General features: G+C 40.7%; 3 protein-coding genes across 13 annotated transcripts; 2 read left to right on the plus strand and 1 right to left on the minus strand.

The window, feature by feature from the left end:
* The first annotated feature begins 1,362 nt into the window (after positions 1–1,362).
* On the plus strand, positions 1,363–143,421 carry TRPM1 (transient receptor potential cation channel subfamily M member 1). The gene is made up of 27 exons (XM_077829323.1): positions 1,363–1,419; positions 72,934–73,013; positions 74,473–74,668; positions 75,898–76,111; positions 79,769–79,893; positions 80,999–81,170; positions 84,521–84,695; positions 86,962–87,085; positions 94,458–94,530; positions 100,277–100,377; positions 104,551–104,724; positions 108,614–108,748; positions 110,957–111,007; positions 113,772–113,912; positions 114,832–114,861; positions 118,397–118,692; positions 119,583–119,811; positions 121,525–121,647; positions 122,067–122,198; positions 123,246–123,374; positions 124,242–124,493; positions 126,401–126,575; positions 129,886–129,906; positions 131,837–131,981; positions 136,093–136,295; positions 137,478–137,610; positions 142,131–143,421. Exons 1-27 carry the CDS (start codon positions 1,363–1,365, stop codon positions 143,419–143,421), a joined length of 4,977 nt encoding a protein of 1,658 aa, XP_077685449.1.
* Positions 143,422–152,862: 9,441 nt separating this feature from the next.
* On the plus strand, positions 152,863–218,455 carry MTMR10 (myotubularin related protein 10). Of its 2 annotated transcripts, none has more exons than XM_077827621.1 (16): positions 152,863–152,990; positions 155,183–155,243; positions 181,482–181,618; positions 183,264–183,336; positions 185,361–185,503; positions 199,596–199,686; positions 203,403–203,562; positions 204,581–204,668; positions 204,810–204,898; positions 207,779–207,909; positions 208,322–208,391; positions 208,962–209,032; positions 209,861–210,030; positions 212,199–212,369; positions 214,117–214,299; positions 214,863–218,455. In XM_077827621.1, exons 1-16 carry the CDS (start codon positions 152,934–152,936, stop codon positions 215,460–215,462), a joined length of 2,295 nt encoding a protein of 764 aa, XP_077683747.1. In that variant the 5' UTR covers positions 152,863–152,933; the 3' UTR covers positions 215,463–218,455. The 2 variants fall into 2 exon arrangements, with proteins under 2 accessions (XP_077683747.1, XP_077683748.1); XM_077827622.1 differs by lacking the exon at positions 152,863–152,990 and adding an exon at positions 153,280–153,787.
* A 1,792-nt stretch (positions 218,456–220,247) lies between these two features.
* Positions 220,248–263,749, minus strand: FAN1 (FANCD2 and FANCI associated nuclease 1). 10 transcript variants are annotated; one of them, XM_077827662.1, is made up of 15 exons: positions 263,707–263,747; positions 261,787–261,966; positions 259,822–261,294; positions 250,662–250,802; positions 246,217–246,412; positions 237,821–238,054; positions 237,059–237,190; positions 235,759–235,867; positions 234,625–234,744; positions 229,323–229,487; positions 228,030–228,198; positions 226,520–226,623; positions 224,676–224,870; positions 222,775–222,903; positions 220,248–220,458 (listed from the first exon to the last, which is right to left on the minus strand). In XM_077827662.1, the coding sequence occupies exons 3-15, from the start codon at positions 261,170–261,172 to the stop codon at positions 220,321–220,323; spliced, it is 3,183 nt and encodes a 1,060-aa protein (XP_077683788.1). In that variant the 5' UTR covers positions 261,173–261,294; positions 261,787–261,966; positions 263,707–263,747; the 3' UTR covers positions 220,248–220,320. The 10 variants fall into 10 exon arrangements, with proteins under 10 accessions (XP_077683788.1, XP_077683787.1, XP_077683786.1 ...); XM_077827661.1 differs by lacking the exon at positions 263,707–263,747 and adding an exon at positions 263,265–263,527; XM_077827660.1 differs by lacking the exon at positions 263,707–263,747 and adding an exon at positions 262,693–263,527.
* Positions 263,750–268,694: the final 4,945 nt, after the last annotated feature.

Consider the following 268,694-nt stretch of genomic DNA (forward strand, 5'->3'; position numbering starts at 1 on the left):
AAGAGATGACTAAGAGGGGATATGGTAGAGTTCTATAAATGTATGAATGGTGTGGAGAAAACAAGTAAGGAGGTGCTATTTACCTCATCACATAACACACAAACCAGGAATCACTCAGTGAAATTAATAGGCAGCAGGATTAAAACAAACATAAGAAAGTACTACTTCACATAATGCACAGTCATCCTGTGGAAGTTGTTGCTACACCAGTGGTGGTTGTGAAGGCCAAAAGCATAACTGAGTTCAAAAAAGAATTAGATAAATTCATGGAGGATAGGTCTATCAATGACTATTAGCCAAGGTGTCATGACCCTAAACCTCTGACTGCCAGAACCTGGGTGGGAAAGATGGCTAGATCACTCCAATGGCCCTGGTCCATACACTCACTCCAAAGCTCTCGTATGACCACTGTCAGAGACTGGCTATTGGGCTTGATGGACCATTAGTCTGATCCAGAACGGCAGTTCTTAAAGTCCCTTAAGGGAACGAGAGAACATATTTTGGTCATTGTTTGATTTTTTCCCCCCAACCCGCATTTTGTCATCCATTCCCCTCCACTGCTGTGCCCACCCCAGCCCCACAAAACAGCCTTCTTTGATTTAGGTCTATGCAGTCGGACAGAATAATATCAAAGAGGTAAACTGAGTTACATGTACTAATCCCACATTCTCCACAACCTGCTTCTTGACTAACATTACACTTGCTTGTGACCTTGAGGGTTTTGAAAGCTTGTCTGTCTCATGGCTTTCCACCCCTAGATCTGCTGTAGGCAATTTTCCCATCAACAGCCATCCTGAACATTCCACCAGGCTTCTAACCCATAGACTGCTGAGGACCATCTGCTCTTTTCATGTGCCTTTCTGCTGATACCAAAATCATTTCCATCTGACCGCTCCATGCTTTGCATGAATAAAAAACCTTTCGGGCTGCTGCTTCTAAAGTAGATTTACCTTCAATCACCATTTATTAAATCTCCATCCATTAAAAACCATAGCTTGCAGGAGCTGTGTGCATTAAGCCTGATTATAGAGTCTGTAGAGAAGGAGGGAGGGGGACAGCAGTTTGTACCAGTGCATTGCCTTGTTTTTCTGCTTCTCTAGCCTGGCTTGTAACACTTGTAACAGGGTGCAGATCAGAGCAGGACTCTCATGTTCTTGTGCTTTGATTTTGGTTGTACACAGCTGTGTCTTTTCTGAGTTTTAGCTATAATTTGCTGATCATTGGTTTCAGTGAAGACAGCTCAGACTATATGAATACATTTAGAGTTTCCCTTGGTGGCAGGGTGGTAGGTCACACATGGAGGGTAAGGAGCAGGGAACTAAAAAAGGAAGAGGAGGGAAGCTCACAGGTTCCTTAAGGAGGATGAGTGGCTCCTTCAAACGCACTTCACTAAAGGGCTCGGCATCTGGATCTCAAAAGGTAAGTCTGCAGTTATCTGAGGGATGGAGTAGGAGGCAAATGGCTGGAGAAATGTTCTGCTCCCTGCTCAGATTTATTTCAGAGCCTTCACCGCATAAAGGAGATCAGTTCTCTCCGTCCCACTGTATTGTTGTCACTTACGAAGGCAGCAATCATGTTAATTGCATTGATTGCGCCAATGACTATTTTTCTTCCTGTGGAAGTTATTTTTCTCTCCCCCTCCCAAGCTCCCTCCACCCCACCCCCAATCTCTCTCACGCACACACTGTGTTTTAGGCAGCTAAGATGAGGGAAGTTTTTCATGTAAAAGGGTTTGACTCTGATGCTATCAAAAGTGTGAAATAATGTCTTAATGAATATTGATTATTTTGTGTTGATGCTAAATCAATATGCAATTGATGGGGAGACTGATATATTAAAGTGATTTTTATATGATTCACGGGGTCAAAAGCATGCAGATACTATAAGAAATACAATCAATACTTAGATTATTTACGGTGTACAGTGTAGTATGTGAACTGAAGAAAAAACAAGAGCTGGATGAAATGTCCTGGTGATATCTCTAAGTTCAGCTTCTCAGTGTGATTAACTTGCAACTACAGAATGAGCTGTTAGAGTCAGTGGTGAGGGATGATGTGTTTATTTTTTTATGCTTGTAGTATTTTTTAATTCACTTTTTGACTGGATTGGCGAGCTAGTTTGGAGCAAATTTGAAGCAACTCAAACCATGATTTCCCAGGGTTTCTGAACTCAGCTGGAACTTTTCTCAATGGTTGAATCAGTTTAAGTCTTGAAAAATGTCTTTCTCCTTTCCTGTAACCCAGCAGCTTTTCCTTTTAAACCAACTGCTGCTGCCCGCTGAATTTTAAATGCATAGAATTTGGTAAAGGAGTGAAAGTAAGTAAAGTAGTGGGCAGAAGTGGGAGAAAGTGGGTTTGGAGACTTCTTGGAGGAAGGAGATCATCAATACAAATAGTGACAAGGTGGGTGAGGTAATATCATTGTAGGGAGCCAGGGTGGCTTCCCTCCAAACCAGAGGGTAAAGAGCCACTCTCTCGGCCTGAGTGGGTGGGGCCAGACCAAGTTTATGCCAATCCCCGGAAGGGGAGGGGTGGGACAGGAAGTACAAAGAGCGGGGCCTTTTTCCCAGTGAGAGGAGCACCAGGGAGGGAGACAGACACAGGCTGCTCCCTCCAGACCCTGCTCCCGACCCAGAGGAGGCCCTGGGCCAGGAGAAACCTGACCGGGAGGAAGGCCTGTGGCGACCAGGACTGCCAGCCGCTGAGTACCCGGAGGACCTGGAGGGGCCAGGCTGTAACCTGGGCCAGCATGAGCCCGACACAGAGGGAAGGCTGGAGCTGCCAGCAGCTGAATACCCGGACGAGCTGGAGGCACCAGAGAGGCCCGCTTGAGAGACCGGGTAGGAAGTAGCCCAGGGGCAGAACTGCACCGTGTGATGGGTGTATTTGGTCAGTGGGGCGCAGAGGGCTCCCTGCTGACCCAGCGGTGGGACCTTCGCCTCCCGCCACTGTCAGGGCCCTGGGCTGGAACGCAGTGGAGTTGGGCGGGCCTGCGTTCCCCTACCCCGGCCAACCCGCCTTGGGTAGCAGAATCGCGTGCCGCAGACTCAGGCTGGGGCTCCCCGGGGCCCGAAAGGTGTGACGAAGGCCTGCCCGTGAGACCATAGCTCTCCATCGCCCCCTAGGGGCTCGGTGGACTGATTGAAACCTGTCACAATCATTTATTGGATCAAGCTCTGTGTAAGCGTGAAAGTTTGTCTCTTTCACCAAAAGAAGTTGGTCCAATAAAAGATATTGCCTCATCCACCTTGTCACTCTAGTCACATCAACATGGCTACAACTGCACTGCAAGCAATACAGATGGAGGCAGCTAAGTAGGTATGAAAAGTATCCTTGTTCAGAGCCGTCTTTCTGTGTATTGGGTAGTGTATCTTGTAGTCAGTTGTGGATGCTAGACAGGATACTTGGCCTAGGGGAGCCCCACAACAGCAGACTGACTTCTCCTTGCACTTGAAATCAAGGGCCTTGGTTTATGGAATTTTGAGAACCATTAAGGACCATTTAATATTATCTGTATTGTGGTAGGACTTAGGGGCCCCAGCCCCATTTTGTTAGGCACTATAGAAACATGCAACAGGGAAAGAGCTCTTAATGTAAGATGAGATAACAAGTTGGTACAAGAACAAGATGATCCTGATCAGTGTGATCATGATCACACTGCAGTGGCCACAGCATGCCAGCTACCTAATCGTTGTCAAGATTTTTTTGGAGGCATCAGAGCAGAGGGGAGTCTTTGCAGCAGCATTTTGAGTGGCTGTAAGTAGAATAGATCTGAGAGATCTTGTACAGAGAAAAAAACAGGAAATTTTAGACATGATCTGTGTGGATCGAGAAAGAGAGGGCTGAGGTGAAAAACGGTTACAGTCCTGATTACCAGTGAGGATAGGATTGGGCCCTTCAGGGCAGTTGGTACTCAAGTGTGATGCCTCCCAAACACGTCACACTGAGAGAAAACTGAGAGGAATGAAGCCTTCACATCTGGTGATATGTACAAAACTGTAATAGAAGCAGAATAACATGTTATTGTATCTATTGAAACCTAGCAGAACTATCATGGACATTTACCATCCCAAGCATAAAAATCTACATGCCAGGCCTTGCCATTATAATTGCCTATTATTTGTGTATAATAGTGCATGAGTTGGGATCAGAGCCTCATTATGCTATGCACTGTGGATACACAGAGTTAATGGTGAGGAGAATTTTTGGTAGACTGATAAAGTTGAGGGTATTTGCTGACTAATATGGTATCATAGTGGGAAAGGAAAAAAGTGAATAAAAAAAGTAAATTTTTCCCCTTTGCAATTTCATTTTCTATGCTGATGCTCTTTAACCTTGTAAAATTGGTAAGGGAAATCCACAATAAACATCCACTGTTTAGCAAATGTGTTTTACCACAGGTGCATTCAACATTTTTTTTAAAAGTCCTTGAGCTCATCTCACGATTACAAAACATATAATTTAATTTCCCATTACTAAAAGCTCAAACTGAAATACCTAGATGAAAATAGCTTCTGCTGACCATGTTTATCATAGGCGTTAGGTTAAGCCAATCAAGGATAGAGGGGAAAATACATTGTGATTTTTTCGTAACAAAGTTGAACTTGCAATTGCAATGCTACAGTTATAATACTCTAAGAAGCACTGTGAATTTTAGGATTTCAGATTTTTCATTGAATTTCTTTGTACTCTCTTTTAATATTTATTGTAGGCAAGTTATGACTTATCTTTCAAGAGAGAGAATCACTTATCAGTGTTTGCTAAAATTTTCCTTGATCTATATGAAAGCATGACTTATGCAGATGGTGTTGAACCTGCCAAGAGAGGCTCAAATGGGTTTAGCTGATTAATTGAGGCAGATGAAACATTATTCCAATAGCATACAAGGGAGGTGGAAGTGGCTTAGAGACAAGAGATCTGAGATATGGGATGAAATGTCCTGAGGTAGGAACTCTAGGTGAGGCTACAGCTGGGGAAAAACTGAAACCAGGAAGGGGTTAAATTTAACTCTGGTGTGGATTTAAAACTAATCTCAGATTTTGGTCCTAGGTAGGAGTTTTTTTTAATTGGGATTTAGTTGTTTCAGCCTGAGGTTGGAAATCACAGCTATGAAATGACATAACTTTTGTGAAGTGGTTGAAGGATATATAGATTTATAAGGAATATTTCACCTGCCACTGTGAGCTCTTAGGGGCAGGGACTGTCTTTTTTTTTCAGTGTTTGTACAGTGGCTAGCACAATGGGGTCCTGGTCCATGCCTGGGATCTTCAGTGTTACCGCAATACACGTAAATAAAAATAGTAATAGGAAAATGCCCAGCAGCTCTGCTCAACAAGTTAGGACAGAAAGTGAAGAGGACTTCTGTGGAATAATATCCATACAATAACTCTTTACTTTTACCACTGTGGCAGAACTTGTCCCAACTTCTTATATTCAAAGGGCCAGATTTTGATACCCTTATTCATGAAAAGCACTGTCTTACTCCACAAGTGGTTCCCCTGAAGATACTACTCAATGTGAATAAGGGCACCATAATCTACCCCAAAAGTAAATATCCTGGGTGTGGCTTAAGAATGGCAGTGCCTCAGCAAAGGAATACTTGTTTTGTTGTGTTGGATGAATTTACTGTACTTAAGTGTTAAAATTTCCAAAATTATCCTATGAGGAAACATCTTGTCTGGATATACAGCAGTTTGCATGTAACTCCCATTAACGCAATTATGCTAGTAAATTCCAGTGCCATGTGTTGACACTATACAGTGCACTTATCTATACATCCCATTCCCACTGACTTGTTCTAAAAATATTTCAAATGTACTGAACATGATCCAGTTCCCCTGGCTCTTGGGATATAATTATATTACTGAAACTCTGCTTCTTTCCTTCTCTCCGCATATTCTTTTCTATTCACCTCTAATTTTGAAACCTCATTATCTCCATGTCTGTGAACATGGTCAATACTTCTAAATAGGGATGTATCCAACACAAGCTTTTGGAAATTGGATTTCCACTGAGTAGGGTTGCTAGCAATGCTTTAGTGGCTCATACCTCACATCTCTGCCCTGTTACTAGGTATCAAATTGTGAAGGCCATCAGATCATTTACAAAAAATGTGTACAATAAAACCGTGGTTGAGATATAGTCTTAAGATATCTGTCTAAATCCCCTAGACTGCTTTGAAAATCAAAACTCAAACTTCTATTGGAGGTAACACATCTAATTTTTATTTTAACAGCATAAGCCAAAACAGTGATTTATATAGGTAATTCCCAGAGAGTAAAAAGATACAAAGATTTCTTGAAGCTGCAGACCAACATGAATATTTGAACTATCATAGGCATATCTCATGAACATGAACTATCATAGGCATAATCTTTGTCAGGAGATGTTACAGGTGATTTGGTGGTGTTTTTAAAAATATTTATTGAGGCTGAGAGAAAAAGGATGAGGTAGAAGCTGGCCGATGGAAATGGAACAGCGATAATCTGGCAGAAGAGACCTCGGCTGAAAGGAGAGGATCATTTAAAGAGTGGTAGTGATCAGACAAGCCCTTTATAATATAGAACCTTGTAAATTCCATGTATAGCTGCTCTCCAAAATGTTCCATCTTCCCTGTCATATCGGCCCAGTTAGCAGAAAAATACACTACATTTATTTGCACTACCCTCCACAGGCACACAGCTAAAACAGCTACAAAAGAGAGAAACTTCTTAGGCCAAGTTCTGCCCTGGTGTAAGCCAGCATAACACCACTAAAGCCATGAGTTACTTCTGCTTATGCTAGGGCTGAATTTGGCCTATCCTGCTTGTTTCATCCACAAACTTGCAAGCTACAAACTCAATCAGATCTTCTGCTGGTGTAAATTGTCATAGCTCCGTTAACTTCGGTTGAGTTGTGACCATTTTTACTAGCTGAGAATCTGCCCCATGAGTCTCACACTTTTGTTATTGATAATTACGAAAGAAGCTGAAAGATATTCAGATAACAGTTCAAGCTTAAAGTGCTGGTAGTGAGAACATTCTCATTTTGAATCATAACGTAAACAAATTCAACATGTATGTTGTTAATGAAAAGTAAATATAGATCTGAGGGATCGTTTTGTAGTTACTTTTCTGTAACTACTGTCTAAGAACCCAAAATAAACTTTTGAGGTATATCCTCAGCACTGCATGTAACATGGTATTGAAATGTGTCTTGCCATAGCAATGCAATTTCGCGAAGCAACATCAAGTTGCATTAGTCAGAAGAGGTATCACGTGGTACTTCTGGAAAGGAGGAAAAATAAGCATGTTAAAGTGTGGGTGTGGCTTACTGAGCACAGGAAACATTGATGGTAAGGGTGTTCCGTTCTTTTTAAACCCTAGTACTCTGACTAGATTCTCAGGCAAATTAAAGACAAAGGTCAGTCTGCAAATGTTTGCATATGAGGGTCAGAAAAAATATTTTTAAAAATACATGATCAAATGTGATTACCCATGGGCAATTTACCATGAGATGAAGATCTCTCATGGTCACCATGAAAAGGGCAGCATTTACCATGATCCCATCACACTTGAGGGTGACCACAATGCTGTATATAATGGAGACATCTTTTCATCTTCACTTAATTTGGAAAACTGGATGTGAAGCAACAGAAGCAATTCACTTTAGCCTTAATCCTGCAAGGTCCTGGGCACTCTGCCTGATCCAGTAAAGCACATAACCACGTGCTAAACTTCAAGCATGTTGTTAGTTCCTCTGGAGCCCTCAGCAAACAAACAATATAGCTGGATTCTAGGCATAAGATAAGATCACTAGCTGCAGATGCCAAAATTGAAGCCAAATGGACAAAATAATTAAAAAATTAGGATTAATTTCTCTGATCTACTCCATTTTCATTCCTCTGCCTCCTCTCATTCTGCCTTTATTTTCATACACTTTGCATAATCTCTCTCCAGTTTAGTAATTCTCCAAAATTGTTGGAAGTTTTCTGAATTGTGATTAAATTCACACCACGATTATTTTGCTGCAAGATAACATTGGTACCTTTATACTTTTCTTAACTGTTGTGTTTAGTTGCTTGATGTTACCCTCAGAAGGTAAAAACTCAGAGTATGAATTATTTTCTAAGGCATAATTTAGAACTTCAGTGGGAATTCATTTTATTCTAGGCATGTTGACCTGGGGATCCAGAGAGTTTTAATTCTTCCCTTTTGGAATATTTTGTTACATACAAGAGACAATATGGATCAGATTCCAGAAGATCTCAGCACCCAATGGCTATGAAAGTCACAAAGGGAGCTGCTTGGTCCTGAGTGCATATGAAAAGCTGGCCACTTGTTTAGGTGGCTAAATGGGAACTGAGCTCTTAGGAAAATTTGGCCTCAATTGCAGTTGTTGAGAACTTGAAGATCAGGTCCCACACTCTTTGGAAAAATCTAGCCCCACACTTTTCTATATGCAAAGAATAAAATGTGTACAAAGGTGGGATTTTTCAAAAGCACCTAAGTTACTTAGGAGCACAAGTGCCACTGGATTTTGGACCTTGTGCTTATGTTAATTAGACGATTTCAAAATTCTACCATTAGTTAAGATAGGTTCATTTAGATTAAGAAAAACCACACATAGAAAGGTTTCAGAGTAACAGCCGTGTTAGTCTGTATTCGCAAAAAGAAAAGGAGTACTTGTGGCACCTTAGAGACTAACCAATTTATTTGAGCATAAGCTTTCGTGAGCTACAGCTCACTTCATCGGATGCATACTGTGGAAAATACAGAAGATGTTTTTATACACACATGAATACACATGAATATACAAGTCAAAATAAAATAGGAGGGGATCAGTACTTCCTCTCGCTGGGAACAAATTACAGGTTTAAACCAGGGAAACGAGAGTTTAGATAAGGAAATGTCTTTGGGTCCCCTTGCAAATAAATCACTGGTTTGGCCTAGCTCTCTGGCTGATGAATCTTGCCCATATGCTCAGGGTTTAGCTGATCGCCATATTTGGGGTCGGGAAGGAATTTTCCTCCAGGGCAGATTGGAAGAGGCCCTGGAGGTTTTTCGCCTTCCTCTATAGCCTGGGGCACGGGTCACTTGCTGGAGGATTCTCTGCTCCTTGAAGTGTTTAAACCATGATTTGAGGACTTCAATAGCACAGACATAGGTGAGAGGTTTATTGCAGGAGGGGGTGGGTGAAATTCTGTGGCCTGCGTTGTGCAGGGGTCAGACTAGATGATCATAATGGTCCCTTCTGATCTAAATATCTATGAATCTGTGGTACATTTATTAACGTTTTAAAATTGCCTACTGAAAGATCAGTTAAAGGAGCTTAATTGCACTTGGTAATTTTCAATTACGTAAGTTTTCAGTGCTTGCTTTTAGTTCTATTAAAAATGGCACAGAAAGAGATTGGGAAAAAATAATATATCCAGTGAATTCAGCCTCTGTTTTTGCTGATGAACTATCTGTGAGTGGATTGTGATTTCCTCAAATGTAATCATTATTTGATTATTTTAAAAGATTAACTCTGTAGGTTTATTGGGAGCAGTTCTCAGTGACTGCCTGGTATTAGAGTTGTGTTACTTAGTTATGATGGATCAGATAAGTCATCAGATAAGTCACTGTATAAGCATTTTGTCACAGATACTCACACTTGTACACTTAAAATTCAGTTTCTATAAATACTCCTGGTTCTGACTTTGAAATTCTCTTCTCACAAATATTTGGGTCAATTACCTCAATAACTTGAAGGCTCATCCACTGCCTTGTGCTGCACAGGTTTTCAGTGGTGAGAATGGGAAGATGACCTGGGGATAATCTTCCTTTCTCCCCCGCACACAAGTACAGCAAGGTAGGATCTATATATTGCGTAGTGTTCAGGAAATATTAGGGGGCTCGTTGAGCTTCCACACCAGCTGGCCTTCCATGGTCCCAAAAGGGTGTGGTCGGAACCCCAGACTACAACTAGTTTGTGAGATCCTGTCTGGAGAATAAACTACCCAGGGTAACAGGCTGCTCCTTTTCAAAGGAACAGTAAACTCTGCCTACCATCATGTGGCCCCAGCTCTAAGCCACCAGGAAGTAAAAAGTATGGCTCGCACCCCTTTGCTCCCATTCTCCTGCATCTCTGGGAAGATTTGCCTATGTAGGAAGTTGATCAATTAATCTCACCAGCAAAGTCACATACTGTAGCTGGATTTTAAAAGGGACTAATTGATGTTTTGGCCAAGAACATCATTTGAAGTTCTAATACTTTGCAGAGAGGATTATACCGAATCATTTAATTGGGTGCTTGTTTGTCTAGGCATTGGATCAATTTAACAGTTAAATTTAGTATTTAATGTCCTTCAATTTTGTATGTTCAAAGAAATTAGACAAGTGTTTTAGAAGTCCGGTAAATATCAGTTCATGCTGCAAGGTACCAGCTGATCACAGTAGGAACTGAAAAAGAATGTTTTAAGGTAGCATTGCGCAGTTGGCCAGGTGAATTATGCTGCAAGACTGCTTTCCTCTGAAGCACAGGCTGCTGCCAGAGACAGAATGCCAAATTTGATGGACTATTAATCCAGTCTGGAGTGTCAAATCTAATGTCCCTAATATGACACTCCTTGGTGCATTGTGTGTACAATAAATGCCCTCTGAAATGGAAATAATTTAAGATACCACTTCAAGTGTTACCCTGTGTGCTTAAAGACTGTTTGAGAGAGAGATTGGAATAGTGTTTTTTCTGGGCTATCACCAGGTTCCCCTGGGCCTACCAGATTGCTTCAGTCCCATGATCTAAAAGTCAGCAGATTGTGGAAATTCTATAGTACATTGTGTGGACATACTGCAAGTAATATATACCCAGCATGAAGATGACAGGTTACCAGAAAGGGACAAACAGTTTATGGCTGAAGATATGATGTGTCAGAATGGGATCTGAGTCAATATTTTGTAAATTTTATAGCTGTAACCCCTTCACTTTTCTCTAACCTCAACCTTCCCCATAGATTATTGTTCACATATAACATGTGGTACCAGGACTTTCTATGAATGAGACATTTTGGGTGTTGCTGAAAGCTGTAAAAATTAACATTCTTCAGTATGTCAGAGCCCCAGGTTTGGCAAATGTAGAGTTGCCATGGGCTTGGAATAAGGAACATTTGGGCGAATCGATACATCTGGGAATAATACTATAGGAGGTCAGCAATTTACAGTGAATGCAGGCTGTTTAGAGGTACAAATAGCAGTACAATAAGCTGCAAGTTTTCCTGTACATTTAGCCATCTGTGTGGAACTTAATTCATACATTTATCTAGCAGCTTGCATCCCAAGGGGTCCTATTTCTCTTTTAAAAATTAAACTGATACACAAATGATACATACAGAGGGATTACTTCATACAACACTGAAATGCAGTAATCTTAATACTTCACAGCATTCATAGGCAGGAGTTTAGGACAGGAAGTAGAGAATATTTTTTCCAGTTGCAATTTCAGGGCCAGTTTAGGTGGGCAGAATTTTGGTAAGTAGAATTACAGAGTTGACACTCCTCCTTATTTTACCAATGTCATTGAAAGGTGAACTGTTTTTTGAAACAGGTAAACTTGTGGTTTTGGTAACAGAAACATTGTAGCCATGCTGTAAGGGTGTGCAGTGGTGCAAGCAAGCAATGATCATAATACTGCTTGTTCAGAAAACCATCCTCTTTAATGACCAAAAGTGATTGGGATCTTCACCATTTAGGAATATTAATCCTTAAACTGAACCTAAAAACTGTTCAGCCAACCAGCATGGTGGCTCATGATGATGAAAGCACTAGTGGCTTTGCAGACAATGAGATTACTAAAGCGCCTATGTACAAGCAGTTACCACTCAGACATTTAAGAGGAAAAATTACTTCCTTAGAACTCATGACAGAGCAATTGCTTTCATTAGAAATATATCTGAATTGATAGTTAAAGCCCATATGCCATTCTCAGTGGTGGAAAATATTTCGTTTCTAAACCATCCTTTGGTGTGCTTACATTCCTACCTCCTGTCAAGTTGACAGCTAGGTCTCCCAGGATTTTGCAGTGAAGATACCATGGGTTTGAGTTATCCTTGAGAGTAAGTCTTCCTGTGTGTTTGTGCAGCTCTTAAAACAGTGACTTCCCAAACCTGGCTCAGGGGCCACTGGATGTTACTTTAATATAATTATTAAATAATATCCTCTTCAAATAATACAAACGTTGGCTGTACCCTTGAGTAGAATATATACATAAAAAGCTTTCAACTTTAAGTGACAGAATCTGTTTGTAAAGTGTGAAATAATGTTGCTTGTTTTCAACTATTTGGCCAAATTCTGGCCTGCTGCATGCATGCGCTCAGAGCCAGTGTAGCATAAATGTGCATTTATAGTCTTGCTAGCTGTGGCCCCAGCACAGCTCCACAGAAATTCCTTCTCTGATTTGGAACAACCTTGCCATTGATGCATGGTTCACAAACCATGCTTCCAACTCTGATGTCTCTGGCCTACAAATCCCTCCTCATGGCTCCTATCATTTAGGGTGTGCAAACCAACTTGACTCTCGTGATTCTGGGTGGAGACAAAATCGGGGCAGAACGCTTTGAGTGCACTCTCCCTTTGATGCATGTGGTTTTATAGAAGGGTCGTCCCAGAATTTGACATGTGGAGTAGCTAGATGACAAACAATGGCCATGAATACAGCAAAAAAATATTTTGCAATATAAATGTTAACAAATTTTCATCTGTTGTTGTCTTAGAAAATGCTTATGGGACTGGAGGAGACTTACAGCACAAGTCTGTGACACGTTTTCAGAAGAGACCCTCCCATATCTCTCCAAGTTTTTAAAAAATAGTTCAAATGTTTGCTTGATAGCAGTATTTTGCTCACAAATGGTTAATGTCTCATATCCTAATACAAGCTTAGCTGATGATCTTGCAATTAAGTATTGACTGGGGGACTTACTGCTCTCCATTGTTCAAACTATGACTAAATAGCAATTAACCATCATTGTAATTAGGAATAGATTACTTCAAATGCTTTCTAATTTCAAGTTCCACACCGGCATGATTTGCCTCAGGCAATGAGGATTCCTGTCATTTAGGCAGGTTTAGTGACTCGGTGAAAATTTCAGATGCTTGGGGTGTGATAGAATGGTGAGAGTAAACTGACACAGAGCTATCCACTTAAAAGAAGCCATGTGGGCTAATAGGGCACTAAATTGGAAGACAGGAGTCGATGGTTTTATACCCAACTCTGCCATTGACCTGCTATGTGACCTTAGGCAAGTTACCTTCCCTCTCTGTGCTTCCGTTTCCCCTCATGCCCTTCGCCCGCCTTGTCTATTTAGATTGGAAGTTCTTTGAAGCAAGGATTGTCTCTTACTGTTTTTGTGCAGCACCAACAAAATGGGGCCCCAGTCTTGGTTGGGGCCTACAGGTGCTACTGTAATACTAATGATCCAGAAAAGTCAGTACAGCAGCTTGATAATGGTTCTGTACAGTCACACGCTTATTTATGTAATGTCCTGGCTCAGTAGTCTAATCTCACCCCCCAGTCTAGAACAAGCATATTTACATTGTGTCACAGATCCTGGCAAGTGCCCCCTTGTGTCAGTCACTAGGACTTCTGTGAGGGGAGTCCCAGCCTCTGTGTCCCTGGACCTCCCAGGGAGTTTTGGCCCCTGGAGACAGCCTGAATGGAGTCCAGCCACTGTCCCAAACTCCGGGTCTCTTGGCACACACTCAGGGTGCAGATCTGCTGTCTAGCACCTCATTCTGAGAGCAGGAACCCACTTTCCAGCTCCCTAGCCCTGGGCACAACGATGACCCTTCAGACTCCCTGGTACTTAAACATACCCAAAAGATTAACTCTCTCAGGGTCATGCAGCAGTTGTGAAGCAGTTAACACACAGAGAGACACTTTGCTCAGAGTTTCTAACAAATTTATCCTTTTTACTTTATACTTAATCATACAAAGCACAGGAGAGTACAGAGCATACAAAACAAACACCACACACATGTCACAGACCTCAGGGTGTCCAGAAAGACAAGCAAGGTGTCCCATGCCTTATGCAGACTGTTACCTGCAGAGTGATGGTCTCTCTCTCTCATGGAGTCTTTACGCAGCTTCTGTGACCTTGCTCTCCCGTCCCACACTTTATCTTCCAGTCTTCCCCACATCACAGCCCGCCTTCCTGTGTGTTCCCTCATTTAAACTCCTGGTCACTTTTATTCTGTTTTGGGCAACTTTCCACTGCTCCTGCCTTCCCTGCTCCCTTCAGAGGAGTCGGCTAAATGGGTATTCTAAGGATACAGCTCACCCATTTTTCCCAGGTGTCTGCAACTGAATCAAGTCATTGAATCCTAAGCACACCCATGTATCTGCCTGCTGGTGTGTAGCTGTGACAGGACCTGTCAGCAATGGTGGAGCGACATACCTATAGGAATTCATGAGAGCAGTTTTTCATAATACAACTTCAAAATATCAACCAGACTTTGAGCTGTACAGACATGGCCCCAATCACCGCTGGGGGAATGAGCTGGCTACTTATCCTACCAAAACTCATCTGATCAAAGGTGACACCTCTCCATTTCTCCAGAAGATTGTTTTAATATTCTTCTGATCAGACGTCATTCTTCCAGGTCTCTATGTACCCAGACTGAGATTCAGGAATGATCTTACACACACACACTAGCTGGGTTTCCCAAATGGTGGTATGCTCTAGGATTGGGGGGGCTGTAGTGAGATGCAAGAATGGGGAAGACTTTGTTGTCCCTTTATAGAAGAAATGGAAGCTAAGCTGATCACCTTGCTCTCCAGAGGATTTGAGTGGAACAAGGCCTACATACCAGTCTGCTAGCAAACAAGCAGTAGAAGAAACCAGACATTCAGCTATTTCCTAACCATGCCAAAGAAGAAGGGGAATAGTAGTTTATTGGGCCTCCTCTAGCAACAACTTAAGTAAAGGGGGAACCTAGAGACCTAGAACCTAGAGAAGGTTTGTTGTTGCAATTTGGGGACTAATCGGTGCTCTTAGTTACATCAATTGCAACCATATTAAAGTCAGCTATATTGCATGGTCCAGGGCGCATTTAATCCTGCCTCGAGGTGTTTGCCAATTTGTCAGGAAAATAGAATAACTAATTTCCTTAATTGTCTAAGACATTATTGGTGAGAAGTCAATTACCCAAGAATATATGAATTCTTCCACAGCTAAAGCCACTTGCTAAAGTATATTGAATAGACAACTGAGTGCAAATGAAAATGGCTAATGTAAATACATTCATATTATTCTAGAATGAAGATTCAGTTCAGCTGCCTAGAGCTCTGCAGCAGTCTTCACAGCTGGGTTTCATAAGATTATAGAGGCTATGCAAAACACTGAATGGAAGGACTCTACAAAAATAGATCCATATCTATTGTGAAAATGGATAAATGGCTAACTCTCCTAGGCCATGTCTACATTACCCGTCAGATCGGCGGGTAGTGATCTTTCTATCAGAGATCAATTTATCACATCTAGTGTAGACGCGATAAATTGATCCCCGATCGCTCTGCTGTCAACTCCGGAACTCCACTAGGGCGAGAGGCGGAAGCGGAGTCGACGGGGGAGCGGCGGCCACTGACGCTGACTTCAGCTACACTGTTCTCATAGCTGACGTTGCGATTAGATCAATTTCCTCCCCCCCCACCCATGGTGTAGACCAGGCCTTATATGACAGTAAAAATGGCTGCTACTTCTGGTGTGTTGTCCTTTATGGCTTCTGAGCTAGTTGTGGAAAAATAACTGCCCAGTAAATAAATTAATATTAACTTGAGCATCAATTAACCAGAAGATTGCAACAGAGACAGGCTCAGGCCCAAGTTATAGTTCATGTTGTAGATAACATTTCTTCCCTTGTCTGTGAGACTATAACTGGCAGATGGTCCTAAAAATTTATACAGGTATATTGTTGTCACCGCCACATATATCACAAAGCTAGGTCATTCCTATTTCAGAGTGATACAATTGTTGTTGACCATAAAGTACTTCTATATTTTACAACAGCTATACCATTAACAAAATCTGTAGGGTGCCTGATGTAGCTGTCAGTCAGGCTTTCCCCTGACATCCCAAGTAGGAATACTTGGGTTTTTTTGCACTGTGCTTGGAAATTTTACAGTTTCGGATTAACAGAACATTAATGAGGTTCTGCATTGTAACTGTTGTATTAAAATAGCTCAAAGATTGGCAACCAGAGCTAGGGAGAAGTGGGGAATGACAGCAAGGTGACAAGAAAAAAGAAGTGAGGTAATGGGCTGGAAGAAGGAGTGGTAAAGGGAGAATAATAGGGAAGGAGAAAGAAATGGGAAAGGAGAAGGGAGGCCCAGGACAGGGAGTGCGGGTAGATGCTTGCTCTCAAAACTAAGCCCCAGCCAGAACAAACATTACAATTGGAAAGGTCATGCTTGCTGGATTTCAGATATTTTGTTTTTAGCTTTTCACTTTAAAACAGTTCTGATCTAAGCTGTGGGTGTGTGCTACTGCAGCCAGTACCCTGACTGAATCTTCTCTGAGAAAAATAGTCAGCTCTTCATTTTCTTTTTTGTCCTATTCCATGAGAATGACATTGCAGTAGGGGAATGTGATTGTGTGCCATCACGCAGCTGTGGAGTATGTGGGCTACTTTCTGAACCGGCCAGACAGTCTCAGAGGCATAAGAAGGCAGACTGTTCAGGGGCCTCTGGAAATAATGCATTCAGCTTCACTCCTTACTGCTGGTTCAAAACGCATCTTGGATCTGGCCCCACCACAGACACAAGGAGCATCAGCAGGAATTAATCAGGTGTCCCACCTAGCACTACATCAGTGCTGGACTTTAGAGGTGTGGAGGGAGGAAAGCTTTCTGTATCCCAGCACTGCCAATGCTCACCACACAATATCTGATGGAACGTATGTCTGTGCTTGTGTGTAAGCATGTGGCATGAGGGGAGCTGATATTCTCAGACATGAGGCATTTAGGATAAGCAATGCTGGGGCCACAGAATTCTCTTAGCTTTACCCTGCAAAGTCATCATGAATGCCATAATGCAGAACTCCACAGACTTTGGCTGGAATGATATTATTTGTAATCTGTTGATACCGTTGTTCACTACTGACAAACAAAATTGCATCTAATTCTTAGAAAAGTACACAGGGCCATATTCTGCTCTCAGTTACACCCAGAGCAAAAACCCCTGGAGTCAATGGGAGTGGTACATGTACCTCCAAGGGCAGGATTTTACCTACATTAAATAAATGAAAGAGCAGTTCACAATGTTACATTTTAATGTAAAGCTATAAAATCAGTCATTCCTTTTCTCCAATAAATTAAACTGACACAGCAGAGAGTTGCCCTGTTTTCATGATCTCTCAGGATCATTCATTATCTCTATGAAAGTGGCTCAGAATAGAATACAGAAAACTGGAGGAGTGATTTACATGCTCTCCTGAGAGGCAAGCAGGGAAGATGAGCCCAGTTTTAGCCTACAAGGCAATGAGCTAGAAGACTGCAAACATTTAACACGCACAAGGAGAGAAGCAAGACACCAGAAAATAGGCATTAGTTTGAATTATCTATTTTGTATAACAAGCTAGGGATCAGACCCCAATAAACGTGCTTTGCATGAGTGAACAGTAGCACAGACACACAATAGGAAAATACATATAGAAAAATTAAAATATTGTCTACAAAGGCAAATCTGTTTAGAGCTTTCTCATAGATACTGAAGTAAGTATTAACTCTCAGTTTGATAGGACTCGTTTTGTTTCTACTGCCTGATAGGCCCTTCCCTCCAATTACAATATATTGCATATTGTTATGCTCCATCCCAATGCTAAACAGTTTGATTTTGCTTCAGAAGCTCAGTCACAAAATCAGACAAGAATTTGATGCGGAAGGCAAGAGGAAGCTGGTGATAGATATTCAAAGAGAGAAATGTAGCGGTCAGAGCAGTCAGAGATTCGTTTAGTGATCTCAGAAGAAGTTGCTGAGGAATTATGATGTTTAATAAGGAGCTGGGTGTCCATATCTAACCTGGAACACAGCTAAGGCAACCCCCTAAGATGCTAGCAGTGGAGAGTGGGGGCCTGGGAAAGCCAGTGTGCTACAAAAAATGGCCAGAATAGAGAACCAAACATTATATAACCCTGGATATTGTGGAAAAAGAGAGAGGAGACAAATATGATACTGATGATACACATACAGGTGACAGTTAACTGCTCAATAGTGGTGGAAAGGGTTAGGGATGGCAGTGGAGATGTCAGAATGGCAGCTGTAGATCCAGGACTGGACAGAAGAGGTTTTGGCGGGGGAGGTAGATTTTGGAGTCTTCAGAGAAGGTCTCTGGAACCATGGGAGCAGAAGAGGTTGCCCAAATAGTGTGTGTGCAGAAGGAGAAGGCAATAGGTCAGAGGAAAAAGATGGAGGGGTATTTGCAGATTCTGGAAGAGAGAAGGAGGAGGAGCCACCAAGGAGATACTGAAGGAACTGTTGGGGTGGAACAAAGAAGGGCAAGAGACTGCAGAGTCATGAACTCCAGGAATAAAGAACCATTTCTCACATTTTACATTGTGCAGTTACTTAAAAAGTCACACAATTACTAATTTAAGATCTAAATCCCAATTAACAAAAATCACAGACACCCAGATGAACAATTACCATACAAAATTGGAGAATCATTGCTGCAATAGAGGATAAAGATAGAGGATAAAGAAAGTAGCAGATTTTCTGTAACTATGACAACTGTTTTTTCTAGTGTAGTTTGTATTCCTCATAGCACTATATGTATCTCATCCAGAAGTCAAGAAACTGATTCGAAGCTTATTTTTAATGGTAATCTGATCATCTTTATTGAGAAAGATGTCCTCTTCTGACAGAAATTTAACATTCACTGAATACTGTATGATAGCTTTGTGATTTTGAAACATATTCCATCAACCACTGAGTCAACACCAGTTTCCGTAGGGTCTGCAGATCTGACCAGATAAAATTCTAAAGGTTAAAAGAGCAACATCTGCAGCCCAATTAAGAGTATCAAATTCTCCAAAGCAGTAAAGAGTTCTAGTAAAAACTGGGTCCACCTGCAAGAGGTTTTACACTTCACTAGAAAGTACTACCTGAAAGTGATCATTCCTCCTTGTTAAACTTCTATTGCCAGCCTAAATATCCTACATTGTCTTCTTGTCATAAAATAGCACGTTATTAGATGTTTCTTTTTTTACTTAATGCGTTCCCTCCTGCTGTTGATTGTAAATGACTGCACTCCCCACAGAAGAATACACGAAAGAATGTCACTAACAAGAGTATCCTTTTTTTCTTTTGAAATAAATAGCAGTTCCAAGATTTGTGCAATAAAAGAGCAATTGTAATTTCTGGCTGAACTATCAGTATCCCTAGAAAATATAAAGGTCTCAGATTCTAAGGATGCTGACAGACATTACAATTTACCCATATAACCATTATCCTGCTGCTTTTCTGTGTTTCTTAATGCCTCTATGTTGTAAAATAATATCAGCTTGTGTGATGTTCACTTGGAAATGGCATGAAAAGGCAGCCTGGCTGTATAAAGATTAATCTCTGATAATAGCATAGTAAAAGATGTAACAGCTGGTATGGATTAATATTCCTTTAATATCTGCTTTCATGTGATTAATAGCTGTATGGATAAAACCTTTACCAGAGAAAGCACACAGAGGTTACCGTGCTCTCATAAATGCACCATTTGTAATGTTTTACAGAGTGGACATTTAAAAGTCAAATGACTTTTTACCAAATGATATCTTAGTTTTTATCTCCTTTTTTGTTTTCAGTGTATTCATCATTCCAGGTCATGTGTTACAAATGTTCACCCTCAGAAGGGCAGAAATAAGTTAAAACCCAAAAATATAGATACCAATAACTTAAAAGGCAGCGCAGGGCGTTGATTGCAGATCTGCATGCATGGGCCCTTTCTCCTGTGCTCGGATCAGGTTGTGAGCTTGTCGAATATCTGAGACTATTCCTAATATAATTCAGCAGAGAATCATTGGCTTATTTATTAGAGCTATGCACAAAGAGTCACAGGTGATTTGGAAAATGGTGGATTTTGTCTTTGTTGATCATGTGACAAGGTAAATATTTTTTACCAGCCTAACATTTTTCCTTTATGTCTCAGCAGAGGGTGGAGTTGAAGGTCAAAGGGTAAATTCCAAAGCATTTTCAAAGGTTTAATCAGCATGTGATTAGCTGTGCCTGGACTCATAGTGGGGAGAAGTGGAGGGGGGGGGGCGCTGTTTTGTAATCTCTTAATAATCTTAATCTCTTAATAATTTAGCTTTGACAACTAACAAGATGGGTTTTTACTGAAGTTCCCCCATAATGTTTGGTTATTAAATTGTGAATTTGGTGCTCATAAAAGCGAAATAACCATGGATAGAGTCAGGCATAACATAATTAATAACTGGACAAACTTTCCACATTTATATGTACTAGTGTACCTCTGTTCTGCTCTGAAGTGAGATGGGTGATCCTCCAAAGACTTGGAAGCTGGCTTTAGATGATCAGCTTTATAAAAATAAGTGTAACCCTTCTGCCTGTCAGAGTTGGCAGCAACAGGGCCGGGTTCAGTATCTAGGGGTTCCATTCCAATAACAATGCAAAACCAGCTCAAGCCCCCACCCAGTGACCTGGGACAAATGTATACCACCCCCCTGGGCGCCTCTAAGAGGCAATACTTCCCGTCTCGCAAGCACAGAGTCTGAGTGTAGCAAAAGCCTTTTAATAACAGAGAGAAAATAATGCTGCATTATGTTGGGGAAACACCACATACATGATTTGTAACACAAACCATGAACCAAAAGACCCACCCCAAGCAGATTGGGCCGTGTCCTTCCCTTTTGGTTCTTGAATCCAGCAAACCAAAAGTTACCCAAAGTCCCAGAAGCCTGCAACCCTAAAGTTCAAAAGTTCATCTGCAGAGTTTACCTCCCAGCCTGGGTGGAAAAGGGGGAAGTTTTGGGGCACCTTATGTGCTCCGCTGCTCATGTCGATGTCCGACTACCCTGCCTCTCCGTGGGGGTCCGCTGCAGCCTTCACCGCGAGCTGCTCCGCTCAGCCAGCCATCCCAAGAGCTGCTCCGTCAGTCATGCTGCGAGCCACTCCTCTCCAGCAGACATCCAGCTAGTCACTCACCAATATATCTTTACCCCACCACCACCTTAACAGCACTCAGTGATTTCAGCTCTTAGTAATTTTAGTTCTTTTAGTGATTTCAGCTCCATAGTGGGGGAGCCTCAGTGCTGGTGTACCATTGGACCAAAGTGAAATCAGCTCAACAGCCTGTAACCAGATTCCTAATGGAATCAAAATTAGCTCTGATATTATACAGAGAAGGGTGAAAATGGTATTTGGGGCTCATACCACCAGGTACAAACACCTGTCCCCATCCTCTCTCAATTCACTTGGTTTTGGAACCCATATCCCTTGCCTAGTGAGTGCTACTTAGTTGAGGGCAAGTCCCTCCATCATAAAATGCCAAGTAGAGTTCTACTGTCCTTGATTCACATAACCAGGATAACAACACTTTATTAGTCCTGCCCCAATAACAAAGAGACTGGGGATCCCACAGCAGCCAAAGTGACCAGTTGGGCAAGCAGTCCCATCATGCTAAGCGGGGTGGGTGTGCCCATGCAAATGAGATCATCCCCTGAAGTCTTTTTCCACAACTCCTCACCAGATGTCAGGGTAGAGCTCATCCTGACTCTGCTTACATCAGCTTTTATTGTATTAGTGAGTTTTCTTTATCATGGTTCTGGCAAGCCCAGAAAAACTATTACAAGAACAGTCTTTCTCATGTGTTCCAGTGTTTTCTTTCCAGGAAGAAAAGCTCCTTTCTAGTGCAGACATATACAACAAAAAGGAAACCAAACTTCTTTGAACCTTACAGTTGAACTTTGTCTCAGTTTATGTTTAAGATTTGGTTCTTGTCTTACTTGAACTATTTTGCTCAGCCTTCCTTACATCATCCTAGCTTTTCTAATCCTGGGCATCTTTTCAGATAAAACCCACCAGGTTTTGGTGTTCACTTGTGATTTAAAACAGGATTTGAGTTCAGGACTCCAAAGGCAGAAGGCCAGTGCACTTGGCCAATATGCATGCCCCTGTAGTGAAAACATTGGCAGCATTGCAGAATCGTTAGTAAAGATCATACCCATCACAAGGCTGGCAGGATATAGCCTGTTTGTAGCCTATAGTTTTGTAGTGTCCTTCATCCCAAAGAATCCCAAAGTGCTTTACAAACTCTATGAATCAATTAATCACTGAAATACAGCCATCTCTGGGAAAGAAGGTGGCTTCCAGGATCCTGCACTTCACTCTATTTGAACTCTTTGTCTCACTCACCAACAGAAGTTGGTCCAATAAAAGATATTACCTCTCCCCACCTTGTCTCTCTATTTGAATGTTGGCACTTTCATAGGGATGTATCAGCTACAATTCATATGGCATTTTGTAAGTCATTCTGGTAATGCTGGAAAAGTTTTAGCAAGGAGGGAGGTCTTTCAGCATGACCTAAAGGTGGTCATAGGCTGGATTTGAAGATCAGAACCCTTACTTAAATTGGGAGGGGAAGAGGGCTGGGAGCCAGCATAGGGACAGAAGCACAGGGATTCTATGCTTGTTTTCCAAGAGTTTTGGATTAGTTTTTCAATTATCCTTAACTTATTCTAATACACAAGGTTTTTCTCTCTTGCACAAGTGACTAGTCCATTTGATTAGTCATTATGAGCTTTCCCACGGTTGAGACCTAGACAGATGTTAGTCAAATAATGGTCCAAACAGAAGCTCGCTCTCCCATACAGAATCCCATGGCCTCATCCAGAGTTAAACAGCAACTGGCAAAACATTTCAGATACATTTTTTTTAAAGTCCTAATAGAGATGGGTGAATATCAGAAGTCTCAGAGACTCTATCAATCAATAGCAATCTTTGAATATTCTTCCATTTAGTTCAAATGTTTCACATCTATCCTTACCAAGAAACCAGCTGTTCAGTTAAATCTTATTTATCATTTGACTTTTTCCAAAGTCAGATCTTCACTTGAGTTCTTATTTCTTTAGGAAAGGGTCAATTAACAAATTCATCGAACAAACAGTAACTTTTGTTTAAGTACCAGCTGAAAAAATCCCGGTCAGGTAGAGCAATGGGAAAAAAATCACATTAACTCAGTGGAAAATGCCATGATTCTGAAATCATTTGCTTTTTGGCATCCTACTTATATAAACCATTATAATAATTATTTACCAACACTAAATTTAAGATGATTAAAGCAATGATGATGTACTGCTATCCTTGTACTGTTATCCTTGCGATTGTCTCTGTTCCCAAAACTCTACAAACACTTTTAAAGTGGTGTGAAGGTGTGCACTGTTTCCTAAAACCTCTAGCTGGCAGGCAGCCAAAATGGGGTTGGAGAAGATTCCAGGCACAAAAGCAAATATCTTATAATACTGCTTTCTTTATTAGAAAAAAAAAATCTTGTTCAGTGTTAGGTGTAAATGACAAGGCTTTGGCCACACCCCAAGCTGACTTGTCATGTCCTCTTGGAACTTTAGAGTGCTTAAGGCCCATTCCTGGCCGGCCAATGCTCAAGGAGGCAGTTTTCTGCCTATATGCTGCACTGGTGTCACACAAGTGGTGTGTAAGCAGGAAGGAAGAGACTCCCAGCACCCCAACTCCTCAAACACACTCATTGTGGGAAAAGCAGAATTTAAGCCCCAATTTAGGAAAAAGGGTGTACGTAGTTTTAAGCCGGTGAGTTGCCCCATTGAGTTCAGTGTGACTGCTCAAGCATGCTTGAAGTTCAGGTACTTTACTGAATTAGAACCTTAGCCTCGAGAGCCTGCTCCTGCAAACACTTGTGTTGAGAGGAGTGTTTCTGCTGGGAGTAGTCCCACTGAAGTTGTGTACGTAAATATTTGCCAAACTCAGGACTTTAGTTAGCAACATTATCATTAATTAAAGTAACTAAAACTAACGCCTCATTCTTTACTAATGCAGCATGCTGGTCATGCCAGGCAAATGAACCATGACCAGAAGACAATAGAGACAGCTGAAAAAAAACTTATTTTTCCTGTGTATCATTCACATATTGAACAACAATACTGCTGCTGTTCCCATCATGCCCTTCATTTATCTCATCTCACCACAAAGTGCAATTAGAATATTGAGCCACTAGATAGCAGTATGGTAAATATAAACGCACTGCATTCCATGCACTATAAAGTTTAAATCACAGTAAAACTTCTTTTTCCTTGTTACCATATCTCTGGTAATGTGATCAGTACCACACAACGCTGAGATGCGGAGGAGGAAGAATCCTATCTTCTAGGTACTATTAGCTTTAATTGTTTATTTTTAAATAGTAAATATAAGAATAATTGCTTTTGTACAGAGAACAAAATGTGAACACTTAATACATAGAAAGCTAACTTTAATGCCCTTTCATGCAGTTATTAAACAAGCCATGTCTTTAAATCACAGCAGGAATTACTGTAGAGTCATTTAGAATTGTTATAGACCTGGCTCTCTAAAGCAAAACTTATTAGCCTTTTTTATGTGATATTGAGAAATGTTCATGTGTTGATCAAAAGATTATAAACATTAGAGAAGTAAAATATAATGATGCCATTTAACAAGCCCTCTATCAATGCAGGATTGTTCCCTGCAGGACCGTCTGCAGTGCTTTGTCCTACTCATGTAGTTTATATTAGCAAACTTACTTTTAACTGAGCATTGGTAGAGAAGTGTCCATTATAATAGTTCACCAGTAAAAGAACTAATGAAGAGATTAGTGTTCTGATTGTGTCTAGGAATTTTTTTGCTCTAAAGCCACGTAAAAGCCACATAAAATCCACAGAGCTGCAGAATATGATGTAATTATGATGTAATTCAGACTCTGAAAATATATAGGGGAGTAACCAATGGAGCTGGTTGGAACACTTTCTCCAAAATTTCACTTAGTCGAAGTATGCTGTTTCAGTGAAGCAGACATGTTTCATAGACATATCAGTTTTGACAAAGTTTTCATCAGAGGGGGAGAAAAGGGTGAGAGCTTCACAGTCCTTAGGCTGGTGTTTTGGGCAGTGGCTTGGCATATGGGAAACCCGGGTTCAAACCCCGGCTCTGTCTGAGTGATCTAGGATGAAAAACTCTGCTCTGAATCTGGCAGAGCAGCATTCTAAACCCACATCCCAGGCCAGTACCCTAACCTCTCACACATGTACATTTTGAGCTGAAACAGAAATTGAATTGTTCAAAAGGTTTTGGGTTAATTACAATGTAGAATAGAACCAAATTTTGAAACCTCAAAAGTTGCCACAAAAGGGAATTGTCGCCCTCTGATCAATTCTAGAAACAAACCATTTTGTTTCTTTCTGCTTGAGATAAATGGTAGTGCTGAGGGAATTGACCTTGTTACAACAAAAGGAAAATGACAATGTCCTGTAGTTTTCCACAGAAACAGGAATAAAATGGAGAGTGATGGTGTAAGATGGGCCCACACTATCCTGCCAGTATGCCTCAATCCTGAACTGGAGGGACTACATCTCGGAGTTCTTAACCTCCCCTGACATTGTCAACAGAGAGTCAATTTAAATTTGAAAGTTAACTACAGACACAGGAGCCTCTTAGAGGAACTGTGCAATTGTACTTGAACGTCTCAATTTTGGTTCTACAAATCTGTTTTCAGTTTTTCTTAGTCTAAACCACAGTCAGCATTACTCCTAAGGCTTTGTAATATTTCAGACCTGAACAAACATTTCTGAATGCACATGAAGTATGTATCACTCCATTTTTAAAGTTCAGCTCTGTTCTCACTTCCTGCCAATATCATGGCAGCCAGCCTGCTGGTTGAGTGGTTTTGTAATTCTCTCCAAGGATCAGCCATGGATTAGTGAGTTGCAGCTGGTATGTTCCACATGCCAAGAGGTTTTGGCACATTTTATTTAATTTTAATGCCCTTTTCTGAATAAATCCTTTATTCCCTCCCCCCCTTTTTTTTCCCCTGGGAGGGGGTTGTGTACTATATTTTATCTTTCACTAATTGTGTGTTATGAGACTGTGTGTGTGTGTGGCCAGCAGTCAAGTGACTCTCGTATCAAAAGGAAAATTCAAGAACTAAAATGGTTCTGATTTAACAACAGGTTTAAACCTCTTCAGAACAGAGGTGTAAAATAGTTCATTAAAGTTTTTTTTAAAGATATCCATCATAAATGTAACTGTTCCTTACATGGAGGTCATATACACCACTGGTCTCTTTTAATATATTTTGTATTTCAAGAAACCAAGAGCGTACATATTTAGCACTCCTCTATTCTCCTCTGGAAGGAAGATAAAAAATGTGTACTAGAAAGAATACATTTTGTCTCTGTTTTTTTTTATAAAATGTAAGTACTTTTAGACCAATTCAAGTCATATTGTTCTATGTCCATCCACCATTAAATACATTTTTCTGATTAGAAAGCTCAATGTCACTCTCATGCTTTATGCAGGTGTCACTGTTACCACCTCTCTGAGGTGGATCGATCTGGTCCTATCACTCTTGGCTGCAGCGACCCCCACTTCCCATTTCTCAACTGTGTAATTGCACAAGCCCTTTTCCTCTGGAGATCTGTGACCAGTGAACTGATTAAAGTGACTCAAAAACAGCTTCTTCAAAGCAATATTTGTTCTTTCCCCCTGTGGTACAAAGCACACAGAGCTGAGGTATAAAACAAAAAGGGCCTGTGTGCATATTTCCCCTTACTTACACTTTAATCTTTCCTTGCAAGCTTTTGTAAGCTCCATTCGGCCCAGATACCTCCAACTCTGGGATCGGCAAAGCAGACAGTGCTGTTGCAGCATGTGTGCACATGCACCTTGCTCTCTCTGACAGAGAGACATCTCCAGCTGCTGTTGTCATCCCACTTATACCTCCTCCCTCTTCCCACTGCTCCCCTAGGCTAGCCTCTTTACAGTATACCTGTTGATACTAGGTTTGACCTGGGAAGAGGATAGCACCTTATTTTTGCCGTTGTTACGTTTCCTGTTAGTTTTGCTCCCCTTACAATTTAACAGGACGTAGTCAGGCAGGATAATCTCACACAGGTAAACTGAGGTGCACATGATGTGTATAAAAGTAATACATATACTTCCTTTAATTTTCACACCAGCTAATTATAATACTGAGCATATACATAATATTCTATCAGTAGTAGGCATCCTTCAGTCTCGAGAGACCAGGGGTATCTGCCCCTGAGAGGTAAAGAATTTACTCAGTTGGTTTTATGTCAGTCATGGCTGTGGCTGAAGAGACCCACTCAAGAGAGACAATCTCTGCCGCATCTGTCAAATTTAAAGGTAATGTTTTGACCCTTTGGGCTCTGCCTTCTGTGAGCTCTTTTCTCCTTTGCTAAGCTGGACAGCTTCCTCTCATAAGTCTGGAGACCTTAGTTAAGCTCTTGTTTCCAAAGGCTGAGGTCTTGAGTGTGATCTTCCCAGTTGTCCACATCCATGTCCATTCTTTGAAGTCTGACTTCCACAGATCCTTCAAATGCAATTTTGGGCATCCTTCAGGTCTTTGTCCAGATGCCAGTTTGCTGTAGAGGATGTCCTTTGAGCCCATCATTCATTCAGCACACATGCCTAGACCAGCGGAGGAGTGGTTTACATGCTGGGTATACTGGCCTGCTTGAGCACCTCAGTATTGTTGACTCTGTCCCTCTAGGAGATGCCAAAGATTCGCTGAAGGCAACGCATATGAAAGCTATTGAGCCTCTTTTCCTGATGAGAGTATAAGGTCCATGTCTCGCTCCCATATAAAAGTGTGCTGATAACACATGCACGCTACACACAGATCTTTGTGTGTTCTGTCAGTGTGTTCTGCCATACCCTCTTGCTCAGTCTAGACATTGTTGTGGCGGCTTTTCCAATGTGGATGTTGAGTTCCGTTTCAAGTGAAAGGTTGACTGCAATATTGGACTCCAGGTACATGAACTCATTCTCCATTCAAGTTCATAGTTGTTGATTGTGATGGAGGGTGCTTCCTCAACTCCTTGGCACATTATGTTAGTCTTTTTTAGGCTTATGGTAAGCCTGAAGTCTTGGCAGGCTTTGGAAAAACTGTCCATAAGGTTTTGGAGATGAGTTTCTGTGTGGGTTGTCATTGCTGTGTCATCAGCAAAAAGGAGGTGTTGGATAAGGGCCTCCCGAGTCTTAGTTTTATATCTGAGTCTTGCAAGATTGAATAGCTTTCCATCAGATCTTGTGTGCAAGTAGATTCCCTCAGTTGAGGAAACAAAAGTTTGTTTCAGTAGCAGGGAGAAGAAAAATCCCAAACAGAGCTGGGGCAAGTACTCAGCCTTGGTTAACTCTGCTACGAATCTGGAAAGCCTCAGAGACTGAGCCGTTGTATTGGACCGTGCTGTACATGTTTTCGTGGAAGGATCGAATCATGCTTAAGAACTTGGGGGGACATCCAGTCTTTTCTAGAAGCACAAATAATACGCTTCTACTGACAATGTCAAAAGCCTGTGTGAGATCGACAAAGGCTATGTAGAGGGGCTTTTTTTGTTCTCCGCATTTCTCTTGTAGTTGCCTCAGCGAGAAGATAATGTCAATAGTAGGCTTTTCAGCTCTGAAGCCACACTGTGATTCAGGGTAGATTCTGTCTGCAAGGGTCTGAAATCTGTTCTACTAGAATTCTTTGAAGGGGTCAACAAGCATGCAGACAAAGGAGATCCAGTGGATATAGTGGATTTAGATGTTCAGAAAGCCTTTGACAAGGTCCCTCACCAAAGGCTCTTAAGCAAAATAAGAAGTCATGGGATAAGAGGGAAGGTTCTCTCATGGATTGGTAACTGGTCAAAAGATAGGAAACAAAGGGTAGGAATAAATGGTCAGTTTCCAGAATGGAGAGAGGTAAATAGTGGTGTCCCCCAGGGATCTGTACTGGGCCCAGTCCTATTTAACATATTCATAAGTGATCTGGAAAAAGGGGTAAACAGTGAGGTGGCAAAATTTGCAGATGATACAAAACTACTCAAGATAGTTAAGTCCCAGGCAGACTGCGAAGAGCTACAAAAGGTTCTCACAAAGCTGGGTGACTGGGCAACAAAATGGCAGATGAAATTTAATGTTGATAAATGCAAAGTAATGCACATTGGAAAACATAACCCTAACTGTACATATACAATGATGGGGTCTAAATTAGCTGTTACCACTCAAGAAAGAGACCTTGGAGTCATTGTGGATAGTTCTCTGAAATCATCCACTCAATGTGCAGTGGCAGTCAAAAAAGTGAACAAAATGTTGGGAATCATCAAGAAAGGGATAGATAATAAGACAGAAAATATCATATTGCCTCTATATAAATCCATGGTACGCCCACACCTTGAATACTGCATGCAGATATGGTTGCCCCATCTCAAAAAAGATATATTGGAATTGGAAAAGGTTCAGAAAAGGGCAACAAAAATTATCAGGAGTATGGAACGGCTTCCGTATGAGGAGAGATTAATAAGACTAGGGCTTTTCAGCTTGGAAAAGAGGCGATGAAGGGGGGATATGACAGAAGTCTATAAAATCAGGAGTGGTATAGAGAAAGTAAATAAGGAAGTGTTATTTACTCCTTCTCATAATACAAGAACAAGGGACCACCAAATTAAATTAATAGGTAGCAGGTTCAAAACAAACACAAGAAAGTATTTTTTCATGCAACACACGGTCAACCTCTGGAACTCCTTGCCAGGGGATGTTGTGAAGGCCAATACTATAACGGGGTTCAAAAGGGAGCTAGATAGATTCATGGAAGGTAGGTCCATCAATGGCTATTAGCCAGGATGGGCAGGAATGGTGTCCCTAACCTCTGCTTGCGAGAAGCTGGGATTGGGTGACAAGGCATGGGTCACCTGATGATAACCTGTCTGTTCATTCCCTTTGGGGCACCTGCCATTGGCCACTGTCTGAGGACAGCATACTGGGCTTGATGGACCTTTGGTCTGACCCAGTATGGCTGTTCTTATGTTCTGTTCAGGACAACTCGCACAAAGGCTTTTCCCATAATGCTAAGAAGGGAAATGCCACAATAGTTGTTACTTGCTCCTGTCACCCTTGGTTTTGCTTACAGGATTGTTAACCTGACTGGCTTCAGTGGTGTTGCTTGTAAGTATGTAACTGGTCCTGTCAGGATAGGTTCCAGTCCTCTTCATCTTCACTGTGAGAAATAGGTGTGACGTTCTGTACCTCGAGGGAACACCCTGCACCCCCATGTTCATCCTTATAATATGATTGTGTGGTATCCAATGCAAAGTTTGTCATGTCAGGTGTCTTCGGAAGACTCATGATGTACTGAGCATTGTTGTCATAGTGATGTTATAGTAATCATTGTTATAATAATGTTGTAGGTTGGAATTTCATATATATAGTTATGGGGTGAAAATGTGTCCTCATGGCTTAAAGCAAGCCCAGGCAAAAACTCCCCAAGAGCAAAGGGGCAGTTCACACCTCATCAGGGCATGGATGAGACCAACCCAGCCCAGCCTCACAGGAACAAAGGACACCGGCCTAGGCAACAACAAAGGATCTGTTGGGCTCTCGAGTGAGTCACTCCCCTTCCTTGTCAGTTTGGGACGGAATGAGGTAATCCTCACCTGACTCTGAAGGGGTGGTCAAAGCCAGGAGGGAACAAAGAACATGATGAAAGGGAGAGACATTTGCCATGCTCTTTCTCTCTCTTCTACCTCCATTACCATCAAGCAACTGAAGCACTGATCAAAGGGGAGAGCCTGGCTGAAGGGCAACCACCCAGCCTGTGGTGAGAAGCATCTAAGTTTGTAAGGGCATTGAAAGTGTTAAGATCAGCTTAGAATGATCTTTTATTTCATTTGACCAAATCTGATTTGTAATGTTTTGACTTATAATCACTCAAAATCTATCTTTGTAGTTAATAAATCTGTTTGTTTGTTCTACCTGAAGCAGTCCATTTGGTTTGAAATTCGTCAGGCGCTCCCCTTGGGATACAAGGCCTGGTACATATCAATTTCTTTGTTACACTGACAAACTCATATAAGCTTGCAGTGTCCAGTGGGCATAACTGGACACTGCAAGATGGAGGTTCCTAAGGTTGTATCTGAGACCGGAGATATTGGCTAGTGTCATTTGGTTGCACAATCCAAGGAGCAGCTTACATGCCAGAGGCTGTGCATGAACAGCCCAGAAGTGAGGGTTCTCACAGCAAAGCAGGGTAAGGCTGGCTCCCAGAGTCAAGGATTGGAGTCACCTTGCAGATCACCGATCCGGATAACACCAGGGGAATGTCACAATAGGTCCTTCATCTCTAAATATTTACATTCTGCCCTGACAGCAGTTCCACTTCTGGAGTCCTAAAAAAAAAAAGTGCCCAAACACAGGGCAGTGGGAAGCCCCGGGAGGGAGCAGAGAGAACTGCAGGGAGTGTGGAGAGTGGAGGAGCTGAGAGAGGCCCAGGGGAACAGAAGGTGACTCCCCTCAGCACCTATCCCATCCTCTCTTTTCCCCTTACCTGTGCCCAACTCCTGGTCCCTGCAGCAGGCTCTGATGTCCAGGCAGCTCCTCTGCTCAGCTCCCAACACTGTCTGGCTCTGGCTCAGCCCTGGGATCCCAGTGGCTCCTGCCCAGTCTTGGCTGCAGTGTCCCCAGCTCCCTCAATGCTGACCCGCCACCTGCCTGGAACCAGCGTATTTAGAGCAAGCTTTGATTTCTCAGTACATCTTACCCGCAGTGTCTCACTCTCACTTCAGTCTTCTCTGTTAATTTTTCCCCCCCAGTACTGCCACCTTATATCCAGACCGTCACAACTACAGATAATGATGCAAGCTTCTTCTTAAATGAGGATTATCCAGTTTATTCTGCAGAGAATACAGTTCATCTTTTAAAGCTACGTCCATGCCCCTAGGCAAGGGGCAGAGGGGACTCAGTGGAGGGAGGTGCATAATCAATCCAGTAATTTACTCTGCTGGCTTGCAGAGCGTAGCACAAAGAATCCATGTTTGTCTCCTTCCCATTTATTTTTAGGCATTACAACCACAATAATCTTATTAAGGGAAACATCAGAAACGGAAGGGAATAATTTACATCTCTAAGTAAACAAATAATTTTAAATTTCCTTGGCCAAAGGCTCCATTCAACCAGTGCTGGGGATATAAGAGTGCCTGACTCAGCTGCTAGGCTCCTTCGCCACTTCTGATGTCGGTTATTGACACTAATGGACCCTGACGTCATTTTTAATATAGCATCCTTATAATTGAAAATGGGACATCTTCTTTTTCACTTATCAAGATAACCGATGTCTTGATTTAAGCCTTGTCAAACCAACCGCTGCCACAGCAGTGAGCACGTTAGCAATGCTTGTAGTAATAATCATCACCAGCATTGTTCACTGTTACTCTGGAAGAAGAAAATAAGTGGCCATAGTGTATTCAGTGTTTATTTTTCCACTTAAAAATTGCTCAAGCAAAAAGTAGACTAGAAGAGTAGTCAAAAGCTCCTTTTTTGTGCAATTACTAAAACCTGTCAGTTATGGAAAGTATACCTGGTTTTGCATAAGGGAAGATATGCTCTATATTAAATGTTAAGTGACTTTGTGTGATAAATTTAGGAACATGATGCTTAAGTGCTTTGAATTGGGACCTCAGTATTCTTCATATATAATGTAAACAATATCAATTTTACTTCTAAAAAGTTCAGTTTTCCAAGAGTGATTTTTACTATTTCCAGTGCTATCTGGCTCTTTGTTGTTGGTCAGTCTCATCATCTTTGTCTCTGGATGCCATCTGATAGATAACAATGAGCTGTCTCTCTCTGTGCCATCCTTGTCATTTGGACTTGCTTGAGTAAGGGCTTGTAGGCTCCTTTGTAGTTCATTAGTCAGAGTTTTTGACACATGTTGCTGCCAGTTTGATGGTTGCCTCTTGGGGGGCTGTCAAATGGTTCTTGAGGAACATGGAAATCTGGCAACCCATTTCTTTACATATATATTTAGATTATGCTAGACCTTGAGAACCTATTTTTCCTTTCAAACAACATAGACTGATAAAAATTACCAAATCCATGAGATTATTTCACCAGCGATAGGTATTTATCTTTTATTATTTATTATTATTTTATTTATTATATGCACTTGATAATAAATAGACATATACATTGGACCAATAAGATCTTAACTTGAAATCCTAATCTGTTTCTGGCATCATTTTCTTTTCCAACTATGTCACAAATGGAGGGTTATAACTGAAGTCTCAGCCAGTGGATTTATGATTCTGATATCCTATAGATGCTCCTGGTGCTAAAAAGTAATCCATGATAAATAAATAAAATATATCAGGTTTTTCTGTTTAAATTCTAATGAGTCGTACGTTGTATTTCACAAGAGTATTTTAGATTGATTGGCTTCCTGATGTGCATACTCTCTGTTGTATTTACTTTTATTTCTGTCTGTATTTATATTTATTCCCTGTCACCAGAGTATAAATTGCATTTTATATGGTTTAGATTACAAGTGACATGTTCTTAGTGTGGGGAGCAAAACTCCTACGTCTGCTTCCTCCCCATTATACCACATCCTTACAGAACAACAGCAAGAAACCCTTGCTGGTAGGCTAGGTGCTAGTTAGTGATGTCAGCTGTTAATGAGAAGCCTGGATAAAGAGATGTTTCTTACAGCACTTCCCGAATGTGATCAAGTTCACATCTCTGATGATAGAGAATTGTAGAGGTGAGCTCGTCCTCCTAAGCTTGTTGTGCCCGGGTCCCTCAGATCTCATACTTGGGGCAGTAAATTGAGCCTTCTGCAAGAATACAGCTAAGATTATGGGTCAGAAAGGGCTAGGTGAACTCTGATGTATCTAGGTCCTATGCCATTCAGGGCTTTGTGAATGATATTAAACCACTTTCATTTTTACCTAGAAGGTGGCTGGCAGCTGTTGTAAAGCTTGAGGAGAGTGTAATACGCTCACACCCACCAGCCCACCTTTTCAGAAGCTGAGCTGCTGTTCAGCCTTCACTAAAGTTTCCTGGCAGCCTCCACTATTAACCTCAGGTAGAGCACATTTCAGTGGTCTAGTCTAGAGGTAACAAAGCCATGGATACTATTTCCTGGTTTAGAGTCCAACTGGTTAATGTCCAAAGAATTGAGCATCAGCTAACTCATTGATTTTTCCCAGGCAAAGCCAGTGGCAGGTTGGTGAGGATATTAGTGTAAAGAGATGGCTGTTTTGAGGAAGAGGTGGACCATTATATGTTTAAAGGCTGTTGGCAACTTGAGCTACTGACAATCCCATCAATAATAGACTCAAGTATTCCCTACTGGCTTTTTCCAGCCATGAATAGTCTGGATCCAGTAATCAAGCAATTGAAGTGATCTCCTGCCGTGCATCTAGAACTTATGATAAGGATAATAGATAAAACTCAGCCAGAGGCTATGGCACATTAATTCTCGCCTGCATATTTAATTTGTCATCATCTACCGCATAGGGACTCAATCATGTAGCAGCAGATGGCTTTACTTACGGCTTGTGCTACTCAGTGATATCATGAAAGCCAATACAAATGTCAGTCTGTATTTCTAAAATTTTGAAGCGGGATCTGAGTGCTGATATCAGTGCTCCAAAGGGGAGAAATGCAGTCTAATATTTCTTTTTTCAGAATCCAGTAGTCCAGCAGCTTGCTCATTTCTATTTAAAAAATAAATCACTGCAGCATGGACTGCTTTTCTTAATTTAAAAATTAAAAGCCTTTGTATAGAATTTTGCCATCGACTAGTAGCAGGAATCTAGATAAACTCCACAATATTTTCTGTTAACTTACTTTTACAAAGCAGTATTTACCATCCTTTTTGAATGGATTTTCTTTTTTTTAAAGAAACATGAACAAAATGAGTTTGAATTATTAGTCTTTTTTTTTTTAAACTTTCTGATCTAACCCACAATTTTATACCTGAGTACCTGATTATTTTTCTTTTATGAAAGGTTGTCTGTTCCTGTTTCAAAAAGCCACGTCATGTAAACCTGATATTTGGAGCCAGACGTGTATTTATCACCAGAGATCTTGGAGAACACATTTTCCCCTTTGTAAACGACTATCATTTTAATTGCATAGGGGACACTGAACATGTTGGACATGTGACAACAAAGTTCCAAATGGCAGCACAGCCATCCCCACCAGTAACACCAGGAAATAATCATGTGCAGACTAAGATATGGGTAATTTTTAAAATTTTGGTCTTCCTGTTTGTACATGGGAAAAAAATGGTGCTTCCAGTGGCACAGGTATTCAGTTTTGTAGCAGGAAGTCTTAAATGAAGTATGGGAAACTACAGTGCAAATCCTCATCCTTCTATTCACTCAATGGCAGTGTTGTGCCATTGGTGTATGCAAAGCATGCATTGCATGCCCCAGGACCAGCTGTGCCCGTGAGATGATTCCATTTGGCCTCTGAACAAAATAGCATCCTCTGTACAGTGTGACCTTGCATGTTCCGTACATGCAAGGTCATGCTGCATGCAGGCTGTCATTTTGTAGAACAAAATGGTGTCCTATGCACAGTGTGACCTCAAACACACTGTACATGCAAAGTCACACTACCTGGAAGATCCATTGTGCATGCAAGTATACAGTTGCATGTCTGACTAAAAATGTCATGGCACACCACTGCTTAAAGGTCAAGTCCTGCTTTTCTGTTCCTGTTTGACATTTTGGAAGAGCTGTCTTATAAAGGTCCCACCTTTCTAGTAAATTGTGATGTGGAGGTAAATTTGGCATAACTTCAAATTACCTGGTCAAGTCCCTTGTTTTTAACACTGGTATGCAATTGTCTAGTCAGGTTTTGAAATTCACAAGGAAGTGTGACTCTGAGTTTAAGCCATAGCTGTAGGTCTCATGGGCCTTGCTGGGTTGGCTTAGTAAGATTTCAATATACAATCAGTATGTCAACCAAGAGGCAGATCATTTAATTGCAATCTGTTACTCCTTTCAATACTGTGGTTTTGTTCTGTCCTTTTCCCCTTAAAAAATGTACAATCCGCTGTGATTCTTTCACAGCATTGAGTTAATTCTCCTCTCTTTGATTAACTTGTACTTTTCTTGACATCCACACTGGGGAAAAACTACAGCTTTGATAGCCTTTTTAAAAAACAAACAAAAAAATGAAGTTGAAGGAAAAAATCTCCTAGAAACACATTCAAAGGCATCAGAAATAAGATGATCTGCATAGAAATGTTACAAATCTCGCTTTTCCTTGTCAGAGTAGATAAGACTTATATAGTCTATGTAATTTAGCCATGCAGTAGAGCATGTTGAATTCAAGTATCCTTTTATCTGCCCCTTATAGTCACTCCGCATTCCATAGCTGTTGTCTCAGTTCAACATTCCAGCTCTTGAAGACTTTGATTTTTTTCTGAAGGGCTCACTCCCCCTGCAGCCTGTGACATGGAAATCAAATGTGTTCTTTTTTGTTATTCTTCAAAAATAATGCAGAGTCCTGAATACTTTCCTTATTTTTCCTTGTTAAAACAAACATGATGTTGTGTTCACACATAGGGAGGAGGTGGTGCTTTGCTAAAATCAAATGTTGGTAATCAATAGCACTAAGGTTTTAAATATAATATGTACCATATTTCCCACATCCATCTTGTTTTAAGGTACCTGCTTTCCCCTCACACTTTTCACAGCTAATTGCCAGAAAAAAAGGTTTAGACTCTCTTGTTAGTGCTGTGTGCCAGAGTTGTAATACTGTAGTAATCAGAGGTTCATAGAACTGTATGTTCAGCAAAATCAAACATTGTCAAGAACGTGTCCTGAGCATGTCCAGCTTAGCTTGGGTTTTTCAACTAAAAGGCAAATCAGGCTTATCTAATCTTTCCTGGGAAATTCAAAAGCAAAAACCCCACTTGCCAGTAAAATAAATACATTGTTCCTTTCTACCATTCTCTTAACAGGCATTTTTTGTCTTCCAGAAAGATTTGAATATTCTTCAGATGCTGCTGCAGTAAATATGAATACAATGCTACATTTGAATAATACACCTGCATTAGCAACCAGGGAAGCATATACAGTGTAAGTGGGAGAAGGTATATTCATCTGTATGAGAAAAGATGCTAAAATAGCCATGTTGCCAGCACCTGCAGGGCTGAAAGCAATATGCAAGGGCAGAGTGTGTACAATTCAGGTGAGAAGTGATTGGGGAGGAAAAGTAAACCCATAGTGCGGTGTATGACATTGTATTGTATTCTTTAAAATAATTAACAGCATCAGTTATATGGGAACAGGTGCCAGTTCAGGAAATGGGAGGATGTCATTACCCATGTCCTCACATGGCACACCGCTCTCAAAATGTGCACAGCCACATTTAGGGATTGTTCAGTCTACAGAAGAGAAGAATGAGGGGGGATTTGATAGCTGCTTTCAACTACCTGAAAGGGGTTCCAAAGAGGATGGATCTAGACTATTCTCAGTGGTAGCGGATGACAGGACAAGGAGTAATGGTCTCAAGTTGCAGTGGGGGAGATTTAGGTTGGCTATTAGGAAAAGCTTTTTCACTAGGAGGGTGGTGAAACACTTGAATGCGTTACCTAGGGAGGTGGTGGAACCTCCTTCCTTAGAAGTTTTTAAGGTCAGGTTTGACAAAGCCCTGGCTGGGATGGTTTAGTCTGGGATCGGTCCTGCTTTGAGCAGGGGGTTGAACTAGATGACCTCCTGAGGTCCCTTCCAACCCTGATATTCTATGATTCTATGATTCTGGGGAAGAAAGGGGCATTTCCCCCCATATGCAAGCAGTTTCTTTCAGTGCTAGAAGCAGCAGCAAAGTTGGGTAGGGGGATGTTGTCAAGCGATGGTAAGGAAAATGAATGTGGGGGGGATGATAATAGCACTGCGAGCTACTGTCCTAGTCCTATCATCAAAAGGGGTCTTCATTCTAGTCTGTTAGAAAATATGGAGAATAGTAAAAAGTTGATGTACAGTAATTTAATTTGGATATTGAGCAAATGAGCGAGGAAAAAAGAACCTGTGCTGCACCAGGGAAGAACGTGAGTGGTGGAGCATACTGAGAAGGCAGAGGAAGCAAAAGATGCTGCAAATGCAACAGAGAAACATTAAGGGATTTTAAAGTAGATGAAAGAACAACTAACAAGCAAGAAGTCACTGGGGCCACCACGACATCTGAGGCTCATTAGAACTACAGTACTAAGAACTGACAAGCACCAGGGCCAGACAAATTGCAACCAAGAGCTGTAAAAGAAAGCCAAGAGTAAACAGAAAAGCCTTTGACTGAGGTTTTCACCAGTTCCTGAAAAAGAGATGAGGTATCAGAAGAGAGAAGGCAGGTAGTCCAAATAATTTATTTAGGGGAGGATCCAAAGTGTAATCAGTATTATAGATCTGTGAATATAATTGTGGGTTAGGGACTGATTTGAGCATTCTGTGTGTAGTGTAAAAAGAAAAGGAGTACTTGTGGCACGAGAAGTAATCATTCGAAAACAACAGACTGGGATGCCTGATATACCGACTGGAACGTGCAGTATGTATTGCAGAGCAGGCCTTCTGAAGAAAGGAGATAATTCATTAGAACTCAATAAACCCCATGAAAGCAGCATAGAGTTGGTTGTTGCAGGGGGATAATTGGAAGGATTGCTTTGTGTGTGTGTGTGTGTGCACGTGCTTTAATTTGTGTGTCTGTGTGTATACACATGATCTAAAGTGTCTTCAGAGCTTTACAAACAAAAATACAAGGTCTCTGCCCCAAGGAGCTTACAGTCTCATCAGTAGCCAACAGGCAGATGAGCAATGGAGTATGAGAGGCTGGGATCAACAGCTTGCAATGGTGTTCAGCAGGTATCTTGGTGTTCCAGGTTTTTGTGTTTTCCATTCTCTTACAGTGACGTCAGGAAGCTAATAGGCCTTGGCGCTGAGGAATTTGAAGGAAGAGAGGGCAGAGGATCAACCATGTCAGGGAGGTTGTAAGGGCCTACATGGAAAAAGGCACAGAGATGATGGTTACATTTTATTGTGTGCATGTAATGTATGCTATGGAGCCATCAGTAGCAACTCCATGGTTAAGGTAGAGTCTAGACTTACATTCTAAGCCTTATTTTCAATTCCTTCTACTTTTTTAATTGAAGTACCTGATTTAATAATGGGACGGATACTCTGCTGTGCTCAGATTCTGCTTATGGTTTTCTGATCTCAGCCCCAGCTTTGGCCAGTACACACTGGGTCAGACCGGAGACTGCAGTAACTGGCAATGGTCCCGAAGGGAACACCTTCAGCTGAGTATCACCAGCGTGCCATTACACTCTGCACACCTCTGCTCTGGCCTTTCTCTGCTTAGGGTTGCCAACTTCCTAATCGCAGAAAACTGAACATACTTGTCCTGCCCTCTGCCCCATCCCTTCTCCGAGGCCCCACCCCCACTCACTCCATCTCCCCTCCCTGTGTTGCTTGCTCTCCTTACCCTCACTCGCTCATTTTCACTGGGCTGGGCAGGGGGGTTGGGGTGCGGGGTGCAGGTTCTGGGAGGGAGTTTGGGTGCAAGAGAGGGCTCAGGGCTCCGGCAGGGGGTTGGAATGTGAGAGGGGATGCAGGATCCAGGAGGGAGTTTGGATGCGAGAGGGGGTTCAGGGCTGGAGCGGGGGGGTTGGGGTATGGGAGGGGTTTTGGGGTGTGGGCTCCAGGAGGGAGTTTGGGTGTGGGAAGGGGTTCCAAACTGGAGCAAGGGGTTGAGGTGTGAGAGGGGGTGTAGGCTCCAGGAGGGAGTTGGGGTGCAGGAGGGGGCTCAGGGCTGGGGTTGGGGTGTGGGAGGGGCTTGGAGGAGCAGATTCTGGGCAGCACTTACTTCAGAGGACTCCCCAGAAGTGGCAACATGTCCCTCGGCTCCTAGGCGTAGGGGCAGCCAGGTGGGTCTGCATGGTGCGTGCTGCCTCCACCCACAGGCACCGCCCCCACAGCTCTGATTGGCTATGGTTCCTGGCCAATGCGGAGCCATCACACAGGGCAGGGGCAGCACACAGAGCCCCCTGGCCCCACCTCTACCTATGACCCGAGGGACGTGTCTCCGTTTTTGGGAGCCACGCAGAGCCAGGTAGGGAGCCTGCCAGCCCTGCCAACCAAACTTTTAATGGTCTGGTCAGCGGTGCTGATGGAGCCGTCACGGTCCCTTTTTGACTGGACGTTCTAGTCGAAAACCAGACACCTGGCAACCCTATTTCTGCTCCCAATATGTCCCTGATACATCCTTTGCACAAATGTCTGCAGGAAGGGAGGCAATAGGAGTCAGCTATACTGGTTCTGCGCATGCTGAGGACTCCTTCCCAGCAAGGGAGTTCGGGCCAGGTTCCTTTCCCTTTGAATCACAGAACTGTCACACAGGATGATGGTGCATGCCGGAGAATACTTCAGTATATTCATTTTTCTTCTTGTGGGCCATGTTTTCAAAGAACCCTTTAATCAAGCCTCTAAATCTGTACCTGCAGTGATTTCTGGCCAGGTTTTGTGCACTCAGTATTCGTTGCATTCCTAAAAATCATCATTTGCATATGCAGTTGCCAGATTTGTATGTGCAAATGTAGTTGATCTGAGGAAATCCCAGTATTTGTTTGTACAAAACTTGGCCATGAAAAATTATAAGAACAATTTTGACAGGCTGCCTTTGAAAAGATAGCTCTTTATTTGCATGACTTTTTGACCTCTACTGTTTTGGTGCAAATCTGTCTGTACATTTGGGTTAGGAAGTTCTGTTTCCAGATTGCCTGATCAGTGATTACCTCCTTGTGACTTGAGATTCCATGTTGTCAAGGTTCCTCCCCCACTCTGAACTCTAGGGTACAGATGTGGGGACCTGCATGAAAAACCTCCTAAGCTTATCTTTACCAGCTTAGGTCAAAACTTCCCCAAGGTACACAGTATTCCACCCGTGGTCCTTGGAATGGCCGCTACCACCACCAAACTAATACTGGTTACTGGGGAAGAGCTGTTTGGACGCGTCTTTCCCCCCAAAATACTTCCCAAAACCCTGCACCCCACTTCCTGGACAAGGTTTGGTAAAAAGCCTCACCAATTTGCCTAGGTGACTACAGACCCAGACCCTTGGATCTTAAGAACAATGAACAATCCTCCCAACACTTGCACCCCCCCTTTCCTGGGAAATGTTGGATAAAAAGCCTCACCAATTTGCATAGGTGACCACAGACCCAAACCCTTGGATCTGAGAACAATGAAAAAGCATTCAGTTTTTTACAAGAAGACTTTTAATAGAAAATAGAAGTAAATAGAAATAAAGAAATCCCCCCTGTAAAATCAGGATGGTAGATATCTTACAGGGTAATTAGATTAAAAAAACATAGAGAACCCCTCTAGGCAAAACCTTAAGTTACAAAAAAGATACACAGACAGAAATAGTTATTCTATTCAGCACAATTCTTTTCTCAGCCATTTAAAGAAATCATAATCTAACACATACCTAGCTAGATTACTTACTAAAAGTTCTAAGACTCCATTCCTGTTCTGTCCCTGGCAAAAGCAGCATACAGACAGACACAGACCCTTTGTTTCTCTCCCTCCTCCCAGCTTTTGAAAGTATCTTGTCTCCTCATTGGTCATTTTGGTCAGGTGCCAGCGAGGTTACCTTTAGCTTCTTAACCCTTTACAGGTGAGAGGAGCTTTCCCCTGGCCAGGAGGGATTTCAAAGGGGTTTACCCTTCCCTTTATATTTATGACACGCCCCCCAAATCTCAGCTAGGGTGAAACACTGGCTGGGATTTCTTCCTGGAGCTCTAGGAAAAACAGAGTTAATAAGACACATGCATCTCTAAATATACTACCAAGTACATAAAGACTAACAATATTTTCCACATCTCAAGGACGATTTTAACCAGTTGATTCTGGGAAACTTTCACGGGAGAGTGCATCAGCCACTTTGTTAGAAGCTCCTGAGATGTGTTGGATGTCGAAATCAAAATCTTGGAGAGCTAAACTCCACCGAAGAAGTTTTTTGTTAGTTTCTTTGACGGTGTGAAGCCACTTTAGTGCAGCATGGTCGGTTTGCAGGTGGAAACGCCGTCCCCAAACATATGGGCGTAGCTTTTCCAGAGCGTAGACAATGGCATAACATTCTTTTTCAGTGACTGACCAGTTGCTTTCCCTCTCAGACAGTTTTTTGCTGAGAAACACTACAGGGTGGAATTCTTGATCAGATCCTTTCTGCATTAAAAATGCTCCCACACCACGCTCGGATGCATCTGTGGTTACTAGGAACGGTTTGTCAAAGTCTGGGGCCCTTAGTACAGGGTCAGACATGAGTGTCGCTTTAAGCTTGTTAAAGGCCTTCTGACACTTTCCGGTCCACTGAACAGCATTTGGCTGTTTCTTTTTGGTTAGGTCTGTCAGTGGGGCAGCGATTTGGCTGTAGTGCGGTACAAATCGTCTGTAATAACCGGCCAAGCCTAAGAAGGATTGAACCTGTTTCTTTGACTTTGGGACAGGCCACTTTTGGATAGCATCCACTTTGGCCTGTAGGGGGCTGATAGTTCCTTGACCCACCTGGTGTCCAAGGTAAGTCACTCTGTTTAGGCCTATTTGACACTTCTTAGCCTTAACAGTTAGTCCTGCCTCCCTTATGCGCTCAAGGACTTTTTGTAGATGTTCCAGGTGGTCTGCCCAGGAATCCGAAAATATGGCCACATCGTCAAGGTAGGCGACTGCATATTCTCCTAATCCCGCTAGGAGACCATCTACAAGTCTTTGGAAAGTGGCGGGTGCATTTCGCAGCCCGAAAGGGAGTACATTAAATTCATACAGCCCGAGATGTGTGATGAAGGCTGACCTTTCCTTGGCAGATTCATCTAGCGGTACCTGCCAGTACCCCTTTGTTAAGTCCAAGGTAGAGATGAACTGGGCCCGTCCCAGTTTCTCTAACAGTTCATCTGTGCGTGGCATTGGATAGTTGTCTGGGCGAGTTACAGCATTTAGCTTACGGTAGTCCACGCAAAAACGTATTTCCCCATCTGGTTTGGGAACTAGAACCACTGGAGATGCCCATGCACTTTCAGAGGGGCGGATTACACCCATCTGTAACATATCCTGGATCTCCCGTTCTATAGCAGTTTTAGCTTGAGGAGACACCCGGTAAGGTTGGACCCTAATTGGGTGAGCATTACCTGTGTCAATGGAGTGGTATGCCCGTTCAGTCAGTCCTGGGGTGGCTGAGAACGTTGGCGCGTAGCTAGTGCACAGCTCCTGGATCTGCTGTCGCTGCATACGCCCAAGGGTCATGGAGAGGTTCACCTCTTCCACACCACCAGCACATTTCCCTTCGTAGTAGACACCTTCAGGCCACTCAGCATCATCTTCTCCCTGGGCTGTAAACTGACAAACCTTTAATTCTCTGGAATAAAAGGGCTTTAGAGAATTAATATGGTACACCTTAGGCTTTCGGTTGGAGGTGGGGAATGCTATGAGATAATTAACAGCTCCCAGGCGCTCCTGGACCGTGAATGGCCCTTCCCACGATGCTTCCATTTTATGGGCCTGGAGCGCCCTTAAGACCATGACCTGGTCTCCTACTTTGAAGGAACGCTCTCTGGCATGTTTATCATACCAGGCTTTTTGCTCTTTTTGAGCATCCTGTAAGTTTTCTTTAGCAAGGGCTAAAGAGGTTCGGAGGGTGTTTTGTAGGTTGGTTACAAAGTCCAGAATGTTAGTTCCTGGAGAAGGTGTAAATCCCTCCCATTGCTGCTTCACCAACTGCAATGGCCCCTTAACCTCACGGCCATATACAAGTTCAAATGGGGAAAACCCTAAACTGGGATGTGGTACAGCTCTGTAGGCAAAGAGCAACTGCTGCAACACTAGGTCCCAATCATTGGAGTGCTCATTTACGAATTTACGTATCATGGCCCCCAAAGTTCCATTAAACTTCTCCACCATGCCATTTGTTTGATGGTGGTAAGGAGTGGCAACCAAGTGATTTACCCCATGAGCTTCCCAAAGGTTTTTCATAGTTCCTGCCAGGAAATTAGTCCCTGCATCTGTGAGGATGTCGGAGGGCCAACCTACCCTGGCAAAAATGTCTGCTAGTGCCTGGCATACACTTTTAGCCCTGGTGTTGCTTAGAGCTACTGCTTCCGGCCATCGGGTGGCAAAATCCATGAAAGTCAGCATGTACTGCTTTCCTCTGGCTGTCTTTTTCGGAAAAGGACCCAGAATATCCACAGCTACTCGCTGAAATGGAACTTCAATGATGGGGAGTGGTTGTAGAGGGGCTTTGACCTGGTCTTGGGGTTTTCCCACTCTTTGGCACACCTCACAAGACTGGACATAGGTAGAAACATCCTTGCCCATTCCCTCCCAGTGGAATGACCCCCCCAAACGGTCTTTGGTCCTGTTCACCCCAGCATGGCCACTAGGGTGATCATGGGCTAAGCTCAAGAGCTTGGCCCGGTATTTAGTTGGAACTACCAACTGTCTCTGAGGATGCCAGTCTTCCTGGTGTCCACCAGAAAGAGTTTCCTTGTATAAAAGTCCTCTTTCTACAACAAACCTGGATCGATTAGAAGAGCTGAGAGGCGGTGGGTTGCTCCGTGCCGCCGTCCAAGCTCTCTGGAGGCTTTCATCTGCTTCCTGTTCGGTCTGGAACTGTTCCCTTGATGCTGGGGACATCAGTTCCTCATTGGATTGTGGACCTAGGCTTGGTCCCTCTGGAAGCGATATAGGGGATGGAGCTGTTTCTGTTGACTGTGAACCGCTCTCCGCTGGTGCACTAGGTTGGGATTCAGGCTCCGGCTGAGCCTCTTGTGTAGGGTTATCGGCTGCTGCCAGTTCAGGTTCGGTGGGGCCCTCTGGTGTTGAGGTTGCAAGTACTGGATTCAGTGCTGGCACGGGGTCTGGTGTTGGTTGTTCGGCTGGTTCCGGTTCTGGGACTGGTTCCGTCTGGGTCTCTGGGACTGGATCCACTACTGCTGTTGCAGACATTGGCCTGGGGTCCGGGTCCATCACCTCTGACTGGGTCCTGATAGTTTCCGGAACAGAGCTAGGCCTCACGGCTTGTTTAGCCTGGCTGCGGGTGACCATTCCCACCCTCTTGGCCTGCTTCACATGATTGGCCAAGTCTTCCCCCAACAGCATGGGGATGGGATAATCATCATAGACTGCAAAAGTCCACATTCCTGACCAGCCCTTGTACTGGACAGGCAACTTGGCTGTAGGCAAATTGAAAGAGTTGGACTTGAAGGGTTGAATCGTCACTTGGATCTCTGGGTTGATTAAATTGGGGTCCACTAAGGAAGCATGGATAGCTGACACTTGTGCTCCGGTGTCCCTCCACGCGGTGACCTTCTTCCCGCCCACACTCACAGTTTCCCTCCGCTCCAAGGGTATCTGGGAGGTATCTGGGCCTGTGGACCTCTGGTGTGATTCCGGTGCAATGAACTGTAATCTGTTGGGGTTCTTGGGGCAGTTGGCCTTTACATGCCCCAGCTCGTTACATTTAAAACATCGTCCAGCTGATGGGTCACTGGGGCGAGGAGGGTTGCTGGAGAACGGGGTGGCAGGACGATAAGGGGTCTGGAGGGTTCTTTGGGAGGTAGGTGGGGCCTTGGGTGGCCCCCGGTAATAGGGTGTGGTCTGGGGTGGTCCCTTTTGGTCTCTGCTCCAACTGCGACCAGTTTTCTTCTTCTCTGCCACCTCCACCCATCTGGCTCCAATCTCTCCTGCCTCGATTACAGTTTTGGGTTTCCCATCTAGGATGTATCTTTCTATTTCCTCAGGAACACCCTCTAAGAATTGTTCCATTTGCATTAGGAAGGGCAAATTTACTGGAGATTCAACACTTGCTCCTGATATCCAGGCATCCCAATGTTTCACAATGTGGTAGGCATGTCGGGTAAATGACATGTCTGGTTTCCACCTTAGGGCTCTGAACCTCCGACGAGACTGCTCGGGTGTTATCCCCATTCTGACTCTCGCCTTGGATTTAAACAGTTCATACTTGTTCATGTGTTCTTTAGGCATTTCAGCTGCCACCTCAGCTAAGGGTCCACTGAGCTGCGGCCTCAGCTCTACCATGTATTGGTCAGTAGAGATGTTGTACCCAAGGCAGGCCCTTTCGAAGTTTTCTAGGAAGGCCTCAGTATCATCGCCTGCCTTGTAGGTGGGGAACTTTCTGGGATGGGAAGTGGTACTTGGAGAAGGATTACTAGGGTTTGTTGGGATATTCTGCTGAGCCTTTATCTTCTCCATCTCCTCCACATACTTCCTCTCTTTTTCCTTCTCCTCCAGTTCTTTGTCCCTCGCTTCCATAGCTCTCCTGTGAGCAGCCGCTTGGTGTTGTTCTGCTTCTCTCGCTGCCTCCCTTTCTTGTTCCTTCTTCAGCCGCATGAGTTCTATCTGTCTTTCATGTTCCCTTTGTCTTTCCTCAGCCTGAAATTTGGCTAATTCCAGCTGTAGTCGAGCTGAGGATTTGGTCATTCTAACCTCTCTGTTTTTAACTAACTTTACACCCGAGGTTTAGAAATAAACAAAAAAAAACTTGGCTGTAAAATTTTGCTGTGCTGGAATAGAATACCTATTCTCTGATAGTGATTGTCAGCCTACAGAAAAAGACAATTCCCTTGTCTCTGCTCTGGGCCCAACTTAAAGCAAAAAACCTCCAGCTACTTGGAAACCTGCTTACCCAGCCCAAAGAAAAAAAAAATTCCCTTTCAAACCTGTGCTCCTTGTAAAACAAAAAAATCAAAATCCTAAAAAAAACACCCTGCCACTTTTTCTCCAGGCAAATGGGTAGAGCACACCCCCCCTATTTACTTTTTGGAAGAAAAGAAAAAAAAACTCTGGGTTGGAAGACTGTGAATTTCCCTGCAGGAGTTAAGTACCCTGCCTCCAGGCAAAGAAAACCTGCAATTCACAAAGATAATCCCCTTTTGTCTCTGCTTGGCCACAAAGCAGGGAAAACCCAAACTGCTTTCAGTTTCAAAGCTGCTTCAAAGCCACAGGAAAAAAAAATTCCTTTTTAAAATCTGTATTTCTAGTTCAAAAAATCTCAACTGGATCTCAAAATGATTTCAGGTTAATCCCACCACTATGCCACCATGTCAAGGTTCCTCCCCCACTCTGAACTCTAGGGTACAGATGTGGGGACCTGCATGAAAAACCTCCTAAGCTTATCTTTACCAGCTTAGGTCAAAACTTCCCCAAGGTACACAGTATTCCACCCGTGGTCCTTGGAATGGCCGCTACCACCACCAAACTAATACTGGTTACTGGGGAAGAGCTGTTTGGACGCGTCTTTCCCCCCAAAATACTTCCCAAAACCCTGCACCCCACTTCCTGGACAAGGTTTGGTAAAAAGCCTCACCAATTTGCCTAGGTGACTACAGACCCAGACCCTTGGATCTTAAGAACAATGAACAATCCTCCCAACACTTGCACCCCCCCTTTCCTGGGAAATGTTGGATAAAAAGCCTCACCAATTTGCATAGGTGACCACAGACCCAAACCCTTGGATCTGAGAACAATGAAAAAGCATTCAGTTTTTTACAAGAAGACTTTTAATAGAAAATAGAAGTAAATAGAAATAAAGAAATCCCCCCTGTAAAATCAGGATGGTAGATATCTTACAGGGTAATTAGATTAAAAAAACATAGAGAACCCCTCTAGGCAAAACCTTAAGTTACAAAAAAGATACACAGACAGAAATAGTTATTCTATTCAGCACAATTCTTTTCTCAGCCATTTAAAGAAATCATAATCTAACACATACCTAGCTAGATTACTTACTAAAAGTTCTAAGACTCCATTCCTGTTCTGTCCCTGGCAAAAGCAGCATACAGACAGACACAGACCCTTTGTTTCTCTCCCTCCTCCCAGCTTTTGAAAGTATCTTGTCTCCTCATTGGTCATTTTGGTCAGGTGCCAGCGAGGTTACCTTTAGCTTCTTAACCCTTTACAGGTGAGAGGAGCTTTCCCCTGGCCAGGAGGGATTTCAAAGGGGTTTACCCTTCCCTTTATATTTATGACACATGTACACTTCAGTACTGAGATAGTCATGTGAATACAGACTGTGCCCAGAAAATTGCTACCGAGCCACATCAATGGGTGAGGGAAATTGATGGGGCCAGCAGTAAAAGGGAAACACTCCCAACAGCAAGGGAGGGAGATGCTCACCAAAGAACAACAGATAACTCCTCCTCTGGGAGTCTCTGGCACCCATTGGCTATCTGGGGGAGAGGAGTGCTAGTGGCCAGCAATCCCCAGCTCCCAGGATTTAGCCCAGCACAGAGGCCTCGTTGAGCTGCTTTCAGCTCCATTCCAGCAGTTAACTTAAGGCTCAGAATCCAGAGGGAAGTTAGCTTAATCAGGCAATCATGGGATGAGATGAGACTAGTTTGGTCGGAAATGCTCACAAGGCAGGTCTGGGGGGGAGTTGCAGACCTAGCATGTGTTGACAAGGCTAAGAAGAAAGTGAATGGAGAGGTCACCCAGATATTCCTGGACACGGGGATACAGCAGAGGGACATCCGTTACAATCAGCTGGAAGTTTTTGGAGATGATGACATATGTTCCTCAGATGGAGGCGCTGCCACATGGCTGCAGGATGTCATGGAATGGATTGGGCAGGAATTGTGATACCAGACACTGTGGTTGGGAGGAGGTAGCAACCAAGCTAGTCACTGGCGCCCACTGTGGCCAGTTTCCAGTGCAGTTAAGAGAATAAAAATTAACAGTTCACAGAGGTGAAAGACCTGGGGTTTGGTGATGGGCCTTGGGCTCACGGGCCGAGGTCAGGCCTTGTGGCCTTCACGGGCTGAGGTCCCCATTCTGCTGCACTCTGTCCCCCTTGTAATGGGAAGGATGCTAGGGCTCCAAGAGAGCTGCATTCTGGGGCATGGGTGTAGGCTGAGGAGACCTTACCCCATGTTATGGGTTATATGGCAAGGAGCCCTGTAACCCCCTCACTGGAATCATTAAATGCCTGGTATAGGAGAGTATGGGTGAGTAGTGCCCCTACTTTGTGTTAAAGTTTAATAAAAGTTGAGGCCTGCTGCTTAATTTCATGCATGTGTCTGTTCTAATTTTGCCACTGTGTCCACATCAATAACTACACTGAATGCAAAACATACTGCAGTTCCAAGCCCACAATCTCTTTTATGGTTAATAGATGGGAGTGTGGTTATTTCTAATTAATATATTGGCATTGCTAATGTTTCCCTATGATCTGCAATTAGCTGTTGTTAGATTTGACTGGCAAACAATCCTGATAGCTCAGCCTGTATTACTCAAATAAATGAATTTGCCATTACATTGTTTTTAAAGTTCTAATCCCAAATGATCCAGATAAAGTTCAAATTAATTTATTTTCTTTCAAATTAATATTAAACTTTAAAACTTTCTCTAAAACTCTGTAAGTGCTGTTTGAGGTTTTGGCTTAATTTGCTTATATTAGATATTTCTTTACGGTATTCCTCCTAAAAGACTTGGTCATCTAATAAGTGCATCAACATCACCACTCTCAGAATATACTAGAAAGGCTGTTCTTTGAAATCTTTTTAAATAGAAACATCTAAATTAATCATTTACAAAGAGGTCTCCGCTGAAAATAATTAAATTTATTGCAAGCTATCCATTTGCCAATATGCACTGCAAACAGAAGTCTCTCATCCTTACAAAATAAGAATTATATTAGTACACTAATCTGTTTCATGCTGAATATCTGTTGTCTCTGAATACTTATGTGGCCCCTAAGTACTTAAACATAGAAATGAGAATATCTCTTTCTAGCTATTTAGCAGCCTTAGGAGAAACATCTTGATTGGTTTCTAGGGGTTTTTTGTGTATATTTATGTGTGAGAATGAACAGGTATGCTTTGTGTCTACCTAAAAAACTTATTGAAGGGAAGCTGAGGCCTGGTTTACACAAAAGTCATACTGATTTGATATAGACTTTGGTGTAATGAATGTGCAACCCTCTTATGTGAACACTCTTAAATTGGTTTGGGTCGTATATATCAATTTAGCTTAATCCAGTAAGGAATCGGCTTAAGTTAAATCTGTAAAAGGCACTCTTCATTTGATTTTAAGAGTGCCTATGTAAGTTGCACCAATTTAACTAAATCTGTTTCTACAGCTTCTGTGTGTAGACAAGACCTAGGTCAAAGAAATAAATTTTGCATTTGGTTCTACAAATGGTGAAATCCATGGTCATTCTTATCTCATCAAGGGGTGAACTCCATAACCTAGATTCATGTCCTGTGAAAGTTCTGTATCCTATACTGACAAGTCTTCTCCCATTGGTCAATAGTTTTACTGGTCCTGTGGTCAGAAAGAGAGGCTAAGGCCAATTCTATGGATGGCTGTGAAAATCAGGACAGAGGCCTTGAGCTAGAGTCTGTATTCAATGGGGCGACAGAGCACTGAATGGAGCAGTGATGAGATATGTCCACCAGCTAAGCAAATGGGCTGGTACATTTTGTAGCATTTGGTGTTTATTCAAGGTGTTATATCTAGGAAGAAAACCACAAAATTTGCAGTAGTCAAGCCTAGAAATGACACATGCTTGGATCAAGTGTGTTCTGGCTAGTGGTGGAAGGAATTGGGCATTGTTTGCCACCGTGGCTGTTTGGGCAGCCAGTAGAACTGAGGAGTCCAAAAGGGACCCCAAGACAGAGGACCAACTTAAACTAATGTCAGATGCTCTAAATTGTGTGGGATGTTGCAGAAGAGGCAAATTCTCCTCAGTGCTTCCTCTTACTGTCAGAATCACCTCAGTCTCACCTGGGTTCTACATTAGCCAGCTGCTCCTCATCCAGGCGTTAATTTTGGTTTGACATGGAGAGAACTAGGGGTGGGTGGTCTTTACAGTTGACACAAAGGAGATATAGAGCTTCTGGCTCTTTAGCCCACATTGTTTCGCCAGCCCTCCCAATGCCTTTACAAAGTTGTCTCATAATATGAGGGGAAAGGGTTGAGCCTTGGTGGGGGATGATGGCTTTGAAGTATAGGAAGGATTGAGTCATTTAAGTTTTTCTCTTCATATCATGGTTCCTTGGAGGCAGGACAGGAGTAATTGATGATCAAATGCACCAAATACAGCAGAGACATCCAAAAAAGATAAGTACAGATGAATGTGAGGTGTCATCCATAATATTACTTTACAGTGAGTGCTACAAGAAAATAACTGCATTTGGTGTGCTGCCATAGACACACAGAGCTGTGCAAATAACCAATTTTTCGGTTCAGTGGACACTTTACAAGCAGAGAACAGTGGTTTTCTCTTTTTGTGAGTGAATAAAGGTTGCTTTTTACTGTCTTTCCAGGGCAATCCTCCCTTTCATATGCTTGTTCTTTATTATATGAAATGCCACTTCTGAGGGATAAAATATTCTATAGTTTTTGCCATTTGAAGACATTGTGTGGCTCCTTGTCACCATTTCTCCTAGCCTCAGAACTCTGCATTGTGAGTCAGCCTGTGAAAATCTGTCAGAAATCTGCAAATTGCTGTTTTTGCAACCAGGAGGTTTTATTTTATTTTTTTATCCTAGCTATTTCAACTCTGGTATTAAAAGATCATCTCTGACAAACATAGAGATGCTTTACAAGATAATGTCCATTCCCTGTGTGGAAAGTAGCTCGGTTTCTATATTATTCTCAGCAATAGCTAAGCGCCAGTCTCAATTTTCAGATTTGTAACAGGTAAGGGAATTACCACTGTGCTGTGCCTTGCCAGACTGTAAATCTAGTTGTGAGTGTTCCAATGTCACGCAGCTATCAAATCAGAAATGTGAAAGTAATTGTACAGTTTCTACTTTGGAACGCTACTGTGGCTTAGGATGTGTCTTCAAATAAACCTTTCAGTCAGCAGGACTTGATGCTCTATAAATGTATTGAATTTAGAGCTTTGTACTGTATTTCCTAAAGACCGAGAGGGGTCACATACAAGACCTTGCAGTTGTTCTCAAATGCTATTTAAAAAATAAAATAAGGTAAAACTCAGCAGGTACTAGGAATCTTCACCAAAAAAGAAGTGTTCAGAATCACAACCCCCTCATCCTATACGTGAGCTGGGAGAGGTGAGATGGTCAGCGTATTGCTGTCTGCTATCTGCCTGTTTCAGTTCTGTTGCAGTAACTGCTTTGTGTCAACTGCCTGTGTGGAGCCCCCTGTGTTTTGTTGCGTGTTATGCCATAATAGACATATTATGATAGTATTTCAATACAAACCTGTTAGGGATGTTTTCTCACTGTGCTGATGTCATAATATTAGATAAACAGAAAGGGCCCCAAAGGCTTGTGCCTATCCAGTGGCTCAGTTAGCAGAACATTCCATGTCCTCTTGTGCAATGGGACTCCAGAGAGGGAAGGTTTTTATTGTATACATTTATACTTTATTTTTATATATTTAAATTTAAAACAACCTCTGTGCAAACTGACGCATTCCTCTTTGCCGTGCTCTGGGTTGGGGTCCCAAAGTGTGGGCTTCTCTTCTGTGCCTGCCTGTTCCTCTTCAGGGTGCTCTGGGTTGAGATCTTGGAGCACAGGCTCCTGCTCTATATCTGTTGGCAAGCCAGCCTGCTCCTCTTCACAGAGCTCTACATTGTGGCCTTAGAGGAGATCTTTTCTCACATGACCACTTAATAGGCTGCCATCATCTTATTCATCAGAATCCTGGTTAGTGAAACAGAGCCCGGGTTCTTGTTCTGTGCCTATCTACGGGCAGTACACTCCTGGGTGCTGTCTGCTGTGCACATAGATCACTGGCTTCACTTCAATGCAAGCTGGCAAGCATACTCAAAGACCTTTCCACCTTCAAACTCGTCATGACTGAAATATAGACAACTTTTTTGTGTGTGTTGTGCTTTCATTATAAAGGTTTTTTTAATTGTAAAACCTGTTAAGGATATTTTTTCACTGTGTAAATTAAATAAACTTATATTTAAAAAAAAAAAAACTCTGGAAAAACAAATTCCCTTATGTGACACTACAAGTGCTCCTCTCCTGGGTCGTCAGCAACATTTGAACTCTAGACCTTCAGGTCCCCAGCCCAGACCTCTTGTATTCAATATAAAGGAATAACTGTTAGACTATATGTGGACCAGGAAAGTGTGAAAAACATTTTGCAAGAGGGTTACACAACTGTTTGCTGGACAGCAGCAGAATTTTGGCGATCTTGTGTCTGTTTCTGGATCTGGGAAGGAAGTATGGTGTAGTAGTTAGATCAGTTGTTATGTACTGGATAGAGAAACCCCTGAATTTAACACTTTCATTCTGAGAGGAAGTATGATTGAGTGGATAAGACATAGGTCTGCAATATTTGAGATATTGGTGGGTTCTATTCACAAGTCTGCCAGAGGAAACTTTATAATAATACCAGAAAGAGACAGGCAGGAGAACCCTTATGCATATGTATAAATTACTGTTATTTAATGATATTCAGATAGCTGTAGAGATTAGAGGATTTTTTTCAATATGAAATGTTAGTTGGAGTCATAACCACCATTCCTTCTATAAAATGTTAAGCTAAGCTGAACATAGGAAATTTAAAATATCTTCAGTGTATAGTGTTTTGCCATATGCCAAAACTGAGTTTGGTATGTTGTTTATAAACACTACTACACTGATTTGTGAGGGGAAAACATATTTGTATTAAAGTTAAAAACTTAAGTACAGTGGGAAGAAAATTCCTAGCTTGCAACTATGCAGACAAAGCTTTCTGAAACCAAATACGATTTAGAGATTTTTCCATTAATAATGATCAAATCTTTCTAACAAGAGTATTTACTGCTTGCTTGCATTTCTGTATTAATTGGGGGGAAATAATGAGTTTAACAAAGCTGAAAACAGCAGTACCTCATACTGTTTTATCAATTTGTGCTGGTTCTAATTATTTCTTCTAACAACTCACAAGTGTGTTATCCCATCAGCAGACCTGCATTTGTGGTAGCAAGTTTCTATTCAAGTTTTTTCCACCAGTTAGAGGCTGGTGTTGAGAGCTCTTTGGTTCTCATCCTGACTCCGCTGTTTGGCCCTGGGATGAGGTTAACCTCACATAGTTAATTTGTCCATTTGTAAAATGGGTATAAGAATTATTTACTTTACAGAGGCACTATGAAACTTAATTCATATTTGGAAAATACATCAAGACACTCCTATAAAAGTCCCAACAGAAGTATGAAGTATTTTTGTTACTTAGGTTTACGTGTAGAAGATACATTTTAAGGGAGATGAAGTACTCATTAAGGCCCTGATCCTGCAAACACTTATGCACATGTTTAGTTTTACTCTCATTCATTGTCCCATTGACTCCATTGGAACAACTTTATGTCCATGCATAAGCTCATGGAAGTCAATGGGACTATTCACGGGTGTAAAGTTAAGCATCTGAATAAGTGTTCACAGGACCAGGGACTAGGTAAATATTCATTTGTATTAAAGAGAGGCTGAACTAACTGCTTGCAATCCAGGTTTGATTAGGATTCATATACTTGCATTCTAATGGGAGGTACAATATTCTAATTTGCTGCCCGTGATGGCTAGTGCTTTTTTCCAATTATTACATCTCATCTTGAATTTCTGTTTGTTACCATTAGTCTAAAGGTTTGTTTTCATGCAATCGCCTTCAGTAAAAAACTGAAAAAAAATAAGGAAGAGAGGGAAAAGGTGGGAGGGAGAGAGATACAGAACGTATGATACATAATCCTCATTGTTGCTCATCAAGGTTTCAAAAAAAAAAAAAAATTCCATGAGGGAGCAGTAACTCTGTAAGGCATCTGACTGAACTGCAAAATCATTTACCTGTGGAAGAAATCTCTCTGAAAACAAGTTATTTCATTCACCTTGCCGCTCTCATTGGACGGGACAGCCTTTCTTATGGTAGAGCCAAGTAGACCAAGGAGCAGTGTCACATTCTTCGTTCTGCATTAGAAATATTCATCAAAAGTTTAAACAGCTGATGGTTTCATGTGTCATCCCAAAGAAGATTGTAAATTAGTTCAGGGTAATAATCCTACCCAGAGGTAGGTGTGGACTATAAACAGAGCCATTACTCTAGTTTCAGACAAGCATTGCAGTTACAATGTTCTAATGGCAAAAGAAACCATCAAATCTATTTTACAGACCTGTCCACTCAAAAGCTCTCTTTCCTTGCAGGAAGGAGGAGTGTTATTTTTTTACAGGAACTCAGTGTTGTTCAATAGAACACACCCTGCAGGGCAGAAAATCCTATGCAGCAAAGAATGTTAAAACGACAGGATGTGGTTTATTGCTAATGCATTGTACAGTTGTCATCAGGTGCTGTTGAAGATCATAATAAATGTGCTGTGGATAAGAGCCTTGTCCTTAGAGCTAGGTGGATTCCATTGTGGATGCAAACCCAGTTTTATATAGAGATTGTTTATTTTTATTCAGAAACTGCAGTTTGCTTTATATGAATCAAAATAGGAACTAAACCATTCTCCAACCCCCATGTTCATGGTTATACTGTTACTTGGTCATTCTTTAAGGCTTGAGTTTGTTCTAATGTTAGCTAGCCATTCAGAAAGGAGGACCCTTCAGTAGCTTTTATTTAGTATTAATGGAATTTCTGTTTACTTTGCTTTCAAACATTTTTTCTTTTTTCTTTCTATGAGAGTTCAGGATTTGTGAAGTGTGCTAGATTGACAGCCATGGAGACTGCAGGTCTGCAGTCCTGAACCTTTCCACACAACATACTAGGCTACATAGTGGTTCCACCTTTCCTAAACCAAATTTGCCAATATACCTCAGCCCTGCAGTATGAGGAGCTCCTCTGCGGTGAATCCAGCTCCATGGCTAGTCCTTGGCCTTTCTGCTTAGGACCACACAATTAGGGCCACTTTCTATAGTATGTTTTTATGAGGTTTACTAAGGGTAAAAGCGTGGCCCCACTGAAGTCAATGGGAGTTTTGCCATTGACTTCAATGGGGCCAAGATGTCACCCTAGGTTCTGAACTAAGACTACCAACTCATTGCACATAGATAACTCAGTAGCTCTCAGATAATAACAAGTTACTTGGTACAAGAACAAACCACTGACTCTGTAGAGAAATGGAATTTACCCATCCCCTGAGAGAGTTTGGATTTAAATCACCCATTCACTGGCATTCATACTGGTTAGTAGTTTACAGTTCCAAAGTACTGTGAAATGGATCCTCTCTCAGCTTCTTCCATCCATCGCGATATTTTTAACAATCTTTCCTGTCTTTCTAGCCAGTCCATGTTGTGGATTTCTGGATGATGTCATGGTGATTTCCACGCTACACCTGAATTTGCTGGGATGTGCACATTTTTAGAATTCCATTTTATAAAACTGTAGCCCAGAGCTTAGTTTTATCTTTTCAGATATACTGTTGCTTCCTATGATGGATTCTGTGTGGCCTATCAAAGCATTGCTGTGGGTGTTCAGGAATTCTACTGTTGCAAAATATAACTGATTGATAGGATAGCCTGAATAAATACTCCATTCCTATTTCATATGAACAAGTCTGCCATAAGCAATTTAGCTTTCATCTCCATCCATATCTGAGCTAGTTTGTTTTCCCTCACAGGCAGATTGCTAACTATCATGTGTCATTTGTCATCTGTTCTGATGTCCCTCAACATGATATCTGCATGAATGCTCATCACAAGTTTCACTACTTTAATATTATTACGTTCTGTGAAATTCTAGTTCTTGGTTCAGAATTTAGTTTGGCTATCAAAAACTACAGAACTCCCTTGGTTTACAGTTTATCCAAAATAACATGTCCTCACTTTTAACTAATACCTGGTTCCATCCGTACACAGAAGCTCAGGCTCCTGGTTTGTGTGGCTTTTATCTGTACTATTTTAAAATTTTTCTTCTTAATTAACTAGGTCACAATCCCTACAGAGTTCTTAATTTCTGCTCACTGTTTCTTTAATATTAATATCACACTTCTGCAAAGCTCTTTTTTTTTTTTTTGTAAAGAACAGGTATTTGATCTGCTAATGAATGGTCTCTTTTTAAGAGAGGTTACTGTCTATTCCCTAGCCAGCTTACATTTTTGTCTTGTTCAGTTCCTTCTGCTGTGCAGTTGTACATATGCTTTTTCAGAGTAAACTTGTTCTCACATAATATTAACTGTGGTTCCTTATAATTTTTTTCTGTTGTCTAATATCACCTCTTATAATAACTAGTTCTCCTATAAAGTTGCATTCTATAATGTCCATCCCCTCTGCCTCAGTGCAGGAGGCTGGATTAGATGACCTCTTGAGGTCCAGCCCTACATTTCTATGATTCTGTTATTCCATCTTCATTAACATGTGCATACTTGCGTAATTTTTGGTTCTGGGTTCATATTTCAAATGCTGCAAAGTTCTGGGGTTTTCTGTTCAGCCCTTTGAAGACAAGAGAGGCACCAGGGGCTCTGGCATGCTGATGGATACCATATAGAACCTACAGAGAAAAATAGTTGCAAAATTCAGATCCAGATCTAGATCTCAGCCTCCTCTTGCCCCCTAATTTGCATGGGAAGGAGTTCAGATCTATATATAATTGAGAATTTCCCACATTTACTCATGCATTTTATTTTTTGAGGTATGTCTAAGCAAGCCACCATTAAGATGTGAAGTAGCCCCATAATGTCTGGGTCCATTATATAATACTGAAAGGATCTGCTGTTCCACTTTCTAGGACAAGGGAATACCAGAGGAGTAAACAGAGAAAAGTTTGTTCTCTTCATAGATACATCAAACTACTTCTCCTGGGAAAGTATTTCCCTGAGTCTCTGGAAGGAATGTAATTGATTGTGCATAGTCTGCTGAATATTCACATCAGCATATTTCTTTCAATTATATGGGCACATTGGGTGCTGTAACACTATATATGTCAGATCCTTAGAAGTATATAATATATTTTATCCTTAATGGTAACTTCTTAACCAAGCTCTGTGCAGGATTCAGGCCTCCTCAAGCATGCCAGTCAAAAAATGGAAACTATTCTGCCATTGGCCTTAGGTAAAATTGGTTGATTGAATTATTGGGTTTTATATTGTTCTTTTATAAATACACAATGTCCTATTAGTATACATTTGTAAGTCTTTTTTTTAAAGTTTCAGATTCTGTAATTCAAAATTGATATAAAATTTTCACAACCATTTAAACCAGAGCATGGATTAGTTGTAATACAAATAGCAGATCAGGTATGTCCTTATCTTCTAAGATAACAGATTCTAAAGGGAGAGGTTATGTTATCAGTGAAGTCCGGAATAAATAACATGTTGGCAGCGAAGGGTGTTAGTAGTATAACTGTCTTTGGTGAGGGCTGTTGCTTCCCTCTTTGCGCGAGAGCATTTTGTTTAAATGGGAAAACAAATTAATTGATTTCCACAATCTCTCATTCCTGTTCCCTACAAGCACCTCCATCCCTGGTACACAAGAAGTATCACAGACTAAGGGAGAGAATTTGGGGAGCCCCTCTGTGATAGTGGAGAGATGCATATCTTTATCCTTTTAGTACACAATGCATTTATAGCAAGCTATTTCACAAAACAAACTCCAAGATCCACAAGTCTTTCCATAGTATGAGTGCAGGCATCCATAAACATTGTCTTTTATGACAGGTTTCAGAGTAGCAGCCGTGTTAGTCTGTATTCGCAAAAAGAAAAGGAGTACTAGTGGCACCTTAGAGACTAACCAATTTATTAGCGCATAAGCTTTCGTGAGCTACAGCTCACTTCATATAGCTGCATTTTCTCTGAGAATGACATTTTTTTCATGCATGTGTGTTATCCATTTGACATCTGAATGTGCACTTTGAATGAAGTTGACAGAATCATACATTAGAAAGTCAACGCCAGTGGCTTCTTCCTGTTTCCATGTAGTACCTTATGGGACAGGTAAATCAAACAATAAGGTGTTTAGGCTTTACTATGGAAGGACATATTTTTTGTCAATTTGTTCTAACTATTATAGTAACATGCATGGTACATTCCATGGTTTATTTTGTTTTTTCATACATACATAATTGTTTCTTCCCTTACCTAAAGTTGCCAAGTTGCTTCAGAGCAGAGGGACCACCATCTTATCCACCAAAATATTCCCAAGGCATCTCCTGTAATTTTACATGGGGAATTGTGAAGTCCCAACATTAGAGGGACCAGGTAGGTGAGGTAATATCTTTTATTGGACCAACTTCTGTGAGAGAAACAAACTTGTTTTTCTAATATTTGGGACTAACATGGCTGCAACAACAATGCATGTGACAACACTGGTGTTTAGAACTACTCGTTTATCAACCATCAGGTATCTGCCACTGAGTTACAATACTGTGCATTGCCATTTTATCCACAGACCGTGAGTAATTGGAGATTGGATTTTTTGTTTTGTTTTGTTTTAAATTGAATAGCTAGTCATGTATGACTTAAGATAAATCAATTAACTTTTAACAGTTGTTATGACAAGGATGTAGAAAATGATTTTCCCCCTTTGGTGAAATAGTCTTCATTGATAATTCAGCCTAGACAATTTTATATTTGATTTCTGATGTCACTTATTCCATTCTAATTTGCATAATCTAGACTAATGGGTTTCTGTTATCACCTTAGATTGGGTCAATAGATTAATAGCTAGACTGACTGTTTCCATCAGGAGGCCCAGTAGATGTTTATTTCTAGTCTCTGTTATGTCTACAGTGATTCTAGATATCTTAAATCAAATATGTCTTCCCTTTACTCTGCATGTGTATATGTACATCTAGTATATCTCATGCTTCAGAGTGTAAACAGATAACATGCAGGGGCCAGGCAGGGTTTTTGCCACCAAATACAATTCTACACTGCACAATTTGTTTAATGCATTATGGGTTTTTTTCATTCCTGTGAAGTATCAAGTACACAAGACTCTAGAGTAGATGGACCAGTAGCTTGGTCCAGTATGGCATATCCTATGAATTAACCTCTCCCTCCCCCATTTTAGTAAAATTCTACTTGAGAGATATAATCCGATACTGTATTTTCTGAACCCCCATAGGAAGGTGCTCATGAGAGGGTGGTGGTGTTTATCTGAAACCTTAAAGGCTTTCTCATAATTCATAATACCCAAATTATGATTCTTCTAGATATTGATAACATTTATGTTTCTTTTAAAATCCATGGACATTTTTCATAAGATTAGCTTTTATTCTAGATAATCTGAGGCAGCAAATGGTAGAGACATTCTCATTACTGTGTGCAGAAGCTGTCTGAAATCAGCACTGCATTTAACTAAATATGATTAAACAGGGACAGTTTTCCTTGTGCTTGTCCTTTCATTGAAGATTGAAACTGCTTGTTTGCCTTTCATCAGTCTAGTTACTTAAAATGGAGCATAAGTGCTCTTATGCTGTCTAGGGCAAGGTCCCCTGGCAGGGCTGTCAACTCTGTCGATTAAAAAAGTCACTGTAAAATTCACATTAAAAAAAGTATCAGTAAAAATCACAACTTAATTTAGGAAAATATTTTCTTTCCTCTGAGCCTGGTTTTGCTTCTACTCTGTGCACAGAACTTCCAGTGGCTTCACATGGGGCAGCTGTAAGTCCAGGTTTCTCTTGTTGTTCGTTGATTTAGGAAATGTGCCATGGGAAGGAGGGATACATGGACATAACTGGTAAAGCCACCAATAAAATAGACAACTGTCAGCTAAATAGAATTCAACAAACCCCCAGAAAAGGAACATAATCCCACTTACCCTACTCTGTCAGTCAAAAACCTGGCTAAATAACTAGCCAGTTTTGAAAATTTACCCATAGTTGGCCCAAAAGGTCAACTTCTCCGAAAAAAAATGAGTTCCAAAGCTAAGCACTCTGCATCAAGGGCACCATGGGTGAAATTGTGTCCTCACTGAAGTCAATGGCAAAACTCCCACTGACTTCAATGGGACCAGGATTTCACCATATAGCTCCAACTTCCAGACGCATACCTTTTAAGAGCCATCATCAAGAGCTCTTCAGCAATTTGTCTTTCTTGTTTGGATACAAGGAGCAAGGTGGTTTCTAATACAACCAGGACTTAAACAATATGTGACTTCAAAACTCAGAACCAGTGACTTGAACTGCACCCAGAAACAAAGTAGAAGCTGATACTGCTTTTGAGTACAGTTGCAATATATGCTCTAAGAATCTGATCCAATGTCTACTGAATTTCAATCTATGAAAAGTCTTCCATTAACTTTAATGAACTTGGGATCAGGCCCTTAATGAGAAATGCCCCTGAGTAAGTGGGCAAAGGGAGGGTTCTCTCTGAACCTACATGGGTATTTATAACATGTGCTCTCAGTTTGTAACTGTTTTGAAATGGGGGTAGATTTAGTAGAAAGTGACAGACAAAAATTGAGTCCAAAATTGCTTTGGCATCATCATTTCTCAGATGGTGGTCTAATCCTTCCTTCTCATTCAGCTAAAACTGACATTGAAGTCTATCACTGTGAAATCAGTGGAAGTTTTGCCTGAGTAAGAAGTGCATGGTCTAGCCCTAAGTGGATTTACTGGCCTTCAGGGAAGGGGATGCATTGAAAGTTTGTCTGTGAAAACGTTTCTTTGCCAATCCAAAACTGATGTGGTCTTAGAATGTTGAGGATGGGATTGAGTGCCTGGATAAAGGAACCTTGAAATAAAGCTAGAGTCTAACAGGCTGCCTGTTTTTACAATACAGTGCAAGAAAGGAGGTGAATTAGATCATATTTAAGTATGTCAGAGATGTGGCCTGTATTTATTGTCATTCACTATGTTGGTAGCTTAAAGAACAAGTAAGATCTATCATTTCACAGGAAGTTAGAGCAGCAAAAAGAAATGCTAACCACAGATTGTGTCATCTGCCATTAATAATGTACAAGTAATGGAAGATACAGAAGAAACTTTCATTGTAAATGAATTAATTCAAGTGGCAGCAGCAACGGGGGATGAAAATGTGTGTGATATGTAAAGTATAAAGTTCCATAATGGATGGCTTATTTACTACTTTGGCTATTTCAATACAGACATCTTGCCTAACTTCAAATTGTTCTAAAAAGGATTAGATATAATTAATGCTGTATGACCTCTTTTTCCCCCCATTTTCAAAGAATGTAGAGCTGTACGTCTAATGAGGACCCCTGAAAGGGCTATTATGTCCAATTGTCTCAATTATGCAAATAAAGTTGAAATTTTAGCAGAAGGGAGGGGACACTTCAAATTAAAAGTTTCAGCTCTGCATTTAGCCTTTCTGCAGTGCCGGCATTCTTATAGTGAGTAAAGCCACTGTTTGAGAGAGAAAAGAAGGTTTAACAAATTGGAGATTTGGGCACTATCAAAGTAGATTTGTTGTGCCTTGTTCCACCAAGAGATGAAAATACCCTGTGGGCAGAGAGATGGGTCATGAGACTTCTAAAGGATTACCTTCAAAGGAGTCATGAGATTGGTTTGAACAAAGAAGTTGCTCACATGGTTATCATATGAGATTCTCTTCTTAAAGTGGTGGAAACCCATCTCATTGGGGATACTAAGGGACTTCAGAGAGGCTGGAAGTCCTAGCAGAAAGATGAGAGAAATCTAACAATAAAAGGAAAGGTGGAACAGAAACTCAGTTAAATTTAACTTATTTCTATTACACGTAAATCATATTTCCAAAATCGGAAACAAAACTTTCCAGCAACAAGCAGGTAGGACATTTGACTTGTTTTAAAACTACTTTTCTGTGTATTTTTGACCATCTTCTATTTTGCGTTCTTTTTTAATGTGATCAAATATAATTGTGATTAAGGTTAAAAAGATCCATAAATAATTATGCTAAGTTGGATGCTACAATTAAGGTGCAATTACAGTGATACAATTAGGCTACTTCCTAAGCTTTTCATTGTTTATTGTGAAGGAAGTGTAACTTGAAATAGGAATTGCAAGAAGGAAAAGGGAGAACAGGGCAACTTTCAAAATTAATTTTGTAAATAGTTGGAAATCTGTCTTTAAACTATGTTTCAGAATAAGCAAGTAATGTCTGTCGGACAATAATAAGGAGAAATTCTGTAGCTGATAGACAAGTATATAAAACAAATTTTTCCCCACCTAAGTGTGTGAATGCTAAGCTGGCATTATATTTGTGACAAATACAAAAGGAATGCTAGTTTGGCTGGTGGTTTTCTTTTTTTCCCAAACTGAGTGAAAATCAATTAGTAGTCTTTCAGTTTTGGAACTCAGTGTTTGTTTCAGTACTCACCCTCTGATAACCAGACTTTCTTCTCTTTAACTGGGATTTATCAGATTCTGATGATACTTGAGTATTATGGAAGTCTGATAAGAGTACAAAACATGATTCTGATTCAGGCCTGCATTGCTATCTGTTCTCCCTGACAAAAAGATGAAGAACATTTACGTCACCAGTATCCTTTCTAGTTATGGTGTTTCTGTATCTCATGGAGCAGATGGTGCCTTCTCATGATAAAATACATAGGAGGAGGCTCTGAGGGTCAGAAGTCTCAATGAGGATCAACTCACTGAGATCCTCCCTCACAACATCCCAGAAATGGCCATGGAGCTCAACCGCAAAACTTGCAAAACTGGTGGATCCATGGTAGGCCAGGTTCAGCTTTTGTTATCTGTCAGCTCTCTGGCAGCATGACTCCAATGCAGCCATGCTACTGAAACCTACCATGGTGGGTCCCAGGTGCCCAAGGAGGAGCTCCACAGAAAAGGTAATATCAACCATCAGTGCAATTATCTTTTTCTTGTATTCTCCCACGGGGCCATAGGCAGAGCCATGCGTATCAGCACACCTGACTTTATCAAAGGGGCTTTCCTGAGAGGACAGTGAAGATTAATGTACCCCACTGTGTATCAAGTTTGCCTGGTAATTATTTTAATTTACACGTGTCTTCAATTAATTTTTTAGTGCAGAATATGTTGGTAAGTTGTCATTTTTAGACAGATGCAGTAGTAAATGCTTACAACATGTCAGCATCATTAGTAGTAAAGTATTTCATTTATTTATAACCAGTTTGTATTATCTTTTGTTGAAGTTAAGGGCTATATTTTTTCCTGACTTCAGAAAATATCCATCTCATTGGACGCTATACAAAAGTGTGCCTTAACATACCAGAACATGCTATATTCTAGTCACAATGGGCCCAGCCTGCTGTGCGTAGTCATTCCTTACTCAAGCAAAACTCCTATTGACATCAACCTCCATTGACTGCTGTGGAATTTTTACTTCTGTAAGGACTGATAGAGGGTTGAGCGCATATGCTGAAAATTGCCTTTATTCAAACATTTTTTAAAAACCAATTTTGAAATTGTCTATTGCTTTCACTTTCTGGGACGATTTCGATCCTGGAATATTCAAATTTTTAGAAAGTTCTCAAATAGTGTTGGCATTTCCAAAAAATTCTTTCTTATATAATAGTGTTTTTATTTTAATTATTTATTTTTAGTCTCTCCAGAATGGAGTTTTAACCATTGAGTTCCAGTGTTTCCATTATGGCCGCTAAAATAATGCGGGGAGTGTTGCTGTGCTACCACAGCAGCCTAAGGGTTAAACTATTTGGAAATTCTTTGTGTTTTCAAAATAACAGAAGGCAGCAGGGCACAAAGTGCGGCCAACTCTGCCATGACATATTCAATTATAGCTTACGTACCAACCAGTGTGTGTAAAGTAATTGCTTTACTGAGTGTAAAATTAGCCACAGCAAGTAGCAAATTCTTTACTGCCAGAACTATTTAGCAGACTTTTGCCTGCAGATTCTTGCTCCCAGGAAAAAAGTACAGCATGGGCTGCAAATTAAAGTTAATTTCTTAAGGGTAAATTGGGTAAATAGTATATAGCCTGAATGTAAACATACTAGGGGGTGCGGGTTGAAATGTATGTTTGTGCAACTTGTTTCCAGAAGAAACATCAATTTGTGTGTCATACAGTCACTTGAGATTAAAGGTTATTGTATTTTAAGAGTCCTCCTTCTCAAAAAGTGTTTTTTTAAACATTTTATACATTTTAATTATAAATAGGAATTTTACTATGCAGTTATTAAATGGGTTCGTATTTTACAGCCTGCCTAGCATTAATTCATATACCAGTATTCCTTCCCCTTCCAGCCCACCCCATTTTAAAATGTAATTATAAATCCTTTGAAAGAATGAATAATTCAAATATTGAATTTCGCCACTCGTCATCATCCATGTATTATTGGTGTTTGTGCATCCTGCGATCATAGCAAAGTGAGGATAGCTTAGGAGGAATGCATGTTCAAGGCACTATGCAACTCCCACTAGTACTAATTAGATCTGTGATTTAGGGCCCAGTCTTGCAAACACTTATATGAATAATCCTTACTCTCACAAATAGTCAATTGAAGTTAATGAGGCTACTTCCATGTGCATAAGGGTGTGTAGGATTGAGCCTGTTGTTCCCTGTTGAATAAAGCATCCTATTCTAATCACAGAGGTACAGCAACATGTATCATGAAATCTTGCACCAGTGTTTTAGTGTTAAAGTATGAAAATTAAAAGGTTTAATGCACGAGTATGTCCTGCATTTACCTCTTGCCATTTTTTTTAGTTGTTACAAGCTAAGATAATACTTCAGATTTAGGATATAGCAGCACCTTTTCCAATTTATCAAACCCTTGCTGTGGTAGATTTACTTTCTAACACACCGTTGTTCATAGTGTCCTCTTTTAAAATACCTTTTCACATAAATGAAAGAATGTGATTAATTCATTCACTTCAACAAGGCTATCGTAGGAGCATATATTATTCCTATCAGAATAATTTCAGTTTGTTGATACCAGCGGTGTATCTTTTGTATGAATTCTTGACCAACTGTAAAAAAATTATATATATATATATATATATATATATATATATATATATATATATAAAAAGATATAGGGCCAAATCCTCACTGGTATAAACTGGCGTAGCTCCATAAGCGTCAGTGGAAAATTGAGTAGCTTCATTGTTGTCAGTGGAGCTATGCCAGTTTACACAAGCTGAAGACCTGACTTATAAAGTTGCATGTTTAAAGTAATTTATAATGTAGTGGGTCAGCATAAAATAATAAACTGCCAGAAAGGCCATCCTTTCAGGAAATGTAGCCACTTCTTTGTAGCACAGAAAGACAGATTAAAATGCCCTTTAAAAAAGGAAATCTGAAATAATAAAAAGAACAGGGGTACTTGTGGCACCTTAGAGACTAACAAATTTATTTGAGCATAAGCTTTCGTGGGCTACAGCCCACTTTATTGGATACATAGAATGGAACATATAGTAAGAAGATATATATATATATATATATATATATATATATACATACAGAGAACATGAAAAGGTGGAAGTAGCTATACCAGCTATCTTCTTAATAATTAATAATAATAAGGTCTCAAAGAATATTAACTATCAGATCCCGAATGCAAATCTGTATTTCCTGATTGTCTCATCAGAAGTCAAGTAGCTGTTCTTTCTGGGACCTGTAACTTCATCTCCTTTTTAGAATGTGACTTTTAATGGAGATTATTCCAAATATTTCTGATGTTGATTTTGCAGGGCCCAGTTCTGCCTTGATACTGGAGGTAAAACTCCACTGCAAATCAGTTTTGTGTCTGTGTAGTTGAGGTCACTTTGGTTTTTATGACTGTGTGTGTAAATAACTGCCATTGATTTAGTTTTCAGGCTCCAATTCAGCAAGAAATGTAAGCATATGCAAAATGTTAAGTATATGAAATCCTATTAAAGTTACACACATACTTAAATATCTTGCTGAGTTGAGACCTCATACATATCAATAATTTATTGTCATTTAAGGCACAATATTTTGGGGAGGGGCATAAGATAGATTTTTCCATTTAATACCTGCTATCCAGCTAATCTAGCCTCTAAATATTCCATTCAATATGAGCTTGTATTAAACACACATTTTTGAAAATAATCATATATACATTTGGGACAGTTTTACCTCCTGTTACAGAATGTGTGTGTAGCAAAGACACTGTGTGTTACTAGAGGAAAGGCTGCTAATTAATATGATATAGAACCCTTTGCTAAGCCTCTCCAGCTTCAGCTAATGTGGTCATCTTCTAGTCCCAATTGAGACTTAATGATTTTACAGCAGAATATAAATTACTGCTGTACCCTATGGAGTCGCATCCTGCATGGGCCACACTCCCTATATTCCCATTGATTCCATCTTGCAGAACTGGACACTTTGTGACAACACTATTATAGGTGGGGCTGGTTGCTCTGCCTGTTATGAAGGTTGCTCAACACTTCCCATTATAAGACTCTGTTTTTAGGTTATTTAATTTTGTCAAACTTGAACCAGTCAGGCTAAATTTTTCCATGCTGTCTGCCTCGGGCTGATATTTTTTATTATTATTTTATTTTTTATTTCAGCCAATCCAGTTCAGTCTTTCTGAGAACAAGGCTAAGGGAAAATATTGTTTACCCCATTTCAAAAAAATTCTGGCAACCTTGTCTTTGAAACACACTAGTGCCCCCATGCTTTGCAAATTTGATAGAGGGTGGTCTGTGTGTCAGGGATGTGCCTTTTGCTGTCCCCATGAAAATCTGCCACACCACAATTTCCACATACTTAGCTGAGACTTAGATTATAGCAGCTAAAATCTCTGAAGATTCCATCCTCTCTTGTCATAGCTCCTTTATGGAGCTGTAACAGTTTACATTAGCTGAGGATCTGCACTGAAACCAAGAGAGGCATGGCCCAAGGAAACTCACACTATCTATAATGACCATTCAACTATGATAAATACAGCTGGTCACTAAATGTCACCATTGCTCAATGCAAATATACAGTAACTGAAAATTCACAGCACCTGACGACGAAATAGAGAGTAGGGGGGAAAAGGTGCAGTATGAAATTTCCAGATGGGTAGCTTGATTCTTACATCTCTTTCTCTGCAGGTTCAGCTAATGCATACACAACTCTGGTACCAAAGCTGTTTGCTGTCTTTACACCAAACTTCAGTGAAAGCTTTGCCCAAGTAAGGACTGAGGATCAAGCCCTGTAATTGTTTAATCAGACTTTCCAAAACAGTCCAAATAATTTTTATTTCATTTTACCAGCCAGCTGGAGTGAAATGGGATTTCCCCCTCAGACCACGTATCAAACATGAAAAATACTTGTTTACTCATTCAGTAGTGCTGCACATCTCTGGTCCTGTACATGCCTTTCTCTGAGTATGAGCAGCAGGCTGCTTTGTGGGCTCTCAGTGCACAGCAAAAAGGACAGTTGTCTTTTCTAACATTAATTATTGCTCAGATTTTTAACTATGGAGCATATTTTGAAAGCCTAGGTCTTATAACCTGCATGGTCAACATACTAAGCAACAGTGGTCTCCATTCTCACTGCAGGATACAAGCACCTCTCATTGGTGGCAGTGGGAACTACTCAAAACCCTGTGGTGGGAGAGTAAAGCCGAATATTAATTAAAGTTCTTTCCAGACAGAGCAGTAGATTCAAGGCTGGAAGCCAAGAATTAGCAAAGGTTTTGTTTTGTTTTGTTTTGTTTTGTTTTACCTTAATTGAAGAGACCTTTGTCAGTTTTCACAAAGGAGAATAAATATGCCACTAGCATTTGAAATGCGTCTTTCCAAGATTCGGTTTTGATTAGAGCATTTTGTGTTTGTAATAATAAGCAGTTTTGAACTTCAGTACACTCAATGAGTTTAGGTCTAGCACTTTTGTGTTTCCTACAGATCAATAGAAAACCTGCAGAGAGCTTTAGTGGCATGATCTTGCTGGCAATACCTATTTGTCTCTCAGCATAAATACACCTACTGGCACTTGGCCTGAAAACTGTAGTTAATCTGTCATAATCCTTTCAAAATTCTTCTGTTCAGAGGCTGTTAAAAAGTACTTAGTTTTTCCAAACTCACTAGGGACAGTATGCATGCTTATATTTTTCTCAAGAAACCAAATAAATTCCCATCCAGAGTGATCGTAGCAGCTTTTCAGAATTGTGCAAAATCCATATCAAGTAAGTGGATAAGGTGCCTATTTTCTGACAGTGGATGTGTCTGCTTAAGTATTTGCACTGGATAATCAAGCTCTGAGTAAGAAGATTAAACAGACAAGGGCAGTGAAACTTCAAAGGCTGACTGAACGTGCTTTGTGAGTTTTTATTCCACTGATCTATAATGCCTGCTTTCCCGTTCCTCTCATTAGCACTGAAAAATAAGTGTGTCATGTATTAGTTGTATGTGGTGCATTTGAGGTGTGGGTGTGCAATGCTTTTTTAAGTGCAGTGGCAGATAACAGACTTTATTAAAAATAATGATAATACAATGCATCTGATGAAGTGGGTTTTAGCCCATAAAAGCTTATTCCGAAATAAATTTGTTAGTCTCAAAGGTGCCACAAGGACTCCTCATTGTTTTTGCTGATACAGACTAACACGGCTACCACTCTGAAACATATAATACAATGAATGCACAGCTGGGAATTCAGATATACTCTAGAGCTCACTTGAGAAACTGAACTGCAAAAGCTTTCCTTCCAAACATAAATGCAGAACAGAGAGCCTTAGACTTCAGGTTGTTGCTCCAAATTGTAACTAACTTTAATACTTCTCCGTGAAGAAGATCAAGTAGCAATGAAAAATTGGCTGTCTTTGCAGAGTAAAAAGAATAGGGTGAAATAACAACCTGCATTGGCGGTGTACAATCCAGTTATTTTGATGATTGTCAGGTTCTCTTTTCAGTATTCTGTGTGGAGAAGTCACATGCACAGCATCGCTTATCAACCACATCCTGAACTTATCTCCCCTGAAATGCTTACACTAGAGTTTCCAAAACTGGGGGTTACAGATCCCTTGAGGGGTTCCTGGAGAGGATGTATCTATCCGGGCACTTACAGGGTCCCCATTTCTATAGTAGCTGAGCACTCGGAGAGGGGAGTTATGAAAGGCCACACACACAAAATTCAGTATATTTAAAATGGCAAAAAAATTGGATAAACACAAGCCTGGAATGCCATACCCCTTTAAAACCACTACATTGCTATATTTCAGAGTAACAGCCGTGTTAGTCTGTATTCGCAAAAAGAAAAGGAGTACTTGTGGCACCTTAGAGACTAACCAATTTATTTGAGCATGAGCTTTCGTGAGCCACAGCTCACTTCATCAGATGCGTACCGTGGAAACTGCAGCAGACTTTATATATACACAGAGAATATGAAACAATACCTCCTCCCACCCCACTGTCCTGCTGGTAATAGCTTATCTAAAGTAATCATCAGGTTAGGCCATTTCCAGCACAAATCCAGGTTTTCTCACCCTCCACCCCCCCACACAAATTCACTCTCCTGCTGGTGATAGCCCATCCAAAGTGACAACTCTTTACACAATGTGCATGATAATCAAGTTAGGCCATTTCCTGCACAAATCCAGGTTCTCTCACTCCCTCACCCCCCTCCAAAAACCCACCCCCATACACACACAAACTCACTCTCCTGCTGGTAATAGCTCAACCTGGATTTGTGCAGGAAATGGCCTAACTTGATTATCATGCACATTGTGTAAAGAGTTGTCACTTTGGATGGGCTATCACCAGCAGGAGAGTGAATTTGTGTGGGGGGGTGGAGGGTGAGAAAACCTGGATTTGTGCTGGAAATGGCCTAACCTGATGATTACTTTAGATAAGCTATTACCAGCAGGACAGTGGGGTGGGAGGAGGTATTGTTTCATATTCTCTGTGTATATATAAAGTCTGCTGCAGTTTCCACGGTATGCATCTGATGAAGTGAGCTGTGGCTCACGAAAGCTCATGCTCAAATAAATTGGTTAGTCTCTAAGGTGCCACAAGTACTCCTTTTCTTTTTACATTGATATAAGTACCCCAATTAGGGGTTTGGTGTAGACTAGCACAGCATGCTGCTAGAGACTCGACGAGTGAAACATGATTAATCTCTTATGGGAGGATGGTGTTGTAGGTGTGCCTGGATTTACCTTATGCAAAATGGTACAAGTCCAATTTATTTAATGTGTACCACAAAGCACAACTACCCATGCACATGGACAATGGCAAAATGTGCTCCCGAACTGGAAAACTGGATGACAGCACTGCTGAGCCTTACAAAACCACATTGCATCTATCTGTCTGTGGAGCTCACTTCTGGCCAAGGGTTGATTCTGAAAGATTGGCGGTTTCAAAATGAAGGAAGCAGCAACAGGTTTCAGTGATAGCTCAGAAAAGTAAAAGGAAATGCAGCATACAATGACACATGGGTTTTACATCAGTTGATTCAAAACCACCGGTTATAACGTGCTCTAAAATGCTGGCTGCTGCCAAGAGCACAATGTCTTCAAAGTTACTGCAATATTTAAAAAGGGAACACTGAATTGGATTGTGGATTTGGGGAAAAGAAAGCCTGAAGCCTGGAAAATGTAACAAGACTGGATTACTCAGACTGGCATTGTCAGTAGGTATCATCTTATTTGATATCTGTACAATCATGCAACTGCAAAAGCCATCTAACATTACAGGAAATCTTAGGCTTTCCTTCACGTTATACATGGTTTCAAAAGTTACAGAGGCTGAAGCAGCTGTATTTTCTCAGATAGCACTGTTCTATGCCGTATTAGCCATGTGGCTCAAGAAATCAGGGAGTGAACGGATTTCAAAACTCAGGAAAAGTGATTATTCAGCAATTCAGCTTCATGAATATCCAATGTCTTTGATGCTACAAACCTTCCAGCATATTTGAGCTATATTTCTGCTGGTACTACTGCAAAAGACTTGCTGTCTTCTAAAGCTGTGTCAAACACATACAAGGAGAATGTTCATTTATAATGTTCCATTTTCAGTGCGAGCAGCGAAAAGCAATTTACACGGATGGTGCCAAAGCAATGTCTGGAAAGAAATAAGACCAGGCCATACTGATCCACAGCACTGTATCTAATCCCTGAAGGCTGCACTGTTTCAGATGTCATCAAATTCCTGATGCTAAGAAAATGCCTGAAAACCTGTTCCATGTGGTTCATGAAGCCATAGTGAATTTCATTAAGTGCTGTCTAATGAATTCTTGACTTTTGCAATGCTCTGTGATGGCATGGGTTCCATTCACCAGCAACTCCTATCAAAATGAAGGGAGGTAACTCTTACCTGGTACACTGATAACCTGACTGTTTGAAATAAGAGCAAGAGTGCAGGCTTTCCTAAATGACCAACTCTCTCTCCTTGCTGGTTATTTAAGTAATTATTCTTTGGTGGCATGCTTTTGCTTCTTTGGGGACTCTAGTGACGTGAACTCTTCTCTCCAGGGACAGAATATGAATTTCATCCAGAAGACAGGCTTATCCATATCCTTGAATTGTGACTGTGGTTAACATTTTGTACCTCTTTAAAATCAAAGTATCCTTTTCAAATCTTCATACTTAGTTGTTTGTTTTGGTGTTACAATGGTGGCAAATTTTTGCCTGCTCAGGGTCAAGATTACAGGTTTTGAGAATGGGGATTGCAAGCCCAGAGTTTGGGAAACCTTGGTTTCTGAGCTGTATTCTCCATTCATTGTTTTCAAATCTAATTGAACTATGTTGTTGCAATGGACTTTCTAATTGTACTGCACAGACCTGTGGCATTGTTTTAGCTCATCTACAATTCCAGTTTCAAAAACATTGTGAGCTTGGTATGATAAATTCTGGTTTGCATTTGCAGGGGAAATGGTCCCACACAATTCCCATTTATCTTCATAATTAGTGTCTTCCTTCCCTGCTCTCACTATGCCTTGGTGGAGGAGTTCATGCTTTCCTCAGTAGGTGAGAGTACCATGCTAGAATTTAAGGAGTCTATCCTCCTGAAACGTGCATTGTAAATATCTCATTTGACAATCAAAGTTATATTTCAGGAAGGAAACTAAGAGGTAGACATTTTACTGTATTGGCCACTCAGCAAATATATCAATATTTGATTTCCCTTTTCCTATTTCAGGGTCAAAAGGCTTGGATAGAGAAGACCTTTTCAAAAAGAGAATGCATCTGCATAATTGCCAACAACAAAGATGTTAACAGGTGACCATTTTTAAGCATTTACATTAGTAAATAAAACAATTCTTATCACTGAAGTCAATGGAATTGTTCTGAATTTACATGATGTAGCTGGGAGCTGATTTTTATTCATTGTGCTTGAGGGAAAGAAGCCAAGGGAGCAAAAGTGAAAGTGGGGCAAAGGGCTTCTCTTCACAGAGCAGCAGTGTACGCTGGGCTGGGGGAGGAGGGATTTCTAAAACAAACTAATGCGTTGCTCATTAGTTAGTCCATGTAGAAACTGCTGGAGTGCACTAAAAGTACCATAATGTGCTTTAATATAGTACTGTTTGAGACCAGCAGGGTCTGCACAGTGCAACACATTAATGCGCTTTAGAAATCACACATCCTAAGCATTACTCCACTGTGTTGACAAGCTCATACACTTGCACATTCTGCATAGAACAGAAGAAAAGGAGCAGAGAGGAGACCCAGACTGGAGGAGTGGAATGAGTGTTAGGGGAAGAAGATGGCAATAAGGCCAGAGAAGCAGAATGTAGCAAATCCTTGGAGATTTCATAAAATCAGAACCCAACTTTACATTGGATTCTGAGATAGATGAGAAGCCAAGGGAATGGTATAATCCTGGTTCACGAAGCAAGATAGTAGCATGGCCTCATTGTTCTGGATGTAGTTGTACTGTAATACTTAGTAAAAAGAAAAGGAGTACTTGTGGCACCTTAGAGACTAACCAATTTATTTGAGCATGAGCTTTCGTGAGCTACAGCTCACTTCATCGGATGCATACCAGCAGGACAGTGGGGTGGGAGGAGGTATTGTTTCATATTCTCTGTGTATATATAAAGTCTGCTGCAGTTTCCACGGTATGCATCCGATGAAGTGAGCTGTAGCTCACGAAAGCTCATGCTCAAATAAATTGGTTAGTCTCTAAGGTGCCACAAGTACTCCTTTTCTTTTTGTGAATACAGACTAACACGGCTGTTACTCTGAAACCTGTAATACTTAGTATTACTGCTACTGTATTATCAATTGGCTAAATTGTGCCCTGCTTGAGTGGCCGCCCAGAGGTGGAAGGGGGTTCAAGGTGCCCCCTTCTGCTGTTGCACAGATTACCCACCTAGTGGATAGCAGCAGAAAAAGGGAGACAGGCTCCACACAGCTGCTATTTTCCCCGGCACAGGAACCAGACCCTCAGGGTCCAATCCTCTTACAGAAGTGAACTATTTAGTCCTTAAGCACTAAGCAACACATGTGAGCTGGCACCTCTGAAAAGTGGGTTTGGTATGGCTCATAGGAGGTGTTTCAGTGACTCTCAGAAAGTCCTATATGCCAGGTATAAAATAGGTAGGTCAGCCAGAATCTTTTGTGTCTGAAATCTAATTTTTTGTTTCTGGGGGAGTTTGTTTTATTTTTTAAAGGTGACACTATCAGATATTGGAGACAATATGTTCATCGTTGGTGCAAAATCTGACTTTGGTTTCAGGTGCTGCTGTGGCCAGCTTATTAGTCAACATATTCCAATTCCACCAAGTACAGCAGCTAACAAAAATGGAGAGGAAACAAAGCAATTGGAACCTCAGCCAGAAAAATGGTCCATCAGTAAACACACCCAAACATGTCCAACAGATGCCTATGGAAATCTTGAGTTCCAGGGAGGTGGACATTCAAATAAGGCCATGGTAAGGAACAGAACACATGCTATACAAACATCAGTCATCTAGATCCCCAGCTCACTGAGGGCCTGATCCGAGCTTGACAATGTTGGAAAGTAGAGTCCTGTGTCTTTCAGCAGAGCAGGTATAGTATACATAGCCGCAATCCAAGCTTCTCCACTCAAGCATTCCTCTGTGCCTGATCGCTGTTCTAGAAGGAGCCACTCCTGGAATTTGTCCCCTGGCCTCCCTGTAAGACTCCCAAATGAAATACGCTGGGGTGCAAAGGGGAACAACATACTGCAAAACCAATAAAAGTTACAGAAAACAAACACATATGGTTGTCCCATTCCCATTTAATAGAATGTCAGTAGTTTAAAAAGAAAATTGCCATAAAGTCATGATTTTAGAAGTAAATATAATATAAAAAGCCAATGCTCAAGAGGTAGAAAAACTAACAAAATAATGAAATAGGATAAAATGTTGCATAAGCCAACTTCTGCTATGTAGATAAGGACTCTAATTTGGTAGTCAAAACAGGATTCAATGAACCAAAGAAAACATCTTGATCTTTTTCAAGGAGGTAATTTCCCCTAGTTCAAATTCCTAATGAAAACTTAGTACTTCCCCTTTCCAACCCAAGCTGTTTTTTTTTAAATGGCAACCTCTTGTACTCATAGATTTCATAGAGTCCTAGACTCCAAGGCCAGAAGGGACCACTGTGATCATGTAGTGTGACCTCCCATATAATATTGGCCAAAGAAACCCCCGATCTCCCCCCCCCCCCAAAAAAAAATTCCAAGAGCATATCTTTTAGCAAAGCATCCAATCATGATTTAAAGATTGTTAGTGACGGAGAAACCACCACAATCCTTCGTAAATTGTTCCAGTGGTTAATTACTCTCAGTGTTAAAAATGTATGCCTTATTTCCAGTCTGAATTTTTCTAGCTTCAGCTTCCAGCCATTGGATCATGCATTAGATCTTTCTCTGCTAGATTGACTACTATCAAATATTTGTTCCCTGTGTAATGAATAGCACATTCTCCGCTCCTCAACAGTGGAGCAATGCGACTCAGGCTTACTAATTTTTCTCATTACAAGCAATATAGAAACTTTGTGGTACAATATTTAAAAAGCATTAAAATCCTTCCTTGCTCATGTTAGACTTGTTGGTTCCTCAATTCTCAGTCAATGGAAGGTATAACAAAGAAAATAGCACCATAATATTAAGGCACTGTTACAAACTATTTTGCAGTATATACGTGTGTCGTATGACACCAAACCAGATTCTCTGCTTCATCTCATGGTGAAAGACTGGCAACTGGAACTTCCCAAGCTTTTAATCTCTGTCCATGGGGGCCTCCAGAATTTTGAATTGCAACCTAAGTTGAAACAAGTATTTGGGAAAGGCCTGATCAAGGCTGCCATGACAACAGGAGCCTGGATTTTCACTGGAGGAGTTAGTACTGGTAAGAAATTACCATCTTCTGAATTTGACTTATGGAGTAAATGTTTCTACATATGGTCTTTCTCAGTGGTAGATGATATGAAAGTGCATAAGAGATTCATAGGTCATAAGGCCAGAAGGGATTGCTGCAACCATCTCATCTGACCTCTTGCATAACACAAGCCATAGGTCTTCCCTGAACTAATTCCTGTTTGAACTAGAGCATATCTTTTAGAAAAACATCTAATCTTGATTTAAATTTTTCCACTGATGGCGAATCCACAATGTTTAGTAATTTTGTCCTACAGGTTTATTACCCTCCCTGTTAAAAATGTGCACCTTATTTCGAGTCTGAATTTATCTAGCTTCAACTCCTAGCCATTGGATCTAGTTATGTCTTTATCTGCTAGGTTGTAGAGCCCTCTATTATCAACTTTCTGTTCCCCATGGTGGTACTTACAGACTATGATCAAATCACCCTTTAACATTCTCTTTGTCAAAGTAAACAGATTGAGGTTTTTGAGTCTTTCACTATAAGGCATGATTTTCAATTCTTGAATCATTCTCCTGGCTCTTCTCTGAACCCTCTCCAATTTTTCAACATCCTTCTTGAATTGTGAACACTAGAACTAGTAGTAGTCGTGCAAGTGCCAAAACCCGAGATCATCTAACCTGTCCTATTTCTACTTAAGATTCCCCTATTTATATATCCAAAGATCACATGAACACCTTTTGGCCATAGCGCTGGATTGGGAGCTCATGTTCAGCTGATTATCCACCATGATCCCCAGGTCTTTTTCAAAGTCATTGCTTCCCAATCCTGTAAACATGGCCTGTACTCTTTGTTCCTGGATGTTATGAGCTTATATTTGGCTGTATTGAAACACAAATGACTTGCACTCCGTTTACCAAGTGATCCAGTTTGCTCTGTATCGGTCACCTATCCTCTTAAGGACATAAGAATGGCCATAGTGGGTCAGGCCCATGGTCCATCTAGCCCAGTATTCTGTCTTCTGACAGGAACTGGTGCCAGATGCTTTAGAGGGAGTGAATAAAACAGGGCAATTTATTGAATGACCGAAAATATCATAATGCCTGCATATAAATTCCTGGTATGCCCGCCCCCCAATTTGAATCTGCGTACAGCTCTGGTCGCCCCCTCTTAAAAAAGATATATTGGAGTTGGAAAAGGTACAGAGAAGGGCAACAAAAATTATTAACATTTTTAATTAACATCTTCTGTATGAGGAGAGATTTAAAAGATTGGGAGTTTCCAGCTTGGAAAAGAGATGACTAAGGAGGATATGATAGAGGTCTATGAAATCTTGACTGGTGTGGAGAAAATGAATAAGGAAATGTTCTTTACTCCTTCAGATAACACACGAAGTAGGGGTCACCCAATGAAATTAATAGGCAACAGGTTTAAAATAAACAAAAGGAAGTACTTCTTCACACAACACACAATCTATGGAACTCTTTGCCAGGGGATGTTGTGAAGGCCAAAACTATAACAGGATTCAAAAAAGAACTAGATTAGTTCATTGAGGATAGGTACATCAATGGCTGTTAGCCAGGATGAGCAGGGATGCAACACCATGCTCCGAGTGTCCCTTGCCTCTGTTTGCCAGAAACTGGGAGTGGATGATAGGGAATGGATCACTTGATAATTGCCTTGTTCTGTTCATTCCCTCTAAAGCACCTGGCATTGGCCACGGTCGGAAGACAGGATAGTGGGCTAGATGGACCATTGCTCTGACCCAGTATGGTCGTTCTTATGTTTCGTCCATTGAACCCACTGATTTTTTGCCCCACTCTTCATTACTTCCCCAATCTGTGTGTCAGCTGCAAGATTTTGGTTTCTTCTGGGTCACTGATAAAAATGTTAGATAGCAGAGGGCCAAGAACCAGTCACATACACTCAGATTGTAAAATGTAATGGTAAATGGGGAATCATCACTGTCAGTCAGTTTTTAATCTATTTGATGTGTGCTGTGTTGATACTGACTGAGCTTCAACATATTCAGATGTAATTTCTTTTGACCATATTTCTAGTATATGGTGGGGTTTTTTAATTACACTATCTCTTTGTAATTGGTTATTTCATAGAAAATGTATGCAAACAAAGGGCCTGATCCTGCATTATGAAGCATGCAGGCAGATCTCTGTGCCTGCATGGGATCCTCTTTGACAGATGTTTCATAGGTATATATTACATATCCTCTTAAGACCCTCACAAATATAAGATGGTGATTGCTCTTGATGAGAACAATTCTTAAATAAAGAAATGTTTGATTTATTAGATATCTAGCATTTAGCTTGCTGCTGTATCTCACACACAATAAGACCCCAGTCTTGCCAAGACTTATGCATGTGCTTAAGCTGACACACTATGAATAGTCTCACTGAAGCCAATGGTACTAAACACAGTGTGTCAGTTTAAGCTCCAAATGTGAGTCTCTGCAGGACTGGGGTTGAAGTGACTTCAGTGGGGCTTCATGAGGATGCAGGGTTCACCCACACACATTACAATATAAGATCAGTGCCTAAGAAGGCAACTGGAGTGAGGATGGTTTCTCTCTTTGGGCTCTACGACTTCAAAGTGTAATCTAAGTGCAGATACTCATAGGAGCAGTTACCTGCCTCAGCTTCAGTTTTGACTGTTTCACTCCATTTCTAGTTTCCTGGACTTCCGAGCAATATCTGAATTATTGCATTTCCTCAAGCTAAAGTAAAGTTGACTGAGTTTTCTTGGTGTATAATAAATCATAGCTATTAGAAGTGGTAAAGACTTATTTGGTTATTTAGACACATCTCCTTTTCAGTGCAGGATTATTTTCCATTGTATATTATTCAGTACTTTGTCCACCTCAGTTATAAATTATTCAATGAATGGTTCTTTCATCAATACCCTTGGAAGGCTATTCTATTGTAAGTGTGGCAAAGAGTCCTCTGGCACCTTATAGACTAACAGACATGTTGGAGCATAAGCTTTCATGGGTGAATACCTACTTCATCGGATGCATGTAGTGGAAATTTCCAGAGGCAGGTATAAATACGCAAGCAAGAATCAGGCTAGGGATAACGAGGTTAGTTCAATCAGGGAGGATGAGGCCCTCTTCTAGTAGTTGAGGTATGAACACCAAGGGAGGAGAAATGTAAGTGTGTCAACAAAATGAAGAGACAATATAGAATGAGGGGCAGTGTTATAACAACGTTTTTCACTCATATCTTATATTTTTTATACTTAAATGGACCCTATCAACTTGAAACTCACATTTCTCTGCAACAAAAATTCTCTCTCTTTTAGTTACAAGTAGCATTTAAGATTGCTAGAATTGAAAAAATTTACCAAAAACTACTTTTTGCTATTTTTGTTTGTTTCCTTTGAGTATTTTATAGTGCTTCCTCCCCATTGATGTGAAGACACTTGTACACAGAGCAAGGGAGCAGAAAACTGTTTAATATAAAAAAATTAAGGATTTTTTTTAAATTCCAAAGCATATTATTTAAAGGATGCTTTATCAGAAACTAGAGTTTTCTGAAAACAGTTTTAAAAAATGTGTGTGCCTTTCAAGTATATTACGCTGTAAAGTTTGAAAATAGTAGCTAAGTACGTATCAGCACTTCAGCATAAGCCTCTGAAGTGTCAAGAATAAATTTAAATGAATTGTACCTATAGGAGTAATTCGCCACGTGGGAGATGCCTTGAAAGATCATTCTTCCAAGTCCAGAGGACGAATCTGTGCCATAGGAATTGCACCATGGGGCATTGTGGAAAATAAGGAGGATCTGATTGGGAAAGATGTAAGTCTCTTCTATAAGAAAACTCTCATGTAGTGGGATATCAACTGTGTAACAAAATGCATGTTTCGTCTGTTTGCAGTTCTTGTGTATTTGTGTTTTTCCCTCTTTCCAAAATATTTCTAGAGCTAAAATTAGTGTACATTATTGTAACAAATTCTCCATCTGATTATGCTCAAAATGTTTTGCTGAGGAAAGGAGGAAGAAGGTAACAGTAGCTGGGCAGGTATGTTGCATCTGCTCCATGTACAAAGAGGAAAGGAAGGAGCTGAAGGTGATAACTTTCCTTTAGTCTCTCAATGGAAACATGAGAGAGGGTATATTTGTCATCAGTGTCCTAAGGGTTAATAGATGTTGATTGATTTTAGTCTTGAATTCCAGCATATTGCACGTGGCTCTCTGATCTCCAGCAGCTACTGTTGATGACACAAAGGACAATTCATGCAAGCTATGAAGCGTGTTCTGTTTTCAGCCCAGCTACAGATATAATAGATGTATCATAGATAGACAATGCCTGTGTCCTTCTAGGAAGCTGATTACTCTTGAGAACGCTTTTTCAATAAAGATATACTTACGATGTATACATTTCACTTGCTGCCATATCAATACAAAATAAGTAGAGTGTGTGTTGCTAAAAAAGTACTACTTTAGTGCAAGTAGCAGGGGCCTGTTTTTTGCGTCCTGGAAAGTGTTGGGTTCTAACCCAATGCCATATGCTGAGAGTTTCGTGGACAGCCAGGGTGCTCATACAGGTGCAACACATGGGATTCATTATAGATTGGCACTCAGTTGTTGAATATGAATTACTCGGGGCTCCAGGTTATTCAGAAGAAAATGTTGTAAAATTGGGTGAGGGAATTACACAATACAATTGTATGGAGAAGGTTTTAGCCTTTGTAAAGAAGCAAGGGAGAGACCCTTTAGTTACTGGCTGGACATCTAAAGACAGGCTCGTCTTTATTTCAGATTATAAAGGCCTCTATTACTAGATTCTCTTCCTGGTGCTGCATGTCGTTATGTTGAAAATTGTGGCTGTGGGTTTGTTACATGTGTATATAGTAGCAAGTAAAGCCTTTTTTTAATCTTTATGCATGTATCCTTTTGACAGGTGTCAAGAGTTTACCAAACAATGTCAAACCCTTTAAGTAAGCTCTGTGTGCTCAACAGTTCTCATTCACACTTCATCTTAGCGGACAACGGCACACTTGGTAAATACGGAGCTGAAGTTAAGTTGCGACGTCAACTGGAAAAACACATCTCCCTTCAGAAAATTAACACACGTAAGTGCAGTGGGAGATTTTAGACAAACTGCTAACATTAATTTCTTGAATAAGTGGATTTTTAAAAAAATATATTTTTGTTGGACTGAACTTTAGGTTTTTTTGTGCCAGCTGTTGACCAGAGACTGAAATTTGATCAGATCAGTGTAACTGGGACAAAAACATGTGCTGCCTGATTACTAACACAGAAGGCTTGAATCTAACAGGAGGGAAACATAGAAGAGTAAGGGTCAGAAAAGGAGGAAGGGGAAGGTGAGGACAGTAGGGAGAAGGGAATTCAATGACACAAGACTTTAAGTGAAAGAGAGTCATGAAGGAAAAGAAAGATAGATATTTTGTGTACTTCTAGCCAATGTTCGGAGGCCTCACTGAATACACACCAGAGAATAATGCTTCATCTAATTCCTTTTAATCAGCATTCTGTGAATCTCTGTGATTCCTGTCTCCAAGAGTGTGTGCTAACATTTTTTATTTCTCTCTATTTGGGTTTGTATCCCTTGAGTTTCGTTTTGAATTTCACAATCAAAATTCTGCAACTCTTCTAATGAATGTAACCAGAGATTTGGATTTTTAACGAATCTCTAACCTAGGCAAATCTCACCTAGTTTAAGGGTTTCACATGTAAAGTTTCATACAGATCTGCTGCTTGCTTACTTCCCCATTATCCATTTCTAAATCATTTATCAGATGCATTTTATGTGATTTCTCTCAAGGCTTGATTAGTGATTTCTTTCTCCACTGAACCTTCTGTAACATCCTGATCTCGAAAAAATGTATAAAAAAGTAGATAGGTAAATGAGAGAGATGGCTGGGCTGATTTTCTTGTGGTTGCCCAGCAGTAATTATTTTTATTCTAAATAATGCATAGTTATTGAATAATGTCTCAAAACAGGAGGCCAATTTGGGAATCTGCAACTGAGACAAGGGCAAAACGAAAACTGCATTCATCGACATGTCAGCTTTAAAAATTTTCTGCTGCCTCTTCAGACATATCATTGAAGTTTGAGTCTCTTGAGCTTATTATCAGAGAACTGGAAATGGGCACACTTTTAAAATAACAATTAAAAACGTTAATTAGATCTCCTGAGTTTGAGAATTTGGCATTCACCAGGTATGGATTCCTAAACTCTGGCAGGAATAATGAGACTTGGAAATACTCCATGTTATCTAATAAATATTAATAGTCAATGATTTTTTTTTTCCCTCACCCAAAAATCAATGGGAGGAAAAACATTATCATTAATAATTGACTCTACTTTTTAAAGTCTGTGATCTTGCTTGGTGTGTGGGGTGGGGATATGAGGGAGGTGAGAGAAAGAAGTTAATATGAAATAATATTATTTTTTAGAACAATACACGGATACAAAATTTTTATCTGCATCCAATCCATGGGTATAAAGCGGATATTCACAGATTTGCAGGACTCTAATTATTTTCTCTTTCTGACACCCCCAATTTCATGAAGGTCTTATGAAATATTTGAAATCTTTGTAAAACCAGGGTTTTGTAAAAATAAACTTTGGCTTTGATGTGAATTTCAGAGAACATGGAGATTTGGGGTCACAAAATCTGGTTTTACATAAGTAATGTGATTTTTATTTTTGAACCTGTTAGGAATCTCAACTTCAGCCAGGTTTCAGAGTAACAGCCATGTTAGTCTGCATTCGCAAAAAGAAAAGGAGTACTTGTGGCACCTTAGAGACTAATCAATTTATTTGAGCATAAGCTTTCGTGAGCTACAGCTCACTTCATCGGATGCGTCAGCCAGTGGGCCAATCTGTTCTCTCAGTTCCAATGCAGTGCTTTTACAGTGGTGTAACTGAGAAGAGAATTTGGCCCATTACTTTTCAAATCAACAATAAGTAGTATATGTAAAGGGGGCTTTTTAATTTCAAGATTGGAAAAAAAAGTGATGATTTAAAAAAAAATCATTAAAAATAAAATCTTTCCAATAGTTGAAATAAATCTGAATACTTTAGTGCCTCAGGTAATGCTGATTAGCCTAGGGAGCTTTCAGTGGCTGTTATTTATTAAATAAGAGGAAATCAATTCAAAATAGCAGTGGCATAGGGACTGATAGCAGCTACTAATTGGGGTTTTTAAACGGTCTTTAAAAAGCCAAAGAACATAATAGAGTGTCAGGTAAAGGCTAAAGCACATGTGTTGTGTGCACTTCTGGAGTTTGGTTTGCTTCCTTTCTTGTTTAATTGGTGTTTGGTCATTTCACCATCTATAAAACTGAAGTTGGGAATCTGACAAAGTACAGGAGATAAAAACATGCTCTGTGGGAAGCCTCAGTCCAGTTACTAGTGGCCACATAATTTAAAAAATAAGGCACCCCAAGTGGCACTATTTGGCACCCTTGTTGGATGTCTGAGCAGAGATGTGAAAAGATTTAATGGGCATAAAGACTGAACCCAATCTCTGGGATCCTTCCAGATCAGATATAGGACGCATTGGTGGGACAGTGTCCTACCGCTGTCCATGCTGTGCCTGTTCTGCAGAGAGAGGAATTAAATCTACAGGGTTGCTGTTGTGGTACCTTCCACAGTCTCTCAGTTAACTTTTTAAAAAAAACAGACAACCTCTTTATGAAAAGTTGATCATTTCACAGAATTAAGCACTTGATCCAAATGCTCATGGGTAGTGAAATCAGTCAGCTTGCACCTAATGCTTTTTGCCTTGCATTTTCCTGAGGTGTAAGTGACCATGTGACCAAGATTCCAGTGATCATGTGACCTGTGGGCTTCCCTTTGTCATCCTATGCCTGGAGATCATAGTGAGGCAGGGACAGCAAAGGGATGCTCAGCTGTCATCTCTTACATCGGCCAGCCATTTCAACCTAATGATAAAAAGAGCAAATTAATGCTTTTATCTGAAGAGAAAGCATAGGTGGATATCATGTTGAGGATGACCAAACGAGTCAAAAGTAGCAAGGAGACAATAGCCTGGAGCCATCAGAATATTAATTGGGGTAATAAGGTATTAGAGTTAGTATAGCTGATCTAGCTGCAGATGGATTCTAACAAGATTCCCACACGACTGAGACTGCAAAACGGATCACCTACTGCATGTGTGAATAAATAGACAGTAAGTAGCAGGACCGAAGAAAGTCAGCTGGGAGACATTTTGCTTTCTTTCTTTTGGGGCTGTGGAGAAATGTAGGCAATATCTTTCACACCATCACCCAATCATGCACACTCTCCATTTCTTTTCCTGACGCTTTCTCGTTGCTCTGGTTCACTGGGAAGCCATAACATAGAATTCATACACATTCACAGCGTTCCACCTCTTTGAAACAAACCCAGCACTGTTACTGGTGTTTAATGACACACCTGTTTCTTTTACAGGACTGGGACAAGGTGTTCCTGTGGTTGGGCTCATAGTTGAAGGGGGTCCCAACGTGATCTCTATAGTCCTAGAATGTCTGCGAGAAGAGCCACCTCTCCCTGTTGTGATCTGTGATGGCAGTGGACGAGCATCTGACATTCTGTCTTTTGCACACAAATATTCTGAAGAAGGGGGGTAAGATTTTTGGGACCATTACAAAGGCTGTGGACGGCGCAGAGCGTTGGTGGGGTGATACTACCCAGTTTGCCTCTATGTTGCCAGTAGAGGTGGTTGAAAATTTTGAAATTTTGACACAAGCTTTCATTCAAGTTACAAAATTAAATTTTAAAAACAAAAGGATAAAATGCTCACAAAAATGTCCTGTTTTTCAACCAGCTCTCGGTGCCAGTTTGATCCCAGCCCAGGTGGCAATGACTAAAAGTTGTTACCACCTGATGGCTGTTTTGGGACCTACTGACCTAAGTTTGGCTGTCTCATCCCTATCGTAAATGTCACTGTCACACAATCCCTCACCACAAATGACACTATAATTTACAATTTATTGGGTGCCTTGGCAGTGAGGCTATGAACTAAGCATTGGTCTACACGACAGAATTACTTCAGTGTCAATAATCCACATTCCTGAGTGACGGAGTTATACCAACCTAAGTGCCAGTGTAGACAACACTATGTCGGGAGGATAGCTTCTCCTGCTGACATTGCTACTGCCTCTCATGGAGGTGGATTAACTCAGCTGATGGGAGAAGCTCTCTTCCGTCAGCTTAGAGCATCTTCATTAAAACATTACAGTAGCACAGCTGCATCGATTCAGCTGTGCCAATGCAGCATTTAAAGTGTAGACCTTTAAATGGGGCCAAAGAATGACCCTCCATATCAGGACTGAGGTAAATTGGCAGAGGGCCTTTATAAGAAGCTTGTGCTATTGTAGAATGTCACACCTGTTCGATGGATAAACAGAGAATTTCATTCTCCAGGGGTGTCAAACAACACGAACGCCTTCACTGAAGAAAAATCTGTCTGAGATAGCTATCTTGAAATTAAATCCAGGTGGAGACAAGTCACTGTTATTTTTACCTTGATGCAACTTGTTGAAGTAAAACCTGTACACCCTGCTCAACCTGAGGTTGAGCCTGACTTGTTAAACTGAGATAAAAACTGGCCTTGTGTCTTCACTAAGATTTTACATCAAGATAGCGATCTCAATGTAAAAGATGCATTTTTTTAAATTATTTTGCAGTGAAGATTCAAGTAGATACTTAATGCTTATGCATGTGCTTAACTTTAAGCACATGAGTAGTCCTGCTGACGTCCCTTAAAGTTAAGGATTTGCATAAATATCTTGCTGGGCACCTAAGTTCACACACTTAAGTTGGGGTGTTTTTTACATGGTTAATAATAATAATAATAATAATAATATTTTTAATTTACCAACACATTTCTCGGTTTTCCCTCCTTCAGCATCTTTCTAGTCTCCTCGAGTGTATTCAAATTTAATTGAAAGAACTTATCAGAAATCAGTCTGTTTGATCGCTCTCTGCTGCATGGCTGTCTCTTGCAGTATGCATGATGCTATGTCCAATTTTCCTATCAGATGATGATGAGATAACTGCATTCAGGCTATAGAAGTTGCTTGATAAGAAGAATCTTTGGAGTCCCTGCTTTCATATTAGAGAAAATAATTTTCTGATGAGCTCTGAATTTATCTACATTTTGTAGCTTCAGCAGTTTTGCCGCTCTGAATGCCTGCTGGTAATATTTGCCATCTTCTTGAAATAAATGTTTTATGAAGAAACCAGTTAAGATTGGAGGGCTTACATCTCGTGTTACTTTCACAGACAAAATCAAATCATTTAAACATTGCTGAAACATTTTCAACTTTTTTATATATATTTTTCTTTAGACTTCATATTTTTAAATAGTCTGTATGAGCTTCCAGGCTCCCCTTGACAAGAACTCACTTACAAATACAGTACCACTCAGTAGCATAACACAATACACCCATCCCACTCTCCCCAAAATCCCATTCCTTCAGCTTTACAGAAAAACATTTGCAGCATTTTAATGTAAAATGTCCTCTGGAGATTTCTGGATACTGAACTCCTTGGCTGATCCCCACATGGAGGTACAGAACATGTAGCATCATTGGCTATCACCTCTGTGGATGAAAAGATGGTTCAGGCTCCTTGCCATTCAGTTTTTGGTTCCTGTGTTAAGATTTTCAGACATACGGGAACCAATTTTGGTATGGATCTCATGAGACTATTGCTAACTCTTTTCATTAGTCCCATAATCTTATATCATAAAATAGGAAGATCCTGGATAAATTATATGTTCTCAAAACAAAGAAACTGGACTGATGTAAAAAGTTTTGTTGTTTGTTTTAATGATGGAGTATAATTTATATTATTTTTAGGTATTTTCTCTTTTATTTTTCTATTAGGATTATAAGTGAATCCCTCCGGGACCAGCTTCTAGTAACCATTCAAAAAACCTTCAACTACAACCGGAACCAAGCCCATCAGCTGTTTGTCATTCTCATGGAGTGTATGAAAAAGAAGGAACTTGTAAGTGCCATAACATTCATTCATGAATGCCTTAACCTCAGTACAACCCTACCCTTCCTTTCAAATGCCATTTACATATTATTACTATTTATCTTTCATTGACAGAGTGCCAGAAATGTATACAGTGATTCACAAATATAAACTAAGGCAAGATCATGCCCAAATTCCCATGTCAAACAAGTTACAGCTTAATGGCAGATTTGGGCCCTAAAATAGACATGATGGGAGGATCAGGTGCAGAAGATAGTGAAAAGATAATTGGAGGAAGGATTCCCAGAAGAAGTGATTTTAATCTTTTTGTCTTGCAGTCTTTTACAGTAGACTTGTCTTTTTTAAGTCCTGGGGGAAAAAATTGTTTTAAGTGTTCTTAAGCATCAATGTAATTCCTGATCCATGCTTGCCATGACAGTATTATCCACATCATTGAGTCACACTCCTTCAAGTCCCACCAGGGGAGAAACTCACTAGTAAGGAAAAGAAAATTGTCTTGGATTCATTATTGTATTTATCCATCATCCGTCAATAGTGCTTGTACTCATGGGGGTAGAGCCTGTTGTTTTTAGCATGCAAAATGAACCAATGAATGTTTCCACTTGGTTAATTGCAGCTGTGGAATTTTTTTCATATTTTCATCGTATGAATATATCCTCCCTTGTGTCAAGGGGTAGATTTCCAGTTAATTCTTTTTGGTTGCAAAGCTGAAGCAGCAACTTTCAAACAATGACATTTTAACAGCTTTGTTTTTAATAGCAGTTTCAACTGGCTAAGTCTAGCTTTTTCCATTTTCAGTGTTGTTTTTTCTTTTCTAAATGCTGGTTATTTTTAGAGGTGGGAGTGGGGCTGAAATACCAAACCCCTCTCTCCTAAGTACCTGCAGTAACCAGGTGTGCCACGCTTCTAGTATGAAATTTGGGACAATTGCCTTATCTCTGCTATACCTGATTTTGTCCCTAGTGAAACAATGCCACATCTCCATGAAGTAGACTGAGAGGAGGTAACTAGGCAGAGCATTAGTTGGAAAGAGGTGCAGCTCTACTCTTGAGGGAAGAGAACATCTCCTATCCCTTTATGACAGGTTTCAGAGTAGCAGCCGTGTTAGTCTGTATTCGCAAAAAGAAAAGGAGTACTTGTGGCACCTTAGAGACTAACCAATTTATTTGAGCATAAGCTTTCGTGAGCTTCAGCTCACTTCATCGGATGCATCTGATGAAGTGAGCTGTAGCTCACGAAAGCTTATGCTCAAATAAACTGGTTAGTCTCTAAGGTGCCACAAGTACTCCTTATCCCTTTATGATTAGAGTGTCTATATTTCTCTCCTGTATTTCTTCTTCCAAAATGCTTCCTGCTTCTTAGGACTAAGTCTGCCAATCCCTGTCTGCCAAGGGAATGTTGGACCTGATTCCCTATTCCAGGATCCTCTGAACCCGGAGTAGGGAATATGAGGGAACAGAGGATGGTCTGAAGAGAGGCCCCAAACGGCAGAAGATCCCTTTTTATTTGTTGGGACTTTTTAGTCAGGATTTCTTGGCTGTGATTCAGCCGGAGGGTTAAGAAACACCTCTGCAACTGACTAGAGTGTGAACTGAGACCCACCTCGGAGAGGGAAAATGGGGCAACGAGCAGCTAGAAGTGGAATACTAGGCCAGCACAAGGCACTATAGGGATGCCACACACCACAACAGTCTGATCTTTGTGAACAAGTTGACCCAGATCCTCCAAGATATTTAGATGCCTAACTCCCATCGAAATAATTTAAATCCATGGGAATTAGGCACTTAAATACCTTTGAGAAGTGGGACCATAGTTCCCCCTCATAACATGGCACTGTCCACTGAGAAGTGTCAGGGGGGGAAAAGGATATTCATGTTTGTTTTTTTCCCCAGGTAGTTATGTGATATCTGCAGCAGTTTGCATTTCCAGAATGGGATCTGATTCTTGCAGATTAAATGAACAAATGTTTAACCCAAGTCTAAATACTAAAGCTTACGCTTAAGGCTGAGTTCAGCCACATTTACACTGCAATAAAGGGAGTACTCATGGAGTGAGGTGCTACTCCTTGTGTGTAAGAGCAGCAGATTCCAGCTCCTGCTCCTTACTCATGCATACTCCACTGACTCTCAATGACAGTTTTGACTGAATAAGATCCAAGTTAAGGACTTCTGAATTTGGTCCAATGAATGTGTGAAGCCAGTAAAAGATTCCATTGGGTCAGTTCTTCCCTCAATTCTGCTAATGCTGGCCTCATTGTAATCAACAGGAGCCGCACCTGTGTAAATGAGCCATGTATTTCTGTCCATCTCAAACTGAAGTCTGTACTATGTTATATGGTTAGCATGATAAGGCCACAATTTCAGGCCTGATTGCAGGTAAAATGTATGGAACCCCACCCAACACCATTAATATGAACCAGCATCCGAAGACTCCATCAGGAAATGTTCTCAAAATCCCCAAGTCACATATTATGCTAGTCTGGAAGGCATCATCTTTTATTATAAAATCTGACTCCGGCAGTCAAAGCATCAATCAGAGGATGACTTTTCACAGCCTTTTGCTGCCAAAACAAAATTTAGTAAGTAACAGAATAAGTATTCAGCAATTAGGGTAAATAATGGGAGTTATGAGACCAATTTTATCAGCTTAAATATTAATCCTGATGTCCCACTTTGAGGGTAAAGAGCAGCAAACAGAACATTCAGAAATCCAGTTAATCAAATTTTCTCCATCAAATCAACTCTGAGTCTCAGCAGCCCCCAACTCTTTCCCCTTCTTCTGTCATAGTCTTCTCTGTAAATGTATAAAAAAGAAGCTGATAAAGAGCTAGGAATCATAAAATAGAGAGAGAATGAATTTTAGAGACTTTAGCTATTTTTCTAGTCCTGTGATGAGCTGGGTATTAGTATTTAAATATCTGATATTTTTCTCCAGATCCAAACTTTAGGTAAAAATTTTGGCTAATGTATGATGTTCACAACACCATTGAATATTGTATACACTCAGTAACAGCAGTGTTAATGTGAACCCATCTTCTGGCATCCCAGAGCACAAACAATCTCTTCAATGGGCTGAATTGATGGGGTCCTGGCTGGGTCAAAAAGCCAAGGTGTGCACAAAAAAACAACCAGTCCACACCCCTGATCTCCAAAGCCACTCTTAGCTCCGGCTGAGGCAGGGCAGGCTGGCTGTGGGTTTGGAGGGGAGACAGTATTAGGATGGACACCTCTGACCCACATTCACCATGTTGTGTGTGGGGGGGGGGCTTTTGGAGAGGTGCTTATCTGCTGACCTCTTGTGGAATTTGGCCATTTGTTATTAAACATCCATGGTTTTGGCACAAGGTGCAGGCTCTTCATTCTAATAGTTACCTCTGTTGGCCAGGAGGCACTAACATCAATTCCCACAAATTTCAAAATAAGAATTAAGTCCTTCAATGCCAGTCTGTAATTCCCTGCCTGTTTAGTGTCATAGTAGCCTCCTGTTTTTCCTGAATGTTCTTTTCCTTGACTTCCAATAATTTCCTTTTGGAGGTACATCATAAGGTGACATCATTCCTAGTGCTGAACTCCCATTGGTACTCTGGGGAGTTCAGCATTTGCACCAAGGAAAAATTATGCCATTTCAAATTTACCTCCATTCCTTAGATTTTTATGTTTCTTAGTTCTCAGACCGTAGTTTCCTAAATAAAGGCCCAGTCCTGTGATTCTTATGCAATTTTTACTCAATCTTACTCAAAGGACTGAACAGAAACTGAAGTAAGGTTCCAAGGATTGTGACATAATGGCCAATGTTGGTATGGTGGATCCCACACTTTTCTTGGCAGGGAGGCTAGGATGCCACCCCTTACCCCTGCTCTTGGGGCACCAAGGGACCCGCTAGTGGCCCAGGAAGGTGGTAGAGGAGGGACGCAGAGAAGGGGTCGGGGTTTGCTCCTCACTCTGAGCCCCAGCCCCACTCAACCCCTGCAGATTTCTTACCCTCTTCTTCCTTGGGTAGGGTTACCCTCAATCCTTGACACTGGGGGAGGGAGTCTCCCTGCTCTGCTGGGGCAGGATCTCCATTCCTCCGGTTCTCTGGTCTTTCAATTCTCAGCAACACACCTCCAAATTCCAGTCCTCTCTCCTTCCTCACTCCACCTTGTCTGCCTGGAGCAGGGGTTTTTTATTAGGCTCCTGGCAGGGCCTTAATTGGCTACAGGTGCTCCAATTAACCTGTAGTAACCATCCCTAGTCTACAGGACCAGGACCCTATTGTGCTTTGTACATACACATAAGAAGAAAGATGGCCCCTGCCCCAGGGAGCTTACAGTCTAGTAGATGCTCTGTTTGAGTTGGGCGAATTGCTTACTTTCTCTGTGCTTCAATCCCCATCTGTAAAATGGGAACAATAGTATTTCCTTTCCTCCCACCCTGCTGTCTGCCTTGTCTATTTAGATGCAATCTCCTTGGGACAGGGACTTTTTCTTATTACATTTGTGTACAGCACCTAGAACAGTGGGACCCCGATCTTGTTTGAGTCCTCTAGGTGCTATTCTAATACTTATTCTAATAATTATTATAATACTAATTCTAATAATGCATAACAATCACTAATGCCCAAAGTTATTTACCAGATTATTCTTCTAATCTAGTTATTTTTATTGGGCAATCATAAAGAAACATAAATAGCCTATCCTCCTCACAGCATATAGAAGTACTTTTCAGAAGGCCAATATGCATATATTAAAACTCACTCAAGTACTCAAAAGCGAATCGTCTTTAGATATTCTGGGTTAACGTAAAAATGATACAGAGTAAAGGACATTTACATGTGTAAAATACTCTAGTCTCAGAATCAGTGACATACTGTAGGATACCTTAATTGAAAGCTAGATATTTATGTCCATTTTACTCTCCAGTTCTCTGCCACAGAAGTTGTATTTTCTAACTGAGCAGGATATTTATTAATACTTGAAGCACTGACTATACAGGAAGTCAGTGTTCCTGTGTTCCTTTGTCACACTTTTTTTTTTCAAATCCAGATCAAGTTTGCATAGAATGTAAGTATCCGATCTTTTTTATTTTTTTTTTACTGTAACTGTGTTTAATAAAATATATTGTAAATCCCATTGTGCTTTCTAGGTTCAGCCCTGCAAGATGCTGTGCACTCTGGCCCTGATCCAGCAGAGCACTTAAGCACATGTTTAACTTCAAGCATCTAAATAGTCCCACTGACTTTAGTGGACTACTCTTGGACTTAAGTGCCTGGCTGGATCAAGGCCAGAATGCTCAGTATCTGGCAGGTTTGAGCCCTCTGTTTCTAATGACACTAAGCTGATGGAGTCAAAAGAAATCTTACCTTTTTTATAGTGCTTTGGCACTTCTTTTCTAATGCCAATCAGAACTCAGAAGGACAGTTGCAAATATGAAAAACAATGCGGCAAAAAATTAAATAGGCTTTTTTCCCCAAACTTTTTCAATGAGGTTCTGGTTTAAGGTTCAGATTGGTTCTTGTTTTAACCACCTGTCCCTTTGAAAAAGGGCTGTGAACAACTGCCTTGGCAGTGCTTGTGGGAACACAGCGCGTGTTCTCTTTGTGAGCGTGCAAGGGCACAGTGCACACCAAAGAAGGTGAGGAGGGCCCGGGGAGCAGAGTGTGCTTGGTGTGAAGTGGGGTAGCAAACGGTACCATCCAAAGGGTGTACTCTCAACTCGTACGCTTTGGGCAGGAATTGTGCTGCCAGAGGCAAATGCTTCCTGCAGCTTTCCACCACCGCCAACATAGGTCACTGACTGTATGTGCAAGTCACACCCATACCTACCAGCTTGGTGAAAGAGGGGGGGCGAGGCACAGGAAAAACAGGTTTGCAGAAAAATGTCTGAAGGAACTTGCTTTGTTAAGGCATTATTTTTCACTTTCAACTCAGTAGATTTGATTCAGTAGAGAGAGTTTAACAGGGCCTTGCCTTAATTAAGTTTTTGGAATTAAAAAATGCCAAATCACAGGAGGCTTTACCTGCTGAGTAAAAACTCAGACAGTAAACTCATTAAGCAGAGTGTGTCTCAAGGCTTCAGATAAGACTGTCCAGAGCAGCGTGGTGATTTGCTTGACTGAGCAAGGCTTCTACCTCGAATGATTCTTTGGTGACTTTGCTTATTTTCCTGTAATGGATGTAACTTTTCCTATGCCTCTTCCCCCTGCTAAATCAATGTCACTGTACCAAACACATTTTTTCATAGGTACAAAATTGATACAAGTTATTGAAAGTTGAAAAAAATTGCCATGCCAAAAGGTGGACACAAGTTTATACAGTAAAAGGATGCTTTTGGGTGGAGATGTGCTTGGCAACACTTGGTCTGTTATATTTGGAATTACCATAATTTAAACATGTCGGATGCCGTTAGATTATCAGATTATCCTGTGTTTGAATCCCATATTACATTATTTTTCTTCCTGCCTTTTTTTTTAATGAAGAACTTTACTTCAATTATCGTTTATTAAAAGCAGACTATTTTTGTAGTTTTCTAGGCACTAATAAGCAACTGAACCAAATATCAATATAAATATTCAGTTTTGTGCACAAGAGAGTTGCCTCCAAGGTTTATCTAGGATTGTACTTTTTGCCAATGCATTACTTAACTTTCATCTCAAACTGCGTGAATGTTAAATTCAGTCAAAGAAATTCCATAATGGTTATTTCAGGTATTAGTGAGCAATTCATAATACTGTAAAATACTAGAGATGGTTGGAAAACTATATAAAATTGGCACAGCAATTTTGTCCCGTGTTTTATGTCAAAATCTGTTAGCGAAAAAATTTCATCAACATTTAAAATTTTGATTTTTGTTTTTTGTTTTTACTAGTTGTATAGTCAGTCAAAGAACAGGACAAAGATATGAAAGTTTTCACCCCTTTTTATTTGTCAAAATTAGAAATTTCAATGAAAAATGTAATTGAAATAGCAAATTTTGAAAAAATTCAAACAATATAGAAACATATGCAATTTATCTCTCTTCTTTTCTCTCTCTCTTTCACTTAAGCTATGTCTACACTGGCAATTGAACGACAAAACTTTTGTCTTTCAGAGGTGTTAAACAGCCCTTCCACCCCTGAAAGACAAAAGTTTTGCCGCGACAAGTGCCAGTGTGAACAGTGCATTGTCAGCAGGAGTGCTGTCCTGCCAACAATGCAAACACTGCTCGTTGGGGGTGGAAGCTTTTTCTCTGCAGGAGAGCTGACAAACAGTGGCTATACTGCCCGACATTGAGCAGCACTGCTGTACCGACACAGCCTTGTCACTAAAAGCTGTGTAGTGCAGACATAGCCTTATTCTCTCTTTCTTTTGTTCTAAGTAATGTTCCTGAGTTAATTGTGTGTTTGGTTTTACTCTCTCCTATAGATAACTGTGTTCCGTATGGGTTCTGAGGGGCAACAGGACATTGAGATGTCCATTTTAACTGCTCTACTTAAAGGTGAGTTTTTACACAGGCAACAAATAAGGATGAACAAACCCACTTGAAGAAAAAAACCCCAAAATAAACAATTGCTCTGTGTGGGTCATTCTAAATACCAAAACTTTTGACTGTTCTGTTCCTATCAGTTCAGATCAGTAACCTCAAAGCGTTTGGTGTTTTGGGTTCAGGTCTGATAAGATATGAGCCCAATATATAAGGTCTAGGTCTGAACTTTTCCATAGCATTACCCTGAAGTTTCCACAGTTTCCTTCTTCCACTTGGGCAGGAAATACCAGAAGAACAACCTTTCTCGTTTTTGTTTGCAGTGTTGTTGTAGCCATGATGGTCCCAGTATATTAGAAAGACAAGGTGGGTGAGGTAATATCTTTTATTGAACCAACTTTTGCTGGTGAAAAAGACAAGCTTTCAAGCTACACAGAGCTCTTCTTCAAGTCTTGCAAAGGTACTCTGAGCGTCACAGCTAAATAAAAGGTGGAACAGATTGTTTAGCATAAGTAGTTAACACATATTCTAAGGGACCATTCAAGGTGAAGTGGCCCATTAACACCACTGCAATCAGAGGACAAAAAAGGGGGTTAGTGGGTTACAGATTGTTGTAATAAACCATAAATCTGGTGTCTTTATTAAGACCACGATGTTTACTGTCTAGCAAAGTTATGAATTTAAGCTCCCAGGCTCGTCTTTTGAAAGTGTTGTGCAGGTTTCCTTTGCGGATGAGGACTGAGAGGCCAGATACAGTGATCGCTTTGTGAAAAGTGTTCATCCAAGCCTGCAGGTGGTATGGTGTTATCATTTCTTTGTGTGAGTTCATTCAAGAGCATAGCGATTGTCCTGTTTAATCCACATAGTTGTTATTGGGGGCATTTAGTACACTGAATAAGGTACATCACCTGTTGCGACAGACATGTGTAGGACTTATGGATCTCGAAAGGTGTGTTGTGGGGTATGTTGATCATTGTAGCTGTGGAGATATGTCTGCAGGTTTTGCATCTATTGTTGGGTATGTCTTCACTACCAAGGTTAAAGCGCTGCCGTGGCACCAGCACTGGGAGAGAGCTCCCCAGCGCTGTAAAAAAGCCCCACCCCCATGAGGGGAGTAGCTACCAGTGCTGGGGGTGTGAAAAAACACCCCCCTGAGTAATGCAAGTTTCAAAAGTGCTGTAAAGTGGCAGTGTACACAGTGCACCAGCACTGGTAGCTACCCCTCTCATGGGGGTGAGTTTTTTACAGCGCTGGGAGAGCCGGGGCAGCGCTTTAACGTTGGTAGTGAAGACGCACCCTCAGGCAGGGCCAGCTCCAGGCCCCAGCGTTCCAAGCAGGTGCTTGGGGCAGCAGTTAGAAAGGGGCGGCAGTTCCTCCGCCCGCGGCGGCAAATCGGCGGCAGCTTCTCCCTTTTGCCATCCACGGCGGCAGTTTTTTGTCACTGCTTGGGGCGGCAGAACCTGTGGAGCCAGCCCTGCCCTTAGGCTATATCTACACTTTGCGGCTTTTAGCGACATGGCCGTGCCGCTTGAAGGCACACAGTGTAGCTGCTGTTTGCTGGCAGGAGAGAGCTCTCCTGCTGACAGAAAACTTCCACCCCCAATGAGCTGGTGCTGCTCACACCAGCGCTTGTCACTGACAAAACTTTTGTCTCTTGGGGGGGTGTGTGTGTGTGTGTGTGTGTGTGTGTGTGTGTGTGTTTTTAACACTTCTGAATGACAAAAGCTTTGTCTTTCACTTGTCTTTTTTGTCTTTCACCTGACCCGGCGGGGCCCGCTGGCAGCCTTAGGCTTTGTCTACACTGGCATTTTCATCATTAAAACTTTTGTCGCTCACAGGTGTGAAAAAACACACCCGTCCCCCAAACGACAAAAGTTTTAATGACGAAAAGCGCCAGTGTGCAGAGTGAAGGAGTACTTGTGGCACCTTAGAGACTAACCAATTTATTTGAGCATGAGCTTTCGTGAGCTACAGCTCACTTCATCAGATACATACCGTGGAAACTGCAGCAGACTTTATATATACACAGAGAATATGAAACAATACCTCCTCCCACCCCACTGTCCTGCTGGTAATAGCTTATCTAAAGTAGTCGTCAGGTTAGGCCATTTCCAGCACAAATCCAGGTTTTCTCACCCTCCACCCCCCCACACAAATTCACTCTCCTGCTGGTGATAGCCCATCCAAGGTGACAACTCTTTACACAATGTGCATGATAATGAAGTTAGGCCATTTCCTGCACAAATCCAGGTTCTCTCACTCCCTCACCCCCCTCCAGAAACCCACCCCCATACACACACAGACTCACTCTCCTGCTGGTAATAGCTCGTCCAAACTGACCACTCTCCAAGTTTAAATCCAAGTTAAACCAGAACATCTGGGGGGGGGGGGGGAGGAAAAAACAAGAGGAAATAGGCTACCTTGCATAATGACTTAGCCACTCCCAGTCTCTATTTAAGCCTAAATTAATAGTATCCAATTTGCAAATGAATTCCAATTCAGCAGTTTCTCGCTGGAGTCTGGATTTGAAGTTTTTTTGTTTTAAGATAGCGACCTTCATGTCTGTGATTGCGTGACCAGAGAGATTGAAGTGTTCTCCGACTGGTTTATGAATGTTATAATTCTTGACATCTGATTTGTGTCCATTTATTCTTTTACGTAGAGACTGTCCAGTTTGACCAATGTACATGGCAGAGGGGCATTGCTGGCACATGATGGCATAAATCACATTGGTGGATGTGCAGGTGAACGAGCCTCTGATAGTGTGGCTGATGTTATTAGGCCCTGTGATGGTGTCCCCTGAATAGATATGTGGGCACAATTGGCAACGGGCTTTGTTGCAAGGATAAGTTCCTGGGTTAGTGGTTCTGTTGTGTGGTATGTGGTTGTTGGTGAGTATTTGCTTCAGGTTGCGGGGCTGTCTGTAGGCAAGGACTGGCCTGTCTCCCAAGATTTGTGAGAGTGTTGGGTCATCCTTTAGGATAGGTTGTAGATCCTTAATAATGCGTTGGAGGGGTTTTAGTTGGGGGCTGAAGGTGACGGCTAGTGGCGTTCTGTTATTTTCTTTGTTAGGCCTGTCCTGTAGTAGGTAACTTCTGGGAAATCTTCTGGCTCTATCAATCTGTTTCTTTACTTCCGCAGGTGGGTATTGTAGTTGTAAGAAAGCTTGACAGAGATCTTGTAGGTGTTTGTCTCTGTCTGAGGGGTTGGAGCAAATGCGGTTGTATCGCAGAGCTTGGCTGTAGACGATGGATCGTGTGGTGTGGTCAGGGTGAAAGCTGGAGGCATGCAGGTAGGAATAGCGGTCAGTAGGTTTCCGGTATAGGGTGGTGTTTATGTGACCATTGTTTATTAGCACTGTAGTGTCCAGGAAGTGGATCTCTTGTGTGGACTGGACCAGGCTGAGGTTGATGGTGGGATGGAAATTGTTGAAATCATGGTGGAATTCCTCAAGGGCTTCTTTTCCATGGGTCCAGATGATGAAGATGTCATCAATATAGCGCAAGTAGAGTAGGGGCTTTAGGGGACGAGAGCTGAGGAAGCGTTGTTCTAAATCAGCCATAAAAATGTTGGCATACTGTGGGGCCATGCGGGTACCCATAGCAGTGCCGCTGATCTGAAGGTATACATTGTCCCCAAATGTGAAATAGTTATGGGTAAGGACAAAGTCACAAAGTTCAGCCACCAGGTTAGCCGTGACATTATCGGGGATAGTGTTCCTGACGGCTTGTAGTCCATCTTTGTGTGGAATGTTGGTGTAGAGGGCTTCTACATCCATAGTGGCCAGGATGGTGTTATCAGGAAGATCACCGATGGATTGAAGTTTCCTCAGGAAGTCAGTGGTGTCTCGAAGGTAGCTGGGAGTGCTGGTAGCGTAGGGCCTGAGGAGGGAGTCTACATAGCCAGACAATCCTGCTGTCAGGGTGCCAATGCCTGAGATGATGGGGCGCCCAGGATTTCCAGGTTTATGGATCTTGGGTAGTAGATAGAATATCCCAGGTCGGGGTTCCAGGGGTGTGTCTGTGCGGATTTGATCTTGTGCTTTTTCAGGAAGTTTCTTGAGCATATGCAGAGCATATGCAGAGTGATTGGCTGGCGGGAGCTGCCCTCCCATTGACGAAGTTACCACTCCTCTTGGAGGCGGTTTTATTTTGTTTCTGGGAGAGAGCCGGGCGACAAAGAGCGGCTACACTGCTGACCTTACAACGGCACAGCCGCAGCGGCGCAGTGCAGACGTAGCCTCAAAAGCTTGTCTCCTTCACCAACAGACGTTGATCCAATAAAAGATATTACCTCTCCAACCTGTCTCTCTGAGCTGTCTCACGGTGTTTCAATACATCCGGTTCCAGTCCTGGCCAGTGTATGCAAAATGATAAATACCATGGGGAGAGGGAAGAAGTTAACCAGATTTTTTAAACCTCAAAAAAAAATTTAGTTCAAGGATTGGGGTAAGGCTTTGTAGTCACTTCTAAATGCAATTGGTTTGTCTGTCCAATAAGCTCTCTACCCCCCACCCCCACCCCCCAATCTAAACCCCCTTACCTTTGTGGCTGAGTCTGTCTTTGTTGGAACAACTGTTATTATCAAATTTTATGCACTTTGGAAGTTGATACCAGTTGATTACAAAAGAGACTTTAGGTGAAAGATATAGGGAAAAGAGAAGCATGGGGTTAAGGAATCACCAGACCTGTGTTTAGAGCATCTGCCAAACTGCTGATTATACTCTATGGATGGGAGGGGAGCAGTATTAGGGATAAAGTCAGCAGGGTTTAGAGAAGGAAGAAGCCTTTCAGAGGAGCTGCTTAAGCTCTGATAAACGTCTAGACTGTTAGCAAGGAGTGGGGATTTGTTATGGACTGGCAGTAGCCCCTGAAACTTAGCTTAGCCACCCACACTTAGTTTAGCCCCCGAAACTTAGCTTAGCCACCCACACTTAGTTTAGCCCCACAAAACTTGTAAAAATATACCCAAAGTTCAACATAGCAAATGAATAAAATCCCATTTCCTATTCAAGCGATCCATTTCCCATCATCTCCCAGTAAATTATCTGTACCTTTACATAAATCCTAACAAAAGTGTTTGGTTTAGGGTGTGGGGTGTAAATCAGATGGGTGATAATGAGGACGGAGGATGATATGGCAATGCGGAATGAGCTGGATCACTCAACTGGCTGGATTAAGGGATCCAGCCAATTCCCCTCTGCCGAGTCATTTCCAGACATTCTAACACTTGAGTTTGGTTTTTGTTGTGGTTTTTAAAATAAATATTTGTAAAGAAAGTAATGTTGGTTTGGACTGTTAGCTGGATTCCAAAGCACACTCTCAGCCATAATGCTCTTATCATGAAGATTTTTGTTTGTGAGCTAATCTGAAACTTTTGAGATTATTCTATCATTCTGACAATTATTCTTTAACATTCAAATTACATAAGGTTGTTTAAACAACATTTACAGAGAATGATATTGTGTCACTAATGTGGATAAATGAGACAAGACCAATACCCTTGCTAAAATAATTAAGGAACTAAAGTCCATTTCTGTGAACTGCAAGGAACAAGAGAGAACGTTACTACTCCCAATTTTGAAAAGATTATTGGGCTGAATCCTCAACTGGTGTAAAAAAATCATAGCGCCATTCATTTCAGCATAACTGCTCACCTTTACACCAGCTGAAGATCTGATCTAATCCCCAGAGAATTAAATTACAGGGGTGTCCACTCATTTACATGAAGTGTGAAATGCCAAATACTTTTGTTTGCTTAGGAACCAACGCATCTGCACCAGATCAGCTGAGTTTGGCATTGGCCTGGAACCGTGTGGACATTGCACGCAGCCAAATCTTTGTCTTTGGACATCACTGGCCGGTAAAGCTGCTTTTCCTAGACCGATTATTTGGCAAATAATTTTAAATTAAGTGGCAAATATCCCTTCCCTGCCTTTGATTTTCTTGGCAATGACAAGTAATGTTGAATTCTTTTGGTATGCATGATGGCCTGATCTGGGATATTCCATATGGACAATTAATTATAAAATATCACTAGTCTACCTTTTCCAAAAAGCTAATAACGACAAAACTCGTGTGCTTTGGAAATGAAAAGTAGCAGCATAAAATTAGCAAATGAATGTATTCATGTTTCCTCTTGAGGCAAGAAATTCAAATAATGGGGCCTGATTTATGCTGAGTGCATATCTACACTAGAAATTTAAATCGACCTATGTTAGGGCATCACTCTAACTACACTGATATAAGTCCTAAACCTCTCGTGGTTCATGTACACACTGCCATCCTTCTGTTGGTGCTGTGTGTCTACACTAGGAGTGCTTCCATCGACTTAAGAGGGGCAGTGTGGGGGTCTGAGAACGTGGGCACTCAGCTCCATGTGCAGCTCCCTGCAGGGAGCCCGGCTGCCCCTCCCCCACTGCCCCCCCCCCAGCCCCAGCTCTTGGCTCCCTGCTCCCCGCCACCAGGACCCCAGTGCCCCAGCTCCCAGCAGGGAGCTCTGCGTCTGAGGCCGGGTGGCTCCTGGCCTCTCAGCAGGAAGCCAGGAACCTTGGTGCAACTGGGCTCCGCACAGGCAGCCAGGAGCCTCCAGATGGCAACTGGGCTCCCCATTGGGAGCTGGGAGCCTCCAGGCAGCAGCCAGGCTCCAAGTGGGGTGGGCGCAAAGAGCCCAGAGGGGAAGCCAGAGACTCTAGCTGGAGCCCCTCACCCACCCAGCGGTGACAGCTCAGCTTTCGGCATGGAGTTGTGAAATTGACAAGATGACAGCCAGCAGCCAATGGAAGTAACTCAGGGTCTACACAGATACTACATCATTACACCAGTGTAAGCCCTATGCCTCTCATGGAGGTGGAGTTATTACGTCAGGGCTTGTCTACATTACCTGCTGGATTGACGGGCAGCGATCAATCCAGTGGGGGTCGATTTATCGCGTCTAGTCTAGATAAATCGACCACCGAGCATTCTCCCATCGACTCCAGTACTCCACCCAAGCGAGAAGTGGAAGCGGAGTCGATGGGGGAGCGTCAGCCGTCGACTCACTACGGTGAAGACACCGCGTTAAGTAGATCTAAGTACGTCGACTTCAGGTACGTTATTCACATAGCTGAAGTTGTGTAACTTAGAGCGTTTTCCTTCCCCCTTCCCCCTCCCCCATCAGCGGGAGCAAGGCTGTATTGTGTACACTGACATAATTAGATCGACGTAAGCTGCCTTCCATCAACCTAATGCTGTAGTGTACACCAAGCACCAGGCCTCGGCAGAATCAGTCATCACACCCATAGTGAATGTTCTAGTAATACTACTTAGACCTCAGGCTGCCTAACTGGTGAGTGTAAGCAGGTGGTTAGATGTCTAGCTCTAATAAATTACACAGTAGGGCTGGAAATTACAAAGGCACCCAGGAGACTCCTTTGAAAATCCCAGTTTGAATTAATGGGACAAAATCATTACCACAAAGAGACCAATGCTGAATATCAGGCCCTTAGTGTGTGAGATGATGCCAAATGAATCTAGGGGTGAGATTTTCAGAAGTGCCTAAGGCATTGGAATGGATCTTGTGCTCCTAAATCATTTTTAAAGTGTGATACTGGGCCCACTGAAGTTAATGGTAAAGCTCCCATTGATTTCAATGGGGAAGATCAGACACTTCAGTGCTTTTGAAAATTTCACCCTTAGAGTCATTCATGTAACTAAATAAACCTTGTTTTAAGCCAGTTTGGTGACTCAATATGCTGGTGCATTTTGCTTTACTACATGAACCATCTGGTATCAAGTTATTACAAAGTGTTCTGAGGAACCAGAATAAAATAGGCCATAAGAATTAAGTAAGGTTCTTTTTTTTTTTAATTAGATGTCATCCTTGAAATGACGTACAATAAAATGGTCAGTAAAATACTTTACATCCACACTATGTATTTCATTGAGGTTTATTTAATTTAGAAACCTCAGTCATTAAAAATTTAACCAACAATCCTCCCTGTACATGGTATTTTATTCCTTCCCTGAGAGCAATGTGATGTTTCCAATATTCACGGTCCATTAAAAACATTTTTATAAAGAGGATGTAGGGATCCTAAACAATATAAGTATCACTAGAAATCAGTTTATTTGGAGGAAATGTTCCAATCTCCACATTATTGTGTTTAGATTAAAAAATACCAACTGGCAAACAAAACCTACCTCTGTTTGTTCAGTTTCATCTTTGTACTCTTCAACTCTTTATGGAAATTACATGAGCCAATTACAATTCATTGTCATTTCAAATTCATGAAGATTGCCCTTGATGTAGTGTTTGCTGTGAGTTTACAGATCCATTTCTGTCCTGACTTGTAAATGCTTTCATAGCAGGATAGTGTGAGAGGACTTTGTGCAAAAAAGAAAGCTTTGTTAAGCAAACGTTTATGGCCTTGATCCTGCAGTTCTCTGCACAATGAACCAATTTGTTGTGGTCTAGCATAAATGTTGTGTAACTTATGTATGAGGACAAGTTAAGTGCTAGGTGCAGCAGTCCAAACTGAGGGGAAGTAGTCTCAAAAATTGTCAGCCAAAACTTTTTTTTAATTGAAAAATGCACATTTGGTGACATTGAAGCATTTTGTGATTTCAAGTTGGTTTCACCAAATTGTTGGTTTAAGAAAAAAAACGAACAATTTGAAAAAATGTATTTTTTGAGTTTGAAATTATCTTTGTTTCAAAATTTTCTTTAATATTTTTAAAAATTTAAAAACGTTAAATGGTCGAAGCCTAAATGACACGTTTTGCTCCATCTGGTATGAATTTTTTTCAACATTTTGAAATTGCTGATTCACTGAAAATTCGCTATTTGCCCAATTCTAGCCTCAAGCATGCCTTCCTCCCTTCTCCCAAGAGCACAGGTTAAGATGGAGAAGGGTGTAGTGGAGAATAGGTACATTTGAGGAGACATGAACATAAGCACGATCTTAGCATGTGAATGCACCATTTAGGTGCAATCTTCCCTCTCTGGCCTTAGTCCATACGACTATATAGAGGTCAGCTGATAGCCATGTGGCATTCTTATTAACACTGGTTCCTTCTGTACCTTATCTGCTTGTTGCTTTTCCTTTGACATTCCACTATTTCCCTACATATGTTTAAAAAGTGAAAAGAAGGTAAAGTGCAAGGCGCATACTCAGCATCTTACCATACCTCTCAGTCTTACCTTACTTTGAGACATCCACTTGAGTCCCAGACTTAACTACTTACTACAAATATATGGTGTTGTCCCACTTTGAAATGTTGTTGCTCATATCAGGAATAAAGAATCATTCAAATGGTTATGGAATAGGTTATTTGCACTCAGAGAATGAATCCCTGCATGAATTTGTTGAGTGTGGTGTTCCTCATTTTGGATCTTTCTCACACATTATGTCCCAATTTGGGCCTTGGTGTTTTGAGAGATTTGCCACTACAGATAAAGATTGTGTAATAGGCGTTGCCTTTTCAACTGGGAATTCTCTGCCTATTCTGTTTTCTTCTTTATATGTTACTTTCTGCTCCTGAGTAAGTCATAATCAGCTGGGATCAAATCTGGGATGTTTAGATCTTAAAGCATGAGCCTTTACGCTGCCTAAGGTGAAAGACCCAGCCCTGTTAGCTAAGGCTGTATGAGGCTTATCAATCTCCATATGTGGCCCAGCCACTGCTAGAGGGGGACAGCATGCCACACTGAGTGAGGGTAGGTTACACACAGCACCACTGTAAAAGAGAGTGGTAATATAAGAAAAGGAGTACTTATGGCACCTTAGAGACTAACAAATTCTTTGAGCATAAGTTTTCGTGAGCTTGCATCCGATGAAGTGAGCTGTAGCTCACAAAAGTTTATGCTCAAATAAATTGGTTAGTCTCTAAGGTGACACAAGTACTCCTTTCCTTTTTGCAGATACAGACTAACACGGCTGCTACTCTGAAACCTGGTAGTATTAAGATTCAATAGAACATTCTATTGATGTACAATCCTCCAATTGCCAAAACAATTGACTGTATTATCTTAATATTTGTGCATTATTAAATGTAGCCTTTAGGAAGCCTTACAGTGACTGATGGCACAGCACCTGAGAAGGAAAAGAAATCCCCAGCAGTTCAAACTAAAGCAGCCAGAGGGAAAGGAAAAGGGAAAAAAAAGGGAGGGAAAATGAAAGAAGAGCCAGAAGAAGAAACAGATCCACGGAAGCTTGAACTACTAAACTGGGTAAGATGAAAGTGGCATCTTTCTTCCAGTTGCTGCTATGTTCTTTATCTCATTTGACTCCTCCCTCTAATCTGTTCTTCTCAGTTTACATGTGCACACACCCAGCCTACCCCAAAGATAAATCAAAGAATGAGTTACCTTCTACAAGGCCCTAGAAGTGATGCAAATAGACACATTAACCCAACATGAAATGAAAGGAATACACTTCTTGTGAGGGACATATTGATGCCTGGAATATTTTGAGGCATGGGAGACCTTTTATATAGGGCTGTCAAACGATTAAAAAAATTAATCGTGATTAATCGCACGGTTAAAGAAATTTACTGTGATTAATTGTGCAATTAATCGCGCTGTTAAACAAGAATAGAATACCATTTATTTAAATATTTTTGGATGTTTTCCACATTTTCAAATATATTGATTTAAATTACGACACAGAATACAAAGTGTTCAGTGCTCACTTTATATTTATTTTTTATTACAAATATTTGCACTATAAAAAAAAAAAAGGAAAAAGTATTTTTCAATTCACCTAATACAAGTACTGTAGTGCAATCTCTTTATCATGAAAGATGAACTTACAAATGTGAAATTATGTACAAAAAAACCCCTACATTCAAAAATAAAACAATGTAAAACTTTAGAGCCTACAAGTCCACTTGGTCCTACTTCAGCCAGTTGCTCAGACAAACAAGTTTGTTTACAATTTGCAGGAGATAATGCTGCTCGCTTCTTGTTTACAATGTCATCTGAAATGAGAACAGGCATTTGCATGGCGCTGTTGTAGCCGGCATCACAAGACATTTACATGCCAGATGCACTAAAGCTTCATATGTCCCTTTATGCTTCAATCACCATTCCAGAGGACATGCTTCCATGCTGATGACCGGTTCTGCTCAATAACGATCCAAAGCAAAGCGGACTGACTCATGTTAATTTTCATCATCTGAATCAGATGCCACCAGCAGAAGGTTGATTTTCTTTTTTGGTGGTTCGGGTTCTGTTGTTTCCGCATCTGAGTGGTGCTTTATTAAGACTTCTGAAAGCATGGTCCACACTTCGTCTCTCTCAGATTTTGAATGGCACTTCAGATTCTTAAACCTTGGATCGAGTGCTGTAGCTATCTTTAAAAAAGAAAAGGAGTACTTGTGGCACCTTAGAGACTAACCAATTTATTTGAGCATAAGCTTTCGTGAGCTACAGCTCACTTCATCGGATGCATACTGTGGAAAGTGTAGAAGATCAAGTGTGATAAGCTATTACCAGCAGGAGAGTGGGGTGGGGGGAGGTATTTTTTCATGCTTTGTGTGTATAAAAAGATCTTCTACACTTTCCACAGTATGCATCCAATGAAATGAGCTGTAGCTCATGAAAGCTTATGCTCAAATAAATTGGTTAGTCTCTAAGGTGCCACAAGTACTCCTTTTCTTTTTGCGAATACAGACTAACACGGCTGTTACTCTGAAACCTGTAGCTATCTTTAGAAATCTCACAGTGGTACCTTCTTTGTGTTTTTTCAAATCTGCCGTGAAAGTGTTCTTAAATCGAACATGAGCTTGGGTCATCATCTGAGACTGCTAGAACATGAACTATATGGCAGAATGCGGGTAAAACAAAGCCGGATATGAGTATAGGCTTCTTTTTTGCGATACTTGTTCCCCTTGACCCAATTGTCAAGTAAGCACTGGATTAATTACATCACACTCTTTTTATTTAAGTTAATATGTAAACGCCTGCATCCATTACAACACCCCAAGAACCCTTATTAGGTAATAGAAACACACATTCTGTTAGTATGCCCACCCCTCTCCATTGTGTGCAGCATTACATATGTCATACAAGCATTTTTACCTTGAAAATACATTTCTTTGCAACAATCTGTTGCCATAAATCTCCCTCAATTTGCAGTTTTCAGGGGAAGGAGGAAGGGGCCATGACCCAGGGCTCGCTTATGGAGCTGGGAAAGGAGGGGAGGAGGAGATAACACTTCTTTACCCAAAAGGTATCCTTTAGATCCCCACATTTTTTATGTAGCTGCAATACTTATCAATTCTTAACAAGGAGAACGGAGGGGAAAGGGCAGGACTTTATTTATTAAGGAAAGGAATAGTGCATGCCTGTGCCTACTGCCTGATACCATGCCAGCACACCAGCGGTTTTCAATGTCTTTACTTAACCCTTACATATCCCAACAGAGACATACAATTCTCCCCCAAGGAGTTCAGTCACAAATTGAATTAACACATTATTTTTTTAGCAAGCATCATCAGCATAGAAGCATGTCCTCTGGAATGGTGGCCGAAGCACGAAGGGGCGTACGAATGTTTAGCATATCTGGCACATAAATACCTTCCAATGCTGGCTATAAAAGTACCATGCAAACATCTGTTCTCACTTTCAGTTGACATTGTAAATAAGAATCAGGCAGCAGTATTTCCCGTAAATGTAAACAAACTTTTGTGTCTTAGCAATTGGCTGATCAAGAAGTAGGACTGAGTGGACTTGTAGGCTCTAAAGTTTTACATTGTTTTGAGCGCAGTTATGTAACAAAAAATTTACATTTGTAAGTTATGCTTTCACAATAAAGAGAGTGCACTACAATACTTGTATGAGGTGAATTGAAAAATACTATTTATTTTGTTTATCATTTTTATACTGCAAATGTTTGTAAGCAAAAATAATATAAAGTGAGCACTGTACACTTTGTATTCTGTGTTGTAATTGAAATAAAAATATTTGAAAAACATAGAAAAAATCCAAAAATATTTAATAAATTTCAATTGGTATTCTATTATTTAACAGTGCAATTAATCATGATTAATTTTTTAAATCATGATTAACTCAAAAAAATTAATCGCGTGAGTTAACTTTGATTAATCGACAGCCCTACTTTTATGTATTTTATAAGTGTCTTCATAATTATAGGTAGATTGCATAGAAATATGTATAATTAAGGTCACACAAGCATTTCCATTTTAAGTGGTAATTTTCTGTTGCTATTAATACTTCTGCGTTTTCCAATCTTTTTCCTTCCTGACTGAAATTTGGCTGGCTTGTTTTCAGTTCAGGAGTGAATTGTTTTGGAAGGTTTCAACCAAAGTGAATAAACCATATTTGGGAACAGAAAGAGTGCAAAAATATATACTTTTTCCATTACAAAAAAGTATTCCTCTGAATGTTTCTAGCTCATCAGTGATTGGTGGGGGAGACTTTACATTTTATAGGAAGACAGTTCTTGTGTTTTGAATTTCCTATCAGTTTATTTTAATTTTTTTTAAGTTGAATATTCTGTTGGGTTGTTCCCATGTTTGGCCATATTAAGAGAAGCTGACCAATATTTCCAGCAACAACTTGGGGATTTCTTTTCAGAAGATCGGAGAGAGTGCATATTGCCACTTCACTCTATTTGAGGCAACAGCTTGTCAATTGAATGGAAGCAGCCTATGTGGGTTGTTATGGTACAAAACACTCTTTATGTTTGTGCAGTTCATTCTTTTTAAATTTAACCTGCTCCCATCACACATAGCAAGCAAGCCCACCTCTTCGTATAATGTGTCATTTCACTTGGTTTAGCTGTAAGATACCAAACAAAAAGTACTGAAAGTTACAATCATTCTCCTAAAGGTTTCATTTACTGCTCTCATTACTTCAACATTAAGGACACATCCAAAAAAACCCCAAAAAACAAAACCACAACATCTAAACTATGTTTTTCAAAATCAAATTTTTCAAAATTACATTTGATGTGTAGATGACTGAACATGGCTTGAAATTCACATGTGAATTCTTTTATTAAACAACCAAAAAACTTCAGTTTGCAGTTGCTAGCACAGCATCTCTGACTTACTTGCCCAGGGTTTGCATTGTGTTCTCTCTCCTCAACTCTCAGGTGAATTCCCTGGAGCAGGCTATGCTGGACGCCCTGGTACTGGATCGAGTTGATTTTGTGAAACTCTTGATTGAAAATGGAGTGAACATGCAACGCTTCCTCACTATTCCTCGACTAGAAGAGCTTTATAATACTGTGAGTGAGCTGTGATGCTGATATAAACTGCAGTATCTCTCACGGTTGACACCTTTTCCTTTCTCCCTTTCCCCCCCCAATAACTGGCACAGAAACTGTCCAACTGGTGGTTTCATTTTATACTTCAACAATTGCAGGGGGAAAAAACTCAGTGCACTGACAGTCTACGAAAGGTGCATATCACTAGAGGGAGTCACTGTAATAACTCCTGGCTTCATAATACTTTTAAGATACACAGAGTATCTTGATTAAGCCTAGAGCAGCTTTTAGATGGTCTTATGGTTTATCATGTAAATATAGTGAACTATTTTTAAAATGCATATTAAGAAATTTTCAATAACTAGTATTGCCATTAAAACAATAATATCAGCCAATAACTGTGGCTTTTTACTGGCATATTCTTAACTTCCTCACTGATGTGTGAGACAATCTTGTTGACCCTCAGTTAGTTGTCATTTCTTTATTCTTTATTGTTGTAATAATAAAATGTTATATAGAAACTCTCATCCATAAATCCCAAAGCACTTTATACCTGGCACTGAGTATCATTATTCCCATTTACAGATGGGGAAACCAAGGCACAGGGGCAAAGTGACTTGCCCAAGGTCACCCAGCAGGGCAGTGGCAGAACCAGGAATAAAACCCAGTTCTCCTGAATCCCAGTCCAGTGCATTATCCACTAGGTCATGCTGCCTCTTTTATAACACATAGGCTGCTTGGGACTAGAATCTCCTTTGCACAAACCCAGACAGAACATGTGTACTTACTCCTGGGGGAATTCTGCACCGCTGTGCATGTGCAGAATTCATGTGCTGCACAGAATTTTCTTCCACAAAAAATACATTCTGCTGGAAAGGTGCTGCAGTTTCTCCTTTCACCCAGGAGGAGCCACTGTGGCACCAGAACTCAGAGGAGGGGCTCCTGGGCAGGACCAGCCCCAGCTCTAGTTAGGAAAGAGAAAGAAGTTGCCTTCCTCATAGCACCCTGCTCATGGGGGCAGATCAGAAGGCACGGGATATGGGGACACAGACAGCATGGGGCACCTGGGGGGTCAGAGTGGGGTTCAGAAGGGCTAGTGGGGGTGACAGACTGGGGCAGGGGCTGAATGGGAGTGGGGGTGCAGAGACACATGGGGATAGGAGGTAGCTAAGTGGGGGTGCAGGGACATATGGTGATGGGGAAGGGGCTGAGGGGGGGTTCAGGGACACATGGGGACAGGGCAGATGTGCCTGACTAAATGAGAGAGACTATGGGTCAGCCAGGGTCTGCATGGTGGTGGCTCCCTAACAAACCCTTCCCCCTCCCAAAAACCTGTTACATTGTTCTCCCACCCACACCCAACAACCCTCCGAGTTCACACCCAGGCTCCTTCTCAGCAGTTATTTCCCTCTCCCTCAGCTCCTCCACTATCCCTGGCTTCCCCAAGCCATTGCACTGCTTCTGAGGGGTGCAGGAAATACGTTTCCATATTGTAGTTTAAATGAATTATTACTCAGAGTTCTGTATTAAGGAACCTACTAAGGAATCTACTTGTCAAAAAACATTTCTTGACTCTTTTTTGTTGTCTGTATTATTGTAGACATAGTTGCTGACAGGTATTTGAAATAAATTACAAAATAATTGAAACTAGCATGATTATATTGTGTTATTTTTATAAATAAAATGTGCAGAATTTTGCAGAATCGTAAAATATTGGGTACAGAATATGTCATTTTTGATGCGGCATTCCCCCTGAGTAGATCCTGCAGAGGCACAGAGCTGCCATCAACTACTCCTACATCAACTCTCCCTGATGTTAGTGTGGGAGGTGTGGCCAAAGGTAAAGGGTCAGTGCCAAGGCATCCTGGCACCTTGCGATTCCCAGGTGGGGATTACAGCCCCTTGTAGCTGTTGGCAGCCTTTGCAAGTTAAGGCAACCCGAAGGCTCCTATGATGTATATCTGAGGACTGGACCATTGCACAGGGTTCCTAGCAGCACAAAGTGGCTGTAAACTCTGTTAGTGACTTGTTACTTTTGGCCAGTTATGCCTCCGATCTTTTTATCCATGAAGAAAACAGTACATACTGATGTTCTGTTCTAATAATGAACAAATAATAGTTCAGGGAATTAACATCCAAATTTCTAATGCTTTGCAGAAACTATGCTTTTTTTTTTAATCAAAGGGAAGAATTAAAGACCTAACAAAATATGAATGATCTCTCTTTCAGAGATTGGGTCCACCAAATACACTGCATTTGCTAGTCAGGGATGTGAAAAAGGTAAGTTTTTATATTATTTCCAGATATTGGGATTTATTTTCATGATTATTTTAATTGTACAAATCAATGGGGGAAGTGAACATAATGTAGATGGAAAATAAAACTTTGAAATGAAATTATAGTTTTTAAGGAGAGGGAAGTTAAATCACTAGTAGTGTAAGATATTCAATCCAGATTTAAATATACTTAATTTCTTTTTATATCAAAAGAAGCTTACATACAACATTACAGCGGAAAAATATTTCCCTGCAAAATTACAGAATCAGAAGTTAGAGAGAGAAAATATCTACTCCATTATCCAGTCCATCCACCTGCCAATGCAGGATTGTTCCTTTTTGTGTATTTACTAGTGTGTTTTTCAGACTCCCAAGCAATGTTACTTCCACCACTTCCATTGGGAGAAAGTCACTTCCACACTTCAGAGTTAGAAGTCATGAATCTGTTATTCATTACCATCCACTGCATATAAATGTACTGTAAGGCTTAGTCTTAAATTCACTATATTTGATGGGTTTTGCTTCTGTTTTGCTACACGGAGTATATCCTGCATTTCTGTTGCAGGGAACACCTCAACTGATTTCAGTGAGAGTTCCTCATGAAAGTTTTGCAGGATTGGGTCAATGTATAATCCATAATGATCCACCTCAGGGTTTAATTCTTATCTAATTTTTCATGATTCACATTTTCCAATGGTACTAACTCTCTTCTGTGTATTTTTTTTTCTATCTGTCCATCTTTCTCCTTCTGGTCATCACATTTCCATGGCTCACTCTCATTCAGCGACAAGCTCGGGGATTTGGTTGGGTTAACCTTGAGGTGATTTGTTTCCCTAGAATGTAGCGCTTTCATCGTAGTTTATTGCTAAGTGGTGTTCTAGACTAAACCTTGCTGTGGTGTGCAAAAAAGGATACAGTTAGAACAGTGAAAGATAGTGTTCTGTCACAGTTCTGGGAGATTTAATGTAACTGTCCAATCTTTAACAATATGACCATACAGGTTATACAACCTGCTTGTTTACCTAGTTTAGACAGCAGATTAACCCAAATTTCCCTGTACATGATGGGCTGGGAATTGTAGATAATAATGAAGTGGGGAAAAATGTTATTCATACAGTAAAAGCTACAGTGTATACTGACACATTTCAGAAGCAGGAGGAAACTCTTGCATCAGCATACTACAGGTAATTGCTATCTTTTTTAAAAGCAAGGTATATAAACAAATCGGACTTATCCTGAAATAAATAGAATAATTAAAACAAATAATAATTTAGTAGTTCGATTTCTCATCATAGACTTGATCCAAAGTCTACTGAAGTCAATAGGAGTCTTTCCATTGACTTCGTTTGGGGACTTATCTAAAGTCCATTGAACTATTATATTTATCTTAAGGACACATTATACTGTCCAATATGGATAATTTTATCTTTGATTTCCGTGACGAATCTCACAATTTGCAATCCCCTTTTAATTTATAATTGTCACTTTTTATTTTAAAACACAAGAGACTCACATTTTGAGGATGAGTAAATTAAATACAGACTTTTTCTGTTTATATTCAGGTTTTTATACCATGCTCATCACTATGGTATCTGAGCATCTAGTATACTGTAGAGTTTGCAAGTACTATAATGTTCTCCATAACTGAATATACTTAGTAGCATAGTATATTTATAGTTTATCAAATGTATTAATATTGTTTATAATCTTGTACTGTATAAAATTATTCGTGATAATATGTATACATTTGGAGTATGAGCACTATAATGATATCTCATTAAATTATTGCACAGATCATAAGTATTCAAGTAGCGTATTAGTAGAAATGTTATAGTAATAAAATGCTTGTTTTGATTTTTATTAAGGGGTACAGGAAAAAAACCCACCCACTCCATTATACAAAAAGCCATCTTTAAACCATCTCAAAAGCAAAATTAATTCTTGCATGAATAAAACCTTAAAATAGACAAAGCTGTTCAGATTAGTTTGCAGAGCGAAATCCCATTCAAATATGGAATGGAATGTTATTAATTCAGTTCAAAGAACTCAAAGCCACTGGGGGCCATCCTGCAAGCCCTGTCTCCCATGAGCAGTCCCATTGACTTCAGAGCAACTACTCATGCATGTGAAGAGTACTTTCATCAGTCAGGTTCTGCAGAACCAAGCCTCATGGCTATTAAACACTTCATTTTTATTTTTGAATTAAAAATGGTTTCAAATTAAATTCTCAGCACTGTGTACCTCTAGTAAGATTGGTCATCACTTTAATCTTTCAGCCATGAGATAGCCACACTAAAATTAAGCAAGTTATCTATAAAATGAAAACGTATGAAATTACATCAAATGTCCATGGAGCACATAACCAACAGAATGTTTATAAATCTTCAGCTGCATTTATTTATTAAAAATAATGTGATTGTATCCATTTTAACAGAAATATATTAAAAACTATAAAGCTCTTGTCTTCTTCCCTTGCCTCATACATTTATTGTTCCATTACATATTATATTTAACTGCTGCAAATAACTCTGTACTGATATATATGTTACCAACAACCACTGCTGAAATTCTACCCTTAGATAGACAGACATGGGAGAATTTGGCCCCAAGTAAAAAAAATTTCCTGGATGGTTATGTTAATAATGAATAAAATATTAAAGTCTACCAAGTATGAGTATAAATGTGTCATGTTGTATATAGCCAAGGCAACTCTCTGTATATGCTTTATTGTTGTTTTATATCCTAAAAATACACTTTGTATTTTGTAGGGAAATCTTCCACCTGATTATCATATCAGCCTGATAGATATTGGTCTTGTACTTGAATACCTCATGGGTGGAGCTTATCGCTGCAACTATACTCGAAAAAGTTTTCGGACCCTTTACAATAATTTATTTGGACCAAAGAGGGTAAGAATGTGTTAATGTTATATTTCCCCATAGTGCTGATAATCAAAATAACTAATTCTCCACTTCTTCAATCTTCTGTGAACCACTGTGTGTCCATTTGATCTTCATTTAACAGCCTGTGGAGTTAATATGAGGATAATACAAAATATCTGAGCTGAAGAACAAAGACTCAGGGTCCCAATAGGTGCTAAATATGATGTGCAAGTATGCACTTTCCACGCTTCTTGGTAATTAACAAATATTTCTAACTGTGGTGTTATGCATGTTTAGCCATTCCTAGTTTTAATTTGTGAGCATGACCTTCTAAAGTTACTGTAACTGCATAAAATAGTGATATAAAATAAACACAGGGATAAACTACAACTCAGTGAGCAAGTAATTGTAATAATCCATGGGCCCAATCCAAGTAAGCCAAAGGAGCTGCCTCAGAAGAGGAACAATTTTGCAAATATCCTGTAAAAGATTGCTTCCAAGAGTAAGGGCTTATTACCCAAAATAAACTGTTCTCTTGCCAGAATATAGTATTGACCGTGAAGCTAATGGAATATAAAGAGGAGTCATTTTAAGAAAATGTAATAGAACAAAGATTCTAATTTCTAAGGGGAAAAAAATAGGAAAACAGGTTTCACCACGGGCTTGTTTCTCATAGATGCCTCTGATTAAATGGGTTTGTTTTTTTGTTTTTAATTCAGAAGTGGTCTTTTTGTATCAGAGTCGAAGGATGATTTTGGGGGGGGCAAGATAAGAAGCTTGTGGGGGGGGGGTTTCCCTTCCAAAATAGAGTTACAGCTACTAGCCAGATAATGTTCCTATCTATGCAAATGAAAAAATTACTTTCTTTGGCACTCTTACACCTTTGCATTTTCCCCTCCATCTAACTAGATTTCTTTTCTTTTTCTTTTTTCTTTTAAATATGCAGCCAAAAGCTCTTAAACTTTTAGGAATGGAGGTAAGTTGGATTTTTTTTTCATATAACTAGGAAAAACACCTTTCTGCATCATTCTGGGCTTTCTCAGTTTTATGCTGATTTAATATAAATTGTTTCTGGCTGGGATCTTCTATTTTACAGATTACTTTTGAAATACCAGCAACCTGCTTTATATTTAAGGTCTTGAGTTCTGCGTAGAGCTTTGCTCACATAATCCTCAAGCAGTTTTTTTAGTAGTATTACGTAATAACAGACTCCCATGTTGGAAAATATTGTAGATAAAACAATTTTAGATGTGAACACAGAGAACATAGTGATGAGAGAGAATACAGCAGCTGAGTAATTTATGGTCAAATCCTCTTTATATTTAAAGTGCAGTTTATGCATGGAAGATTTAGGCTGTCTATAGCAGCACGTAGAGTACAGGCACTACGTTTGTCTTACACACCGCTGTGAAAGGCAGGCTGTGTCGATACTTGTCACTTTGGTGTGTAGCTACGCACGGCAGCGAAAGGCTCTGGCAGTGGGAAGGAAAGGCTCTCACAGGGGAGAGGCAGCAAAACGCTACAGTGTTAAAGATAGCAGCATAGATGTGCGAGGGCATGGTTTGGGCATGTAGAGAGCCATGTAGGGATGTACCCTGGGGGTTAAGGCATGTAGGGCACTCTGCTTGTCTCACCTAAGCTATGTCTCCCATCTACACTACTATTTATAACTGTGCTAGCTGGACTGGCTGCATCTGTACTTACATCCTTACATGTAGATGTAGCGTAGACATAGCCTTCGATAGGTCAGAGAGGGAAATTGCTTTTTCAGTCAAGTTAACTAAGTGTTATGTTCGTTATTTTCTTCCGTTGTAAAACATAGCTGATTATTTCAGAGCATATCAGCACTGCTCTGATGTAAACAGCCCAAAGATGAGGGGGACCTGAACCTGCATCCCAGCCACAGGTCTGAGCCCTGCCCCAACCACCCCAGAACTTCAGGGAAGTTTAGATTTCGATCCAAATGTTGTACCTGGGGCCTGTCTCTCCCATGGGCCCAAACCAGAACCCTGGTTTAGATTCCAACAAACTTTGGGAAAGCTCAGTATCTGATCTGAAGGCAGAGCTATACATTTCTAATAGATACCTTAGAACATAGCAGTTAGATACTTGGTATCTGAAAAGATGAAGGACTTTTGTATATGAAGCATATAAGTAAGCTTGTATTCTCACTGTGTGAATACCTTAGAACATAGCAGTTAGATACTTGGTATCTGAAAAGATGAAGGACTTTTGTATATGAAGCATATAAGTAAGCTTGTATTCTCACTGTGTGAATAGTAAGGTTGCCAACCCTCCAGGATTTCCCTGGAGTCTCCAGGATTTAAAGATTAATCTTTTATTAAAGATTATGTCATGTGATGAAATCTCCAGGAATACATCCAACCAAAATTCGTAACCCTAGTGAATAGAGTTTTATGTTGAAGCTAAAGTCAGTTGTAAAATATATATGCACAAAGGCCTATGTTTTCCAAAGCAGATAAGCAGCGTTTCCTTGTATGAAGAAAGTGTAAATAAACTTAATTTTCCTCTCAGATCGACTTCATATTTTCTAACAGCTTTAGGGCAAAGTGCTCAGGTTACAGACAGGAGGAAACAAGACCTGAAGAGATGTGGTCTCATTTATATACCACAGAGTCGAGCTCTGAGATATGTGGCCTTATTCACATGCAGGTTACTCAGTATTTTCCAAGAACATATTTTGATGTTTTTATGCTTTTCTTCAGTGGCAAATGCTTTACACAGAACAAATTGAAGTGTTTTGAAGTTTAATTCTGTTTTCTTCATCGTGCAGTGGGTGCAGTTCTGTCTATCTAAAAGAAAAGAAATGGTGAAAAATAAAATTAACTTTTAAAAAATATTCCAAAGAAATCTTTTGTGCTCATGTGGAAAGAAGAGGGAATATTAACTTTCTTCATTTCCAGTTTTTTATTTTCTTTACTATTAACTATAAATTATTTGGCATTTTGCAATCATCGCTTGTTCTTTTCTACCAAAAAAATGCAGTTCTCGTCTTCGGATTTGAAATGGTACTTGGCTGTGTGTGCACAGCCTTTTCCTTGAAAGACAGATAACGTTTTTTCTAAATGCATGTGAATAATGACCACTGCAATTTCTATAAGGACCACTTCTCCCTTCCTGAAATTGTTGGAAAGTAGGAAGAAGTGAGATGAATTTAAGGAAAAAGTGAAGACTTCTGCTTGGAATCTTAGGCTCTAAAAGAGTGGTTCTCCAACTTTTGTACTGGTGACCCCTTTCACGTACCAAGCCTCTGAGTACGACCCCCCTTATCAATTAAAAACACTTCTAAATATATTTAATACCATTATAAATGCTGGAGGCAAAGCGGGGTTTGGGGTGGAGGATGACAGCTCACGACCCCCATGTAATAACCTCATGACCCCCTGAGGGGTCCCGACCCCCCAGTTTGAGAACCCCTGCTCTAAAACTTAATTCTGAACTCGTATATATAGCTCATGCTGCTGCATACTTCCTTAAAAGAATCTAGTGCACTTTGTACGCACAAGGATTGATGTTATAAAGTGTTTATCACCACTACTCGCACTTCATCTCTGATAGTGGAATCGAGCCCTAAAAATTATCAATAGCTCTATCTATAGTGATATATGTAGTATTCTTCCTACATTGTTTAAACCTTAATTTCCCCAACATGGCTTTTCTCCCTTTAGGATCCTGCTCCATTGTCTGTATCTCCCTTCAGTTACTTCCATGTTGGTTCCTGTAGTAATGGCCTATCCTCCTTATCCTTTTAGGAAATGGGATAGTTATACCTTCAGTTTGTACTGCATACATACGAGGAGATTCCTTATTCAAAGGTGAACATTCCCTTTAGTATCTTAACTCTGTTCCTAAGGATTCTGTCTATCTGCCTTTTCCCTTTGCCTGTTTTCCCTTCTCTTCATCTGCATGTTGGTTTAAAAATTGCTTTGATGCCTGATATGAAGCATTATTCTGCAGGAATAGAGAGAGACCATATCAAATCAGAGACTACAGCGTAATCTACTTATAATGAAGCTCCATTGACAATTCAATAGAATAAAAGTCCTAAGTTGTTTCAGTTTACCGCAAAGCAACCAGGGCAATTACACATGCAGTACAATTCCGCTTATACTCTAGCTGGCTTGTGTAAAGTGATAACTTTAATATAATAGGGTTCTACTATATTCATAGAATATTAGTGACTCATAATGAAGCATGCAAGTAATGGTTCTGTGGCCAAAATGTTAACCCAGGAGTGCTAACCCAATGCATGATCTGTTGATAAGGTATTATTTCATTATTTTGTTTTTGGCATTCTTTATAGAAACAAATCAGAAATTAAATTACAGAACATGATGTAATTCAAGGAACATAGGCTTCTTGTTAATGGGAAGTTCACATTTTCTTTTGGAAATGCCAGTAGTCATCTCAACATGTTCTTTGTGCATGGAATAGGGGTCAAAATAGCTTTCAGAATTCTGTGGCAAGAATTTTGTTTTGCTTTCCTTTAGGATGATGAGCCTCCAACCAAAGGGAAGAAGAAGAAGAAGAAAAAGAAAAAGGAGGAAGAGATAGATATTGATGTGGATGACCCAGAAGTCAGCCGCTTTCAGTACCCATTTCATGAACTCATGGTATGGGCAGTGCTGATGAAACGGCAGAAGATGGCACTCTTTCTTTGGCAGCGAGGGGAGGAGACCATGGCCAAAGCACTTGTGGCATGTAAACTGTACAAATCCATGGCCCATGAGTCTTCAGAGAGTGAACTGGTGGATGACATCTCTCAGGATTTGGACAACAACTCAAAGTTAGTTAATTGGCACATAGTGCATAATTCATTTGTATATATGGGGCCATATGGACTGCTCAAAGTTATTTTTGAGCAATTGTAATTAATTTTTAAGATGGTGGGTCACAGGAATGATTGTTTGGCCCATTTTTCTGACCAACCTTTTTCATCTATGAAGTTTGAGGAAATAAGTACAAGACTGGGATGCAAGAACTTTTGAGTTATCATATCTTGGAGTCCCTCTGTGGCCTTAGGAAAATTGCTTAACCTCTCTGCCTGTTTCCTCCTTTATAAAATAAAATTAGTTTACCTCACTAGGTCAGGATTAACTGATGTACATGAATTCTCTGAAGCGGTAAATTTCGTCTACTAAGTTTTATCACAAACAGTCTCACAAGAGCTGTGACAGAAGTTGACATGTTTGAAGGTGATTAAAAATAAAAATAAGTTTAAAGGGAATGAAAATTATGTGTTACTCTATGCACTCTACTTGGTTTTGTTAGTCTCTGTGCCTTATTGCTTTTTTAGTTTTAAACAAATTTCTTCAAAACTTTCAAATGTAATTGGCTTTATTATAATTGTCCTTAGAATGTTAGAAGTTTACAATATGACAATTACAACTTCTATAGTGCCTGTAATCAAAGGATCAAAAATATTTCACAAGCAATAATGACATTTCTAGTCAATAGCTTCTTAAGCACCAAAGTTAATTATCATTTATATTTTTTTGTGTGGAGCTTTTGCATGCTAGCACAAATCATGATTGAGGCCCAGTTGTGCTTGATGCTGTACAAACACATGGGAAAACACTGTACCAGCCCAAAAGAGTTTACAATCAAATTTAAGGGAACACTAAAATTTTTAAGCAAAGTGCATCAGATTCTTTTTGCATGTCTCCTTTTCTTCAGAGATTTTGGCCAGCTGGCTGTTGAGTTGTTAGATCAATCCTATAAACATGATGAACAGGTTGCCATGAAATTGCTGACCTATGAACTGAAAAACTGGAGTAACTCCACCTGCCTAAAACTTGCTGTGGCAGCTAAACACAGGGACTTCATAGCTCACACCTGCAGCCAGATGTTATTAACAGACATGTGGATGGGGCGGCTACGCATGCGGAAAAACCCAGGCCTTAAGGTATTTCTTCTACACAATTGCAGTAATTTCCTTGGCACTGATGTTGAAGATACAGCTATGGCATATAGTATTGTATCATATTTAGTATATTTATTCATATAACCATTCAGCCCCCTAATTATAGGGGTGCTTTAAAAGTATTTCTTTTGTGAAGCTAATTTTTCTGGCTCCTTACCTCAGAATATTTAAGTGACAACATCCCCATGGCAGAGGGGGGTAGTAGGCAATAAAAGGCTTAGTATACTTTAAATCTGGAAGCAAAGCCAGATATATGACAAAAGCTGTTCATTTAAGTTTATAGCCCAGCCATGAAAATTAGTTATATTACATGAGAAGCCTAAAGACATTCATCATGCTCAGCTACTACTGTGGTGAAGGCCACATAATAAAGCATGAGAGAGAGAGAACAAACCACATGTGACAAATGCTAGTCACATCTCTTAATGCAATACTGGAAGGAGCTCAGATAGTACAGTGAAAAGGGTGGTATAAGAACCAATGTAGAATAGCAAAGAGTAGAACAATGGGAAAAAAACACATTTTTTAGGAAGAATCTTTTCTTATTTTGCGGGCTTGAACACTTGTTCTGCTGATTTCTCTGTCTTTCCATTGATGAGACTCAGGTGATTGTTCAACAGTGGGTTCAAAGAATGAATAACTGCTAAACATGAATAATGTTAAGTTTGGCAAAGGGGAGACACATGATACACACAGTGTGAAGAATGTTTTGGTGTTGCTTGTGAGGAGGATAATATATGATTTTCTGGGCTATAATCAGGTGAAATCCTTCTCTTATCCTATATTGTTAAAACTGCCTTCCACATGTAGGCCTGTCACCTTGATGTCATCTTCAACCCATCTCTCATTTTCTCACTTCCAGGTCATCACCAGATCCAGTTGATTTTTCACACCATAACATCTACAATATCCATCTGTATGTTTCTTCTTCTCCTGCCAACATCCTGATCCATTCTCTGCTTTTCCTCTCTTCTTGACCTGTCTCATCTTCAAGTCTCTCACTTTCCACTTTCCCACTTCTCTCCAACTCTTGCGTCAAATCTCACGATCCTCTCCCTTCTTTCAGATCACATCTCTCCCTTGTTAAATCTATTCACTGACTCCCTTCCTCTTCCATGCAAAATTCAGCCTTCCCTAACCTTCCAGTTCTATCCTCCTCACCTGTATTTCCCCCAAACCTTCTATTCTCATTCCCTCCCCTAACTACTCCTTTTATCTCGTCCTCCAACTCTTTTTAAGTGCCTTCTTGCATGCTATCTCTCATGCTTAGAAAGCTTTCCCAGTTGTTGTTTGCTAAGCTTCCCCCTTTTATTCTTTCAAAACTCTTCTGAGAACCCCCTGTTTCACATCAGACTGTAATTTATAAGCTTTGGTAAGAACCTGCTCCCTTCACCATCCTGCTGTGTTTTGTTCCACTGAATTTAGCTGATGAACTCTGTCCTGCAACACTTTTACCTTCTGATGTGTTTCATTGCAATGTATCTACAGATATAAGTCTTCCAGAGCAAGCTCCATGTTCTATCTTAAAACTCTTTACAGTGCTATGTGTAATACTTGTGCTTTGTAAATACTAATTATTTCAGTAGCTTCCTGTATGTTGAATGCGATTCAGAGAAATGATGGCGACAAAAGAAATAATGTTGTTTTTAAAAAAATCTAATGATGCATTGAAGTGATAACTCTTTTCTTGCCCAGGTTATAATGGGGATTCTCTTCCCGCCAACCATCCTGTTCCTAGAGTTTCGCACTTCTGATGATTTTTCCTATCAGACATCAAGAGAAAATGAAGATGGCAAAGAAAAAGAGGAGGAAAATGTGGTTGGTACTAAACCTTATCAGAATGTTCTTAACTTAGCCAGCATACTTAATATTCAGAATTGCCTACAGTTATGCCATTGGCCACTTCAGATTGAAATCTGCAAATTTTCCATGTCACCTGTCTGTGTAGAAACAAAAATCCTTGTATATTAGAGTATTGAGACTATATAGGCCACATTATCAGCCAGTGTGAATTTGATGTAGCTGTATTGAGATCAGTGGAGGTATGCCAATTTACAACAGCTAAGAACCTCGCCTTGTATTTTTCAAAGTGCAATGGAAATGGATGATTAGAGAATAGAGTCCTATTGTTCAGAAGGAAGCTTTCTGTAGCTGACAGATGATTGAGCATCATGACTGAAAGAACCTCTCATAGGTGATATTGTATTGGTGACAAGCTGCCAGTTTCTGTCTTCCAGGATGCAAATGCTGATACAGGCTCCCGAAAAGGAGATGAAGAGAATGGAAACAAAAAGCAACGGAGCCTTCCTATTGGAAAAAAAATCTATGAATTCTATAATGCACCTATTGTAAAGTTCTGGTTTTATACGGTGAGTAAGTCATCTTGACTTTTGATTATTAACAATTTGTTACTTTATATTAATTTAAAACAAAATAATGGGAAAACATCTTGATATATAGTTTAAAGAACAGGTACAAACAAAATGCACTTTGGCCTTGGCATCTGTTTCTCTTATGAATTTATACCGCTTCTAGCATCGTCGTACATGAACACATAACAAAATTCACATCGCACATGGTCTAACTCCCATTAAAACGTAAGAAGACACAGTTAAAATCTTTTAAATTGTTTTTCCATCTTCTGTGTTGCTTTATTGTATCTAATTTTTTTAAATACCAAAAAGTTCAAAAGTCTCCACTCATTCTGGATTTCCAGCTTGTGACAACTGTGGCCATTATTTCCCCATTTGACTTTTATTAAGTTTGTAAGCATTCGGTATAGTTTGAAAATCAGCCCCTAGCATCAAGAAAAAGCCAAGGGATGATTTGATTGCAGTCTGTAAGTACCTACATGGGGAACAAATATTTAATAATGGTCTCTTCAGTCTAGCAGACAAAGGTATAACATGATCCAATGACTGGAAGTTGAAGCTAGACAAATTTGGACTGGAAATAAGGTAATTTTTTAACAGTGAGTAATTAACCATTGGAACAATTTACCAAGGATTGTGGTGGACTCTCCATCACTGGCCGTTTTTAAATCAAGATTGGATGCTTTTCTAAAAGATCTGTTCTAGGAATTATTTTGGGAAGTTCTATGGCCCGTGTTATACAGGAGGTCAGTCTAGATGCTCCCAATGGTTCCTTCTGGCCTTGGTATCTATGAAACTTGAACATCCAAAATTAGTGGACAATTATGAATATGTTCCTGAATATTAGGTATGTTTCTGCTGATTTACACTTATGTTCTGTACTTTATACACTTAAACTTGCTGCAAATGACTCTGTGTACAAATTTTGGAAGGATCTCAAGTAACTAAATGCTGTCTATGCAGCCATGGACAAAGCAGTTACTGTGTAACAGCCCTGCACACTAATGCCTAGAGTCCATGGACATAAAGGATTCTTTTTTCCAGATATCATACCTGGGTTACTTAATGCTGTTCAATTATATAATCTTGGTGCGGATGGACCGCTGGCCCTCACTCCAGGAATGGATTGTCATATCCTATATTGTGACTCTGGCTTTAGAGAAAGTAAGAGAGGTAATGTGAATCACACCAATAACTGCTATTTTACATAATAATGGGGAAGAACTTGCCATTTATAAATAAATGGTGAATGGTGGCTGGAGGAGTAGTGTAGACAGGCAAGCCTTGCATGAGGCAGGAGATTCCCTTCCCTGCACCTCCTCCAAATCTATACCAGTGGCAGGGGACTTCAACTACTACCCACTCCAGGGCTCTCAGAACTGTCCTGCCTGAGCAAAAGATCAGTCAAAAATTCCATTAGGTAATTTTTGCAGTTTCCTGAATTCACTGCCCCTTTCTTACGTATATTTCCCTGGGGGGTGGGGGGGGCCTGAGGATATAATCTCTAAATAGCCTCCTGTTATGCACAATTAATGTATGTTGCATTGATCAGTTATGGTGTATGATGAAGAGGTTGGGAGGGAGGAAAGTGTTTTGTATGTAAATTCGTAGTAGTATTTAATTCATTATAATCTCGGATCTTACAGATTGGTAGCACAGCACAAAAACCCACTGCCAAATCAATTCACCCCACTGTAGTTCCCTCCCAGTCTGTATCCCCTTTGACCCACCGTGTTCCTAAAATAAACATCTCATATAATTTTGATTTGGATATAAATATGGACAAAAAGTTAATGGACCACAGCCTGTGAATTAAGCGACTGTGATGAAATCCTACGGTTAAATGAAAGTTGGGTCAAAATAGAAAAATTAAATGGAGTCTGTAAGCAGTGATGTGCTCTGCTGCAGAGACAAATCCTGCCCACCACGTAAGTAGTCCTGATGAAACCCATTACACCCAGTCAGCCCTCTGTCTCACCACCATTATTTTAAAAATGCACTCCACAGATTTTCTTCAGGATTTTTTCCCTTTGCTTTTAGATTCTGATGTCGGAGCCAGGCAAGCTGAGCCAGAAAGTAAAAGTCTGGCTGCAGGAATACTGGAATATCACTGATATGGTGGCTATTTCAGTATTTATAATTGGAGCAATTCTTCGCCTACAGAACCAGCCTTACATGGGTTATGGAAGAGTAATCTACTGTGTGGATATCATTTTCTGGTACATTCGAGTACTGGATATCTTTGGTGTGAACAAGTATTTGGGACCCTATGTCATGATGATTGGAAAAATGGTTAGTACCTCTGTAGCTAGAGGCTTGCTTTTAAGGATGCATATTAAACTATGTAAGAAAGCAGATTTGGGAAAGTAAGATAATTTCTTCTTCTAGATACCAATCCTGCAACTGTTGCTCACCTATTTGATCTGTGAATAAGGGCTGCAGAATAGGGCTCTTAATCTTGACTCGTGAATTGCATACTCCCACAGAGATTTTGGGTACACCAATAATAACCTTAATTCAAGAGATAATTTTTCTCAAATTGTTTCAATACCTTTTATCCTTAACACCCTGCTTTTCTGTCCTATTGCAGTCTCTTCAGAATAGTCTAGTTAATCTCAGTATAAGTCTCAGTGAACCGTTTTAGGGTATTTCCCTTCATAAAAGTAGGATTTAAAATGTATAAGTTTAGAGTCTGATTCTCAGAGGCCCTTTTAGGATCTTTGACTCCCATTGACTTCAGTTAGAGTTGTGGTTGCCCAGAGCTTGTGGTTCTTAATATCTAAGCCAAACTGGCTTTCCTCCATCAAAGCATAGTATTAAACCCGCTTCCAGTTAATGGAACTAATATATTTGGAGCTTTGTGCTGCCAATATTGTAAAAATAGGCTCCCATAAAATTATCCTCCTTAGCGTATAATAAACCCAGTATACCAAGGATACACATACTCATAAGGAGGAGGGGAGCAGCTCTAGGGAGTCCGCTTGATTTTCCATTTAATTGAATATAACTGTAACTAAGAAAGGAGGTGAAACAACACAGACTTCTGTTAAGATGAACTTTTCTGGAACATATGTATTTGGGGTTTCAGGCTCCTAGATCACTTTGGTGACTTTGAAAATTTTGCCCTCTGTTCCTAAAATATATATTGAGTATATATTTATGATACGAGGGAGTATTCAACTTGAGAGAGATGAAGAGATGAAGTTCTTTTAGCACTTAGAGATGAAAATACCTTTCACTTGGTGCATTCCAAAGTCAAAACGTTGCACAACAGCAGTGTTCGTATGTAAGCCTCTCGCGCAGGGGTAACTTAGCAGCAAACAGAGAGGGAAAGCACCACCAGCAGCAGAGAAGTCATTGTATACTTCCCTTCAAGTCAGTGGCAGAATTTTAACAAGAGCCACTGTCCAACATGTCGCTGCCTCTGTGTGTTCAGGGAAAGTATGGCTAGAAAGAGTTCAAATATATACTCTTGTCACTGGCCCAAGCACTTATATGAAGACGCTCACTCTGCTTTCTCTTTCCGAAAATAAGTACCATTATTTATTTGTTGCTATTGTCATTGCTGCTGTTATACAGTTTCATGGCACCATAAATGTACACCATACCATACCAGGCATAGGAAAGTTCATAGGCCCAGAACCTCCACTGCAACTGAGGAGCACACGATCTTACTCAGGAGAGGTGCTGCAAAGGTGGCTTTAAGCCACCTTTGTGCAACTCAGATCCTGGGACCCTGAAGGCTGCTCTGATTTGAACTGACTGACTTCAGCCCAAGGGCCATTACAGCAGCAAGAGATTGCCAGGACACAAGTATGCCTTCTAATCTAGCAGTTAACACTGTGGCAAATTATGCTGATTTGAGAGGTCTCCTGGCTTGGCAGGACAGGGTAAAGTGTCCCTAATGCAAGGGGAATCTGGTCTGTAAAGCCATATAGTCTGATAGTCCTTTTAGTTGAAAAGCATATTACCTGTTTAAATGGATCTTGGGTGCAATTTTTTTACACTTTATATGTTTTCGGCTCATGAGCAGTATTTGTAACAGCATAATAATATCTAGGAAACAACTAGTTTGGGGAAATTTTTTTTATTCTCGTGAATCTTTCTTGGTGGTTTTCCTGCACACTCTCCTACACACGTTCTTTCGTGTACGTAACTTCTGATTATGACAAAAATATTTGTGTGGTCCCTCTGTCCAGATGATTGACATGCTGTACTTTGTGGTCATCATGCTTGTGGTTCTGATGAGTTTCGGAGTAGCCCGCCAAGCTATCCTGCACCCAGATGAGGAGCCCTCTTGGAGACTAGCCCGCAACATCTTCTATATGCCCTACTGGATGATCTATGGAGAGGTGTTTGCAGACCAGATAGACCGTAAGAGTAGAATTCATAGTAAGATTCTGTTTCCTGTTTCTGAGGCAGATGATCAGATCCAAATTAATGAAAATGACTGTTTTTAATTTGGAATTGGTGTTTGTCTTTGTTTGCTTTCGTAGCAGATTCCAGACTTCCAAACACCACTTTCTCCTCCCCACCACAGTACCATTGGGAATCCTCTACCTGTCAGCATATGTTCTAATTCAATTACTTTTGACAGTGGTGCAGTCTGAAACACTTGCCAATCTTGGATGTTAAGAATATTACCTCTGAGGTGCTCCACTTCCTCAAGAAGTGGGTCAAGAGGGTCAAGAAGAGAGAATCCTTGAGTTACTGTTGAACCTGGTTCATCACCGGACTCTGATTCAGGAAAGCACTTAAGTACAAGCTTAACTTCTAAATTCATGCTTAAACCCTATTGACTTCAGTGGGACTTAAACATGTGCTTTCTTGAAATGAGGCCTATAAGAATTAATTGTGGAGCCATAGGTCTCCACACATGCTTTAGAGCAAGGGTTCTCAGCCTTTTCAGTACAGAGCCCCCTCCCTTAGCAATATGTGAAGGTCAGGGTGGTCACAACCCCCGACTTCTGGTTTAGAACATATGTTCCTAGGGTATTTTAGGTGATCAGTAACTTTTGATATGATCCTTTTGCCAGACAGTCTGGATATATATCACAAAGGTCCTGGCTCCCTTCATTTCTGGGGGGAAGGCCAGTATCTGTCAAAACATGAGCCCTGCCAGCTGGAGGACAAGCTGTGATATCCTCAGCTGGGAATGCAGATGCTTGTTGTTAACAAAGAAATGAAATGGAGGGGCAAGAAACAGGGCTAATAATAAAAATTGGTAATGCTTTAAAATCCTATTTGGACTGTTTACAAAATGTAATATTACCAAAGTGGCCCTTTGCTCTGATTTTGTGACTCAGCAACATACTGAAGTTAAGAATGGTGCAATCTAGAGCAGTAATTCCAGTTAGTTTTGATCATGATGAAGAGTGTTAAGTAGGAGTGGGGAATAAAATCAAGGAGAAAAGAGAAAACTATTCCCAAATATATCATAGCTCCATCCTCAACCTTTATAGAACCATAGCCTTGCTTTGGCCACCTTGAACTCACTGGGAGCCCCTAGCACCTCTATCTGAGGACAAAACATGGCCTTTAGTAACATCAGCCACTCTTTGGAGGTATTAGCTAACCCTCAACATAACAACAGAGTTAACTTAATTTGCAATAGAGTTTCTGCCTTAACTCCAGATTCCTTTGATTATGTGTTTTAATCAGATCCTTACATTTTACAGTATTTTGTAATTGTTTACCTTCCATTTTTCCCCCTTATACTAAGGGTTATATGGTCTAATCATTAGTGGTCAGAACTCCCTTCCGCATAGGAGGGAGGAAATGGCTATATGGGCTGTGCCATTAATCTGGTCCTGCAGTTACACTGTTGTAGTGATGTTTTGTTTAGATAGGACACCGAAACACTCTTTTCTTCTTCCTTTCTCTCATAAATATTACTGTAACTTACAATATATAAAATTATTCTTGGAAATAATTGGATCAACCCAGTTACGTATTACATGCTGCCCCAGCTTCTAAGTGGTCTGGATAAGTCTCTGATGGGTTGATTCCATGTTGGGAGAAATGACTAAGGCAGAGATTGAGGCTATTGCTGCAGTCCACGTGGTTCACAGTATGTACACAAATTCCTGTTCACCTTGAACACAGATGGTAAAAGCAACAGCAAAGTCTCATGTAGACAGGTCTGTTTTTCTCATAAGTCAGCTAAAACATACACTGTTCTCAGCACCTATAGCTCTCCCTGTCTCTGTATCTTGCTTTACATGCACTGTCCCAGCTCTGATCTTTGTTTCAATCGTACCCCGCCTATACACCATAAAGTCCGATTGTGGGAAAATGTGATTAGCCAAGGACTCAGAAAATCCTACCTCAGCAAGGTGAAAGACCACTTGGGGTCTAACAAAAGGTAGATTACACAGGGCTTATCTACACAAGAGATTTTTCCAGTTATACTAATATAGTTATATTGGTATAGTTAAACCAATGTAGTTATTCTTATATAACTCTCTATGTGAACACTCTTATTTCAGAATAAGAGTGGTTTTATTCAGCTTAGCTTAAACTGCTTCCAGAGTGACACAATCAAAACTGGAAAAAGGTACTCTTACACTGAAATAAGAATGTCCACATGGGAAGTTATATCTGTTAAATTATATTGGTTTAAAGTTCACAGTTACCTTAAATAGTTATAACTTTCCCGTGTAGACAGGCCCATAAGCACCTACTTTCTAAAGACCATTCTGCTTTCAAAGACAACAGGTTTCAATCTAATCTTTCTATGAGTGTAAATTAGCTCCCCTTAACAATTTACCTGGATGTGACTACAGTAGGCAATCCAACCAATATGTCAGATATGGTGAGGTCCTTTTGCCACACATAAATGATTTATGGGAAAGTACCATATCATGTTCTCCTCTCAGTAGTTCAGTAAAATGCATTGCTTTGTTACTTTCCTTTGTCACAACTGTACATCAAAGATAAAACCCTGGCACCATTGCAGTCAAAGGGAGTTTTGCCATTGACTTCAATGAAGCCAGGATTTTGCCCTAAGGATGAAATTCACTCCAGTGCGACAATGTAAAAGAGCCGCATGAGCATGAAATCCGAAGCATTTAGTACTTAGCAGGATCAAATTCATAAGCAGAAGTGGTGCTCCTGCTTAAGACTTTCTAAGGACGGGCACACCAGTACCCAAAATGATAATCAAATTAGATTTTAATGATATTAGACACTATAACAATATATTTGTATCATAGCTATTGATCATTTTAATATAGAATGATAATAGGAAAGGAAGCAGCCAGCAAAGTCAATGCCAGGACTCTGCTTCCTGGAAACAGGAGGAAGTTTGTTTCTGTAATAGCTGAAAGATTAAGTTTGTGTGGTAACTTTGTGTTGTTTTATGTTTGTGGTGACTGTCAATTGTGTTTTACTGATAATATCTTTTATATTTAAATGATCATCTGCCAGCACCATTTGTGATTTATTTTTACAGTTATGAATTTGCTGCCATATGTAGCATTTGGGGAAGACAAAGTGAAAAGGAAATTGCAGAATTTCTAACAAAGCCTTTGTTTCTAAGCATATGTCTCTACTGTACTAATATTAAGTTGCTTATCTTTTCTTGGCAGCAAAACAACTACTGTATTGTCAGTCATTTGTTTTCTTTTTCCCTCTATTATTCTGTTGTTTTCTTTCCTTTTTTTGCTTTCAAATTGCTGTGTAGTCTATGCCATGGAAATCAATCGTAAGTCTATGTGGGGAGCTGATTATCTCATTTAGTTAAATGCGTTCATTAGTCTTTTTCTTCCCTGGATACTGGTATTTTAATTATAGTGTTCTGACAAAATTCAGATGTCAGATTTTTGTTTTTCTACTGTATTGATTTCAAAGAAGCAGGGAATTTTTTTAATTATAAAAAGAACTGATTGGGTACTACTTTATCGATTTGCAATTAAGTGCCAACATTTTTGTTCATTCTATTGAGTTACCACCACAATTATCCTTTTCTAATTATATTATGTGAGCTGTTGCACACAGAGAATTTAATTTCTTTTGATTATCCAAAGTCTACATTAATATTTTAAAAAGCTAGTTGGGCAATCGTGTTTTTGAGATGTACTTGACTTTCTATGCCCAGTTTCCACATGATAACCAGAACAATAGGATTAGTGTATAACTTGGTGCCATGTTTGGAAACCAACTTTGAACTTTCCTTAAATATAGTTCTGGCTAAACCAGACGTAAATATGTGTTTTCAGGCGAGTGTAGACAGGATCAAGCTGATTTCAAATCACTTAAAAAGAGGTTGCGAATGTTAGTTTTTCACCTAATGGTAAGTGTTTGTAGATCCAGCCCCCAGGGTTTGAAACCAAATGAACTGGAACTATATTTAAAGTAAGAACAAACTTAAGGCTTGTCTAAATGGTGGGTGTAATGCACTCTACCGGGGTGTGATTTCGAAAGCACACTAACTTATTGCACGTTGGTGCATGTAGATCCTGCTGGCATACACTAGTGCTCTTTAATCTAGTTCTGTTTCAAGCACTTAAAAGTGCACTAGGGGAAATCTTTAATGCACACTAGCTGGGTCTATACAGACCAATTAATGCACAGCATGTTACTGTGCTTTAGAAATCACACCCCTGTATAGCACTTTCCCTACCATATACACAAGCCCTTACTTTTCAAACGTGATTCATAGGCCAATATCTTCAAAAGTATCTAGTGACTTTGGGTGCCTGACCGGAGACATCTTAAACAGCCCTGGTTTTCAGAACTTAGTACCCATCTACTGGCCCCTTTTAGGTGTCTTACCACTTGTTTGCCTCTCATATTAGGTTTTTCGTCTCTGTCCAGTTTTAAATCTCACTGATGAATGCTTCTGATCCTGTACCATTGAACGCAGTAGGAGTTTTGCCATTGACAAAGAACTTACAGTCTCACTGGGAGTTTTGGGAGGGAGGAAGCTCAACAATCTAGGCTGTGGCTACACTACGGAGCTTGCACCAACACAGCTGCACCACGGTAGCGCTGCTAGTGTGGATGCTCTAAGCCGACAGAAGAGAGCTCTCCCCATCGACTTAATTTCTCCAGCCCCTGTGGACGGCAGGTTGTTTGGAGAAGCTCTCCTGCTGACCTAGCACTGTCTGCACCACTGTAACTTACGTCGCTCAGGGGAATGATTTTTTCACACCCCTGAGTGGCATAACTTCTACCGACTTAAGTTGTAGTATGTAGATATCCCTAGTTTCCCTACCTTGCAGCAACTTCAGATTTCCCCAGATGGGCTTCATTCTCCACTTTTAAATGGTTCTTTTTTTATCCTGGTATTAAAAGGTTTACATGTGCTTAGACTGATGAGATCTCTTCCTAGATCCAGTTTTGCTACTGGGGGAAAAAGATCCAAATGTCCTGTGGACTAAATTCTAATCTTGGTTACATCACCACAAATCTGGAATAACTATTCACTATGAGGGGAGGTTATTTTGCATTTACATGGTGTAACTGGCAGCTGAATGTGGCCCAAAAACTCCATTTGGTTCTATTGGAAATAAACTCTTAACATGGATATTTGTGCAAGCAAATTTTATGCAGATCTAATCTTGACATAAATATGACCAGTGTTTTCAATATCAGGCAAGCACTGAAAAGTAAACCTTCAATTGTCTCTTCAGCTCCTTGTGGGGATAATCTTTATGATGAGGATGGTAAACGTCTCCCTCCATGCATACCTGGGGCCTGGCTCACTCCTGCTATCATGGCTTGTTACCTTCTGGTAGCAAACATTCTACTGGTAAATCTGCTGATTGCTGTCTTCAAGTAAGTGCTTAACTGTATGACTGTTAACTTATCTTTCTTATTTTCTTAATACTAAGATGAAATGCCGGTGAGAGTCTATCAGCAGGATCAAATTATACTATGGTTTTTCAAATAGATAGCAGTTTGTGAATTTGCACTACACCCAAAGTCCAATTGTTCTGTTAATGGGATTGACAAATATTTGAATTTTAATTGAAAATCAGTTAACGAGTCAGGGATGTTGTGATAATTGGGCCGACAAATTTACCTAATTGTGAGCTCAAATGTAAAAGGGAGTGAAAGTTCATAAAATGTCACAGTAGCCTACAACAAATGGTAATAGGAAAAGGTATAAAAAAAGAGAGGCAGACTGTTCTTGTTTACCAGGCACAATCTTAACACAGTCCTTAAGTTACAGCAAGATCTTTTTGTTTGGACTAATTCAGTCTGCCTCTCTTTTTTTATACCTTTTCCTATTACCATTTGTTGTAGGCTATTGTGACATTTTATGAACTTTCACTCCCCTTTACCTTTGAGCTCACAATTAGGTAAATTTGTCAGCCCAATTATCACAACATCACAAGGATCAGAAGGTCGGGAGTATGGTGTACATCCACTATTCCCAGATACACGGGCCTGATCCTCTGCACTCGGGCTCTGTAGCTCCATGTTTTGTCTCTGAGTTAAGGAGGAGAGTTCGGGTCAAAACCGTGCATAATGTCCTTGTGCACCACCCATTTAATTGGGCTTGTGTAGGAACCAGACTTTGGCTCTCTGAAGCCGGGGAATACATCATGTCATACAATACAATGAATACAGCTTAATACAAAGCAAGAGGTGGAACTTGTTTCCAAAATGTGGGAAGCTCCAAATATTGGAATACATTTAGCTACCCGCTCCTCTGCCTAATATTGGGATGGCCGAAGCCCCACAAGCTCAGTCTGAGTCTAGCTACCCCTCTATCTACCAGACTAGAATGAAGAACTTTAACTGAACCACAGAGAAAGAAGAAAATATGAAAATAAAATCTTGTCTGGGGATTTGGGGACTTATGGTCTCACCTCCTCTGCCAACTTCTATGTAGACCTAAAGGACCTTCACTCTCTGGTGAGCTAATGGTGTTTTGAAGCAACTGAAGTGACTGCTAGGAATCACGGTGCCATGATGTCTAATACTGAGTGACACTAGTTCCTAGCAGCCACTTCAGCCTCTACCAACTATGTTTCAACAAGTGAATTGCACTGAGGTTGCAGTGGTTATTGTCACTCAGATGTAAAACAGAGGTTATTCAGAAGTAATACAGCTCAATCCCAGGTATATCAATTGCTCTACTGACTTTGCAAAATATACTAGTAGTCCCCTGGATGGAATTCAGGGATCACTAGAAGAAAAAGGTGAGACCTGGTACAAGCAGAATGTATCCCAGAAAAGGGCTCTTCCCTGTTGAAACCAGATAAAAGATGCTTACAAACTACCTAAGCCTTGTGTAGTTTTACGGCTAGTCTGAGAGGTGTCCAGAGTGCAAAACTGATAATCACAATGATCAAACTGATCATTTATATTCCTGTCATTGATAGTCACAAAGCAAAACCAGGGAATTTTTATCCACTTCTACCACTTTCTCTTTATGTTGGGTACTGTAACAGAGTGGCTCACCCTGGAAGGGTGGGGCTAGACAACCTTGATTACAGAGTGAGCCACACTGGAGAGCTCAGCAGCAAAAATGCTGAAAGGAAGGTGGGGAATGCCTAGGGATTAGAGGCTGCTGGGAGTGAGCAGGCTCTAGTAGTGAGTCCTGGGAGTAAGGACTGAGATTCCAGCCAGGTAGCGTCTGGGAGTGGGCTGCCAAAGCAGGGAGGAGAAAGAGAAGCCTTTGTTTTGTGTAGACTTTGGATGGACTTGAAAACTTTTATTTTGAATGTTTGTTCATTTAATAGGACACAACCTAAGAAGGGATGAGAATGGGCAAAAGTGTTTTATTAGTTTCTTGAACAGTCCAAGAAGGGAAACTGAGGCAGGCTGCTTGTAGTGTGACCCTAGGCCATGGGCAGGGGATGCATAGGAGATGGCTGGCCCAGTCACAGGTACCCTGGATGTTTTTCCCATCATGACATATGGGAGGGAACACTAGAAATGACTGCTGCTAATAAGTCACGCTCAAAAGCACCACCTAAGTGGAGATGCAAATGAAATAGTGTTCCCCATGTATATACAGCTTTGCACTGCTTGCAGGCATAGGTTGATAGCATTTTGCTGGCCCTGATACCTAGTTTACATGTCATGCCCAGAAATGTACTTCACAAAGTGTATGTAGTTAGGAGGTTTGGTAGCTTAAAAGGTCATGAAATTTAAAGAACTAAAATGCCAGTCACGTAGCTGGAAAAAAACCCTTACATACAATGGCACTTATTATTGACTGAAAAGACCAAAGAATCAGCAGTTTAGGAAGTAGGTCATGCTGTTAACTCCTGTCAGCAGCATAATGGAAGATGATAATATTCAGCTCGAGAACTCTTGCAATGGAGAAGACAGTAGAATAAAGCCAAATTGGCCAGTATCAATGGTAATATAAATGGACCTATTCCGAGCCATAAGAAACAAAGACATTCATGTTTTATTGCAGTCATGTTTTAATTATTTTCATGAAACAGTATGTAAGAATTTTAAGACACAGCAAGTCAGAAAATAAATAGAATATTTTTTTTTAAAAGGAGGAGTTTAGATAACCTTTGATGGTTTAGTATTTGGGGACACTAAACTAGCTTGAAAACTAGTGAGAACTGCATGACTTGCTTTCAGTTGATAAGAGTCTGTTAGTCTCTGGGTCTAGCACTGTCCCTTTTCTACCCCTCCAAATCTACTGAACTCCAAAATAAATTCTTTTACCAACACAGCTGGCTTTGATGGCAAAAATGAAAATCTTTGGCTTCTAAGAACAGCTCTTTGCAAGTATCTGTGTTGTGTTCTGAAGTGGAGAAGTTTGTATGAATTGAAGTTTGAACTGAGGACATTTTGTGATTGCTTTAGGAAAAAGTCTGCTATTTAGGTCAAGCTGATCAGGATAGGCCATGTGAAGCTTCTGAGTTTTATTATACAAAATATCTTTCATGTGTTTAATACTCTGTGTAACATCAAACACTGGGATGTGTTATTAACAGCACTTTGTTTATAACTATGCTCTGAAATAGGAGTTCTGTGATGCATATATTTTTTCAGAGCTTATTTTTCTCCATGACTGCTGAGAGGTTTTATATACTGGGGAAAATACTCTAAAATAGCAGTTTTCAAACTATGGGGTGGACTTCCCAATGGAAGTGCAGGAATGTGTCCTGGAAGGTGCGAGCTCTGTGCTTTTTTAAAGAGCTCTGGCTGTCAGTCCCGGGTAGCTGGGTCTTGTGTGGACAATGCACACGCGGGAGACGGGGATAAAGGGGACAGTTCTTCTCCCCGTCCCTCTTCCCCCTCCCCCAGGCACCCCAGGCTCAGGCTCTCCTTGCCTTCCTCCCCGCCCCAATCCCTCACCAGGAGGTGGGTCTCCGGCCCTCAGCCACAGGGGCGCAGCAGCAGGACAGAAGTAAGAGTGGCAATGGGGCACTAAGTCTGCTGTAAAAAGTGATATTGACGAATATCAACTTTCATATTGCCATCCTTACTTCTGAGCTGCTGCTGGCATGGCACTGCATTCAGAGCCGAGCGTCCACCCAGCAGCCGCTGCTTTCTGCTCTGCCTTCAGAGCTGGGTGGTGGTATATGTATTTGTGTCGGGACGGGGAGCACATAAATGACTACAGACACAAAGAAGGGGGGCCCAGTCAAATACGTTTTTGAGAATCACTGTTCTAAAAGGATACCCTTCTGGGGAGGAGTGTGCTGCTGTTCTACCACAGTCAAAAGGATAGCTAAATTATCCGTTCAACTTAATCAGCAGTCTTAACAGTCTCTTCCAGCTAGAGTCTCTAGGCTTTATAATAACTGCTGAAATAATTGGCTACACAACTCAGCAATTCATGTCAAATTATTGTATCTGAACTCAGACTGCTATTTAATATCCTTTGTATTTTTAATTTTATGCTTGTTTATGGCAAAGGATCATCGGAACCTAATGGAAAACAATACAATAACCTCTCTTGCAGCAATACCTTCTTTGAAGTGAAGTCCATATCCAACCAAGTTTGGAAATTCCAGCGATATCAGCTGATCATGACATTCCACGACAGACCTGTCCTACCTCCACCTATGATCATCTTCAGCCACCTCTACATAATCATCATCCGCCTCTGCTGTCGCTGTAGGAAGAAACAAGAAGGGGACCAGGATGAGCGTGACCGGGGACTGAGTACGTGAAGGATTCTGTGTTTTAAATAGAGCTCTTTATACCATTTCAAACACAAAGCAGCCATTTATCCAGTGCTAATTGCCATTCATTTTCTTCACCTTGGCCATTGGCAGTATTAGTAAAAGTCAGTATGTGACAACACTTGCACCAAACTAATAAATTCATAGAGGTCTCCAGGGTCCTGGGCCTACAGAATATGATGCTGCACTGCTGCTGCCAATCTTCCTTAGCATTTTTTTTTAAATTGGCTGACCCTGTAGTCTTGGCATCTGTTTAGTCCAGATTTACCAAATTATAACAAAGGCCATGCAGTGGGAGGGAAAGAATAGGTAATGGAGGTCATTCACAAAGAAATTGAGGGAATACAGCGATTATGGGTTTTAGTCTCATCTGTCACATTGACTTCTCTCTTGCATTTAATAGTTCATGTAGAACAATATTGTGCCTCAGTTTCCCCACATGTAACAATACCTACCTATCTCACAGGAGCACTGTGAGGATTAATTATTATCTGTATAATGCTTTGAAGATGGAAGTGCCCTGAAATTGTTACTTTTAACATGATAATAATGATGATTAAGAAGAAAAAACTGATTTAATCAAACAGATGTTAGCATTCGTGTAGTATTTTTACCTATCCTTGTTTGTTTTTCATGGGAAACATATTTTGTAGGTAATTATATTTTCATTACAGATGCCCAGCTACAAAAGAGTTGCATATATGGCACCTCTGAAAATAATATGGAGCATTCCCAAGGGGTTTTTTCCTCTCATTTGTTTTTTTTAAAATAGGAATTTTTTGAAAAGTCCTTACCCAAAGTCTGTCAGTGGAACAAACTGACCCATTGGATGTAATCTACTGAATGTGATAAATCCTTTTTAGAGATAGGGTAAAAAAGAAGACTCATCTAAACTAGCAATCAGATTGACTGACTGAGTAAGAGAACATTGCACTCAGGACTTTGGCTAAGTGGTGGTTGCCTGTTTACAGGCTAGCCTGTTTATTAAGTGCCCAAGCAAGGATTGCAGGAACAGAACCTTCAATCCCTTCCCCTGCCTCCCCCACCCCCGCCTCCCCAAAATCCGAAAAGCCCTACAAAAGAAAAACCCACCTGTTATATTGGATTTAAAATTATCTGAATCTTGGGCAATTCAACTAATACATTTTACAATTTTATGCAGAATTGTTTCTGAATGATGAAGAGCTGAAGAAATTGTATGAATTTGAAGAGCAATGTGTTGAGGAATATTTTCAGGAAAAGGAGGATGAACAACAATCATCTAATGATGAACGTATCAGAGTCACATCTGAAAGGTGACCAGTGAAAACAGAAACCACCCTAATTTTACTAGTCATGAGAACTTTTTTTTTCTGTTCATTAACACCTAGTATTGGTCAAGCTACGTGATGTTTGTAGCCTCAAAAACATGCACCAAAAGTTTGTATTCTTATCTTAACCATACCTAACAATCTGTCTCAAACTGAATCTCTCACAAGAGCAGGTTTTCTCATGAGATCTCTAGCACTGTTTGCTTCTGTGTGGTCTGGGTATACTGCAAGAGCCTTGCCCACATTTTCCTTCTACACTTCCTCTTTCCCCCCCACTCAGCTGTGTAAAGTTCAGAGACATTTTCTCTACCTAGTTTAACAAATGATGACTTGCTTGATTTCCAACAGATTGTCCTATTGTATTAGAGCGGAATCAAATGACAAGAGCAGTGAGATAGGAAGGGAGAAGTATGTTCTAGAGGTCTGCACGTCGGGTCTGGACACCCAGAACTCTTGAATTTTAATCTCCGGTTTGATGAGGATTCCCTCTGAGGTCTTGGGCAAATCATTTAACCTCTCTATCCCCATTTGTAAATAGCAATCATACCTATGTGTACCTCACTGGGGTGTTGTGAGGCTTAGGTAATATTTGTAAATATGAAGACCTCACCAGTAGTAGTATATGTCCCTATTACTAGGTCGTCTAATCAACAACCCTGCTCTGGCAGGGTTTTTCCCTACAGAATATTTTCACATACTCTACCTATTCCAGTGGCAGTTTTAAAATAACTCAAATGATGGGCCTTCTATCATTCCCTTGGGATGACTATTCCACAAAATAAGAAATCTCGCTATTAAGAAAATGATACCTGATATTCAGTCTATATATTCCCTTACCCTGTTGCATACTCACTAATCCCTAGTTATAGCCCCATGCTAAGGGCCATCCTTGGTTTATTCCTGCTGTTTTTTACACCTTTAGAATAATAATAGCCAAATATAATAATCCTCTCAGTCATCATTTAGCCAAGTCATAACATTTACCATGTGCAAATAGTCAGTGTGACTGTGATAGTAAAGGGAATACCTGCTATGTCACAGTAATGCTAATTAACTCAGAACAGTAGATGTCAACACCTTAATGGTGACCACTCTATCCATATGTTTCTTTTAAGAAATCCTCACAAATCAGTGCCCTTGTTACCCAGAGTTTTCAGAACCCAAAACTGTGGTAACTTAACCTGTTTTCTGCAGGCGGTGTCAGGAATAACTCAATGGGGACACAACTCCTCTGTTTGATGAATGATTGGTACAAACAAGATGTTTTCACCCAAAGCTCCTTCTTTATTGAGTCTCAAGCAGATGCGCGCATGCCATGGCAATAGTTTTAGAGCACCCCAAACATAGTTACCCGAAGTCTGAGATGGTTTCAAATGATCAACAGCCAGGCTTCTGGGGGTCCTTCTTCCGTCCAGCTGCAGAGGAAAAGATGTCAGTCTCTGCTCGAAGAAAAGCTCCTTGAACTGCTCCAAAGTGTATTCTTTTACTTAATCTTTTATAGGTAACTTAAATAAAGCACATAACACTTAGTAACTCTTAGTGGGTCACCAATTCTCCTAGCTTCAGCAAATTGCTCATTATCCCTTATCAGCAAAGCATTTCTAGTCATAATAACAATAAAACTTCTATGTCACGGGCACTCAAAACCAAGGTTAGCCATCCAAACGCTCTCTTCCATTCTTATGGTTCATTAACGCTGTCCCATCCTCTTATTCTGATTAGCAAAACTGCGATCATGCATCTATTTGGCCTTACCTTTCAGGCCTGGTCTACACTGGGGGCGGCGGGATATCGAACTAAGTTACATAGCTTAATAACATAGCTGAAGTTGACATACTTAGATTCATTTACTGCGGTGTCTTCACTGTGGTATGTCGACAGCAGACACTCCTCCGTCAACTCCGCCTGCGCCTCTCGCTCCAGTGGAGTACCGGTGTCTACAGGAGAGCACTTGGCGGTCGATTTATCGCATCTAGACTAGATGCGATAAATTGACCCCCACTGGATCGATCGCTGCCCGTTGATCCAGTGGGTAATGTAGACAAGCCCTCAACTCCAACAATTATTCTTAACTATGTGGTATTTGGTTTTTCAGCTAATAGTGGCTGGACACACATAATGGCTGCAGTTATGTCAAGTTTAATTCTCCCATAACACCACCACCACTTAAACGTCTTTCTCTGACTATTTAACATCTTTCTGATTGGGAGGTGTCTTGAACGTCAAATAGTGTCTATGTGCAGTCTGGGAGTCAGAAAGTAAATGAAATGTGCATGTGTGTGTAATTTCTACAGCATTGTTTATGCCATGGCAATTTGTCAAAATCAGGGCTATTGTGACAGCGAATAGAGTAGAAACAACATGCTTCTCTGATTCATTATGGTACATGGTCACAAAGTAGATCTGCATATTTCTCATGGCTTCTTGCTCCATCAGCTTTTGTATGTGGGAGCAAAAGAATGTTAATTTACTTCCACAGTTGATTTTCTAGTATGTGATCTCTAATCACATCCCAGGGTGTAGGTTTTATATCCAGTCTTCCTGCACTGTTACTTCCATTATGATATAAATTATACAAGAAAATGGAAAGAATTTAATAGATTTTTTAAATGATTCTATTGTTTGCAAATCTTGTACATAATTGGAAGGTAGAAATAAAAGGCTAAAGTAGTGCACAACTCCATAAACTCCAGAGTACATTCTTTCATGCAGCAACTGAATGTGTTTCTCACCATTATCTTGATCTTATATCAAGTCAACATTTGAATCTGTCATTAGAAAATACTTCCCATATAATTAATGGAGTTCCTTACAGAGAATGACTATTATACGTGAAGAGGTTGGCATGTGTGGAAAGAAATGTAAAAACATGCTTACCTCAAGGCTGACATGACTTGTACTTGCCTGGACACTTAATAACTAAGAGGAGAGAGAGCTTAAATTTCCATTTTATATAATGTAATGAGCATAGCTCAACAGAAAGTGCAAAATCTTTCAATAACGTTTACAAGAATCAGATCAATGAACTGTTTTAGTGTACAAATGGAGCTGATAAAATTATTTTGGAAAGTTCTTTGTTCATATTGTTTTGGGAACTAGATCAGATTTCTGCAAATGTATTCATAAGTATTCACTGAATAACATATGCAAATAGACTTCAACCTATGGATAGTTTTGTATACTATTCACTTTCGCTGTTAATTGTGGTGTGTGATTGGTCAACTAGGTCACAGTGGGTTCTGTTTCTGCTTCATGACTGGCTGTCTGAGAGTTTTTAAACAGAAGACTAAAGAATGGCAATAGTATATAATATGTTTCCATTATGAATTTTTGGATGAATAACAATTGGTGTTAGAATCTGTGAAACTTCTAGGGTTCTCAGATATTTTCATGAATGTCCCATGGCCATCCAAATACTCATGAACAGTAAATTATTGGAGTGGGATGGATCTGAGGTAAGGCAATAAGAAATGAAACGGGTTCACAGCAAAGGAATCTGATGTTAAACTCCTTGCTCAAATTAAGAGACTATCCAAAACTCTTCAGGATTTTGGCATTCATTTATGGCAGGATTCTGCATTCTTTGCACCCCAGAAAACCCTACTGACTTTGGTGCAAATAAAGATGCCAAAAAGTAAATGATTATGATTAGATTTATCAAGAGCTTCAGCATCTTGCATCGTTGATTTTTTTTTTTGAAGGTTTGGGGACCAACTAATTTGGTACAATGTAATTTTAAAAGAAAGGTGTTAATGTTCCACACTTGCAATATTAAATGCTGTGTAATTTCATATAATTTCCCTTTTTAAAATAAAGGATATCAACCTCCAGCTGTAAACTGAGAAGTTTTCAGCTTTCTTTTCAAGAAGTTCTGAAAGTCTTTCCACAATAATTAAATGGCAGAATAGTTTAAGAAGATGATTCATACTAAAAATCAAATACGGCACATCTTTTCTTAAACAAAAAGGGTATGAGGTAGAAAACAGAAGTGACTAGACAGTAAGATACCAAATATTGTGACATTGTAGTGTAACTATAAGCAAGGTTTTTAACAATTTACATTTATATTCCATACTTCCACTGTTGGAAAATCACAATATAGTAGTGTGTGTTACACAAACTTTTGTACAAAATGGGGAGCAGTTTATGCGTTAGAAGAGTGAACTGTTCCTTAAAATAAATGGATAGTGTATATATTTTGTAAAATTCTCCATTATTCAGAGGGCCAACACAAGACTTATGCACGATTAAGTTCTGTTTTGAAAGGTTAAGTAGGACTTAGGGGCTGCAGAAATCTTGTTTCGGATCTCTGCTTAGGAGCAAGTTTCACCCCGTATGTGAAAACTGCACATTCAGCACTTATGACCTTTGACATAGTTATTAGTAAGGAACATGTATGGTGCAAAATTCAACTCTAACAACTCAGCAGAAATTAGTGGCATATTGTGTGTTACTTGAAAACATTCTATGGTATATTTAATGAATCTTATTTTTATACTCCACAGAGTAGAAAACATGTCTATGAGGTTAGAAGAAGTGAATGAAAGAGAACATTTTATGAAAGCTTCTCTTCAGACAGTTGACCTTCGACTTTCTCAACTGGAAGAGCTATCTGGTCGGATGGTGAATGCGCTCGAAAAGCTGGTGGGTATTGACAAATCTGAGTTGACGCATACACGCTCACGAGCTTCTTCTGAATGTGATGCCGCTTACCTCCTGAGGCAAAGCAGTGTCAACAGCTCTGATGGCTACAGCATGTACAGATATCATGTCAGTGGCGATGAGTTAACATTTGATGATAGCATCACCCCGACGTCACCAGCCATGGGATTGCGCAAAAAAGCCTATTATTTTGGAATGAAAGAAGAGAAAGATTGTGCAGACTCAAAGATGCAGCTGGTTCCAGAACGTCAGGGTAGTCTCCGCTATATCTCCAGTGCGGATACAGTTGCCCCTACAGATTACAAGAAATCTACATTAGAAATTGCACAGAATGTCACTGGACCCCGATCTGATTCAGATATTTGTGTTTCATCTGATGACAAGCAAGGGATTTCCAAGAGTGATGAAACAATTCCCCAAAGCATAAACCAAACAGATATTGTTATGAATGGACAGTCAGTCACAAGACCAGATTTTCAGAACACTCATTTAACAGTAGAAAGGACCAAGTTAGAAGCTACCATCTCTTATCCCTTGGACAAGTCTAAGGCAATGCGCTATTACCCTGCTGAAGCGTTCAATGCTTGTCAAACAACCATGCTAAAGTCAAGGAGCTTTATATTTGCACATGGAGGGAAGCTGGTTGGAGGGGTCAACAACTGGACCACAGACGATAACACCATAATGGATCAAGTGTGTCCTTCCACAGTTAAACAGTGGACTAGTGAGTGGAAATACCAGGTTGAACAGAAACTTTCTAATGAACCTAGACAAGAATATCCTGGTGGGTCTGAAGCAGAAAGGCAAGCAGAGCAGAAACAGTTACTGACAGATACAGAAGATGACGGCGATGTTGGCGAAGCAGGTGTCAGTGCCTCTCATATTTCTACACCTGTCACTGACAGGACTGAGATAGAAAACTTACTGTCAGTGAAGCCAGACAGGACTGGTAGATTCCCATCTGTACGATCAAAGAGTTTACACAGCCATTCTCGGAAAGCCAAGTCCATTAAGGACAAATTAAATAGACCAGGACACGCCAGCAGTGTAACTAATCTAGTGGTGGCCTGTGGCAGTGCAACGGAAGAGAAAAAAGCTAAGCAAGAAATCACTTCCACGGAAACTGAGTGCTAAAATGGCTCACAATCCATGTGGCAGTGATGGTCAAGAATTTGTTTGGATTAGTTTAACAAATATACCACACTGAGCAGAAATGTTTGAAAATTTAATTCCTAAAAAATCTTGCATTTACTGATTTTCTGTATTTTTTTATTCTGTAGAAATGTTAATCCCCTGTTCTCAAACAAACACTTTGGGATTTGGGTGAAAGGAAGACATGCGCTTTAGAGGTGGATGTAAGGCTAGGCATGATAAGAAAATGCCAAGTGGGCCAGATCTTTTTGGGGTCTGTTGGTTTCCACATTCATTTATTGACTGAGTCTTTATTAGAGCTGGTTGAAAACTGGAAAATATTTTCATAAAAAATTGAGAAAATTATCTCCCTTTTTCATTGGAAAACTGCTAAATTCAAACTTTTTGGACTAGCTTTATCTTCAGATGTGCACCTGATTTCCTTATGGATGTAGTCTTTAAAGAAAAAGTACTGAATGCAAAGGAAAGTTTTGCAATCTCCTTGATTTCACGAATAGCTCTTCATTAAATTACCAAGGAATGCACATCAGAAGTGACTTTCAGTTAATAAAATAGACACAAACTGAGTTAAAACACACAAAAAATGCAGGTTTCTCCGATAACAGGACTTGGAAGCCATCAGTTTGGTCTGGTACCAAAATATTTCACCTGTCTTTGAACATGGGTGATGGCATCTTGTTTTCTGTTACTCTGAGGAGTATCCTCCTTAGCATGCCAACTCTCTGCATGCGCTCATGCAAACACCCCCCTCCCCTCCATTAGTCTGTTAAAACTAATTGCCTTAAGCTGAGCATCATACTGGAAATACTGCTTTCTGGAGGCTCTGTTTTGGGAACTACATATATTTTTAACTGGCAGTGATCATTGTTTCAAAACACTTAGTGGGGATTGAAGTGGGAAAATAAGAGTCCAAGACCTGCATCAGTGGCTTGCATCACCAGAGGTTGCAGTGGAGCCTCATAGTAATTGGAATTTGCTTTATTTAAATAAATAAGTACAACTGTAAAATGAGTGACAGGTACTGATAAAGTACATACACACCTTTATTCCAGACAAATCGAACGCAACAAACCTTTCTTCCTTCAGGAATTTCATTTTGATGGACAATAGGGGCACAAGTGGCAGGCAATAAAACACCTGAAGCTTGTTTTTAGGTGCTTCAAAACCATGATCAATTTTTTGTTGGTCATATTTTCTATGTTTTCCTTCTCTTGTGAAAATACAACCTGAACAGCCACTTCGGTTTTATTACTGTGAATCCCACCCGTGTCTTTATGTGAAGATTTATTGTATAGGAAGATCAGGCTGTTTTCCCTCAAAATCTATATAAATTTCTCTCCCCAAATGAGAGTAGAAATTGAATAGTTTTCTTTGAATTTACAAAACAATGTACATAGGGAAAACAAAATAAACTCCATAAAATAAGCTCTGCTCCTCCCTTTCATCTTCCATGAAGGGGGCCTAAATTTCACAATTTCTAGTCACTATTTTCCCAACTCACATCTTTCAAATGTGAGTCATCATTCAAAGGTATTGTGAAGTGCAGTACTAAAATGTACTTGTTTCTGGCAATTTTGTTGATGTTATATTTTAATTACATAGTTCTTATTTGTTACTTTCCAGAACTACTCTTCTAAAATATTCACGGCAGCCCCCGTATTGTAGCGTAAATGCACCATTTAACAAGAAAACAAGCTAACTGACTTTCCAAGTTATTTTCCTTACAGACTGCTGTTCAAAGGTTTACATTCAAGTCCTGCTGTTAGTAACCAGGATTTTTGCATGCACTATTTTGAAATGGTAGAATTTAATATGTATTTTCTTCTATCATCAGATCCACTGTAGCATGGGGCCTGGTGTTTACAATTAAACTTCTACTACAATATTGGCAAAAGAAAGGAAGGTGGGGTGTGTGTGTCAAGATTCTAGTAAGATGTCAGCTGACTCATGTTTTTGTCATTAGGCTCAAATATCTCCATATAAAATGTGTTCCTATACTATACAGTGCCGCCAAACTTAAACGAAACGGACAGTTATAGAAGTTCATTCTTCACTAGGTACGGCCCTTCTCCCTGCTGTTGTTCTGCATATGCTTGTCCAGGTTATGGGTACCTGAACACAGGATTTTTTTTTCATAAGGGCTTTTTTATTCAGTTTCTCAGAATTTGAGATTTGCTGTTGTAAAATGGAATGGCATTTGATATCGTTGCACCTCTACACTGCTGTATGACAGTTTGATGCAATTTCATGGTCATTTTATATATGTAGATAAAATATTTGTTCTGATTTGCAGATGCCTTTTATTGTTTGCCTGTAAACTCTTGCCAGAAACTGATTCATCAGCAAACTCAAGTGATACAAAGGTTTTCAGCATTTTTGCTAAATGAGCAGTATCCATTTCAGCGTGTTGCATGCATCTTGTTGGAACATCTTTATAAATTGTGTTAAACCATGCTTTATTTGCCCAGAGTCACTTTCTAATGTTAAATCATTAATTTATCTCAAATTAACCATTGAATTAGACTAACATGGAACTCTTAAATGACTTTTTAAACTTTGTACTTATTGATTTTCTTTGTGTACAAATAACCAGTTATATTAGCTTCTCTAGGAACAATCCAAAAAGATATGAAATAATAAATACAATGTAACAAATTTGTCACTGTAAGGATACTGAAAACACTGCAGCCTGTCTGTTCTTTTTTACAGAATACATGAAGTAAATCTTTTCTAAAGCAAAAATTCAGTTAATGGTTGCCAGTAATTTTGATTTAGATGGGATTCTGTGGAGTGATACCTTTATAAGGCCTTGATCCTGCAATTCTAGTGAATATATAAATAAATGTTGGCTTCTTTTTATTTGCCTTCTGGTTCATGTTTTCGAGCTTTTTTCCTCCACAACCATGAGGGCTAGAAACTTTTTAAAAAATGTGACTGAGAATTTCAGGTTTTGTGACTCCAGGAGCTTTAAGAGAAATTCATAATTAAATCAAGATAGTTGGCAATGCTGGTTCAGTCAGGCTGTATCTTGAGATGGTGAACAGGAATCTAGCTTGACTGGCACTTAAGATCTAAATAGATCAAATCTGATCATGAATCAGTGAAACTCAAGAGCTACAGCTGGTTGGAAAATGGGAATTCCTTTTCACTAAATGTGGAAATTTTGGTTTTCATTTGAATCCAAAACAATGTTTCCACCAAAAGGAATTCTAAAAAAACCCTCCTGTTTCAGAACAATTAAAATGGATTATTTTTGAAAAATGCAGGGGGGCTGGCAAGGCCAGCAGGCAGCTTGAAAGTTGGGGAGCTTGCCAGCCAACCTGCTGTGGAGCAGAGGATCCAGAAGCAAATGGAGAGAGAGGCGGGCTGTCTGGAAACTGGCCTGGTTTTGTCAAAAATATTGATGGAATTGACACAGTGAACATGTTGATTCCATCAAATCAGCATTTTCCAGTGGAGAACTTCTCCAGTGCAAACATTTTCCATTGCCTTTAAACCTCATGATCCTCAGCTGAACAGGTCATTTTTTAAAGCGTAGAACTGCACTATAAAATTGGTTTCAATCTATTCCTTAATGGATGTTTGTTCACATCATAGAACCATTATACATAAGAGATGAGATTGCACATTTGTAATTTTGTCTGTAGAGGGCTAATGCTGAAACAAAATGCTGTTGCAGATCTGGTGTGCTATAAATCAGGTGTAATTTTTAAAGATATGGAGGTACTGGTAAAGTTGATAAATGCAATTTCAGGCTTGGTTTCTGAGTGTGTGTTCTTTTGTTGTTTTGTTTTTTTGGCAAAGTCTGCAATGCTGTTGGAAGAAGGGGCTTTATGCTAAAGTTTTGGATTTTTCCCCTCGTTTTGTACTTTTAAAAGATGCTAGTAGCCTAGCTCACCTAATGGACTCATGCAGTAACACATTATGTACAGTTTACATGCAATGGAGAAAAAAAATCTTTATAAAGAAACCAAATTCAAGTGCAAGCTTCCAAGGACTAGAACATGATACATTTACTTAGGCAGAGTTATACCTTAACTTCTCAAATAATCCAATTGATTTCAATGAGTCTGCTCAGTGTAGATAATCAAAGAAATATTCTCCCTGTACTCTTAAGGAAAAATACTTTAATGGTGTCTGTTAGAAAGAGAAGGCTATGACAATGTATCTTTCCTTAAGAGACAGCTTCAAATTAAACAAGACAAACAATAGTCATTGCAGACACACCATGATATAGATACACAGTGACAGGACACAAACAGGACTCGCATATATAAGGGCAAAACTGTCATGTTAGATTACAAAAGCATATTTTATCACCTGTAGAAGACAAACATTTGTAATTATGTACTCTGTCAAGTTCTGTTCATGTTATGTGACTTCATCATAACCAGTACCCTAATCGAACTGGGAATCAAGCCAAGAGTTTGTGTTGGGGATCTCTTGCTTTAAATAAATAAAAAATGAAAACAAATTGTGAACATCTTGAAGGATGAAGAAAAATGGTAGCAACAAATTGTTGAAGTATTTTGTCCTTTTGGGTCAACTCATTCATGAGAGCAACTCTCAAAAATCTGTCTCGTCTTTGACTTTACCTTCAGTGACCTTTTTGAATGTTAATAGGGTGCTTTCAGCGCAGAATACAGAAGATGAGACAAGCTGCACCATTTCTCACGTAACAAACCCACAAGGGATTTTAGCTCATAAAACAGGACCCGTCTCCAGTAGAAAAGCAGAAGAAGATTTGTAGAGGTGTTATCTGGAACTGCCATGAAAAGAGTATCACAACAGCAAGAGTTTTTGCAGAGAACTGTACTCTTAGAATAGAAAGTGGTTGATTCCAGAAAAGATGCAGGGTAGAAATACTGCAAGAGATGACTTAGCAGTGTCTTTAAAATGTCAAATAAAAAAAAAAAACTTAAATGAGCAAGTACAGAATGAAATGTGGGGAATTGCATGCCAAGATTTAATCTGCAGTGCCCTTTACAAGCCGCACCATATGATTTTAAAAATACAGGATTTTTTCTTTTTCCAACTCCACCACCAGAACATGATGATCAAGTAAAGTTCTCCATTGATGTCAGTTGGGTGTATTGTCTGGATCAGGCAAGCCCTGAAATCTCAACCCTTTATTTAATACTCACAAAAACTTCTAGGACCATATTTTACACCCAGATATTCCCATGCAGCCCTATTAAGTTTAACAAGAACATAATTTGCTCATGGTACTAATGCTGGATGCTATGTGCATCATGTGTCTTAATCTGGGCTTTTCCCAACAAGTCAACAAAATACTTATGTAATTGTGATGACACAAGACTACCATGATTTTTTAAGAGCTTTTCCTGTTACTGATTCAAACGTGAGCTCTGATACAGAACAATGGCAGTATACAGGCCAAAACTGTTAACCTACTTTACATAAAGTAAGTAAACAGTTGCCAAATATTAGTGATTAGCTTGGCAGCTAATTACCTGTGGATCGGAATACTTTTAGGCACCCAATTTAGGTTTTCTTAGAAGTAAAACTAAAATTAGAACTATGATAATAAATTAAATGAATTTTTGTAATTGAATGTGTAGTTTGCAACCCAAACATTACACTATAATGCATAAGAATGAAAACATGAAAGCGACTGGTATGTTATCTCTGTTCCAGCTTGATTGGGGCGGGGGTGTGTGTGTGTGAATAAACAAACAGCACAAACAATTAAAAATAAATGTAATAGTGTGATGAAATTAGTTTTATTTTAAATAGTTAATAATGACCCTTTACTAATACATCCAAATCCATAAAAACCAGTCAATCAGAATGACTGAATACACACCATTTACCATTGGCTGAGTTATGCAGATAAGTCACAGGTCTGCATCCTGAATACCTGGAAGTTTCATCTCTATCTGCTGTGTCTTTTCTGATGGTTGACTGGCTCTTACTATCATCAGAAACCCCAAACTGAGACACAGCCTTTCCAGTTTTTAAAGGATGACTTTCCACTGCAGATGCCAAGTTCATATACTGGATGATCACATGATTATTTCCATAGCATCCACATGTTTGCCAGCTAAACAATCTGAATATTCAGCTTCTGGCTTTCCTGATAACCACCACAGGCACTATCAGAAGTGGGTTTTTTGTTTGTGTAAAAAACAAAAACAAAAAAAACACACTTCCAAAATCGAGAGTGACAAACCGTGAAACCTTTAAATACTTGGCATTTTCACTTAAAGGATGAAAGACAAAACATGAGTAGAAACTGTTTCTCATTTTTTCCCATTGCTCCTTATTTGTCCATTTGGCTAAGTCTGCTCTAACATCTGGCTGACAACTTATCAGTAGAGTTCTTCATCTGGTGGTTAGACTCAAGCTATTTGCATTATGTAGGTTACTGCAGCCTAACCTAGAACAAGGATCTTCATGACAGCTTGTACTGGGTGAGACAAATGTAGTCCTCATGGCCAAACTCACTGAAGTTGTGCTGTCTTGGAAGTTATTCTTTGCATATCTTACAATTTGCACCATCCCCAGATATGAATCTCAGCAAAAGGTTCAAAGCAAAAAAGGAGGAGACAGACTTCACCAAAAGGGGAGTCTGCCAGTGCTTGCTAAAAAGCAGGAAAAGATGCATTTTCCCAAAAGACTCGTGCATAATAGGAGCTGTATGAGAACAAATTAAATCAAACTCCAAACCAGAAACAGACATAAAACCACGATCTGCAGTTTGTAGCTTTTTACAATGTACAGAAATATACAATTGTCCATTAAATAGAAATATTTTCCAGAGCTGTAATTAGGTTTCTTCTTTGTAAGATTTTTTACTACATTCAGCACCCAAGTTCTGAAGGCACATATATTTTTATGCTGAGAGGTAGTGGTGAGTGCATGGATCATCAAGCCTCTTTAGCATCATTTAACATGACTATCAGGACAAGTTAATCAAAAACCCACCACCTAAGACAAAAGGGGTTGTGAACCTACCCAGGAGTTTTGCATTGAGAGGGCAGCAGGGTTTTGCTGAGTATTGTACTGTCTTGGTTGGGGGTCTTTGGGGGAAAAGGAGAAGGCAGAGCAGACAAAAATGAGACTCAGAGGAAGGAAGAGAGCCAAGCACAGTGCGACCGTGGCGAAGCCTTGAGGAAGGTTCTGGGTCTGGTGCTACCCAAGAGTCTTGAGACTGTAAGCAAATAAGCTAGCCCTCTGTTCATTTTTCTTTGTCCTGTATTCCTTGTAAATAAACAAGACTGCATCAAAGAAAATAACAGACGCTGTCATCAATTTCTGCTTCCAAATGAAACATTTTCAGGGCCCAAAACTTTGGCTAGGCAGTTGGGTCAAAAAAAGGGCAATAATATATTCTTATTGTATAGGTATACAGAGATTACGAGACAATTTAAAAATAAAAAGTTAACCTCGCTTTTCCACGTCACTTGACCTTTTGGATTTGTGGGTACACAAAGTACAAAGATGGCTCAGTAACGTAAATTGTGCCCACAGATAACTGCAAGCACAAAAAGTAAAGCCAGGTTGAGGCTGGGGTCAAAGATCCTGATTCTAACCCCATTAAGATCAATTCAGTTGACTTCAATGGACTTTGGATAAGGGCCAAGTCCAGTCAGGAGCAGGAACTCCTAGTCCTTAGCTTTAAGCACTAAGGAAGGTAAATTCCTCCATGAAAACAAAGAGCGACAGGTTAACTGTACAGTAAAGAAGGCAGGATCTCACTCCCCTCCTCCCCCCACAATGTGGGCTTTGTGTTTCCCCTTTGTGACTGTGGGGACTACAGCCAAATGACAACCAGTTACATTTTACTGCGTAACACCCAATTGCCATTCCAACCCAGTCCACAATCATTTTTATGGTTTGTCTACATGGAAAGTTACTGGCATAATTATACAAGTGTATTTATACTATACCAGTATAAATCCCCATGTAGACACACTGACTCTGGAATAAGAATGTCTTTCTGCTTTAGTGTGTTGCTTTGGCAGTAGCATAAGCTAAACTGGAAAAAGCGTGTCCATATGGGAAGTTATACCAATAGAATTTTATCAGTAAATTTCCCTGTATAGACAAGTCCTTAATGTACTTGAGCCTATAAGTTTCTCAGCACTCTAACCCTGAGCCTACAAAGCACATGCTTGGCTTTAAGCCTGTGAACAGGCCTATAATTTTAATGTTTAAGCACATGCTTGCTGGATCAGGGCCAGCATGTGCAGTACATTGCAGTACAGAGCTGTTTGAGCAAAATATATTTTGTGCTCCCACATGTTAATACATGAGTTCTATATTCATCTCCCTCTGTGCCCAAATTCTATATGTTATACAGTACTACTGCAAAACTATTTAAATACTCCACAGCATTGTGGAGGAAGGTCCTGTATATTAGAAATACAGCTCAACTATTGCATAAAATCTACCTCAGAAAATCACAGGCAGCCCATTTTTTTCCTTTTGGCCTATGATTTTAGCTAAAGACAGAATGCTGCTTGCGGATTTAGTGATCTCAATCCCCTTTGGATTACAACTAACTAGGAAATTACCCATGACAACTAAATCCTATCACACTTCGCAGGCCGATTTCAATGATATTTCTCACAGGAGTAAAGTGGTGTTTTTTGTTTTTTTTTAAAATGTGCACAAGTGTTTGCTTAATTTTTCATCATCAAACCTCTTGTGGAAAGTATAAGCTGTCAGGGTTCATTGAGGGATAACACTACCATTCAGTGGTTCCAATTCAGGAAAGCACTTAACTGTATGCATATCTTTTTAAAATTAAGTACATGCCTAAAACCCATGTACTTTGCTTCACTTTTTTAAGCACCCTTCCTGCCTAAGTATATTTCTTGAATCAGGGCTACGGAATCTATGGATTTAATTCAACATGCCTAATGGGAATAGAATTAGAATATGGCCATAGAGTCCGATTCTTCTCCCACTGAGGGATAGACTAGCTAGCTATTACATTCTTGTTTCAGATTTCTCTTTGATCCTGGTAAGTAAGATTGCATGAGAAGGGGATGGGGGGTGGAGGGGCATTAAAGTTTTTCCAAAAGTGATGTAAGTACACCCATAGCTGCCTATGACAGGGAATGGAAAAGCCTGAGGTTTTCTTCTGGAACGAACGCACGTACCACACACACGTTTTACCCAGTCAAACAAATATTACATAGGGTGTTACATATATATTTTATTGTTTGAAATCTTGAACATAAGCTATCCCTGACAAAGTAACTTTTCACAACAGTGGGATTCCAGGTGCCAAAAGCTGCCTTTGCTGTAGCCTATTGGATGCCACTATCACAGCTGCGGTGCTGCTGCCATGAGGTCCATAGCCACACCCAATGGCCTGAGATTTTGAAACCAGGCCTGAAACCCTCCAGAAGCCTGTCGTCTCAGGCCAGAAGCCAGCTCTGGGGACTCATGGGCCGGATATCTCAAAAGCAGCTTGTCTAGTTAACCTCAAAACGTGCGTGCATGAACAAAACCCCCACTCTATGTGGTTGCTGATGCAGAAAGGACCTTGTCCAGGGAGGTGGGGCAAAATCAGGCTTGTAAGTTGAAAGCTACAGCAGCAGCCACAGCCGTGGGGGCCAGCCGAGGGAGGGAGGGAGGGAGGGAGGGAGGCTGCTCCCCCCTCCCTGGGGCTGGCAAGGCTGAGGCTGTGCAGAGCCAAGCCCCGGGGAAAGCGGGGAGATCACCGAGATCCCGCTCGGGGCTGTTGCTTGGCAGATGGCCCCGGAACGGCCCCGCCTGTTCTGTGGAGCGGGGGTGGAGACACACGTAGCAGGGGAAGGGGCTTGGGAAAGCGGCTGGGGGAGGGGAACGCCTCTGGGGGCGGCCGCTTGGCCCCTCCGCGCTGCCGTACAGACTCAGCCTCGCCTCCAACATGGCCGCCCAGGCCCCAGCCTCCGGGGCCCAGCAAGGCCGCAGCAGCCGCCGCCTCCTGCTGCCGGGGGCAGGGAGCTGCTAGGGCTGGGAGGCTACTCTCACACGCCCCCGCCCCCACGCCGGCCCGCAGGGGCGGGAGCAGCGGGGTTGACGCGGGCTCCATGAGGGGCCGGGGCCGCCGCAGGCCGGACCTGCCCAGCCGGCTGACTCCTCCCTTGGGAACAGGGGCGCAGTGGTGCTGCCTTCTGCCGCCTCGTAACTCCAGAGCGCCGGGAACCTGCAGCCCTGGGCCGGGGGGGGCTCGAGGGCTCGGACCCCGCCTGGCTCGGGCAGGACTGGGGGCTCACCCCGCTGTTTGCCTCACCCGGGGAGCAGCCTCCTGCGGGGGCTGCCGGGGGCAGGCGCAATGTTTTCGCTCAAGCCAGCCAAACCCACCTTCAAGTCCTACCTTCTGCCGCAGGTAACTGGCCTTTCTGTCCATTTCCCCCCACGGCGTAGGGCGCTAGAGCTGCGGGCAGAGGACGGGTCTCCTCGGGGTGCCTTCCCCCGAGCTTCGCACAGGGCTTCCCTCCTTCTCCTCAGCAACACTGATCAGCCCGGTAATGGCTCTCGGCGGTGTTTAAATAGCACCTGCGCGTGAGCCGGACCCCTCTTCGGCTGTGCGGGGAAAACTTTCCTTGGGTAGCGCCCCGCGAGCGAAGGCAGCAGCAACCCTGGAATTGGCCGGTTTTTGTCTAGGTCTGTCTTCCCAATCAGGCACAAACTCTATGTAGATTCATTTATGTTGCGACTACAGGCAAGCAACAACTTTTTAACGAAAACACAATCATGATCTAATTAAAGTTTGTCAACCTAAGAAAAGTTTGGATGGTTTGTACTAACTTTAGCTGTTTGTGAACGACTTTCCTTTCCTTTCTACAGAGATTACGTGCTAGAACCTTGTTTTGGCACTAGTCAAATGTTGGAACATAAGTGCTTGTTCCTTATATGCAAATATTTAAGCTGCTGCAGTACTCATTACACTTATTGTCACTAACTTGAAATCAAAAACTGACAATAAAACAAGAAAATGCTATGTTTCAGTAAAACTAGTATGAAAAGGTTCTAAACTTCAGTGTGAGTTTCTGGAGTGCATTAAACAAGGAGTGACTTTTAAATCTAGATTTATGGGGTGTGGCTTACTAGTTAAAAAGTTGGATGCGCTGTCATATTAATACGCATGGCCAAATATAGAAAACTGGATATTTTTTCACATTTTTTCAGTAAAGTAGAAATGACAATGAAAAATGTTTTTTTTTTTGTTTTGTTTTTTTCTGGGAAGGGCATCCTTATCTCTATGGCAAATGTAAACAGTTACATTGTGTCAACTGAGATTTTCTGTACCTGCTTAAACTAATGATAAGGGTTGGGTATTTTTTTTTTAAGGTCTAGAATTTAAACATAAAATTGTTTATAAGATGCCTTTAAAAAATAATCAAATTTAGGCCTTGATCTTATAGATAGATGCTTACACTTGCGTAGAACCTCATTTAAATCACTGGGAGTCTGTGCAGGCACATGCATAGATCTTTTTGCAGGACCAGCAATTTAGGGCCTCTCCAGACAGGCTCTTACTGGAACCCCAAAGACTAGATTTAGTCATGTGCTTAAGTTTACACACGATGAGTAGTTCCATTAAAGTCTATGGAGTGTGTAGCATAAACATGTGTGTAAATCTCTGCAGAATCGGGACCTGAACCTTAGGACTCAAAAACTTTTAAACTAAAAAAGTGGTTCCAAGAAGATCAGAAAATCTATGTACATCTTTAATTTTATAAGTATTTTACTTTTTTGTGGTGTTGCTATTGTGTTTCAGGTTGAAGACAAAATAACCCCAGAGCCCAAGATTAAAAAACTGGAACCAGTACTTTTGCCAGGTAAATATTAATCAAGGATTTGTCAGAGGTCTACATCGGGCTGTTTTTTTAAGTGCCTTCTATTCACTCTGGTAGTATTTGTAGGATTAATAGCGTGCACGTAACTCTATTTTTCTCTACTGTTTGACCGGTAATTAATAACTTTTAATTTACCCTTAAAGTAGTAATTAAGGGAGTGCAGCTTGTAACTCAGTAAGAAAATCTACTGACTCTTGTCTGTGCGAGATTTTCTAATTTTGTTTCGATAACTCTTGAAACTAAACATAGGTAGGTGTTCATTTTGTTACAGTTTTGTAAATTTCATGCCTTGTTATTGCTTATCTGCAACAGGTAAGCACTGTAATTTGATAGCGTTTGTGACACAGTGTTTAGGGGTTTTTCTCTTTGGATCACCAGATTTAGGCTCCGATTTTGCAGTTGGATCCACATGGGCAGACCTTTGTGCCTCTGGTTAGCCCTGCCTGTGTGACCTGGGTTGGAGCTCTGTGGTAAAGCCTCCATTCTTTTTCTCTTACTGAATATCCAGTATCTGGTTCTAAGCTTTTTGAACCTGTAAAATAGTTGGAAATACTAATGCATAATACTGTTTCAAGAGAGTGTGATGGAAGGAAGGAGTAGCTTTTTATCATTCTTTATAATCAGTAGTTCATATCAGAATCCAAGATGTCCCACTGTTTGTACCACCTCTTTATTAAGAAAATAAAACCTCTGATTTAGCTATATTATCTTAGAGAAACATGAAAGTATAAAATCTTGCTCTGACATTAAAAATTCCATATACTAGAAATGTTATTTGAATCACAAACTGTTCCTTACTAATTAGAGCAATAAGTATGGTGGTCGATTGAAAACGTTGCTTGGATTTTGTGGAAGTATTTTTGCTAGAACAGATCTAAGCATATATATTTAAATACAGAAAAGAAAAATAGATGACCTAAAGTATCACTTATTTTAGTGGGACATTGTTATCATGGTTAAAGAATAATTAGATAAATTAGATGTATTCAAGTCAGCAGGGCCTGATGAATTTCATCCTAGAGTACTTAAGGAACTAGCTGAAGCAATCTTGGAGCCATTAGTAATTATCTTTGAACTCCTGGAGGACAGTAGAGTTCCCTAAAGATGGCAGAAGGGCAAACATAGTACCTATCTTTAAAAAGGGGAGGGAGAAGGACCCAGAGAATTATAGACCTATCAGCCTGACTTCAATACCTGAAAGATACTGGAGCAAATTATTAAACAGTCAGTTTGTAAGGACTTGGAGGATAATGGGATTATAAGGAATAGTTAACATGGATTTGTAAAGAAAAAATCATGCCACACCAATTTAATTTCTTTCTTTGATAGGATTACCAACCTAGTGGATAGTGCGGAAGCAGTAGTCATGATATATCTTGATTTTAATAAGGCTTTTGATACAGTTCTGCATGACAGTCTCATAAGTAAACTAGGGAAATGTGGCCTAGATGAAATTATTATAAGGTGGGTGCACAACTGGTTGAAAGACCATACTCGGAGTAATTAGGCATGGTTTGCTGGGAGGGCATATCTAGTGGGGTCCCGCAGGGGTCAGTGCTGGGATCAGTATTAGTCAATATTTCCATTAGTGAGTTGGATAATGGAGTAGAGAGTATTCTTATAAAATCTTCAGATGGGCTGGGAGGGTTTGCAAGCATTTTGGCAGCCAGTTTTAAAATTTAAAATAACTTTGACAAATTGGAGAATTGGTCTGAATTTAACAAGATGAAATTCAAAACAGAGAAGTGCAAAGTACTTCACTTAAGAAGGAAAAATCAAATGCACAACTACAAAATGAGGGATAATTGTCTAGGTGATAGTACTTCTGAAAAGGATGACTGAATATGAGTCATCAGCATGATGCAGCTGCAAAGACAGCTGGGGTGTATTAACAGGAGTGTTGTATGTAAGACACAGGCAGTGATTGTCCCACCCAACTCGGGACTGATCAGGCCTCAGCTGGAGGACTGTGTCCAATTCTGGGCACCGCATTTTAGGAAGGATGTGGATAAATTGGAAGGAATACAGAGGAGAGCAACAAAAATTATAAAAGGTTTAGAAAACCTGACCTATGAGGAAAAGTTACAAAAAGTTGCCATATTTAGTCTTGAGAAAAGAAGATTGAGGGGCGACCTGATAAGTCTTCCAATATGTTAAGGGCTGTTATAAAGAGGATGGTGGTCAATTGTTCTCTGTGTCCAGGGAAAGTAGGACAAGAAATGATGGGCTTAAGCTGCAGTGAGGGAGATTTAGGTTAGATTATTACAAAAAACTTTCTAACTGTAAGACTAGTTAAACTCTGGAATAGGCTTCCAAGGTAGGTCGTGGAGTCCTCATCATTGGAAGCTTTTAAAAACAAGTTGGAGAAACACCTGTCAGGGATGTTTTAGATTTACTTGGTCCTGCCATAGCACAGGGGGTTGGATTAGATGACTTCTCAAGGTCTCTTCCAGCCCTTCATTTCTGTGGTTCTATGTAATCAGCTGTTTAAGTTGACTTAGACATTACAACCCTCAAAGTGAACAAGAGAATTAATAAGTAACTGTGTTTACGTTAATTATTTCAACTACTTACTACCTGGCATTTGACTGTTGTTAATCATCAAGCAGTATTAAATACAGCAATCCTGTTATGTATTGAGATAAAGTTTAGTGCACAGAAAGTGTGAGGGGGGGGGGGAATCTTTTTGGTTAGAGTTCAGTATTTTATTTTCACCTGAATGAGTAATTATTGATTGACTGCATCATCTTATTTAAAAAAAAAAAAAAAAAAAGGATGGGATGTTGTTCTGGGGCTCATAAAAACTTAGGTACTTTGCAAACAGCGAAGACTGTTGTTTATCTGTAGAAAACAGTTAAACAGTCTTTATGCTGTTCAATATTTTACATGCTACATTACAGCAGCAAAGTGTAGGGTTGGTTTGTTTTTTAAGGACAAATTCAGGTTGTTCTTTTTCCCCAAGAGGGGATAGGTCTTTGCGTACTCTGAATTGTTGAGTATTTTGCCCGCTCATTCCCATTACCGCCATTCGTTCCTGAGGTCTCCATTCTTCTGCATTAGGAACATTTGTTCAGGAAATCACTTATACCAGTTAGAGCTGTTCTGTAATTGGTCTGAGAGGTGAGTTAATTCAAATTAGTGCTCCAGCATGATGAGGGCAGAAGTGCAGTGTTGTGGTTAAGACACTAAGCTGGAACTTGGGAGATCTGAGTTCCATTCTTCCACAATTTTCCTGTGTAATCTTGGGCAAACTGCTTCATTTTTTATGCCTGGTTCCAGTCCGTAAAGTGGGGTGGATAGTAATTCAGAATTTCACAGGATAAATTAAATGACTTCTATGGGACTACCTCTGTTAAGGCTAAGCATGTGCTTAAGTGCATGTCTGAAGATAGTTCATGCCATAGAAAAGTCTATAAACATACACACTGTGGTGCCATAGGTGTTGACTTCTCAATGAGACATAAAGTCAAGTTTCTGTCCAAATTCCAATTTATTTAATTACATTCTGCTTTACATGTCTTCCCCTTGCAATTAACTGAATATGGTATTCTTGATTACCTGACAATAATTGTTGTATAATGTTGCCTATGCTGTTAAAAAAGCCACCATATATTACCCCAGTGGAGCTAAACTTTAGGGGCTGATATATAGTTACTAAATAGTTTTATAATCCTTTGAGATGAAACTCTGTAAATTAGGGTAATTAATTTTAGTAATTCTGACAACTGCAAATAGCTGGTGTCTCAAACTGTTAATTCCTAAAATATAGTACTTTTGAGAAAGCAATTAAGTTCGTAGAAACTAGAATCCAAAGCTAGAAGTTTGGTGAAATACTCATCATGCTGTCTTCTAAGTTTTGTTTTGTGTTTGAAAGGGGGTGGAGGCTGTAGGTGGAGTGCTGAGACTGGACTACAGTATTGCCAACCCCAAGCATTCATAAATCCCGGGATGTTATTAAGAATAAATTGAGTCTTTAGGGTTCATGTTTTCAGTCTTTTTCTCTGCCACCAGGAGGCTTACCTTTTTTGTTTTTTTAAATGAAAACTCAGAATCTAGTGTAATCGCATGACTCCAGGGAGGTGGGGAGCTAAGAAAAGAAGAGCAAATATCACAAGTCTTGCATTTAAAATCAGAATTGCTGTCAGTACTGGGACTGTAATAGTAGACCGTGAAAAACTAATCATTTATGGCCTCAGAGTATTTTCATTCTCAAATTAAGTTTGAAAGTTTCTTTATATGTAATTATATTCAGAATTAAAATCTGTTTTCTTTTACCTTCTTCTATGTTCTTCCAGTCCTGTTTCCTGATCAAGAATGCTTGCCACAGTTGTTTGGAACACTGGCCTCAGCAATAGTTTCTCCTCTGTTTTATTATAGTAGTTTATTGATCTGAACAGGTTACATTTTAAACATATTTCTAATAAGCAAAGTAGTCTGGCATACACCCCCACCCCACCCCAGTGTGACATACCTAGTTAATAGAATACTAGTTGGCTTACTTTTGGGGAGTTGTAGTTATGATTAAAGATTCTACAAATTGTATATTAGAGTAAATCTTGTGTGTAAGTTTTCTGCTTACAAACAGTCTTTAGGGAATTGATTACACTAGTTGCTGTTCCACTAAAAAGTTCTATAGCATTTGAGACATTGTCCTAAGCATTTTCAAAATTGTATAGTATACAGAATGTGTCCTTAATTATATTCCAGCTGTCTTGTGTTTAGATGAATTGCTAACCACGCTGTGCAACAGAACATGCAACTTGACAATAGACCTCAGTGGAGTTTTTAAAAACAGTTTTGTTTCATGTTGTTCATACCCAGGACCTTTTGTTCTGCTCGCACGTACTCTGTTCTGAATTTTGTTTAAAGTCTAAATCGCGGTATAGTGTTTAGCCAGGACGTAGGAAAACTGATATATATCACTGTGCTATTTGTTCACCTTCCATTTGTGACTCCACTTCCTAGCAATAAAATTAAAAATAATGTATAGATGAAGATTTAAAATCCAGCTTTTGTAGACCGTATCATTCCTAATAACTTTTGAAATTATAGTATCCAGTTGGTGCTTCCTGGAGGAGTACTTAATGAAAACCAAGGTCCTTTTTTGTTTTTACAAGTGGTAAAGTGACATCTTAAACCCAGCACTATGGTCTATCCAAATGGTGAACATATGTACTTACCGCTTACATAGCTCTGTTATCTGCACATCTCATAATGCTTTATAAAAAGGGGGTAAGATTAGTTTTCCCAACTTTTCAGATGAGAAAATTGAAGTCTGGATAAGAAGTAGTGACTTGCACAAAGACGCACAGCACGTCAATGGGAGAAACAGGAATCTGAGAGTTCACAAAACATGTGTGGCTTTTTTCATGCCTCTGTCCAGTGGAAGTCTTAAATCTCCCATTTCAAGGCAATGACTTGTCTTTGTAGTTTCAATAAATTAAAGAACATTTCTGAAGCCCATTCCTACTCCTTGGCGTGGAACCCTGAATACCTTCCTGATTCAGCCAAGCTCTCTTGCTGTGAAAAGGAGAGCAGATTACAAGTGTTCTGCTCAGCAGTTGCTATTTGTGTCTATACAGCTTCTGATCTCTATTCCTCTACTGGATGCTGAATCAAGGATCATGGCAGTGCTGGAACACTGGGGAGTCATGTGAACCAAAGCCTTCTGACTTCAGAGCTAGGGTGGGATTCCACCATCTAAGTGAAAACTGATGAAATTGAAGAAGTCCACAGCTCCCAGAACTAGCTGACATTTTGAAATTAAATTGCTGTATGGGGGAAGGCAGGCTGCTCAGGGCTAAAGATCTCCACCACCCAGGACAGTGAAGGTGTAGGGGTTGTGAGCAAACGTACAGTCCTCCAAGGATTACTCTAAGATTCCCATCCACAAGCAACCATTTTCTGACTTGTGTTTTCCTGTCCCCACCCACATCTGCTTTGCAGAGCTTAGAAAAGTCTCAGAAGCATAGTAACTTCGATGGGAGTGAGCATAAGGCAGGACAAGCAAGGGACTGCATAGGGCAGCAGGAAGTTAATTCACATTAGCTTGGCACCACTTTCAGTAGCTCCACTGGTCAGGCTGGTCAGAGTACCTCCAGGAGAGCTTCATGGACATGTCACTGGAGGATTCCCACTCCACCCCCAGACACGTTAACAGACTTTTCCAGTAGCTGTACTGGCCGCGAATGCACCCCAATTCTTCAGGGCAAATCAAACATTAAACACAATTGCTTTTAAACCCTGTAGTGTAGTTACAAATGTGCACTCATCAGAGGTGCCTTCTCTGGCTTCAGAGTCTGGGAATCTGCCTTGGGAGGGTATTGGCTCCAGGATGAAAAGGTCCTGGCTGCCAGGGAGAATGGATTCTTTGCTTGCCTGCTGCGCATTCTTCTTCTCGTCCTCCTCCTCTTCCTCATCCACAAAATCCTCCTCCCTGTTGCGTGAGACTCCCCCCTTGCAGGTGTCCATGGACAGTGGTGGGGTAGTGGTAGGGTCCCCCCCAGAATGCCATGCAGCTGATCATAGAAGCAGCATGTCTGGGGCTCTGACCTGGAGTGACCGTTTGCCTCCTTTGTCTTTTGGTAGGCTTGCCTGAGCTCCTTAACTTTTACGTGGCACTGCTGTTTGTCCCTGTTGTAGCCTCTCTCCACCATGCCCTGTGAGATTTTGGCATATAAGCATTTCTTCTTTTTGATCAGAGTTCAACCTGCACAGATTCTTCTCCCCATACAGCAATCAGATCCAGCGTCTCCCGTTCAGTCTATGCTGGAGCTCATTTGTGGTTCTGGGACTGCATGGGCACCTGTGCTGCTGAGCTCGCTACGCTAACCAAACAGGAAATGAAATTCAACATTTCCCCAAGGCTTTTCCTGTGTACCTGGCTAGTGCATCGGAGTTGAAAGTGGTGTCCAGAGTGGTCAGATTGGAGCACTCTTAGAGAACTCCTGGAGGCCAATATCGTCGAATTGCATCTGCACTACCCCAAATTCAACCCAGCAAGGTTGATTTTAGCATTACTCCCCTTGCCGGGTAGGAGTACAGCAGTCGATTTGAAGAGCCCTTTAGGTCGACGGAACGGGGTTGGTTGTGTAGACGCATCGCTTATAAAAGCAACCTAACGCAACTAAATTCGACCTAACCTCATAGTGTAGACCAGGGCTTAGATCTACTTACCACAGGGTCCACACTAAACGATTTTGACGGGAGACACTCTCCCATCAACTCCCCCTCAGATTCACAGATATTAAGGTCAGAAGGGACCATTATGATCATCTAGTCTGATCTCCTGCACAACGCAGGCCACAGAATCTCTCACCCACCCACTCCTGCGAGAAACCTCTCACCTATGTCTGAGCTGTTAAAGTCCTCAAATAGTGGTTTAAAGACTTCAAGGAGCAGAGAATCCTCCAGTAAGTGTCCCGCGCCCCATGCTACAGAGGAAGGCGAAAAACCTCCAGGGCCTCTTCCAATCTGCCCTGGAGGAAAATTCCTTCCCGACCCCAAATATGGCGATCAGCTGAACCCTGAGCATATGGGCAAGATTCACCAGCCAGATACCCAGGAAAGAATTCTCTGTAGTAACTCAGATCCCACCCCATTTAACATCCCATCACAGGCCATCGGGCCTATTTACCATAAATATTTAAAGATCAATTAATTGCCAAAATCATATTATACCATCTCCTCCATAAACTTATCGAGTTTAATCTTAAAGCCAGATAGGTCTTTTACCCCCACTACTTCCCTTGGAAGGCTATTCCAAATCTTCACTCCTCTGATGGTTAGAAACTTTTGTCTAATTTCAAGTCTAAACTTCCCAATGACCAGTTTATATCCATTTGTTCTTGTGTCCACATTGGTACTGAGCTTAAATAATTCCTCTCCCTCTCCGGTATTTATCCCTCTGATATATTTATCAGGGTGGATTTGATTCAGGAAGACTTGATTTAATCATGGGTTTCTACATAAAAGTGCATTCTTGTTGGTTGTTATAACCTTAATACATATTCTTCACAACTCAAGATATAGATGTAGGTTTCATTTTTAGAAGGTACACACTATACATTTTTAAAGTGATTTATTTTGCAAATTTTTCAGATTAGTTTTACAGCTATATCAGAAAATGAATGATTGTTTGGTTATTTCATTTACCAAAGGTAATTGAAATAGATATTCATGAAGTCACTTGGAGGTGAACTATCTCCAATTCAACAGGTTAATCATAAACATTTGGAGGATTTTCTTGCCATGCTATATTAGGAGGAGAACATTACCAGACAGACATTTAAATTGTTTTATTTAACTAAAACAACAACGTTATGTATTCTGGATTTTTTTCTTCAACAGCAAACATAGAATATTTTAACAAAACAAGCATATGAATTTTTGAATTTAAACAGTCAAGTTTTTTAAAATCAGGTTTGTTTTTGTTAAAATTGTTTAACTAAAATAGTTAAATTTTTTTTTTTTTAAAATTAAATAGACTGTCAGCCTGGTCAGCATGAGAAACTTAAAATATTGGCTTCTGCAGCCAGCTGAATCATCTTCACCTTCATTTTCCTGTTTGTTCATAATTTGGAAAAGAAAAACAAGCTTTCCTGCTTTTTCTGGTCCCAAACAATTTCTCAATTTGGAATGAATTAGTCCAAGGAAGAAAATATTCTTTCTACACCGGCAGAAGACGCTACTGCTGTTAAAAGAGAGATTATCACTTCAACAGTCTCTGAATCCAAGTACTTAAGTGACTTCCACCAGTTCACTGGTCTGACTTTCTTTAAAACATCGTCAGCAAACATATATTTCTTGAATAGTTCACTGTTAGCTCTGAAGTTTATCCTAATTGTTATTATGGAGGGATGATTGCTGCATGTCCATGTTATAGCCAGCTCCTCTTCTTCAGCAGTTAAGGTTTGACCCTGGTACCGAGTATTGAGAATATCTGCAAGAAAATGAGATGGAGATAGTGCTTGTCGTTTTTTTTTAATGCTTGTAATTTAACACTGTCATTGCATAGTTCTCTTTTTAAGATCTCACTCAGTTCCTTCCAAATTTCAACAGCGTCCACAATAAAATAGCTATTTCTCTGCATTTTGTTTAAGGCTACAGAAATAGGCGTCAGTGTACTCAGCATGTGTTCAACATTTCTCTTAAGACCAATGTTGAGACCTTTGGCTGTGACAGTGCCATCTATTTTTTCGAGATTTTGTTCATGAATTGTCATCAGATTAGACCAGTTCTTGATATAGTGCTCAAAATAGTCCACTACTGAGTTCCGTCGCATGTCTTGTGGGAGAGTTAGCTTGGTTCCTCCCACTTTTTTCAGAGCAGCTGCTGCAAAGTGGTTTTTACAGAAGCATTTTTCAATTTCAACAACATTAGCCTTTATTTCTGGAACACTCTTTGGCCAGGAGCTGCATCAAATGGGCACTGCAACCGTATATTATTAGCTTGGGACTCTCTTCTAAATAATTTCTTCTCATCTTGGATACATTTGCAGCATTGTCTGCATACTAGCTGCGTACAAGACATTTGAATTTTTTTTCCACAGTTTGTTATAGCTTTTACTGCTACTTCTTGTAAGTATTAGGCTGTGTGTGCATTTCCTGATGTATCAATTGTTTCTGTAAGGAAGACATTCCCTTCTTCTGTTGTCACATAAGCACATACAACAGGATCATTGTGCACATTGCTCCACCCATCAAGACTCAGGTTAACAATTTTACCCTCTATACCTTTTGCATACGGCTCAATTTCTCTTTCATACACTTTATCTAGCAATTTGCCTGCAACATCTGCTCTGTTGGGTGGACTGTATCCTGGTCTTAATGACTGAGCCATGTTAATGAAGTGTGGGTTCTCAATCATTCGGAAAGGAGAGATTGTTGCATAAAGAAACGGTGCAATTTTTTCATCAATTACCTCTTTTTGTAATCTGCTGGTTCTCATCACAAACTTATCTATGGTTGTTTCTAGATGGAGATTTTTTTTTTCTTTTTGCTACAGGAGATATACTGTGGCTATGTGACATACATGATATGACTGAAACACTATCATTGGCAGATAACTCTGAAACTATAGGAAAATGATTGTGATCTTGAAGGTGGATAGTCTTCAGAATCCTGTATGTTGAGGATGGATTCTTCTAAACAAAATAAGTCAGTGCAGTTATTTGTTACTATTACTCTACTGCTCATTTAGTATTACTCATTGCATTCACTGACACTCAGCACTACTTTAAAGGTGAAATTGTAAAAGGAAGATCTGTCTCTTTCAAGTATTTATTTTTTTATCACTACTGTATCTAAAATGATAGTACCATAGACTAACAATTATATTTTTTGCTGAAACATGAGAATTCAAGAGTAGACCAGAAGGAAAACAGGCAGTCCTTAAGAAAGAAGCATGAAATAAAAATGTTTACCAACCTGAAGATCCTACATGTTCAGACATGTTCCTTTCATCATCTTCAACGCAGCTTCCTCCTGAGAAGGAACACTTCTCATGATGATGTTTCATTCGGGAAACCAGGCCTTGCATTTCTTTGTTGCATTGTTTGCATTTTGCATGCATGCCTGTCTTACCCACAGGTAAGGGAACTTCATTAAAATATTCCCAAACTGGGTCTCTCTTACAGCCTGCTGCCATTATAGGTTTTCCCTTCTAGTGGGAGAATGGTATGATAGATCTCAAATCAATGAAGGCTACACTCAGAAAGACCTCAAGACTTCTGGAATATGCCGCTCAAACAGTTTCACTTTTCTTTCTGCTCCCTGTCCCTCCCTTCTCACATCTGTCTCCAGATTTCTTCTCCTCCAGATCTACTCTGCCCCAGCAATCTTGTATTCATTGAACTTTTTGAAACTTTGCACTTTTAGAGAGAGGTAAGGGATTGACTCTGTGTACACAAATTTGCAGAGGGACAATAGGGTTGAGGTCTGTTATTTCTTACCTCTATATATTTATTTATTTAAAACATTTTTGCTGTTAACAAGCATATTATCTTTGGAGACACAAATCCACAGTCTGAGAACTACAAAACTAAGCATCTCTGATGGTATCTTCCAGACTGAGCACTGAGTCTCATTGGGTAGATAGAAAGATTAACCTAAATAATCTATACAGAAGCCCCTAGATCCCTATAAGATTGGGTCCATAATCCATGAACTATTGAAACTCATTTAGAAAACTTTTCTTAAACTTTACATGAATATATTGTCTCATACTATAGAACAGGGGTGGCCAACCTGTGGCTTCAGAGCCCCATGCAACTCTTCAGAAGTTAATATGCGGCTCCTCGTATAGGCACCGACTCTGGGGCTGGAGCTACAGGTGTCAACTTTCCAATGTGCCGCAGGGTGCTCACTGCTCAATCCCCTAGCTCTGCCACAGGTCCTGTCTCCACTCCACCCCTTCCCACCCCCTCTTCTGAGCCTGCCGTGCCCTCGGTCCTTCACCTTCCCTCCCAGAGCCTCCTGCACACCACGAAACCATTGATTGGGAGGTGCGGGGAGGGAGGGAGAGGTGCTGATCGGTGGGGCTACCGGTAGGTGGGAGGCTTTGGGAGGTGGCAGGGGGAAGCTGATGGGGCTGCTGATGTATTACTGTGTCTCTTTGGCAATGTACATTTGTAAATTCTAGCTCCTTCTCAGGCTCAGGTTGGCTACCCCTACTATAGATTTAGAATTTATAATCCCTATTCCATGATGAGATATCTTGGAGCTATAATGTATCTTAATTAAAACGGTCTTTAGATAGGCTTTTTCCTCAAAAAGCATTTTATAAAAAAAAAACTGATTAAATAAAAAATCCTATTTATTTATTTATTAAATCATTGATTTTTATCCATCCTGCTCCCCCTACTCCACTCTCCCATCGACTCCTGTACTCCACCGGATCGAGAAATCTGCGGTCGATTTTAGCAGGTCTTCACTAGACCCACTAAATTGACTGCCGATGCATCAATCGCCGCTCGTCGATCCCCCAGTAAGTGTAGACAAGCCCTAAGTGAGCTAACCAGTCCTACTTCCTATATCACTTATATGGGAGGATATCCTAAAGTTTAGTAACATGTGAAAGACACACAGAGTTATTTGTCCATATTTTCTTGAATGCACTTGTGAGTACACTGCACACATACAGAGAGTAGTACAAGGTAATGGTTCTGAATCATGTTTCCCACAATTTTGGGAAATGTGCTATTTTGTGGATGAGCTTAAACTATGCAGTTTATCACACATGAAGTACAGCCATGGCACCTCTCATCTTGTGCAAGGTCTCTGGTGTGACTCCCATGAGTTTTACCATTCTCAACTCTGGTGCAGCTCTGTTGTCTCTCACCATGCCTCGCCTTCTCTGGCCCTACAGCTTCAGTTCAGAGAGCCAGCAGGCAGCAGCCTCTGCAGCTCTCAGCCTCCAGCCTTCTCTAGCCAGGGCTCTGAGCCTCAGGAAGGTCCGCAGGCTAGCCTTTCAACTAGCTTCCTGATAATTCTTCCCCCTTTCCAGGGAGGGCCTGTGGAGAGCTTTCTGTGCTCTGCAGCTTTCCCCGAAGACCTCCAGTCTCCCGATCTCTGGCAGCAGTCATCTTCCAACGATCTGTGACTGATTGACTGAGTGTTCTTCATCTTATGCTTTATGGCAAAGCAGACTCAATCTATAACCACCACCTACTATATTCCTCTTACATTCATGCCACTGCACTCCTACCCTGCTCTATATCCTTGAAAAAGGTAATAGAACTTTAGTATCACCTCACTTTCCTGATACTCTCACTAAATCCCTCATAGTATATTCTGTCACCCTAAAGCGTCTGAATTCTTCATAAGGAGCCTTTCTTTTCTGGGAACACTCATTGCTTTCCCATATCAAGTGATCAGCTGTTTGTTCAATCTTTCACGTGTTACATGTCCTTGTGTCTATTCAATAAATATAAATTATTCTTTAAACCACAATGACCAGTTAACAGTCTAAATGAGAGTCCTTCACTAATCCTTTGATAACTTTGGAGTAGTGCATTATCCTCTATTTTGGGTCATACTTCATAGAATCTTATTCATCTTTTCTCCTTGGTCCACAATTCTTGACTTTTTAAACTAAACTTTTAAACTCCTGCTTACTCAGGATTTTTTTTATATCAATTTCTCCATTTTTTTAAAAGCATTTTTCAGTTCCTTATCAACTATTTCATTGCCATGTGTCCCAGCATGTGCTGCAATCCAGCCTGGTACTGTGGTCATGCCTGAGCATATTAACTCAGTCAAACACAATATTTCATTTATTAGATCACTCCTGCTTTGTGAGGTACCCTTTTTAATTCCCAGAATACCTGATAATGAATCTGAAAATGTAACAGATCTGCAGTGAGCCTTATCAGTTTAATGCTAACATTATTCCTACCAATTCAGCTGTCATAGTGGCTACAAAATGAAGTATTCTTTTGATTTCTCAACTCCAGTCTCAGGGATGCAAAAGGCTGCTCCCACTCTTCCTGTTTTTTCATCTTTAGATCCGTCAGTATATATTCAGCGGTAATGACTCTATTTATCATATATAAACGCCTAAACTTTTATCTGTCATATGGGACAACTTTCTCTTTTCTAGTCCTCTTTCACTTAACTCTTACGTGCATTTAAACCCTATGAGCACGAGGAAGTATCTTGAGTCAGGCTGCATTTTGTCCATCTAATTCCCAACATTCCTTGTATATTTTTCCAGTATTCTTATCTTCGCTATTTCCCTTGACTTCAGACCAGACTGTCAGATCTAACACTTTCATTCTTAAATTGACAGACATTTCTCCAGAAACTACCTGGATTATTACACACAGTAGTGTCATTAGAAATGCACCACATGCAATTCATAGTTCTTACTCAGTCTGTTGGGCTCTCCCATTTGTATGGACAGGGTCTCCTCTCTTAAAACTCAGGAGTCAGCGAGGAGTCACAGGTGCACTAGATCCCATTCCTCTTAAAAGGGCCAGTTACAATTTTCCCCCCTAATTTTATTCTGACTGTGTTAGCAGCCTGAATTCAAACAAGTAAAAGAGGTAGTTCGATGTTGAACTTTGGTTGTGGGTACTGTGGTAGAGGCTGAATTTTGCCATGATACAGCCTTAAAAATAGCCACCCCAAAACTAAAACTCCTTTCTCTGCATTAAATGTCCTCCCTCTCCTTCAATTTCTCCTGTAAAACCCATGACTCTTGTTTAATAAAATAGTATGATCTCCTTAGTTCTCTTCTACCACATCGCAACCACTTCTTTCATATTTTGTATTGTATTTTTGTCTGTTAGATTTCAGCACTTCAGAATAGGGGCTATTTGATCTTAAAAGTAACACTGTCTGAATATATTTGTCATGTTTAAGTAACAGCTAACATTACTATAACTGAAAGAAAAATGGCTTTAGATTTGCTTTGTGTATAGTCAATTTCACTGTTTCACAGACATAGTCTATTAAATAGGTTTATGTTTCACAATGCAATTGACTAGCACAAAGCCCTGTGGCCAACTGGCATCTCATTAACTTTTTAGTTAGATATTAGATCACACTGCAGGATTAGAATCTTAGTCCTTCCACTCACCCCCCTTTTTTTAAAAAAAAAAAGAAGGGAAAATAACTTGAGATTGTAAAACTACCAAAGCTAGCAGGAGGCGTTAGGCATTGATGTAGCACCTGAAACTGTTTTAACTTCATTTTTGAAGTCAGTGCCATCATGTGTGTGGTGCTCTGTTCACCATTGCAGAAATTACTGGAATTTTATTTGGAAAAAATGTGTGTGAAATAGTTCTCTGAAGTTTTTCTTTTTGCACTATATTTTGAGCTTATGCAAATATTACCAATCTTTAGTTCCATAAATTGGAGACTTCTTTTTGATTAATTTCCAGATTTTTTTGGTGTATTACTTCTGCAAACTGATCTTTCATACCACAAAAAAGTTTAAAAATGAACCAAACACTTATTAGTTCCAAACATAAGCAGAGCAACAGTTTATAAACACCAGCTGCTATTATAGATCTGCATACACATCGTATCTTAAGATCCAGTGTAAACTTTGTGGTATGTTTCTGTGCATTGACTTATTTATTTGTTTTGGGAATTATAAAGGACTGATTTATGAGTTCTGTCCACTTCTATGAATTATCTGGAATTTAGATTCTGGATGCAAACTTACATTTGTGGACCATTTCATATTGATGTTCTTAATTTACAGTCAAGAATACTGAGATCTGTTTTTATCTTAAGTTTCTGACTTGTACAGATATGTTAAGTATTTTATGAACATCTGTCTGAATTATTTTTTTAGCTAGGAACGGTTTCATGTAGTTTAGTTATGGCTGTATAGAAACCAGACATAAAAATGGTTTTGCTTGAGTCTACTTTAAAATTAAATGTTAGTTTTTCCTTGTATATTCTGCAAAAAACGTGGGCACTATGCTGCCAGTTAATTTTTCCCTCCCACTGACTTCTGACCAGTGGCAAATGTTGTTCATACCATAAGTCACTAGAGAGCCTAGAAAGAGAACAAAATGTCATATGAGTTTTAACTGCCTACTAAACAAACTACTATACCACTTCTTTTGTTCCCCCCTCCTGGCAACTAAACAGCCTTACAGAGAAGTCCTTTAAAATATGCTTAGTTCTTGAGAACATCTAGTTTTGTGTTTGATGTAAAAGTTGACAAAACTTGCACTACTATAATTCAATATGTCCATTGCTGCTGTTATCAAACATGTCTGTTTTGTATCCATGACTTAAGTTACAAAAGATTAAATTATTTTATAATTTAAAATAACTGGCTGAAAAACATAACCATCTCCTCCAATAGTTACTGATGATTATTCAGTTTATGCAGAATCATACTTTGGGAATCTTCATTGTGTAATATAAGTAAGCAGACTGATGTACTGTGCAACACCTCCAATATAATCAGTCAAATGTAATGAGATGTTTAATTTGGTTTTGGAAGTTAAGGTTGGGTCAGACCATCCACACCAGTACTTTGTTTGTTTGTTTGTTTTGTTCGTTCTCACTCAGCATATTTCTAAAATTTACCTGTAAACTCTTTCATCTCTTCTGTTTAAAAACTCTGAGCAGTCTTCAGGCACTATACTTTTATATAAAATTATTAAAACTGATATACAGACTACCATATGAAAATGAGAGAGTCTGTTTTATCTTTTTAAATGACATCCTATACTAACACATAATCAACTCATTTGCCAATTACTAGTAGCCACAGTATCAGGCTATCCTATTGGAAAATATGGGTACTGGTCTAATTTTCACATTTTAAAATCAACTCTTAAATGTAATACGCATATAATAGAGTATTAGTATTTTCAAACTGATCACTGTAATATGCTGAACATAGAATACGTATAAACTGAAATTCATTGGGAAATGATACTATATAAAATCTTAAGAACAGATGGTATCATCTAACAAGCATACCATTATTTCTTGAGCTTTTGTGGTACTGCTAATACATTGTAAGAGCTCACAAAAATTCCCTAAAAAGAGCTTTAAAAAGTATTTCATGAGCTTATAAGTAGAATCTCATCAGAATTTTTTTCCTTTTGAACTTCAAAGTCTCTACTGAGCATGCTGAACAGAAGATTCATTTAGAAGTGGATGAGAGAAAATTTGCATTTAAATGCTTAGCGTATGCTAATAAACCCACACTATTTTAGTATTCTACTCTCCAACAAGGACAACTAGCAAAAGCCAGTTAAATGATTGAAGATGCCTGAAGACTTCAATTTAACTTCACTTTTTTTAGTTAAGAAATTATTCAAGTTAATTGTTTGTGTTCAGATCCATGTATATTTTGCCCATTATGTTTGGAACAAATATAAACTGTTATGCTAGTTAAAAATCTTGTTAAACATGCCTCTCTAAATATGCTGTTGAACTACCAGCATACAGTTGTGTATATACTTTAATTGCTAAATAGTAACACCAATTAGTCTTTGATTTATTTTGCAATATGAATTTTTCAAGTCCTTTCCTTGCTTCCATAGAAGTTATTTTGGCATTTTAATAGAAATGTAGGGCTTGAGAGGTCATCTAATCTAGCCTCCTCCATTTTGGCAGGACCAAGTATACCCAGACCACTGGTGGGCAGTCTGCGGCCCATCAGGGTAATCTGCTGGCAGGCCACCAGACAGTTTGTTTACATTTTCACGGCCGCCTGCAGCTCCCAGTGGCTGTGGAACAGTAAACCTGCGGGCGGCCATGCAAATGTAAACAAACTGTCTTGCGGCCCGCCAGCGGATTATCGTGATGGGCCGCAGGTTGCCCACCACTGACCTAGTCTATCCTTGACAGGTGTTTGTCTAATCTGTTCTTAAAAATGTCTAGTGACAAGGATTCCACAGCCTCCATTGGAAGCTTATTTCAGTGTTTAACTGTCCTTAGCGTCAGGGTTAGATTAATGCAGGGGCTAAAGGGGCCTTGCAGGCTTGTGGGCCAGATGCGGCCTGTGGCTTCTTTTCATGCAGCCCGCTGCAGGCCGGAGACCGGTCCCCAAGCCTTGTTGCATGCCACCCCTCCCTGGACCTGGAGCTGCAAGCGCTGGCTCGCTGATGTGCCCTTGCGGCCCCTAGGTTAGGGGCGTTCAGGGAATCTCTGCGTGCTGTCCCCATTGGCCAGGTACCGCAGTCATTCGGAGCTGCGGTGGTGGGGCCTGCGGGCATGCACAGCGGACGGCCTGCAGACATGCCAGCCACCTCGGGGAGCAGAGCAGCACAGCGCAGAGCCGTGGCAGGCAGAAATCCTGCCTTAGCCCTGCTGCACCGCCGCCCGAAGTAAGTGCCGCCTGGCTGGAGCCTGCACCCCACATCCCCCTCCCGCACTCCAATCCCCAGCCCTGAGCCCACTCTCCCAGTGCAAACCGCCAGGGGCCCCACAAAATCTAATAGCCCTGGGCCCACAGGAGAGTTAATCCTGCCCTGCTTAGCATTTCAAAGATTTTCGTAATATCTACCCTAAACCTCCCTCGGTGCAGATTAAGCTAATTACATCTTGTTCTGTCTTCAGTAGACTTGGAGAACAATTGATCACTGTCTTCTTTATAACAGCCCTTAACCTATTGGAAGACTGTTATCAAATCCTCCCTTAGGCTTCTTTTTTCAAGTCTAAACATGCCCCATAGGTTCCTCATAGGCCAGGTTTTCTTGACATTTTATCATTTTTGTTGCTCTCCTCTAGACTTTCTCTAATTTAACTACCTCTTTCTTAAAGCATGGCACCCAGAACTGGAGACAGTACTCACGCTGAGGCCTCACCACTACCAAGTAAAGTTGGACATATACCTCCCTTTCTTTATATCTGATATTGCTGTTGTTAAACTCTGGAGTTATATTAGCCATTTTCACAACTGTATCATATTATTGGCTCGTATTCAGTTTGTGATTTACTATAACCCTCAGATCCTTTTCTGCAGTACTACTGCCTAGCCAGTAATTCTCTGTTTTGTGCATTTGATTTTTCCAAATACTTTGCACTTGTCTCAATTGAATTTCATCTTGTTAACTTCAGATCCATTCTCCTATTTATCAAAAGTTACAAGATTACTCTCCCCTCCGTTATCCAAGTCATTAATGAGAATATTGAAAAGTACCAGACCCAGCACAGACCCCTGTGTGATCCCACTGGATATGGTCGCCCCCCCCCAACCCTTTGACAGCAAACCAGTGATAACTATTCTTTGAATATATTCTTTCAAAGAGTTGTGTATACGCCCCTTATAGTAATTTCATCTAAGCCAGCCTTCTCAACTGGGAGTTCACGGCCTCCTGGGGGGTCTATGAGATGGTTTCAGGGGGTCCGCGAGCCCTGGAGCCCTACAGAGCTGAAGTCCTGAGCCCATGGGCAGAGTTGGAAGGAGCACGGAGGATGTGCCCCCCCCCAACTGCACTGCCTTAACCAGAGTGGGACAGTCCCAGGGGCAGTTCCACCCCCCCACTTCTGCCTCTCCCCTGCCCCCCCTGAACAGGTCGCATCCCCAGGCTAGAAGCCAGTGTGGGGCAGCTGGTGCCAGGGAGTGGTCTTGTCTGCTGCTGGTGCTTGGGGCTGCAGCCAGCTCCCAGCCCCGTTTCACCGTTTGTGCCGCTGGTAAGAGCTGCCTGGGTGGGGGACCTAGATCTGGCTGGTAGAACCCTTGGGGAGCAGCAACTCCCTGCGCCCTGAGCTACACCCCCTGATCACACACACCCTCTAGCTCATGTAGACAGCCCCTACTACCCCTCTCCCTGCACCCTGAGTTATATCCCGGCTTGCACACCATCCCTAGCTACTTCATGCCTGAACCCTGAGCGGTTTTTGAACTTTATGAGCTGAGCCACCCCTCCCTCCCCCTGCAACATACTGGGTGGTCTGCTGAGGTGAGTCGGGGGTGAGGTGACACTCCCTCCCTCCCTCCCGTGCATAGCTGACTCCATGAAATAGAAGTCAAACTATGCCTATGGAGGCCCTGCCCAGTGCCCCACAGGGCAGAAGCCCTGAGCCCCAGCAAGTCTAAAACCCTGAGGGACACCCCCCACCCCCACCTGGTGTCTGAAGCTCAGAGCCCCGAGGCTGCCCTCCACTTGACCCTGGAGTTTTTCTAGTGGGGGGGGGGGGAAAATCAGAAAGAAAAAGGTCAAGAATCCCTGCTCTAGACCACATTTGACTATTTTGCTTATGAGAATGTCATGAGGGATTGTGTCAAAAGCCTTACTAGAATAAAGATCGATTCTGTCTACTACTTCCCCCCTTCTCCCCTCTCCACTAGGCCAGTAACACTTTCAAAGAAGGAAATTAGGTTGGTTTGACATGACCTGAACATTTTCAGGCCCTGTCAACTTGAATTAATCTAACTTATCTAAATAGTCTTTAAACCTGTCCTTTCCCTGTTCTGGCTTGTGTTTCTTTCCCCCCTCGTTGTTAAGCCTCTGGCCACAGTTAACCTTTTTATTGAAGACTGAAGGAAAACGGGCATTAAACACCTCAGTTTTCTTGATGTCCTCCATTATTAGTTCTCCTTCTCAGCTAGGTAGTAGACCAGGGGTCGGCAACTTATGGCACGTGTGCCAAAGACGGCACGCGAGCCGATTTTTAATGGCACGCTGCTGCCTGCCGGGTCCCAGCCGCTGGCCCCGCTCAGCCCGCTGTTGAACCCAGGCCGGGACCCCGGTAGGCAGCAGTGTGCCATTAAAAATTCTGCCTGCCCCGACCCGCTCTTCTCCGCCTCCCGTCGCGGGGGCAGGGTGAAGAAGCTTGGTCCTGCCGGCTGCTGCTGCAGGGCAGGCGAGCTTCCCCCCTCCGCCGCCTCTTCCCCTAGCGTGCGGGGTTCCTGACCCGCCTCCTTTCTCTCCCTGCCTCCCGTCAGCTGATGGCCCTGGCGGGGGAGGGGGAGAAGTGGAACTGCAGCACACTTGCTGCTCTGGGGAGGAGGCGGAGAAGAGGTGGGGATGGGGTCTTGGGGAAGGGGGGTGGAATTGGCATATCCCCTCCAGCCCCCTGCCGTGAGCCGCTCTGCGCAGGGGCCTGGGAGCACCCCATGACCCTAGCTCCCTGCCCTGACCCCTGCAACCTCCCACACACACCCCAGCCCCCTGCCCTGACCCCTGCACCCCCCTCACACACTCCTAGCCCTCTGCCCTGACCCCTGCACCCCCCATGACCCCAGCCCTCTGCCCTGACCCCTGGAGCCCCCTCACACACTCTCAGACCTCTGCCCTGACCTATGCACCCTCACACACCCCAGCCTCTTGCCCTGACCCCTGCACTCCCCCATGACCCCAGCCCTGGCTCCAGAACCCCCACACATACCCAGCCCCCCCACCCCATGCCCTGACTCTTGCACCCCCCACATTTCCACCACCACCCTGAGCACCAAACGGGAGCTCCTGCACCCCACCCCTCCACATTCCCACCTGCACCCCTCGCACCAAATGGGAGCTGCCCTGGTAAGCACTCCACACCCAAACCTCCTGCCTCAATCCTGAGCCCCCTCCCTCATTCTAGCTCCTGGCCAGACCCTACACCCCAACCCCCAGCCTGATCCTTCACCCTGTGCTCAGTGCAGAGAGAGAGGAAGAGAATGGGCTAGAACCAGGGAGAAGGTAGGTACCCACTCTATGTGGGCAGGACCAGGATCCCAGACTGGCCGCAGGCTGAGCCGCTCAGCCCACTGCTGGTCTGGGGTCCCGGCCGCCAGCCCCACTCAGCCCGCTGCCGGTCTTGGGTTCTGGCTGCCGGCCACTTGCAGGCCCCACTCAGCCTGCTGCCGGCCTCGGTGAACCTTAACCATGGCGAACACACCATTAAAAATCTTTGTAACCTTTTAATAAAGATACAGACAAGGAAAAATAGTTCAGGCATTTGAAATATAAAGTATTGAGTAAGGCTTTCATTTTAACGTCCCTTGTTCCCTTTTCCTTTTGCTGGAGAGTTTCTAGAAGGAAAAATCCCTGTGTGACAGTTGCTTAGATGGTAATAATTGTCCTTTTCGGGGGGGGGGGGTGGGAGTAGTTGAAATTTGAGCGGTTATTGCTATTGTTTTAAAGTCCAGTTCTGTTTCCTAAAAACAAAATAAGACAAAAAAAAAAGGCGAGGGAAAACAAGATATAAAATGTGGCTTCTGTCTGGTGTTAACTCTCACGTGCCATCTTAAACTGCCGGAAAAATTCAGACATGACACACAGTTTTATTAGCCACACTGAGACCAGGCAAACTTGTACCAACATTGGGCTTTTCAGGGCATTGCTATAATCTGTCTCTTTGGTCACAGGCTCACAGCAGTGTTGCAAAATATGCATTTTTGGCCAGCCTGACCAGACGCTCCTTCGGTAAAAGGCAAAAGGAGAGAGATAGGAAAGAGAAGAAATAATGTGAGGAAGGAGAACACATGAAGAGGGTGGGACAGGGTCACTGACAGTCTAATATCCCAGGTGGTATTTGGGATTTAGCTAGAGCCTGTGGCAGTATTATCTGGGTCCATCTCTCTGGCCTGGTCTGGTCAAGATATTTCTCATGATCAGGACGGTGAAAGCCGAGTAGTGTCATGGTGGATTCTAGGTTCCCAGGAGATGGCTGGGATGGCAGCTATTATGAATAACTGCAATCTTCCTCTGTTTTCCATGTCAGAGATCATCTCCCCATCCAACCACTACGCTTAGGAGGCTCATCGATTTCCCCTTGAGAGGCAAAGCTGATTTCAGCATTACCGATAAGTGAGGATGTGATTAGGTCACGGATTCTGTGATTTTAACAGCCCTCCCTGACTTCTTCGGCTTCAGCCATGCAGCTGTCATCTCCAGTGGCGGCAGTCAGCCCCTCTCGCGCCCCCACGCCTCCTCCCCAGACTGGATGCAGGCTTCCATGAATTTTTGAATAGTGCCCGCGACATGTCCATAACTTTTACTAAAGATAACTGTGACAAAATCTTACCCTTACCTATAATCAACTATGGTCTCTCCAATAAGTGATCACCTTACAAGAAAAAATATGAAGGCAAGGTACATGCCATAAATCCTATCTATGCACTGCTTAGTATTTTTTTTTTGTATGAGGAGGGAAAAATGGAATAGAATATTTGTGACTTGTTTCGTTGAGTTCAGTATTGCTTTTTCATTTATCTAACAAATTACATTTTGTTTATGTAGCTCTAATCAAGATATCTAACAGTTTTATGATAGGAAGACATAGCATGTCCATGTCTGCCAGCTATACAGTTAAGAGAACAATCTTTGGCTTTACCTAAAAAATTAAATATTATCGGCATGAAATGTATCGCTTGAATAAGATTTTATTTGTTGATTATTAGTCTCTGATTTTGACTGTTGTGGGATGTAGGAGATGGTGATGTAATAACACAATGGGCCACTTAAATAAGTTCTCATGAGTCCCCTTAAGCAGTAGCTCTATGTTGCATCCAAGATGCTGTGAAGTCAAGTTCAATAACATATGCGCTTCTTTTTGAATGTTTACCAGAATCTTAGAAATCTGTAATTCTCCAAAATTGTATGTGTTCAAATGTAGAGATTAATAACTAATAAGCTTTGGGCTCTTGTAGTATCTTTGTGAATCATGAATTTAATTTGGGTAGATTTTTATTACTTGAATACACTTCATATATAATGGGTGGTAACCCTGTAATTTGTTCTAGTTTCCTGTCAGGGTTTATACAGACTGCTCTCTTGTTTCCTGGGATAACTTTTTGACTATTCAAGTCACATGAAAGTGTTGACTGCTTTTCCGTGTCTGGAACAGCTTGTGACTGTTTACTGGAAAAAGAAGCAGCTACATTGTAAAAATGTGCAGCATAATAGCTCTGAATAGCTTAATCGTATACACTGACATAGAAAAAGCATCTCTTAAGATGTGGATTTGGCTAAAGCAAAATGTTTCCTGGTATTAGACCGATAAATTTTTTCCCTTTATTTAGCTAGTTTCCTCTATTTTATGGAGCTTTCGATGCTTTGCACCCTTCTTCATATTATTTAATATAGCCACTGAATAACAAGTGTTAAAGGTTAAGTGTCTTAATATGAAACTCCAGGGTAAAGGTTTAGGATTCCACTATTAAAAAATATAGACTTGCACTAAGGCCCTTGAAAACTCCATCTGTTAAAGGTTAACTGCACTGCAAGCTTTCACATTGATTTTAAAAAAAAACAACGCACAACTTAAAAATACTTTTTAAAAAATGATTGACAGCATACTGAGCCCTGACCCTTTGCATACTGAGTATTTTGAATAGCTAGATAACCAAACTCCTAGGTCAAAACTCATTTGACTCGAAGTGGGTTTTAAATTGCGGGAGGGGGTATTTGAGGGTTTGGGGAGCTTTCACTGCTGTCAAAAGGTCTGATATGTACTTCCATCATAAAAAGTAAGGCAGAAGAAAGAATTTTCTGAAGTAGATGAATATTAAAATGTCTCTGCACAAATGTGAGGAGGGAGGAAGCAACGAGGACTAGATATGATGAAGATTACCTAGTGGGCATATCCCAAATGTTGGTTGGCTCTCATTAGTAAAATGAGAGGTGTTTTACAAATGCATGGGGGCACTAATGATGATAAAAAGGTCCATTAATAAAAGAGCGAAACAATAAGCTGACTCTCAGCTTATTGAACTGCTTCATAAAAAGACACATTTACAAAGTCGTATAACAAGAAAATTATAAAACTGAAGCCTGAACAACTGTAAGGAATGAACACTGTGTTTAAAAAAATAAAATCCAGTTGACAGAACAGTAAAGGAATACCATACATGAAAATTTTTAGCATGTATTAATCAGCCATTCTGAATGATATGTTTCTTTGAGTATTAAGGGAAATAGTGTATTTGGTTCTGGGCACCACATTGTTCGGGACATACTGGTACATTGGATAGCTTCAGAGAAGAGCAACTAAATTATAAAGGCCCTGGAAGGTTTCACTTATGAGGAAAGACCCAAAAATGTTTGGTTAAGAGACTAATACAGGCAGGGGGTTTGGCAGGGAACATTGCGTAAAGTATACGAAGGTTGTTAGCACCAACGGTGGAAAGGAATTTTAATGTGGTATTTGGTGGTACTTTACAAGAAAATATAAAGTATACAATTTGGGGATTATGTTGATGGTATATCAGGAAAAACATCTTGACAGTAAGATGTATTAGGTTGTGGAATAGTTTCTTGGAAGCACTGAAATGTTATAATGTTCTCAAGTGATAAGTACATTGGGAAGAATATTGGAAAATGTGCTGACCAGGGAGCTGGACTGTGGGTGACCCAATAAGGTCTCTTGGCATGTCTGATTCTGTAAATGATTTCTGCTGCCATTTAACTGTAATCTATTAAGTATATTATGGTAAAGTCTTTTGGGCATCCAGAGCCCAAGGTGCTGAGCACCATCAGGTCCCCGTCAGGTCTGGAAATTGGAGATAACCTTGCAGAATTAAGCCCTAGATGAGCAAGTTAGTCTTCATCACTAGTCAATCAGTCGTATGCACTATTTAATATTTTAATAACTGAAAATATTTAAACGGTTATAAACTTAAATTTCCATATGCATGCTCTTGTTACCTGTGGCAGCCGACAACAGAAGTGTTATAACAATACAAGTGGCTCCTTTGATATGGAAGAGAACTTTGTTTATATGTGGAGATTCAGAAAATAACAGATTGCACATCCTGAAGGAAAATGGGGGAAGCTGTACGTAGGCTAAAAGAAAAGGAGTACTTGTGGCACCTTAGAGACTAACAAATTTATTTGAACATAAGCTTTCGTGAGCTACAGCTCACTTCATCGGATGTATGTAGGCTGTAATTTAGCTTCCAGGAACTTCAATTCCAGATACTAATAGGTAGAATTATCGGAGGGGAGCTATGAAGGCTTTTTGAATATAGCTTTCAATATGATTGGCATCTGTGTGTTCCTCTTGTTTAAAGCATAGTTTCTCCTAGACTATTCTTTGTACTTGAGAGACTTCTATCTGGGAAGAATCCTGAATGAATTTAAATATATGCATTTTAAGTAGCCTCTTTTACCAAAGGAACACTTTAGTTTCATGAATCAGCCGGTCAGTAGAAGCTCTGAAAAGGAGAGTGATATTTTTGAGTGTATTTTTTACAACTCATGTGTCATCTTTCATGGATTTACTCTGAATATTAGTCTAAATATCCAAGTACTAATCAGAGATAATTAGATGTGCAAATGAGGATTTGGTTGATAATCAAGTTGGCTTTCTGATGATTGATTCTGAAATTTGGGATCCTGCAGGTTCACAAAAGAACTGTAATATAATTTAAACAGTACAGGTTTTAGAAACATACTGACATATAATACATACCATACATTTTAGCTGAGGCTTTTTAAACAAATTATTCTTAATCATTTTCCATTTTAAGCTGTCATTGCTTTAAAACAAAAACACTTCAGTGGTGGCATATCACAATTTTCATGGACCTGTAGACTCATGACTCAGGAGTGTGGTTTTGTTTTGTTTTTTTAATTATATCCTAATTCTCTTTCTTTCTGTACTATTATAAGTGGTGGTTCAATGAAAAGGTCACAGTTCTGGTTTCCACTGATCAGCTTTCATGTTAAAATCCAAGTTAGTATGCTTTCTGACCTACCATTTGAAAATAAAGGTTAAGGGGAACTTACTTGAAATCACCAACTTGCAATGTTTCTATCTTTAAAGAGATTTAAATAGCTTACTCTTTTTTTTTTTTTTGGTTTTGTTTTAGGTGAAATTGTGGTAAATGAAGTCAATTTTGTGAGAAAATGTATTGCAACAGATACAAGTCAGTATGATCTCTGGGGGAAATTGGTTTGCAGTAACTTCAAGATTTCATTTATTACGGATGATCCCATGCCACTTCAGGTTTGTTTCTCTCAATTGATACATCATGATTCATTATGAATAGGATTAATAAAATAGATTCGGTTAAACCACAATAAATTCCTCAAGTAATTGAGAGGTCTAGCCTCATTTTATAAAACAAAGGAAGTTCAAATATCCATCCTGAATTATTGGTATGCCAATCCTTAATTTGTCCTATTGTATCTACAGATCGTAAGTTTTTGACATCAGAGTATTATTTTCCATGTCATTTGAACTATGGTATCAAAGCAGTTAATGATGGAAGTACAGCGAGCTACTGTTTGCAGGAGGGTGTTTTGGGAAGTGCTGTTAAAAAGCCAAACACTTTACTATTCGTTGAAAACTATAATGGAACACCTTACTGAATTCTGAGAATTCCAAGATTCCTTTATGTAGATATAAGCACCAATTCAGCAAAGTCTTTAATATGTGCCCAACTCCTATTGAAGTCAGTAAGGGAGAGGACAAGATACTAGTGAAATGATCATATTTAGTATAGAGGCAGCAATATATAACAATTAAGGCTGGTTGTTCATAACAACAGAAAAGGGAAAGGGCATGGCAAAACATGCAAAAGTCATAACCTTAGTTTAATTTGTAAATATCTTGGCAAAGAATATTTTTAATACAATAAAGGTTGTTGAAACTGAGTTATCATTTATACTTTTTTTTCAATAAAAATTTCGTAATCATTTACAACTTTTTTTAAAGTACTCAGTTGCCTGAGTGGACGTGTATTTAACTACATTAGTGAAAATACATGAAGGAGTCTTGCTCAGTAGTGACTAGTGGGGTGACAAAGGCCATGGCTTTTATGACAAAGCAAATTTATTGTATTCATATTTTGTGGCATGGAAATCATAGCTGTAACAGCCTTAAAGTTTAATATAATTCTATTCCATGATATTCAGTGTCTTAGTTTTGGAGACCAGTAATATATAAGGCTCCAAAGGCATATTACTTTTAAATTAATTTGTTAAATTAGCATTATGTTGCCTTATCAAATGCATTTTTTGCCTATCTCTTCTTCTGCGGTCATTTTTCTCATTCTTTCCTACAAAAACGCACAATACAGTATTTTAGATTGAAGTGATCTGATAATATTTCTCTGCTCTCTTCAAGTGGTCTGAGTTTAAACTAAATTTGTAAACTATAAAAATTACACTCCTTTGCATGCTTATACTCTTTGTAGCTCCTACCCTTGTAAAATAGTATGTGACAATAGTAGCAGATGGCTAATTGCAGCATATATAATTATGTTTTGGGCTCAGTGTACTGTTTCTGAAGTTTTCAACCTGGGGTCTGTAGCTGCTCTGAGGAGCAATCCTCCACACTTAATCTATTTTGTTACATCTGGTGTTATAAAAAGGAAGCTTTGACTTTGCTTATGGAAGGTGACATGCATTTTTCTTTTCATAGTTGCAGTAATGGTTTTTCATCTTAAATTGCAGTCAGTTTGATGCTGAAACGATTCATGACTAGGCTAGAAAACTCCAAGTAAATATTGTCTGTTTAACTTTTTTTATACAGAATCCACATTGTTTTTATTTGAGAAATATCTGTCAGTGTTTTCTCTAAATTGTGTTGTAAAAACAATACTGCTGTAAAGCTCCTGTTATTTATCATGAATTTGTCTCTGTTCCAGAAATTCCATTATAAAAACCTCCTCCTTGGTGAACATGATGTGCCGCTAACATGCATTGAACAAGTTGTCACAGGTATGGAAAAGTCATTTAAGTATGGTGAAAAGCTTAAAAGATGAGTTGTATGTTACAGTTAAAATTATTAGCTGCTTTCTATATTAAGGCACAATCGTGCACAGGTAAGGTTGAATTTCATTAGTCTTTCTATGAAGTTACAAATTAATTTAAATTTAGGTACAAGTCAGAAAAGCAATCTAAAGACTGGATAAAATTCAAATGAGAAATTTTGCAAGACTTGCATTAAATTTGGTTTCCACGTGCTTTTTAAAGTATGTGAGATTACAATTCTGAATTCATAATTGTTCAAGAAACAGTGCCTTTTTAATAACTGTTGGTTTTCCATTTAATTTATAACTGTTTTGCATATAATTGAACATCTCTTCTACCTTAAGATTTTAAATTGAAAAAAGATAACCAATGATTATCAGAATTACAATTATTTATAGATGGTACTCCCACCACCAAGCCAATTGGGCCATACACAACAAAATACATTATATTGCAGTTCTGATTTTAAGGTGATCTTGTTTCTCTAACTTTATAGTGGCTTTTAAACAGGACATTAATCAGCATCCTGCAGGTGAATTTCTGTCTTCTGCCAGAAACTATGGCCCAAGTGTGTTTTATTCCTTATTTTGAAGATATAAATTTTTAAAGCAGATTAAGTGGAATCTATTAGTTAAGTTTAAAATTAGAGAGAAACTTTTATCCAGTTTTGGAGGACCAGCTTTTGGACCTGCCTAAGCTCCCATAGTATTTATTAAGATTGTCAAAATTACAGGATGAGCAGCATTATACTGATACTCCTATCTCATTGGACCTTGCCTGATGTCTCTTTCTGTAATGGTCCCCTCTCTCCACTGGGTAAGATAGAATTTTGATAAACCAACACCTCCATAACAAAGCTCCTGATGAGGATATTCTCTCTGCAGACGTTTATAAAGACTGTATCGTTTGGTGGGCCTTGGTATTAGCAATTAATATAAGTATTATATTTATAATATTAATTGGTATTATTCATATAAATAATAGAGGATATTTTCTTGCAGATTGGTTCACTGGTGTTATTTTTTCATTATATAGAAAAGGTGATAGAAATTATCCTGGGAATTACTGAGCAATTAATCTCTCCGATGGTTTTAAAAATCTATCCCAAATATTGGAGATTAGTGGATTGCATGGAGAGTTGTAATCTGTTTGCATGGGAGCAAGCCACTTTCAGGAATGGCTGCTCCATGATTGATTGTTTTGCCGTTACTCATTTGTCCCAAGGAAGTAAAATAATAGGTGGTCTCTGTCAATTTGAAATTGGCTTTTGATTCCATTAACAGAGGTCATCTCTGGGAGAAATTTGCAAGGGTTGGCATAGATTCCTAATCCTCCATAGCCTAACAGTGGATAGTATTAGGATGGAGTGAAGAGGTGAGCTACTTGACCCTATTTCTATCCCGAGGGGCATCCGCAGAGTTGTGTTGTCCACTTTCCTTTTTAACTGAATTAAGTTGTGGTGGGTTTAGAAGGGGTGCAGTATTTCCCTTCCAAAATTTTGGACAGATTAGTATCAGTGTGTTTACACAGAAGTCAGGGTTTTATTAGTGAAATGCCTTAAAAAGTGACATACTGAGCAAGCAGGTTTTAATAGGCAGAGATCAAATTGTATATCATCCTAGTAATGATGCTTCATTAGTCAATCATTAAGAAATGACCTTGTCAGGAGAGGACTCATGCTGAACAACATGGGAGGCAAGATGGGTTGCTAAGAGGTGCTGTATGTGAAATCCCTTGTTCGTGGAATATAATTATCCATCACCAATGGTCATTTGGTGATAAGGGAAATGAGGACAACAGCTATAAGTCAGTTTTGTTTGGAGAGCTAGACATTTGATCATAATGTGACTCACAAGGAGCTGCATCTGTTCTACTCAAACAATATTAGTTTTTACAGTCTTACTGGTGTCATCTGAATGTAACTAACAGTATTTTTCTTTAAGTGTATACTCTATACTTGATCTTTAACAATGTTTGTTTTTTTGTTTTAGTTAATGACACAAAGAGGAAACAGAAGGTCCTTGGTCCCAACCAGAAACTTAAATTTAATCCAACAGAATTAATTATTTATTGCAAAGATTTCCGTATTGTCAGATTTCGCTTTGATGAAGCGGGTCCTGAAAGTGCAAAAAAGGTATTAAAAACATGCAGTTTTTCCTTAAAATTCCTTATTGTGTTGGAGTTCCTGCAGTGCCATCTCTGGTATTATGCAATTTCTCATGTTGTTTTTTTAAGCTCTTGATAGAGATTAAAGAAGACTAATTCAGTCTCACCAATTAAAAACTACCTTTTAGTCTTTCTAAAATGCAGGTTTATATCTATAATAGTGTTTTAAGATAATTTGGCTACAGAAAATCATCTCAGGATGAAATGTGAATCTTTTCTAGTACAGATGAGGTAAATATGCCTAAACATTGATGTAACAGAAGATGTTATGTAGTGTATTTTCACTAATACATCAAGAAAATACATATGTAGATATTTGAATGGTTCTAGATTAAAGGAGCTAGTGTCTTGTGACAAAGCTCTGTCCTTGCCTCCATGAGTCCCACGTTTCCTGGCGGATTTCGCTAGCCTCAGAGGCTCACTGTGACCCTCCACGTAACCCTTCTCTCTCTAGAGACAAGGGCCACAGTCTGAGCCATTTTCATCATAAGCCAGCGAGGGAGGTGAGAAGTTATCCTTCCTTACACCGTCTCTATGGTCTTCCAGTCTCAGTGATTAATCAGGGGGCAAAGGGCAGGGGGAGCCCAGGCCCACCCCTCTACTCCAGGCTCCAGCCCAGGGACCCTAATAGTATCAGCTATGGTAGCTGATCTTTTAGAAATATGACATGTGCAATTCCCTGGGCTACTTCCCCCACAGTAGAACCTCACTTCCTCAAGCTCCACTTCACCCTTACCTCAGGGCCTCCTTCCTTGTGCCTGATATGGTGTGTACTACTCAGTCTCTCCACCAGCACAACTTCCTCCCACAGCTCCTGACATGCACCCCTACCTGACTGACTGGGAGGCTTTTAACTAGTTTCAGCCAGCCTCTGATTGGATTCAGGTGTCCCAATCAACCTAGCTTTCTCCCTGCCTTCTGGAAAGTTCTTAATTGGCCCCAGGTGTCTTAATTGACCTGGAGCAGCTGCCATTTCACTTATCCTGATACCAGGGATTTGTTTAGCCTGGAGCTAATATATCTATCTCCCACTATTATTCCATAGCCATCTGGCCTTGCCCCGTCACATGTCTGAAGTATGTTCACTTGAGGTGCAGTACAGGAAGTGTTTATTTTCCCAGTATACACCAACTTTGTTCTGGAAAACCCTCAGTGGAGGGTGAGTAGTTTAGTCTCCATTCCCATTCATTCTTTCTACTGAGGCTGTCATCAAGTGTGCTAATTATAATAGTGATGTGTTTTGATGTGGATACCTGTTCCCTAGAAAATGGAACTCCTTTAAATATGCAAACAACTTGGATATTAATTGTTTTTGCCATTGTGAGAGGTCAAATTCAGACCCGTGACCCAAAGGTGAAAGGCCAATTACCAGTCTCCTGCATCATCAAAACTTAAAGCCTAGTTTTTAGGCCTCACCTAGATGTGTATTTATACATCTGCTTTATATGTTCCTTTCCAGATGTGAACTCAAAAATCTCCTATTGTGCGTGCACATAGCTAAATGTGTATGTTGTTAGTCATGTGCATGCGCAAACTGGAAATTTGTGCAAATGTTTTCCAGTGTGCACTTGCATTGTGTGCTTACTGTTGTGTAATTTCTACCCCCCTTGTAATACTCTTTCAGTGCATTAGTGAGATCAAATCTGTTCTACTTTAAAAACTGACTGCAGACTTAGGGAGCCAGTATTTTAAAGGTTGGTTTAAAACTTCCAAGGCTGCAGTCAAATGATATATTTGAGCTACATATCCCGCTGTAGAGATTGTTTTACAGCTGAAAATGGAAAATGTTAGGTACTTCCAAGTATGTACTGGAAATTTGAAACCTAAAGTTACCGAAAGGTTAGAATGCTGAAATTTAAATATACCTCCTGGAATCTGGACAAGTATTTTCTGGCAAATGCTTGGTGTTCCAAATTTGTCAAAAATTCCAAGTGAATGTTTGGAGTTCAGTAAAGCCTGAACAACAAGACCATTCATTGGCACTTCCTGATATATTGGTGCTGGGCTTTTTAAATTCTGGGAAGACTGATGTAGAAAAGGAGTCTGATTCCTTCGGGGGGGAATGTAAAAACTATAAAATCCTAGATCCAAAACAGATTAGATAGTTTATTAGCTGCATTCCTATTTTCAGTGTTTAAATAAAAGGGAATTTCCTGACCTGCAAACTGGTTTGTACTCATCAAACAAGCAACCTAGACTGTTGACATTTCCTTCCAATACTGATGATGTAGACTTTCCTTCCTCTCCCATTGAATTCTTTTCTGGCTCTCTGCACCTTTCTTTTTTAACCAGGAAAATAAATGTAACTTGTACAAGCAGGATATTCTATCTGGCATCACCACTTTTATATGCCTAGTTAGTTGGCACTAACAAAATAAACAGTTACTGAAAATCTTAACTTTTTAATTATGTGAATGCTGAGCTCCTACATAATTTTGAAGACCAAAATACATTTAGAAGCACCTTTGCCTCACTGGAGGGCAAAATGACAAAAAAATCAACTTTCTGGCTAATGCAGAATGATGAGAACACTTTACATGTGTAACTGAAGTTTTGGTCCAGTCAGGATTTTGTTTAATTAGATTATTTTAGGATGTAGCATAATCAGAGAAGAAGGAACCTATGATATCTTGGATCAAATGCTTCTGTCTCCAGGTGTTTAGCTTACATCTTTCAGATCTGTGTTGTGGCATGCTTTTTTGTCTGGCCTCTGCTTCTTTTTTTCAGCAGTAAGTAAGACATTATTTTGTCTATTGGTGAATCTTTGTGAGGGTGGCCTAGCCAGCCTTTTTACACCTACGATTTTGAGTACTCCTTTAATATTACTTGTGCACTGTCCATGCAACGTTAATTGTGGATACAAAATTATGTCTACAATTCTGCCTACAATTTGTGGGTGCAAAGAGGGCCACATCTTTAAAAATCAGGGCTTTGTTGAATTCTATTGGGAAAAAGAATAGAATTTTCTTTGGCTCAAAGGTGGCATAGTGTATTTTACACTACATAAAGTTCTAGAGAAATCCCAACTTTTCCCCTGGGAAAAATCAAAATATGTATGTGTCTGCTATATCATTTTTTGCCTAATTAATTTGTGTGCCGCTTCTTGTGCTAGGTTATGAACTATTCATGAAAACTATGAGCTGCATGGAATTGTATATTTATAAATTCTTCCAAGGGCTTGTTGATTGGACAGCTTAATTTAAAGGATGCCTGTTTCCAATATTGGGTAATGAGACCGTAAAGCTCAGCAGTTGTGTCATGAACTGTGAATTGGCCAGACTAATTCAACTGAAGACAAATGTGAGAGATTTATAACAGAAAAAGGTCGTCCCAGATAACATTTTTTTCCCTCTCTTGACAGTTTAAAATAATTGGGAAAAAAAGTCAAATAGTAGAACTGACCCTGACCCATTGTTACAGATTCTGTTTCATTGTCTGAGGCAGCCTCCATTTAAAATCAGAAGCCTACCAATGAAGCAGTTGTAATGACTGAACTTTAATGATTTATAAATCAGATCCCCAACATGACATTTAATTTGGAAAATTTGCATAACTGAACTTGGCTATGCAAGTCAGAGCATAGGAATTCCCCTTGGGCTCCCAGAGCGAGCATGATCTGAGCATGATCCCCTTAGGACAGTGTTCCTCTGTGTTATGAATGAAGTCACTGTTGAAGCAAAACAAAGACACTTACCTTTTCACTGTGTCTGTAGAAGACTTTGAGATATCTAAACACAGTAAACATCAAAGAACATATTCACTGCTGGAAACTAGGCCAACTTAAGTGTTGTACTCTGCAAACTGAGACTGTGACTTACTTTTAAAAGCAGGTATTTAGAAAAACTTGAATAAAATTATTTTAAAAACTAGCTTTGAATTCCTCTTAACCTTTTCACATATTTGATGTCTGGAGGCCTGATACTGTAAAAACCTGTAAAAAAGAGTAATTTGAGTCATGTGAGTGGTCCCTTGAAATGAATTGGACTGTTTCTCTGAGTCAGGTTGTGTGTGTCAGTGTTTGAAGGCTTGGGCCCAAAGAATGTGGTCTGTCCCTAAGGAGAGTGAGCTTAGGGGATATTTGCGGGGGAGGAGGAGGAAGAATAGGCTCTAGTAGCAAAGCGATTTGTTAATATTCCGGCAGGTATGAGACATTCAGGAACTAATAATACTGATCTGTGTCTACAATGGAAAAATAATAAGTTTGTAGCCAATATAGGGAACATATAGTTGATTATTTGACTGTGTCCATAAACAAATATGCTGTGTTAATGATGATGATGCAACTTTAAAAGCTCATTTTTTCTGATTTTCCCCACAAACACCCCATACCTAAACTGCTCAGAAAACTTTTACCTGAGGATGCCAGAATGTTTGAAATTTCAGGAGGATTAATTTATTTTGGAGGACATTATTAGGAAGGGGTTTGAAAATCAGGATTATAATAAGAAGCTAGCTTCAGTCTTAAGTATGAAACAGCAGCCAATGTACTTCTTAAATGCTCCCTTGCACTCTTAAGTTACATGTCCATTTGAAGGGGCATGATATCCAGAAGAATATAGATACAAGGTTGGGCTAGTGAATCCTGGGGGAAATCTCCAGACCCATCATTATTTTACAATTTGATTCAGCTGTTTTGCCCTCAAATTAAAGCTGAGAAGCCTCCAAAAGAAGAGAAACCAGATGGGTGTGGGAGGAAGGGGAAGTAGGAGTAAGAGGGTTGGGGGAAGGCTTAAGCCAGGAAACTTGAAAAGAGAAGTAATGGCTAGTTTCACAATTTAATGAAAAGCAAGAATTTTAATTTAATTTCAGTTACGATTAAATGTGGTAATAATTGAAAAGGACTGCTATCTCGCCATTATAGCAGCCGGCTATAAAACTACAATTTAAAATGTTTGATATTGTACCGATTGCACAGGTTTAACTATAATATATCACTTAATTTTAATTTGTAAGTATTTGGTGCAACAATATTGAACGGTTATTAAATGATACTATGGACCAATTTCAGAACTGTCAAATAAGACTGACCAGGGATGCGTCATTCTGGGATATTATCACTTTGGTGGCTGCAAGATTTTGCCTTTGGTATGTTGCCTGACAATGCGTGTGGGACTTGGCAGTACAAAAGAGTGGCACATGCCCTGTAGTGTCCTACTGCCTAAATATATCTGCAATTTCTTGGTCTTTCCAGTCTCCAGCACCCACATCTCCATTCCTCTGAGAAGCTTTTTTAAAATGTGTGAGGTGTATGAGATCTATACTATATACACAGGTTTCAGAGTAGCAACCGTGTTAGTCTGTATTCGCAGAAAGAAAAGGAGTACTAGTGGCACCTTAGAGACTAACCAGTTTATTTGAGCATAAGCTTTCGTGAGCTACGTACTCCTTTTCTTTCATTATATACACAGACACATAATTATACAGGGAAAAGGAGAAAAAGTAATCCAGGCCAAATCCTTATTCCTGTCCAATCAAAACCAGCTCTTCCCCCACAAGTCATAAATATTTTTAGGGGTAGCAGGGGAGGGGAGATGAGACACTTCTTTTTTGTTTTTAGTTGTCACCTTTTGTACACAGTGACAGTATTGCAGAGACCCAACATTTCTTAACCTCTCAGGCCCCAGCATTATCCTGTCTTTCAGTTCTTTATTTTTCATTTGAAATGCCTTTAAACAGCTTTTTTTTTTTTTTACTGTCTCAGTTTTATCCTCTGCTGCTTGTTGTAGCTTCTCCTGATTATTCCTGGGGGCATTCTGTGCCAAAAAATAAAAATTCTGTGACAAAATAAAAATTCTATACATAATATACTAAAATTCTGCAAATTTTATTTGTCAAAATAACACTACATAATCACGCCAGTTTCAATTATTTTGGTAGTTTATTTCAAAATACCTGTCAGCAAGTATGTCTGTAACAATACAGACACTCTCAAAAATTCCCCCAGGAGTAGAGTTAAAGAAACCCCTATGACAACCAACTTCCTGTTTCTCTGCCCCCTTCCCCTACCGGACCGCAGCTGGAAGCCAGGCACTCACAACCCCTCCCACCCAAAGCCCAGCTCTAGGCCTCCCTGGCCCAGATTCCCACACCCCTTCCCCTGCCAGAGCCCAGCCATGGGGCCCCTGCCCGCCCAGACACTCACGCCCTACAGCCCCAGGGATCCAGAAGGAGAAACAGCCTGATGCTCAGTCCCAGGCTTGCACAGAGTTTCCTGTGCACCGCCCTCTCCTTCCCTCAGGGCATGCTGGGAACGGCAGCTGTCAGAAACTATCTAGCTCCCTCCCACTCCCCCCAGCAGTGTCTTCTATGTGTGAGTTGGGCTCCGCCGGGTCCAGCAACCACTAGTGGTGGTCAGCAGCACCGCAGGCCATGTCTGTGGGGGAAAGGAAATTCTGCGTGCACAACATTTTTTCTGCAAAATTTTGCATTGCGTGGTGGTGCAGAATTCCCCTAGGAGTACCTGATGTACATCAGACAATCCTAGTCAGTGGGCCTGTATCACTGGCTCACACAAAAGGTGACTGAGCACACGCTAATTGTTTGTTGCACAAATCACGAAATTAGTTATCTGTCAGGTTCAGGAATACAAAAGGTATGATCTTTGTTGGGATCTCCAAGGCATGTATGTCTTTAGAGTCTTTGGAGACATGGGCTCCTGGAGTGATTTCTCAAAATGAAACTCAGTTAAGTAAATTAAAAAAAAATAAAATCTCTATTTTAGTGTTTCTCTTAGGGCCTAGTAGAAAATACTGTGCAATTCAATAATGTAACATACTTACATAAACAAAGATTCTGAAATGAGAAAAAATCGCAACTTAATCTTCAGTGTGTAGAAATAGTTATACTCTTACCTATTATCTACACTATCTGTATTGTTACACACAAATCAAATAGCTGCTGCATTTAATTGGCTTTTATGGGTATATCTACACTGCAATAAAACAGATGTAACTGTGTCTGCTGACTGGGGCTCAAGCTGCAGGGCTATAAAATTGCGGTGTAGACATCTCCTCGTAGGGTCCAAGAGCCCACGTTCCAGCCCAAGCCCACTATTTGCACTGCAATTTTATAGCCCTGAGCCCCAGGAACCCATGTGGGTGTCTTATTGCAGTGTAGACATATCCTATGAATTACTACAAAGTGGTAGAAAACTTTCTTAGCATTTGAAATTGGACTGAGCATGGCATAAGAGCTGTGGACAGTTGCCTGAGGCTACAACACTAAGAGCTAGGGGTGTGATTCCCAGTCACGTAGACACACGTGTGTTAGCTCTCATCTGAACTAGCACACTAAAAATAGTAGCACAGCTGCAGTAGCATGGGCAGTGACAACACTGTGCTAGCCATCCTGAGTTCAAATCCGTCCCAACCCCTGGATGAGCTCATTGCTTCTAGAACTTGCTGTCATTGTCAGTGCTACCTCGGCTACCTTGTTATTGTTACCGTGCTAGCTCACATGAGAGCTAACACGAGTACATCTACGTGAGCTGGAATCACACCCCTAGCTGTTAGTGTAGATGTAGCCTGTGTGTTGGGTGGGGGTCAAGAGGGTTATTTTTTCATTGTGCCAAAAGAGGATTTGCAAATATGGAGTATGAATAAACTATATTATGGAACTTGATTCAGTCCTTGTTACATGTGGTGGGGAGGGTTGCAGTCAGGGGTGAAAGTAACTTAAAGGACTTACCATACTCTGGAGTCCTGAGCAGGGGGCGTGGCCTCAACTGGAAGAGGCGGGGCCAGGCCCTTTAAATCAAGATTTAAAGGCCCCAGGGCTGCGGCTGGGAGCCCTGGGGCCTTTTAAGCACCAGCCTGGGGAAGCCGGTCTGGTCCAGCACGGTGTACTGGCTCTTGCCAGTAGGCCGGACTGGACCGGACCGGCTTACTTTCACCTGTGATTGCAGTGCAAACATCACCTGTGTTTCCAAGATGTGGAATTGGAGGGAGGGTTGCAGTGCAAACATCACCTGCGTTTCCAAGACGTGGAATTGCTCTTGGGGCACTGCTGGTACAGGGAGATGTAATTTGCAACAGTGAGCACTGATAGGGGTAATTAAGTCCATTATTTTTACTTTTTAATTAACAATATCTCCTGTAAGTGAAAACTGTTCTCCTGTTTTTTAAATGATGGTTCTGAATATCTTTGGTTTTGCACAATTGCAGTTGGGAAAAATGCTGAACGTTTATCAGTTTGGTACAAGAACACTTCCTGTAAAACATGTTTGTCTTCAGTTTGAGCTTTCAGCTTCTGACTGCATTCTGCTGAGGACTATGGAATTTGCTTGTCTTTAAAGTCCCAGGCAATAAAGCTACTGTATGAATAGAACACAAATAGGGCTTTAGTTCTTGTTAGCAAATAAATTGTTGTTTGATAGGCTGTGTTAATTTCACTGGTCTAAAATTCCAAGTGAAGATTGTAGCAGAACAAAATGTTAACATTTATCTGGAAGAAAGAGAGGCCATGACTCTACACTATGATCAGCACAGGTGGACTACTGCATCTGGGAGATACTTTATTCACTTCATTGGAGGGACTCTATTGATGCAACAGTCGGCCTGTTCAGATCACAATGCAGGCCTGAATTGGCAGTTACTATCTTATGTGTTCCAGTTGTTTGCTTCATGGTATATGAAAACCTAATTAAATCTTATCCAATTTTAATAAATATTTCAGTTTTCTTAGGTTTTGCATGTGTTCCAGAGGGAAATTAAAGGTGATTTTTAAAGATTGTTTACATATGTGTTCATAGTGATTTGGGATCTTAAATAATTGCTTTTGTTTTCAACTCAAAAATTACAAGAACATTTGTTCATATGTTAAAACCAAACTAGACAAAGCACTAGAAAAAATGCAGTACATAGCCTTACAGAGAGCTGCACCATGTATGTGACCTAAATCATTTCCTACTCTTTCTGTGATTCTGTGTTGAAATGAAGATTTTGAAAAGGTGCCCCTCTTCCACTTATTTCTCAGGTTCAAAGTCTAGTATTTCCCTGTCGCAGTGAAGGTCACTGCCACCTAAAATAATGCTGGAAGGCGCTGTTTCAGGTAGTTGTGATATCACAAAATCCTGAACTCAAGACTTGTCAGGCAAATGGAGAAGGAGCCAGGTTTCAAATATTTGATTTTAAAATTAGCTCTTTTCAATTTTCTGATTTGAAATTATATCCTTTTCTTTGCTTGCAATTCAACTCTCCAATCTTGATCAAACTACTACACCTAGGGGGCTTTGACTCTCCTCCCAGAAATGTGTATTAGGAGTAACTCCACTGAGTTCAGTGGAGTTACACAAGTGTAAAACTGATTAATAAATTAGAGAATTAAGCCCAGCATCTGTACATTTGCAGACCTCTGTTCTTTTTTTAGTGCAATAGATTGATTAAAGTGATCCTTTTAATAGACAAAAGAAGGTGCTCATTATGTTACAGAAATTACATAGCTGGAAATAGCAACAGTATAAGAAGCTTTTTCTGAAGTATAGAAGTCTGATAGTAAAATGAATACTTACTTTGCCAGTCATGTTGATTTTCAGCTAAGATTTGTATGATAAAACATAAAGTATATCGAGATTTCACATGCATGACTTCTAGCAATTCAAATGGAGTTATCCATTTTTTGTGATGGCTAATGGCCCTTTCCTACCCTTGGAACCCTGTGAAATAGCTGAAATAGTTTTCTAAATGGAGTATACAATCAGTATTGTAATGAACCCAGTGTTTCACCTAGAGTTTAAGCACTTTTAAAGAAATGGACCAACCCTCCTCCTCCACCTGTAAAAAAACAAAGAAACAAACAAAAAACCCAAACAAGAATCTGCTTAATTAAGTAAACAGTTTCAAAGCCCCATGCTAAGTAATTTTCCAGTGACTACTTAAACTGGAATGACATCAGACCCAACCTGTTTTGTGCTGTAGTTTCATTGTTGAACTGAAAACAGTAGTATAGGAGAAGAGGTATAGGGAACTGTTCCTTTAAGACTGTATTTGGATTTTTGTGACATTTATAGTGTGCAAAAAATAGTTTGCAGTTAGTATGCAGCCATTGAAAGTTGGTTCTACAAATAGAGAATGTTCTCATCAAAAGTCAAATCAAAATGAAAATATAGCCACTCTTAAGTTCCTTTTATACTTAGGACTAGAAATACTGTAGTAATCCCCAAACGGAGTTAAGCCTGAATGTACTCTCTGACTTTTCTGAGGCATCGTGCCATCAGTTGTATTAATCCCTTAATGGCCTGTCACAGCAATCTTGTTTTCATGTGTATAACTATAAGAAAATTTTCCCCATAACAAGTGAAACAAAACATGAGAGAACTTTATCAATGCCTTGGAAGCAAAGAATGTTTGTTCGTTTGTTTTTAAATAGTGCCCTAAATGTACCTATCTATGCTGTATGGGGGTTAAAATGTAGCAAAATAAAGAGGAATAGGCAACATTTAATGAAGTACAAAAGAGTACCCAATAGGGTGGGGTGTGATTTTTCTGGTGTGATCCCTGCAGTTGTAATTCTGTGTATTTGGGTCACCATCCTGTAATGTAACCCAAACTGAGCAACATGAACTAATAGTCAGACTTATGATCTTCACCCTTAAAATTACATTAACTTGTTGATGTCTCTTTGCTACTGAATAGGACTGCTTAGTGTAAGTCTTAATATAGGTTTAAGACTTTACTCATTATAAAGCCTTTAACAAAATAATTTTTGACAAGTCCAAGTGGCGATACTGTATCTTATGGCATGTTTGGCATATAAAGAGGCACACTGTATATAGCTAGGTTCCATTTCTCATACGTGAGCTTTTGCTTACAATCTTCAAGGCTGAAAATCAGAAATGGTGAGCACCTACAATTTCAGTGTAGTAATATCTGTACAATATTCAGTAATATGAGTGCACCCAGTACCTGTGAAAATCTGGCCCATTGTATTACTTTTCATATGTAATTTGATACAACTTTGAATACACAAATAATTAAAAAGGTATCTCTTTATAAAAAGTACTTTTGCCTCTCAAAATCTAGCTCCCTATCTTAATGTTTAGATCAGGGATGGGGAACCTTTTTTCTATCTACCATTAACCCACAGGAAAAATCAGTCTCACGCCACACAGAGCCGGGGGGGGGACGACGACGGCGCAGAGACTCGGGGTTTCCCCTAGGCTCTGGGGTGGGGCCAGAAATGACGGGTTCATGGTGCGGGAGGGGGATTTAGGCTGGGGCAGGGGTTGGGGTGTGGGAGTGGGTGAGGGCTCCAGCTGGGGGTGCGGGCTCTGGGGTGGGACAGGGGATGAGGGGTTTTGAGGTGAAGGAGGGGGCTCTGGGATGGGGCCAAGGGGTTTGGAGCACGGGAGGGGGCTCAGGGCAGGGGGTTGGGGTGCAGGCTCTGGGAGGGGGTGTGGGAAGGGGCTCAGGGCTGGGGCAGGTGGTTGGGGTGAGGGTGGAGGTGTGGGGTCTGGGAGGAAGTTGGGGTGTGGGAGGTGGTTCTGACCTGGGGCAGAAGGTTCGGAGTGTGGGCTCTAGCCGGGCGGCGCTTACCTCACGCGGCTTCTGGTCGGCAGCACAGTGGGGCTAAGGCAGGCTCCCTGCCTGCTGTGCCTCTGCGCTGCTCCCAGAAGTGGCTGCATGTCCAGCCCTAGGCGAAAGGGCCAGGCAGCTCTGTGCAGTGCATGCCGCCCATGCTTGCGGGGTGCTGTCCATGCCTGCCGGTGCTGCCCCCACAGCTCCCATTGGCCATGGTTCCCAGCCAATGGGAGCTGCGGAGCTGGCGCCAGGGGAGGCAGTGGCCATGCATGGAGATTTTCTGATTGCACCTAGGGGCCGCAGGTACAGGCTCGGGGCTTCCAGCCCGTGGCATGGAGACTTCCCACGGGCTGGATGAAATGAAGCAGCAGGCCGGATGTGGCCCGGGGGCCATAGGTTCCCCACTCCTGGTTTAGTTAGTCCCATTGCATTTGGATGCAGTGCTATTTACTTATTAATAAATGTGCTTAAGAAAAGACAAATAAGATAAAATTTCTCAGTGTACATTCAGTACAAGTGCTGGGCATCCTGCATACACATGCAAAATCAAAGGCATCTTTAAGATGTTCAGTCCATTATTCTGTGGCCAGCAGTAGCAGAGATCCTAGGCAGGAAGATTCTTCAATGCTTTGAATGTCAAGAAGCTCTCTGTAACAGGTCTCAACAGCTCCTTGCAGAGCAAAGTAGTTTTTAATAAATAAATCTCTAGTAAGATTTTTAATAACTTTGACAGGTGGAATTTCCTGTACCTAGACTTTTGGAGTAGATTTAATATAGTAAAATGACCTTCACTTTCCTCAGATACTTCCTTTGGAGGTGAAGGAGGCATATTTTAGTAAAACAGCAAATTTTGAGCATTTATTTGGAGGGGAGGAAGAAGGCAAACATAATGCCTTTAAAATGAGACCCGCTTGGAGCATTGGGGTATGAAAAGAGCCTTGCTTGGAATTTTATGGGGGCTTTGCTCCATTTCTGAGATTTGGCCCTTACTGTTTCCTTCTGTCCATTCTGGTCAGAAGGGAAACAATTTATTTTTCTATGGTGAGTACCCAATTTTGCAGATAAAGAATGACAGAGCTTAATTATAATTGAAATTTAGGGCCTGCTCCTGGAATACTTAGGACACTGTTAACTTCACTCATGTGAGAATTCCTCTTGGGTTCCTTGGTGCTATTCATGTGCAAACACAAATACTTGTGTTTGCAGAATCAAGCCCTAATTCTGACCTTGTCTTTTGCATAGTGTGCAGCTTTACTGAGTGAGCTTCTGTCTTCTATTGCATTAATTTCTGATCCTGTAGAAACAACTTTTTATGCTGCAGTGATGGGGACATAATTGTTCTATGGTTTTGATGCTCTGAAGCAGTGCCCATCTTAGGATAGGGCAAGTGACGCAGCCTGGTATACTCTGATCACGGTATCGTTCTTAGCAGAGATGTTGGGACTTGCTGAGTTCACAGGCATTCTTATATGGTAAGCAGGTGTTTCCTTGTCTGACTAAATGCCAGTCAGATGCGGCATTTCTAAGGGCAAGACCCAAAGTTATCAGGCTGATGTCTGGCTCACATTGCATTTTCAAGACCATTCAGGGAATGGAGAAGACATGACTTACTGATATATCTAACTAATTGTAAATCCTCATGCCTGGTCAAAACAACACAATATTTTGTTTTTTCAGAGGGGTTGAAATTGTAAATTGATGGGAAGCTAGGGGTGCTAGACCCTTTGAAAAATAAGGCAGAAGTAACTGTAGAGGGAGGAGAGCACCCGTATTATAATGGAAATTTGGCCATTCCTTATTCCTAGATAATCCCTTTACTTCTACTCCAAAAGTCTTGAAGCCATCTGTCGTCCCCTGCATCAGTGAATGGGATGTATTTTGCTGCAGGATTGACATAACTCCTGCAGGCCTTAGAGGTAAAAATGGGAGGCAGCTGTTTCAAGAAATAATGTGAGGGTTGGGCTCTAAAATGCAAGACTTCTTGATTTGATTTGATTTGATTTGATTGTTATAGTAGTGCCTAAGGACCAACCAAGAATGGAGCCCCATTGTGCTCTTTCCTCTGTCTGCTCCCCTCCTGTTTGTACATAGATACCTACACGTCAGCTTAGTAGTTCACATCCCCTGCCTGTATGTTGCTGTCTATATACTGAGAATTTTGGCGGGGACTCCTGTAGCTGGCTGACCTTTCTGCTAAAAACGAAGTCCTATTAAAGCACTAAGAAATTATATTAGTAAAATCAGTCTATAACTTCAAGTCACTCTTTATGTAAGGTCAAAAGTTCACCTATCTTGACTGCTATGACTCTTCTCCAGCAAATATTAGCCAATTTAACCAAATATCAAAATATATCATAAGTCCTTCTCTCAAGTCAAATCTGGCAATATTACATCAGACCATTTTTTAATACAGTCTTTTGTTATACTCTTACAGTGCCATAATTCCTGGTAATAACTCCTTTTTTTATATACAGTTTTGATTCTTACACTAAAGTACTTTTATATTCAATAATGCTGAACACTAAAAACCAAATGATTTCCTAGGTGTGCCTTGCAGTAGCGCATTATTCCCAGCCGACAGATCTCCAGCTCCTCTTTGCATTTGAATATGTTGGGAAAAAATATCATAATCCAGGTAACCATTTAAATATTTTTTTCTATTCTGTAATATGTGCACGTGTTCTAATATTAGAAGGTCTGGCTACTTTTAGCCAAAAGCAATGGCAAGAGTGTTTTGAAGTTTGCTCTGGAATGTCACTTAAATTAGTTAACACTGCACCAGAGCCCCCTACTTTCTGTGTTTAAATTAATCAGTGTGATGGTAATTCATTATCAAAAACAAAACAATCTTATCTTTATCCAAAACAAAACTATCCATACCAGCATGAGTACCATTATTGCTCATTCCATCCTTAAATCCTTCTAGTGTGTGTCTGTATTGATACTCTGGACACCTAGATAATCCCCCTTCAGGCAGGTTTGTTTACCTGCCCTTCTCTTGGGAATAAGTGTCTCTTCTGGTGGTATTGCAGGAGGATTTGTGCAACTTGGGACTCCATACCTCCTTTCCTAGAGGCTTACTAGGTATAACCTCCCACTCAAATCTTCCACCACCCCTGCTGAGTTGGAGCACACCCTCTCTGCTCAAGGCCAGTCTCCAACTGAACCTTGTCAGTTAGGTAAGCTTGGAAAAGATGCCTTTGGAACTTGATTTTTTAGTGTAACACTGCAAGGTCACTGCTTAGTGTTCCCCAGCCAATACACAGCTAAAAGCTACAAATTCCATCACAGTAAGCCTGCAAATATGGAAAGTGCTGTAGATGTGGTTCAGTAGCACTGAACATTTTATTTACTCTGCCATTTGCATTAGAAATAAATGATCTACCTACTACAGAAGCTGAATGAATGTCATGAAATTACGGATCCAAATTTTCAAACATGCTTAAAAGAAGAGTTTGCTCATTTCTGTATGTGCCCGCATAAGCCCAGTGTGCGTACACCAGGAGAGTTTCATATGTTATGGGTGCAAGTTGGAGATACTTGAAAATGGGCAGTTATATAAAAAGGGACTTAATTAAGGTCCACATCGTTCCTCCAGCTGCATAGTGCCGTAATTAGCAAATTTTTAGAGAAAATCACAGCTGGGAACTGGAGAGGGGGAGGCAGATAAACAAAATGTTGAGTCCACCACAATCTCCTTAGAGCCACCTTTACCTCCTCCAGGAAATATCCATGTGCCACATGGGAAAGGAAAAGGCCCGTGGAAGAGCTGCACAAAGTGGGTGAAATAAGCAGTGTGCTAATGTTGCCCCTGTAGCATTACAGTGAACCAGTGACAGCAGAGATAGTGGTTTTGCTGCATGGCAGTGGCTTGGAGTAGGGGGACTGAAGAGTATTTCAGAGGGGGAAATCCCACTATATAGTGAGGCGTGCTCTGTGGTGGTCATGCCTGGGATTCCCTAGTCCTCTTGTCCCTTTTCCAGCACTGCACTCTACCCACTCTGCACCCCTACCAGTCCCCAGGGACAATGGAAGCTGCAGTCTTTGTCCATTATTTCTTCCCCTTCTCTTTGCTTTTGCACAGAAGAACATATGGGTCATATTGCATTATGTTTTCTCTTCAGTGCATTTTTACCACATGTATTAAAAATATTAGTATTTCCTACTGTGAAAAGACAGTACGAAAATCACACAGTTGAGTTTTTTTTCTCGCCTTCCCCGAAACTACTGGAGTTTTAATCATGAAAGGGGCGGGTGGGTGGGAATTATTGCATGTATATATATTTCCCTGTTCCGAATTCAAGTAAAAGTTGAAGTGCCCCCAATTCCCTCCCAATCCTTTTACACCCCTCCCAAAAAAAAATACTGGGAGCAAAGGGCCAGATTCCTAAATGTATTGGGAGTTGGGTACCTAACCTGCTCAGACGCTTTTGAAAATCCCACTAACTGCCTCTCTGCATCTCTAGGCACCTAATTACGTTTGAAAATCTGGTTCCAAATCTTTTGCAGGATTCTTAATGTTTTATGTTTTGTCTTTAGTGTGTGGGTGAATATGGAGCTTTTTAAAAAATGGCACTAATAGAACTGGCCTGACATTTTGGTAAGCTTCCTTGCAGGGTTTTGTCAGTGCACATCAGTGCCCAGCCTGCAGCATCTCCTGCTGTTCCACTTTTGGGCCTACTCAATAGAGACTGTCACTACTGGTATCAAGCTGTGTGATGATTTTTGTGATAGATGATGATAGGATGAGGTTATCAAATAATCTTAATTTATGACCTAATCTCAAACTTTGACCAGATCTGCAAGAACTTGTTCATGTCCTATTTATTTTATAAAACATTTAGGAAATAAAAAGAGAAAGCATAAACAAATTATCTGGGCATCAGCATTATTTTTATGGCAATGAGAGAAATTTAAAAGGACTGCTTTAGTATGAATTCTTGAACATAACTTTTTTCATGTTAAATTCTAATTTAAATATCTTTAAGCCATCTGGAAACCAACAAAAAAGAAACCATCAGATTAGCTTTTGAGGTGCCATTTGTTCAGGGGTTAAATCCCAATTTCCTCCTCCGCCAACCTATTTACTTTACATAAAAGATACCATGGTGACTGCCATACTAGAAATTTGTGTATACGTAGATAATAAGAGAATTGGTAGAGGATTAAAGCTTTGGCCTGTTTAAATAACTGTAGACTGGGTGCTAATTGAATACCCGTTCGGAGCATTAATACCACTTCTATCTTGATTTTTGGCGTAGGCTTCTTCTGGAAAGCGTAAAAAGAGAGAGTGCTTCAGTACCACTGAAAAGATTAAATTGTTGGTGTATAAACAGCAGGCAAAGACTTACAGGGGCAATGATATGGCCATAATCCTGCAGTCTGATCTGCTTGGACAGATCCTTATGCCCTTGCAGACTCCCATTATAGGCAAAAGAGGCTGCACATATAGATCAGATTATATAACTGGGGCTAAATTTGTGTCATTCATTTACAACTAAAATCAAATTAACTCTCAGTTTCAAGAGACAAAATGTAATTCCACTGAGCATGGTTGACCACCTTCTTGTCATATAAGGAGAGAACAGCTGAGTTTGACTAAGTATCATGCCAAAACATTCTAGCCATAGAACTAAGGCTGTTCTACATAATATCCCATCAGGATGAGTAATTTATTGTGATAGGTTAGTAAGATTTAAACAGTTTTTACCGTAGTCTTTGTGTTAACACCAAAAAATAATTAACAGCCTCTTCCACATCTTTCCTGTCTGAACGAAATAGCTGGCCTAGAAAGCAACCCCTGAAGAAAAACTGTTGAAACTGTGGAAAGGACAATAAGGCAGCCCTGACTTGGAAGGGTTAGGACTCAATAATAGCCACTCTGTGTTCAGAATCTTTACTTTTAGTGGCGGATGGTAACTGAGCTACAAGAATAACTAACTTCTAACTTTTAACATAGAATTCCCTCTTTTAAAAAAAGAGTAGTGTATTGTAGCAGTTAAATATTGTAATATGGGTGTAGTTTTAACATATTTAAGGGGAGACCCCAGGAGTTAATGTGACACTTTTGTTTCCAATTTCCATTATCCCTTAGCCTCTGTTTTGCAGAAACTGACACAGTACAGGTTTTCACTGCTTGCTCTGTTGAAACAGGAGTAAAGATATACTTGTCACTCTTGCATATTACCAACAGCACCACTACTGGTTAATCTTGCAAGTGGCAACATCCCTTCTAATAGAGAGACTCACCTACCTTTGTGTGGGAAGAGATAGCACTATAGCAATTTGCATGACGAAGAGTTGAAAGGGATGTTTTTAAAAATCTTGCATTGATTATTTTCCTTTTCCTAGCAACAGTAAATGGAATAGACCCAGGAGGCAGGGGCAGGGGCAGCAGTCAACAGACTCCTTTATTTGAAACTTACTCTGATTGGGATAGAGAAATCAAAAGAACAGGCGCATCAGAATGGAGAGTTTGTTCAGTCAATGAAGGTTACATGATATCTACTTGGTAAGTTTGAACAAAGAATGAGAAAAACAAGCTAATTTGACTCTGGCATCACTTTGGTGTTCTGGTAGCCCTGGGAGAGATCAGATACTTTTAGGAAAAAAACAGCTGTATTCTGATGAGAGATGAGTGTTCGTAAAGGTTCAGAATTTTCTGTAAAGGTGTCTGTAAGACAATCTCCTGGAAGAGATGCCACCAAAGTTAAAGCAACTTGACTATCTTGTGGATCCCAAGGCTAACTAATGTATTGATATCAAATTAAGTGACAGAGGAAAAAAAATCCAAGGTTTGTTTTTATTGTATTTATAGTTTTTATCCTTCTGGTACAAACTATTATTATTGTTTAAATTAACACAAATGTGCATGCCTGTAGAAGAAATATTAGCAAGATTTGAAGTTTTATAACAGGAAACGAGTAAAATAATGAGATCAGTCTGACTAGCACTGACTGTTGCTGCTAAAGTGCTTCTGTACACCCATTTATCTCAGTGGCCTGCTTTTGGTCTCCATCCGGGGCTGGTGCACTGCAGCGCTAAGACTGGTAAACTACCTGTGCAGCAAGTTGTACTGTGGATTTGACTTCCTGTTCAGGCCATATTTTTTTGGCATGCTTTTAGATGTTTTGGCTAGAGGTGGGGAGATTTATGTCCCTCTTTGCCCTTTCCCCCAGCACATACACTGCTGCAGCCAAGGACAGAGTGCAAAGGTTGTAGGTTTTATTTTTCCTCCTAGTATCCAAGCAGTTGCAGTGGTGGGATCTAAGTGTGAGTGGCCCATCCACGATAATACCAGAAGTGCTAGTATCATGAGTGACTCGCTAGGCACATGCAGTCAGCATTGTTATCGCTATACTGTGATAAAATGTATCCTGTATAACTTGGATTGTCATTCTGTGACATGGGTTATTAGGCACTGACACTCCTTGTTATAGCTTCTAGATTGTATCCTTTTTATTTCCAGAAAAGTAGATAAAACACCTGAGAGAAAAATGACTTATCTGTGTTGTATTTTTCTCCCCCAGCCTTCCAGAATACTTTGTAGTCCCATCTTCCTTAGCAGATCAAGATCTAAAGCTCTATTCTTACTCGTTTATTGGAAGACGAATGCCCGTAAGTGTCAACTTTATTCTGTTGCTGATCACTGTCAATCTTCATGACAGTGATATGTGTATGAATGAATTTGTTTTGTGTACTCTATGTAGAAATTCTCATGCTGTCAGGCAATACTAACAAATTATCTCTTTCTGTTAGCTTTGGTGCTGGAATCACCCTAATGGGAGTGCTCTTGTGAGAATGGCCAACATTAAAGATGTATTGCAACAAAGAAAAATAGATCAAAGGTAAACAATACCCTAGCATAATTTCTTAACCAGACATGTATAATATGAGGCAAAAAGTGCCTGTATGGGATACTATACTTCATACTTGCAATGAGGGAGCCCCAAATCAGAATATCCTGTAGCCCACTCACATTAAGAGTTGCAGATTCCAGTTGCAGATTCCAGTCCTCCCTCTCAGGTGTAGGGGGTACTTGAACAGAAGGTCTCCCACATCCCATGTGAGTATGCCAACCATTGAGCTAAAAGTTGAGGGAGCTCCTCCTCCTCTCCCCCACACCATTTTGAGTAAGCTCATCTATAGGCACCCAGTGTGGTAGGTTTGCTGTGAGCACCCTTGCCAGATCAGGCCACAGAGAGGAGTTAGGTGGAGGCATGCCTGTATTTCCCTAGTTTTTGCATCGTGCTGGGCCTTAGATGTCCAGATATCAGGCATGGGGCTACAGTGCCACACTCGGAAGCAGAAACATAAGTGCTAAGATAGCTTTGACTGTAAAAATTTAGTGGCCAAGCGAGTGTAGTCAGCTGAGCAGGGTTTTTTGAATCCTAGTGGGACCTGACTCTGGGATTTAGGTGCCTGAAGTGATAGTCAGGCACCTAAGTCTTTCTGTGTACCTTAGTACCTTGGAGAAATTCACACCAGCTTGCAAGGTCATTTGTTTGGTATCTTTTTTTATTCTGTGTTTTAATTTGTTGGAAGACTTTGTAGACCTTCTGTTGCAACTGTTAGCATATTTTTATTTCACTTGATTATAAAATTGTTCTCAATATATATATGAAAAAACAAAGCCATACATTTAAATAAAAAGCAGGTTGGGCTTCTAGTCAGCATCTCTATTGGCATACACTTTTATATGCTGCTTTTGTATCATAGGTATTCTGAGAGCTATAGAACACTGAAAATTGAATATAGATCATCAGTTATTTAGCTTTTGTAACTGAGATACAATGTCCCTCAAACTTTTACTTCAATTGTTTGGGTTTTGGTGGTCAAGTGATAGTCATAATACTTGAATCATAGCTTTTCATCTGCAACATTACCTAATGTTTATGTTATTTGCTTCAGTTTCCCTGACTGTAAAATGAGGGTTATATATTATGTACCTTTCTCAAGGCTATAGAGCAGGGGTGGGCAAACTACAGCCCGCGGGCCGGATCTGGCCCATCAGGGCTTTGGATTCGGCCCGCGGGATTGCCACCCCTGAGGCGCTGCGGGCCCTACGCCGCTCCCGGAAGCGGCCGGCACCATGTCTCTGCGGCCCTTGGGGGAGGGGTGAGCAGAAGGCTCCACGCACTGCCCTCGCCCTGCGGGTACCTCCCTCCAAGCTCCCACTGGGGGTGGTTCCCTGTTCCTGGCCAATGGGAGCTGCGGGAGGTGGTGCCTGAAGGCAAGGGCAGCGCGCAAAGCCCCCTGACCCTGGTGCGCGCTGCTGCCACCCAGGAGCCACTCTAGATAAGCTGCACCGGGCCGGAGCCTGCACCCCAAACCCGTCCTGCACCCCACACACCAACCCCTTGCCCTGAGCCCCCTGCCTGCACCCTGCCCCCCTGCTGAACCCTGCACCCCTTCTACACCCCAACCCCCTGCCCAGAGCCCCCTGTCACACCCTGCACCCCTCCTCCGCTCAACCCCTTGCCCTGAGCCCCTTCCTGCACACCGCACCCCCTCCCACACCCCAAACTCCCCCCTCCACCCCAATCCCCTGCCCCAGACCTACATTCATGGCCCTGCATGCAATTTCCCCACCCAGGTGTGGCTCTCGGGCCAAAAAGTTTGCCCACCCCTGCTATAGAGAAAGCTGGTGTCAGAACCAGGATTAAACTGAGGAGTTTAGGCTTCCAGTCCTATTCACATATCACTAGGCCAGGTCTCACCTCACATACACTGGACTATATAACAAGAAATTACCACCTAGTTGAATACCACCTAAAGCAGGGATCTCAAACTCAAATTACCACGAGGGCTGCATGAGGACTGGTACATTAGCCCGAGCTGCATCACTGACACCTTTTCATACAAAGATACAAAAGCCACCCCCTCTGCCCCCGGCCCTGTCCCCACTTCACCCCTTCCATGAGGCCCCGCTCCTGCCCCACCTCTTCCCACCCCTTCCCTGCCCCATTCCAACCCCTTCCCCAAAGTCTCCACCCCAACTCCACCCCCTCCCTGCCCCAATTCCAACCCCTTCCCCAAATCCCCGCCACAGCCCTGCTTCTTCTCCGCCTCCTCCCCTGAGCACATCATGTCCCCGCTCCTCCCCCCTCCCTCCTGGAAAGTCCTAAGCGCCACCAAACAGCTGTTTGGCAGCGGGAAGCGCTCGGAACTAGGCGGAGGAGCGGGGACACAGTGCGCTTGGGGGGGGTGGAGGCACGGGGGTGAAGGGAGCTATGGCGGGCTGCAGGAAATAACTCCACGGGCCACGTGTTTGAGACCCCTGGCCTAAAGGCTTTGTTGCTTACCACTTCTGTACTGCTGTCTATGATAGCTGTTTCTTATAGATCTTTAACAAGATATTGTTTTCAATTTTTCAAATTAATTTAGCTCATGTCTCAACAATAATGGGCACTGAATGTTTCTGAAATGTGTGTTAACAATTCTGCCTCCACATAGCATTCCAAATGACCAAAAATGCATGACGTGCATTATAGCTGAATGCTAATCAGATGTTTGTGCTCTTCCATTTTGCTGTTTGAGCAAATAGCTTTGCTATGTAAGCTAGTTGCCTTTGTAACTACAAGGAAAACCTTTTTTTTAAAAAGAAGAAACTGTGCACCTATTTTTAAGTGCTTTCAGTTGCTTACGCTTATCTATATTCTAAAGAACTTAATTTGAAAAGCTTTCCGCCATGTCCAATAATACAGTTTGGGGGGTTTTTTTGTTAGGATTTGTAATGCAATAACTCGAAGTCATCCACAGAGAAGTGATGTTCACAAATCAGATTTGGACAAGTGCCTGCCCAATATCCAGGAAATCCAGGCTGCGTTTATCAAACTTAAACAGTTATGCGTTAATGGTAAGTCACAATATCATCATTCTTCTGGTGGTGTGGTTTTTTTGAGGCACTGGCGGATATGGTTTCAAGAAAGCAGTGTGTCAAACTTTGTTAGGAAGCAACTAACTTACCTGGAATTGAAAATCTATACAAAGCGTGTTCATGTGTGTATATTTATAATATAGCTTCTGTAGATCTACATTCTCTTACTCCTCTTTGAGACGTGGGGTATAATCAAGCATGAGGTAAGCACATCAAATTGTGTGCTTTTCTGAGGGATGGTGTACCAAGTGCCTTCAACTGCAGATTTAATGGAAAATTATGTGGAAAATTATGGGCAGCATAGCCTATTGATTTAACTTGCTAACAAAACTAGCTAAAGTAAATGGCTATTTAAAAATGTACCCAGACATTCCTACTCTTCTTGCTGCAGAACCTTTTGAAGAAACGGAAGAGAAATGGTTATCCTCGCTGGAAAATACTCGTTGGCTAGAGTATGTCAGGTACGTACAAATATTATGACTAGACAGTAATCATTAATAATGTGTCCTTAATTTTTCACCAGTGCAAATATGCAATAAAACAAATACAGACGGAATTTGTATATTGTACAATTAATGAGATAAATATACAGGGATTCTAAAGGTTTACACACTTAAACATTCTGTGTCTGTGTGTGCAGCTGAATCCTGCAAAGACATAAGTGAATGCTTAACTTTAAATACTTCAGTGGAACTTGTATCCTAAAAACTAAGCACACACACAAATCTTCGCAGGATTAGGACGATAATGGGCACCATGACAAATGTACAATTCAGAGAGGTATTTCTGTGGTACTGCAATCTTATCGGAAACAGTTGAGGTTTTTATATTACTTGAGTATATATTAGATTTGGGTTGAGATTTTCAAAAATGCCAACGTGACTTAGGAGCATAAATCTCAATGAAAGTCAATGACATCTGTGCTCCTAAATCCCTTAAGTATTTTTGAAACGCCTGTCCTAATTTCTTAGAAAATGTGCAATATCTGTAGTCTTAATTGTTAAATTAAACTACTTTTTCTTTTTGCCTAGATCATTCCTTAAGCATTCCGCTGAACTTGTATATATGATGGACAGTAAGCATGTCTCAGTAGTTCTGCAAGGTAATATAATTGTATAGCATGTTGTAATTGTCATAATTGGTAGGTTGGAATGTTAAAGCATGGTTTGGTAAACTACATTTGTGATCTGTATACTTTACTGATATGTTGAAAGGCACAGATTTAAAATATTTTAATTTAATAAAATTCCCTCTCTGTAGTTGACCGTACCTCGACTGGAACATAGCCAATAGTACCTGGTAATATTCCCCCCCCTCTTTTTTCTCTGATAAAGCGCCTCTGATGTGATCAAATCAAAACTGTAGACCAGTGAGTTTGTAGATCAGAATGTTTATCAACTCTAGCTACATTATCTTGGCATGTGATGTTGTCTTGGTCATTCCTCAGATCATATGCTATTTCTAAGAATTATTTCAGTGTTGGGCAGTGTTGATTCGTTGACTCTGACTCTGATTCGTTGACCTCCTCCTGGAGGTAGTAATGCCAGAAATGGTATTTAAAATAGTACTCCATACCAATTCAGAGTACCTCTAGGTCAAAAAGAGAGTTTGGAAGCTCTCCATTAATTTGGGCTCCCGCCATTTCAGCCCATCTCAAATGGTAGGCATCTGGTTTTTTGGACAAACACTTAGCAGGTTGTTCTTGAGTAAGGGTTATTCACATATCAGTGGTGTATATAGTTGGGAATCTTAACTATAGTGTGAGGCTCACTGAGATAAAGTTTGACTATATTGAAACACAACAGTCTCGAGATAGTGTATTTTGAAATTCACTAGAAGGAGAACACTAAACTGAATTACCAATTTCTGCACTCTGATCTCTTTAATTATACATACATATATATTCAAATGCTCTTAATGTTTTCCACAGAGGACGAAGGGCGGGACCTGAGCTGTTTTGTAGCCTCCCTCATTCAAGTAATGCTGGATCCCTATTTTCGGACAATTGTTGGATTTCAGAGCCTGATACAGAAGGAATGGGTCATGGCAGGATATCAGTTTCTAGATAGGTGTAACCACTTAAAAAGAGCTGACAAAGAGGTAACTATGTTGTATTGATAGCAAGATCACATGCATGCAATGAAATGACTTGACCCCATAAGCTAATGTCCAAAATCTTAATGTGAATTTTTTCAGTACTTTCTAAAGACAGGAAACTAATGTATAAAAAAAGAATAATCATTAATCAGATGAATGTCCTTTTTATCCTCAACTGTTGTGTAAAAATCATTAACACACTGGGTGAAATCAAATGCCACTGTTGATATTGATATTATAATCATGTTAGAGTAAGCCTTTTCAAGTCTATTTTATCCCATGCTTTACAATAATTAAACCATTGGGTTCCAAGACTTTGACCCAGCAAGGATCTCAGGAGCCTCTTTTCAAGAGCACCTGTTAATTTCCTCACACCCTTTTTTACATACAAAGCCAGACCAGTGTGTGGTTATTGCTGCAATTATCACAATACCCTTCTGATAAAGAAGAATGTGAAGCAAAGTACATAGTCTGTTCCGCAATTTTCAAATTGCAATCTATGGCTCACTGGGTGGTGGTTCAAGAATTGGTGGATGGCGACGTGGTACCTGGCTTTGGTGGTTTTCAGACACTTCAACAGTATTCCAGGCTCTACACTGCAAGGAAGAGACTGGAGGCCTGTAAAAGCAGCTGGAAACAAAGAGTAGCCAATCTAACAGAGTCTCTTGGGGTGGCACTTAAGGAGAATAAAAATAAAACACCCTCAGGGATTGGAGCCACCAGCAGGACTAGAGCTGCCATGCAGCAGCAGCAAAGAACATGTCTAGGAGCAAAGGAAATAATGCAGCTAGGCAAAAGAATAGGAAAAAAGACAACCCAGCCTCAAGAAAATGTGGGAAATGGGAGAGAAGAGCAGATGAGATTGCGAGAGGTTGAAAAAACAAAGAGCAGAAAGAGACAGCCCAGTTAACTTCTTTCCAGACACTCATTGCACTATAGACAGAAAACATTCATTACTTTCCTAATACTTTGTCATGCATGGGATTGCTGTATTTGGGGCAAGCGTGTTTTGTAATTATGATCCACTGAGATGTTCTTTTGAGATGATTCTTGGTTCACTCTGCAAAAAAAAGTTAGGAAATATCTGAAAGGAAAAAGTTAATAAAAATATTGCTAGAGCTGAAAAAATATATAGAAATGCCTATTGGAATTTCCTCTCCGCCTGTGAGTTTTTTTCTTTCTATAGTATATTTTGACCTCATTAAAGTTTTTAATGGAAACTAACATTTTTTATGACTCACAGAATCAATGGTTTTAATGCCAGAAGGGGCCATTTATGATCATTTAATTCACTTCCTGAATAGCACAGGCCATGCAATTTTACCAGATGGTTCCTGCATTGAGCCCATAACCAAGGTAGAGTAGCAAAAAACCCAAATATTCAGTTAGATTTTTAGATAGTTTAAGCTACTCCAGATATCATTAAGCTCATCTTAATTTATCTGCAACCCCACAACCCATACAATTATTACAAAGATTTGGAGTGGCTGCTCTGAGTGTTAATTTATGGCTACAGAGCACATTCTAAAATTAAAAAGAAACCAACCATCTTTTCTTCCTTCATAGTTCAGCAAAGAAGGGTCATTTGTTTTGTAAGCTACATTTCAACTGAAATATGAAAATAGACACGATTCTAAATGTGGCTGGAAAGAGGCCTCCCCTTTCCAAGTACTATAATTTACAGGTCACAGTCTTTCTGTGGTTTTGTTACAGAGAGAGTTTCTGATTGTACAAGTAACAGTTTAAATCTGCTTCTAAATGAGAACACAGACAGAGAAAATGTAATCTTCAAAATATTTCCTCCCCCCCCCTCACAAAATTTGGTATTTATTTAAGTCTGGAGATGATGTTGACACTACAATTCCCTTGTACCACCTACACTCATTGGGCAGCACATGAAATCAACCTGTCCTGTCATTTTACATTACTACGGTTTCCTGAGTTATTCGATTTATGTAATCATCTATTCTCTTATTATGAGGGTGAAAATGCTAAACGTGGGTATTGGGTATTTGTATTATAGATTCTGTGATTTTTTTTAGATACAAACGTCTCTTCCCTATGAGGAGCATACTAAATTAGCTACTCTGATGAGGATGTTGGGGGTAACAAGTTGGTAAGGTTTTGGCAAAGATTATGTTACTTCTAATTACTGTCCATTATTTCTTAAGTCTCCCTTGTTCTTGATGTTTTTGGACTCGATTTGGCAACTGCTAGAACAATATCCATCAGCCTTTGAGTTTTCTGAAACATATTTGACCATATTGTATGATAGTACACGGATCTCATTGTTTGGCACCTTCCTTTTCAACTGTCCTCACCAGCGAGTAAAGCAGAGCACTGTGAGTATGCAGAAGTGTTACCCTTACGTTTAAAATAATTGATCTTAGGCCTGAGTCTGTCTTGGGGGAGGGGGAACCACAATCTAAACTAAATGGCATTCATTCATTTTTGCAAAATGATGTGACAATTGCAACATGAGCTTTTAAGAAAAACATTGAGCAAAAATATTTAATGCAAGATGAGTGCTCATCAGATTGTCCCTGCAATGCTCTTTGCGTATACTGAAAATGGAAATGGTCTATGGGGGGGAAAACCCACCTTATTTCTGTAAGAGCATTGTTATTAAGTGCTCCATCATTTCCTTCATTCGTACTCCCATAAGAGTGCTGCATACTTGCAATGGGATTTGTGTGCAGCTTCCTTTCATCTGTATGATAGACAGTGACTTGGATGGTATTTAAAGCTACAGACAAACTTTAAAATCTCTTGTGACAGGGCCACATAATTATTTAAAAATACCCAATGACAGCTTTACAAAAAGAATGCTAAAAGTCTGAGTAATAGTGATCAAGTACTATTCATTCAGAAAGAGAGAACAGCGGTGCTTCAACCTAAAAAGGGCCTATGATGGATATCTAAAAAAATTCCAACCTTCAGAGGAAGCACACACAAAAATGGGTGACTTGTATACACTGCATGCAGGGTAAAGAACAGTTTGTCACATGCGTCTCCAAGGGTAGGACAAAAACCAGGAGACCTAAATGTTTCTCAGGCTTGGTCTACATTTGCGGGGGGATCGATCTAAGTTATGCAACTTCAGCTACATGAGTAATGTCGCTGAAGTCGACATACTTAGCTCTACTCACTGCGGTGTCTTCACTGCAGTGAGTCGACTGCTGATGCTCCCCCGTCGACTCTGCCTGCGCCTCTCGTGGTGGTGGAGTACCGGAGTCGACGGGAGACCTCTCGGGGGTCGATATATCACGTCTAGACTAGATGCGATAAATCGATCCCCTGCTGGATTGATCGCTGCCTGCCGATCCGGGTAGTATAGACATATCCTCGGACAACTCTTCTACAATTTCAGAGTAGCAGCTGTGTTAGTCTGTATTCGCAAAAAGAAAAGGAGTACTTGTGGCACCTTAGAGACTAACCAATTTATTTGAGCATAAGCTTTCGTGAGCTACAGCTCACACCCATTGTTTCATGTTCTCTATGTATATAAATCTCCACTGAATGCATCCGATGAAGTGAGCTTTAGCTCACGAAAGCTTATGCTCAAATAAATTGGTTAGTCTCTAAGGTGCCACAAGTACTCCTTTTCTTCTACAATTATGACTCTGCTTAAAAGAATCAATGACTCTTAGAACAGTGCAAGTAAATTCTAATATACACCAACACAAAACCGAAATTCTTTTAACCTAGAATTAAGACTGTAAATACTTACCAGTGTTCTCTCGGTGCTTTCCCCCACCTCCCCTGTTGTTTTCTCAAACACATACATTCATAGAAATAAAGATTAGAAGTTTCATTTTTTAAAAGCAAGTAAACGTTAAAAATTATGGAAATGTGGTTATCATCAACTAAACATTAGCTCTGCCCGAGCATTGCCATCCACTTAAAAACCAGGATTTGTTTCTGTCCTCCACAGTGGTCACCTTGGTTGCCCTATATACTTTGACATTTGGTCTACAGCCACGCACACTGTAAGCCATGCCCCCTGCTCTCTGAGCTGAATTCAATAATTAGATTTGTAAGTAATTAAATTAGTTTGTTTTTAATATGTCTGAATATTCCTTCTTGCAGGAATTCGCTATAAGCAAAAACATCCAGTTGGGTGATGAAAAAGGCCTAAAATTTCCTTCTGTTTGGGACTGGTCTCTTCAGTTTACAACAAGAGATCGCATGCTCTTTCACAACCCCTGGTATATTGGAAAGAGTGCACCATGTGTACAAAATGGGTCTGTGAAAAGTTTTAAACGAACAAAGGTAATAACAGAAATACATTGAAATCAAACGTCTGCCAGTGGACTTCTCCTTTTAGCAGCTTAGTTACAACGCCATTATTGCTTGATGTCCCAGCCTATAGATAAGGCATTAAAAATGAATTTCTCTCGAGTGTTGGGCCATATGGCTTCCAATGCAGTCCCTGGTATGCTTGGGCTTACTGCCGACACAAGGGAGACTTATGGCATGACTGCAGCTATTGTGTGATATAAAGGTGCTTTGGATTAACACCGTTGTCCATATTGTTTCATAGATCCTCAGAGTTTTTTCATAGACTACTGATTTTTTTCCATTGTTTAATATTGTAGAATTCAGTCGAAATTTATTTACAACTATTTTATTAGGTCACGAACTGTCGAATTATATGCCATACAAGCCACCCCAGTGATTAGACTCGCAACTTTACTATGGTTGTGAAAGGATGCTTCACTTAGTCTCTTCTTAGTCCCCCAGTGGAGAATTGTAGGCATCCATGAACACTGCCAGCTGTAGCAGATTAAATCTGAGGAAAATTAACCATGTTTATTTCATATCTTTTTCTGCAGAAAAACTACAGCTCAACGCTGAGAGGAATCCCCCCATCGTTAAAGAATGGGATCATCAACGAGCAAGAGTTTCTTCCAAGAAGAAATTCACTGATACTAAAGCTGAAACCAGACTTTCTTCAGCAGATGGATAGCCAGACCAATAGCATGGAGCAGTATTTCAGAGAATGGTTCTCAAAGCCTGTTGATTTACATGGTGTAATTCTACCCCATCTCTCTGGAACACACATAAAACTGTGGAAACTTTGCTACTTCCGCTGGGTTCCTGAGGCCCAAATTAATAATGGTGGCTTTATTACTGCCTTCCATAAAATCTCTGTGCTGACAGACCAGGTAAACATGCTAAACCAGAGTCTTCGGCAGTACAAAAGCAGCTCTTCTTTGCAAGTGAACTGTTCAGAACTGGATCAAAGCAGGATGTACTTCAGAGCAAATGGTTTAAATGACACTGCTGGGACCCCAGATTTTCTCTCCTCCTCATTCCCATTTTCTCCAGTAGGGAACCTATGCAGACGGAGCATTCTGGGAACACCATTAAGTAAATTTTTAAGTGGTGCCAAAATCTGGCTGTCCACTGAGACACTTGCAAATGAGGACTAAGATATTGTGATGCTTAAACATTTGGGCGGAAATCGCAGACCACTGTGTCTTCTTTTAAGTTAACACTGCTAACTGCGGTATCTGAAGCTGTAATAATTTTATTTACAAATATTACATAAGTTTTGCACAAATATTTAAAAGCAAAGCAAATCATGCTTCAAATCGCACAATTTTATTTTCAGTAGGTGTCATGTAAACTTCTTGTCTGGTTTCTGACAATTTCTTCTGTGTTTTCTAGGTCTGGCTCATTATGTAAGATGCAGCGATTTCACTCACTAATGCAAAGGTTCGGTGTGGTCACTAATCAGGTTTTCTTTTTGTTTGCTATGTCTGTTTTCCCAACGGTTGACTGAAGCTAATCTTATGTCAACACAGATTAGCAAATCAGATTGGTGAAAACAAACATCAAAGACATTTAGCATTAATGTAGACATATTGACTGGCCGTTGTAGAAGTCTGGGAACAAACTACTTTGTCACAGTATAGGTTTAGTAAGGACACATTTATATGCTTCCATACTATCTTGCTGTGACTTGGTTTTCTGAGTGAATGTTGCACTGGTGCAGTGTGTACTGGTTTTTGTTTTCAGTTACCCATTAGAGAGACTATTCAAATTGTTGTTCAATGTCATGAGCTTGCCTTTAGTTCACAGGAACTGACTTCAGGACAATATGCACTGTTAACCTTAACATGTTCACTGTAGAGAATGTTATTGTAGCCTTAGAAGTGCCTTTAATTGGAATGAAATATTAGTAAGATGTGTCTAATGCACCATGAAACATTTTTTTTCAATATGTTAATGACCTGCCCACTAATGTAAACATAATTTCCATATTCTGATTCATAAAACAAACTCTGGAAATCACCAAAAAGCCATTTTCATTTAGCCTTCTGAACAGTGGAAACCTTAAATGGCAATATGCAAATTAGCAGGGAAGTTCTCTCTAGCCTAAAACAAGACTGATTTCCTGTCAGTCCCAGAAAATAAAGAATCTTATTCTACCACTCCTAGAACTACTTTGTTTCTTATGTGTCCATTTACAGGAGTGGAAGTTGTGCTGGGAAAGTCCAGTTTTTTTCCCTTGACACAACTGACCTAACTACCGAAGAGTTAGGGGATGGATTCTTTTGGCTTCCTCACACAACCCCCCCCCCTTTTTTTTTTTTTTTTTAAGTATTGCTGTGAAGGTTTTTTCAGTTTTAAAGATAATGAGAAATCAAAGAGATTTTTCAAAATACCCTTGTTTTGCAGCAGGAAAGGGCTGGTTAGGAATTTTCCCATTTCTTTGGTTGAAGAAACATTTCTTGAAGCTGAGCAGATCAATCAATGTGCCACAGTATTATAGTAGCCAATTTTTTTTTCCCCCCAAGAAGATCTGGTTCCTGCAAAGTCTTCCTCAAAATAGCTGAGAGGTACTAGAATAAGGAAAAATTACTCAGAAGTCTGTTGGAACAACAGGTTGGCTTTTCTGTTATCTTGGGCAAAGCTTTCCTGGGCCTGATACTTGGTATATAAGACCTCAACCTGTGTGCTGATTTTTGGTACCAAAAAGTAAAATAAATAAACCACTTGGACAGTTTTTATGGTATGAGCAGTAAAATAGATTTCCTAAAACAGTTAATGCTCATAAGAGTCCATTTTAGAATTACCAAAGTTTGGGGAGTAAATTACTTTAATAAGTACAAAGTGTTTGTTAATACATGGGATGTTAATCTTTGAAAAAAGAGTACAAGAACTACCTGTGTAAGGATTTCTAGCTTGTATTTTCAGTTCATACAATAATCTGTATTTTACATGCTACAGATATTCTTGTTGGTAAATATTATGCCTTTAAAAAAACTGCCTAAATATCTATTTACCAAACAGAACAGTTTTCAGAATTTGGGGGCTAAGCAAGCACAAGTGGTGAGTTACTGGTATCCAGGTTACTCTAAAAATCTGTTTTGTTGCATCCTTAGGGCCTGATTCTGAGTACTTAATCATTCCTATGTATTTGTTTTACCCTGTATATTTAATAGTTTAATGTACTGTTGAAAGGCAGTTCCTAATAATGTATAGTTCAGGACCTGCCCAGCTATGTAAACTGATTCATTTCCCGTGGTAAAAAGCTGCCTTACTGACAATACCGACTGCTCTGAACTTACCTAAGGGCCCTTACGTCTTGCAAGTAGCTCTGCGGACTGAGTACATATCTACAGCTATCTTCCCTACACACAAGCTCACATCTCTTTAAAGTCTTGTTGGCAATTTTAAAATTAGGTACTATTAATACCATTAGTGTTTCGTAAGAGTAGAAAAACTATAAACGAGCTTATTTTTATATCATTTGTTTTCTAACCACATGCAGTGCTTTGGTTGATAGTAGGCTGTTGTATCATGATTGTTTTGCTAGATTGTAAACAATATTAAGAACATAACCTAGTGAGATATGATATGCTGGTTGATGTGGTCAAAGAACAACTCTAATGCCTTTCGCTATTGCAGGTCATGGTGAGGTCAGAAGTCACGGTAGTGCAATGTCATTAAGTGAATTACTGCCATCTACCAAAGAAATGCCTACAAATTTATTAACCTACTGAAGTGAGTGTGTGTATTTTTTTAAACATGCAGGTAAAATACCACTCGACTATTAAACCACCTTTGTGCTTTTAATGATGTGTGTGTAGTAGGATCAAAGGTTTTGGCTGTTAATCTCAGAGGGATAGATTAAAACCAAAACATTTCTAATCTTTTTATTTAAGAAAAAGGCTAAAACATCAATCTGCATCTAACAAGAGACTGAACAACTGGTTTCCTAAATCCCATTGAGTGATAGATTGCTAATGGTGTTGCTGCAGCAGGTTACAGAGTTGACATTTTAATTGAAACTAAAACCTATGTGCCTAATGATGACTTACTGAATAAAAGTGTAGTTGCCAGGAGGAATACAAAACCCTGGCACTGAGGTTGTGAATGTGAAGTAAATTAGACTGTTAATAAAAGGTCATACCTTTCCATTGTCTTTCTCAGTTTATTTTACTGGTTTAATAAAAATGGTGCAGGAGTAGATGAGGAAGAGTCTGCAGAAAGATTACAAAGCAGCATTTGTTCTGTGTGGCCCATTTGATATTTTCTCAGTGACTGCGTCTTACTTTTTTTTTTTGCTTGTCAAACACACCCATGTTGCCACTTAGTGTTTTTTTCCCTCATTTGAGACTGTTGTGTCATTATTTGAGTTTGAAAAGGTCACACAAATAACCTACTTTGGTTAGATGAAGAGACAGTGTCTGAAGTAACTTTGTTTTGTTGCCATCAATATTGAGGCGTTAGAAAGATCTTTCTTTGGTGTTACCATTTTGCCCCTATAATCTCTGGAGTTGTGGATTCCCTGTGCTTACTAAAGAAAATAGCTACATATTATATCAGTACATACAGTAGGTATCTAACGAGCTGCAAATCTGGTTCAATATTGGGTATGCAGGCACCACAGCATTTGTCTTTTTAAGGGAATAATAATATAGCATAAGTAGAAATACTATCCTCAATCATAAAATAGCGAACACTCATTACATCTCCATTTTTTTACTCCTATACAGCCCCCTGTGTAAACTTTCTATATTAACAGTGTATCTTCTGTTAAAAGCTTAATTTTATTCTCTTATTGTATGTCTGTTCTGAGCCTCCACTTAGCCTATCCCTTATTTACAGCATTAGGTACTTTAGGGGGAAATAATCACCTTTCAGGGAGTTAATTCTTAGTAAACTGAACATTTGCACTCCCTTGCCCTTCTCCCCATTAGCTAGTGACTCTCAAACTGTTCCATGCATGGAAGTAGGACAGTTGGTGTCGGTCTCATGGGCAAGAATACTTCATGGCACTTAACTCCAAAAGAGCAGACTTTGGTACTTAAAATGGTTCAATTGGCTGAGCAAAGTGAGACCCTACAGTCAATTTAATCTGTCTGTAAGGTGATAAGCAGTGAACAGTGCCTCTAATCACTTCCAAAAATATCAGGGATTGTTCTAGATCTCAGATAGGGGCTCACTGTATGCTCCTATCACCTGGTGACCAGGCTCATCAGCTTTAAGCAAGTCTGTAATTGTCTATAAATCAAAACTGGTTAATGTGAGCCATTACTACCTTGAAGCATCATCATCATAACCCTAACTCAGCTCTGCTCATTGTCCCACTAGTCTACTACTCAAAGATTTATCTCACATGGTACATCATCTAGTGGTGTGTAATTACTAGCTAGCTTTGATTTAGTAAACTAAAAATATCAGTACAGCCATGGAGGTGTAAGGTGGCTGTCTGAGTAATGTAGGTGTGACCTTGAGCTGATTTGCTCATGCACATCTGCCCAAGATGGAAATTGCACATCCACGTAGCATTGTAGATGTACGTCGAGCCAGACAGAAATAATGGGGGGGGGGCACACAGGTTGGATTGCCGGGAGGTGAGGGATGGAAGGCTTCTCCTCCTGTTTTTCCTATAAAACATGCTTTTGAGTTATAGCAGTTTGGGGCACATTTGATGAAACTCAGACAGCTGAAATACAGGCACAGCTGCCAGATTACCTTTGTTAGTTAAGATCCCCTAAGTCACCTCTGTTCTACTTAGAAGAAAACCATGAATTCTTCTTCCACTTTGGAGACCCGATTTACAGTAAATAAAATCTGTTCGTTCTTTACCAAAACAAGCACATCTTAAGAACTCCATTATTTCCATTGGTCAGGACCTAATTAAAAACACTTATCTAATGTCCTTAGTGGCAGGTGCTTAAAATAGGAGGCAACCATTAGCACATAGTCATACTATTTATTTATTTTTTTAAAATAACCACCCCTCCTCTTCCAACATGTTCTAGACAGTTTTATTCAACTGAGGCGTTTACTTTTAGCTCCAACTGCAGCCACATGACAAACTTCTACAGCAGCTCCCAGCTTCTTCAGTTCACCCAGCCAAATCATCTGTTTGTAGGAGAGGCGATCATTGGGACCCTTAACTTCCACCAGCTGAAATGTTAATGTTAAAAAAAAACATTAATCTTATGCTTAGGTTTAGTAACTGAAAGCATCAACTAGGCACATAGTACCAGCTGTTTGGATAAGAGCGTTTGTACCTTTCACTGTAAGAATGGCTGTTAAGAGGAAGCTGTTGCAGTTTTTAAACAAAATCTGAATGTGTGTTAAAGGAAGGCCATTAATTACAAAAATTAACTTCCAGTGTTTAATCATCAACCTCTGTACATAAGTTGTCTGTTAAAGGACAGTTAGTAACTGGATAGCTAAAGGTAAAAGTGTTACACTAGAAAATCCTATTGGTCAAAGAAACAGACTCTGGGACCTGTGTGTCCTGAACAACCAAGTTAAAGTATTTTATATAATCCACAATTCCTAGGGAACCGCTTCCAGCAGAACAAACAAGGCCTGTCTAGCTGAAGACCAACTTAAAATAGACGTATGTTCATGCAAAGTCCCAGACAGCTGGTTTTTGGAGTGATTCCACACTTAAAAAAGACTCCCACAGCCAGGTTCTGGCCCGTGTCCACTTTTAGTACCTCTTCTCTTGCCCTTTACAAGAAAAGAAATCTTCCTGGTGAATCTGCATGTTTAAAGTTACCATGCAACTTATCCCCTAGCAGCCCAACACATCATTTTCTGCTACAGCTATGCTACTCCAACCTCTGCCCACCCTACCTCAGGGGTGCTTCTCCTAGTTGCATTTTTAGGTTTATCTTCTATAGCAATGCTCTACTACTGGTGGGTAAATGCTATCCTCAGTAAACTGAACAGAACCTAAAACTATACCAAGTAACTTCTAGTTCAAGTAAAGCTTTCCTTACCACTTCTGGGAAGACCAGTTTGGTGCAAAAGGAAAGTTTACAATCCACTCCAGTAAGCTCTCCCCCCCTCTCAATTTACTTTTCACAACTGTTAGTCAGCCACCAGGTTCCTTACAAGACAAAATTACATTTACCTTGCCTCTCTCTCTCTCTCTCTAGTCAAAATGGCTAACGTTATATCTGGACAAAACTAAGGCTTTTCAGTACACAGTTCTGGTGGAGGATCCCAGCAGGAAGAGTAAAGGCTTCTGCCACTCTGGCAATAAAGCTTATGGTCAGAAGTTCTTGTTAGGCAGAGGGGCCCTGTATTCATCTGCACAGAAAGATTCATTGGAAGTATTTCAAGACAGCTACTACCAGGCTAATGTGCTTCAGAGGACACAGGGTACTGAGAAGTGTTCACTTCCCTGCTGGTCACCTTTACTCAATCCAGGTGGTGTAGCAGAGCTACAGCACTTACATATAAATAATTGTTCATATGCCACCAGTCTGGAGTGGTTTTCCTTTAGTATACATACACCTGCAGTGCAGATTATTTGGGGGGAGAGTTTATTACCCACAGTACCTTTTCAGCTATCGTTAAAATTAACTCATAAATCCATACTAATCCATCTGTCTTTATAGCTTTTTTTGTTTAAGCTCAGGGCTACAGAAATTCAATACAAAGGTGACCCAATAATTCCAGACTGGTGTATGCAGATATCTTTACAAGTAAAAATTCTAGATTAGCAGAAAACAATTAGGTACCCACAGCATGGAGCAGTATGCTTGATAATGAGGTAGTATGAATTTCCACACAACAGGACTAATGCCTACTTCTCCTGCATGTGCACAAACCAGAGCAACAGCACCACGGTCCTGCACTGTAAAGTACGTTCCTTTAATACATGCCCTGCCAAACAGGGCAAGTTCAGCTACCCAGTGTCCCTGGGAAGAACTCTAGCAATGAACATTCTACCCACTCTCGGGTTTTTATTCCTCTGTCCGCCTGGGTGTTCACTGAAGACCTGCGTGTGGGATGGGAGTAAAGTAGCGTTTGATTACATACCACAGTCTGAGGAGAAGCTGCAGAACACGCAGAGCTATAGTCAGCAGTATGTGTAGCACGACCTGACCTCTCAACATTACTACATTGAAATTACTGCAAAGCAATCATGTGTGGCCTCTGAACCATTTGGCACTCATCCACAGAGACCTACTTGGTCATTTAGTGCTGGCTCTCTTCCAACTAATAAACATTAAAAGGCACGCTAAGACGACATCAATATTTTCCATATAAGCAACTGCTACAGTGTTATGCCAAGCTAGTGCACAGGTCTATGAATAGCCTGTGGGCCACAATACACAAAAGGTTTGAAGACCCCTGCTATGACAGATGGAAGCTTTTCTTTTACTTCCATGCCATTTAGGATCAACTGAGTATTTCAGTTTAAGTTCAGGGGAATATCCCTAGTATGCTGCTTTCATGCCAAAGACAGGAACATACCTTGAAGCAGTGCTCTTGCGTACTCCACACGACTAGGTCAGGAAGACCCCCTCTGCAATGGCGCAGATCTTTGGAGAGCCTCCTACATACACCACTTAGAAAAGGTCCCCCAAAGCAAGACACTAGACTCTGCAAGTACATTAATAAAGAAGTGTCTTTATCTTGCCATTTCCAGTCTTGCAAAAGTAAGCCAACTTTATGCCATTTCTCTGATTTCTTCTTTGCCATTTGCTTAACACACCTCACATACTCCCTGCAACTAGCCTCCTCCGACATTCCCAGCTTTGGTACAGGAAAACTGGCAACAGGGTCAAAGAGTACTTCTATGGGCAGGGTTACACTACTGTGGTAAATCAATCTAAGTTACTCAACTGAAGTCGACATAGTTAGATCCACTTACTGCAGTGGCTACATTGCACTGTGTCGACAGGAGAGCACCTCCCATCAATGGAGTACACAAATCAATGGGAAAGTGCTCTCCCATCGATTTAGTGTGTCTTCACCAGACTCGCTAAATCAACATTCGCTACATCAATTTCAACAGAGCCGATCTCATACATGTAGACATGCCCTAAGGACCAAAACAGAACACTGGTCTAAGCACTAGCTTAAGACTTGGGGGACCTAGATTGCCACAGAATTCCAGTGTGACTTTGAGCAAGTTGCTTAGTGCCTCGGATCCCCATTTGTCAGATGGAAATAACAGCACTTCCCTAACTTACTGGGGTGAACACTAAGTATTGAGGTGCTCAGATACTATTGCAATGGGAGCCATCCAAGTCCCTAGATGGCTAGACACAATTGTGACTTAACACTAAGGACTGGATTCACAAATGGAATCTCTCTCTGACCCAGTGTTGAAGCTGTTTCACTGTGGATAAATAATGAAAGAATCATTGGACCAGATTGAGAGAGAGCAAGCATGAGGATGACACTACAGACTGATGGTTAGCACACTCAGCTGGGAGGTGGGAGACCCAGGATCCAGTGCCCTTCTCCAAGGACTTTTTAAAATTATTATTGCAAAGGGGAACAGCTTCAATAGGAGAGACTGAGGGAGCCCCTCATCAGAATATCCCATAGTTCAGTGGTTAGAGCACTCACTTGGAGGGTTTCTGAGTAGCAGCCGTGTTAGTCTATATTCGCAAAAAGAAAAGGAGTACTTGTGGCACCTCGGAGACTAACAAATTTATTTGAGCATAAGCTTTCATGAGCTACAGCTCACTTCATCGGATGCATGGAGGGGTGACATCACTTGGAGGGGTGACAGATACTTACTGAAATCCCTTCTTGCCCTCAGGTGGGAGGGAGACTTGACCCAGGTGAGTACCCTAACCAAAGCTATGGGGGAGGTGGATCTCCCCATTGCCCCGCTTTTTGCCAAAACAGCACAGGGTCTAAACGCCCTGAGAAGGTTCCCCCGTGAGAATCCCAGGCAGAGGAAGGTGCCTCCCTGCAGCTCAAATTTAGGCACCTATCTCCAAGAGGAGTGGGGCTTAGCACACTTCTCTCCCCTTGACATACCTCATTGGCTGGCTTATGCGAGAAGCCGCCCAGTATGCTGACTTTTGCGAATCCTATTCTGAGATGCCTTCCTCCGCCCCCACTCATTGTATAAGAGCCTAGGCACTGAACTCAGGCTTTATGAATCCCAGTGATGGTGTTTTCCACAGTATGCATCCGATGAAGTGAGCTGTAGCTCACGAAAGCTTATGCTCAAATAAATTGGTTAGTCTCTAAGGTGCCACAAGTACTCCTTTTCTTTTTGCAAATACAGACTAACACGGCTGTTACTCTGAAACCTAGGTATCTAAAAGTTAGGCATGGGCATACTCGGGGTCACCAGGCCTGGTTCCTTAATGAATCTAGGCCTAAGTGTGATAAGATGTTTGCTATTTTACCTGAGCCTGCTGGAGGGAAGTAAACCGGTCCCAACTAACTAGTGCTGCTGCTTTTCCCTCTTGAGCATTCCAGACATTGGCAATCATCTCTTTCAGGGTCTCTGAGGAAGCTGTGTAGAGTAGCTGGAGTCTAGATTCAATGGCATCCCTCCTCTTCTCATAGAAGCTGTCAGTATACAAATCCAGGGGGAAGGCCTGTATGAAAATGGAAACACACTCCTCAGTAGCTGAAGTCTGACAATTCAAGGGCACTTGGAGAAATGGAGATTCTGAAATTGTAAATGCTCTGTTTTGAATGTTGGGCTACAATTTAACTTGCAGGTTTAAGAGAAGTAATTTAAAAACACAGCAGTCATCGAAATCTTGATTTAATGGAATAGATTACACTTGCACCTACACATTTAAGATTGCTGCACCAAACACTAGCCACATTCAAGAGCCTAACATACTGGCCTAATGAACCACAGCATTTAATTAATAAAGAAGAGTTATTTCTAGGATCTTGCTAATTTAGCAATGTTTAACCTAAGAGGCTCCCCTTTTATCCAGACATACCTCAAGGTCCACAAGAGTAGCTAAGAACCTGGGGCCCCTGTTGGTACTACTAAACCGTTCAGGGTAATAGTCTGCACCAAGAATGTAGACACAGAAGAAAATATTCCCCCTTGAAATGAGTGACAAAGAAAATGACAGTCTGGGGAACATGCGTTTCCAGAAAGTGTATTGAAATGTCAAACATCACTACAGTCTGCATGGCACCGTGCCAGTCCATAAGATGGGGAGAGAGCAATGGTTCTATTTTTCTGTCTGCAGAGAGAACAAAGGCTCTACAGAATAGATGGTTTTTCAAGCAGAAAACTCCCATATTCTCAGAGTTCCCTCCCCCTATCAGTTGCCCATCTAGTCTCTCATCCATGTGCTCGCTGCATAGTGATGATGACTGAAGTTTGGATTTCTGATTCACACTTTCAGAGCACTTCAGAGATCTGGATTTCAATCTTACTCCCATTGGCGCTGCATGTGAGCTCAGAGCACAGTGTAGGAACCAGAAGCAGGGAAGGAAGAATAAAAGATGGGGGGAGAGGTGAGCTTTCAACCTCTTCTCTGCTGAGGCATGAGTCTCCTGCCACCTTTAAGCTGCAATAACAAATGAAACTCGCTACACAAAGGGCCAGGTACAAAAAAGCTAAACAGACAGCGCTGTGTTTGGTTAAATCCTGAGACATCCTGGTTATAAGCAGGTTCTGAGAGTTTGGGTTTTTTTAATTGGGAATGATGTGTGTATAATAAGATTAATTTTATAAAAGGGAATGGATTTATGAAGGGATGAGCTTCAGTAGAGTCTAAGTATAGAGGAAAGGAACACTGGCAGAAATCATCGAAACTCACACAAGACCACACACTCACTCTATGTATGTTTGCACTAAGTTAGAATCGTGAAATTTGGTATATTCACATATGTGCCTCTGAACTCAAAGAAAAGCTGACTTCCCGTCAGAGGTCACCAAAAGATTAATTTCTAAGGTTTCAAGCATTCTATGGCCTTACATATGTATTAGAGGGCATGAGGCCTCCACTCTGGAAAAATGATGAACATCAAAGGTCTTCAGTACTAGTCAGATTTTAGTCAAGAACAATCACCAACGGTAAGTGAATGCTGCACACTAACTGTGCCTGCCAGGGCAAACTACTATCAACTAGCAATGAAGAACATTTCAGTAACAGGATACAACCTGCCATCAGATAAAACACTGTGAATCTAGAACAGACTTTAATAGATGTTTATCATAATTATCTCTTTTTAAACAAACCTTTGGATAGAGAAAAATACCCTTCACAAATACCTGATAAGAATTTCTGAAAACATCTGGTATGCCATCCATGAAAATAATGTCCCACATTAGAAGGCTATAGAGTGTACTAAACGTGGACCCTTCTCCATGAATCCCTGAAGGACAAAAATCACATTCAGATTTTCAGTCATGGAAACAAAGATATGCACATTTCAATCTCTGAGTAGTTAAAGCAACCTCACCTGAAATACAGATTAAAATGTTCAGCAAGAGCAAAGTATCATGTTCAGGATTACACATACACGCCATCAACAGATACTAACACTAAACAAAATGTAGTAAAATGCATTTTAACGGCATTGATATCACTTTCACAATTTCCTAAGGGTCTTTGTTTAATGCCAATATAATTGACTAAAAAAATTTAATCAAGGCAAGACCCTTTTGAAGGTTACCAAATAACTACATTTTGGACATTTCAAAGCCTTAAGAATCTTGTCTATTACCCAAAACAAGCTACACCGAAGGTTGGCTGCTCCACTCCATTTTAAAGGGGATTTCAAGAAAGTTTAGTTTCATGGCTGTCAGCACACACTATCTTCGTGTAGACAGGAGTAGGGAATCTGGCAACACCCACTAATACACCATGTAGCATGCATGATGTCACTTGCTGCTCCACCATTCTCTATAACTTCCTCACTGATTCACTGGTCCAACAAATGCTTCACTTGGTTCCCCACTCCACTGTTTGGATCTCTGGCTATGATGAGAGTTGCTACAAAGCCTGACTTCTTGGTTCCCCACTAAGACACAATATTTTTAATGGCTGCCTACTCTGTTGTACTACACTCAGATTTTTAGTGCCAAGATACAGATAAAACAACAAAAAGATTACTAGTCCCCTAATCCTTCTGAAACTGTGGGGATTATGGTAAATTTCACAAAGTTATGAGCAACTGAAAACAAAATAAAGGAATCTGTTATGTGACATTAACTAAAGCAGTTGCTGATGCTCTTGCTATAACAGAAGTACGTATGTCTACTGTTAATTGCAGTGACCCTGAAATGCCAGAAGACTAGGAAGAGATGATCATCTAGTCTAGATAATCATAATGGGATGTCTATAAAATCCTTTTCTATACAATTTCCTCAGTGGCACTCTTGCTCCTGTTGGCACTCAGTCACTTACAGTTACAGCTTTTGGAATCCCAAACTCCTACACATGCGTGAATTACACTATTTTAAGTAAAAGCCTATTGATCTGAAAGACAAGATGAGAAACTTCCAATGCACTGGGAGATCTAGAAAGATAAAGGAATATTTTTTTTCCATTTCAAAACGGCAACTGGGATGTGGAGGAGAGAAGGAATCAAAGTCCAGGAGAAAGGCTCCAAAGTCCAATTTCCAGCTACTTTTAGGAAGGAAAAAAAAATCAGCACCGTTTCACTGACTTTCAAACAATGGGAGCATTAACTGCTAAAACTGGGTTAAAAGACTCTTTGTTGCTGATACTCCATTCCTTAACATTATTGCATTGGCATAAGAGAATTGTTACTATTACCCTGATCAAAGCCATTCTGTCTGTAATGCGTTAATGCCAGCTCCTCAACTGAACACATGATTGTGGACAGAGTGAAGTCTTCTCCTTCCTCTTGATCATCATCGTCCTCTACTAGAAACACAGATTTTCCCACCCCTGTCTGGGGACACATTTTTCCTTTGATTGTAACCTAAATACATCAAAACAGCTAGTTAATGTCCAATATTAAAGGTGAACAGCCTTATTTAAGTATCTTTACCTCTACTAAGGGATACACAGCTCCCTAGCACTGCTTTTACAAAGAGACACAAACTTCCAAAAAACAAGTGAAATATTGGTCAGCTAAAAATAAAGAATTCATAGTTTAAGCTGCCATTTTCTGGACAGCCATTTGCTAATGGAGTCAATTTTTGGATGACAAAATCAGACTGAAATGGCAAATGTTCATAAAGGAACCACACTAGCACAGCTTCTGAGTTGAAGGGAATGTCAGGAGTCAGGATACAGGGTAGACTCCTGTCCCAAGTGAAGTCAATGACAAACCTTCCACTAATTTCACCAGGGCCAGGATTTCACCCATAATATCTAGCAGGTTGCACACACAAAAAGCATTTAACTATGAAGTTAATCAAGAAGTAAATTCCTGCTCATCTTCTTGGCAAAATTTCCCAAAATCAAATATTAACACACCATGGGACTGATCCTTGCCCACTGAATACTGATGTACACCTGTGTACAAAAGGTGTGATGTCCTACCACTATGGTTTGGTGTGCTTTACACGCACTGTGAACAGGTGTAAATGACTACACAGGGCAGGGGAGAATGAAGCATAATAATATCCATTCTAATGTGGAAGTTCCTGCCTCCAGTGGACCACAAACCTGATTCTACCAGTCCTGCATTCTCACAAGCCCTTCCAAGAGGGCGAATAAACCCCCAATGAAGTTGGTAATATCTACCCGCATGTTACATATGGAAAACTGAGGCCCAGTGAGATTAAAAGTCATTCAGTAAGTCAGAAGCACAGTCTGGAAGGGAGCCCAGGAAACTTCTGGACACAGACAGCAACGTTTTATAGCTTTACTGGTAAGCTGGGTCAGATCTACAGTTAGTATAAATCAGCACAGCTTCACTGAAATCAGTGGAGCTCTGCTGATTTATACCAGTTGAGGGCTGGGCCCATTGTGTTACAGAGTATGTAATACAAATGCAGTGAAGTACACACACACACACACAGTTTCCAGCATTACCATCCCAGTCAGAAGGAAAAGACTGCTGGAATTGGTAGGTTCTCAGGAACCAGTTTTACTCACATGTGTAACATCTTCCACAGTTATGACAGGCAGCTCCTGAAAGAGGCTCCTGAACTTCTTGCAGCTTGGTGAGTCTCTCAATCGTAGTGCACGTTGGTAGAGAGAGAGTCGATGGCCTGTGCGCACAAATGGATCTGACAGCCCTTTTCTAATGCACTCAATAGCCTAGGAACGAAGAAGATTTCAGGTAATGACCTGGGAAGAATATATGAGTCTATTTCTACTGAGCCTTAGGGAACATCTGATTTAAAGAGCACAAAGAAGGAAAGCAACAGAGAATAAAGAATGGTGTTAAAGGGGAATCTATTTCCTTTCTTACTCTTATTATACTGAAGAAACTCCTTTTAAGTGATATTTTGCACCAGCAAAATAGCAGAAGACAGTTTCAGAGTTACTAGAGTTACTCCCCATTTACACAAGTGAAACACGAAACTAAAATCTTCCCAAAAGAGTACTTGGAAATGATAACTTCTATTCTGTAAATGGATGCAATTAGAATGAAATATTTTAAGTGTCTAATACTTAATTCAAAAACTAAACTAAAAATGCTCATGCCATATACTTTTGACCAAGAAAAAATGTGGCCAGGCTTTTCCCCCACCACCCTAAACCACTGAAACGCACTTAAATGTACCTAAGCAAACAACGACCTGGAGAGGATCAAAGTAATCCATTCAGAGTAAGTGACGGGCAGGAACGAAGAGGAGGGTGCCACTGAACACGCAGGATTTAATGCATATAAGTCTTGATTCCCAGCATTGCTATCTGGTAGTAGCAGCCAGTTAATCTGGGCCAATTTTTCAACAAGGTGACCCAGCTATTTTAACAGCAGTTTAATTCAAGAACAGGTATGCTAGCTCATGGTGCAAATATATGGAGGGTAAAACTGAGCCCAGCATAGGCCCTCTGCACTACTTCAGTCTTACGAATGGAAAGATGGTCTGAGGGTTAAGGCACTAAATTGAGACTTAGGAGAACAACTGATGCATCCGATGAAGTGAGCTGTAGCTCACGAAAGCTTATGCTCAAATAAACTGGTTAGTCTCTAAGGTGCTACAAGTACTCCTTTTCTTTTTAGGAGAACTTGGCTCTGCCATAGACTTTCTGTGTGACTGTGGGCAAGGTACTTCATACTTCTAAGGGCATGGCTACACTTGCAGATGTAGAGCGCTTTGAGTTAAACCAGCCTTCGCAGAGTGCAGTAGGGAAAGCGCTGCAATCTGTCCACAATGACAGCTACAAGCACACTGGCATGACCACATTAGCAGCTCTTGCAACAGCCACAGAGAGCAGTGCATTGTGGTAGATATCCCAGCATGCAAGTGGCTGCAACGTGCTTTTCAAATGTGGGGTGGGGGTGGAGTGTGACAGGGAGTGTGTTGTGTGTATGGGGGGGAGAGAGAGTGGGTTTTTGGGGGGCTGAGAGCATGTCAGCATGCTGTCTTGTAAGTTCAGATAGCAGCAGACCCCGCTCACTGCCTCCTTCCCTCACACACAGCATTCCACACTAATGATTGCTTTGTCTCGGAGCAGATAAGCAGCCGGCTGTCAGAAACAGAGCTTTCAAAGAGCACATCCGCATTCCTGCAGCGATTCCAAAACAATGACAAGAGTGTCCACTTGACTAAAGGGGATTATGGGATGTTTCCAGAAGCTGATCAGAGTGCAGTAATGCAACACCTCGTTCACACTGACGCCCAGGTGTTTCAGCCAAGGCGTACCAAGTGTTAATCTTCTTGCTGAGGTGGAGCACCAGGAGCGTGCTAGCCGTGGAGTCAGAGCACTTTACGTGCCTTGCCAGTGTGGACGGGTAGCGAACTAGGGTGCCCGGGGCTGCTTTAATGCGCTCTAACTTGCAAGCGTAGGCAAGCCCCCAAGCCTCACTCAGTTCTCATGTAAAATGGGAACACTAATGCTTCCTTTCTCACACCTTCTATTTGTCTTATATTATTTAAACTGTAAACTATTCAGGGCAGAGACTCTCTCTTACTATGTGTATATATAGTGCCTAGCAAAATTGGACACTGATGAAAGTCAGGATTTGTAGGAGCAACTATAACACAAACAACAACAGATCAGCTGCCAGGCAGCTACAGCCAGTCTCAGCTCCATCTGCAAACCAGGGAGAGAGATTTTGCACCAGCTCTGAGTGGGCTGATGCAGATGAGGTAGGAGAAGGGCAACTGGGTCACACTCAGACTTTGTCTACACTGGTGGCAGCACGGAGGATATGTGTAGCTCCAAGCTGCAGTGAACAGCAGGCTGCATCCACGCTGCAATGTGTAGCTATACACATCAGCAAAAATCTCGGGGGGGGGGGGGGGGGGGGAGGAGGGCAGCAGGGAAAGGCTCTCACAGCAGGGAGCTGCAAATCCTTTCTCCACTGCCTCCCCTTGTCAGAGCCTTTCCCACGCCTATCAGTGGGGAGGCAGCACGACACTAAACTGCTAAAAACAGTGTAGGCGAGGCGGCGCTGCTGCTGCACACAGAGAGCCATGTAGTGTATATACCTCAAGGTTATGGTGTGTCTTCACTCGCCAAAGCAGTGCCTCACCAGCTACACTGCTATGTATATCATTGCTGGGGGTGGGAGGGTGCCGTGCATGTATTCTTCACCCCACCATAAATGTAGACGTAGCCTTAGGGTGCTGGGCCACAAAATTTGGAGCACACAGACTTCTGCTGCTGGCTGCTTTACCACAGTGATGTCTCATGCACCAATAGCAGCACCTGCTTACTGAAAGTAGGTGCAAGTCAAAGGAAGACCCAGACCTGCAAATTGGTGCCACTGGTTCCACCACAGTCTGCTGCAAATGTCTGCCTAAAAGTGCTGGAGAGTTCTGTAAGGTCTTATATAATCATTACATCCAAACATGCTATGCCATTCCCAAGCTGTTACATTTCTCTCCCTTGGCCACCTGCCAACTAATCACTTAGAAACCCAAGCACTAGTCTCCATGGACACGGTGTCTCTGAAAGCCTGAATTGTATCAGGCAGCTAGAAACTGGCAAGTTTACCCACTGCACAATTAATTTGCTTTTAGAAACTCACCCCATGGAGGGGCAAGGATGTCAGGCAAAAGTGGACCAAATCCCTCCCCAATGTACTTCCAATACAGGCTCCAGAGTTCCACACAGTAGGGATAAATATGGCCCACCACATGTCCTTTACAATGCCTTATTCTGGATCTTAACTTCTCACTCAATCTGAGACTGATGGGCTGTTTTTTCTCCGCGTGGATTTTGGGCGTAGTTCAGAGTTGTGGCATGGGAACTCTAGGGCTAAGGCACGGGCAATGTTGCCCCTGGAAGAGCTGTTTGTGGGGAGTGATTCTGGGACCCCTAGATCTAAAAGCAGCAATCTCTACTACTTGAGCTAATGGACCAGGTCAATTAGCTCAAAAGTGGTAGCAAAGTCAAACCTCTGTTCGTAGTCTAGCCACTAAGAGCGCACAGAGCGTATGTCTACCCTGCAGCTGAGCTGGGAGTGTGCCTTCTACCCTTGGGTAGACAGACTGGCACTAGCTCAGCTTTAGTAAGTACACTAAAAATAGCTGTGTGGAGGTTGTGGCATCAGCAGAGGCTCGTAGGCCAACCGTGCTCAGGCCCAAGGGATCAGGTCGGTCCAAGCTCAGGGAGCTAGCCTGAACCTCAGCCAGTGCCACAACAGCTACACTGATATTTTTAGTGCTCTAGCTCAAGCCAAGCTAGCAGGAGTCTGTCTCCCTGGGTTGGGAGACACATACCCAGCTGCTGTATAGTGTAGATATAGCTAAAGAGCCACACTGGGTTACCCCTGGCTTCCACTTGCCAAAAGTTCTGCCCCTCACGGAGCAGCAAGTAACAAGGCCAGTTCTCTCTGGGCTTTACTAAATTTAACCCTTTGGTGTGCCATTTTTCAGGTAATAGTAAGTTTACTATCTATTGGTAACACTCTTCTTATACCATTTCTACTAGACGTTCAGAGCACTGAGCCAACTATTCTCTGGGTTGTCTAGTGCAGGCCCTATTGTGGTGCAGCAGACTAGGCAACATACCAGGCCAAACAGTGTTAATTCAGTTTGTGAGATTGCTTCTTTTGGCACCTCAGGACTCTGCCATGCTTCTTCACAGCCCAGGCTCCGTCTACACGTCACTCTGGTATGACGGCACTTATCTCCCACAACCTCTCCAAAAAACCACAAATCCTCTAGCGAGTGAAAGCACATGGATAAGCGGCCTGGCAGACTTACAGGGAAAGAAAATAAGGCATCCAAGCCTGCCCTGAGGTAAAAGTTACCCCTGCTCCCCATCAGGAACAGTCTATCTAACAGCTCCCACTATATATGCTAAAATAGCTCCTTGCCTGAGGAGGAGCTAAAGAGGCCTCCTTTCCAGCTGCCTCTCCTCAACATGGGGGCAGAGATTTTAACAGGAATACCCCCCTCCTCTGCAAAGGCTCTCCCTGCCTCTCTGTGGAGCAGCCTACCAACCTAGTGCTCCTCCACCCCCCAATGTCGCCAATCTAGCCCAGTGATCAGAAGAGAATGGGTTAACACTGACCTGAGCTGCTATAGTTTGCCAAGGGGAGAGAGAGGTGCTTCCTTTTTCAATTGAGTGGATTGCGGATTGTTGCGATAGCGAGGATTAAGAAAGCTGTCCCCTGAAATTGTGGGATACTTCTGGCTGACTCCCAGGACCGGAGTCAAGCGGGGCTGCATCTACAGTGCAAAGCAACAGGATTCGGGCCCTGGGTCACAGCTTAACTCAAGCTCAGACTCACCAACCCTGCAAGGTTCTGAAACCATGGGTTAGCACAATTGCAGTGTAGATGCCAGGGGGATTAAACTTGAGCCCGGGCTTATGCTGTAGTGTAAACATACCCAAAAACAAGTCCTACTGCACAAGAGAAGCCTATCAACTACCCTTGGGAACAGATCCATACAAAGCACTGATGGCAGGTGTAGACTACAAATTTTACATCAGCTCAGCTCCACCAATGCATTTGTGCCACTGTAATGAATCTGGTGAAGACATCTAAACCGATGGGAGAAAGCTCTCCCAACACCTTAATAACTTCACCTCTGCTCTCCTGCCGACGTGGCATGGTCTACATGGGAGGTTAAGGTATAACTACGCTGCTCAGGGATTTAGATTTTTCACACTGAGGAATGTAGTTATACAGAAGTATGCAGTGTAGACCAAGCCTTAGCCTCTTACAGTGCCTTCCCAGCACTCCTGCTCATATGAAATACAAGCACAGTGTTTTTTAACACCTAGCTAGTACTGTTCTCCAGTGGTAGAGCATGCAGTTAGGGGATACCTGCGCAGTGCGTTTCAAGTGCTGGTGTAAATTCAGAGCCAGTCGATCCCACCATCGTCCTCTGCTGTCTATACAATACACTTCCTGAGACAAAAGATTCTGCAGCTCTTCCACGGCCTCCTACAGCAATGCAAAACTCTTCTATTAGATGACACAGGAAAGCAAGCTGAAGCATCATTATACAATTAAGCCAGTTACATTGCCCATAGCGCTGTAGTAACACAGTACTATTATCCTTCCACGTGTTTTGCCTCCTCCTCACTGGCTAATTTAACTCTCAGCAATTCTCAGCTTGAGTCCTTTTTACCCTTAACATCCCTTTCTATAACAGCTCCTATGAACATACAGAGAGTCATTTAGACTTACAGGTCAACTGCAAAGAGGAAAATGCTTTTTCCCTATTTTACTTCTTTACGATATACAAAGAAGGTCTGAAAATTGCTTGCTTGTTTTTTGGTTAAAGAGGTTTTCCTGGTGTTTTTGTTTCTATTATAAATTTATGTTCCATGGTAGGGAACTCTTAAGCTGGAGATTCCTAGTCCTCAACTGAAGAGGCAGAGCATTTCAGAGTCAGCTTTCCCTCTCACCCTCAAGAGTATGTCTTTACAAGGGGTTAACAAAATCCAGTGAAAAGGAGGTATCTTTAAACAGTCTAAATAACAACCCCTCAGTGTTAGACTCTTGCCATGTAATAATCCCCAATTGGATCTGCAGCCTTCCACAGAGTCTTCCAGCTATAACAGCGAAGTCAAAACCTAATGCTATGCAAGAAAAAAAAAAAGTGGAAAAAAATGTTGAAAAACCTCTAACAGGCCTTATAGCTCCTAATGCAGGAAGAAAAATGGTACACTGTTTTTTTCTTCATAGGTTACCTTTAAGCAAAGCTGCACAAGATCCTATCATCTCTAAAGCTACACAACAGATAAAAACATCATTGACTATTCAATGTCAAATCCTTCTACAATATTCCTGTGAACTGTATCATTAATGAGGTCTGACACTGTGCAGTTATAATGTATTAAGACTGCCACCCATAAAATGTAGGGATTTTATACCTGAGAGCCAGCTATAGTAATTTCATTACAGAAAGATTAGCAATTAAAAATGAACCACAGTCTTGCACCACTGCTTTACCTCATACATATGAAGTCTCTGCAGTATTTCAACCCCTCGAGAGAGGATCCTTGTATACATCCACCCAACCGTAAAATGTCGCAGATACTCAGGTAAGTCTCTATGGCATCTTAAAAAAAAGAACACATCAGAGATCATTAAAATAGGAATGACTATCCAAATCATTCAGACTCTTTCTTACAAAGCACACAAATAGTCAAGTGCTTATAAAAACAAAACACATGAAATATATTTAAAAATGCAGTAAAAAGAATATTAAGGTTGCAAAGTCTACCACTCCAAAGTTAGCACGTGACAGAATTAAGGTGGCTGGTGTAATGGTTTAATATTAATATTTTGGCAGCCACGTCCTTTGGTTCAACAACCAGTGAAACTAAAGATTCACAGACCATAGGGTCAGTTAAAAGAAAATTTAGTTCCATCATCTTTTTTGTTTGTTTTCTTTTTTTGTTTTTTACTTACAGGTGTTCTCTACCAAGACAGAAGGTCAGCTAGCAGACAAACAGCTGGACAAAAGGTCACTGGCTGAAATAGCTTTTCCTGTCCTAACAAATGTATTTAACTTACAGATATTAGCCATCTTTTTTTGATGGCATATACTATTCAAGGGCATGATCTCACTGAAGGGAAATTTTGCCACTGTCTTCAACAGGAGAAAGATCAAGCCCCCAAATGACCCTCCATGAATATGAGGTTAAGTCAGTTGCCATGAGAGTGAATATGATGGCAACCACAGGGCTATGATTTTCAACGTATCATCAAGCTACCAGACAAATAATTAAAATGGAAACTAATGAAAGACACTTGAACAACAATACATGTATGTTCAGTTCTCAGATCTTTAGTAATGCTTCCTGAATAACACCCATTTGAAAGTTTCAGCAGATGAATACCGAGTATGTTTTCCCATAACCTTTGGAACATTACTTTGTTCTTTGTGAATTTTAAAGATCTACTGATTGCTGTTTGCCTAGCAGCCATAAAGAGAAACTAAGACAAGTGAAAAATAGATTCTTATTCTCCTTCATTTTGGCATGTAGGATATGGAGCTGTTTCAGTGCTTTATCTTTGTCTACCAATTCACTCTGCACTTTTACAAAAAAGTCTCTCCAATTTAAACCATTTAAAAGCTAAACAAATAAACCAGGAAGTTCAAAGCTTTTAAGAATAGTGAAACTGCTGAATTCTACAGGCTTGGGTTAGAAGAATCCAAGCCTACTTCAGTAGGAGCTGCATCAAAAATGAGATCATGTATCTGCTAATTGCATGTGAATTTCAGCGTGCATTTCTGCTTTAGTACCTCAAAGAAGGATGATTTTTCAAATCATTCCAGGTTTCTTTTGCACACATATAGAGATATTTAGCTTCTGTCCAGTTCCCATTAGCCATTGCAATGGCTACATCATTTGACAAATGAGCAGCTGTAGCATATCTAACAAACAAAAAAACCCAAACCACAAATACAAAAATAAATATCAGGTACAGAGACAGTTTATAGTTAAAAATAACTCATTTCCTTTATACAATGTTATCTGATTTCCCTCCCACCCTCATCTCCCAAGGCATTTAAAAAAAAAAAAAAAACAACAAAACCAACCCACAAGGCCAACTTTATTCCTGGAGTAATCTTCTGAAGTGAATGGACTATACATCAGGGTGCATTAAGTTTAAAATGTTTCTCCAGTATAAAACATTTATATCATCTTCTCATTGTTCTATGAATTTATTCTAACAGCAGGCATTGCAATTTAATGAGCAGCTTTCATCAACAGATGACCATGAAGCAATGAGGTAAGCTACTGTGATTCAGAATGTAAGACCACCAAAATTACAAATTTTGGGAGGCTTCTTAGCAGACTCTATATTAACCAACCACAAATATACTGTTGTGTGTTTTCCTCTGGTCTTCTATATGCCCTATAATTTATGGCAATAGCACCGATAAGTTGACAAGGTATAGCCAATAATAGTGCTTATCTAGAAATAAACACACGGGTGTCATTGCTGCATTTCACATGCTGTCTCCATGAATCAGTTTCCAGATAGCCAAAGTTCCTCCTACCTGATGAGATCTTCTCTGTCCTGGAAGATTGCTGTTTTCCTATTTACTGTGTAACTGGGAAACACCGTACGACCCATGTTTACCATAAGCACGGTGGAAAGCTGGCCTTGGCCACCACTAGCTGCTTCCTCATCCTCCATTGAATCAGTCAGTGAGAACAGCAGTAAAACTCGAGAAAATACTGCTCGGGGGCCTTTACAGACTCTGACAGACTTCCCAGAAAGGTCCTTAGCCCTAGAAGCCAAGCAAAATGTTTATCCAGATGTAATTTACTTCCAAACCAATTGTTATACAGCTTGATTTTCCCTACAGTATGAAGGAGCTTGAGAAACTACATAGCATACGTGGTCTCTCATGAAAAGCCAGATATATGGACTTAATACATAGGAAATATAACATTTCAGTAAGTGAAGTGGAATAACCTGACAATATATATGCTCTACAAAAAGTAAGATTCTCTATCTGATAATGACTTGCTGTGTAACTTTGGACAAGTCAATAAAAATCAGGTCCTAAAGTGGAACACTCAAAATTGAAGGCACTGAAAATCAGAGGCCATTTTTGAAAATACATCCTTTCATTTCTCTGAGAATTTGCAAGACATAATGTTAACCAAATGCTTTGAGATTTTCATATGGAAGATTCAGCAGAAGTGCAAAGCATTATTAATTATCATTATTGAACCTACATTCAAATTTATATTTAAACCCTTATTACAGGTTTTCAGTGAAGCTGACAGAAATCTCGACATTCAGCCTCAAATTTAAAATGCAGTCCCCACAATAATGTGCAATTTTTGCTGAAATACTGTAATGGGGAACTTATGGCCCGCCGACCAAATCCAGCCTGCTGCTTCATTTCATCCGGCCGAAAGCGACCAGCATGTCCCTGCGGCTCCTAGGACCAGGGGCGATCAGGGAAGCTCCATGTGCTGCCCCTGCCCCAGCACCAGCTCTGCAGCTCCCATTGGCCAGGAACAGTGACTAATGGGAGCTGCAGGGGCAGCACCTGCGGGCAGTGCACAGAACCCCCCGGACCCTCCGCCTAGGGGTCAGACACACCAGCTGCTTCCGGGAGCAGTGTGGAGCCAGGGCAGGCAAGGAGTCTGCCTTAGCCCTGCTGCGCCATCAACCAGGAGCAACCTGAGGGTAAGCGCCGCCCAGCCGGAGCCCGCACCCCAAACCTCTTCTCCCAGGTCGGAACCCCCTCCCGCACCCAAACTCCCTCCCAGAGCCCGCACCCGAACCTCCTCCCACACCCCAACCCCCAACCCTGAGCCCCTTCCTGCACTCCAAGCCCCTTGGCCCCAGCCCAGAGCCCCCTCTCACACCCCAAACTCCTCATCTTCAGCCCCACCCCAGAGCCCTCACCCCTCCTGCATCCCAACCTCCCTCCCCAGCCCTGTGGGTCAATGGTCCCCGATAGAAAAAAGGTTCCCTATCCCTGCTGTAGTGGATAATTCTTCTATCATAGGACCTTGAACAGTATACAATCTTGTATATTCCACATATACAAAGGGCAGTCAAGGATAGAAGTCTGGCCATTATTTTTCACTGATACTTCTTTTCAGTACAATGGTACTTCAAGAGTGTCTACAGCTACATTTCTTTTAATACAGTTTACAGATGAAAAATCCAAATAAAAAGAATTTAAACAATTGTCTAAATATATATCTGCTAGACCATCACAGACTTCCCTGTATGTGAGAATGTAAACAATTATGGAAATGGTAATTACTCCATAATCCTAAAGATGCTATTATTTTAAATCCACATCCTGGTCCTGTGGAGAAGTAAAAATCTCATACTGAATAAATGGGTGGTGACAGTCCAATGTTGGGTGAGTAAATTTGTACAGAAATGTACATGCAAGAAAAAGTGCTTTAAGACAGATCAGTGGAACTTTAAGGTAGCAGTTTCATGTACAACTAAAGTAACGTTAGGAGTCTTTTGTAGTAAGCAACATTCTAGTACACATCTGTGCCACAGGCAAAATCCTGAAGCCTTTACATGAGACATGTGAATTTAACAGGACTACTCACCTACAGGATCAAACCTATCTCATAAACCGCCACTTACTTCAATAGTTTTATATCCAGCACCCAAAAAATGTTTAGACAAGAAAAGCATACAAAGGACAAAGACACATTATATCACTTAACATGTTAAAGGGGGCATAGGGAGAGAGAGAGAGATGGGAAGAGAAGGAAGGAATTACAAGGGCTATTTTAGAAGTAAGGAAACTCAATGGGAACAACCATCCCCCAGCAATATAGAAGCTTTAGCCTTCTCTCTTAATAATATGAAAATCAAGAAAAAGGAAGGCAAAGACACATGTAAATAATAGTGGAACCTATAATGGAAACAGCAAGAAGATGACAAAAATCTAGGGCATTTCCTGTATTTATTTAAAGGTGTCTGTCTCTCAGGATTCAAGACTTCCAGAAAAAGATTCTACAGATTTTCCCAGTAATGAGAGCAAGTCCAGAAGGCACAAATAAACTCGTTGAAAATAAATGTATACACTGATTCTTTTAAAACAGATGCTAACAGATCCTACCCAGCTCACAAGTGTTACTGTAATTGAATTTCTTTTGCTATCAGCCACAATTACACAGTTACACAGGTTTCCACAATTCCTTACTCCTGAGGGTTTCCAAAAATGTAATGCAGTGCAACTCTCAAAAGAGTCTTTCAAGTTCTTATTTTAGTAATTTTATTGTTATATTTTTACTCTCCCCCGCCTTATTCGTAATTGCTCTTGCAAGCTTCAAAATAACATTTCTGAACACAGGCTCAGTCCTGCCAATCACAGAAGCAGTTCTATGAAGTTCAATGGCACTGCTCACATACATAAATGTTTGCACTATCAGGGCCTATCTTTGCCCTTTTTTGTTTGGACAGTGTAGATTCCTCCCACCCACCTCATGTTTTTTGAGACCAAGCTAACACTGAATCTTGTGATATAGTGGTAATACCCACTACAAAGAAGTAACCCCTTCCCAGGGTGCCTTCCTCGTCACTAAGGGCATGGCTATACTGGAAACTTCAGAGCGCTCCCGCGAGAACGCTCCCGCAGCAGTGTTTTGAAGTGCAAGTGTAGTCACATGCGACTGCTGGGAGAGAGTTCTCCCAGTGCTCCTGGTAATCCACTTTCACGAGGGGATTGGCTCCCAGCACTTGGAGCCTGTCTACACTAGCGCTTGAAAGTGCTCAGACTTGCTGCGCTCAGGGGGGTGATTTTTCACACCCCTGAGCTAGCAAGTTAGAGCACTATAAAATGTAAGTGTAGACAAGCCCTAAGTAATTCTACTTTAGGCAAGGTTGCCTTACAGGATTTTTTTTCTTCCCCAGGTTAGCCCATTACATTTGGCAAAGTCAAGTTTACCAACCTGGCATTGCTAGCTTCATCTTTGTGTCTTCTAACTACATTGCCGAGGATTCACATTCTTACAGTTCTGCTTCATTGATTTTCTTAGGTACCATCACCATATGTCTTGTCAGATGACAAATCAGGGCTCTGAAGTAAAACAATTTTCCTCATCTCCGATATTAATTTAATGGCAGAGCTGAGAACAGATTCAAGGTCTCCCAATCACTAGTCCCCTGCTTTTAATCGCTAGACCTCGTTAGAGTCAATTAATACATTTGTTTGTTGCTTAATTTATGCTTCTCAATTCATTCTGTTCTGTTTCTGATATCATCCACTATTATAACCAAACCGCCTGCAGTAATGCATTAAGCAACATGACTAGCATCTATTACATGATATTCTGTCCTTCCTTCTCTCTTCCTCCTCTCCTAGGGGGAAGACTGCATGTTCTAATACACTTTTAATAAAGCTGTGTGTTTTTATTAGTGAAGGTAGTCCAAAAAAGTGGAATGTGAAGACATTTGAGGTGGTTCTCACATCCTGCAGGTGTTCACTCCACAGTTTTGGACCAGGCCCCAAGAAAATTGTGCCTCCTCCAGAGACAAACGATGCCCTTGAGGCAGATAATTTCACTGTACCAGAATAGTGGGGTCGTTGACCCAAGTCCTTATATCAGAGCTTGAGGCAATCTTTGTGGTATCCTGAGCCCACATAATTAAGCACTTTGAAGAGAAGGACTTGGATCTTGAACTCAATGCAACATCACTTGGCCAGTCAATCAGTGTTCAGTGTAGAGAGCAGAAGACAGGTTGATGTACTCTGTTTGTTAGCTCTGGAGAATCACAGTAAAATTACTGGGATAGAACACAGTACGTCTATTTTGAGTGGTGTTTTTTAAGTTCTCATTAACAGTGGTTAATTTAAAAAGATGAAAATGACAGGTAATCGGGATATAGTGAAAAATTCAAATAATATTTGGCAAATTTTAAGACAAAGTGTTGATCTTAAATTACTGTAAAGCTTTAAAAAATATTATTCTATAACTGATATCTGCATTAGTTAGGTTAGAAACATTGCAAGATACAGCCTAACCAGACACAGCAGGAGAATGGCAAACTGTATATTGAGGGCAATGTAATTCTTTATTACATTCCATTATATTGGAACTTAATATAAGATGTAAAGACATTTCTTTAAAATAAAATAGGACCAGCATACCTAAACCACTGAGAAAAGTTCATTTGATAAAACAAATAATTTTTTTAGCCTCTCTTTGTATTTATTGGATTTCATATTCCTAAATCAAGTAAGTATGCAAATGTCAACCAAGATAAAAGTCCTCTCCTCAAAATGATAATGTAGTTCAAGTATCTAATATCAAAGACTGAAACTGAAATCTCATGGGAGGAAAATATTTTCAAACGGCAGTATTTTAAAAATGGGTTACACTTGACAAACAACTACATCTCCTGAAGACAAAGCTATTTTATTAGCAAAATCAGTCGCAGTTGCCAATGTTTTAACTGACATGAAATGCCATACCTCGGGTTGTAGCACTTTCATCTATTCTCCAGGCTAAATGAAGTGGAATGTTGCCTGAGTCAAAAGCTAGCTATTGTTTGCTACCATTAAAATATATTTAACAGGAGTGGGGACAGAAAATGTCATATTGTAAAGTATTGTCATATTGTAAATGATTGAATCTGCTTCTAAATAGCTAACACGTGCGCACCTGCTCCCCCCCCCCCCCCCCAAGTACCACAACACCACCACAAAACCTTCCTGGTTGTGAAACTTTGTATGATATTAGCTAACTTGAGTCAGCTTTGTGTTTCTTCTCCTCCCCACTCCAAAGAGGGGGCAAGAAAACATTTTGCTTCAGATAATAATCCTCTTTCCATAACTAGGCAATTCCAAATCTCCTCTTCAGCACTGTGACTGACTCTCAGTGCCAACTGGTAAGGGAATTACAAGAATATTCTTATCCCTCCATGTACCTTCTGGTTCACCAAAGATTATAATGTGAGGTCTTAAATGAAAGTCAGGGTCACGCTGGTCATTAATATTGCTGTGAAATATTTGTACAGATACTATGTAAGGACTTATATACATATACACTGAAAACATGTTCCAAAGTCTGTATCAAGGCACAGTTGACAAACAGGTCTTGTCTTGTCAGACAAGACATGTTGATTCACCTATCTCTCAGTTGGCATGTAAATTAAGGATTGTAAACCAGCACAATGGAAGCTTCATTTACATACAAAGTCAACAGGGAGCTGTGAAATTCACAGGGAAGAAGCGGGACTCAGGAAAAAACAACTGACAGGGGGTAGGGTGGGGGTTACTGTGCCTGAAGACAGACAGTGAATTTGGGGGATATAAGTAGAAGGCAATGAGACACCTCAAAATCCTGCACTTAGGAAGTAAATGAACAGCATGTTTACATTCATGAAAACGGGATCTCAACTAGGCTTGGCTGAAACACTACAAAAGATCAGTAAGATAATTTCTTTAGACAGAAGATTATCCTGTTTAGTCTCTAGAAATTGTGCTATGATTTTCTTTTATATGTAACCCTTTTGTTTCCATTATCTGTACTCACTTTCTTTTGAATCTCAAATCTTTGAGAAGCTTATCATTATTTTCACTATAAATATATTCCAGTGCTCTGGTATTAATCAAGCTGATCCTGAGTTGAATCATTCAACCTGGTGTGTATATTGTTTCTCTGGGGACAGGAGACTTTGCATTTCTGTGAATGTTCTGTGGTTGAGGGCAGGATACTACAGGAGAACTCTTCAAAGAGGTTTGGGGACTTGGGTGCACCTATTGTTAACCTGCAAGGAAAAGTAAAGCCTGGCATAGCCCAGAGGAGATTAACAGGCTGATGGCATCAGGGAGCTGAAACCTAGTTAAACAGCAGGAAGTCACCCTCTCACTGAAGGCAGGGCGTACCAAGGTGACTCACAGTCCTGGGCACCCCAAGAACCATCACAAATACCATGGGCTGTTTAGGTAACGTGAAAGGAACTTTATTGGTGGGATGGACAAAATTGCTCTATTTTGATGTGAACATCTGTCCAAAGCACAAAACTACACAAAATTTGAAACAGACTTCTGCCTCTGCCAGAAGAGCAAGGATTTCTGGGAACAGGACTGAAGAATGTCATTAGCATGGGAAATCTTACACAGTGACATTCCACAGTATACTCTCCTCCATGTCTCTACTGACCATCTGCACCTTGTGTAGTAGCAAAGGTAGAAATAGGACCAGACCAAAACCTTAAAACTGAACCTAACCCCTGAAAGGTTGGATAAAGGGAGCCAAATCAGAGCTGCTACTCCTATCCCAAAGATTTTGCTCCCAAAAATGATCCAAACTCAGGGAAAGGAGAGACATGGAGGTGGGGACAAGGGGGAAGACAACAAAAGAAAGGGACACGATGATGGATGACTAGTGACAGAGGAGAACAGAGTTTCAGAGTAGGTGGACTGAGTAACAATCGGCAGGAGTAAGCAGACGGTCTTCCGTCATCTTCTTTCTTAAGACTGCGAAAAAAGGTACTACTGCCCCAAGCCACAAGGCCCGTCATCTTAAGGAAAGTGGTTACTACTCGCCACCCACCCACCCCCACTCTAGCCAGGCCAGCAAACGAAAACAGGTGACTCTGGTCTGATCATTTATAGGCAGGGACCAGGAAAAACCGCTCCCGCAGACTCAGGACTTGTTGATTTTGTGCATCTACCTGTATTCTGCAATATGTTTTGCTTCATGAGTCTAACCATATTTTAGACAACTTGAGGGGCTCTTTTGCTGCTTGCTCCAATACATATTTGGGGCAATGCTAGCAGATGGCTAACAACATACTCTTATAACCGACCAAACTGTATTTGCCTTACACAAGGAATCTCACAGATGCAGTTCCAGCAGTAAGAGGAGAAGGATTAGGCCCAGTAAACACATTCAGATTTGTAAAAAGAAAAGGAGTACTTGTGGCACCTTAGAGACTAACCAATTTATTTGAGCATGAGCTTTTGTGAGCTACAGCTCACTTCATCGGATGCATACTGTGGAAACTGCAGAAGACATTATATACACAGAGACCATGAAACAATACCTCCTCCCACCCCACTCTCCTGCTGGTAATAGCTTATCTAAAGCGATCATCAAGTTGGGCCATTTCCAGCACAAATCCAGGTTTTCTCACCCTCCGCCCCCCCCTCCCCCCCCCAAACTCACTCTCCTGCTGGTAATAGCCCATCCAAAGTGACCACTCTCTTTAAAATGTGTATGATAATCAAGGTGGGCCTTCTCACCCCCCCCCCCCCACACACACACACAAACTCACTCTCCTGCTGGTAATAGCTCATCCAAAGCAACCACTCTCTCTACAATGTGCATGATAATCAAGGTGGGCCATTTCCAGCACAAATCCAGGTTTTCTCACCACCACCCCCCCGCACACACACACAAACTCACTCTCCTGCTGGCAATAGCTCAGATTTATGCTGCTGAACCATAGTTTGCAGAAGCTTTATTTTATTACTCTCAAGTAGTCCCACAACATAGCAAGAATTATTTACAAAGGGAAAACAAATGCAGCTAAAATAATGTCATAAGTGACCTGGGGAAACTTGGAAATACTCCATACTACTATAGACTATGGTTTTGTCCTTTGAAATGCAAAAATCAAGCGACTGAGGTTTTGCCAAAACTAAAGCACAGCCATCCAAGCCCAAGTCTAAAGAGAAGAAAAAGGCTGACGCACTAAAGACCCTTCTCTGTTTGCCCTTTTAATTTTGTATTTGACCCATGTTATAGCACTGTTACTAAAATTATGACTAAAATCTTAATGCTTTTCAGATGTTACCTACTACACTTCTTTATGCTTTAATTCACAATGCATATACAATGTTTTTCATTTCCAAAATGCATCTAAAACTCATGGTCTTCTCAATAATAATTTATATTCATCTGCAGAATTAACTATTGGATTTTACATAAAAAGCCCAAATGGTACCTTTTCAAAATCACTGCCCCAATACCAGCCTGATTCTTGCTGAAGATCGAACGTTGTTTTGCCAGTCTGAGAAAGTCCTCCACCAGTTGCTGTTTCTGACCATTTGGGTTTTTCAGGTGAAACGTCTTTGCTAATGTTTTTAGCTCAGGAGCAGAAAGCAAGTCCAGCCCCTCAGAAAGGTCTTGTAATTCAGATTCTGCAGATACACAGAAAAATACCTATTTAATATTTTGAATGCATATGATACTTTAAAGTACAGAGAGTTTCTGGATAGTAGAAAGTTCTACCTACATATGAAATAGCTATGGACTAGTAATTTAAACTAACTTTCCAAATATAGTTTGAAATTTCTTTAATTTATTATGAAGATTAATAATTAACAAAAGTGTAATGATCAGGAAAATTCCATGGCAATTTCAAAACAAAACATGAGTGTACAGAAATCTGGTTCAGTTAAATCTGAATCAAACTGACGGTACAGGCAAATAAATTACTTTTTATCTTCTTGTCCTAACAACTGAAATCTAGCCTGCTCCGTCCAAAAAAAACCCTCACCCTCTTCAACTGATTTGCACTAATAACTTCTATTATTAACTTAATAGAGCAGGCTGCCAATCTGCCTGAATTGCTCAACCAATAGTCCTCAACCTGACTCCCTTAATTGGCCACCCCAAGACACAGCCCTGGTCTACACTACAGGGTTAGGTCGAATTTAGCCGCGTTAGGTCGATTTTAAAATGAATGTGTCTACACAACCAACCCCATTCCGTCGACCTAAAGGGCTCTTAAAATCTATTTCTGTACTCCTCCCCGACAAGGGGAGTAGCGCTAAAATCGACCTTGCTGGATCGAATTTGGAGTAGCGCAGATGTAATTTGACGGTATTCGCCTCCAGGAGCTATCTCAGAGTGCTCCAATGTGCTCTGGGCAGCACTTTGAACTCTGATGCACTAGGTACACAGGAAAAGCCCTGGGAAAATATGAATTTCATTTCCTGTTTGGTCAGTGTGGCGAGCTCAGCAGCATAGGTTACCAGGCAGTCCCCCCAGAATCGCAAACAAGCTCGGGCATGGACAGAAAGGGAGACACTGGATCTGACTGTTGTATGGGGAGAAGAATCTGTGCAGGCAAACTCCAATCAAAAAGAAGAAATGCTAATATATATGCCAAAAATCGCACAGGGCATGGTCGAGAGACGCTACAACAGAGCCAAACAGCAGTGCCGCATGAAAGTTAAGGAGCTCTGGCAAGCCTGCCAAAAGACAAAGGAGTCAAAAAGTCACTCCAGGTCAGAGCCCCTTACATGCCGCTTCTATGATCAGCTGCATGGCATTCTGGGGGGACCCTACCACTACCCCACCACTGTCCGTGGACACCTGAAAGTGGGGAGTCTCACGCAACAGGGAGAAAGATTTTGTGGAGGAGGAGGAGAATGTGCAGCAGGCAAGCAGTGAATCCATTCCCCCCGGCAGCCAGGACCTTTTCATCACCCTGGAGCCAATACCCTCCCAAGGTGGGATCCCTGACCCTGAAGCCGGAGAAGGCAGCTCTGGTAAGTGCACATTTTTAACTACAGTACAGAGTTTAAAAGCCATAGTGTTTAATGTTTGATTTGCTCTGAAGAATTGGGATGCATTCACGGCCAGTACAGCTACTGGAATAGTCTGTTAACATGTCTGGGGATGGAGCGGGAATCCTCCACAGACATCTCCATGAAGCTCTCCTGGGGGTACTCTGAAAGCCTTTGCAGAAGGTTTCTGGGGAGGGTTGTCTTATTTTGTCCTCCAAGGTAGGACACTTTACCACACCAAGCCAGTAGCAAGTAGTCTGGAATCATTGCAGCACAAAGCATGGCAGCGAATGGTCCTGGGTTTTGGTCGCATTCAAGCAACATTTGGTCTTTATCTTTCTGTGTTAGCCTCAGGAGAGTGATATCATTCATGGCCACCTGGTTGAAATAGGGGAATTTTTGTAAGGGAACAGTAAACGGACTCCGTTCATGTTGGGTCGTTTGCTCTTGGCTAAAAAGGATCATCCCAGAGAACAGCCAAGCAGTGGGGGGAGGTTTGAAGGGATCATCCCAGAGAATAGCCACGCGATGGGGTGGGGGGAGGTGTATCCTGCACATCCACCCGAAAACCGCAGCCCCTCCTTTTAAATGTGAAACCCATCCGGCATTGCTTGCTATGGGGAAGGATGGCGCTGCAGTTTGAAACCATTCCCACATTATGAAGGCGTAAGAAGCCAACCCCGTGTACCAAAAGGCTTACCATGGCTGCCTAGAAACCAAGTTCTGTTGCCCAGCCAATATAAAAGGCAAAATGTGACCCTGTACCTAAAGCACATGAGCTGTCTGCTATGAATTGCTTGATTCATTGTGAAAGAGTCTTCCTTTTGTTCTCAGAAACGTATCTTAATTTTACTCTCCCTTTTTATCTCCCCCCAGGTGCAAATGTTTCTATGCTCCCCCTATCATCTCCGTCCCTGAGGTTATCGCAGATTAGAAGGCGAAAAAGACCGCACTTGCAATGACATGTTTTCCAAGCTCATGCAGTCCTCCCACACTGATAGGGCACAGCTTAATGCATGGAGGCATTCAGTAGCAGAGGCCAGGAAAGCATCAAGTTAGCGCGAAGAGCAGGGGCAGAAGGCGATGCTGAGGCTAATGGGGGAGCAAACGGACATGATGAAGCGTCTGTTGGAGCTGCAGGAAAGCCAACAAAAGCACAGACCCCTGCTGCATCCATTGTATAACGACCTGCCCTCCTCCCCAAGTTCCATATCCTCCTCACCCAGACGCCCAAGAACATGGGGGGGTGGGGAGGTAAAGGCTCCGGTAACCCAGCCTCTCCACTCCAGCGGATGGCCCAAGCAACAGAAGGCTGCCAAACAGTTTTGATTTGTAGTGTGGCTACAATAAGCAATGTGGCCTTGTCCTTCCCTCCTCCCACACCTTACCCCACCCAGGCTACCTTGTCAGTTATCTCACTTTTTTTTTTTTAATAAAGAAAGAATGCATGGTTTCAAAACAATATAGTTACTTTATTTTCTTTGCCAGCTGTGATTGAAGGGGGGAGGGTGGCTGGCTTACAAGGAATTAAAATCAACAAAGGGGGCGGGTTTGGAGCAAGGAGAAACACACACAACTGTAGCACTGTAGCCTGGCCAGTCATGAAACTGGTTTTCAAAGCCTCTCTGATGCACAACGTGCCTAGCTGTGCTCTTCTAATCGCCCTGCTGCCTGGCTGCTCAAAATTGGACGCCAGGCGATTTGCCTCAACCTCCCACCCCGCCATAAACGTCTCCCCCTTACTCTCTCAGATATTATGGAGCACACAGCAAACAGCAATAACAATGGGAATGTCGGTTCAGCTGCGGTCTAACCTAGTCAGCAAACAGCACCAGTGAGCTTTTAAATGTCCAAAGGCACATTCTACCACCACTCTGCACTTGCTCAACCTATAGTTGAACTGCTTCTTACTACTGTCCAGGCTGCCCGTGTATGGCTTCATGAGCCATGAGAGCAAGGGGTAGGTTGAGTCCCCAAGGATAACTACTGGCATTTCAACATCCCCAAAGGTAATTTTCTGGTCTGGGAAGTAAGTCCCTTCTTGCAACTGCTCGAACAGCCCAGAGTTCCTAAAGATGCGAGCGTCATGAACCTTTCCCGGCCATCCCATGTTGATGTCGGTGAAATGTCCCTTGTGATCCACCAGTGCTTGCAGCACCATTGAGAAGTACTCCTTGCGGTTTATGTACTGGTTGGTAAGGTGGTCCGGTGCCAAGATATGGATATGTGTTCCGTCTATCGCTCCACTACAGTTAGGGAACCCCATTACGGCAAAACCATCCAGTATAACCTGCACATTTCCCAGAGTCACTACCCTTGATAGCAGAAAGTCAATGATTGCATCAGATACTTGGATCACAGCAGTCCCCACAGTAGACTTGCCCACTCCAAATTCATTCCCAACTGACGGGTAGCTGTCTGGCGTTGCAAGCTTCCACAGGGCTATCGCCACTAGCTTCTCAACTGGCAGGACAGCTCTCATCTTGGTGCGAAACGATTGTCTGCTGTTGCTTTCGGGGGGGGGGGCACACGACTGCCAACATGCACTCAAAACCACCCTCGACAATGTTTTTGCCCCATCAGGCATTGCGAGCTTAACCCAGAATTCCAATGGGCAGTGGAAACTGCAGGAACTGTGGGATAGCTACCCACAGTACACTGCTCCTTAAGTCGATGCTGGCCACGGTATTGAGGACACACTCCGCCAACTTAATGCACTTAGTGGGGACATACACAATCGACTGTATAAAATCAATTTTTAAAAATCAACTTCTATAAAATCAACCTAATTTCTTAGTGTAGACAAACCCACAGACTGGCGACAGCAGCAAGAGAAGAGAATTTAATTCTAATAATATGCAGTCATTTCCCATACCTGTTTGCAGAAAGCCTGCTTCAACCAATTCTCCAATTACTGGCAACAAATCTGCACTAATCTCCGCATATTCTATTTTGTTAATTTTTATCCAATTCAGCTTGCGTTGAAAAAGTCTCACATATAACTTCTGTCCACGAGCTGTAGTTTGTATTTAAATGGGGAAAGAGAAAAAAAATCATTAAAGCATAAAAAATTGCATTATATACATATACCTACAAAACTAACACTCTGATGCATCTTGTCTATTAAAAGAAGACAGGCAGCTTTAAGATATTTTACAAGTCGATTCAGTAAAGAACAGTATCAGATTTTAGCCTTTGAAATAACATGCCAAGCAGAGAGCTTTGTATATGGGCTTGCAAAACTGATGGAATGGTTGTTAAAAATATATTGTGCACATGTAGTGCTAACCTCACAATGATTCTGGCAAAAATTAAATGGCAACTTCGCTATTCAAACTTAAATAGCCCAGATGCTTACATTCTTTCTCTTCAAATCTGATTAAGTAATGTTAGACTGAAGATAGTCTCTTGTTCTGAAGAAAAGGAGTACACAGAGGATTTTCACTGGACCTTTGTGCTTTGGCAACAATATGTATATTTTTGATTTTTTGCTGATCACTAGTTGCAGATCTATGTATTTATACCACAGTCACAGCACTATCTGATCTGCCTCTGAATGGGGTCTTCAGATCCTTATTTTTGCTAAACACAGACACTGATTAAGCCATACATATTTAAGAGGTCTCAACTTAAATTGTAATTCTGGTCTGAAAAGAGGCCATTTTAAGGTCATACGTTAGCAACTCAGGTTTCAGAGTAACAGCCGTGTTAGTCTGTATTCGCAAAAAGAAAAGGAGTACTTGTGGCACCTTAGAGACTAACCAATTTATTTGAGCATAAGCTTTCGTGAGCTACAGCTCATTTCATCGGATGCATCCAATGAAGTGAGCTGTAGCTCACGAAAGCTTATGCTCAAATAAACTGGTTAGTCTCTAAGGTGCCACAAGTACTCCTTTTCTGTTAGCAACTCAATGACTCTAGGTCAAAGCTAATCTGATCTGATCAGGAAAAAGATATTTTTAACTGCTAACTCTGCTAAATTCTACCTGGAATCAGAAAGTCCAACTTGTTTCTTTCCTTCTCATGTATCAACACTAGCATTTTAGAGGCCAAATTATGCCAATTACACCTGTGCAGCTCTTCTGACAGCGAATTATGCCCTCAGTTAGACTCATGAAATCCCGTGGTTTCAACAGGATTATACAGATGAGACTCTCTTTGACTGTGTGGCACAAGGGTAAACAGAATTACATTGATGCTGGAAATTAACCAAACCTTGCACATACTCAGATCCTGGGGCAACTAGCAAGAATAGAGTATTGTTTTAGAGCCAAGTTTTTCCCTCAGAGTTAATTCAGGGCATCATCTGCACCACCGCCACTAATTTAAACAGAGATGACTCCAAATATACCCAGGGACTACGTCTTTTGAGTAAGAATGTGCCATTTTTACAGACACTTCAGAGTAGAACCACACTTCTGGCTACATTGTGCCTCATTCTGGCTGTCCAAGCCTGATCTAGTTTTCTAATCACTTTCTTAACCAAGATGAGGCTAGTGTATAGGATTAGTACTGTAGCCTTATCCAAAACCCACGGAAGTTAATGGAAACATCCCTATTGACTTCAATAGGTTTTTTGGATCAGACTTTACAGAAGGAATATCCTATTTTTGGCTTAATGTGCAAGTTCCATTCACACGTGAAAAATTTTGTAATGTATCTTCAAGTAGGTTTTACAATTTATTCCTACTGAGAAATAATTCTTATGTTTCAAATTTTCAGATGGCTGGTCAAATAAAATAGGGTTTGCTTTTCTTTCAGCATGAAAAATATCAGAGCCAGATCTGTCACCAGTAAAAATACATCTTATTTGAATCCATTTACTCTAGCACAGAACAAAAGCCTTCCAAGAAGTGTCAAAAATCCATCTGACATCTTTAACTATGACATTTTGCATTTGGATCTTTGGTTTTCCTGAAAAATAGGAAAAATCACATATTTATCCAAATAGCTCCTGACTCTACAGATATTGAAGAACGCAAGTTAAACCACATAATGCTGGCATTAACCTGCCCTTGAAAGATATAGTCAATTTGAAATCTACACATTAAAAAAAAACAGAAGTCGCTTCAGGTATAGCACCTGCTGCCTGAAAATTTTATTGTAAAGCCAGAAAAAATGTCACAGCATTTCAAATTTTCCTATTTAACAAAAGTTCTTTCCTCTGTTGCTGTGTGAAAGACCCAAACAAACAAAAGGAAATACGATCAATGACTATCCATTTATATGCCGTAGGTGTATAAGGTGTTTTGCAAATATAAGACCAGGTCCCTGCTGCAAGGATCTTATATTTTAACAACTTGATGCTAACACACACTTACTAAAAAGGTAAGTAACTCTACATACAAGCAGTCCCACTTTAGAACTACTCACACATGTAAAGTATCAGAGAGGTAGCTGTGTTAATCTGGATCTGTAAAAGCATCCGACGAAGTGGGTATTCACCCACAAAAGCTTATGCTCCAATACGTCTGCTAGTCTATAAGGTGCCACAGGACTCTCTGCCGCTTTCACACTGTAAAGTTACTCATATGTGTTGGCAGAATCTAACAGTGCAGCAGTGTGATTACATAGGCACACCAAAACAGGAAATTAATTTATTTTTCACTAAGATGAAAGATATGCAAAAATTAAACAAAAACATTGCCCATAATTTAATGTGGATATTAAAAAAACTCATTAATAGAAGGTTGTCTGGTTGGTGGATTTAAAATGCGTTTACTTTCAGCATCTTTCTGCATGCACATAGTGCTCTGACTCCTGATGAGCTTCTAACTTGTTTACCACTGTCTGTTCCTGCTCAACTATAACTGATCAATAATAAAAGCAGACATATTAATTTAAACACCATCAGTTCTGATGTAATTAGAAAATGGCAGCTGACTTATTCATGCTTATTAAACTTTTCTTTTGGCTGTAAACTTACTTCTCTCCTCCAGACTTTTTTTTGTCTGATGTGTCTTTCAATAAATTAGATGGATCATTCCACTGGGAGAATTATATTCAAAGGCCCAAGTTGTAACTTCCCCAGTGGTATTACAGTTTCTTTGAAGTGTCTTTGATTCTTTGCAAATCAGAGACAGAATGAGGACTCACACACCAATATCCTACCCACTCTTACCCCCCATGGAAAATGACAAAACTAAACCTGAAATTCAGTAACTGTAGTGGAAATATGGCTTTATCTCAAAGGTCCTGTGCCAATACTTCTACTCAAGCCTCATATTCTGTAGCACATAACCTTGGGGGTAGGTATTTTCTGTTGTTATTGATATCGTTAATACAATGGCTTCACTCACATGAAAAGCAGTTTCAGATTTCAGCTGAAACTAACAACCTTGCTTTAAGTGAAAATATGATTGGGAAAAGATGCAAAAAGCCTGAGGAAAGTGATTACATGGTGATTATTTCCACTGCATTTTTAATGAAGCAAAAATGGCAATCATATTTGCTTTGTTTAGTTCTCTGACTGTGCATTAGTACCCAGTGACGTCTGTAGGAACAAGTGTTACTCCAGGACTGGCACATGTCATTTGGCTGCAGACTAGAATGAGGAGCTCATATAGTGCATTAAGGAGTGTTACCAAAATGGTATTTAATTTTTCCAATAGAGATACAGATTTTTTAAAAATGTTATGTAAAATATAGAAAACATTCCTTGCCAAGATTCTCCAAACAAAGTAAGACATGTTTTAAGCCTACAGAGTTTAACAACGCACCTTTACATTAACTGCTACTACATTATTTTAGAACTCAAGAACAACTCACAGGTTTTCAGCTGCTCAACATTTAGCAAAGCTAACAACGCTACAGAAAACTGCTTAATGATGAGCATTTAGAACCAGGAAGTACCTAACCAATATATGAGCTTTTCTTTAGAACATTTGAGTTTTTGCATCCTTTGCATAAACAAATGAATAGTTAACAACCTATTTCCAACATAAAACACTTCTTTTTTGTAAAGGCTGGGACAGAAGAGGGGGGAATGAAAAGTTGCTTTAAAAGGAATTTTACCTTTAAAAATATATTAATTCTCCTGCATAATAATCACTGCAGCTAAAAAAGCTCACTGCAGAACAGATAGCAACCATACCCTGTAAAAATAAATTATTACTGAGATGGAGCAATACTGTCCTAACTCGTTCTATCAACTTGTACTAATAAACTTCCATATATCAAAAACCATCAACTGAAGAAATCAGATATGCATTTTAGCAAAAACTAATGAATTAGTGAAGTATACATACTATGCAAATAGCTTAACTAATGCATTACATGTGTATATATCAACAAAAAAACTGTCTTTTCCGATATAAAGTTCTACTGAAGCAGCATGATTTTACACCAGAGTGGACTGATTTAAATGAAAGCAATGTAAATTACCAATTTTAATTATCATTTAAAATCAGCAAGCAGGAAACTTTCATCTAAATAATAAATTCAGTCTTGTTTTCCATTTGTACTTTTAAGTTATTTTCCTAAAAACCATGGTGATTTGCTACAAAATATAGTCTTTACACTAAATTTAGTAGTACTTTTTGCTAAGAGGATATGTATATCTATACACCTTTATTTATTATATAAATAATATAAGCAATTATATAATATTAACATACATTTATTCAGATTCCTAATTTTTAAATTTTTATTACATCAGAAAATGGTGAATGAAGCATTTCTTATTTACTAGATTATTATTTTTTTAAATTGTGATTTGTGGCAAAATGCAATTAAAAAGGCACAAAACCAGCTTTTAAAAAATTATTATTATTTAAATAAAAATACCTTAAATGTGCTGGATATACCAGAAAAAAAAAGTTATAAAAACATGTTTTGAATTTAAAACTAACTGATTTAATACACAAAAGTAGTATTATCCCTAGTTAGCGAATTGAATGTATTGTTTCTGGCTGCCATGTCCTTCAAGGTTTAGAACTAGTAAGTCTTATCCTCTCATACCTAGTTGGATTGGAAGAGAAAAGCAAGCTTTCCCGTATTTTCAACTCACAATCAGTTTCTCAATTTTGAATTAACATTGAACAGAACTAATTGCATAAACTGAAATGAAGAAAATATTCTCTCTGCACCTACAAAAAGATTACTGCTGGTTTAGCACTTCAACAAACTGGTTTCGGATGCATAACCAGTGACTTCCAGCAGTTCAGTGGTTTAACTTTCTTTAAAACTTCACCAGTAAAGGGTACTACTTACTTTTTTTATTTAATTTAAATTATTTTAATAGATTATAGTAAGGCTGAAACATAGGTTTATTTTTTAAGAAAAATATATTTAATATAAACTAAAAAAATCCAATTAAAAAAAAAAAGCATTGATTTTTATCCACCCTGTATTTGTTTGAATGATAACACAGGCTTTTGCAGCAAGATCTAATAATAGGGAACAGGCAATGAGTTTGTCTGAACTTTTAACAAATATGGGACAAAATATATTAAACTGAAGACTCGCTAATTTTATAGTAGCTTCTGTACAATCTGTTGCTTTAATGCTATCCAGTCACTTCCTCACAGCAACACTTCTCAGTGAGTCATCATACTCCATCTCCTAGAGAAAAGGAGATCACATTTTACTATGATGCTGAGGCACAACAGATAATTTATAAGCATTGCTTTGCGGTAACACTTATTCTATGTTCCCTGAGCTATTGGGGAAAAACTGTTTAGATCACACACTGCAAAAGACAAGAAGGTTACCTCTACATAAAAGATCAAGTGGAACTGCTATGACCTATTCTGGGGGTTGATTCCAGAGTTTCTACAGTAACTAATTTGATTTTCACCCTACAACTTTATTTATACAACTTGTAACATCAGATAGGAACATCAATCCCATTTTTTGTGTGTGTGTTTATATTGTACTTATTTACCATATCTTCAAGCCGTCACCACATACACATGTTTAAATGAGACAGGAGAGAGTTCTCAAACAGCAAATTGTCTAAAGCAGGGATCAGCAACCTTTGGCACGCAGCCCGCCAGGGAAAGCCCCTGGAAGGCTAGGCCTGTTTGTTTACCTGCCGCGTCTATAGGTTCGGCTGATCACGGTTCCCACTGGCCACGGTTCGCCATCCCAGGCCAATGGGGGCTGCGAGAAGCGGCGCTGGCCAAGGGATGTGCCAGTGGGAGCTGCGATCAGCCGAAATTGTGGATGCGGCAGGTAAACAAACCAGCCCGGCCCGCCAGGGGCTTTCCCTGGTGACCACGTACCAAAGGTTGCCGATCCGTGGTCTAAAGTATCTCCATATCTGTTGTTCACTTCTTACATTCCCATTATGTGTCTTCTCCATTCATTTATGGATTCTTTAAAATTTTACATGTTAATTATAAAAATGTTGCCCTCTTCCTCTCATGGCAAAAAGAACTGTATTGAATTACTGCATTGTTTATAGCAGTATGTATAGATTCAGATCTTTAAGTAACAAACAAACCTTATAAACTAGGTATGTATATGAACTGCAGCCACAAGACTACTCATCCTAATAAGCACGAACCAACATTGTCATATTCTGTCATCCAACTCCAGTTTGGTATTAAGCACTTCGTGATGTCAAACAAGTGAAACAAAAACTGTGTAATATTAACCTTCAGTCCAAGATATGAGCATTAATAAATTATTCAATGAAAGCTTCCTACTTTTTGTGATGACACGTCAGAGGATACCTATCCAAAAATTCTGGATCTGCATAGATTTCTTTTTATTACTATTGTGTCATGCACCAGAGTTTAAAATCATTTGGGACTTTTAGAAAAATATTAAAATGGACAAAGAAGTAACAGCTTTGGAGTCATGGTCCATTAACAACATTTATTCAGCCAGCTTTCTTCCATTTTAATTTGAAAAGTGAAACAAAAAAAATCACGAGAGATTTTTAAACTAGCACAAAAAGAAAATGAATGTGAATAATTAACTGTAGATATCAATGCAAAAGAACTGAACATACAAAGGTTCCATTAGGGGAAATATTCCCCTTCTGAATTATAATGAAGCATTTTGCCCATTAGTTAATCCAAAATGAGTTAACAAAATTAATTAATTAGTGCAGCCAGTTCAATGCTTTCAGGCCCAGATTTTCAACAAAGTCTATATGTAACTAAGTGCCTGGCACTTGTGTGCACTCAGCTCAAGCACACGCTATGTTGCATGAGCACATACCTATTATGCACACAAACCTAATGTGCATGGTGAGGGAGCCAAACATTACACTGGGATCTCGCAAAAATACAACAAAACTTAAGCACTTTGGAAATTTGGTATTCCTCAATAGCTATCCGTAGACATGACCAGGTGCCAGCTTCACCTTCAGCAGTGTCCTCAGAAGAGAACTGCAACAGTAAAAAACAGATGGGGAGCAATGGGAACTCCCATAAATTCCAGTCTGAAGTTTCTGGAGGAAAAGGGGTGCTACTGATGTCAATAATCACCACTACTCACATCTTTGTTACTGTTAGTTGTTACTCTCATCTAAACAGGCACCAGAATGCTAATTACCTCTACTTGCAAGGAGGTTAAGAGTTGTTAGGATGTCTTCCTCCAGTCTGTAAGCCAGTAGTTTACGAATTATATGGAACTGTTGTAGATTGCCCTCACTGCAGACTGCCACCATTCTGATAGATTTCTTGGACCTAAACACAAGTGCAACTAAGAGTGGGAGGACACGGAGATTATGACCACTGCAGGTGGACAGAAAATGGAGCATCCCATAAGACCAGAGAATTCCATGTAGACCTCAGCTGCCCTCATACTGTCCAGCCATTCAGACTAAAGAAAGTTCTACATATACAGTATAATTCAGGAGTGCAGGATTGAAGGTTGATAGCCTTGATCTGGGTGATGCTCTCCTTTTATCCCAGTGCTTGTGATATTCACCAACCCCATATGCTGATTAGAGAGGAGACTATGCTGCAGTATGGGTCATATCCAAACTTCCAAAATGTGGAGGGTTTTACACTCCAGAATTCAAAATATTTCTACAGGGTTTACAAAATATCATAACAACATGTTCTTATCAGTTACTAGCAAAACCTTTATATATTTTACAGAAACCAGAGTAAGATTGCTTTTCACTTCAAAACAATGTTTTAAACACGATGCTACGGAATTCTGAAAGAATACATTATTAAATCTATCTTTATTTCATACAAATTTCACTGGGTCAAAATGAAAATTACTTTCCCATATAAATTGTTTGTAATGTTGTTATAGCCATGCTGGTCCTATGATATGAAAAAGGCAAAGTGGGTGAGGTAATATCTTTTATTGGACCAACTTCTGTTGTTGGAAGAGACAAGCTTTTGAGCTTCACACAGTTCTTCCTCATGTCTGGGAAAGGTAACCAGAGTGTTACAACTAAATAAAAGGTCGTACAGATGGTTAAGCATAAGAAGTTAACAGAAGTTGCAAGAAACCACTTAAAATGAAATGGGCAATTAACATCTCTGCAGTCATAGGACAAAGGAGAGTTAGTAGGTTACAAATTGTTGTAATGAGCCACAAAATCAGCATCTCATGATTTTTAGTATCTAGCAGAGTTATGAATTTAAGTTCCCAGGCTCATCTTTTGAAGGTGTTGTACAGGTTTCCCTTGGGGACAAAGGCTGATAGGTCAGATATGCAGTAATTGCTTTATGAGAAGTATCTGCCCACAGATGATGTGGTGTTTTTGTCTTTTATCATTTTTCTGCGAGAGCTCATTTGAGAGCATACTGACTGTCCAGTTTCACCCATACAGAAACCACAAAGAAGTTGGTTCAATAAGACCTTTTACCTCACCCACCTTGTCTCTCCCATATAAGGATTATTAATCAAGGTTTAATCACTGTTATTGCTATTTCTCTTTTTTGTTTGGATTTTTGGGAGGGGGGGAAGGAGAGGATTCCCCCTCACACTATCTACCTTAGGGTTTTATACTGTTGCCTATCACCATGGCAATGGAGCGTCTTCCATGTAAAATCAGTAGCAATAGCAAAGTCCCTCGTGGACACTCAACACAACAATAAATCAAAGAAAGTAAAATATACCTGACAATTGGTAGAACTTTGCAATAGTGCTGGTGTCTTGCTCATCAAAGAGTCTCCGATCATCATGATTCTCCAAGACCATTTGCAGGACCATCAGGAAATTCTGGAGATAATATGGGTGACCAAAAGAGTCAATCGCAGAACCAAGTGCACCACTTATTTTGTCTAAAATGTCACTGGCAGGACTCTGAAAATCCACCTCTTGCATAGGTTCTGAGAAAGTATGATAAATCATCTCATTCCTTAAGTCTTCATGAACTTCCACAGGAAGTGTTCCTGTATTATCTGTCACTAGACAGTTTTCTGTATGGCTCTCACACATCACTTGTGTCCTTGAAGGAGGAATATCCTTAACACAGAACTGAGTTTTGGCTTCTGAACCATCGGATCTCTCTACTTTATTATAACTTGCTGGATGTGTTGTATGTTTGCCAAGATTAGGCACCATGCCTTCAGAACAACTGTGTTTCTCAGTGTTCCCTGCAGCAGACACTAGATCCCTGGCAACAATGCTAACGGAGGATACAAATCCATGAGCAGAACCCACAAGAGTCTCTTTATCACTTTCTCGTGTTTCTCCCTGACTTTCAAGTTCTTTTGTTAAACTGTCTTTTGGGACATGTTGCTTTTGTAATCCTACCAGAACAAAGTGATTCTCTTTCTGAGAGCCATCTCCAGCACAAGTCTCTCCATCACCCCATTCTGCAGCATTGTCACATACACTGTGAACAGCTGGAGATGAAGAATTCCTCTTGTTTTCTTCTATTAGTTGTCTACTCTGGATACGGTGCCTTCTGGACAGTTTAGATGACAAGTTTCCCAAAGAGATACTTTTAATCATTTGCACCCTTGGCTCATTCTGAACATCGTACACAGGAGCATTATTCTTCTTAAAGTAAGGACTAGTCTGCTGTCCTGCACCTCCTCTCATTTTCAACAAGTTGCTTTCAAAGATACTCTCATTTTTCTCTGGAGTCGAAGCTTCCTTTGCAAAGTATGGGCTGGAACTAGTGTTCAAAGGTATACCTGATGGGCCCCGATTCAAAAAACAGTCAAGTCCTCTATCAGCCAGAATCATTTCACCATCCCCATGGTTCTTCTGACACATTTCATCTATGTGCTTGTTGATCCCATACCTTGGCACCATCTGCCCGCACAGAGGGCAGGTGACTTTGGCTGGGGGAGTGTTGTTAAAAAATGAAAGGATAGAGGAAGAAGTTGAAGGTATGGGTGGTGCTCCTTTAACTTCTGCTTCATTCTTTTTTTTGTTTTCATTCTTTTCCTTGTTTTTACTGAGGGACAGGCTTCTCCGGGGTCTTTTATTTTCTGGAGATGTGGCTTCTGACATCATGGGATTAAAAAGCACATCCACTGCACGGGCTGCTTCATTTCAGTGATATTTTCTTATTCTGAAATCATTAAAAAGAGGAGTTTTCTTGGCTTCGTGTTATTTACCTGTCTCTTCTGCCCTACCTGCAAGAAAATATATGAAGCTTAAGAACAATTCTGAGTCTACTGAAAATCTATTAACCGCCAAACATCACCAATGTGAATAGTGCAGATAAGAAAAAGACTGTACAGGTCTGGAACAATTTACTCCTCAGCCTGCTGTGCTATTACTGAAACCTGTCCCATTAATGTTTCACTGTGCACCATCAGTGGACATAACCTAGCATGTTGAGCAATGCAGTTCTGTCTAACTAAACATTTTTATAATACTCAGGAGCAGTCAAGTAGTTAGACAGAACTCTTCCCTCAATTAACATTTCAAGGTCTGCTTTGAACAGGAGTGTCTGAACTCTGACCCAGACACATCAAGAGCTTTAGGCTGCACGTATGCCCAAATCATGAGGCAATAAGCACCTGATGAGCATCTTTAACTCCCACTCACTTCAGCTGCAAATGCTCAGCAACTCTGAGGATTTGGCCCTTAATTTACATATATATTTGGGGATTAGTGCTCACCAATATCCTAAAAAACTGTCAGAGGATGAGTATAGCTGCACCCTACGGACTCCACCAACAGCTATATTTTGCTCTTGGAGTGCACCTTGTCAACCTGGCTTCCAAGCACAAGTACACCAAACTTTTCCATTTTGGGAAGCCACAAAGTTGCATCAATGTGTTTGAGAAATCTTCACACAGCTGAGAAGAGACAAACAACAGGGGAGTGAAAAATAAGGCTGACATAGAGAAGCTGGCTCCCTCCCATCCTCTCATGCAGAACCAGCCTGGCTCTAAATTCCGAAGACCTGCACCCAAATCTGAACATTTCAGTTCCCTCACCCCTAAGCTGTGTGCAGTTGTGACCGACATTCTAAATATAACTTTAGCATCAGTAAGGCATTACAAAATGCTTTTGTAAGATGGATGTCATCTCTGCTCGACAAATGAAGAAAATGAGGCATAAAGCAGTGGAAGGGCCATTGTCAACATTAAAAAAAATCCTATGTTGTAAGCAAACAAGATTCTTTACCTGTTATTAACAGCACTACAGGTTATTACAAATGAAAGAACTTTAAAAACCCATTATTCAGGCTTAGGCACCAATCCTGAAAGGACTTATCCACACGCTTAACTTTACTACCCTGTGTAGCTCCACTGATTTCAATGCATGTGTGTTTGCAGAATCAGGACCTTGATTCTTGTGTGCACATCAGCTTGTGCAACAAATATCAATACAATTAGTTTCACTTTATTTATAGTCAAACATTGTAGGGGAGTGCTTGTTAAAAAACGTTTGCATTTGACTGTTTTAATTATGGAAGCAGTGTTAATGATGTAGACTATTAGCTGTACATCAGCTTCTTTATACAAAGAAAATATGGGACATTTAATTTCAGCATTCATTTAAATAACATGCCTACTCACACAGAGTCGGGGCAACGGGTTCAACCCAGGCCTCCTGATTCCTTCTGTTGTGTCTTTTGCTCTTTACACAAACATACTATGAAGGAATTACAGTGGGGCCCAAATAAGGTTTCCTAAATCTACACAACATGCAAGCCCTAGCTACACATATACACACGGCTGCTCTGGCAGAGTCTCAAATACAGCCTGCAGTGAGCACCACAAGGCTCCACTGTCCTACACGCTACCCCCTTCCTGAGCCTGCTCTCAGCCCCAAGCACGCCTCTTCCTCTCGTGCAAGAACGTGCAACTGATCTTTTCTGGTGGTTCTTGCTCGCTTTTGGTACAATCATCATCTAAAGACAGCGCCTTCCATTTAAAAACCAAATCCCTTTTTTAAAAACGGGTTAAAACAGATTCCGAGGCTACCCCGGGCCGTTTTCCGTCCCGCTCCCCGGCCCTTGCTGGTACCGCAAAGCCCACAACAACGGGGGCAAAGGGCTGACGAGGGGGGTGGGGATTAAACGGTGCCCAAAGCGCTAACCGCGCTCTCACAGCGAGAGGGCGGGACAGACTCGAGCCCCGGGCCTTACTAGACCAGCAGGGCGGCGAGACCCTCCAGGCCTCAGCGCCTCCGTCCCATTCCCGGGGCCAGGCCACGGCGGGTTTCCAGAAAATCTTTGCTCCCTCCTGGCCCCTGAGCCCGGGCAGGGCCGCGGAGGCGACTCGCCGGTGCCCCCTAGGGGCGAGCGCAGAAGGGGCAGTGAAACCCCCGGGCAGCGAACGAGTCAGCGAGGGCGCATCAGCCCCTGCGAAAGCCCGCCCCGCCCCCAGGAACGGCGTCTGCCGCGAGTGACACAAGGCCCTCGTGCCGTGACGTCACCGCGCAGGGCTCTGGGTGCGGCGTTGGCAGGCCGGAGACCCTGTGCCAACCCCGCTGCCCAGCGCAGCTGGGGGGGCACAAGCACAACGCTGGCAGGAACCGAGCCGGAGCCGGAGCGGCGCCCCGTTGCGGCGCCCCGCTCCCTCACTCACCTCCGCTCAGGGCCAGGCACTCTCCATCCATCACCGCTCTCCAGCCAGCCCTCCGCCACAGGCACGATGAGCCGAGCGCGGAGTGATCGATTCGCCCGGCTCTGCTGGCCGCGGCTGCCGAGGGCGGTGAGGGCTGCCGGGGTCAGCCTGAGCGCGCTAGCGAGCGGAGCGCGCGGGAGATGGACCATGCATGAGAGCGACTGCCCAGAGCAACGCACCTGGCTCTCCCCGCTGCCTGAGCTCCAGCCCCGAGGAGGGAAACAGCAGCGAAAATGAGCCCCCCGTTCGGGCAGGCCACGTCCCACTAACAACACCTTCCCACGTACCCGGCCGGGAGCGGACATGCCGCAGGCCGAGCATCGAGAAACGGGATTATTGTTGCCGTACCAACGTGGACCCAGTGCTGTACATTGTGCCTTGTACATGCAAGGGCGGGTGACGGCCTGGGGGGGCCGCCATCGCCTATCAGCTCCTTGATAAAGCAATGTGGGAAAGCTGCTTTTCCAAAGATGGTACCACTGCCATTTTGTAGATCGTTCCGCACATAATCTGCACTGCATGATGCAGCCTAGCAGCTGTAGAGGAGCGCTCCTGGCCAGGCTGGAATCTGGTTTAAAACACTGCAATTTTTGAAAAGTGGTTTAAGGGCAAATGTTAGTGTTCTGGCCAAATTACATTCTGCTTACCTTAAAGTCTCCCGTGTGACTTCAAATTACTAAAGCATTCTTCTACTCCTGTCTTAAGCAGTTGTGTGTTAGGTAGGCATGTAGGTGTTGGATTAACTGTTTTTATACAGAGGCCAGCCTTATTGTTAATTGTCTGAGAAGTATATTAGAGATTTAAAATGTCACATGAAAGAATGTTTTTTACTTAATGGGAGCAGTCTAAAGTTAAAGATAGGCAATACATACGGATATAATAATGGATACCATATTCTCTTGCCTATGCAGAGACTATGCAAAGTCAGTGAGGTTCTGCCCATTAATATCCAGTTGCAGTCAGGGTCCTGGTTTGTCTGGGCTTGTATTGAGTCCCTCTGTCCATGCACTCATTGCAGGATCAGGGCCTAAATCAGTTTGTAAAATATCTTGATATCTTTAGGGATTAAAGAGAATACATTTTTAAAAGCTACAAAATGCTTAATCATATGCAGGTGTAATTCTCTAATCATTACATATTTGGATTTCAGAAAAATCTTATTTACCTCTTGTAACAAACAAATATAGCATATGATTAGCATTGAGAAATTCAGTAAAGATATTCAACATTAAACCAGAGTCATAATACAAAGGCCAAGCTGAGATCACAAACTATTCTAATAGATATTAGGTATGGGATGGAATATGGATAAAAGGAAGAAAAGTAATAGAAAAGAAAAGAAAAAAAATAAAACCTAAAGCTGCATCCCTTAGAAAATGCTTTTGTGAGTTGAAAGGATAAAAAATGCTTACAACAGTATCTCCAAAGAGACTGAAAAAAGGCTCCAAATGCTAAAAGATGAACAGCTGGTCTTGAAGCTCCAGGGGGAGGCTGAATCTGGCAAGTGTAAGATAAATACCAAGTTGGATGCTTTATCATTCAACCAAAAAGAGAAGCCGAGAGATCTCCAGAACTCCCAATTTTAAAATCTCTCTATTGAGAAAGTCTTTGAAGCCAGAAAAATGTTTATCCTTAATAACTAGAAGCTTATAAGTTCCTTCACTTCAGCTGTTTCACAATACTGGGTTCCTAAATCACATACATTATAAGGGAAAGGAAGAGCTGTTCATTAATTTGAAAGGGATTTCAAGTGCACTATGACTTCATAAAAGGCATTGTTATAACAAGAAAGGTAATTTTTTTTTAAAAAATAGACCACATGTGAACTAATTGGCTTGTAGCACAGGCACCCTCTCTCTAAAGAGATGTTTAAGAGGAGCGTGGCCCTTGAAGTACTGACCAATTTAAAGTAAAGCAAATCAACAAAACTGATAAGGAAAAATATCTTGACCAGAAAACCTTTCCAACTTTAAAGCAGTGGAAGATTCATGGCTATGGAATGAAGAATCTGCAGAAATGTCTTAATGTAAGAAGCCACATAGATTTACATTAGGAGATACAGAACCATTCCTGAAGCTGCTGAAAGATACGCAGGGTACAATTGTAAATAAACCAGAAATTAAAAACTCTTCAACAGATGAAGAAAGTTCTGAAAGGGAATGTGAATGCTAGCTACAATTTTAATTTTGATTCTCTCAGGAGACTTCTTCACACTGTCCCAGCAACAATTTCCTACTGAGTTTACTGCATTATGAACTATTATCTTTAGAGCATGTTCCATTTACAGGTCTAATATCTAATATGCAATAAATACTCGACCTGATCAAGTGCCAATACTGAAATAGTGGGATGTTTCAGGGTAAACCATATAAGCACAAATGATACATAGCTGTAATGGCTTTTACCCAGAACTACCTATCACTGTTATATAGTGTGTCCTTTTAATTTTTTTTTAAGATGCAGACATAAGTCCTTTATCTAGCCTATTAACAATAATAGCGCTATCTTGGTTTTGCCTGACTTGGAATTAATGCAATGCTAGCTTCTATGACTTGAACTGTGACAAATTTTCCAAACGTCCCTTTGCAGATACACATGATTTATCAGAAGTCTGTTAAGGAAAAGTTAGCACGTGACTCCATTTTGGTCTGGGGCCCACCATTGTTTAAATGCCAGCACATCATACACCAGGAGGAGTGATCCTTAGATACTGAATCCCTGTGAAAATCCTCCTCGTCTCCAGCCTGCCTTGACTCCCAGTATCTGGTTTTTGTCAGTCTCTAACTCCCTGTCTCTTGGCCTTGATGTGAGGCCTCCCATTCTGATAATAAAAGTTACTGATACACGGCTTTAGGACCATGCTGTGTAATTAACATACTGGTATAGCACGAGGAATGCAACAAGCAGGGATAGGTGGTAGATAAGATAAGGGTTTGTTTATTGGCTAAGGTTTCCGATGCACGAGGGCAACATGCTTTGCTAAAAAGTATATAACCTTTGTATAATCTGTATTCAGGGTCCCCCTCGGCTAGCAGGGGGGCACCACGCTCGAGTGTAATAAACTTAGTGTCTTTTGGGAACTCTGCAGTTGTGGACTTTGTTTCTGTGCCTCAGCCTAGATTCGAACTGTGTGTGACCTATCAGGTATAATTGGCAGCATTGGTGTGCATGTCCTACCAGGTGTAATTCGTAGCATTGGTGTGCATGTCCTACAAGGTATAATTCGCAGCAGTTGTATGCGTGTCCTACCAGGTGTAATTCGTAACAAGTCACTGAAAAAATATTTAATCCCCAACAACCAATTAATCTTTTTACTTCAGGTACTTAAAAATGGTATATTGTGATTGGTAAAATCAATTTGTTAACATGTGTCTCAAGCTGATGAAATGTATTCAGGATAAGTCAGAATTTCTTTAGGAAGTCAAAGGATAATTAGGGCATTATGCAACAGGAGAATGAAAGTTCAGGATTGTCATTGCCTAGCATTTAACCTGCTTTAGGGCTTGTAGAAACTTGAAAATTGCACGTTTAAATTTAAGTCAGTTTAGAAATCAACATTGATGAACTCAAACTGGTTTAACCCTGGCTTATCAATTTTACAAGCTAAATCAATTAAGCAAGGGTTAAACCAGTTTCAGTGCATTTACATTAGGGGTTTACACCAGTTTAACCAGATTGATTTCTAAATCAATTTAAACTGGTGAACCTTCTAGTGTTGAAAAGCCACTCAATTTAGCAAACATCAAAAAGAAGACATTAAAATGGGACAGGCAGGCACTGAATCTGATGCAGGGTTGGAGGTCCTTTGTATGCTTTCGAGATATTTCCCCAAAAGGATGTAGTTAGTCCATTTGCTAGCAGTCAGATGATATGGAAGTGTATGCTCATTGCCATACAAGACAAAAATTGAAAGCCTCTTCCCCAACATTCCCGGTCATCAGAACACTTTCATTTGTTTTGTTCAGATTCTATTACCTGGGTAATCTTGCTCTGAGTACCAACAAGATTATTTAAACTGTTGAACTGTCAGAAATCCTAACAATGGGCAGAGGTTGTTAAGGAGCACAATCTTAGAACCATCTTTTTTCCCCCAACAGTAGGAGTCTATATTAAGTACCTTTAGATTTCTGCTGATCAGCAGAACAGGACAATATTGTTCAATTCTAAAAGGGATACTCTGGCTACCTACTAGACTCTAAAGAACAAAAATGAAAATTTCATATTCATGGAGTAAAGAAGACTTAGGTTAGATGTATTAGGAAAAGATTTCTGAGGATAGTTAAGCACTGGAATAGGCTTCCAAGAGTGTGGAATCCCCCGCATTGGAGGTTGTTAAGAGCAAGTTAGACAAACATCTGTCAAGGACAGTCTAGGTCAGTGGTTCTCAAACTTATTTTTTCGCAGACCACTTGAAAATTGATGAGGGTCTCGTGGACCACTTAGTGATCTTTCCAAATGTTGTTTGTACCGTTAGCTAACTATTGTAAAGCAATTTGGATAAAAGCGCTATATATAAAAAAAAGTAACAATGTTTTTTGGTTCTACAAATAAAAGCACGCAAGTCATATTTTAATATCAGTAGTTTTACTTTTCTAATTCGATGGATTGCCCTCTCTCCCCCGCCACAGCAGCCCCCGAGCTGGGGCTGGGAAGGAAGGGGGTCTCTCCCCCACCACAGCAGCCACAGAGCTGAGGCTGGGAAGGAAGAGGGTCTCTCCCTGGCAGCCACAGCCTTGGTGCTGGGGAAAGCTGCCTCATTCTCTGGCCACTGCAGCCCCGCACATCCCAAATTTGCCCCACCCCCTCTTCTCACCCCACCCCCTCCTCCCACCTACCCCCTCATTCCCCCAAAGCCACCTCAGCTTACATGTGCGTCTTCTCCAGGGTCCAGGAACCTAATTAGTGGAGCCATGCCTGTGCAGCTCCACTAATTAGGTGGGTGGCCCTTC

Source organism: Eretmochelys imbricata, chromosome 10, assembly GCF_965152235.1.
Source record: "Eretmochelys imbricata isolate rEreImb1 chromosome 10, rEreImb1.hap1, whole genome shotgun sequence".
NCBI lineage: Eukaryota > Metazoa > Chordata > Testudines > Cheloniidae > Eretmochelys > Eretmochelys imbricata.

Excerpts from the sequence above, each read along its gene's own strand:
- TRPM1 (XM_077829323.1), top strand. The coding sequence starts at position 1,363 with ATGAGTGGCTCCTTCAAACGCACTTCACTAAAGGGCTCGGCATCTGGA. Across the intron at positions 1,420-72,933 it reads CGGCATCTGGATCTCAAAAG|GGTCAAAAGGCTTGGATAGA; the intron begins GTAAGTCTGCAG and ends TTCCTATTTCAG. Across the intron at positions 123,375-124,241 it reads CTTTAGAGAAAGTAAGAGAG|ATTCTGATGTCGGAGCCAGG; the intron begins GTAATGTGAATC and ends CTTTGCTTTTAG.
- MTMR10 (XM_077827621.1), top strand. The coding sequence starts at position 152,934 with ATGTGGTTGCTGATGCAGAAAGGACCTTGTCCAGGGAGGTGGGGCAAA. Across the intron at positions 152,991-155,182 it reads GGTGGGGCAAAATCAGGCTT|GTTGAAGACAAAATAACCCC; the intron begins GTAAGTTGAAAG and ends ATTGTGTTTCAG. Across the intron at positions 208,392-208,961 it reads CGTTGGCTAGAGTATGTCAG|ATCATTCCTTAAGCATTCCG; the intron begins GTACGTACAAAT and ends CTTTTTGCCTAG.
- FAN1 (XM_077827664.1), bottom strand. The coding sequence starts at position 261,172 with ATGATGTCAGAAGCCACATCTCCAGAAAATAAAAGACCCCGGAGAAGC. Across the intron at positions 234,745-235,758 it reads AGAGACTTCATATGTATGAG|GAGGCCGTGGAAGAGCTGCA; the intron begins GTAAAGCAGTGG and ends GCATTGCTGTAG. Across the intron at positions 228,199-229,322 it reads CTGTGGAAGATGTTACACAT|GTTACAATCAAAGGAAAAAT; the intron begins GTGAGTAAAACT and ends TGATGTATTTAG.